The sequence below is a fragment of the Rhineura floridana genome, chromosome 4 (assembly GCF_030035675.1).
Source record: "Rhineura floridana isolate rRhiFlo1 chromosome 4, rRhiFlo1.hap2, whole genome shotgun sequence".
NCBI lineage: Eukaryota > Metazoa > Chordata > Lepidosauria > Squamata > Rhineuridae > Rhineura > Rhineura floridana.
This window is the reverse complement of record NC_084483.1, coordinates 9,921,882-10,210,239: the sequence shown is the minus strand read 5'-3', so window position 1 is coordinate 10,210,239 and position 288,358 is coordinate 9,921,882. Positions and strand designations below refer to the sequence as shown.

General features: G+C 41.6%; 5 protein-coding genes, 1 long non-coding RNA gene and 1 pseudogene across 34 annotated transcripts; 3 read left to right on the top strand and 4 right to left on the bottom strand.

The window, feature by feature from the left end:
* Positions 1-12,565: 12,565 nt before the first annotated feature.
* Positions 12,566-12,679, bottom strand: LOC133384686 (5S ribosomal RNA; annotated as a pseudogene).
* Positions 12,680-26,491: 13,812 nt separating this feature from the next.
* Positions 26,492-31,867, bottom strand: LOC133382872 (uncharacterized). 2 transcript variants are annotated; one of them, XR_009762106.1, is made up of 3 exons: positions 31,688-31,867; positions 30,926-31,132; positions 26,492-30,165 (listed from the first exon to the last, which is right to left on the bottom strand). It is a non-coding gene; the product is annotated as an uncharacterized LOC133382872 (long non-coding RNA). The 2 variants fall into 2 exon arrangements; XR_009762107.1 differs by lacking the exon at positions 31,688-31,867 and adding an exon at positions 31,311-31,520.
* CTNNA1 (catenin alpha 1) lies at positions 31,803-127,680 on the top strand. Of its 3 annotated transcripts, none has more exons than XM_061622460.1 (19): positions 31,803-31,905; positions 32,051-32,204; positions 47,514-47,620; positions 52,827-53,022; positions 54,057-54,223; positions 54,733-54,852; positions 55,743-56,009; positions 60,101-60,304; positions 81,232-81,312; positions 82,095-82,247; positions 86,023-86,115; positions 86,807-86,963; positions 97,553-97,753; positions 100,473-100,624; positions 110,213-110,323; positions 112,383-112,564; positions 115,403-115,508; positions 121,475-121,609; positions 126,319-127,680. In XM_061622460.1, the coding sequence occupies exons 3-19, from the start codon at positions 47,516-47,518 to the stop codon at positions 126,604-126,606; spliced, it is 2,718 nt and encodes a 905-aa protein (XP_061478444.1). In that variant the 5' UTR covers positions 31,803-31,905; positions 32,051-32,204; positions 47,514-47,515; the 3' UTR covers positions 126,607-127,680. The 3 variants fall into 3 exon arrangements, with proteins under 3 accessions (XP_061478444.1, XP_061478446.1, XP_061478445.1); XM_061622462.1 differs by having other exon boundaries at positions 31,863-31,881; XM_061622461.1 differs by lacking the exon at positions 31,803-31,905 and having other exon boundaries at positions 31,945-32,204.
* LRRTM2 (leucine rich repeat transmembrane neuronal 2) lies at positions 74,353-76,208 on the bottom strand. Its single transcript, XM_061626162.1, has 2 exons — positions 76,179-76,208; positions 74,353-75,471 (listed from the first exon to the last, which is right to left on the bottom strand). Exons 1-2 carry the CDS (start codon positions 76,206-76,208, stop codon positions 74,353-74,355), a joined length of 1,149 nt encoding a protein of 382 aa, XP_061482146.1.
* A 34,187-nt stretch (positions 127,681-161,867) lies between the features above and the next one.
* SIL1 (SIL1 nucleotide exchange factor) lies at positions 161,868-231,540 on the bottom strand. Of its 18 annotated transcripts, none has more exons than XM_061622439.1 (11): positions 231,257-231,540; positions 223,135-223,303; positions 221,604-221,714; positions 221,186-221,324; positions 215,373-215,502; positions 204,077-204,185; positions 199,772-199,963; positions 197,082-197,203; positions 176,739-176,835; positions 171,571-171,735; positions 161,868-162,298 (listed from the first exon to the last, which is right to left on the bottom strand). In XM_061622439.1, the coding sequence occupies exons 1-11, from the start codon at positions 231,523-231,525 to the stop codon at positions 161,948-161,950; spliced, it is 1,854 nt and encodes a 617-aa protein (XP_061478423.1). In that variant the 5' UTR covers positions 231,526-231,540; the 3' UTR covers positions 161,868-161,947. The 18 variants fall into 18 exon arrangements, with proteins under 18 accessions (XP_061478423.1, XP_061478439.1, XP_061478431.1 ...); XM_061622455.1 differs by having other exon boundaries at positions 223,257-223,303; positions 231,257-231,286; XM_061622447.1 differs by lacking the exon at positions 231,257-231,540 and adding an exon at positions 231,102-231,218 and having other exon boundaries at positions 223,257-223,303.
* On the top strand, positions 231,366-269,182 carry MATR3 (matrin 3). 6 transcript variants are annotated; one of them, XM_061622433.1, is made up of 17 exons: positions 231,366-231,577; positions 231,977-232,122; positions 240,112-240,211; positions 243,398-244,452; positions 250,229-250,290; positions 252,016-252,057; positions 259,569-259,669; positions 260,518-260,570; positions 261,209-261,334; positions 261,893-262,018; positions 262,153-262,323; positions 262,904-263,035; positions 263,772-263,815; positions 263,900-264,266; positions 266,518-266,884; positions 267,625-267,746; positions 268,172-269,182. In XM_061622433.1, the coding sequence occupies exons 4-17, from the start codon at positions 243,559-243,561 to the stop codon at positions 268,220-268,222; spliced, it is 2,658 nt and encodes an 885-aa protein (XP_061478417.1). In that variant the 5' UTR covers positions 231,366-231,577; positions 231,977-232,122; positions 240,112-240,211; positions 243,398-243,558; the 3' UTR covers positions 268,223-269,182. The 6 variants fall into 6 exon arrangements, with proteins under 6 accessions (XP_061478417.1, XP_061478421.1, XP_061478420.1 ...); XM_061622435.1 differs by lacking the exon at positions 231,366-231,577 and adding an exon at positions 231,825-231,843; XM_061622437.1 differs by lacking the exon at positions 231,977-232,122.
* A 5,309-nt stretch (positions 269,183-274,491) lies between these two features.
* On the top strand, positions 274,492-286,875 carry PAIP2 (poly(A) binding protein interacting protein 2). 4 transcript variants are annotated; one of them, XM_061622430.1, is made up of 4 exons: positions 274,492-274,668; positions 281,531-281,690; positions 282,708-282,887; positions 285,800-286,875. In XM_061622430.1, the coding sequence occupies exons 2-4, from the start codon at positions 281,553-281,555 to the stop codon at positions 285,854-285,856; spliced, it is 375 nt and encodes a 124-aa protein (XP_061478414.1). In that variant the 5' UTR covers positions 274,492-274,668; positions 281,531-281,552; the 3' UTR covers positions 285,857-286,875. The 4 variants fall into 4 exon arrangements, with proteins under 4 accessions (XP_061478414.1, XP_061478415.1, XP_061478412.1 ...); XM_061622431.1 differs by lacking the exon at positions 274,492-274,668 and adding an exon at positions 274,993-275,072; XM_061622428.1 differs by lacking the exon at positions 274,492-274,668 and adding an exon at positions 275,156-275,381.
* Positions 286,876-288,358: the final 1,483 nt, after the last annotated feature.

Sequence of the window (288,358 nt, the reverse complement as noted above, 5' to 3'; positions counted from 1 at the left end):
AAGAATTTGAGGAGCACATTGCTAAGAACATAAAAACCAACAACAAAAAATTCTATAAATACATTCAGAGCAGGAGACCATCTAGGGAGACAATTGGACCCTTGGATGATAAGGGAGTCAAAGGTGTACTAAAGAACGATAAGGAGATTGCAGAGAATCTAAATGAATTCTTTGCATCTGTCTTCACAGTGGAAGATATAGGGCAGATCCCTGAACCTGAACTAACATTTGCAGGAAGGGATTCTGAGGAACTGAGACAAATAGTGGTAACGAGAGAGGAAGTTCTAAGCTTAATGGACAATATAAAAACTGACAAATCACCGGGCCCGGATGGCATCCACCCGAGAGTTCTCAAAGAACTCAAACGTGAAATTGCTGATCTGCTAACTAAAATATGTAACTTGTCCCTTGGGTCCTCCTCCGTGTCTGAGGACTGGAAAGTGGCAAATGTAACGCCAATCTTCAAAAAGGGATCCAGAGGGGATCCCGGAAATTACAGGCCAGTTAGCTTAACTTCTGTCCCTGGAAAACTGGTAGAAAGTATGATTAAAGCTAGATTAACTAAGCACATAGAAGAACAAGCCTTGCTGAAGCAGAGCCAGCATGGCTTCTGCAAGGGAAAGTCCTGTCTCAGTAACCTCTTAGAATTCTTTGAGAGTGTCAACAAGCATATAGATAGAGGTGATCCAGTGGACATAGTGTACTTAGACTTTCAAAAAGCGTTTGACAAGGTACCTCACCAAAGGCTTCTGAGGAAGCTTAGCAGTCATGGAATAAGAGGAGAGGTCCTCTTGTGGATAAGAAATTGGTTAAGAAGCAGAAAGCAGAGAGTAGGAATAAACGGACAGTTCTCCCAATGGAGGGCTGTAGAAAGTGGAGTCCCTCAAGGATCGGTATTGGGACCTGTACTTTTCAACTTGTTCATTAATGACCTAGAATTAGGAGTGAGCAGTCAAGTGGCCAAGTTTGCTGACGACACTAAATTGTTCAGGGTTGTTAAAACAAAAAGGGATTGCGAAGAGCTCCAAAAAGACCTCTCCAAACTGAGTGAATGGGCAGAAAAATGGCAAATGCAATTCAATATAAACAAGTGTAAAATTATGCATATTGGAGCAAAAAATCTTAATTTCACATAAACGCTCATGGGGTCTGAACTGGCGGTGACCGACCAGGAGAGAGACCTCGGGGTTGTAGTGAACAGCACGATGAAAATGTCGACCCAGTGTGCGGCAGCTGTGAAAAAGGCAAATTCCATGCTAGCGATAATTAGGAAAGGTATTGAAAATAAAACAGCCGATATCATAATGCCATTGTATAAATCTATGGTGCGGCCGCATTTGGAATACTGTGTCCAGTTCTGGTCGCCTCATCTCAAAAAGGATATTATCGAGTTGGAAAAGGTTCAGAAGAGGGCAACCAGAATGATCAAGGGGATGGAGCGACTCCCTTACGAGGAAAGGTTGTAGCATTTGGGGCTTTTTAGTTTAGAGAAAAGGCGGGTCAGAGGAGACATGATAGAAGTGTATAAAATTATGCATGGCATTGAGAAAGTGGATAGAGAAAAGTTCTTCTCCCTCTCTCATAATACTAGAACTTGTGGACATTCAAAGAAGCTGAATGTTGGAAGATTCAGGACAGACAAAAGGAAGTACTTCTTTACTCAGCGCATAGTTAAACTATGGAATTTGCTCCCACAAGATGCAGTAATGGCCACCAGCTTGGACGGCTTTAAAAGAAGATTAGACAAATTCATGGAGGACAGGGCTATCAATGGCTACTAGCCATGATGGCTGTGCTGTGCCACCCTAGTCAGAGGCAGCATGCTTCTGAAAAACAGTTGCCGGAAGCCTCAGGAGGGGAGAGTGTTCTTGCACTCGGGTCCTGCTTGCGGGCTTCCCCCAGGCACCTGGTTGGCCACTGTGAGAACAGGATGCTGGACTAGATGGGCCACTGGCCTGATCCAGCAGGCTCTTTTTATGTTCTTATGTTCTTATGAGTGGGGATTTGAACTCTAGTCTTCCAAAAATTGTTCATTTCACTTTAACAAAGCAACAACTATTGTCTTCCTCCAGCCTCGGTCTCAAAAGAAACCGAGAAGCACTTTACCATCATGTTTGGCACTTTCCCAGGCACCTACTTGTAACCAGACACTGTTTAATGTAGAAGCGTCAGTGTCAGCTCCACATTTTGGAGGGCCATTGGGCAACACACCCTCCACAGGCCCCCTCTCTCAGTGATTCTATCTCCTCATGGCAATGAGGCCCCTGCCAGAGTGTGGACCCTTAGCAGATGCCCGACCATGCCAACCCTCAGCACTGGCACTGGCATCAAACATCAGGTTTTCAGATTTTATCATGCTCTTCAGGACTCCCCTATGTGATCCACAACTCCCTTACAACACTCCTGAAACATCTGCCATCTTTAGAACCCAGAGCTTGGAAAAGTTACTTTTTTGAACTACAATTCCCATCAGCCCAATCCAGTGGCCATGCTGGCTGGGGCTGATGGGAGTTGTAGTTTAAAAAAGTAACTTTTCCAAACTCTGTTTAAGGACCAGGAAGCTAGAATTGCCAAGCGGGCATGTTTACTCACAGGTTGAACCACTGTTGAAATCACTGGGTGATGTCAGCTGGTGGGAAGGGTTAAATCCTGCTGGGTGCTTCTTCACCAGTGCATTACCCACAGGGAATGTGCTGGCAAAGCAGAGCCCTGCAGAGAGCAGGATTGAACCCTCCGCTCATCAGCTGGTGAGCAGAGCATTCAATCCTGCTGGGTGCTGCTTTGCCATCCTGTTTCCTGCAGGGAACATGCTGGTGAAGCAGACTCCGCTCCCATCCTCACAAGTCAACTTTGACAGGAGAATGGGACCATCCACCTATCAGTCCCCTGATGTCATCATGACATCAGATTGACAGGTGGGCAGCCCCGCCCACATGTCAAAGTTAGTGTGCAACATGGCTGGAGATAAAGATCTGGCCCACTGGGCCAATAAGGTTTCCCACCCCCAATTTAGGTCATTGATATTTATATGAAGTGCTGCTTGATATGGTCTTAAGCTCTGCTTTATAATTGTTTAACGCTTTTATGTTTGCCATTGGGTTTTGGGTTTTGCATTTTGTGTGCATGCGTTTTCTTTGTATAATGCCCAGAAAGCAATCACTATTGGGCAACTTAGTGAGGCTACAATCTAACCTTACTTACCTGGGAGTAAGCCCCACTGCATTCAAGGGCTTACTTCTGAGTAGACATTGTTAAGATTGTACAGTGAAATTGGAGTAAGTAAATAAAATTTCATTGAAGCAGAATTGACTCTTTGTGGTGAGAAAACATGGATGAAGCTTCTAGGGATCTGTTGGGAGAGGAGGATTTGGCCCTCCAACTCATTTCTTAGCACTGCAGTCCTACACATGCCTATTCAGAATTTAGCCCCTTGAGTTCAATGTGGCTTATCATCATCATCAGAATGTACTGTACATCCCACTCTTCTTCCTTGAGGAGCCAAGGGTGGCAAACATAAATGAAATAATTTAACAAGAAAACGAAAAATACTAAAAACATTCCAAAACACAATTAAAAATATTCTAAAACACATCTTATAAACATTATTTCATCTTCAGGTGATCTTCCGGTTGCCAGGAACAGTCCCCTTCTGTCATCAAATGCCTGGGTAAACAGGAATGTTTTCAAATTCCTCCTGATAGTTAATAGTGATGGAGACAGCACACCTTACTGGGGAGGGCATTCCACAAACAAGGAGCCACTACTGAAAAGGCCGTCACGGGTCAGCGCCAATTCGGCAACACTCAGTGGCAGCACCACCAACAAGGCCTCGCCTGCAGATCATAGGTCAGATACTGGGGAAGGTGCTCTTTCAGATACTTAGGAGAAGATATTTTAGGGAGATGCTTACTCCCCCCAGGTAAGTGGGTATAGGATTGCAGCCTAAGCAATTGGGACCTACAAGTACAGTTACAATCTTTAAAAGATCCTGCTAACAGTGGCCTGGCAGTGTTTGTGTCAGCTTGAAAGAAAGTACAGGTCTGCTTCATATCAGATTCCTTTGACTGTATATAGATCTGCCCTTATTTAACACTTGCTTTCAGCTGTGTACGGCTAGGCTCATTAGTACTCCCTAAAGGACATTCTATTACATGGTGACATTTCAGAACAACTCCTTTATTTTGTGTTTGTTCGTGCTCCTCCCCTCGCCTCTTTGAATAAATCATCAAAAATCAGTTCCTTTATATACAACACAAGCAAATGCTGCATCTAGATACATCAAAACAGATAGGAAGGCTCCAAGCCAGAAAGCAGTCTTAAGAACAGCAATCTCAGGATCAACAAATAAGACTGTGGTTGCCAAGTGTACAAGTATATAATCTTGCTTCCCTTTAGCCAAACTCCCAAGTCTGGCAAGGGGGAGCTCTTGTATGTAATCTCCTTTCTGTTTCCTATATTCACCAACAGCATGATAGCAATCCGTTTGTGCAGTCTTGGCTCCTGCCAGTATCAAGGGCTTAGAGGTGGGGCAGGTTTTCTTTTTAAAGCAGGATTTTCCAATGCTCTTCAAGGATCCTTCCCATCTCTATGTATCTCTTCCAGCCCCATCCCTTCCCTCTTTTAGATACATAGCACTTCCATACTGAGGACACCCTAGGGGGGAGAGGGGAAGTGCAAAGTGCTTCAGAACCTCGGACAGCTTCTTGGACATTTGGCCTGGAGCAGATTCTACTGCCCCATCGATATAGAGCCACTAGGTACCGGGTGGTAGTCTTGATCTAGGACTTTCATTAGTCAAGCTCTGGTACCTGACCTCCAATGCTACCATTGCACTGGGTTCTCGGCAAACCCAACAAATTAAACTCTGGGTTCAGCTTGCCATCTAGGCTGCAGTACCAGCCAACTTAAATATTGTCAGCTGATCCCACAGGCCAGTTCAGATCCATCCGGCCCCATACAGCCCTGCCACAAACCTATCTTGGACCATGGTGTTCAGCGTATCCTGAAATTTTGGATCAGTTCGTCTGTATCACAGGTCATCTGAACAGAAAGCAGATCTTTAATTAAAGATTTGTCTAGCACAGGGATGGGAAACCTGTGTTGTCAAACAATACCAGGGAGAGTTACAGATTCTCTAGCATGCTATGGTACATTTACTGTTGTGTTGTTATTTTAATCAGCTAATGTATGCAATTTTGGTTTGGGCACCTTGCTCACAAAAGACTCAGCCAATTGTTTTTATATGGACCTCAGGCAAGAGCCTCTTTCTCTGCCATCCTAAATGTGTCTGCCTATGGGATTTGTATAACAACATACTGCAATATTGCTAAGACATTGTTCATGAAACATTATGCTAGCAGAGCTTTTGGTGCACACCTACTGGGGAAGCTAGAGATGATGTTTTTGCCAGAAGCAACCATTTGTTTGGTGGGTGGTGTTTATCAGAGCAATACACACACACACCAGTATATGAAAAAGCATTGCTTAAAGCATCTCTGGCTGTGGAATACAAGAGTTATACATGGTGACTGAAATGGAAGCGCAGAATCAGTGTTTTAATGTTAACTCCCAACATACCCACAGTCATTCTTAGAAGACAGTGTGACTGGGCCAGGCCCTCTCAAGCTTCTCCTAAGCTTCTTCCCTGAATGTTCAGTTCTCATTTCTTTTATCTTTTAAAAAAGGAGTTTTTAGCACTTTCACTTACAGAGCTATAAGAAAACTTGTGCAGACACTAAACAGTATTATTAGATTAATAACTTTTTTTAAAAAAAAACACCTTTGTTTACAAGGCAGCTGGGCATACTACAAAAGGTAGTGTCAGGGAGACTCAAGCCACCCACCAGCTTAATTTGCAAAAAGTCTTGTTGGCACCCACTAACACAGAGTAAGCCCTGCCAGCAAGAGCCAGAGTTTGCTTTCTCCCTTTGAAATTCAGCCTAAATTTGCATATATACCCATAAAATTAGCATATGTTGATTCTATGTAAATTCATGCTGTAGGTTTGTGCCCCCAAACTTTTAAATATGTAGCAATGTCCCTGTCAAAAGTACAAATTTTACAGCCCAATCTTAGGCATGTCTACTCAAAAGCAAGACCTATTAAAGCCTTAAAAACCCAGCCAGATCCCGGTACTGGAGCCAAGGAAGCTTTGTGTACTTATCTACAAATAAGATTAACTACAGTAAACAATGTGCTCCCTTAATGGATTTATGAACCAACAAACATGCATGCATGGCCTATTGATTTCCCACCCCAAGACTGAAGCTGAACAAAATAACACTGATTCCTAACAGAACCAATAGACTAGCATGTGTGAACAGTGGGGACATTCTCTTCTGTGGGTGTGTGGCCCACCAGCACATATTACCTTTTATTATTAACTACATTTATATCCTGCCTTTCCTCCAAGTAGCTCAAAGCAGGATGCATGGTTTCTTCTCTCTCCATTTTGTCCTCAGAACAACCCTGTAAGATAGGCTAGCAGAGAGCCTAATCTACGTCACTGGCCCAAGGTTACCCAGGGAGCTTCACTGCCAAGTGGCCATTTGAACCCCAGTCTCCTCAACCTTAGTCCAACACTCTAACCATTACACCCTATCATATCAAACAGCAAATTATACAGAGTAAATATCTAATGATGATGGTGATGTTAAATCAACGGTGGGTAGGAGATCACAGTGTCACATGATGGCACTACATGTACTACATGTGCGTATCCCTGCCATGAGCCAAGATGGCGGCAGAGGCTTCAGCCCCTTAGGGAAACCTCGGCCGCCATCTTGGTAAGGGCAGTGCTCCGCGTGCAACCACAGAACAGCTGAGAAGGGTAGGTTAAGCAAGGGAATAGGGGGGCTCCGAAGCTCTCGCCATGCTATCCACGGCAGCAATCCTGCCGCGAATTGTGGAAAGGGAGCACCGGGGCCTGGAGCAGGCTTATGCCCAAGGGCCCCAGCATGTCTGGGGCCGGCCCTGGCTGTGGGCCTGAAGGTTACATCCTGCCTGAAGGCTGGCCATTCCCTACCCCGGTGCTACTTTTTAACTGGAGATGCTGGGGTGTACACACCATACATTTAAAGAACATTTCCCCCCCCCCCAAGAATCCTGGGAACTGTATTTTGTTAAGGGTGCTGGAATTGAAGCTCTGTGAGGGGTAAACTACAGCTCCCTGGATTTGGGAAGGGGGTGCTTTTAATGTGTGTAAACACACACCGACGGAGCAGGTACTCTCTCACTGAGCTATAATCCTTCCCCCCCCCCAACATCATTTTCAAAAGGAAATGGTTTTCCAAGAGAAACAAATCTTCCATCCCATACTATTTTTTCCTCCATAGGAGGGGGGGAAAAGAGAAAACTTTGTGGGGTCAATTTGTAGCAGACAAAAAAATAGAGCAGGAGAGGGAAAGATATAGCAGCCCCCATCTCTCTTCTGCTCTCTGCTGCAACATTCCAAGGATGCTTTTCAATAATAAAAAAGCACAACTTCATGTTACGTCCAGTTTGGCCAGTGAGGATGGGCAAGTTGTGTCATCCTCATTATCAGAAAAAAATGGAAGCAGCCCAGGAGCTTGCTGAATGGTCGAACCTGCAGCAAAAGAGGTGCTTGCCTGCCTTCCTCAAAAGCACAAGTGGGCAACCTGTGGTCTGGGGATGATTATTCAGCCCCCAATGCTTCCTGAAGCAACCCTATTCTTCCATCCCATCAGACTTACTTTCTTCCTGTCCATTTCCTTCTCATTTTTTCCTAATTTTTAAAGGGTTTTCCCCTTTTCTGTGTAGTTTCAGAATAATGGGAAGGAGCAGTATTTAATTTGATAGGAATAAGTTGGTGTTTTAAAAACTCCCCCCCCCCAGTTGTTTGGCTAGGGAAGAGGTCCCCCCCACTGCCCCAGCTGTCTGAGAACAATTTTAGTAGGCTTCTGCCACGTTTGTGTGTGTGTGCAGGGATGGAGAGTAGCACACACACGTTAGTAAGGAATTACTTTCACTTGCTTTCCAGAACAGCAGCTGTATTGCAAGGGTGTCTGACCTGTGGCCCTCTAGGTCAGCCTTTCCCAACCAGTGTGCCTCCAGATGTTGTTGGACCACAACTCCCATCAGCCTCAGCCAGCATTGCCAATGGTCAGGAAAGATGGGAGTTGCGGTCCAACAACATCTGGAGGCACATTGGTTGGGAAAGGCTGCTCTAGATCAGAGCTTGGAAAAGTTGCTTTTTTGAACTACAGCTCCCGTCAGCCTAATCCAGTGGCCATGTTGCCTAGGGCTGATGGGAGTTGTAGTTCAAAAAAGTAACTTTTCCAAGCTCTGCTCTAGATGTTATTGGACTTCAACTCCCATCAGCCCCAGCTAGCAAGGCCAATAGTCGTGGGTGATGGGGGTCATCGTCCAGCAACTATCGAAGGCCACAGGTTAATCACCCCTCCTCTATTGGTCTGTAGAAAAATACTCAGCAAGAGTAACTCAGTCAAACTCAGAGCAGGTTCCTTATGGGTAGGCTTGTGTAAGGCTGAGAATTCTAATTGGAGTAGCTATGGCCAAAATTGAATAATTAATCCAGAACACTTTTGCCTCTGGCTCCAGCCACCACCAGAATTCAGCCCCCAAAAGATTACCTGCAAGGAAATGCAGCCCTTGCCAGAAAACAAGTTGCTCATTCCTTCCCTAAAGACTAGCAAGATAATGAAGGAGTGCAGTATGGAGTGTGCTGGGTACAGGGTTTGAATTTCAGGTGGAGCCCATCAAGGATGTCATGCCTGCCCTTATTTCTGAAACACTTAGCACAAATGAGTATCTGTTCTATTCCTAGGCCATACAAACAGCCTTTCCCAACCTGGTACCTTTCAGATGGTTTTGGACTACAACTCCTATCAGCCCCAGCCAGCAGAGGCATGCCAGGTAGGGCTGATGGGAGTTGTAGTCCAAAACATCTGGAGAGCATGTACCAGATTGGGGAATGCTGCCATACAAGATAAAATTAGGGTAGCATCGTATTAGTACGATGCCACTTCAGACTTTGGGAGGAAGATTCCATTTTTTAATGTCCCCCATATGTAAAAAAAACCCTGCCTCTCTGCCAGTTGAAAACTAGAACAAGGAGGAAGATTATAATCCAGGCCTTTCCTTGAGCTAGTTTTCTTCTTGCAAAGAAAGTAGCCCACCCCAATCTGCTGCATGTTGTAGTTCCCACCTAATTCTGTTGGCTTCAACACACCACCCACCTTCTCTTTAACAGAACGAGAAGAGCATGGGGGATGCAGCAAGAACCTTCATTTTTTTTTTCCATTTGAAACTTGCAAAAAAAAAACCTATATGGGAGTATAGTTGCAGGATAACTAGCCTTTTAAAACTCTTAAATTGAGAATCATTCTATGCTGACCTTATTTCAGTATAAGCAGATACAAAGTAGGTATGTTGAACGTACAGACCTTGCAGGACAGAGGGATTCCAAAACAAATCCAAAATGGCACTGATCAGAAGAAAGAAACTCCTTATTCAGAGGCTGCCCGACCCACTTTCTGGCATATAAGATCAGATACAGATACAAGTTCCAAGTGCTAATTATACAGCCACAAGAGTGGCTGTATACTATAGTCAGCATGGATTTTTTGCATTCCTCAATGTTAAATCGAAAATACTCCCATGCCATTCTGATGCTTCCCATAAGCTCATTTCAAAACAAAACCTTACAAAACTTATAGTCCTGAACTCAGAAACACTTGCTTAACAACCCTCTATATTTTCATGGTGATACACAAAACAGTTAGAGAGAATCGAGAGTTCAAAGTGTAAAAAGACAGAGAAAAGACCAGACCCCTTTTGGACTTTTTTCTGTCAGAGTTCTCATAATCTGTTGAGATTCATTCAAAATCAGCCATGTTCACAGAGTACCTGTAATCCTATTACTGACCTTACCCCATACTCTGACCTTCATCTTCTGCAAAAAGTTAAAAAAATGTGTGGCTGATTTTTAATTAATTTAATAAATTTAGCATTGAACTCAGTGATAATGTCGGGCATGCTCAGTAAGAACCAACTGTCAGTGTTCTAAAAGCCAAACTCACAGCTGCTGGGCTTGGCTAATCAAGGGGCTGCACCCACACCAGACTTTTATTTCACATGAGACAGTCATGGCTTTCTCCAAAGAATCCTGGGAAGTGTAGTTTGTGAAGGGCGCTGAGAGGAAGCTCCTATTCCCCCGACAGAGCTCCAATGGCCAGAGTGGTTTAACAGTCAGCCACTCTGATTGAAGGTCTGTGAGGGGAACAGGGCTTCTCCTAGCAACTCTCAGTACACTTCCCAGGATTCTTTGAGAGAAGCCATGACTATCTAAAGGGAAATAAAGGTCTGGTGTGGATGTGGCCAAGGAAAGCTTTGGTTTAAATTTGGGTGGGAGGCTACATGCGCCTCTTATAGAATAAAAAGGTGGGAGAAACCCTTCAAAAGAATGATACTATTCACAATGTTTTCCTTTTGGAAAGGAAAGGAGCTTCCCCTCTGCCCAGTGTCCACCCACCCAATCCTCTCCCCTCCCCCTTCCTCTCTCCCTCTTACCCCCTCCCTCCCCTAGGTCAGTTTCACCTACCCTAAGCATGATTGCTCAGAAGTAAATCCCACTGAACTCAAAAAGCATGCAAATTATCAAACCTGCCCTCCCCTCCCCTCCCCTCCTCCTCCTCCTCCTCCCTCCTATCCCCTTCCCCTTCCCGCCCTCCTCCTGCCCCTCCCCCAGGTCAGTTTCACCTATCCTAAGCATCATTGTACAGGAGTGAATCCCACTGAATTCAAAAAGCATTCAAATGATCAAGCCTGCCCTCCCCTCCTCCTCACTTCTATCCCCTCCCTCTTGCCCCTTCCCTCCCCCTTCCTTCACCTCTCCCTCCCCCTCCCCTCCCCTCCCCTCCTTCCCCCTCCCCCACGATCAGTTTTACCTATCCTAGGACTGCAGCCTGGGAGACCAGGATTCAAATCTCCACACAGCCATTTATTTATTTCTTTGTTACATTTATATACAGCCCCACAGCCAAAGCTCTCTGGGCAGTTTACAGAAATTAAAAACATTGAACATTAAAAACAAATATACAATTTTAAAAACCATACAAAGTTTAAATGAAGCTCACTGGGTGACCTTGGGCCAGTCACTGCCTCTCAGCCTCAGAGGAAGGCAATGGTATTCCACCTCTGAATACCGCTTACCATGAAAACCCTAGTCATAGGGTTGCCATAAGTCACAATCGACTTGAAGGCAGTCAATTTCATTTTCAAGCATGATTGCACAGGAGTACATCCCATTGAACTCAATAAGCATGCAAATGATCAAACCTACCCTACCCTCCTCCCTCCTATCACCTCCCATTTACCTCTTCCCTCCCCCTTTCTTCATCCCTCCCCTTCCAATCCCTTCCTTCCCCTCCCCCTCCTTCTGCTCCCCTCTCCCCCCTTCCTCTTTCCCTCTATTCTCCCCTCCCCTCCTGCTCCCCCATGGACTTCTGCTGGGAGGAGGGCGGGATGTAAATCAAATAATAATAATAATAATAATAATAATAATAATAATAATAATAATAATAATAATAATAATAATAATCAGTTTTACCTATCCTAGCCATGATTGCATGGGAGTAAATCCCACTGAACTCAATAAGCATGCAAATGATCAATCCATTCTCAGCAAATTTGCACACGATCCCATTTCTTACCTCCCGGATTAAAAAGCAGAGAAATTCACTAATAGGCAAAAGACCCTGAGGTTTAAGAATGTACCTATAGCCAACAGATATTTCAGAGGCATATGTCACAAAATTCTTCCAAGATACACAGGAAGTGGATTGGACTGTGAAAGACCAACCCAAATTGTGTTTACATTTTTATAAATGTGTAGGGCAGTCCAATATCTCAGAGAGGAGATCAGGTCTCCTGCTCCCCTGGTACATTCACTATAGCTGCCCAATTTCCCTGCTTTTTAAAGTCTGATAGAAATATCTGTTGGCTATAGGTACATTCTTAAACCACAAGGGTTTTTTCCTATTAGTGAATATACCTTTAATCATGCTGCTGCCCAACAGAAAATGGTTTCTCTCTCTCACCCACCCCAACCCCCCACCTCATCTTCTCTTTCCCTCAGAAACCGGGGGTGTTCTTTGTAACAATAATAGGTGGAGCATTTGTAAAAATATATTAGGGTTGTGTGGTGGGTTTTTTTTTTAAGTTTCATGTTCTCCTTTAAAATGGTTTCAATACAGAAAAGTATCACTCACAAATAATACAGCAGGGGGGTGACAAGAAAGAAAATTTCTGATGCTAAGATTGAATAGACCTCCCACTATATTCCAGCAGTTTAGACTGTAAAGGAAAAAGAGGTCTGAAGCAAATTGCCAGCAAGCAATCTGAACTGGACAGGGCCAGGCCAAGCCAATTTGTTGCCTGAAGCAGAGCAACAAATGGTAGACCTTACACACACACACCCAAATTACAGTTTGTTGTTATATGCCTTCAAGTCAGTTTTTTGATATATTCATAGGGTTTTCATGGTAAGAGGTATTCAGAGGTGGTTTACCGTTGCCTTCCTCTAAGTCTACGGCACCCGGTATTCCCAGGCCGTCTCCCATCCAAGTACTAACCAGGCCTGACCCTGCTTCTGAGATTAGACAAGATCAGGTGCGTTCAGGATAGTATGGCCGTAGGCCCAAATTAAGGTAAGTAGGACTTAAGGCCAGTCATGCTCTCCATTACCTGAGATTGAGAATCCCACAACCATCTCTCCCCTCTCCCTGGCAGAAAAATACAATAACAGATTAAACAGCGAACAATATGCCACCTCTTTGTGACATCCAAAATCTGTTGCCTCCTCTGCCTGATAATAGAGCCGGCCCTGGCTCTGAGACTTTCACCAACAGTAGTACTTGAGAAGAAAACCTCTTCATCATGCTCCTACCTTTGATTAGTAGAACACAGACCCATCTCAAAGGTGGGGAAGAAGGAGAGCTAGTAGCAGGAGCCTTCAGGGGCTGCCTGCTTCACCCTCACACCAATACTACTGCATCCTGGAGACAGTAGTGAGGTAAATTTATCATAATCACATTAGCAGCTACAGCAGGAGTGGGAAGCCTGTGGTCCTCCAGATGATGCTGAACTACAACTCCCATAATCCCTGGCCATTGGCCATGCTTGCTAATATTGGTGGGAACTGTAGTTCAGTAACACCTGGTGGACCAAAGTTTTGCAACTCCTGAGCTACAGAATGCACTCAGTAACAATCTCTAAACTCCCTGGAAGTGGTGGTATAACTAAGAGGGAGGTGATGAGTGTTGGATTCTGCCTGATTATCCCAATGACTTAAAGTAGGGATGGGGAACATATGGCCCTCCAGATACCATTGGATTTCAACTTCCATCATCCCAAGCCAGCATGGTCATTAGCCAATGTTCAGGAATGATGGGAGTTGTAGTCCAACAACATCTGGAGAGTCCCAGGTTGCCCCGTCCCTGTAATATTGAAAATCTACCTTGCAGGAGTTTTGCAAACACCGCTTTTTAAAAATCAAAAAGCTAGTACTGCTACTACTACTTTATGTGTGAATGCTAAACAGGACAAGAACGTGGGGTGCTGTGGGTGAAAACTTTTGCAGAGCACTTGACTCGCAAAGAAAAATCCTTTCCCACAATTACGGCTGTGTATCTTCACCCCATGATTCTGTACTCAGAGGCACTGAATATGGACTCATAGATCCCTTCTCATAGAGTATACTCTTGAAATGCAAATCTGTATTAATTAATAAAAGCTGAAGTTGTTTCAGTGCTTGGGGACAGTGACTCACAGAAATAAAGGCTTCTGTTTCTGCTGTATATTTGCTGAGGGGCAATTGGTTCTTCCCTAAGGCTATGGTGATTTATTATATAAGAACCATGTGTGAACCAGAGGTGAAAGCTAACTGCTTCCTTGTTGGTAGAGGGTCACTATGACTCTCTCCTGGGCCTTTTTAGGATGGCTTAAAAGTTTCCCCTCAGTTCTGTTTGTTATACTGTTTATTTCAGGAGGAATGTATCAAACTAATGGAGACAGCCCATTTGCTAGATTCCTGCATATTTGGCTTAAGCTTGCTCTTCTCCTGAAGACCAGAACACTGAATTTAATTGAAGATATGCTTGGAGCAGCATGTAATAGTGTGTAAGAATAAGTATTCATGTTATATGACAGCCAGTGTTGTACAGTGGTTAGAGGGCCAAACTAGGACCAGGAAGACCTGGGTTCAAATCCCCACCATGCCATGACAATCACTGGGTGACCTTGCCCCAGTCATTGGCTCTCATTCTGCTCTACCTCACAAAGTTTATATGAGGATAAAATGAGGGCAGGGGAGGACTCATACACAGTCCTGAGCCCCTTGGAGGAAAAGCATAAAATTATTACATACAAATGTAATAAAATAAATGATATGAGCATTTCTATTTGTGATTGTGCTTGAGCTCTTATGAAATAATAAATCTGTTCCACTATTTTGTGTTCTGGCATTATAAAATAGTTAGTTTGGGTTTTAGAGGCTCTTTACACAAGATGAGCAAGGAAAGGGTACAATTTAACTAGTGGAAGATTTGCACAGGAGGATCAAAAGCTTGTAACGGGGTTCAGAATGTTTTGCACAGAAGGATCAAAGGTTCATTCGAGGAACTTGACAATTAAGGAGAAACAGAAACGAAACAGGAGTGTACTGTCCTTTCAATTGACTAAAGGTTTGAGAGGGGGAGAGAAAATATTTATTGTATATCAGCTGCGTTGGAAGACAGGGCAGGGAGTTTAAGATAAGAAGACTTATGGCGATAGAAGATGAAAAGAAAACAGTTATGGAATCAGAAACTTGAGGAAACTTGAAACATTTTAAGAGATCTGAAACACTGGAAAGTACTAGAGAGAACGTTTGGACACCTGTAGCAGAAAGAAGCAAGAAGAAGGCTGCAAAGAAATTCAGAAGCGGAATGGAGGGATACAAATTAGTAAGTTTTGGCTTAGTGGTGTGGTGTAGTGGTTGGACTGGGTTCTGGAAGCCTGGGGTTCAAATCCCCACTTAGCCATGAAGCTCACAGGATGATCTTGGGCCAGTCACTGTCTCATCTACCTCACAGGATTGTTGTGAGGAGAAAATGGTGAGGGGAGAACTTGCATGCTACTTTGAACTCCTTGGAGGAAAGGTGGGATACAGAGGCAGTACTACTACTACTAACCGTATTGCATAACCGGAGCCAGCAGCAGCCAAAAAGAAGTAACACTCCTAAGCCCTTTCCATCTGTCCTACCCCAAAGCCCCTCCCATTTGCCTTGCCACAGCGTTCACCCACCTTTTTCTTTGCATGTTTTGCAAATAACAGTATAGAATTGTTTTTCTAACTGTACATTTCTGCAACTTTCGACAAAAATGTCCACACACACTGGAGTGAATCCAGAAAGAAGGAAACAGACCAGTATCCAGGCTGTAAGCATAGCTTCAAGCAGAGAGTTAAAAACAAAATACGAATGGTTTGTAATCTTGAATTTGCAATAAAAAGCCCAGAATTTGACAGAAACTTCGCAAACAGTCCAAAGACTGGCCCTTGTGCACATTACCGACATCAGTAGCTTATAGCAGGGGTGGTGGGGAGCCTTTTGCAGTGGTGGATGGTGCCCATTGGGACTGGTTGAGTGGGAGGCAGGGAGGTCAAGGTCAAGGGCAGGTGGAGCCAAAGCCAATGCCAGGCACAGCCAACTAATTCTAATTTTGTCTCCATCCATCCTCATCCCTGCTGAGTTCTACACGAAGCAATCTGGAGGTTGAGGAGGAGGATGGTTACAGACAGTGCCACTCCCCAGACTGGTTGTACGTAAGAGGGAGAGGGCATGGCCAGTGGCTGGCAGAGGAGCAGGGCTTGTGGAGGAAGGGGCAGGTCTGCAAGCTAGGCAGAGGTTGCTGTCCACAAACCAACCAGAAGTTGGACCAAGGTGTGGTGACTGCTGGGCTGGGTCGCAGGCACTCCCTGCCCTGAAGGAGGCTGGAAAACATGTTTGCAGGAGCTGCCTAAGGGCAGTGGAGGGGGACCCACTAGGGAACAGGACTCCAAGAACTTCTAGGGGCCAGACCCCAAACGCTAAAGCACAGCCAATAAAAGAGCAATTACAGAAAGTAAACAGGGTTTGACTTTTTTTTTTTTTTTTTTGGTGGGAGACAGAATGGACCCTAGGTGCTTGAGTGTGCCCCTCCCCCCCAGAACCCACCACAAATGGTCATCTTTTATTTTTCTTTTTTTTTTAGAAAAAAATGCTTTTCACTCGCATTGAACTCCATGGAAGGAGGAATTCCCTATGCCAGCTTGGAGGAAAGTATAAGGGTATACCATTGACAGAGACGTGCTTGCAGTAAATATAGGATATGGCATAAGTGTGCTTGGTACCCCTCAGCCACCCCTTGTCTGCCCACAACTCTGCCCCATTTTAGCCATTCCACTAATGTGCCTACAGTCCCCAGGATTATTTGGGGGCAGCTATGACTGTTAAAAGTGGTATACTGGTGCTTTAAATGTATGGTGCAGATGTAGCCTAAAAGTGTTTAATGGATGATGGAAAGCCATATCATTGGTCCTTGTCTAATTTCTATGGAGAGTGTGTTCCACAGTGCAGGTGCTGCTGCAATAAATCCCCTAGTTTGTCCAGTTATGGAACAAACCTCTGGTGCATGCATACCCAAGCTACAAGGAAAAGCTTTTTGAAAGCAAGACCTCTTCTTCCCTCAGGGCAAGATGCTTCTGGAGTAGCTCTGTGGTGGCAATGGTCACCTGCAAGCAGGTGGGCAAGGTGCGGAGGCCACCTCAGCAGAATCTCTGGCAGCTAGATGATGGGCTGCTCTCTAGGCCATTTTATCTTTTCTTTCTCCTCTCCCCCAAAGGGCAAGATGGCCTTCAGGTAGCCCCACAAGGAAGGGAATAGCCACCTCAGCTGGACTTTAGATGGTGGGAAAGCTATCCCAGATTTGCTCCTGACTATGACAGCACTGTGGCTGACAAAGCAAACAATGAGATGATTCACAAAGCTATAGAATAGAAAAAGAGTAAGATTCGGAGCTTTGTGACAACAGATGATACGCCAAACAATTTAACACGCCAGGCAACACAGATCCCTATATTTATAGATTACTGACACATGCTTCAGCTTCTAGAATCATAGAGCTGGAGGAGGCCTTGATGCAGGAAATCCAGAACTAGAACACCCTCAAGAGATGGCTATCCAGCCTCTGCTTGAAGACCTGCAGTAAGGAAGACCCCACCATCCTCCTAAGTTAATTGATTTCATTGTCAGACCACGCTTACCATCAAGACATTTCTCCCAATGCTCAATTAAAATATCCCTGCCAGTAACATAAGCTCCTTAGCCCTGTCCTCTGGGGCATCAGAGGACAAGTCTTTGCCCTCTTCTATTTTCAGATAAGTGAGAAGTGCCGTCACTTACCTTCAGTGACCAAAGAGTAGTCCAAGGAGATCTTCTAGGGCAGAGATAGGCAGCCTGTGGTGAGAGGTCTGCTTTGGGCCCTCTGCCTAATTTCATTTGGGTGGCAACACAGGAAGGGGAATGGGGAGCAAGGTGGCAGAAGAGAGAGAGAGAAAAGGGGTTGGCATACCGAAGAATTAGCAAAAGGGAGTGTTCCACCCAGTTTTGGCTCTGGCCCTCTCCATATTTCACTCCATCCCTGCCCACCACAAGCTTTGACTGCCACCTGCCACTGGCTCTTCTCACCAACAACTCTGACTCTGCCCAACACTAGCATGTGGCCTCTGACGTATTACCCTCAAAGTCATGTGGTGCTTGACAGAGAAAAGGTTACACACCCTTATTCTAGGAATACAGTGAGGCAGAATTCAGACAGGTTTTGCTTGAAGCCCAATGCCTTCAACCCAGGCATCAGCATCCAACACTCTTGGGCAGCTGCTGGATTCCCACTGCCCCAACCGAGCCCACTGACACTAATGCCTGCCGGGAGCCCTGGTTATGAGCTTATCTGGCCAGCAAGGGTGAGCAGACATTTTAATTTCCAACAATGCCCTGGAGTGCCCAACACAGCATCTCTCTGGGGCATTTTGGAAAATTAAAATGGCTGCCCACCACTGCCAGCTATGTCTGTAGCCAGAACTCCACCGATATAGGAGGGCCCCCACCAAATGACACACTGCCAAGGGCCACCTCAAACGTGGAACCAACTCTACTTCCAGAGAGAGAGAACAAATGCAAAGGGGAAATGAAACTGTTCAACTTCCATCTCACACATTTCCTCCAATACTAACTAAATGTCTGCCTGCACAATTAGAGCATCTGTGAAATGGCAGACAGCCTGCATAAATCAGGAATTAGGAAGCTATGCTTCCAGGATAGAGGGTATGGGTTCTTTCCAGGCTGCTTACTTCAACCCAAACACTACCACCATCAACCCAGCCATATAGTACCCCCACAGATTGGGGTGTTGGAGCAACATCCATCACCCCACACAATAATAAAGGCTGGGCCATGCCTTGGATTCACAAGGGCACATTAAGTTTGCAAAGTACATGTGCCGCTTAAATGCCACTCTGTGCACCTGCAAACCTTTCCAGAGGGAAGAGGGTACCAGTAAGGTTTGCACACGTGCAGATCTATTATTTCTTGTAAACTGACTCCTGGTATTGACTAGGGAGCTTGGCAAAAATGGCTGAGGGCAGTACAAACTGCTTTCATAAACACAGGCATGTATGTACCATTCTTTCTTTTCTGGAAGTGCTACAATAATTCTATACTCTTTTCTTAATACATATTTATGAATCAATAAGACAGTAAGGTACAGGATTGAAATATGAAATAAAATAGCAGTAGATAAAATCATTATGTAAAAAGAGCACACAGCAGGAATCCCAAGAAGGCATCAGTTCTAAGGTGGCATCAAGGCTGTAATTGGAGACTATCCTTCAAAACTGTGGCAGTAAAAAAAAGAAAGGCGGGCACACTGTAATTCCACATTACCATGGGGGCAGCTCTACACAGTATTCTTACTGAATGTTCAACAAGGATTATCAAGGAGAACCTCTTTGACGCTGCCAGTGGGACTTGCATCCTCACCTCTTTGCTGGAGTGCTCCTGTTAGTAGCAGTTTCTGCTAACTAGCTAACAGTGCCCCCCACCAGGATACTATATAACAGAGGTGGGGAACCTCCAGCCCCTTGTGGCCCTCCAGGCCTATCTGGCCTTCACTGTTGCCTAGGATGGAGAGATGAGTGTGTGAGCATGGAAACCTCTTGATTTTTGTGTGGCTGAAATGTACCCTGCTGTGCAATCACACACATTGCTCCATCCACTTTTGCCTCTGGCATGTGGCCCCCACAAGGTCCTTCATAAGGCAATGTGGCCCTCAGGCTGAAAAAGGTTCCCCACATCTGTGTCATTGGCCCCATGGAGGACTCTTGGCAGAGTTATCAGGTGGAGGAAGATGATTCTGGGGAGTGGCCAAGGGAACTGCAGAGGGAGAGGGCTGAAACAGAAGCCTTAAATCAGTTTAAACAGTGACAGCTCCCCCCACCCTTAAGAAGTGCTGCCTGACAATGAGCTGGCCCTTGTTTCTGCTCTCAGCCCACCTTGTTACCAAAGCCGCCACTCGCACCTCCTCCCAAGGAGGAGGAATTGGAAGCTCAACCAGAGTCAGTGTCAGAGGAGGATCTGGATGAAGTACTGCCACCGCCAAGGACACGTCAGCAGATGTGCAGGTGCTCACAGATAGAACCAGCTTTTCAACCTGTTCATAGGAGTGCTTGCTTGCTCACACAATCCCATTCAGAGAAACCTTCCCCACACAAACAGAAAGCCTGCCCCAAGCCTAATTAAAGAGTCTTAAGGGGAATGTCTAATTGCTGCAACAATGTCTTAACTTGAGTAGTCATGCTTAATAAATCTTGTGTAGAGATGCAGAGTGCTGTATAATCTGTAAACTGATCTATGAAATGCTCTAAGCTGAGATTCCACATTAAACATGACAGAGAAAAACACATCAGTGAGTATGAATCCAGGACACCATTATATAAACTGTAAGGAAAAAAGATCAAGCAGGGTATTCCATCCACACCAGGCTTCTGCTTTTCTTTTTCATGCGATAGTCAACATACTGTGTCTGCTGATCACACTCAGTCTTCATTTTATTTATTTTATTATTTATTTAAAGTATTTATTTCTTGCCCGTCTACCCTACAATAGGGCACTCAGGGCAGTTCACATACACAATAAAATTACAAAAACATTAAAACTGTTAAAAATGCATAAGCTACAGTTAAGAAATATAAGGGAGTGATAGTAAAAGGGACTATAAAGAGGTAGAAACTAAAAAGGGAGGGAAATAAAATCAATTACCAGGCTCTACCTTCAGTCCCTCCCAAAGGCTCTCCAGAACAAGGTTTTCAGAAGTCTCCAAAAAACCATCAGGGAGGGAGCAGGGTGGGCTTCTTGGGGCAGGGTATTCCAGAGCTTGGGGGGTCATGGCTGAAAAGGCTGCATACATGCCAGTTGGACATTTTTCATTCCAGGCATGCAGAGGAGACCAGAGTCAGGTGATCTTAAATCATAGGCAGGTACATATGGGCGTAAGCAGTCCCTCGGGTACATTGGTCCAAGGCCGTTGAGGGCTTTAAAAGTCAGAACAGCACTTTGAATTGGGCCCAGAAATAAACTGGAAGCCAGTGGAGTCAATAAAGCGCAGGGGTGATGTGCTCCCTTTGCCACGATCCAGTTAACATTCTGGCTGCCGCATTTTGAATCAACTGCAATTTCTGAACTGTTTTCAAAGGCAGCCCCACCTAGAGTGCGTTACAGTAATCAAGTCTCGATGTCACCATTCATGGAGCTATTGGGAGGGTGTTTGTGTTCCTAGGTGTTTTTTAGTATGTTTGCAAACTTCAGGGTTCTTCCAAATAAGGATGGGGAAGAAATGTGATTCAGTTTGAATTTAAAGATGAACCTACCTAATTTGCACTTTCCAGCACAAACTGAAACACTGGCATCCTTCAAAATTTGCAATTCTCCATATTTTGCAGTGCAAGTAATGTATACAAAAATGCATATACTAAAGTGTGCATAAAAATCCACATATTGGTGAAGCAAAATAGAAACAATGTCTTATATTTGGGGAAAATGCTCCAAGTGAGGAGTCATGAGCGCAGCAGATGAGGAAAGAACTGAGACCTGGAGACTAGGCAGAGGGATAGGACTGCTGGAACAGCAGAATACTGAGGGCATGAGGCTGCAATCCTAACCCCAGTGATCTGGGAGTAAGCTCCACTGAATTCTATAAGGCTTACTTCTATATAGATATGGTTAGGATTGTACTGAGACTTGGGGAAGGGAGGCACAAGAACAGCCTGCACCCACTCTCCTCTCCATACTTGTGCTAAAGTAAGGGTAACATTGTTCAGCTACTGTTCTTAACCCCTCTGTGCAGACTACAGCGCAACCTGCACCACTAAGACTGATATATGGTCCTTGAGAGAGGGGGCAGTTTGTAGCCTTACTCCCACTCCCTGTCCTCCCCAAGTACAAGGGTCTTCATTTCCTGCTCCCTTTTGTCTTGTTCCTAGATGCTTCCAGACTGTCACTGTTTTGGGGCAGGATTCAATCATATACTGGCAAATTCAGGTTGCAGTTATAGCTGATTCGGAGGTCTTGCACAACAAACCCACTGCCCCCCACATCAGACTTTTTGCAATAAGAGCAGTGAAAAGTGTGGTATAACACGGTTTGATGCAATGCTATCTAGCCTCCCTGCAAACAAATTAGAATGAACACACTCAACAAACAGGTCATCTGGAAGTGCCTCCTGTCTTGTGTTGTCGTACTAGATGACCTATGACCTCTTCCCAGTTGTGGGCCCACAAAAAGCAACACTGAAGACATTAAAAGAAAGGGTTGCTGAAAAGTCGCACGTTCACTATAAACATATGAAGAAGCCGAGAGTTGCATCTGATTTGTATTTTCATTCATTGCAGATTGCAGAAGCATCGTGGGGGGTGCTGCATTTGCAGGATTATGCAATTCCTGGTGTGAAACTAAAAAGAGAAGCTCTTGGGATATTTCTAAAACACTCATCAGTTATGACAGCTTAGGGTAAGTTCCTACTGATGACATATTTTACTGACTAAGATGCAGCCTCTCTCCCAGTCAATTGTGTGAGGTCCTCTTATGCCGCTCCTCAGTGGAAGAGAAAGTGAATGCACTAATGTTCTCCATGCAGAATCTCTGAGCTGAAAGAAGGCACAGAGAGTTGAAAGTTGTGTGTTTCTACATGGGCTGATCACCCCAAGTAATATAAAGCACACCTGAGGAGGGGATCGAAGCAGGGCTGCCGGCAGTCTCAGGCTGAGGCAGGGAAGATGTGGTAGAAACAGAAGTATGACTTGCCTTTACATTTTCTTCCCTTTGTCCCCTGTTCCTTCAAAGGTCCTCGCAACCATGGTTACTACAGCAGTTTCTAACACTGTTATTCTGCAAGTAAGTCATAATGACTGGGACAGGCTTAGCCACTTAGTCGCAGGAGGCTTGGGATACCTGAACCTCTGTGAACCTGCCCCTTTCATTCAGTCTTTGTCCATGTCTTCTTTGCTTTACATAAGGACAAACTATGACAAATTCAAGCAATGAAGCCTCAGTGAGTTTAGATTTGAGTATTGCAGGGGGAGGCTGTGAGTGGATCAAAGAGGGAGTTGTCATACATAAAAGTGCCTCTTATCCCAGATTTACAACCACCTGGAACTTGAGGACTCACCAAGCATCCACATTTGATTGATAATTCTTTCCGACTGCAGGGATCCTTGAGTAACACTGCTTATCCTGACAAATTGTTTTTAGAAACCTGAGTTCATAACACATTCTTATAGGCTCTTTTCTGCAAACCTGTTTAATATCAACAAGATATTTATGTAATGAATAGCATTAAAGGCTGAGATACAGTGAAAGATCGTTTACACAAAGATTGTTTCTTTTTATCTGTTCTTTCCCCTTCCATTATTGAAAATTCGCAAAACTGTATCAAAAAGCACATGTTCCTCATATTAAATCAAACAGGCCTCAAATCATATTTCTGTCTCCTGTTCTTGCAAGCCAGAACAGTCTAGACTATCTACTCTCTGCTTTGTTTCTCTCTGCCTCCACTCTTATAGTATGCAAAATAGAACTATAGTTCAGAAGCGGGAAACCTGTGGCCCTCCAGCTATTGTTGGACAACAAGTCCCATCATCACCAACTACTGGCCATGTTGACTGGGGCTGATGATGGTTGGAGTCTGACAATATTTAGAGAGCCACTCAGGGTTTCTCAGTGAAAGGTTGGATATTTCTGCTATCATCAGGGCATCTTGGACTACTTATGTGCCAAACTCAATCTTGTTAGGGATTTTGGAAATACATGAACCATTTGATACCCCAACTCCAATTTGTCCAGAAAAACTGGTTTTCATTTTGTCTCTAGTAACTCTGTCGCACAAGTCATTGGATGTATCCTTGATAACCTCATGACTGAGTGAGCCAGTGAGACCAAGCATCATAGATTTATACACAAGCATGCACACATGCACATAAACACACAATCATTATGAAATTACAGGTATGTTCACATGCAAATATATAAATATTTACCACCACCTAACACATAATCTATCACCTAGCATGTGGCAGTATATTTCTGTGTAAATATGTGAAAATAAAGCTTTCAGGAAATTGAAAGGATTCCATTCAGGTGGAAATATTTGTGGAAGTTTCCAAGAACCTTAAACCAGGTGTGGGGAACCTGTGAGCTTCCAAATGTTGCTTGACTCCAAATCCCATCACCCCAGCCAGCATGCATAATAGTCTGGGATGATGGCAATTGTAGTCCAACATCAGAGGGCCTACTTGGCAATCTTACCAACAGCACGTATGAGAGATCTATGCCTATGATGTTTCTTACTCTTCTGATATATAGATACATACATACACTACTGTAAACCTCTCATAATGGATAATACATTAGCAGGAAAACGTTACCTGGGAGAAAAAAGTTAAACCTAGAAAGAATTGGACATTCCACTGTGAACTTAAATGCAGGAATTTGACATCAGTCCCCAAATTTAAGACTGTGGAGCCCATACCAGGTCATTTTAAAAAAATGAAAATAGATTGAGGGGTTACTTTTCTAATCAAGACATGGAGTCAATGGACTTCTTTATTTTCACCATCTCTCCGCCTCATTAAGACTGATTGTGCCCTTGAGAGCTATTTTCAAGATTTAATCTCCACTCTGTAAGGCTTGTTTTTTTTGGGGGGGGTTGCTTTGAAATTCCAATTTATGTCCCTTCAATCTCTTAAGGGGCAATACCAGATGATTCCAACAAAACAATGTTTATGTGTTTGTCAAGCATGGGAAATAAAGAATATTTGTCGTTAGACACTCCACTGTGCAATATTAATAAAACCTTAGAGAGAGATTCATTGAGAAAGTGTTAACAGGGCCCAGACAATTCAGATGATTTAGCCAACATCATTTTTATCTTCTGTCTAATCAAGACAAATGTGTCAACCACTGTACAGAGTTGCAAAATTCACTATGGTTGCACTGAAACGGCACACAAAATTTGTTGAAATAAATGTAAATGACTGTGAAAATGTGTATAAGAATTAATATTTTGCTTTCTTGTTTATTTGGAGGAAGCTTTTGATATTAGGGATCTTATTTCGGTTGTTGTAACTGCTCAAGTTTTATAATTGACTGGATTTGTTAAAAATGAACAGCAATTATTATGATGCTGTTTCCAGCCTGCAACAATAGCAATGAGGGGTTTTATTAATACATAGATCGGGATTATGGACATTTTTTGGTTGTCATTCATTAGATCTTTTGTGCACTTCTCATAACTCTTCTTTGTCTCAGGGTCTGACGCCATTCCCTACTTTTATACCTTGAAACAGAATATAATACTTTGAACATCAACTGTTTAGCACACTACTGGACAGCTGATGAAACACAGTAGAGGACCAAGTAGGTAGAAGGTCTGGTGAGAATGCCTTGCTTTCATCTTCCTGAGGGCAAACCCACAAGTTACTGGAAACATACAGTGCTTCCAACACAAACAGCAACCCACTGTCAACCCCCCTCTCCTCTCCCTGCAATACTGAGGCACACACAAGCATGCCCTGAGATAAGTAACTTTTGCTGGTCCTGTCATACATAATTGGCTTCTGGTGGTGGAGACAGGCACACTTTGATAGTATCCCAATGCAGGCAAAGGTACCCAACTCAAGTAACCAAGGTTTACAGGGGAGAAGAGGAAGAACTCAGCACAGGATTGCTGCATGGATTGCAGCAGTTCTATGTCAAGTGAGCATAACGTGGTGTTCCAACCAAACTCTTTCTCACATCAGCCATGACTGGCATGAAGAAAAATCCATTTTAGGATAATGAAATATTGTGAATCTGGGAACAAGGAACTCACCAGAAACATGTCTAGTTATGAAGTTTATCACATATGCATACATATCCACACAGTGTATCCTGTGATCAGGATACAATTTCTTTGTTCAAAATTTCTTTCTCAAAAATTACAGTGGGCTCCATGGAGTTTGTTTTCATATTTTAAAAAAAAATTATAAAGGTTGGCACTTCATGTATTGATACAGTCAAATACAAATAATACAGCATTAATAATTCCTACAAACCAAATGTGAGCGGTAGGATTTTCCAGTTTTTTTACAATTCTGGCTCCATAGAGTTTGTTAATCACACAGAATAGCAATAATCAGCAAAGGGTGTGACTACTTTCCTCCCTAAAAGCTTAAATTAATTGATTCTTGATGCCAAAGAGACTATTTTTACATGTTCCTGGAATGACCTGGTTGCCACTGCCTTCATAGTTGCTTACATGTCCCTGTAGGATCGTTATGAACTTTCACAACTGCAGTTTCACTGAACAGCATGCTTATATAATGAGTAAGTGATGCCCCCACCTTGGCAGATGAGTCACGTACATTTTATGTAAAGATGATGTAAAGCAAAAATCCTATGGAGAGAAGCCTTTTTTTAAAAAATGTGCCCATGACTGATATGTGTATGTGTACACTTAACTGAAATTAATGCTGGAGGAAGCTGTTGGAGAGTGTAGTGGAAGCCTGAGCCCTGCCAACTGAAGACAGCATGTAGTATTCTCTGCTCTATATTTATAGGTTTTCGGAATCAAGCCCTTGTGGACCCAAGGACAGTATCTACTGGAGGCTGGTTTAAGACAAGGAAGTAACATTCCTTCCCATGTTTTAGATCAGTCTACTGGTGATCCTTTGGCCAATTTCCAGTCGAATCCCTAATGCTTGTTGCTTGCTGGGATTCTCTTTAAGAATGCTGGATTAGATGGATCTTGGCACTTAGGTTTTTAAGCAGGAGTGTATAGTCAAATTATCTTAACAGTTAAGGCATAACTAATCTGAGTTGACTGTTCAAAAGATCCCCAGTAAAATAAGTAAATCACTCAAGGCTAAAGGTAGCCTACCCTGCCTCTATAGACCACATATGGAAGAGGTTACCCAAGGATAGAGCCAGTTGGTTAAGTTGGATTGATGATGGTATGAAATGTATATACAGTTTCACAGCATCATGAAACTTACCGTGTCTCATCAAATGCAGTCTTGAACTTCTGCAGTCTGGAATGACAGTTTATGATACTGCCTGCCTCTTCTACTTGAGGGCCAGAGGGTGAACGTCAATGGAAGCTTGCTTTCTTTGAATTTTCTGGTTATGCTACCCAGGATGTCCCGGTAATCTACATTCTAGGTTTCCCCAATGGTCCAGTCTTTACAGACATCAGACAGTCCATAAAGGATTGGACAGCAGAATGAAGTGACAGCAAACATTTCAGAGTTATAAAACAAATTTACAAAATCAGGTCACAAATGCAATGATTTTTTCCTCTTCTGCAATGAATTTATAGGATTTTTTTTCCCTATAGAAACTTTTATTCCAAATGTCATCCTTAAAGTATTACCGGCACACATGCCAGAAATCTGTGTCTATAGAATAAGAGAAAGTCAAGTTTCCTACACAGTGACAGTATTTTTTCATGAAAAACTTTTTAGGGACATTTGGTATTCAAAGATTTCTAAACTCAAGCCTGCTTCAACTGCCTTAACTAGACATCCTTTTTTAAAAAAATAAGAGCATTTCCTTTCTGACTAAGGTTCTCCTGCTGTGTTAGTCAATGAGACATTTCAAATAGCATGCATCATTTTCTGAAGTCTCCCTCATTCGCATTCCCACAGGGTGACAGACATTTTATATTTTAGGTGATTTCCCCCCCTCCCCCCTCAGTATTGTCATCTCCTGCAATTTTATAAAGAAAATCTCTTTGAAGTCAAGACTCTTTCCTCATCTTTAAAAAAAAACTGTCAAAAATGTTAAGGTACAAAACTTACATTCCAAAATGAGAATCAGAACAAGTGTTTTTATGGCACCTCTTTTAAAATAAAATCTTTGACAAATAAAATACAGAAAATAAAAATCTTTGACATGTCTCAAAAACAGCTCCACATACATACCGGTATGCACACATAACTCTCCTTTCCTCTTTCCTTCGCTTCCCTCCTCAGCATCACCAAACAGCTCCTCCAGGGCTGACTTGAGGTGGGGGGGAGCTGGGGGGGAAAATCACACTGTGGGGGGGCACCCCACTGCCTTCCTCTGCCCCCTGCCTCTGTTCCCCTCCTCTCCTTCACTGTAATGGTGGTGGTCTTTCCTCCTGCCTTAATTTTTGTTGTGGTCACGGTGAGGGTTTTTTTGCTATCACCTTGGTGTTGGCACCTTCTTCCCTCACCCCACCTTTTTTCCTTTGTCACTGCTTTAGTGATAGCAGTGCCTCGACCACCAGAGGATCTGCCTTAGCGGGTAAGAGGTTTGAAATCTCATCAAGCAGTGAGTTGTTGGGTGTGACCATCACTGCTAGGCATGAGGCCTCACAAAGTGCAGAGACGGCCTGGAGCACTTGTTTCATGCTACACCGATCGCTGCTGTAAAAATAAAAATAAAACTGCTATGTGGTTTGCAAGCTGGGGAAGAGCTATGCATACTAACCACACTTTTATTTTGGTTTCTTATCTCCATGCCCCTCAGTGGCTATATTCTGGAGAGGGTAGGTACTGCCATAGGTTGGTGGGAGTGGGGATGTTGCCTTGCTATGACACCATCATTACCCAATTTGATACGATGCCGTGATCAGAAGCACTATGGTTGCCATCCCCTGGGTTATGCCATATTATCAGGGATGTTGTCAAGGGTGTGTGTGCTCTGCAGAAGGAGCTGTTAGGACTGTTGACTAGCATATTGTTGAAATTGAGTTTCAGGTATGCTGGAAGTTGTTCAGCTTTGGCTCTGGTTCAGGTAATGGAGATTTGGAGACCAGTTCAGCACACCTGAACTATTTCAGGAACAATTCATGGGGTGGGGGCAGTACCTAATTTCAATGGCTATTTACCTATATAAAGCAGTGAATTGACAATGCAATTCTCTATATGTTTTTACTCAAGCAAGTCCCACTATACACAATGGAACTTACTCCCAGTTAAGTGTGCACCTTGCATCCCATCTATAACACAGTAGGTGATGCTCAAATAAAATGGATTGGATCCAGACTTAGTCAAGCTTAGAGTAGACCCGTTGTAGACCAAGGATGAAACACAAGCCCCACTTACCTGTGAGTAAGCCCTGTTGATTTCAATAGGACTTATGTCTGAGTAGACTTGGTTAAGATGGCAGCTCAGCTTCGGTGCTATATTTAATTCTTAAGCGCCTAAAGAAACTCGGAACTGTTTTAGTTAAGATTTTAACATTCAGGTAACATGCAGGAGAGAGTAAAGCTGAAATTATGCTATTTAGCATGTTTTAGCTTGGCATTTAGGACCAAGTGGAAGCCCCATTATCTAGCTAGTTATGTTGATAGCCCAGCTAGCTGTTTTGCTTCGCCCTTTTGTATTGCCAGCTTCATCAACTACATACTTCTTAATTTATCTCATAATTATATTACTTTTCATCTCTCTGCTACTAATGCAACAATATATTCTTCCAAATTATGCTCATACAAACACCCAATGCAAAGCTTTAACAAAGCATATTAGTTACAGAACGGTACATTTTTTGTAGAAATTATAGGCTCATGTAGCCATCATGCAGACCATTATGTTTTTAATTTTTCTGAAGTGTTTAACACATTCCAGTTATGTTCTAAATCTGTGGTTAAGTTTGTGTCCCTATTTGGGATGGCTGGGTTATGAGGTGTTTCAGACCCAGACAAATCCAGATTCTGTAATTGATCAATTTTAGCCTACCGCCAGGATAATTCCATTCTCATCATCAATTTATAAATTATCACTGATGAACTAGTCAGAACCACATTTCTGTGGATATATAGAGATGCACACATATGCACACAAGTAAATTAAGTTTGTATTTGGCAGGCATAGATTGTTTTCTTGGCTGCCTTTCTTCCAGATTTCAAGCCTGCGATTCAGTGGTGTTGAAAAGGCAATATAACTCTCACAACCCAACTTTCTGTTCCATATATAGTTTGGATTGCTCTGTATAATGCTAGTCTCCATTACAAGGTATTTATGTATTTATTTAGAATAGGTACCTCTCAATTACAGCCCTGAGAACATCAAACAATAAAATCTCAAAACAAATTCACCCACAAATCAGAGGAACAGAAATTACATGATGCCCATATGAAGTCAGGACTGTTCAGGCAGCATTTCCTGCCCTCCTCCTTGTTCTGACATGGCGTCATACCCAGGCAGCAGCCACCAAGATCCTCAAAGATGAAAGGATGGGGCTGAGCAGCTGGATCTCACTCTGCCCATGGCAGTTGCCAGGCTACAGGTCCTCAAAGGCAAGGGAGTGGGGCTGAATAGCTGGAACTGGTAAACTTAATGCCTCACGTTTTGATAGCCAAGTGTTTAAAATACCCACTTCTTAGACTTCTCTAGTAGTTAGTATATCATGGACTTTGCATGTGCCAAATTTCATATCTGAAGACAGTCTGGAAGTCCCCTAGCTCTTCGGGGTTAGACATTGTCCCTCCATTGCTGAGGAGAGGTTTACCAATATCTTCCTGTTAAGACACCCTGTGCACACATTCCTCTATCTGTAGTGAAGGACAAAACAGGCATTTGTGTTCAATGTGCACAAAGGTGGGGGCATCACAATAACAGCACAGGAACAGAAAGCACAGCCCTACTCCATCCTCCACACTTCAGACCTAGACATTGACGAACACATGAATGGGGCTGTTATAGTATCTTGTTCCCACTTTGTTTCAGAGTTGGTGTAGCGCTGCTGACAGGATACTCTGTATTATTTTGTTATTTAGAAGATTCATAAACAGCTCAGTGGTGGCTGGTGCCCATTGGGACTGGTGAGGTGGCAAGCAGGGAGGCTGACAACAGGTGGTGGAGCCACAGTCAATGATAAGCAGAGCCAGAGCCAACTAATTCTAGTTTTGTCCTCTTCTGCCTCCCTGCTGAATTCTATAAGAACAACGCTGAGGTAAAGGAGAAGGAAGCCCACAGGCAGTGCCACCCACTGGCCTGGTTGTAAGTAAAAAGGAAGGCAGGTGGGGGTTGGCTGAGGGCATCCTAATGTCGGTGGCGCAGTGTCCCTTTTGCCCTAATGGACCAGTCCCCAATGAAGCCACTTAAAATAAATTTCTAAGCAGAGTAAAAATAAAATTGTAGCTATTAACCTTCTCTGGTCCAAGCTGGGCCCAGCTGGCACTTACATTACTAGGACCAGAGGACAGGGCTAACCCACTTTGGGTTAATTAATTAACCCATTAATTTTTTAATAAAGTTAGGAAGAAATCAAAAGAATAGATTCTTGCCTATAGTCCACCCACATATACCTACCTGAACATTTTAAAGGAACATTGGCACTTCTCTCTCTGTCTGTGCCTGAGCCATGTTGTTGTCATCATTGTAGCACCACAGTTACAGAATCTTCTCCCATATGAGACCAACCTGACCCCATCGTTGCTGACATTACAAAAACACGGCTCTTCCATAGGGCAACTGTAAGTCATTTTGGAATCAGTGGAAGGGTAAGCTTTCATATGCCTAAATTAAAAAAAAAGTTTATCTGATAATAACTGAGGTACAGTTTTTAATTTTGCTGATCTGGCAAAGACGTTATGCCTAGCCCATGGGCAGTAGTATTTCGCTGATAGGTTTTACCCTAAAGATTGTGTTGAGGTCTTTCTTCAAAAAAGTGACGAGGTAACGAAAGTTTACTCACCACCAAACCCTTTACTCATGTTAGCCTTACAAGGGAAGGCTGTTCTGACTCTCGTGTTGTCCCTCAGCACCCAACGAAAACCATGTCATCTCCCGAAAATGGAGGAATATCTGATCCAGCCTTTCCCAACCAGTGTGCCTCCAGATGTTGTTGGACCAAAACTCCCATCTTCCTGACCATTGGCAATGCTGGCTGAGGCTAATGGGAGTTGTGGTCCAACAACATCTGGAGGCACACTGGTTGGGAAAGGCTGGTCTAATCTTATATAGAGAGATACGGACAACAAACACATCCCCGGCCACGAAAACCAAACGTGGCAAAAGAAACTTAAAGCAGGTTTCCCTTTGGCCGCGTGTCCGCAATCTCAGTAAACTCACCTGAAACTTTCTCCCGGAATCACTCCTTCCACCGCCACACACCCTGTGGCTGCCACAGCTCCTGCTGCTCCTCCCCATTCCCAACAACCCCACCCCCGCAGCTAGAAATGAAGGTCGGGTTCATCAGGAAGGGGAGGCGGTGTCTGAGATCACGTACCTGCCCTCTTTTTCTTCGCTGTTACTGCTGTTGAGAGGTAGTGCTGTAGTGGGAAGAGCCGGTAAGCGGGCAGAGGGTGGTGCCCGGAAGAGCCGGCAGCGGCCTTGGGAGAGCCGGCAAGTGGGCAGAGGGCGGTGCTGGGAAGAGCCAGGAAGGGCTGCAGGGGGAGGTGCCCGGAAGAGACCGCTTCCTCGTCTCCTTCGCAGGCAGACTTTGTGGCTCGGCTCGGGACAGGGCGCGGCGGCGAGAGGCGAAAAGGAAAGACCGGCCACCGGGAGACAAAGCGGCGGGTGCAGCAGCAGCAGCAGCAACAACAGCGGGGCTGGGAATTCTGTGAGAGCAAAGGAGGAGCCGCCGCAGGTAACTTTTCACTCACTTACCCGCTTTGGCCTCCTGCGGCCGACTTAGAAACTTTTAAAGTGCTCGGCCGGGCAAAGGGAGCGCCGTCTATTTTCCCCTCATACAAACAAACACGCTCTCCTTTCCTCCCACTTAAGTGGGACCCGGATCCGCCGTGGGAGGAAAGGGGGGAGAAAAGAGATAATTCCTTCTTTCCCCCCCTCCCCTTCGCCACCAGCGCTTCGAGGCCTTCCTCGCCTCCCTTCTTCTCCTCCCCGGGCGGTGCCTTCATTCCAGGGATTTGTACGCTCCTATCTGTTGCAGGGAGGGAGGAGTCGAGAATCTGCTTTTCTTTTTCTCCCCAGGAGTTGTTGGGGCTGCTGTTATTATAAGAGCTTTTCTCCTTTACTTCGTCTTTCTTGATTTTCTCACTTTCTTTTGGCCCTTTTCCTCTGTTGTTGTGTTGTTGTTTTTAAGAAGGGTGTTGTTTCTAGCTCCTAGCGCTGTTTTAGGGGTGTGTGTTCAATGGCAAAATGTGTAAATGCATTGCTGTGTCCCTCGTCTTCTCCTAACAGTTACAGTAAACGGACTTTAAGGCAGCGGCTAAACTGTGTGTGCTGGCCCACAAAGTTAGTGTGAAAGTTACATAGAGTAAGTCTCCAAGGAGACTTTCTGACTGGGCAAAAATGTTAAAGATGTCAACAGAAAGAGCAAATACCAATGGGCCCCTTTTGTATCTTCGCTATATATCTTTCTGGGTAAATCTAATTATAAACCTAGACTGATCTATGAGGTGGTTCATAGTAAAATATTAATAATTGCAAATCTTGTGGTGATACGTGGATAAATAGTACTGTTTGGATCATTCTTCAAATATTATGGCCATCTGCCATAAATTTACTTTTTACAATCTTGGTTTAGTTCATGTTTGTTGCATTAATTTACCCCTTATCAAAACATCCCATAATTTTATAAATCCAATCTGTTTCCTTTTAATGGCCAGGATGATTTCCATTGTTTGGCTACAAGCATCTGTGCTGCATGTAGCATATGTTGCATTATTTTTCTGTAGGAGGGAGCAAGTGGCATATTAACTCAAGTATGCAAAAAGTATTTAAAAATTAATCCTATGCAAGCTGTCTTGGAGTTCACTGCCCTTGTCCTGAGGGCTTAAGATGGGTTCCCTGTATATGAGGTAGGTTAGATACCAAGCCAGCCATTCAGTTTTGTGTCCAAGAGGCGACTTGAATCATTCAAAATTTGGGTAGAAGCCAAACTGGCAAGCTGTGCGCACACACACCCCATATCACACTTTCCTCTTACAGGGTAGAAAAGAGATGTTTTGGAGGAGTTTGGCCGTTGCTTGCCCGAGGTGCTCAGAGCACCTTAGCTGAGCAATGGGCCTCCTCCAACTCTGTCTCTTGCCTGGGAAAAGAAGACATGGGTTACTTGAAGGCACCTAATCCAGGAAACTGCAAGAGTAGGCAACCAACACCAGCTAGAAATTGTGGGCTTGCGTGTGGAAGCTAAAGACCTGATTGGGTGTATGTGCAAGGATATGCTGGAGTCCCAGCTGTTATTTGATATGATATGTACTGCCTTCAAGTCGATTCTGACGCATGGCGACCCTATGAATAGGGTTTTCATGAGGCTGAGAGGCAGTGACTGGCCCAAGGTCACCCAGTGAGCTTCCTGGCTATGTGGGGATTCGAACCCTGGTCTCCCAGGTCATAGTCCAACACCTTAACCACTACATCACACCGATGCACCTGTTATTTACACACATCTAATATTGTATTCTTCAGAACTCTGTCATATAACCATTGTGGTGACATAGGAGTATCATTTCATATTATTGCTTGAGGCAAGGAATTCGCAGTTGAGCTCCAAGGCTGCTTTTTAGGTGAAATCAAATTTAAAAATTACGGTTAAAAGCATATTTTAAGAGCCTTTTTGATTGTGCTTTATTGTGTGGTACATTTTCCTTGTGAAACAATGTTTATTTCAATACAGTGTTTTGTAAAAAATTTGGTATAATCTTAGAGAACAATACAATTCTGGAGTAGCACATTAAGCAATAAGTTTTAATTCTGCTTGCCATAGGACAGGGTTTTTTAAAATTAAAACAGTATATCTCTAGAGAAGAGAGTAGCACAAAATGGGTGCTCCTAAACTATGGTTAAGTAAAATATGAACAAGCCTCTTGGGCTTGTATGCTCCCTCCCTCCTTCTGCCCAGCTGAAAGGAGGAATTCAAAAGTTTCCACTTCCTCTTTCGTTTACTCTTGGTCTTTGTTTAACCAGGAGCCCTGAGCTCCTGGGAGGAAAGGTGGGATATAAATTTAATAACAAATAAGCAAATAAATAAAAAGTTGTCAGATCTGGAACTGTGGTTAGCAAGCTAGTGGTTGGTTTCAAACCAGTCAAACCATGGTATATAGGAAGTGGCTTATTTGAAACTATGGTTAATGTTAACCACAGTTCCAGGTCTGAACGATATGACAAAAAGCAGAAGTGAAAGATTCCCAACTCCTGTGGTGGAGGGAGCAGAAATACAGAAGCTCAGAGGAGCCTCATTCACATATTGCTAACCTGTTGTTTAGTGTGATGTTGGAATGCAGCAAGTGTGCTTTAATATTTTGTTCCCTGACTCCATGGATTGTGTGGGTTCCTCCTGTAATTCCCCCCTTGGAGGCACCATCTCATTTTTTTAAACTATAGAATCACCAAGTTGGCTAAAGAATAGGTGTTCTATACTATACTTAATTATCTGGTCTAAAACAGCGGGCAGAGGCTCACTCCAGGGTAATGGCTAACTTCAGCTGCCCAGATTCTGCCCTGGCTTACATAGCAGGAACAGTAGATGAAATCCTAGATAGTTGGTATCATTCAAATCCAATTACGTTTTATCTCTTCCAGTAGTGAAGAGTATTTTTTGTGCATGGTTAGTTTCAAAGAAGCCACTTTCAGAAACCACTGTATGAAGTTGACTACTTTTAACCCACCAACTAGTTTGTTAACCACAGTTCTACATATAACAATGCGATGACCATTGTTAAACAAAAACGGGCAGGTACAGGTCCTTATCTAGGGGGACTTACAATTTATTATGAACGTGGAAGGGGGAAGGAAGTAGAGGAAGAAAGAACATCCAGTTTGAGAATGTTCGTACAGTACTTGAAGATACTTGGGTACTTTGCAGGAGCCATATGAAAATCTGATAAGAGTCATATGCTACTGAAGCTGTTTGGGGACATCTCTCATTGCTAGCTTTCATTGCCTGTGGGGGGACATCTCTAGTTTCTAGGGTTTCTAAAGAAACAACTTCGTGGTTTGCCCAAATTATTTGACTAATTTCCATGGTATTATCAGCACCCTAGGAAATGCTGGTATGGGGAGGAGTTGTCTCAACCATGTACACTTCCTATAGGCATGATCAGGGTGTCATGGGATTGAGGCACATGGAAACAGCTCCACGCTGCTTCTGTTACACATTGTTCATCACTTTGTTATAATTTGGCCCCTGTTTTTGGAGTAATCAATTTATCCTTTGCACCCACATGCCCCCCACAACGTATCTTTGAAAATGGTAAGAAGAATGTGGGTAGGTTCTGAATGAAGTTCTGGGAAGCAAGAAACAGGATTAGTTCAAGCATCCTTTATTGACAGGACTTTGTTTTGTTTTTGCATAATTCGTTTATATGTTACGCCGCCATTAACTTTGCAAATTATATATATTGTATATAAATGCATCAAAATTCTCACATTTGCTATCTCTCAGTGAATGTTACACTGGGTGTGGGGGAAGAGATGGTGGGGAGGACCATACGTAATAGGTGGGTGAGTTTTTATTATTAAAACATAATGCCAAATGCATTCTATCCCAGATTTCTAATGTGGGGGATAAGAACTATGCAGTGTAAACTTATGGAAATGTTCTGAGCTGTGGTTGAGAGTGACAGATTGGGGCAGGGGAAGATTTTTTCTTTTTCTTCCAACCTGGTGTATTTTGTAATTCACTTTATACATATCCCTTCTGTTGGGCATTTAGACTGAAAATCTATTTCAAATTCCTGTGTATCAATTTCTTATACCTTGGTGTGTTTATTAAAAGTTAAGCCTGATATACTGTCAAAATTTCTAGAGGCATGTGATTTTTCCAGTCCTGGTTCATACTGAGCCATCTGGAATATGATCTCCATTCTTCATAATAGATTCTATGTAAAGTTTGGTATATTTTCAAATCTCTTAAGCTCACACTCATGTGCCAATAACTTCCAGAGAGTTACCTTGGCTGATAATAGCAGCCTCATTTTCTCTTTTAATCCACCCCCTTCTTGAACCCTAGTCTTGAAGCAGGAGTAATTTCCTAAGCCTTATGAATTGTCTGTAGGACTGAGGTCTTTGGACTGTGAGTTGGGTCTGTGTAGGAAAGCTCAGATATGCAGTGAATCACCTTTCTCTTACTTTAAATTTCTTGGCTTGTGGGCAGCCAGGTGCTCAGGAATTTTTCTACCCTACTTCTCTCCATTTTGTCATGCTTTCTTGTGGCTAATAATATACATCTTTCTGTCACTCTTTATTGATCTTCCAAAGAGTATTTTTCTTGTAGTTATATGCATTTTGTATCATGAATTGTACATGGAATATGAAGGTGATCACTGCATTTGCAAGTATTGATTCTTTAAAATGCTGCTTCTCCTGTCTTGTACTTGAGGGAAGGAACCAATCCTAATAAGGGGGAAATGAGCCACTGCAGTTTCTAATGAATTCTTGGGTGAGGACTCTCTAATCATACTCCATTTAAGTACTATAAAAAAAATAGTATGCATCAAGCCATGATGCAGTGTAGCTCTCACCCTGATCTTAAACACATTAACTTTTAAATAAATTCCATTGAATTAACTTGAACTTTGTTTTAGTATGCATGCTTAGGATTGCATCCTTAAATGTGGTATACTAATATTGGTGTGCTATGCCTACTTGGAACTGAGTTCCTCCAACCTCCTTTCTCCCCACCCCTATTACAAATGCGGTCCTATGCTTCCACACTTTCTGTTAGGGCAAACAGGAGGGATTGGTAATGTTAAAAGTGCTGTCATGGGTGGATAAAATCGCTAGACAATGTATTTTTAGCGTGTACTTGCATATGCACTTACTTGCAGGAATAACTGGTCTCTCTTGTCCCCCTACAACTGCTTCACTGTAGAATCATTTAGCATTTATTCCATCATTTGCCCTTGGCTTAATGTGCAATACTCAAGATAAGCAATGTTAAAGAGAATGTGTTGCTGTGTTTTTTTCACTATTTGTTTAGGGTGCTGCCTGGTATATATGTGTGATGTGTAGTCAAAGTTCTCTGGATAGGATGATTAATGTCTGGTATGTAGTCTGCCAGACAAGTACAGTACTTCCATTAATGCAGTCATTTAATTGTCATCTAGGCCTCCTGCCAAAACTGATACATTGCTCTGTTCAGTATCCGACTTTGTTTTTCTGTACTCTGTCAGACTGGAATGGAACTAGCATAGGAGAACAGCAGAAGTTTGAGGCTCTTGAATGGAATGATGACATCACTGCACAGTTATTCCTGTTTAACGATCATTGCCTTTCTCTTCAGCCTGATGTCATAGGCTGATTTCATGATGAAATCTTTGGAGCAAATTCTGGCTCCCTTATGGAAGCCAGGGTGGTGTAGTGGTTAGAGTGTTGAACTAGGAACTGAAAGATTAGGGTTCAAATCCATACTCAGCCGTGAAGTTCACTGTGTGAGCTTGGCTCAATCGCTGTCTCTTAGGTTAATTTGCATCAGGGCAAATCAGTTTGCACTGGAACATTTTCTGATACCCTGGTAAGTGGCGGTAACGCAGCTGAAGCTCTGCTCACGGCCGGAGTTCAATTCCAACGAAAGGAAGAAGTTGAATCTCCGGTAAAAGGGGTCAAGGTCCACTCAGCCTTCCATCCATCCGTGGTTGGTAAAATGAGTACCCGGCATACGCTGGGGGGTAAAGAGAGGCCGGGGAAGGAACTGGCAATCCCACCCCATATATACGGTCTGCCTAGTAAACATCACAAGACGTCACCCTAAGAGTCGGAAACAACTCGCACTACAAGTGCGGGGACACCTTTACCTTTTTTTAGAGCAGCCTTTCCCAAACTTTGGGCCTCAGATGTTGCTAGACTACAAATCCCATCATTCCTGACCATTGGCTATGCTGGCTGGATCTGATGGGAATTGTAGTCCAATAACTTCTAGGGACCCAAAGATTTGGAAAGGCTGCCCTGGAGCTTTTGTTTTACTTATATTTAGCAAACAAATCTAAAAACTTTAAAACTGCCAAGCTTGCCTAATATTTTATTTATTTGCATTTGGCATCCATTCATTGTTACTAATTAACTTATGAAACAAAACATTTTGTGTGGAAAAACTTTTCACCCAATATCACTGTCTAGAACCAAACCTTCACCTCTCCTCATACTATCATTCACTCAGTGAATTCTTTGATTTTACCTGCTGTTTGCTGAAATGATTTATATGTAAAGTAGGGGCATAACTCTAAACATGTGTTCATTTGCTCATTGGATGGACAACAAAGAGGTTGTGGTTGTGAAATGTAGTGCTACTCCTCACAAAAATTTCAGCTCACAACTGCAGTAGTGGCAAGGAGAGAGTGAAATAAAGCCACTAGACCACTGTTCTTCAGCCTTGGTTCCCCAGATGTTATTGGACTACAACTCCCATCATTCTTGGCCAAGATGGCTGGGGTTGATGGGAATTGTAGTCCGACAACATCTGGGGATTGAAGAACAGTGCACTAGACCACTGCAGCTGTGCATATGGAAAGAGGTTGGTGGGTTATAGGTTGTGGTGCCATTCCTCACATTAATTACAGCAACCAAGTGCGGGGACAGTACTGTTAAGGGGTGAGTGACAAGCACGGATGTGAAGTCGGAGTCGGAAGCAATTTTGGGTGGAGTCGGCGTCTGAGTCGGTAGAAATGTACTGACTCCAACTTCAAAATAAAAGTAATATTTTAATATTAATATTAATTTATTAATATTAATACATTAATATACATTTGCCATTTATGAAGGAGTTGGAGTCGGACAGTAGAAAAATGGAGGAGTCTGAATCGAAGGTTTGACATACCGACTCCACAGCCCTGGTGACAAGTTGTGGAATAAACCAGATAAAGACTGCAGTAACTGAGTGGATAGGGAAAGATTGCAGGAGAGGTTTAGGAGCTAGTGAAATGTGGTGCTGTTCCTTTCATTAATTACAGCTTGCACATTAAGGGTGATTGGTGGGTGGTGAAATAAACCCAGAAAAGCTAGCAGCAGAGCAGAGTGGTACAAGTAAAGGGTTAAGAATCATTGCACTACAAACAACTTTGGGTGTTAACTTTTGGTGATACTTTGATGGGAGAAGAGGAGGTAATCAGTCGAGCAGAAAGTAGGCAGAAAACTCAATCCTGTCTTTCTCATGAGAAAGGCTCATGTCCTGTCTTGTCTAATGAGAAGGAGCATGATGATGCACTGAGACAATGCCAGTAGTAAGGCTCTGTAAGGGTTTTTTAAATGTTGGTCAAGGAGTCCTAAATAGACAAAAGGAGTACAAGCCAACTATTTATTCAGTAAGTCAAGATTTGTTTGTCTGTGGGGTGTCTTGTGGTTTAAGCATAGTTTAACTCTTGCTGTGCATTGTGGGTCACTCTGGAGCTGTTCTTTTGTAAGCACTTGTTGGGGTGCCCCTGCTTTCTCTGTGATACGGCATGGTCCTGGTTTTTCATTGGTTGATTTGCAAAAGGTCAGTGGATGGACGATCCTGCCTTTATAGCTGGAGATGGAGTCTGGAAGCTGTACTAGGGTTTTTTGTGTTTAAAAACTGGTTTGACAATATCAGTTTGAGGTTCAAAATTTACAAGTAACTTTGAAATACATTTACATAAAACTACAGTATGGTGTGGTTTGTAGCAAATTACTGATTTTTAGCAATTTCTGAATATGTAGAAGTAAAAATACACTTCTTGTTACTGAGATTGAATTATCTCCATTTTGCATTCACTTGAGCAGATTCTTGTTGGATTTTAAAGCTTATATTTGTAACCATGATAGCTAGAAACATCTTTAATGCATGAATGTCATTCTAGATTTTAATCCATAGTAGGGCATTGCCTTTATTAATAAGAATCACACAATTCTATATTGAAACTTGCCTGACATAAGGCCATCGCAGTAGCTACAGCTTAAGGTGTCGTTCAAAAAATAGTTCCTCTCCTCACCCCCTGGCTGTGCAAGAGCTTTGTAAAAAGTTGTTGGATCTCTATACTGATCAGAGTGAAGAGAGAGAGTGCTCCCAGCTTCTGCATATCACAACTGTGTAGCTATGGTCAGCGACAAACCATGAGGTTGGGGGGGTTGTACGGGAGCAAAGTAGACAAGCTCCAATAGCTATGGGATGATAAAGGCATTAAAAGACAGCAAGATCAAGCGATTGAACATTTAAAAGTAAGCAACTTACAGAGAGTGTTACAGAGCATGCTTTGGCAGCATTCAGAGATTCCAAAGCTGAGCATGAGTGCTTTTTTGCCTTCCTCGCCAGACGAGCATGAGAACAACGTGGCAAAAGGCAGTGCTTTAGCACAGAAAAACGCAAAACTAACAAGCCTGTTGACAGACAGTAACGATGCTGACGAGTAAATCAGCAAACTTTAATGAATGGCGAATTGGGGGGTAGCCTTGCAACCGTTAGCCTAAAGTAGAAGCTGTGTCAGCTCAGATCACAGACATCGCTAAAATGGCAAGTGAGGCAATGCAAATGGGCCTTGACAACCACACTAAGCTTCAGCTTGTCAAAACGGTGACGGCCGACGTTGAGCTCTGCCAGGAAGAACAGGAAAATAGGGAGCATAGAAAGAATTTTTGGGTACATAGGACCCCGAAAAAGAAGCAGCAGATATGCCTAAATTTCTTAGTAAAATGGTTTAATTCAATTGACTAGGAATTACTATATCTGTAGAAGATATTGAACAGGCTTAACCGTGTGACTGGGCAAAGATCAAGGTCTGATGACTTTCCTAAGGACATCATAATGTGGCTTGAGAGATTAAAGAAGCAGTATTTAAGGCCTTATAGAATCTGAAGGAAGTTAAATACAGAGAAGCTTCCATAGAAGTATTTCAGGACATTTGCTCAGAAACCCTAAAAAAGTGCCGTGCTCTCTGCCCCTACATAGCAGCTCTGAGAGAGGCAGGAATCCCCTACAGATGGGGGTTCCTCTTTAAATTGATCATTCAGCATAAAAGCAAGTTCTTGATTGCTTCAGATGACACTGAAGCCGAGCCCCTGCTCACGGAGGTTAAAGTAGCTGTACCTGAAATGGCTAATCTAAGGATGGGAAGCAAAGACAATTGATAATGGGCTTTCATGGCAGGTTCAAAGGAAACAAGGGGGAAAAGAAAGAACTAATGGAAATGGACTGCCTTCAAGTAGATTCCAACTTATGGGGACCCTATGAATAGGGTTTTCATGGTAAGCGGTATTCAGAGGGGGTTTACCATTGCCTTCCTCTTGAGGCTGAGAGGCAGTGACTGGCCCAAGGTGTGTGGGGATTCAAACCTTGGTCTCCCAGGTTGTAGTCCAACACCTTAACCACTATACCACACTGGCTCTCAAGAACTAATAATCCCATCTATTTAAAGTGGCCGTTACTGATTAATTCTATTTCCCACATAGGTGAGAAAGCTTATTGAATCTACATCATAAAGCCGCCTTCATGCAACAATTTATAAATGCTGACACCAACTGTCCCATAGTCGGGAGGGATTTACTGGGTTTTTCTTCTTTAAAAAATAAGAATAAAAAAGTAAACATGCCACCCCCTTCATTTTGGGAGAAGCCGAGAGATGCAGGTTGAGCCCCCAACCAGACCCGCGATATCTGCTCAGAAGGCAAGTATCATCTTGCTAGGCATAGTAAGTTTAGTTTGGAACTGAGTTCAATGGTTCTTCAGTTCACTGTTGCTTTGATGCAGTGTGCAGACTTGCGACATTCCTTGTTATGTTAAATACAGGCATTCATCAGATGCAGGAATCATGATTGCTTGGCAAGAATCTTTGGACGTGTGAGTACTGTTGTTTAATGTCAATCGCCTTGGCAGTGTTGTGAAACAGGCTGGAATATAAGCACTGTTTAAATGAAAATGACCAAACGTACTGTTATTGCAAGCAACTCATCAAGATCGCAAGCCTGAAGTTAAATTGCTAAAGAGCTCTTGGATAGGCAACCAGTATTACACTCCAGGTACTTCCAAGGCATGGGGTGTAGCTATACTGTTGGTCAAAATGTGCCCTCTTTTGGTATCGGACACTTTGGCAGATTGGTGCTGCATATTCGTCAGAGGCTCACTTGGTCTGCTTCAGCGAATGTGAGGCTCAATTTATGGCCCTAACACAGAGCAAGAACGATTTATAAAAGGATAAAATCATCCTAGGAGGTGATTTGAATGCATGCCTTGATGAAACCGTTGATAGGAGCACCCCTATAGCGAATCCCACAAAACAAGGATCAAGACTAAAAAAAACTCTTCAGCAATTATGGCCTGATAGATACATGGAGGGGGAAACACCTTACCACACATGACTACACATTTTCTCTTCCAGGTATCAGTCTTTTTCATGCACTGATTACCTATTTGTGTCAACAGACTTATACCCTATGATCTCACAGTCGGCCATTGATACCATCACAGGGTCTGATCATGCTCCAGTTTTACTAGACTTTTGCTTGGCAGATTGTCCCAAGAGATCTTGAAGATGGTACTTCCCGACAGAGATACTTGCTGATGCGGTATCTTGAGCCAACATCAAACAGCTTGTACAGCATTACTTTCAGGAGAATGACACACCACGCATGGAAACACATGTACTATGGGATGCAGTGAAGTCAGTGGCATGTGGCCATTGTATTAATGAGAGGGTTAGACTGAGAAAAATATGAGAAAACGAAAGGGAGGTCTTAATAAAAGATATAGGTATTCTTGATGACACTTTTAAAACAACATTGTCTAAGAAGGTCTATAGTCAATTAGTAGCGAAACGCTCTGAATTACAGCATCTGGAAACAGGAAAAATTTACCCTCGAATGGCTCATACCAGAAGTAAGGACTACGAGTTTGGGGATAGGTCCTCTAAACTGTTGGTTCATGCACTCTCAAGGAAGCACTTGTATAATATCATGTGTAGTATATACAGTAAAGGGGGGGGCTACTCTCAAACCCTAGAGACATTATGTAGGAGTTCATGAACTTTTCTACCTCCCTGTACTCCTCAGATAGACTTGATGTCATTGCTATAGAAAAATATCTAAATGCTACTAAGATAAGCCGGCTATCAGAGGAGCACAGGGAGTTCTTGAAAGGTTCAGTGTCTGAAGAAGTGAGAGGCATTATAAAAAAAACTCAAGACTGGGAAGTCTTTGGGGCCCAATGGCTTTTCGTGAGAATTTTACAAAGCCTTCAGTAATGCGTGAATACCTTGGCTCATTAAACTGTTCAATGACATATTATCTGGGGGAAGGATACTGGAAACATGGCAGCACTCCAGGCTTGCGATGGTATTGAAACCTGGCAAAGATCCCACTATAGTAGCCTCATATAGACCGATACCCCTAATCAACATAGACACAAAATTATTGTATGCAGTTATGGTAGCCCATTTAAATGTGTTCATGGGGGAATGTATCTCCCCAGACCAGACAGGTTTCATTCCACAATGTAACATAGCGGACCTCATTCAAAAGGTGTTCAATACAGTCCATGAGACCACCAATAAAAAAATGAAGGCAGCCCTTATATTGCTAGATGCTTTTAAGGCCTTTGATTGGATAGAATGGAGCTTCCTAAAATGTTTATTTGTTAAAATGAATTTTGGGGAGAACTTTTTACATCTCATCCACCAGTGTTATTCGGAGTCAAAACCGATAATAGGCATCAATGGGCTAGACTCCTCAAGTATTAAGCTTTGTAGAGGCACAAAGCAGGGTTGCCCATTGTTATCGAAGTACTGGCAAATAATAATAGATCCCATCCAGAAATAAATGGAGTAAGCATTAGGGGAGTAGAACACAGAATTAATTTATTCACCAATGACATGCTCTTAATGGTGAGGGACTCGTTGAAGGCTCTATCACCCTTATATTTATTTATTACATTTATATACCGCCCCATAGCCGAAGCTGTCTGGGTGGTTTACAGCAGACAGTCCTAGAAGATTTCTATAAGTGGCAGGCCTGGAAATTAATTATTCTAAGTCGCTAGTCCTCTCTCTAAATGTGCCTAAATGGGAAAGAGATTAATTTTTTTTAATCATCTATTGGGTTCCATGCTATGGAGGTTTTCGTTATCTTGGAGTAATTATTCCAAAAGACCTCAACCAATTGCAAATTGCATGAAAGAAATTTTGGTAATATTCGCAATTTAGTATTAAATGAGTTATATGCTTGGAAACACCGTAGTCTCTCTTGATTAGGAAGGATAGCAACAGTCAAGATGTCTATTCTTCCAAAAAAATTATTTTTGTTGCAAACCCTGCCTATCCACATAAAAGCCAAAAATATATACACCAGGCAAAAGTTACTAATGATTTTGTCCATCGTGGAAAGCTACTGGGCTTTTTAAGTCTCCATTATATAGACAGAAACATAAAAGTGGTTTGCTATGCCTAATCTAAAACACTACTACGATGCATTTCAATTAAAGCAGATGGTACATATAATTAATGGAAATATAAATATCCCGTGGGTTCAAATCAAATTAATTCCAAGGCAGCCCTCTCTCCGTACATCTGTTGTGGGCAGCCATTCATAAAATAGTAAATCCCTTTACTGATGCCACAATGGAGGTCTGGAATGGAGGTGGGGAATACTAGCCCCAAGGGACTCCCCTCAATCCCTTTCCTCAACCATCCAGAATTCTCTTCTCCTGAAAAATATCAACAGCTTTGACACTGGAAAGAGAGAGGATTGTTCAGGATCAGGGACCTAGTGGAAAGGGCTCACCCAATAACGGAAGCTTTTTTGAGAGATAAAGTGCGTGGTCTCCACATCAATTGGTTTAGTATTCTACAGGTTATGACTTTCATTAAAAGGCTATTAAGGGGTGGGGCTTATCCTTGCTCCCTCACTTCATTCGAGCATCACTGTACTTTTAACATTGTGTCGAAAGGCTCAGCCTCTTTCATATGTAAGATACTTGATGGTGATAAAATGGGAAACACTTTCGTTGGGCTTAGGAAGATGACTTAAACATTCAAATAGAAGAAGCTAAATGGAATAATCTATAGTCATTTCCCTAAAAACTACATCTGCCTGGATACAAGAAGCAACAATCAAGATGGCACTGGACCCCCATTAGACTCTCTCACACCTTTATATTGGAGGGGATGCAGTGAATGAGGAACATTAATGGATCTATGGTGGCATTGCGAGGTGGTGTCTGAATTTTGGATGCATATCTTCACTGAAGTATCCCAAGTGATGCTTCAGAATGTAGTTAAGGACCCGTTGTTGGCGCTGATATCTTTAGAAAGTGATTTGAATTCTCAGGTAAAACATAGGGAGATGATTGCTTTATTGTTTACTGCAGTCCATATGGAAATAGTGAAGCACTGGAGGAATCCTATAGGGTCCTCACACTTGGGCTGGTTAGAAAGAGTGTGGGAGATTGCACTGTTGGAACACTTGACTCAGTATAGAAGGGTGGTCTGTGGTTTAAAATGACAAGTTTGAGAAAATGTGGTCTCCATTCATCAACTTTATTAGCAAAAAAGAAGGGACCATTTGTCCTCCATGTACGCATGGGACTATGTGGAGAGGTTATGTACATACATTATAATGAAAACGTTGGTGTTAGTAAGAAGCTTCCAATCTGAGTACTATTCTCCAATGAATTTATTTGATAACTTTACCTCTTTAAAGAACGACACTGCATACATTTGTACTTTATGTTTGGTTGCTTATTCGAGAAAAGCATGTACAAGATAAAATTATTTGCTGCATGTTGTTCATCCTGAAAATTAATAAAAATATTTTTGGGGGAAATCATGAGGTTAGGAATCTTTTTGGCCCCACAGGCCAGATCCTTATCAGGATTGGCTACGGCGGCCGAATTTGACAGGTGGGCAGGGCCATCCACAGGAGGGGAGAGTACAGTGGTATTCAGGTCCTGCTTGTGTGCTTCCTACAGGCATCTCTGGTTGGCCAATGTGAGAACAGGATGCTGGACTAGATGGGCTGTTGGTCTGATCCAGAAGGCTCCTCTTATTATTGCATAATGTCTGTGGATGCAGGTTTGGTTGTAAAATTGGCTGTGTCTATTCTGAACAGGATATATCCAAATTTGTTTATTACTGTGCCATATGATATGGAAGCAGATAGGAGGCAAAGAAGAAGGGTTGGGAACTCTGGTAGCCTTCTGAAAAGCATTAGAAGTACCTTGGAATTTCCAGACTTTGGGAAAATAAAGGGAGGAAATTCTTGTTTTCTTGCTGCTACCGATGAAAGCTACAGCGCTTGCCAGGCATTGACCTTGTAGTTTTTGCCAAAGCACCACCCACATTAATGGTGGATGTAGCTATTGTGTAAAGTAGATAGGGCTGTGCATATTGTAGCTTGACATTATTGTGTTGTGCCAGCTGTGGGTGGAGCTAGAGGTAAGACGCTGCTGCTGCTGCTGCTGCTTTTATTACAGCACTTAAGAATCATAGTAGGAAAGACTAAGAGTCTGTCCCATTGTTCAGTTAAGACCATCAACACATTAATTCCTCATAGGTCATCTTCTGCAATCCACATGAGAGAAGAATCTATTCTTTCTTTCTTACCTCTCCCAACTGTCATGTAGCTCATTGGTCTTTGACTGGTGGGTTGCACCAATGACATTTATTATTTTTAGTTGTCTTGTTTTTCAGGGGTGGCTGTAAAAAGAGAAACTGAGAAAAACAGTAGGTGAAAGAGGGAGATAAAGAAAAATGCCAGGAGGGAAACCAAAAGTGGGTCTTATTTTGCAGGGTGCTGAATCTGAAAAAAAAAATTAAGCTACTGATCTAACTCTTCCTTTGATGAATGGGGCAAGAGTGAATTTTCTTTACTTTTGTAGAAGAGCTCTAGTAGTAGAAGTGATTGGTCCTAGCCTGCAACTGAGGCATCCATTCTGTGCCCACTTAGATTAGAGTAAGCCCCATTGAATGTAGTAAGCCTGACTAAACAAGCACAAGTTTGTTCTGCAGAAAGAATTGTAACCAGCGAAATAACTCGGTACTTCTCTCTTCCTCCCCAGAAATGACTGCCATTAATGCAGGAAATGTTAACTTCAAATGGGATCCAAAAAGCCTGGAGATAAGGACACTGGCCGTTGAAAGGTTGTTGGAGCCTCTCGTTACACAGGTAATAAAAGCTATATGTGGTGGTTTTTAAAGTTTTGGCTTGACAAAATTGAGATGGGAGATTAATACTTTATTTGTACTATATTGCTAACCAGTAGGACCTGTATGGGCCTTCTCAAGGATATAATAGCTGCTATGGCAAACTTGAAATGTGTTCTGCCTACAGTTTTTTTTTGTAAGGAAACATCAAAATGGAACACAAGCAGGTTGTAACAAATGATCTTTTTTAATAACTAGTTACATAACTGGTAAGTATGATCTGATACTTTCTTTTATATTGTATTCTATGCAAAATATTTTTGAATGTTGAGTTAGGATGTGAGAAATTCAGGTTCACATCCTTGCTCATCGATGAAGTTCACTTGGTGCAGCACTGGATAAAATCGAGATTCTTTTTTTAAAAAATTGTCTATAGCCTCTGTAAAATCCATGAACCAATGTCAAAGATGTATCCTTGATTCAAAGCAAGTTAGTCCTATTAACCAATTAAGTTCTATTAGTTTAAATGGTCTTTAAAGTAATAGGACTTAATTGGTTAAGAGGTCATCATTTCAACCAGATTTAAGTGCACCTACTGGAGACTTGTCCATAATGCTTCTTGATCTCTAAACTATTTCTGAGACATCAGGAGCACACAACAGTATCAGTCACTGCCCTTGGTGCATGCACTCCTTCCCGACCCCTTTTCCTACTCAGTTTTCCTCCTCCTTGCCCTTTGTCAGCACTAATGGTTAATATTAATATCTGTGTTTAAATCAAGTGCTCATATGATTAAAAGTAGATTTCAGACACTGACCCTAGTTAGCTTTAAACCAGAGATTAAAACCTACTTCTAACTATAGCTTCTAAATCTGGTACGCATATGGCTGTGGATAGCATTCAGCTTGCCCAAATGTAATGCCAGCCGTAAGTACAGGGGAGTGAGGACAGAGAAAAGTAGTATATGAGCCGGAATTGGTGCATCTTATCTCCAACCACGATTAAGAGATTGCAAAATGTTCGACTTCCGGGAAGGGTGACTTAGCCTGTGCCTGCTTTTGAGACGGGCTCCTGCCTCAAAAGAAGCTTATTCAGATATATCAGTCAGGTTTTTTTTTTTTTGACTGATTAAACTTCTCCCGGGTAGGGAGAAACGAAGAGATTAACCTCAAAGCCTATTTTTGTTGGGACGACCAGATCTCATTAATTTATGGGACGAGGTCCAGCCGACGAAGGTGGGGCGGATTTTCAACAACAAGCTCTATCTGATAAAGCGAACGTTCATCTTATCTTCTAAGAGAGAACGCACTAACAGGCAAGCACCCTTCTTTCTATATTTTTCTTTTATTTGACTTAAATTGTTGCTGTTTAAAAGAGATTTGCCAGATTGATCGGTTTTTGACATCTCACTGGGGAGCCATAACTTCTCTCTGCTACTCACTAATTAATAGCTTATCTCTGTTTTTGTTGCAAAAAGCTGTCCTGGATTTGCATTCTAAAGATATACACAGAAGAGGGATTTCTATTCCAGATTTTTATTTTGAAGAATATTATATTGTCTGAGACTACTCTCTTTTTGGTCTATTTTATTTTGACGAATCTGTTTCCTGACGACCGCCATTAATTGTTTCGATCCTGGGAACTGCATTTTGTTTACTTAAGCATGGAGAGATAAGGCTGTCTGCTCTGTTTATACTGTGATGTCACCAAGTTTGGAGTATTAACCCAATTGTTGCTGAAATAAGAAGTGGTTTTCCTATATTTTTCTTTTAAAATGGCAATTAAGAAAGTGGCTGAGAATCTGGAAATAACTATGTTTCAGAAAATAATGGATGAGATTGAGATAACGAAACAAAACCTGCGACAGGGTTGTAAGGAGCTGAAAATTGAATTGAGTAAAATGAAGCAGGAGATTAAAGATATAGGGGTCCCTGTGAGAGAGGTGACCCTGGAAGGGGTCCCTGTGAGAGAGGAGACCCCGGAGATTGGAACAAACGTGGAACAGGAAAAAGATTTGGAGTCTATGGACTTTAGAAACAAAATCTATTGTTTGGAGACACAGGAGATTAAAGACATAGGGGTCCTTGTGAGAGAGGAGACCCTGGAGACTGGAACAGGGGTCCCTGTGAGAGAGGAGACCCTGGAGACTGGAACAGGGGTCCCTGTGAGAGAGGAGATCCCGGAGATTGGAACAAACGTGGAACAGGAACAAGATTTGGAGTCTATGGACTTTAGAAATAAAATCTATTGTTTGGAACTCAATGTTATCTCTGAAGAAATTAATGAAGATTCTAGAGATAAAGTTATCAATGGCATGGATAATCTTCTGGACTGGAATGATGTGATGGAGCCCAATATAGAGAAAATCTATGGAATTAACTGCAGCCATGTGACAATGGAAAAACTTTCAAGAGATGACCCAGTGTATTTTGAAAAAAAGAACAGAGATATGATTTTACAGCAGTATTTCAGCAACCTATTCAGAATGGATGGCAAGAAAATATTTGGGATAGAGGTAATTCCCATCAGACTCTTACTATATGACTATGGCTTTGACAGCAAGATTATTATGGAATACTGATAATGGAAGATTGGATATTGAAATTACTGGACTTAACAAGACTACTGAAGATGGAAGATGGAAAATGGAACTAATAGGGATAATAGAACAATGGCTACTGAAATTACTGAACCTAACAGATTCTGATGTGATGGATTAATTGAAATGTTTATTTTGACTATGGTTATGACAATAAGATTATCATAATTAGTAATGAGATGGATTAATCGATATGCTTATCTGGAAAAAAAAATTGATAGATATATTTCTTAAAGAATTGAAACCTCTCTTTGACTTTTTGTGGAAAGAATAAAGTAATGTTTATGAGATTTGATGATTAAGTAAGATAACTACTGGAGGAAAGTGATTTTATAATATGACTTAAGAGACAGGATTGTTATATATTATAGACTTATAACTGATTTGATCTTTGACAAATGGGAAGTCAATATTTTACTCTTTATTTTTTTTTTTTGTTTTTTTTTTCTTTTTTTTTTTTTGTTTAACTATTTTTGATTTTGTTTTTTGTCTTTGAATGTTTTATGATTTCGTCTTGTATGTTTTATGAAAATCTGAATAAAAATTATTGAAAAAAAAAAAAAAAGAGATTGCAAAATGTTATATCTGCGACTGATTCTATTCACTGACTCCACTCCAAAGAACATCAGACTGCATTTCTGTTCAAGGAGGAAAGCATGAAGGAAATCCTTCCTTCTTAAGGTCAAGCATTATAAATATGGCATAATAGGTCATGAGGTATACTACAGGCTTAATACTAGGGATCAGGGACTGGCAGGTTGTCATATGTATTGTTCGTGATCAAGCTCCAGGAGATGCCCACCTATCTCTCCAATGCATTCCATTTAGAAAGAGGACAAAGGTGTGCAATCAAGTTAGGAATGTGATTTTTCCTACAAAGCACAAGCATTTCCCATGTGGAAATACCTTCTCCTGGACCTTAACTTTCAACCCTTAGCTTCTAAAGATTCTGGGTAGATCACTTGGCTCATTGTTCTTACATATACGGTAGGGCCCCGCTCATACAGTGAGTTACGTTCCGGACCCCCGCTGTAAAGCGAAAACGGCTGTAAAGCAGATCCCATTGACTTACATTGACCAAAATGGCGCCCGGCGGCAAAAGAAGCTGTAAAAGCGGGGCCTTTCTACAATTCACAACAGCTATATTAGCGGAACGCTGTAAAGCGAAGCGCTATAAAGTGGAGCCCTACTATATGCAAACATGAAAAATAAAAATTAGTGGTTTGCCTTGAATCACCATCCTAATGCAGTTAAATTATTCTTGTATTATGTCCTTCCTGATACAGGGCCCAGGGTGGCTAACATCTAAAACACAACATTAAAAAGAATTAATAACATGGAATAAAATGCAATATAATAAAACAATCAACAGTACAACCCAGCACGCCACAAGTCATTAGCAAAGAGTAAGTAAGTTACCAAGAAATATACCGTAAAATATTTTCTAAACAGTAAAAAAAACTTTTAGGTACCGCAAAGGTTTTCTTCAGTTACAAATCAACAGATTTTACTTTAGTACATAATAATAATAATAATAATAATAAAATTTTATTTATGAGTCGCCTATCTGGCCGAATTAACGGCCACTCTAGGCGACGTACATTACACAATAAAATACAATATAAAACCACAATCAATGAGTAATCTAAAAAAACCCCTTCCAGTTAATAGCAGCATAAAAATTAATCCACTCCAGAGATCCTGTAAGCCTGCCTGAATAGCCAGGTCTTCAAGGCCCGGCAGAACCCCATCAGGGAGGGGGCATGGCGAAGGTCCAGAAAGAAGCAGTGCCATATGTATACTGGTTGATGTCAAAAATTAGGCATTCCTCCCTCCAATGATATTTACACAGAAATGCACTGACTTTCTTTTGCATTTCTGTTGAGGAAATATTTGAAATGTGAATGGAGAAACTTTAAATTGGTCCACCCTGCTGGGTGGCCTTGCCCACATAACGTTATCTCAAAATGTTAGGATAAAATGAAAGAATCTGATGAAATACCACCCTGAGCACCTTAGAAGAAGAGTGGGAATTCAAATGTAAGAGAAAAAACCCATGTAACATTAAACAGGTACTGTGTGTGTACAAACAGTAATCTGTTTCCATAATATAGGAAGTAATTCACTAATAGGCAAAAAACCTTGCGGTTTAAGAACGTACCTATAGCCCACAGATATTTCTATCAAACTTTAAAAAGCAGGGAATTTGGGCAGCTATAGTGAATGCACCAGGGGAACAGGAGACCTGACCTCCTCTCTCACAGGAAGTGGATTGGACTGTGAAAGACCAACCCGAATTGTGTTTGCATTTTGACAGATTTGTAGGGCAGTCCAGTATCTCAGAGATATTCCAGCATTCCTGGAGCAGGAAATTAAGATTTGCATGGAAGACTACATTCCTAATCTGCAGATACAATTTCAGCTACATAACTGACATAAAACTCTTTTAAATTCACTGACTCAATTTTTTTAGCTTAAAGTTTACTTAATTAAAATACAGTAGGTATTGCTTGAATTATGATGCTTGTCCTAACAGATAGTCAGGAACCATATTAGCAAGCCAGTTTTGCTATGTAAGCTTCTCATAGCTTATCAACTAAAATGTATACCATGTGATACTTCTTTCCAGGTTACAACACTGGTTAATACCAGTAACAAGGGTCCTTCTAACAAAAAAAGAGGTCGATCCAAAAAGGCACATGTTCTAGCCGCATCGGTTGAGCAGGCAACGGAGAACTTCTTGGAGAAAGGGGACAGAATTGCAAAAGAGAGCCAGTTTCTTAAAGAAGAGCTGGTGGCAGCTGTGGAAGATGTTCGCAAACAAGGTATGTAGCATTACCTTATGATTAGGGGCTGAATTGCTATGACTGTCCCAGCCCTGTGAATTGGTTCACATAAGTTATTAGTCTACCCTAAGTTAATTTGCATTTCAATATGTAAAGATATATAAAGGCACGTTTTCACTCCTTTGGTTATGAGAAAGACATTTTAAAGAAATTCTACTGATTGTGTTTACAGATATATTACATTTAAATCTCACCATTCCTTCAAGGATGTCAAAGTAGCTTGTATAGTACTCCTATCCTTGGTTTATCCCAGAGCTTGGAAAAGTTACTTTTTTTGAACTACAACTCCCATCAGCCCCAGCCAGCATAACGCTGGCTGGGGCTGATGGGAGTTGTAGTTCAAAAAAGTAACTTTTCCAAGCTCTGGTTTATCCTCACATTAGTCCTGTGATGTAGGTTAAGCTGAGATAGTGACTGATCCAAAGTCACCCAGTGAGCTTTGTAGAATGCTGTTTTGGTCTTCAGTAACTCATGCCACCAAAATACTGCTTCTAAAAGTAAAAATAATGACCCTTTGTAAAATGAGATCTCAACTATTCTATTTCCCAATGATGATTCTGACCTGTCTAGCTTCTAGAGAATAGTACCAAATTGTTTGATATGAGAAATTGTCTTTTAATTAAAAGAAATGTGTCTCTGTATCTTCTGTTCCTGGGGAAAAAATCCAAGGCATAATATTTCCCCTTTAAGAAAAGGAAAAAAAGAATGTTGGATTAATTTTAAAAGGTAGGTATGTCTCTTCTGATAACTTACAGCTATTTACTTAATTGCAATAAATGTATGTTAGGATTATTTCCATTTTGTAACATTACAATGCTATCTAGTCCAATATTGTAAAAGGGCTCTTAGTGTTCCAACAGTAAGCAGTCCTCTTGCCCTACTTCTCCAATTTCATCATTAATATTTGTGTGCTGCCACTTTGATTCATAGGAACTGTAAACTGTACTTGATGCAGTGATAACAATGGAGACTGAAGGAATGTAACCACTTTCTTGCTAACTTTGTGCACATAGGAGATTTGATGAAGAGTGCCTCTGGAGAATTCGCTGATGACCCATGTTCTTCCGTGAAGCGGGGAAACATGGTGAGAGCAGCTCGTGCCCTCCTCTCAGCAGTTACCCGGCTGCTTATTTTGGCAGACATGGCGGATGTATACAAACTGCTTGTTCAACTTAAAGTGGTATGTGGTGACTCATCTGTAACTTTCTGTCTCTAACTTGTATGTTATGAAAGGCATTCAGAATAACTATTTGATACAGTAGGGAAGTGCTTTTGCCATCACGCCCACTTCTCATGGGCTTCCTGGAGACATGTGGCTGGCCACTGTTGAAAACACAATGCTGGACTAGATAGACTAGTAGGTCTACTTTTATATTGATCCTCTGTGATATGACCCCATGGACGTCTCTTGGCTGACAAGTTTGTTGCCAGCTGAGCTGTTCTCACAGAATAATCTGATTAGTCTTTATTTTGATGTGTTAAGCCTTACATAAAGTAAGGCCACAGAAGTGTCATTAAAGCAAGATGATTACTTTGTCATCAAACTTGCATGCCTGTTTGGTTTTGGAGGGGGGACACTGCCCGAGTGCAGTGCTCTTAGAAATTACTGGTCCTGCTTCCCCGGAATCTATATTAAACTTTAAAATGGTGTGTCGTCTATATAGTATAAAATATGATTTAATCTTACAGGTAGAAGAAGGCATCCTGAAATTAAGAAATGCTGGTACTGAACAAGATTTAGGAATACAATATAAAGCTCTTAAGCCAGAAGTGGATAAGCTTAACATAATGGCAGGCAAGAGACAACAGGTATAGTAACTTTTTTGTATAGTTTCAAGTATATGGTTGCCTTATATATGCTGGTATAATCTGACAATATTTGTAAGAGAAGAATTGGTGGAAGATTGGTTGACAGCAGTGGAGTGGTGGAATTATGGGTAGAGTCGGAGTGAATGACTGGTTGAGAGTGTCTGAGAAGGATAATTACAAGACAGTTGAGGGGGGAATCTACGAGTTAGGGAATGGGATTAAGGGGAGAGAGAAGAATTAGTTAAAAAGTTGGTGGTCAAGACAACTGTTGAAGGTGGGAATCTGTGTGCTAAGTTAAGGTGTTAGAAATAATGGTTCTTCCTATCAAACTACTATTCTCATTTTTAGTTTCTAAAAATATGTTAAATGATTTTAAATCTTTGGCTAGGGGATTCTTGGAGAGTATCTTTTACTCCATGTGTTGGCTTTGTCTTACATACTCAAACGTATAAAACAAGAGTCCTACTGTTCTCTAACTCAGTAGGTGATAGCAACGTTATATTGTGGAGTAAAAGTCTGAACTTGATGGACCGGGCTGAGTGTCTCTCCTAGTGATCCCAGTGGCCAGGGGCTTTCTGAAGCTCCTGTGGAAACTTGTCAGGCTCTTGCTCATACTCCTTTTCTCTGCTGTCTAGAAGTTTACTAACCATCTGAAATTCTATTAATGAAAGCTAAACATTCAAAATTCTACAGTTGCAACATGATTGTGTCTTGGGAGCCTTGTCATTTTCTGAACTTCTTGATGAATGCTATACTATTATACGTTCTTCGTTTTTGTGTAAAGATGGCAACGTACGGTGGTCTTTTAGTTGTGGGAGAGTCTTAAGTGCTGAACTGCATCACATTTATCTCTAAGTAACACTCATTGCCACTTGAAACATTCTCTGCAGGAATTAAAAGATATCGGTCATCGTGATCAGATGGCTGCAGCCAGAGGAATTCTTCAGAAAAACATTCCTATACTTTACACTGCTTCTCAAGCATGTCTTCAGCACCCAGATGTTGCTGCTTACAAAGCCAACAGGGACTTGATCTACAAACAGTTGCAGCAGGCAGTCACAGGAATCTCTAACGCAGCACAAGCAACAGCTTCTGAAGATGCTGTTCAGCAGCAGGGTGGTGGCGGAGAATTGGCTTATGCACTTAACAACTTTGATGTAAGTACTGCATTTTGCAGGGAAGAAAGGATTTTCCTTTGTCATAATCTGTGGATAGTACATTGCCTAAAAACATTTAGATCTTCTAAGGGCTATGGGAACCATATCCTTGGTTCACACAGGGCTGTGCAGACACCTATAAATTTGCAAGTATCTTTGTGTGAATGTGGTAACAGATGTACATTTTTGTTAAACCTGAGGCCCCATGAGAACGCACAGATGATTTACATGACAGCTTAAAATACCTGGAGATGTGTAGATGGCAAGAGGGATACTCTAGAGAAGCCACGCTCCTTATTGATAATGTGTTGAAATTGTTAGTTTGCATGGAACCGTTTTGAAGTACGGGCCTGCAATAAGGCCCCTACATATAAAAAGGAGCTGAAAATAGGGAATGAACTTGCTTTGGGGGATTTGCACCATGACCTTATAGGAAAGCTGGAGTCTTCGACCTGAAGATTTGCCTGATTTAAGTGAATATGTGAAATCCAATCTATCCACTTCTTTCCAGACAGTGGCACCTCTTGATCCTTAGACAGCTTCTTTTCTCAATCTCTTGTCTTTTCAGTTCTGTTCTGCTTTCATCCAGATGTTCCATAGGCTGTTTGTTCCACTATTTTGCATTTCCACTTTTGAGATTTGTCTACTTGGATCCATTTCCTTAACCTTACCTGTGCAAGGGCCCATAAACACGGTTGCCTCTGCAAGAGTGCAGTGTCAGAATTTCCACTGCTTTTCCTGAATATAGAGGACAGCTGGGACTCCTTAATTCAGCACTGAGTCTTGGAGATACTTGGAAAGCAGTAAGGGTTATTCATTTCAGAATCACTCTTGGGCTTAGTGCAACAGGGGCAAGGCCCATCTCCCCCTTTCCCAGCTTTGAAGGGAGCAGGGAATCGCATCACCCCACAGTTTCACTGGGGCTTAACATCCCAGCCAACAGTTGCAGTGATATTATTAGTGTTAGCACTTCACCCAAAAGTCCCAGGACAGGTTACAACAGCCTTAAAATACAGTGTTGAAAATGACTAGAATCACAAAATAGGTGGGTCCTAAAAATATGTCTCAGGTGGCAAAGGCCATGGTAAAGAGGTGTGTCTTCAACATTCACTTAAAGCTGTACAGTGAGATTGCCACACGCACCTGGGTGGTGGGGGAGTTCCACAACTTAGGGGCCACCACAGAGAATGCCCGGGCTGGTATAGTACAGTGGGGAGGAGAGCCTGGCTGGGAGTCCAGAGTTCAAATCCCCGCTCGTGTCTCTTGGGTGTCGAGGGCCAGCTAAAGATCACACCCCCCCATTGAGTGGCTCAGGGGTTACGTGCCCTGCCGCCTGTGCAGCCGTGGGCAAGCTGCGTAGTCCCAAGGAGCCCAGTTGCCCCCCAGCTGGCAGTTGCGGACAAGGAAGGGGCTGGCTTGTGCAGCTGTGGCAAGCTGAGCAGGCCCTCGCCAGCTGGGGAGGACTAGCCTCAGAGGGGGGCAATGGTAAACCCCCTCTGAATACCGCTTACCATAAAATCCCTAATCATATGGTCACCATAAGTCAGGATCGACTTGAAGGCAGTCCATTTCCATACAGAGAATGCCCTCTTCCAAGCCACCACCCTCTGTGCTTCTGAGGGTGATGGAGCTACCAAAAGGCCCCCTGTGCTGATCTCAAACACCTGAGAGGGCCGGTACAGAAAAGAGGTGGTCTTTCAGATATTTGGGACCCAAGTCATTTAGAGCTAAACACTAGCATGAGCATCTTTATTTAAGCCTGGAAATGAACTGGTAACCAATGAAGCTGTTTTAAAATGGGATTTAAAGTATGATTTAAAAACAACCCCAGTCAGTAATCTAGCTGCTATGTTTTGGACCAGCTGAAGTTTCCAAGTTGTTATATTCATAGTAACTTTATACAAAATTAGGAAGCCTGAATTTTTATTTATATCCTGATCTCGCTTGTCCTAATAAATAATATATCTGTGAAAGTACTAGCCAAAGTCAAGCTTATTTCTCTATTCAGTCTGGAAGATATGTAATTTGTGATTCTAGATTTCCACTTGGAGGTTCATGCACTAGCAATATGCATGAACTGAAGTGTCTTAATTTTTATGTGTTGGTTTTTTCCACGTGTGCAAACATTCATTAGTATTTCAGAAGCTATAAGACGCTACAACAACTGAGAAGCAGGGGTGTGGGTGGGGCTCTTGTACCAAGGCGACATAGTGACAAAGCAGGAGAAATGTATTTGGCAGGCTTTCAGATCTGTATTCTTGAACTAGATACTTAAGAGTCTTTGTTACACAACTGAAAATTATTTTTCCATCTTAAAGTCCTAAGAATGTTATTTGCTTAGTTATCCACTCAAACAAAATATAAGTGTTATAATCACTGAAGTTACTTTCTTTGAACATTGGAGCTAAATGATTTGCACCAGTAATGATTGTATAATAATGTGTTAAAACATTTGTTCTTGATTCTGACAAAAAAACCCATAGGATAATTGTTCTTTCCGAAAAGAAGTGCCAGGAATTTTACCCCTTTTAGGGGGTCCTGAGTATGAATGGCATACCAGGCCCCAAAAATTCTGTTTTGGAAACTTTTTGTCCCCCTTCCTTGGCTGTTGTTTCTGGGCCCTATGTAAGCATTTTTTCCCAGCCAAGCTGACCTTCAACCCCAGAAGGTGCTCGGTTTTCTTACTGTTCTTTTAATCTGTTGTTGTTGTTGTTGTTATGTGCCTTCAAGTCGATTACGACTTATGGCGACCCTATGAAGCAGTGACCTTCAAAAGCATCTTGAACCACCCCGTTCAGATCTTGTAAGTTCAGGTCTGTGGCTTCCTTTATGGAATCAATCCATCTCTTGTTTGGCCTTCCTCTTTTTCTACTCGCTTCTGTGTTAATCTATTATTCCTTTGCAATTGACATGGCTTCAAAGGCTCTGTGACTCTACAGCAGCTTTGGTGGTTAGAAGAGGCTTGCAGTTGTCCAGAAAACTGGCTTATGTACTACTGCTGACAGCCATCACAGATTTGGAACGTGTGTTACCCTGTAGATCAGGATAGATTGTGGGTGGGCAAGTGCTAGCATCGACTTCCTATCAGTTGTGTATTCATGCAGTAGTTGCATTGTAATTTCCTTGTCTGTGCACCTACAGTCACTCCTGACCCTTGATCTCCTTGTCTGGTATACTTGGCAATCATTGTTCTGTATCCAGGGCTTCTCCAGAGTTGCTTCCTATTCTGATTCTCCATTAGTGTTTGTGGTGTTTACAAAGTTTCCCCAAATGCATCCACCATTTCCCCAAACTGGTTGGATAAGTAAGGTGTCTGCATGAAGTTCTGTCACAGAGAACTTAACCAACATATTAAAGCAACTGTTGTTTGCATTGGCTGCCTATACATTCCAGGCCCACTACAATGTGCTAGTGTTTTTTTTAGTACCCTAAACAGCCACCTTCTGGCATTCTTCCCTCCATATGAAGCTTCATTATCTGTGAAATCTCTGTTCTGGGACCATTCTTACATGGGCTGTGATCCTATACCTACTTACCTGAGAGTAAGCCTCATTGAACTTGGTGGGACTTCTTTGTAAAAGTGTATAGGATTGTGTTAGTGGTGGTCAAAGCAGGCTTTTTTTAAGCGGCTGTGCTACTATGGAACAGCATCGCTAAGAACATTAAACACTTAAAATATTGTGGAGTTGACAAACACTTTGTCTGAAGATAGTTTTTTAACATGTTAATATCACTCTATGAAAAGATTGAAGTGGAATCACCGATACAGCGTTAACTTGGCATAAACTATATAGCTGCATGCTCAGCTAAACATCTAAGCCTAAAGGAGTTGAGTTTAATGTACTACTTCGTTCTGTTTTAGTCCAAGAAAATAGGACAACTGTGTAGATTAAGACCCTATATCTATTTTAGACCTCTGCATATTGACAAGATGAAACTGCTTAATTTTGAGTAACATGCTTGATAAGTATATTCTCGTATCATGCTTGTCAAAAGTTTGAGTTAAACTTCATAACAACACTTAAGATGTATTCATCAAACTGATACAGTATGGGAACTTATTAAGAGTTCAAAAAAAATTTTTTTTCCAGAAACAAATTATTGTGGATCCTTTAAACTTCAGTGAGGAGCGTTTTAGGCCTTCCCTGGAAGAGCGCCTGGAGAGCATCATTAGTGGTGCAGCCCTAATGGCTGACTCATCCTGTACACGTGATGACCGACGGGAACGCATAGTTGCAGAGTGTAATGCAGTCCGGCAAGCCTTGCAAGATCTGCTTTCAGAATACATGGGAAATGTGAGTAACCAAATTGTGTTTTTATTTTTAAGTGAGATTTAAAGAGGAACAATGAAACTGTAAGACCTGAATTTAAATAGAATCTCTTAACAAATAAAACTGGAAGTAAAATGAGGCCTTTTGCAACTTATTCTGTCTGAGATACTCTTTTGCTGTGTTAGCATAACTATTTGCTGATGTCTAAATTACTCCATACCCCTTAAATTGAGAGGTGGATGAAATTGTAATGAGTGATTTGGGCTCCTGCAATGGAAGGATTTCTACCCCTAAATAGATATTTCATGGCCTAACATTGTGCAATTGCTGTTCTGTATGAAATGGCTCTTAAATGTGGCAAGAGTCCTGGAGTAGAATGTCATAGTATATAGAAGTAGTAGGTTTCTTGTCTATGAAAGCTCAGGCTGCAATTGTTTTAGACAACACAGCTGCTCCTCTGAAACATACACAGTGCCTACCATAGAATATTTTTTTGTACACAATGTATTTTCATCCCAACATGTAGCATTTCAGCCCCCTTTCCACATGCTACACAACTTGCATTGTGGGCAAAAATCATTGTCCCACCAGGTCTTGAGACAAGTGCATCTCTGGAGATGCTCTAAAGAATTGAGAGAAGCCTCATCTACTACTGAGCCAGGTTCCAGGGTCCTTGTATTAATTTACAAAGCCCTCCACAACTACCTTAGGGACCACCTGAACCCTTATATCCCAGCTTGATTGCCAGAACACCATTTGTCATCCCCTTAGCTGACGAGGTTGACAGCAACAAGAACTCAAGTTCTTAGTGTCATCGGGCCTAGTCTTGTGGAATACTCTGCTAATAGAGATCCAGCAGACTTTTTTAAACGCCTGCTGAAAACTTCTCTGTCACTACGCTAATGCAGGCAATTGAGACAATATCTTCTTACAATAGTTTAATTGATTTCTGATTTTAAATAATATGGTTTTGTTCTGTGTTTATATATGTTGTAAACCACTTCCGTTTTTTTTAATGAACAGTGGAATATAAACATTTTTTAAAAATAAATGTAAACCCTTTTGTGAGGTCTGCCTGAAAAGCGGTATATAACTGCCTATAATGCACAGCAGACATTAACAGATATGGGCAAATAAGTGTATGATGGGTATAAAAATGGCTGAACAAAATAATGATATTATTATTTATTATTATTATTTATTGGATTTATTGGTCGCCCATCTGGGAGGTTGTCCAGCCACTCTGCGCGACTGCAGCCAGAAATATAAATTACATTAGACAATAAACGTAAAAACATTAGAACATTAAAATCACAACCAATAGCTACAGAACCTAACCTACCTCAAAAGCCTGTTTGAACAACCAGGTCTTCAAGGCCCGGCAGAAACTCATCATAGAGGGGGCCTGGCGGAGGTCATTTGGTAGAGAATTCTATAAGGTGGGGGTTACAATTGGAAAGGCTCTCACCCTAGTCCTCACCAATCTAGCTGCTTTGACTGGTGGGATAATGAGTAGGCCTTTCGAGGCTGATCTTGTTGAGCGGCACCCATGATGCTGCTGAAGGTGTTCCTTTAAGTAAACTGGGCCGGCACCATATAGGGTCTTAAAAGTTAAAGCCAATACCTTGAATTGGGCCCGGAAAACTACCGGTAGCCTGTGCAACTCCTTTAGCACTGGAGTGATATGATCGCCGCCGCAGCTGCCTTTAATAAGGTGAGCCGCCACATTCTGTACCAGTTGCAGTTTCCAGACTGTTTTCAAGGGTAGCCCCACATAAAGCGCATTACAATAGTCTAGGCGAGAAGAGACCAGGGCATGTACCACCGGAGGGAGCAGATGGTTGGGAAGGTAGGGGCGTATCCTCCATATCAGATGGAGTTGATATAGTGCCGCCCAGCTCACAGCAGAAACCTGAGCCTCTATAGACAGCTGGGAGTCAAGAATGACCCCCAGACTGCGGATCTGGTCTTTCAGGGGCAATTGTACCCCATTGAGCATCTGGTCGGTATCCCCCAATCTTCCCTTGTCTCCCACCAACAGTACCTCAGTTTTATCAGGGTTCAGCTTTAGCTTACTCCTTCCCATCCAGTCACTCACCAACTCCAGGCACTTGGATAGGGTTTCTACAGCCAGCAGCGGTGAAGATTTAAATGAGAGAGAGATCTGCATGTCATCCGCATATTGGTGGCATTGCAGGCCGGATCTCCTGATGATATCTCCCAGCGGCTTTATATAGATGTTAAACAGCATCAGGGAGAGGATGGAACCCTGAGGCACCCCGCAAGTGAGAGGCCAAGGATCCGAAACCTTGTCCCCCAACGCCACTCTCTGGTATCTCCCAGAGAGGAAGGAGCAGAACCACTGTAATACAGTGCCTCCTATACCTAACCTCTCCAGGCGATCCAGAAGGATACCGTGCTCAACGGTGTCAAAAGCCGCTGAGAGATAAGGAGGACGAGGAGGGTGTATTCGCCTCTGTCCAACGCCCTCCTCATATCGTCCACCAGAGCAACTAAGGCTGTTTCTGTCCCATATCCAGGTCTGAAGCCTGATTGGAATGGACTATTCACACATTATTTCATAACTTAAGATGGTGTAGGTGCTGCAGATGCAGCATCAGCGAAATCTATTTGCATAAGGGAGACTTCTGCTCATTCCATTTCGTATAAAGGTAATAAATTTAAAGGTGGCAATAGAACTGAAACAATTCAATGATGACATCAGCATCTGACCTCTAACTTCAACATTTGAATTTCAAATTGAATTTTGACAGCAAAAACTTGTTTGAACTCAGTATAAGACTTTACTGCATTTCAGTGATAACTGTCAGACTTACTGCTACTACATGTCATAAGAACATAAGAAGAGCCTGCTGGATCAGGCCAGTGGCCCATCTAGTCCAGCATCCTGTTCTCACAGTGGCCAACCAGGTGCCTGGGGGAAGCCCGCAAGCAGGACCCGAGTGCAAGAACACTGTCCCCTCCTGAGGCTTCCGGCAACTGGCTTTCAGAAGCATGCTGCCTCTGACTAGGGTGGCAGAGCACAGCCATCATGGCTAGTACCCATTGATAGCCCTGTCCTCCATGAATTTGTCTAATCTTCTTCTAAAGCCATCCAAGCTGGTGGCCATTACTGCATCTTGTGGGAGCAAATTCCATAGTAACTATGCGCTGAATAAAGAAGTACTTTTGTCTGTCCAGTACTTTCGTGTTGAAAAATCTACAAGCTTCTGTCAAATACAGAAATAGCATACCAAATACTTGCATAGCCATAAAATACTTGTCAAAATTTTCAGGGGAGAATTTCCTTCGGCAAATTTAGTTTCAACTCTTAACAACAAATGAGAGGGGCAAATGTTGGTGTTGAAGATTGTCTAAGGAGAATAAAGAAGCAAAAGGCATGAAACCTCTGGGTGGTTGCAGTGTCAACTATCTGCTGCTTGGAAGAATGCATTTTGGTCTTCATGTTGCAAGATCCATTCCTTTCTGGAATTTCATGGGTTTTTCCTAGCTGTCTCTCTCGCACACAGGCACAGTGAGGAGGAGCTGTCTTGCAGTTTGAGAACAACTGGGTTAACTAGCATTTCTTGTTAGCTTCCTTAGGAGAATGGGTGTCTGAAATACTTTTTATCGCAACTTTACCATTCTTACCCTAATTGACCCAATGTGTAACTTGGTTAATGATGTGAAGACTTGGGAGGAGGGAACAGGATTTATTCCCAAAAATGATTTCAAAACAAAATAACAGGAAAACGTAAGACTGTGTACAGTATCAGATCATTACAGTTACTCTACATTGAGAACAAGCTAATCCAGAGTTGTACACTGATACTGCAATTCTCAAATACAATAGCAAGATGCGTTTTTGCCTCTAGGAGGCACTGCCATTGACACAAGAGAAAGCAGAAGGGTTCACTGCAGCCTTTGCTTGTGGGCTTCCTCATGTTGGCATAGTTGGTGAAACAGTTTCTGCCCTCTTGAACGGGCCTCAAAGGATGGGTGGGAGAAAGTACAGAGCAACTCAAAAAAGCAGAAACTGATCGCAGTAGAAAAAATGAGACTGATTAAATTCCATGTAGTATTCATGGAGTCTTAGATCTCCTGTGCCCTCTTTTTCTCAGCTCTTTCTATGGAAATGAGTGCTTAAGTGTGCTTTACGCTGTGGAGAATTGGAGGAGACATAATAATTTTCAGAATACATAATTTTCTTTGTTTTACTTTTTAAAATATATTTTTCAGTGTTTTATTGCTTGTGTATTTGCCACCTTGGGCTCCTTTGGGAGGGGCAGGATATAAATTTAATATATTAAGCAAATAAATATGTTGATGGGTTTTTATTTTTGCCTACAGTAGGGCCCCGCTTTACAGCGCTTCGCTTTACAGCGTTCCGCTAATGCAGCGGTTGTCAATTGCAGAAAGGCCCTGTTCTTACAGCGCTTGTTCCGCTGTTACGGCGTTTTTTTTGCCGGCGGGTGCCATTTTGGTCAATGTTAGTCAATGGGTTCCGCTTTACAGCGGGGGTCTGGAACGTAACCTGCTGTATGAGTGGGGCCCTACTGTACTCATAAACTGGCAAAACTTCAGCAGCTTGTAGTTCATTTTGTAACAAAAAAAGTAAATTTAATTGGTAATTGTCTGAACAAATTGTACTTTTGATGCGCCCATAAAATTATGTTTGGTATAACAAAATTGTATACATAATTCATTTTACTTTCCTAAAATAACAGAGTGGCTTTTTATCTGTAAATGGTGCTTTAATATAAGTACTGCATATTTTTCCATTTTCCATAAAACTTCATCTTTTTCCTGGAGAAAAAAACTAGGGAGCAAATGTTTCAAAATTTCCAGAAATTTTACATATCTAAACTTGATACAGAAAGCACGTGGGAAGAACATTTTTGAAATAATTTTGAGAACTGTTGCCTCACTGCCAACAAACTAAATAATTGTGGGGTAGGGCAGGGGGAAGAGTTGTCAAATGTCTACTAGACTGGACAATAACGTTGATGCAGCTCTGTGTGTGTGTGAAACTGGCCCAAATTAATTTGTTTGCAAAGCAGGGAGGAGTGACTTTGTAAACTGCTGTTCAAATTGTGTCGCAATCCATGAGTATGTCAGAAGTTTGCAAAATTTATATTGCTTCAGCAGTTAGTAATCTGTGATTGCTGATTTTAGTATTTATTTCTTAAGTAAAGCATTGACAGGGAATTCCAGTAGATAATTGGCTCAGGTAGGTTTTGTTGGTGGGTTCTTGTTGGGTCCATATCAGGTGTTTAGGAGGAGTCTTAGTAAGGAGGAATATGGGTAATGCCACCCCAGTTTCAGTGATCATGGGCAGAGGGAGATACGGCCATGGGGAGGTGGTGAATTACCATAGAAGACAAGGGCAAGGCTATCTGCGCCTTGTTCCTTCCTCCCACTCCTCTCACTGATGGGTTATCCCAGTCTGCGTCTATGTTGGAATTGCTTTTTTAAATGTTTTTAAACCTTTCCTTTTTTAAAAGATGTTTTTAAAGCTTTTTTTAAATAAGTGTTTAAATGTGTTTTATTTTAATGTATTTTAAAGTCTGTTTTTACATGGTGTTTTAAAGTGTTTTAGTGCTTTTGTTTGCTGCCCTGGGATCCTACTGGGAGGAAGGGCGGGATAGAAATCAAATAATAAATAAAACAAATAATAAAATTAAATAAATTAAAAACAAAGTAGAGAGCAGGAATAAATTGCAATGGTGGGAAAACCTCTTCGTGTTTCCCCTTCTGGATGCCTTTAGCCGCTCCTGAAAAATCCCCCTGAAATTGGAGTGACTTCAGCCAGCATTCCAGGAAGTGTCACCACTTTAACAACCCCCCACCTGATCCCAGCCAATATAATTATATTGGTCTCATTTAATGGGAAAATAGCTTGATTTGTCATAACATGCATTATTATCCCCAAAAATGAGCAAAGCTTTCACATTATTAGCACTGTAGCAACAGGTAATATCCATAAAGCATCACCTAAGTATAAGTTCAAGAAAGTAGTGTAAATGGAACTTAATGTAGTTAAGTAAAATGATTTGGATTCATGAGATATCTGGAGATGAAATGTCAATCAAAACCCCCCAGCTAAAAGTAATCTGAGATGTCATGCAGATTGCATATTGGACAGCTGCTAGTTAAAGGCATTTGTGTTGAGGCAATTCATTTTCTTTTCTTAGAAAGTAGAAACTAAAGTGGTTTTACATAAAACCCAATTAGGCATCTATATCAACACAGCTTGAACAGAATTGCGGTCAGGATCTAAAGAGCTACATTTAAGTGTACCCAAGGCTTTGGTCTCGTCTAGTGGAATTTGGCTTATTTTCCTTTGAAGTGCAGTCCCAAATACCATATAAAAACTATTTTAGAAACTCTCGTTTTACATAAGGCTTACAATATAACATGGAAGGAGAGTGTTTGAGAACCACAAATCCAAACCTTCCTTGCATGCAAAAGACTACCTGCAGTTGTTTAGATCTTGGACAGTGTGTCTGCTTTACTTTATGAAGCCGTTTATGCCATTCTTTTATATGGTGAGGAAAGATAAATTGCTGAAGAGCTAACATTAAGTAATGCTTCATTTTATATTACAGTGCTTCCATTTCTTAACGTTTGAATAGTAATTTTGAAATCAAGATAGAATTGTATTAAGGAAAAACCCCTCTCGATTTCAGCATCTTAAATAGTAGCACACTGACTTAACTGAAGTGCTGTCTTGCATGTGAAGGTGAATTTACCAACATTTATGCACTAAATCAGCATTGTGTTTGCAGGTGAGACATAGGTACTGAACTAGGCTGATAGGATTCTATGGTTTTATGTGCTGTTAGAAGAACAGTCATCTTTGCAACTATTTTTCTCTGCCCATACTCCCATCTACAGTCTCACAAATCCCCTTAGTACCTTGCCCGTGGCAAGTGCCCCCTTGCATAATTTCAAGGAAGGCATGGGGGCAGGTGTCTGTGATCATTTTGCACGAGATATATCCACCACTTTTGCAAAAGCTCCATGCAAAATGAAACAAGACCCAGACCTCTGTCTCACACGAGACTGGGAAGGAAGGGACTGATGGTGATCACAAATAATGACTAGCTGGTAAGCCAGGTCACAGTTTTGGACCTGTAAACCTTTCAGGCATTCTGAACTTTTCTAGCTGAACCCCAACACTTCCACAAGTAGCACAGAAAATACAAGAGGCAGAATTTAGTATTGACTATTACAATGAATAGATAGCATTGTCAGATTGTCAACCTGGAGGGACTTTTCTAAATCTGGTGGATAACCTAGGAACATAACAAAATACAGACTATAATCACGACCCAGTGTGTGTAGACATGTAATACACTTCTAATGTGGACGACATCATTACTCCATTATTATTATTGTTATTGTTATTACCACCACTACCTGACTTTCACCAATAGGTCCCAGGGCAGGTTACAACATCTAAAATACAATATCAAAAAGAATTAAAGCACATTTCAATCATAAGAATAGGATAGGTTCTGAAAACACACATCTCAGGAGCCAAAAGCCAGGAAAAGCCAGCATTCACCGAAAACTGTACAGCCAGGTACACCTCTGTAGGGAAGGAATCCCACAATTTAGGGGCTGCTGCAGAGGATGCCCCCTCCCAGGCCACCACCACCTGAACTTCTGAGGGTGGTGGACCTACAGTGAAGGTTCCCTCTGCTGATCTTAACACCCAGGAGGGTCTGTAAGGAAGGAGATGGGGTCTCAGATATTTGGGGCCTGAGTTGTTTTAGAACAGGGATTATGTTCTAAAAGCACCCCTAGCCAATAATTTGACCACTGCATTTTGGACCAGATGAAAGTTCCAAGTTGTCTTCAAGGGCAGCCCCACGTAGAGCATGTTGCAATAATCCCATCTGGAAATTACCAGAGCATAGAGTATTTTGATCAAGTTGTCTCTGTCCAACCAGAGCTGGATCAGCCGGAGCTGGAAATAGCTACCTGGCTCTCCAGTGACAATGCTGGATCCAGGAGTGCCCCCAAGTGCAATCCCATCCAGAACAGGCGGTCTTCCTATCTCCTAGACTCAAGAACAGGAAACACCTCTGTCTTTTCAGGATTTAGTTTCAATTTATTGGCCCACAACCAGTCCATCACTGCCTCCAAACACCTGTCTAGCACCTAAACTGCCTCTCCCGATTCAGAAGGGGCAAAAAGATAAGAGCTGGGTATCATCCACATATTGATGGCACTTCACTCCCAAACTCCTGATGACAGCTCCCAGAGGCTTCATATAGATGTTAAAGAGCATGCAGGATAGAATGGATCCTTACGGAGCACCACAAGAAAGTTTCCATGGTGTTGAATAGTAGTCTCCCATAACTACTTTCTGGAAACATCCCTGGAGGTAAGAACAGAACCACTAAGCACAGTGCTCCAAACCCCTACGTCCCCAAGCTGCTCCAGAAAGATAACATGGTCAAGGGTATCAAAACTTGCCAAGAGATCTAGAAGAATGAGCAGGATTGCACTCCCCCATCTCTCTCCCGACAAATGTCATCAACCAGGTCAACTAAGGCAGTTTCAGATGTTGTTGGACTACAGCTCCAATCATCCCTGATCCTATCATTGGTTATGCTGGCTGGGGCTGATGGGAAGTGAGAGTCTAATAGCAGCTGGAGGGCCGTCCCTGTCCTATTAAATGGCTTAGGTATTGCATATGTGGCATGTTGTTACTACCCAAAACCACTGTAGTAAGAATTTCACTTAATGCATAAATTTGTTCTTGGGAGATGAAATTTTGGGACTTTACCTGCTCAGTAAAATCTCATCACTCAATAAAATCTCATCTCTTAATAAAATTAACTGTGAATTTTCATGACTTTTTTCTTAGGTGCTTCCTAGGAATACAACTAGAATTCACAGAATTATCACTTTTACCTCCTTTAGTAGAGTATTTTTAATTCTGGAGGCAAAATAGCCTGGCTTTTCTTCTTCATCAACTTAGCCTGCTACTGCAGGCAACCTGCTCAACAGCAATAATCAAGCATAAGAGTTCTGATTTTGTATTCAAATTAACCATGTGGACTAGAAATCTGCTTGATTTAAATGAAATATGGTTTTCTTTACACTTTTACAGCAGTTGATGTGTAGAAACTGGGAGGGAAGGATGGCTTGTGGCCTCAAGTGACCCAATTCTGTTGCTTCCTAGACTCCTTTGGAGAATGTGGTCATTGGTATTGGGTACTTCTGTTCTGAAGCATCACTTCCCAATATAAATACAGGCTGTCATTAGTGTGTTATTTTTAACAAACGCTTTGATAACGGAAATCATACTAAATAATAGGTGGCACTGATTTAATAGAACTATGCAAACTAAAGCCTTTGTTTCCTCGTGCCTACTGTCATAGGACAGAACAATGGTCTTTTGGCAGAATCCACCCATTAAAATGGTTTGATTTGGTGGAATATGTGCTCTGCATCATGGACCAGGCTGGAGAATACAGTATTCTTTGTAGCTAGAAATGGCAAATTGCTTTGATCTTAATTCCTCATACTGGCACTTACATACATACATACATAACCTTACACTAAAAGAGCACGTGAAAAACAGTACATTGTGGAAATTGTTCATAAATATTCTAGGCTCAAATTTTAAATTAGTATTTATATGCTTAGAATTCCATATTTGAGAGTCTGTCACAGTTATTTCAGCTCGTAGAAACACTTGTGGGTTTTTCACTTACCTAATGTGTTCTAAGTAGATAAATTGCACTGTAACAAACTGTTACTTAACATTAAGAACATGCCAACAGTAGCATTTCGCTGAAATGTAATGTTAGCCTTTTTAGACAGCCTGTATTTCAGGAGCAGATATAATAGCTGGTCCTGAAGACTGCTGTTTTGGACGATCTTGTCACCAAATAGGTTGCATTACCAGTATTTCTCTTCTAAAAATGGTATCAATAAAGAGACAACTATTTTTACAGTATACACAATTTTTAATATTTTTGTACACTGCACTTAACTGCATTATCCATCTTTCTCCTCCACCAGAAAACGTATCTTGGAACATTACTAACACAAGTCACCTGAAATGTATGTTAATATTTGTTTTCCGCATACGTTGAAACGTTCAAGGAAGAAAAGTAGCAAGAGAAATATTGAACTTCTGAATTTTACATCATGGGTGTAGCTACCATCTTGTTCTCACATGTGGCATGACTTGCATTTATGTTGAATAATGAAGTGTCATACAAACTTTTATACTCTTCCCTTATTATCCCCCACCTCAACAAGTAGCTATTTCAGTATCAAGAGTATGATTCCAAAGTATTAAACATTGCTGGCAGCTAGATAAGATGATGATTGTGAAGCAAACTCCATATATTGCGTCTTGGAGTGCAAAAGTTTGTGACACTGAACATGATTTAACCTTGCCATGCAACAACAAATTCTAATTCTGAAACTTGCTTGCAAGGACCTTAGCTTTCTGAAGTCATGGCAATAATTCATTTACTGAGGGTTTTGTTGAGCAATTCCATGAATAAAATGTGACTGTACTTGATTTCCCCTCTTCTCCCCACTCCCCCCAGTAGGGCTGTGTAAGCGAAGCCTTCAATATCAGCTGTAAGAAGGCATTAAAGATGGCATTCTGCTGTTAGGAAATAAGTAAAAATACAAGGGCCTTATTTAGCATAGGTAGGAACCGTCAGCTGGGGAAAACACGTAGTGTTTGAGGGTTGCGGGAGGCTTACAACTGCCTTGACACAGTGAACGATGCTGGTCTGGAGTTTGGTTCACACATGCATATACGCATGCATGGATGTAACTATCTCCCATCACTTAATTATTCAATGTATCTTGATCAAATTGTAGAATCTGTTTGTTTTGAAATTGCTGTCAGCTGATGGACAAAATGCTGCATGATGGCTTTTCACACATGGGCATCTTAGTTGACACTATGGTCAATGTGATTGTACATGTATGAACTGATCCTCATATTGTTCCTTCAGTTGGTTAAAATACTACTTTTGGTAATTTTGCTAATACTGGATTGAATGTGACAGTAGCAGCAGTCAGCCACTCAAGAAAATATCCTCTTTCCTAGAGAGACAAAGGAAAATACAGTTTAGGAATATAGCAAACATAACTAGTGGGTGGGCTTGCCATGTGCAGATCACTGTTTGAAAGACTGATCTGTTTTGGTGGATGCCAGTGAATTATCATGCAGGCGATATGATTCCTCTTATTGGATTTAATACTGGCCTGTGCTTTGAGTAATTAAGTAGCCTACACAGCTTTTTGTTAAAGCAACCAAATGTTATAAAGACAAGCTTACATTGTGGTAGTGTAGGTATCCGTGTAACAAACTTAATGTCTATGTAACCTAAACCTACTTGACAAGTTATGAAAATAACATTGGACTGTCCTTGCCTAGATGTTTCCAGGTATCTGCTCAAAGGGAAAGGAAAATGGGTTGACATGGAAAGGAGTAGGTGATATGTCCACACTGAGAGTTCCCTTGAAGGGAAAGATAAATGCATGTCAGCCTATATCCAGAGTTCCACAAACTCACTTGGCTGTTTACCAGTAATGAGCATCCTGTTCCACATCTCAGACACAAAGATCCATTTTCTGTTGAAGGTGGAAAAGGTGATGGAGGTGGCATCAGTAGTATACTGGCATTTCTTGCAAAAGCCCAGCATGAGGGGAAGAGTTTGTTGGCAACCAGAAATTTTGGCTGACTAACAAGTCCAGCTAGTTGTTACAGCTCCCATGTAGTATTTAGATAATTAACTGGGATAATGTTGGGCTATTTTCAGTTAGGAATATCCTGTAGGATGCAAATAGGATTTGTAGAGCTCATGATTGTATATGTGTAAATGGTTCTGAGGAAAAACTATACTGGCATTAGTATGTTACATTTCAAACTAAATTCTACAGAATTTATACATTGGTATCAGCATGGTAGGGACCTTCTTGGTGGCAAAGCCTGCTTGCTACCTGTTAAGGGAGGGAAAGGCTTCAGCATTTAAGCATTTTATCTTGCACTTTAGTTCTTTGCTGGGTATACACCTTTGTCCACCTTCAAACACACTTGTGCAGTTATGCACAACTGTTTCTTGGCAAGATATGAAATCTGTTTGCATATGGCGGAGGGGAGAGGCTGACAATGCACAAGAGTTTGATATATACAACATTAATCTCAATGAAACTGAATAGATTGTTGGTGGCTGCAGTGTTTAAATGCAGAGAGAATTTCCGTTTACCCAGATGCATAGAATACACTGTATATGGCTAAAATAATGGCTTACTACATGAGAGATTTGCAGATATCCATCCATTTTCACTCTAGTAGTAAACTGTCAGTGGCTTAATAGAACTAGAAAAATAATCATAGGAACCCTCCATTTAAGTTAAAATAGAGTCCAGTATGAAAAGCTGAAGCTTACGGTTAGTGGGCTGCGACTCATTGTCTTTAAAGTCTCACATCTCCAAACTACTCACTTTTATGTTAAAGCACTGAAACATATTTATCCAAGTACTTCACTAAGAGATACTGCGCATATAAAAATGGATTTTTGAGCCAATGGATAAGTTGAAAACTTCGCAGCATAGTACAACGCATAATACTATATACTGATTAAAGGAATCCAAGCACCAATGTTTCTTTTCCCTCTGTATGTACTTGTAAATATTGTTGCAGCTGAACTTGGCACGATATGTTAGATCTACATATGTACATTTTCTTTCTAATTTCATAGCTTTGGTTATGTCTTCATAAGTTTTTGAACAGTTGCAATAAACACTCCTCCTTCTGTTTACACTCCTCCTTCTGTTTAAACTACATAGATGTACAGTAATATTTAATTCTATAATCCAGTCTGGAAACTGTATCATTATTCAGAAATAGCTTGGTTATTTTTAATGTAGCTTTACTACCATAAATATTTCTAAACATTCTCTGTCAAGTAAAACAGTGTTCCAAAGATAGGTTTTTATTAAACCTCCTTTAATATCCTACTCTAAAATGTTCTTACTCTTCCCATGGTACAATCCCTAACATTTAATCGGAAGTAAATCTCTCTTCTGAATAAACCAGATTAGGATTTGCATATTAATCTTCTTGGATTGGGATTTTACAATGGCAGATGACAACTGTACTGTAAGGGCTAATTTGGCCTCCAGGGAAACCAGTAGTTAGAGCATAAAATAGTTTTCTGGTCTAGATGAACAGTTGGGGATGAAAGGCAGAATTTTATGTGCTTGGTGGTTGTTGTTTTTTAAAAAAAACCTCAATTTTAATTTAAAGTATATACTGGTTCTTAGTCTGAAATGTGTCCCATTAAAGGTCAAGACAGATTTAATAAAAGTTGAAGCGTATCTATCTAATACCTTGAAGATCAGATACTCAGTAGCGTGCAGTCTGTAGAAGGTTGATATTTCAAAGCAATGAGTGTAATCCTGGTTTATTCAGAAATGTCAACAGCTATATACTGAATCTGAATCACATTTAGATAAGCTGAACTCTCAATATGGAGTAAAGAAAATAATCCTTTTCCATGCTTCGCTACACTGAAAAATCTCTTGTCTGCACCTTTCCACTGTAGATCACAAGTCCGAGAATTGGTTTATTTTTAAAAAATGAAGAAAAATTCCATTAAATCTCTACTTCAAAGAAAACTGAGCCAGCTGAAATGTTGGGGATCATAGCTACAATGCTTCAATTGATAAAATGTTTTCATCCAGACTATTCTTCTAAATCAAATCTGGAGGCTTGAGAGTAAAAATGTTACACATATAATTACATAACATGAAGCAGTTTACATATTTTGGATTGAGCATATTTAGACTTCCAAACATTAGGAGTGCAAATTTAATGCAAACATTGCTGCTTTAACACGGAAAATATTACGGGTTTGTTTTTTAAAAAAGCCACCCTTAAATACTGCATCACTTATAACAAGTAACCTAGAACAATCTAAGCTTTCTCAACGTTTGTAAAAAATCAAAAATATGTGTAGGATCCCTGCAATTTAAAATAAGTTCATCTGATTTTGTTTGTTGATTACCTGTGTATATTATACTTCACATTCTTTATAGGGTAGTTGTTGACACTTGCATTGTCCATAACCATTAATGATGATGAAAGGTCCTTCATGAGTGGGTTCATATTCATTATAGGGTCCTTGGTCTGACATGTCTGACAAATGTAGCCGTGTTTGAGATCGTAGTTGCCTGTGGCTTTGAATCATTGAGCACTGCCTAATTTTTCTTAATGTGGGAGGGCAGCACTTCCTGGAGATGAACAATACAAAAATGAGAAAAAAGAAAGAAAATAATAAAGCCATTGTTCCTGTAATTACCTGCTGGGTGAAGATGGCATTGTTTGGCTCAGGCAACTGCTCTTCTGTAGTAATGGGTATGCTTGTAGTAGTTAAAACTTCTTTGTCTCCCACATGGAAATTTGAGGAACTGATTCTTTTTGTATATTCAGTTGTTGGAGCTCTGTAACTTGTAGCAATAGATGTAACAACAGTTGATAAATTCCAGCAAAGCTGAAAACCATAAACTGCATCTAGAATATCCTCTCCCTGGGTGTGGTTTGGGCTATGACAAAGTATGGAGTGCTCCCACCGACCTTGGAAGCCACTCAGCCATGTGGCTAATGCACATATTTTGGGGCTGCATTCCCAGGGATTGCTGGAGAGGCCCACTGTAGTAAGGGTTGTAAGTGAATATAAAACCTTGGACTCCAGAGTGGTTAGCTTGTTGTTATCCATTAGGAGTACTTTAAGATTAGACATTATTTCAAAAACTGTCATATCAATGGCTTTGATCTCATTTCCAGACAAATCTAGCTTCTCTAAAGTGCCCCAGGTCCATTCCATCCCGCATGTCAAGTTGCTAATTTTATTCCCCTGCAAGAAGAGCATGTGCAGATTGCTTAACCGTAGGAAATGAGCAAAGTTAATCTTTGTCAGCTGGTTGTGCTCTAGGTGAAGTTCCCTCAGTCTGATTAATCCTGCAAATCCATTGCGTGCCAAACTTCGCAAACGATTTGTGCTCAAATCCAAAAAATCCAAACTACGGCAGTCTGAAAATAGACGGACTGGGATAGTCCTCAGGGAATTGGAACGTAAACTCAAGGTTTGCAGTTTGCGAAGGCCATAGAACAACTCAGGATGCAAAGCAGACAATTGATTGAAAGAGAGGTCCAAATGTTGCAGGTTAAGTAGTTGGCTAAAAGTTGTGTTTGGTAAATAAGAGATTTTATTTGAACTTAAAATTAATTCCTTGAGTTTATACAGTCCTTGAAAACCATCTTCTCTTACTGTATCAATTTGATTATGGTCTAAATGAAGCCATGTAAGTTGACTGAAGCTTGCAAACTGATCCCCTTCAAGTTCCATAATAAAATTGTGCCTCAATGACAAACCTAGACAGCCCTTGTCAGTGGTGTTTGGCACTGAGTGAAACCCCTGAGAGTCACAGTAAAAGAGCAGCTTCTCGCAACGGCATTTTGGCGGACAAGCCATGCCCAAGGCAGGCAGCATTTTAAAAACAATACTCATTGCATATACTGCTGCCAGCATAGGAGCCCCTAATGGCCACTTGAAATGTGAGCCTGCAGAATATAATTCAGGGAAACAACAAAATAGGATATTTTTATCAGATGTATGGTTCCAACAAAAAAAAGAGAAAGCATGCTGCAGATAATTACATGCATTAAAATGCTTCAGGTCTTAGCATATAAAACAAATCCTTAGTATAAGCATCTGTTTAAATTATTGATATTACTGATAAGGCAACTGGAAAGTGCCTTTTAAAATCTTTTGTTACCTAAATGTGCATTTCTAAAGTAAGGTGACTACACATACTGCAACAAACAAATACATAAACTTACCCATTCTTTTGAGTACGTCGGAGGTTGCATTCAGTCGCAGTTTGAGACTCAACACAGTGAGTCCATGAAAAGCTCTAACATTGACAGCCTTTGAATAATTTACTTTCTTCTACTATCCTCATCAGAGTTCTTAAAAATGACTTGATATTTCCTTTTCTCATATTCCTTTTGAATTAATTTCCTTGATTTCCAATGGCAGGTCTGTTAATCCCTGAATCAGTGCAGAATTGTTTCTCCCTTTTTATACTGATGTTTAACTGAAAATGCTTTCCACAGCTATGGCTTTTTTGTCTTAACTTGTTGATGGCAGAAGGGTGGCTTATTGCTGAGAGAAGCTTCTGTAGTCGCTTGAATGCATTTGCTGAAAAGCTTTCCGGGATACGGTACAGGAATGCATTTGCTTAAGCGCTGCAACGACACAACTGTATATAGGCTGACGTCATCCTGTGACGTTCCTTTTTGTTTGGGTTTTCCAGAAGCTTTGCACTGTGGTGTATAACTGCAAATTGTGAGATTAGACTACCACTAAGAGGAAAAACTAATTGTAGGCATTCTTTATCTGGTATCCACGGGATAGGAATGACTTTACATGAGTCTCTATTGCATATTACATGTTTATTACTATAGCCTTGAGCTATATAACTGAATCTGTGAAGTATAGCTACAGCTCCTGTTTTTGCGGCATGGTGGTCCTGCTGACATTCTTCTGCCTAAAAGGTGTAGGGCGAGCGGGAGTAGGGAGCTCATTAACAAAAAGTTGCATAGGATTTGCTCATCCAGAGTTGTCTATCTTGCCATATAATGAGATCTAGTTTAAAAGGAAGAAAATATTGTTAGCGCTGGGAAGACAGTGTTTTAGTAATCACAAGAAAGTCACTCAAATGCAATATATTTAAATTATTTTCTACTTCAAAACTTTTTAACATGTCACTTGACACTCCAGTGGTTCTACTCCTGAGTAGTTCAAATATTTGAGAATAAGCAAACTGAGGTTCTATTCCAATAGAACAAACTGTGGGTGTGATAATGAGAACTAGAAGAAGCAAGACTGGATGAAAAATAGTTCACAAGAAATCTTGAAATAGATGGTGTGGATATTTACAGGCTTTCTCTTCTTGATCAATTTTAAGCCTTCTCTATAGAAAAATAAACATTACTTTTCCCCCTACTTAGCCAAGGCAAATGTTAATTGCGTTAATTGAAGCAAGAAGCTTCTGGCTTTTATTTTTATTTTCTTAAATTGGTCTGAAGAGTTAGTTGGAGAAATTCTTATTTAAGCTGTATAACGAATTATATCAGCTGTTGGGGAGAAGGGTTCAGTTCAAGTACTGGAGTAATCTAGTTTTAAAAAGTTAAATCCTGTTCAGTCATTAGGAAGTTGTGGGACTCTCCCTCCCTGTGCTTGCCCTATGTGTTTGGCCTGTACCGAAGTCCTAATTTCAAATCCAATTATTTAATGTGTCTCAAACAGAAATAGGCTATGGCAACAAGGATAAATACTGGCTTGATATAACCTAGTGCTATCTTGGGTATTTTGAGGCTTGTGCTATCGTTAAATGATATAATCTGCAACTTTAACCTATAACAGTTGCTAAGTGAAAATTGGTCAGTCGTTGTGCTCACCAGAGGGCAGCACTACATTCACTGTGTTAAGAATAATTTCAAAGCCTGCTTAAAATACCAGCCATGCCCTGTCACAGTTATTTCCCCTTTTATATGCCTGTGACAGATCTGTAACCCCACCCTGCAAAGGATTCAGATAGATTGCCACCTCTTGCTGAGGTGAGCATTCCAGACTGGCAGTCTGCTTGGGAAATTTCTAAGTCCTGATGCCAAGGACCCCTCTCTTCAGTCCAACTATAGAAATATTAAGTGGTAAGGCAGTTTGGTCTTTATTCTCCCAAAGCCCAGGGGACACAGAACTTCACAAACATTGTGAAGTTTCCCGAGAATGCAGCGAGTAGCTTGACCACAATGCATGTGGGGAGGGAAATAGTGAGAAACTCCAGAGCATTCCCTTCTAAAACTAATGAAGCCAAATGTCAAAATATAAAGAATTTTGTTTGGGGAAGAAGGGGGCAAATGGAAGGCAACAATTGCGCTCAGACCTCTGGGTTAAATATTAAAGTTCTGTAGCTTAGCTAGTTGCATGTTACTTGCCAGAGCAGAGGCTTGCGTTTTAGAACCTGTACAGAGTTTCTTTGAGGTTCTGAGAGAGAGTATTTTTGGTCACCACTGACTAGATGGTTTCAAGAGCCAAAATACTGAAGTGATGCTTCATCTGTTGATGAGAACTTGAGACCATTTAAACCTGGTCTCGTAAGAGACTGGCAGTTTTCCAATGGTGAGAGCAGCTACATTTCTTTAGGTGGATCAGGCAGCAAATTAGACATTTATTTAGAGGCAGCTTCCACCTCTGTAACAATCTGGAGTTAACCTTTATAAAAGAGCTAGCCTGTTCCAAATAGTTTGCCATTGTGAAAAAGGAATTAACATGAGGATATGTGTTAAGAGACAAAACTCAGGATATATTCAGTGTTTACATTCAAGCTGGGACTTTTGGGTGACACCAGAATAAAGGGATTAATCACAACCCCCAATACTCCCATCTCAGAGGCGCACATCCAGTAAATTCCAAATAACAGGACAAGAAAGTGCATGAAGACCTTCCACTTCAAGTCTGGCTACCTTTTGATTATTTTTGATGAGGCTAAATTGAAGGGGAAATTAATAAATAAAAAATTAATGGCTTCTCTCCCCCAACCCTTGTCAGAATACAGTTATGTTGTAATGCACAGGGAATTTGGCAATGGTACTGAATTCTCCCTACTGGTTTATAGTAGGGAAATGCTACTTTATAGTAGTAGATCAGGCAGAAAGATGGCTGCCTTTGGTTAAGCTGCTTAGAACCCCAAAGAACTTGTGGAAGATAAGTAGAAATAACAGGTGCAGCAGCCTGAGAAAGCATCATGTCAAGGGGAGCCCAAGAGGAAAGCTGGAAGAGGAAATAGTCTAGAGCAGCCTTTCCCAACCAGTGTGCCTCCAGATGTTGTTGGACCACAACTCCCATCTTTCGTGACCATTGGCAATGCTGGCTGAGGCTGATGGGAGTTGTGGTCCAACAACATCTGGAGGCACACTGGTTGAAAAAGTCTGGTCTAGAGAATAAGAAGGAAAGGGATGAGAGAGGAAAAGAAAGCTGGAGGAGAGAATACTGAGTGAGTGTTGCATACGATTGGGGCCTGCAGGGGAGGAGGTTTTAAATCATCACTGGTGTCAGATGAACATTAAAAACTACCACCAAAGATTAAAAACGATTAAAAATACAATAAAAACAAAGGTCAACTGTTGGAAAAGCATCTTAATTACCTGCATAAGAACATTTTTCAGTAGGTGCTGAAAAGTTAAAACAGAAGGCACCTGCTGAATCTCTGTTGGCAGAGCATTCCAGAGAACTGGGCTGATGACACGGAAGGCTCGATTTTGTGTCAATGTTAAATGAGCCTCGACAACTCGGGAGACAATCAAAGCCGCTCTTGCACATGATCCCAGTGATTGACCTGAGATATAAATGTTCTGGCGACCTCTAAGGTACCCTGGGCCTAAGTCGTTCAGGCTTTGTAAATTAATACAAGGACCTTGAACCTGGCTCAATAGCAGATAGGCAATCGGTGCAGATGTGTTAAAAGTGGTGTCACATTTGTCGGCCATGTGCTCCCATCAGCAATCTCGCTGTTGCATTTTGCACCAGCTGGAGCTTCCAAACCAGGGCCAAGGGCAGTGCCACATAGAGCACATTGCAGCAATCCAGCCTCAGGGTTAGCAAGACGTGGACTACACAGGTCAGGCTATCGCTGTCCAGGAACAGCTGTAGCTGACAAACCAGACAAAGCTAGTAGAAGGCTTTCCTAACCACAGAGAATACTTGGACCTCTGGTGACAAAGATGAATCCAGAAGTACCCCTAGGCATCAGAGGGAACCTGACCCCATCCAGAACTATCCCCCAGTCATGGGAACCACCTACCCAAAGAGCCTCCGTCTTCCCAGGATTCGAGCACAGTTGATTGGCCCTCATCCAGTCCGCTACAGCATTCAGACGCCGATCCAGAGCGTTCACAGCCTCTGATTCAGATATTAGGGAGAAATAGAGCTGAGTGTCATCAGCATACCTCTGACACCTTGCTCCAAAACGCCTAATGACCAGTCCCCATTGCTTCATATAGATGTTGAATAGCAATGGGGAGAGACTAGTACCCTGTGGAACCCCCTATCACAAATGCCAGGGGGATGAGGAACACTCACCCAGTGTTACTCTCTGAATGAGACCCTGAAGGTATGAGCGGGACCACTGTAACACAGTACCTCCAGGACCCATCCCACTCAGTAAATCCAGGAGGATGCCATTGTTAATGGTATCAACTGCCACTGAGAGATTGAGCAGAAGTGACAGGTTTGTACTCCCCCATCTCTTGCGTGATAAAGGTAATCTATCAGGGCGACCAAGGCTGATTCTGTTCCAAAACCAGGTTTGAATCCAGATTGTGATGGATCTAGATAATCAGTCTTATCCAGGAATACCTGCAATTGCTGTATAACCATCTTCTCCATCACCTTTGCCAAGAAAGGGGTGTTGGTGACCGATCTATAGTTGTTATGTTCCATTGGGTCCAGTGTAGGCTTTTTAAGAAGTGGATGGACCACCGCCTCTTTAAGGGCAGTGGGGATCACACCATCATGCAAAGATATATTTAGTACATCTGTGACCCATTCAGTCACCCCAGCTAGCTTTAATCAGCCAGGATGGACAAAGATCTAATGAGCAGGTGGTTGGGCGCATCACTGCAAGCATCTTGTCCACATCATCAGCCTGCATAAACTGGAATTGATCCCACAGCATTGGGCTCAGCGTTGGACGCCTCAGCTGGCACGGCCGCAATGGTAGTGTCTAAATCACTGTAGACCCGAGCAACTTTGTCCTTGAAGTGTTTAGTTACAGCTGGATACCGTGTGTTCCAGAGTTAATAAAATGTTTTTGTTTATCTAATTTTCTAGGCTGGACGCAGAGAAAGAAGTGATGCTCTAAACTCTGCAATAGACAAAATGACAAAGAAGACAAGGGATTTGCGTAGACAGGTATAGTATTAAATATGTATAAAATGCTCACGCGAACTGTTGCACTACATAACATTCCATTAATCGTGTTAACCTGATTCTTAGTCTTCACCGTTCTGTTCATTGCAAAAGAAAACTAAAAAAATTAATTCAATTTGAACTTGAGTGAGCTGACTTTGGCAGTAGGGAGTAGCAGTGTCTTCATAGCAGCCTCTTAGGTGCAGTTGTGTTTAAGCTTTGCTGGAAGCAAGGCATGAGGAACTCTTCCTCCTCCTCTTCTCCCCAGCAGAAGGCGGCAAACTGAACCAAGCCCCACTGCCTACAAGGATGGCCTTCATGGAATGAACTCTCCTCTCATTATGAACAGAGAGTATTAAAGTGAGCTTGTTAGTAATGCCCATTTTTGCATCTCTGTTCGTTGGCCATGAGAGCCCATGTGGTGTAGTGGTTAAGGTGTTGGACTAGGACCTAGGAAACCAGGGCTCAAATCCCCACACAGCCATGAAGCTGACTGGGTGACCTTGGGCCAGTCACTGCCTCTCAGCCTCAGAGGAAGGCAATGGTAAACCACCTCTGAAAACTGCTTACCATGAAAACCCTATTTGTAGGGTTGCCATAAGTTGGGATTGACTTGAAGGCAGTCCAACAGGTCCTTGGCCACATGGAAAGTTGAAACTGCTTTTGTACTGATCTAACGTGTGTTTAGTAGAAGGATCATAGGCAAAGTGAACTATGCATTAATGCAGAGTTAGAAAAGGACAGTTTACATTTAAGGCCAACAATGTTTTGATCTCTATTCTCAGCTCCGCAAAGCAGTAATGGACCATGTTTCAGATTCCTTTCTGGAAACAAACGTGCCACTTCTAGTTTTGATTGAAGCTGCCAAGAACGGAAATGAGAAAGAAGTTAAGGAATATGCACAGGTTTTCCGTGAACATGCCAACAAGCTGATTGAGGTAGTGTGAAAATTTTAAATTTAAATTGATGCTTTAATTATGCACTATATGAAGTATTTATCCTCAGCCTCCTGCCAGCCAGTTTCATTGAGTGACCTCAAGTTCTGGTATGCTGACAGGGGAATCTCTATCCTTGCTTGACTTTTGGAAGAAAAAAAACCAAATCAGGAATGTAAAATTACATTGTATGTGTCTGGGAACTTACTTGGTTAGCCTTATAATACTCGATTTCTGAAAATCTGGGTTTACTTACAGTTGAGTTTTTGGAAACATGTTAAATAGACAGTTTTTCCTGGTTCATAGTACTACGTGTATTAAAAGATTTTGATGTTTTTATTAACAAAGTTGTGGAGAGAAGTTTGGAAAAATGACAGCATAAGTGCTGTCAGTTGGCTAGTGCCAGTTCATACAAGATTCCAAGCTTTGGTAGATTTGGACAAAAACAATTATATTAAAAATATTTGTTCTGTTTCATAACTATTGGTTTCATAACTAAGGAAAAAAGTATTTTTATTATTGAAGAATGGGACATAAAAGCCAGAATTTCACAGATCTCATTTCTGCATTTTGTTAACAGTAAAGCAAGATTTCAGGTAGCATGCCACATGCTGCTATTAACAGAAATGTAAAGCGACTCTATACTAATATGAAATTCAGTGTTATACAGAGAAGCTATGATTTTAAAGATAAACATTTGTCACACTCGAGAAGGTTAACACATGCATATTTATCATTCATTGTAGTATTAAGTGATGGTTTGTGCTTGTAAATGAACTGATCACCATAGACAAAGACACCAACATCAGTTTTCACAATGCTTTTAGGTGGAGATGGTTAACACATGGTTGGGATGTGAAGTGTAACTGAACAACAAGCACTAAACAAGTCCATCATAGAAGAATAGCAACAGATCAGCACACAACTTCCTGTAAATGCTGAATAGTATTTCTGAGGAGTTACGAAGTAAAAATATCTGTAGAAATAATTGTTGGTAAACATCAAATTATTGCAAAATCTGTTCAACACTACTTATGATTCTCAGTTAATTAAAAATAATATATCACCCATGCGAGCATACATCTCTATGTTATCTATTTACCTTGCTTATCTACCTTGGCTTGGCTGCCAAGGTAGGACTTTTTAAAAAGAAAACAAGAGGCCCAAGCCTTGAAAAACAATGTGTAATTAATCTAAAACTCTTTTTAAAAATCACTTTTTTCTTCTGCAAATACAAAAGAGGAAGGCCGTAAGAACAGCAGTCAAGAACAACATATTTCCAGCAATTCCTACATAGCAATTCACATCCAAGATAGTTACACATCCTTAGTGACTCACTATTTTAAAACATAGATTTCCAGAATTGCACTCATGAAGCAGGTGAGCCATATGTATTAGTATGCCTCGATGATATACTATGAATGTGTACCAGATTTCTACAAATACTACTTTAATTAAACCTTTTTGCAGCCTAGTTTGATTTGTTAATTTTTCAGCTAGGGCTACCCTTCACACCCAATTGAATCATCTAACAAGAGACGAACTTGAGGCAAGCTTCCAATTTTTTGCAATATCCTGCCTAGTAGCTGTCAGTAAGAATTCTATTAACTCCTTTTGTGCTAATTTCCTCTGGGTGCCTCAAAGACAGTCAAAAGTCCCAAAACCAGACATAATAGCACAAATAGCTTGGAATGACAACAAACAAAAATGAGATGCTAAACCACTACATATGAAGAAGGGCCCTTTTTTATTTACATCCCCTCCAGCATAAGGTTTTCGTGGTTGTATTAATATGACAGAATTGTTGTGTGCTATCTAAATATAACTTTGAGTAGTCTTTCTCTAATTAGGGCTGAGAGAGACTTCATTGATTTCCTCCCTCACAGGGCATTCTGTTGCCCTTCATTGATTTGTTATGCCTATGTCAGTTTCCCAGACACCTTTCAGGCTCATGGTAGAGGAGAAATTCAGTTCAGAACAATTACAATACATATTATAGAGAGGGGCACCTTTAATTCAATAGCTGATGCTTTACATAGTCTTGAAATTAACAACATAGACTGGTCATCTATCAGCTACTATGTGGTTTAATTTTTTACATAACACTAAGTCTTGCAAGCATCAGCATGATGGCTTGGGGGCAACAGTGAGCGCATAAATAATACTTCACAGTTCACTTTTATAATTGATTGGGAGAAACATGGCTTAAACAGTACTCAAAGTACTGAAGGCTGAAACTTCAATCCAAAAGAGTGTTGATTAGAGGTAGCCAAGATGTTGCCTTCCAGATGCTTTGGGCTACAATCGCTGGTTGGAGCTAACAGCAGTTGTAGTCCAACAATATCTGGGGGGCCCATGTTGCCTGTTGTGATATAGACCCATAAAAATATAAAAACAGCCTGCTGGATCAGGCCAGTGGCCCATCTAGTCCACAGTGGCCAACCAGTTGCCTGTGGTAAACGAAGTGCAAAGAGCACTCTCCCCTCCTGCGGTTTCCAGCAACTGGTATTTGGAAGCATACTGCCTCTGCCTATGGAGGCCAAGCATACTTAAGTATGGAAATATGGTGAAAGATGCCTGAAAGTAGCAAGAAGTCTTTATGAAAGCATAGATAAAGGTACATATATGTATGGGAGCATGGTGAAAGATGCCTGAAAGTAGTGAGAAGCCTTTATACTTGTGGTTCTGGCTCTGCCTGGCTTCAAGTCTTGGCAGCAAAAACATTGAACAAAAAAGCAGAGCCCTTCCTGACTTTACTTCCATGATAGTAAAGAGTGTCTGCTTCCTGGAGAAAATACATTAAAATGCTTTTAATTGCTTCTCTCCTTATTGATGCAGAATGTTTACAGGCACAATAAATCTTTAAGAGAAATCACCTGGTTTACTGACCAGAGCTGAGACTTCCTTTGGCTAGCTGCTGCTTAAAGGAGGCAAAATTTGGCTGCTCTTAGTGGGGTGGAACACATTGTTCTTGTCTCTTTGTACTAATTTTTACATACTTCTGTGTACAAATATAGGCTTTTAATAACCAGCTGTCATTCACCTGTTAGCTAACAACTACAAACCATTTTAGAGTCCCTCCTCTGAGAACAAGTTCCAAAATACAGAACATTTTCACTGAAAAATAACATAGGTGTGTGTGTCCTTCTATTACCCTCCCAGAAAGCAAGTGAAAGGACTTCTCTCTAGAGAGCAGTGCAAGGGTCCAAGCGAATCTCTAGAAACAGGCAGTTGTCTTTTCTGCACCAATTGGCAGCAATGTATTCTGTTCTATATGAATCTTTGATGCACATAAACTACTTGCACATGAATGGAGGATGTTCCCACACCAGACTACGCTTTTTGAGAGGCCAAATGGTTAAGTGAAACTAGGCAAGGCTTCTCAGTGCACCTATGTTCTATTTAGAATAGCCAAATGGTTTATTCATGGAGCTAAAGCTATGACAATGCCAAATAAAGAAAGATTAATGATGCTGTTATCAAAAGTGATCAATTTCATTAAATGTCTTTTCCTCGTGTATATGAAAGAGAATAATAAAACCATTAGACCATACATTTAGAGGCTACCACTGCTTGTAATAAATGTCAATATTAAGCATTAATGCTCCTAACTCAAAAATATTTATCTTTAAAACTCAGAATGGTTATTGCCAGTTGTAAAAGGCATGTGAACTGCAACAGTTGTGAAGAACAACTGGACACAACTGACCTACAAGGTTGCTTTTGATTGCAGAAGCAAAGATTTACAAACTAAAATACCTTTCTCTTCTGTGCATAGGTTGCTAACTTGGCCTGTTCTATCTCAAATAATGAAGAAGGTGTGAAATTAGTTCACATGTCGGCAAGCCAGCTTGAAGCCCTCTGTCCTCAGGTAAATTATGAGCTGATCCATAAATTCTGTGTTCCAGGTCTCTATATGAAATGTGGGGAACATAAATATCTTTTTAGTCTATGTGATATTTTACCAGCTAAGATCAACGCTGTAGGATAGGTGGTTTGTCAGATAAGAATATAAAAGTTGTTGTAGTCTTAATATAAAACATAAGGCTGAGGTCACTTAAAGCTATCAGTATAGCTATTCAAGATGGGTTGTTGTATCAGTAGTAAATAATATATTTCCTCAGTCATCTGTTTCCTCTATTGAGAACAAGGGGCAATGTAACTTTGCCTGACACTATTCTGCTGTTTAGACATTGGAAGGCCAACTAATTCAGGTTGTTCTTGTTAAAGGCAGATGAATATGCAGAGTATGTACCAATTCCAAACATATATTTAGATTAAAAATGGAAGGAAAAAATCAGGCTAGCTTGCTTTTATTCTCTCCATACTGGGAGCTGTTGTAGCTGAGCTACAAATCAGGAAGTCCTCAGTTTGAATCTTGCCATGAATTATAACTCTCTAGGAAGCCTTAAACAAAGCATTCCTAGATTCAGCTCTCACTCCGCAAATCGCATTAGTGACTTGTCAGTTTCACTGTATGTCCTTCATTTTTGTACATGAAAATCTGAAAATTGGTAAATACAGTTAGGGTGTGTAAAACAAGTTTTCCCCTTGTGTTACAGGTAATAAATGCAGCATTGGCATTGGCTGCCAAGCCACAAAGCAAACTAGCTCAAGAAAACATGGAGCTGTTTAAAGAACAGTGGGAAAAGCAAGTCCGTGTGCTTACAGATGCTGTGGATGACATCACTTCAATTGATGACTTCCTGGCAGTGTCAGGTAACCAGCTACAGTTTGCTAAGATTTCCTTTATATTTAGCTTTAAAGTTTATCCTACTACAGTGGCACTGAAATATCTTTTGGAATTCTGCGAATAGTCTGCTGCAGCAGAAGAAGGTAGTATAGGCATAGCCTGCTTAACGCTGCCTCGCTATAATGTACATGCTCCATACGTCCCCCATACTACCCCTCTTGACGTTCGCTCGCTTCACAATAACATATACTTTATTGGCATGACGCTGCTGCCATCTAGTGGTGATTGAGTGCACTACAATTGAAGACAATTGCTTCACTTAACGTTTATTTTAGCTGTAAGTATACTCTCTGGTCCCATTGTGAACGTTAAAGCGGGGTATGTCTGTATTGCAGCAACTGCCATAGATAAATGTTACTGTGAACTTGTGTAAGCAAGAGACTATTAGTTGCATGAAGTAAATAAAAGTGAAGATATCAATATAAATATAGAAGAGGTCTAGATACACTCTCATCAGTCCAGTTGGGGGATCTCTTCTTACAAGATGAGATTAAAAAATGAAGGAATGCTTTCCAGTAAGATGATCCAGTCAACTGAAGTCAATGAACCTACTGATAGAAATTCTATAGAAATAGAAACCTATAGAAATTTGCAGGGCAACCATGGCTGTAAAAGGCTTTAGCTCAGAACCGATTTAGTCACACAACCATCATACTTTTTTGGTTCCCAACGTTGAAATGTAGGGACAACCTATTTTGTAACGCCAGCAGAGCACTACTATGATCATATACATTTTTCCATTTCATGTTGTACCTGGAACAGTACTCCCTTAACTGTTCTCCTGTCAATATTTGCAACTGTTGTAGGAATTGCTCTTTGCATTATGCATCCACAGTACAATAAGGTGACAGTCATTATGGTTCATTGCTATTGAATAATAAACATTTTGTACAAAACAAATTGTAAATTCTTGTAGATTGCTAGGAAACGAAGTCTACTATTTGGCTTACCTGCTAACATAAATGCTTGGATAAATAGAAGATACAGCTTGTGCCAAACTTGAATTTGCATGTTATTTCCTTTCAGGCAGCATTTTGAATACTTTATTACAGAGCTTGCAGCTAGGGTTTTTAAAATCTTTTTATAAAATGTCTGGCTACTTCAGGCATTTCAAAAATAAGAAACACCAGTCAATGACTGTTAGTGTTCCGAAATGTTCCGTAGTGTGCAGAATCCTAAGCCTTTCCTGTGGATCCAACAGACTTTGGTTGGGTCACCATAGACTCTGGGCCTGTCACTTTGTCCACTTCTGTGGAGTCTATAGTGGTTTGTCTAGCCCTACCAGTCGTCCTGCAATGGCCCAAAAATGGTGCTTCACGAAGATTTTAATGCTGTTAAAGACTGTTCTTTGCTGAGAATATTTTGAACAGCATTCTCTTCCGTTTATTCCCAGTTAATGATAGATGACAGTATATGGGAAGCCTTATGTATTACTGTGCGTGCCCTGAGTTTAGGAAAGTGCCACCGTTTTCTAGGGATGGCCAAGGAGCTCTGAGCTAATTACACCCACCCTTTAATTACAACGTAGAACGGATTAAGAGTGACAGCTTTTTACGGCTGCTTTGTGCTAGTTTTTCTCTGTAGGAATTTGTCTGCTAGGGACAACCATGTGTGTTCTCACCGTGATAAGCAATATGAAAGTTCTGGCACTCTAATCCTTGTATGCACAGCAACAAATATACCATCCTTCAAATTATGGCATACTGGTTTTTTGTAGCAAAGAAAAGTTTGGTGGCTGGTAGCTAGAGAGAGTCTCTCCCGAGGTGGCTCCTTCCCATTAAAATGCCCTACCCAAGAAGGCCCACCTAGGGTTCTTATTGCTAACATTTAGGTACCAAGCAAAAATGTTTCTGTTTTCTCAGGCTTGTAAGAACTAATGTAAGCATTCTGTAACTTAATTGCTGCATTAATTTATGTGCTTTATTAGTAGTAGTATTTTAATTTTTTTTTGTTTCTTACTACTCTTAGCAGCCCTGGGAAAATAATTTGTATCCTACACCTACAACATAGATTTATGTCAATAAACAAAGAGGTATTCAAGGTTCCTAGAACAGCTCTTGCCTTCATCTGTGGGTTATGGTAGGGCTCTGCAACGTCAGGTTTGCACTGAAGCTGATGTCTGACACTAGTGACAGGCTAGGGAGTTCTTATTAACGGGTAGATTTTTTTTCTTCTGCAAACCTCCATGAGGGGAAACTTATTAAAAGTCCTGAACTTCCTCAGTCTAAATATTAGGAAATACTCAGCATATGCAGAAGCAAACGCAGAAGCCCTTATCGCTGCTGCTACTTTGGATCTCAGGCTGTTGGTGGAAGTACAAACTACAGTGCCTCGATCCTTCCATATATGGACACAGGAGCTGCTGTAGCCACTGAGGGGAGGGGTAGACAGTGACATGGTTAAAATGTATCCTCTGTGTGTTTGGAGCTATCTCCCCGGGGGGGGGCCAAGAAAAACATTGTAGGATGGGGTTTCTGGGCCACAGCTCAAAGACATAGACTGAAGCTGGAGGTGCTAGATTTCACATTGATTAGAATTTACCATCACGATATTTTTCCTCCAGGTCTCTACTAGCATAGAGGTTTTCCACAGGTAGCCTGCCATCAGATTGGAACATGACATCTAGCGTCCAAAGGCAAGAATGCACTAGAGTTAAAACCTGGGGCTCGAGCCCCTCCCACTCCAGTCTTCATTCTTGCCTCCGTCCGAGGCAGATCTGAATTTAGACAGAGCGTAGCTAAGTCTTATTTCCATTCTGTTACTCTTCTTATCTTTTTACCTCTTGATTTCTTCGGGGTTCTTCCCTGAGGCTTCACCAGCAGCGGCTGCTGCTTTTACATTTAGCAGGGACTCCGCGGCTGCGATCCTCCCCCCCCTTTTTTTTCTTTGCCGTTTGTTACTCAGCTTTCAGAACTTCCTCCAGCAGCGGCTGCTGCTCTTTCCCATTTAGCGGGGGCTCCGCGGCTGCGGTCCCCCCTCCCCCTTTTTGCCGTTTATTACTCAGCCTTCTCAGCCTCCTCCAGCAGCGGCTGCTGCTCTCTCGTGTTTGCGGGGGCTCCGCGGCTGTTAGGCTCCAACAGCAGCGGTTGCTGTTTTTTCGTTTGGGGGGGGTCCGCGGCTGCGGTCTCCCCCCTCCTTATTTCAGTCTATATTTTAGCCTCTACATAGGGAAGCTTGCGGCTGCGGCTCCATCGTAGACACCCCGCCCGTTCTGAAGCCTCTTGTAGCGCTCCCGTTTTTCCCGCCAACCCCGATATCGCGGCCGCCATTGTTATTTATTTCTGTCCTTAGGGAAGCTTGCGGCTTCGGCTCCCTCGGCGGCCGCCATTGCAATTTCTTCTATTTTTTTTACAGAAGCCCCTCAGCCCTGCTGTTCATTCAACCTGGCTTGGGCTCAATTACGCTTACTGATATCGCCCCTCTCGCCTGTTTTTTAGCACCCTCCGGTGGCATATCCTCCCAGCTGACTCCCGGCCGTTTTCAAACCCTGCTAGAGTCTTAGTGAGAGGCTCCATTATCGCGGCCGCCATTTTGTTCGTTTTTTGCCGCCTTTTTTCTTTTCTAATCACTTGGGACTTGTGTGCTCTCCTGTTAACAAACATATACTCACCTATTCAGTATTCCCCTCAGACACAGCAAGTAGCCCTGTTGTGGGACTTGTGTAGTCTCCGGTTATCAAATTTATATTCACTTAATCAGTATTCCCTTCAGATACATCAGGTAGCCCTGTTATACCACACCTTCCTCTTCGTGTGTGTGTATATTTGTAGGTGCACCTCCAGTAGCCCTGTTATACCACACTTGCCCCATTGTGTGTGCGTATATTCGTAGGTACACCTCCAGTAGCCCTGTTATACCACACCTTCCCCAGTGTGTGTGTGTATATTTGTAGGTGCACATCCAGTAGCCCTGTTATACCACACCTTCCCCATTGTGTGTGTGTATATTTGTAGGTGCACATCCAGTAGCCCTGTTATACCACACCTTCCCCATTGTGTGTGTGTATATTTGTAGGTGCACATCCAATTGACTAGTCTGTGCACCTTGGTGGTACCGCACCTTCCCCATTGAGTGCGTGTATCTAACCTTGGCCACACTGCGATTTTTTAAATAAAGCTTACCTCTCTGGCAGTGTCACTAGCGGTCTCGCACCTTCCCCATTGTGTGCGTGTACTTAGCTTGGCGCCAACCTTACCCGAGTTGTTACCTTTCTCGTACTGGGTGTACTCACTCCTGTCATACTGTTTCTAGTCTGTCCTATACTATTTCTACCTTGGCTCTGTTACCGCTCCTTCCCCATTGTGGGCGTCATTCAGAGATTGTCATGGCGGATTTGAACCCTGAGGTGACAATATCCCCTGAAGCAGGCCGTCCATCCCCACGCCAGCCAGCTAAACATAAACACGCCAAGGCAAAAGCAAAGACTAAACACCTGTCTGGTCACGGAGCGCCCAAGAGAGCACGCTACGTATCATCACTCCCAGAGAAACCTCGCCATGCAGCCGTTCCTGCACTTTTCCAGTCTCCTCCTGAGTCTTCAGAGGAAGAGTTTGAAGGATTCCCCTGTCAAGCTCCTCAAACTCCGCATGGGCAGCCTCAAATTCCTCTTCAGGAACAGGCACTACCTTCTTCCACTCCCAGTTGACCCCTGACTTCCTGCAACAACTACGAGAGCTGCTGGGGTGCCTATCCCATCCCCAGCCTACTCTACATTTGTCTTCTCAGCCCGGAACCTCACGACAGCCCAGCTCTGCGAGACAACCCGGTGACAATACTGATGCTCCACTACCCTCTCCTAACCCATATGAGGTGGTCAGGGGTAGATTGGACATAGAACAATCTCAGTCTGATGACTACATGAACGTTTTTCAGACTGACCTGGATGAATGGAGTGGGGAATCTGACCAGGAGGAAGAGATCTCCTATCGCCTGTTTGACCCGGCGGATTTCTCTCGTCTGTCACGTAGAGTCTTGGACACTCTTGGCATTCAACCAGAACTTATTCAACCGGTTGTTCCTCCTGTCAAGGGTGCCAGAGTTCTCAAGTCCCCCAGATCAGTGCAGCACTTCATTCCCGTGCCAGACCCCATTAAAAAACTGACCAGAGAAGAATGGGCCCGTCCCCTTCGTCCATGTCGTTCCTCCTCCTTAGCCAACAAGCTCTATACCCTGGACCCGGAATCCATGAACGTCCCGGGGGTGGACCAACCTATTTCCAATCTTGTATCCCGTTCTCTCCTTCCAAAGGAAGGCGAATCACTGTTCAAGGACCCCTATGAGAGGAGGCTTGACTTTGTCTTCCGTAAGATCCATGAGGCCTCCGCTCATTCCATCCGGACCTCTTCTACTGCCTCTATCTTCTCACGGGCTTCCATGATGTGGTTAGAGGATATCCTTGACGAACCCAACCCGGATCCTGCCAAACTAAGGAAAGGTATCCTCAAGATACACAAGGCTGCTGCCTTTGTGGCCGACGCCACATTAGACGCTTCCCATCACGGTGCACGCGCCCTTGCAGCCGAAATTGTAGCTCGTCGTACTCTATGGCTCCAACATTGGGACGCCGACTTGACTGCCAGAACCAACTTATCCTTAGCTCCATACTCAGGAAATATGCTCTTCGGCGAGGACGCTCTCAAAGCAGTCCTTGTCGACCCCAAGGACAATCGTAAACCTGCACTAGCTACGGCCAAAAGAGACGACCGCAGACCTGGACGACGGTTTACCCCTTACCGTTCCTTCCAACCCTTTCGGAGAGGACGACCCGGTGGACGAGGACGGGACACGAGGCCTACAAATTTCCGTTCCTTCAAGGCACCCTGGTCCAGACAACGATCACAATACAGGGGCCAATACCAGAGCAGGCAGGCATATGGCAGAGGAAAACGTCAACACAGGCAGTTCTGACTCCATCCCCATTGGAGGCAGACTCTCCTTCTTCTCCAGCATCTGGCTAAACTTGACAAACATCTCCTGGGTCAGACTTCTCTTCACCCAGGGCTACAATATAGAATTTTGGCGGACACCACCGGACAAATTTTGCATCTCCTCCGTCTCCAGGGCACGCAAAAAGATCATGCAGGACGCACTACGACATCTACTAGAGATAGCCGCTATAGAGCCTGTTCCCCCATCCGAACGGCTACAAGGCATGTACTCCGTCCTCTTTACGGTTCCCAAGCGAGACTCCTCATGGAGGGCATCTTAGACCTCAAGGGCCTCAACCGCTTCGTCAAATACCGCCACTTCAAGATGGAATCTCTGGCGTCTATTGTAGAGGCTCTACAACAAGGGGACTTTATCGCATCCATCGACCTGAAGGACGCTTACTTACACATCCCAATTTGCCCGGGTCACAGACGGTTCCTGAGATTTGCACTAGGCCACCTCCATTTTCAATACCGGGCCCTTCCATTCGGCCTCTCCTCGGCCCCCCGAGTCTTCACCAAAGTGATGGCCACCATGGTGGCGTATCTCCGCCTCCAGGGGGTCCATATTTATGCTTATCTCGACGACCTCCTCCTCCGAGCAGGCTCCCGGGACTTGGCCAACAGGCAGATCCAGTTCACCCTAGAGGCACTACACTCTCACGGCTGGCTGATCAATGCCAAAAAGAGTCATCTACAACCAACTCAGCGCCTCCAGCACTTAGGGGCAATACTGGACACATCCCTAGCCATGTCCTTTCTGTCCCCAGACCGTATTGCTTCCATCACAGCCATGGCAAACTTACTTCTACATCGCCCCACAGCAGATGTCATGTTTCTGGCCCAGTTTCTCGGGGCAATGATCTCCACCATCCACATCGTTTCGTGGGCCCGACATCATTCCAGACCTTTACAATGGGCTCTCCTACCCTTTCAAGCGGACATCTCCAAGTCCAACCATCGCGTAATTCCTCTGGGCCAATCTCTGACGCAATCATTCCGCTGGTGGGTATCCACAACTTCCCTTACCAAGGGGACACCGTTCCGGGACCCAACCAGGGTCCTAATCACCACGGATGCCAGTCTCTCCGGCTGGGGAGCCCATTGCAACTCCACCTTTGTCCAAGGCGTGTGGTCAACCCAGGAACTAAGTTACAACATCAACTGGCTGGAGCTCAGGGCTGCTCATCTCGCTCTAAGACACTTCCAGCCACTTTTCGCTCTACAACACATCCTAATTCGCACGGACAATGTTTGCGTGAAATCTCACATCAACAGACAAGGAGGCACAAGGTCCAGGGCTCTACAGGAGGAAGCAACACGACTCTTCGACTGGGCCGAGTCCCACCTCCTGTCATTACGAGCAGAACACCTCAGCGGCACGCTAAACGTTACGGCCGACTGGCTCAGCAGGCAAACGATCCATCCGGGAGAATGGAAACTTCATCCAGCTGTGTTCACCCTCCTTCAGCGGCGGTTCGGCCCCCTCTCACTGGATCTCTTCGCCTCCAGCCAAAACTGCCAACTGCCTCGTTACTTCTCAAGGTACCTAGAGACAACGGCGGAAGCAGTGGATGCGCTGACGACACCATGGCCACACGGGCTCCTGTATGCCTTCCCGCCTATATCACTCCTAGGCAGGACATTGACAAAACTCCGACTGGAACGGACACGGATTTTACTCATAGCACCCTACTGGCCTCGCAGACCCTGGTTTTCGGACCTCCTCTCGATGTCAATGGCGGCTCCCTGGACTCTTCCAATCAGGCCGGATCTTCTCTCCCAAGGACCAGTTTGGCATCCGGACCCGAACTGGCTGAGACTGACAGCCTGGCTTTTGAGCGGACACAGTTGATCTCTGCTGGTCTGTCTCAAGGGGTCATAAACACTATTTTAGCATCTCGGCGTCCGTCAACTACTCGAATCTATCAGAGTACTTGGCGTACTTTTTCCAGCTGGTGCACTTCTAAAGGTTTTTCAGCACCCCAAGCCACTGTACAGCACGTTCTACAGTTCCTATACAGAGGCATGACATTGGGACTCAGACCGAACACCCTGCGTAGACAGGCCTCCACCATCTCCTCAATTCTGTCTGTTTCTTCATCGGCAGCACCCCTAGGCACTCACCCGCTCATCAAACGCTTCTTAAGAGGAGCTCCCCACCTCTCTCCAGCGGTACGTCACCACTTTCCATCCTGGAACCTCTCCAAAGTTTTGCAGGCCTTACAGCGACCTCCACTTGAGCCTCTTGCCTCGGTGCCTCTAAGACTGTTGTCTTTTAAAGTCCTTTTCCTCGTGGCTATCACTTCAGCGAGGCGGATTTCGGAGTTACAGGCCTTGTCATCGGCCCGTCATCTCTGCGTATTCCATAAGGACTCTGTAGTCCTGAGGCTGGATCCATCGTTCTGTCCTAAGCTCAACTCAGTCTTCCACAGTAGCCAGGACATTGTACTTCCATCCTTTTGTCCAAAGCCGGTCCATCCCCTCGAAAAGGCCTGGCATTCGCTGGATGTTAGGAGAGCGCTCAAAGTTTACCTCTCTCGCGCCCAGGATATTAGACAGACAGACGCATTATTTGTATCCTTTCATCCGAGATCTTTGGGAAAAAAGGTGTCCAAATCCACTTTGTCCTGTTGGCTTCGAGCCTGTATTTCTATTGCATATCAGTCACTTAATTTGCCAGTGCTGTCTAACATCACGGCCCATTCGACCAGGTCTGCCGCCACTACGGCGGCTTTCCTAACTAATGCTCCTCTTATAGACATATGCAGAGCGGCGGTATGGGCTACCCCTAACTCCTTTGTGAAGCATTATAAGATTGATCGCTATGCTTCAGCTGACGCCTCTTTCGGGAGACGTGTCCTGCAACACGTTATTTCTGATTTGTAACTTCCTAGGAATCCCTCCCTATTAGGGGGCTACGTTGGTACATCCCAATCTGATGGCAGGCTACCTGTGGAAAATGGTCCCTTGGACCCACCTGAAGGGTGATTTTCACAGGTACGCCTGCCATCACGTCCCTCCCTTGTGGGGGATTTCTGGGGAAATTCGTTCAGTATTTCGTATATAGTTCAATCTATGTGCTTCGTGCTCTGTCTGATTTTCTTTAGTTAAAACCTGTTCTTATGTTGCAAGTTCTATGATATTTGTTATGTATATTTTCTTTGCTGCTGGGGCTTTTGCCCTTTGGTTACTTTCAGATTACCACTTCGGACTCGTCATCATGAAGACTGGAGTGGGAGGGGCTCGAGCCCCAGGTTTTAACTCTAGTGCATTCTTGCCTTCGGACGCTAGATGGCAGTACTACCCAATCTGATGGCAGGCGTACCTGTGAAAATCACCCTTCAGGTGGGTCCAAGGGACCATTCTACAAACTTAGCCTGGCAGTGTAATGCTCACAGACTACACCCAGCCCACCATCAGGCCAGTAGGCTGGAGCCTGGTACTGCACGTGGCCAGAGCCTTGACTAGATTCAGGCTGTGGATTTTATACTGTGCTGAGAACCCGTGTTAACTGTTTTGCATCCTCAACTTCTTGTTTTTACTTCCTATGTTTTACTCATTTGCTCTTTGCTCCGTAACCTTTGTTACATAGCTAATAGCTACATAAAGTTGCTCTCCAAAAACACCGTTTGGAAGGCAGTGATAATCTCAAACAAGTGGTTTGCAAAGGCTATTGTGATGTTCTGGCTGCTACTTTGTACATTTCTGATTTTCATTAGACTATTTCAAAATGACTTCATATCAAGAATAGGGACATGTGTGGGAATTTGGCATAAGGGGTGAATGTCAGAATGAAGGAGAAAATATTTCTTGTGATACAGGCCTCATTTTCCCATAAAGCAGCATAACACTTCAGTGCTAATACTTAATACTTTCGATGCCAGATAGAAATATCTGGAAAATTGAGGACCGTGAAGTGTGAAATTGTCAGAGCTGCCTGAGGAACATGGACAGTTTTTTGCCAATAAGAGTTTGAGCATCGTCACCTTTTTTGGACTTTAAAAAGATCTTCTGGTTCCTGAACAAGTAAATGCAGCAAGATGACAAGCATCCTTTTCCGATCATATTTTTGTTAAGGATGTTCTTCAGTATTTGATTTTGTCTGAAATATTGTGATTTTTGCTGCCTGGTTTGATATATAAAACCTTTTAGAAAAGGGGTGGTTAAACCTATGGCCCTTTATCCAGTTTCATGCAGGTGTGGGGTCCCTCTAAAAGCAGGATAGGGAGCAAGAGCAGAATAAGCTAAGGAAGAAGGCAGGGAAGCCCTCTGCAACTATTACGCAGTCCAAACAACCACCAAGGGAATGAGATTCTCTCAATGGGGGGCAGGAATAGTTTTCCACCCCTGTTTTAGTATGCTGATTGGGACATGTCTTATTTCATTCTCAAACTGCCAATAAAATAGCCTTTGAACTGGTGAATGATTTTTTTCCTTCTGTCAAAAACCGGAGGTAAAGGGGATTCCTTATTAATGGAAACGCTTAGCTGCTGCGTTCTGTGCTCATTGTGTGACAGTGAGAGATTTTTGACGGCCTTAACCAATTTTCCCCCCAGTACTAATTCTAATGTATACCACAATAGGGCAAAATATTTCTTGCTAATCTTGTTTTATTTTACCACCAGAAAATCATATTCTGGAAGATGTAAACAAATGTGTCATTGCTCTCCAAGAAAAAGACGTTGATGGCTTAGACCGTACTGCTGGTGCGATTCGTGGTCGTGCAGCTAGAGTAATCCATGTTGTCACTTCTGAAATGGATAATTATGAACCTGGAGTGTATACAGAAAAGGTTCTGGAGGCAACAAAGCTGCTGTCAAACACAGGTAAGATAAACTCTTTCATCAGACTTTAAATTTCAAATACTTAACATGTTCAGTGCTTTCTGCATAGGACTTGACGTTGTTAGGTACCGTAAAAATAGAAGTTGTGCATTTCTTTTGGAGTTTATTAATTGGTTAAACCTCGATGCTTGATCTAGTGTTTTGCTGGAATATTTGCTTGAGATGTAGATCTGTTTTATCCATAAAATAATTCTGTGAGCTCAGTACCGAGTACATAGCTGGAGTGGGGATCTATTGGATGACAAGTACCATCAGGCCAAACCAGTATGGGGATGATTTATTATTTATTTATTTATTTGATTGATTTCTTAGTCGCTCATCTGGCTGGCTACCCAGCCACTCTGAGCGACGTACAAAGCAAAAAACATATAAAACATCAAAAACACCAAACACTAAGCAAGAAAGCTAAACAATAACATAAAAACTAATTCAGTTACAATAAGGCTTCTCATCTGTATAGTCCAAAATGTGCGCCTTCAGATGGAAACTCGTGATGTGAGTCTTCCCACCCTTGCACAAAGACCGGTGTGGGTGATAGTCCATATGCAATGATGGGAGTTGTAGTCCAACAACTTGTGTAGAACCAAACTTCCCGTCCCTGGGATATAATCACTAGGAAGTTACTGGCTTGCTGTGCAAAATACATGTCCTAATTGAACAGTTTTCTCCATTGAAATAGAGAAATGTAAAGTCATAGATAAGACCTAAGTAGGAGTCTAGTTGGTGAATTTAAAAGGTATGAATTTTAATGCACCCCAATATAACTGTGGCCTTGAAGCAAGGCTGACACTTTGTTTGAACTATAAAATGCCAACCAGGAGCAATTGTCTTCCAGCATAATGTAAAGGGGTGTTTCACACCTCTGTCTATGCAGAAAGCCACAGCAGACAGAAGTCTGACCTTGAATTAAAGTGAATTAATTATAAAATCAGTATCTTAATTCAGAATAATTTGTTAGTGCCATAGTACTACTATATTCAGTCCTAGAGCACTAGGAACTAGTTATGAGCTTGAACTTTGAATAATTTTCCAACACATCTATAATAATAATAATAATAATAAATTTTATTTTTCAGCCGCCTATCTGTCCGGGTTAGGGACACTCTAGGCGACGAACAACAAGAATAAAAACAATCCATATACATCAAGATAATCAAATTTTAAGCTAAAGAAACCATCCGTTAATTCAGTTATAACATAAAATTAATCTGTCCCAATCTTGTAGGCCTGCCTGAACAGCCAGGTCTTCAAGGCTCGGCGATAGCTGGACAGGGAGGGAGCATGTCTGAGATCAAAAGGGAGGGAGTTCCAGAGAGTGGGGGCCACAACAGAGAATGCCCTCTCTCTGGTCCGTACCAGCCTAGCTGTTCTCACCGGTGGGACCGAGAGAAGGTACAGGGTACAGGGTCCCAGTATACCGCATGGGATGTCATAGAATTTAACTTCATTTTTTCTTTTTTTATGCAGGCTAAATGTGTTGGCTGTCAAGTGCTCTAAAGGTTTTCTTAAAAGCTATCAATGCAGCTTTCCTTCTAGCATATGTAATGAGAATTTAAATCAAATTATCTACAAATGGAACCTACCAGCATTCATTTGCACAGGTTAATTGTTTGTCAGTCCTAAAAACTGATACCGTATTCAATCTGGGTGCTAGTACTGGAGCCGCAGCTGTCTCTGATATGCTTGCGTTTGCCTTGCAAAGGCACATAAACAGACCCGTTGTTTGAATGGAATGCCGTTCCTTTCCACCTGGTGCAACTCAGGGAGGGGTGAAGGGCTCTTAGGAAAATCCTGGAGTCTCTGCCCCATTTGCTGAACTGGATTGACCTTGCCACTGAACTGAATGCAGCACTGATTGCACCATCAAATGTCTCTGGTGGTACTGATGTCAGATGCAGTAGACGCCTTCTGATAGACTGATTAGTACCATTTTGCCCCAGTACAATGTTCCTGTTAACACTCTTCCCTGGAATCCTCTCCTGCCTAGATGATCTTAGTAACGCGCAGCACATTTGGAATCAACGTTATTAATGCTTCATTGCAAATCACTGTGCTTACCAACATTTAAAACTGCCTTAATTATAAAATTGAATATACATGATTTTAAAGGATCTTTAACTGTCAATTTGACCTCTTATTTAGGAAAGCACTGATCCTAGTGTGTCCTTCCCTCCTCTGTGTAAAAGGTGTTAGGCTCCCCGCTGAGGCCATATGTCAAAACATGAAATCTAATACTGCATTTGTTGCTTTGGCAGACTTTCTGTTTTCTTGCTCATGTTTTTGTTTCTAACAGATTTCTAATCTTCGGGGCTCTTCGTAGATCCTAACAAAAAAACGTTTGTGTTGTATCACTCCAGGTTTAGACTATAATATAATTATTAGCAGTAATGTCTCCTTGCAAACTTTTTTCACCTGTACACTTTTTCACAGGTATAGTCTAATCAATGATGTACAAAACTAGCATGAACACAGTTGCACTTCCAACCTTTATAGGTGTCATTCCTATGTGTCTTGTTAACCATTTGTGGGGATGAGGTTAGGAAATGTAAATGAATGAGTTTAATCATTCACATTGTAATGAGAAAACACTGTACCAATAATGCTTATGAATGAAAATCTGCTTTTCAGTATAGTGTCACTGTGGAATCTGTGCGCTGAGAGCCACAAATTATATTGGTCTTTTTCTCCCTGGATTCTTTAGTTATGCCACGTTTTACTGAACAAGTAGAAGCTGCTGTTGAAGCACTGAGTTCTGATCCTGCTCAACCAATGGATGAAAATGAATTTATTGATGCTTCACGATTGGTATATGATGGAATTCGTGACATCAGAAAAGCAGTACTGATGATCAGAGTGAGTGAGCCTGTATTTCCTTGGAGTAGCATTTTCTGGTTCTAAAACACATTTTTAATGAACTGCTGTACAATAACACAAAATGTGTGTATATAAAACATACACGTACATGCATGCCAAATTTTATACATTTATAACATAACCTTTCTTGGCAGCTCTCAAAACATACATAAAAATTAAAATACAAACAGTAAAAGCTATTAAACCAGAAACACATAACACAGATTTAATCTTAAATACAGCTTAGACTGTTTATTTCACCCATTACCTGTGGGTTGATACGGAATCCTTACTATATACGTAACATTTTTTATCATTTCCGAAACATTTTTGGATATTAAATGGTTTCAGAAGCCATTATCATGTTACAGTTAAAAGGCAAAGTTAAAGCATGTCATTTGTTCGCTGAAGTGTTTTTAGTTCATTCTTGCTTTCATAACTGACTACTATAGTGTGCTTTATGTGGGGCTGTCATTGACATTATTCAGAAGCTACAGCTGATACTGAATGTGGTGACCTATTTATCTGTTATAATTTATATTCTGCTTTTTAAGAATTGAAAGATAGTACTGACCATTGTTGCCCATGCTCTGGAAACCTCCCGGCTGAATTACTGTAATGCTATGTGGGGCTGCCCTTGAGGTTGGTCCAGAAGCTGCAGCTGGTGCAAAATGCACCAGCGAGACTGCTCACTGGGGTTGGGTATTGCCAGCATATCACCCTGCTGCTGAAAGAATTGCACTGGCTGCCCGTTAGCTACTGGGCTAAGTTCAAGGTGCTAGTTTTGGTGTATAATGTCCTATACAGCTTGGAACCAGGATACCTGAAAGATCATCTTACCCCTTATATACCCAGTCATTCACTGTGCTCTGCAGGTGAGGGCCTTAGTGATGTGGCACCTACCCTGTGGAATTCCCTCCCCTTAAATATTAGACAGGCACCATCTCTGTCTTTTCAGCACCTGTTGAAGACCTACTGATTTCTTTATAGAACAAGGCCTCTATGGTGTCATCTTTGTGCTAGGAAGATCTCTTTAAGAAAGGAATAATGTGACTTTTTCTTTTTTAGAAAAGTAACGGCTCTTTTCCAAAAGATTTTTAATTACTTAACAGAATTATAGTATAGGATAATACAGGTTTTCATCTAGTTCCCAATTCGTTTCCTCGAATTCTGTGCATGTGTTAACCATCTTAATTTACAAAAACTGCTTTGATACTTTTCAGTATCAAAGCTTTCGGATTGACAAAACAGAATAAAGCTGTCAAGGATGAGATGATAAAGCAGTTTTTAATAGGCTATTGTTTTTTTGGGGGGGGGGGAAACAAATCTAAGAAAAACCTGTACAGTTGAGATTATATCTATTGCTCCAGGAAGCAGATTCAAAAGACAACCTGTTTGCTGCTTTAGTTTTTCCAAATGCAAAACCTCAACCTTTAATGAATGAGTAGACTATTAAATTCAAGTGCCTCATTTTCTTGATCCTATGTTGAAAGGCTCTACTTATTGAAAGCTTCACATTTCAATCTAAAATGCAAACTAGAGGTAGAAAGCTTTCAAAGCAAGTACAAGAACAATGAATCACAAATCAGAAGTTTTAACTAATACCTTATGCTGATTAGACATTTAAATGTAAGCATGGTGCATTTGATTATGCACTTTGAATTGAGCTAATACATATTAAGAATGTAAAAGCTAGACTGAGAAACTTTTTCTATCTAACAGGGCTAAAAAAAAAAGGTGTCCCTGCACTTGTAGTGCGAGTCGTTTCTGACTCTTAGGGTGAGGTCTTGCGACGTTTACTAGGCAGACCATATATATTGGGTGGGATTGCCAGTTCTGTCAACATTAATAACAAAGAAAATTATTTATGTCTCTGCTAGTCCTCCACAGTGTCAACCAGACATAAAGCATCCATTCCCATGAAAAGAACTAAGAAAAAGGGGAGGACCAAGATTCAATGAAACATTTTATTCATCATGCTAAAATAAAACATTCCATAATCCATATTTTCTTCATTTTCTTCAATTTTTCCAATTTTGGGGGAGGGGGGAAACAAAAAAGGCTTCAGGAAAAAAAGGGGGGGAAATGTTTTTTCTGAATATTTCCGGTTTTTTCCTGAGCCTTCACATCTCTAAACAAAATTACAGGACAGCCCATGATAAACCTTTCATTTCTTCATGTATTGAACATTGAACTATGGATCTGGATGATGAACTGGACTACAAAATTACTGTGACCTGCTGTGACATTGCCACATCAACATAATTTACTTTCTAGAGCAGAAATTGTCATGTATTCTCACCTGAGATTGAGGATTGATTCACATAACTTTTTCCAACATGTTTTTTCAGATAGAAGCCTCCCATTCAATGCGCCTGTAATTCAGATAGAAATTATACTTTTTCCAAGAGTCGTGTCTGTAGTAGGGAGAGAAAAGTAACATGAGGCAAACCTGAAAATTAAAATATTGCACCATGTCTCAGCAGTAGTAGATTGTTCTATCAAAGCTTGCTTCATACCCATCCGCTCCTCTACTGCAAGTGTTCTGATTTCTAGACACACACATGAAAGCAGTTATACAGGCAAGCCAAGACAGAGAAAATAGATCTGTCTTCCTTTCTCACCTTCATCCTAATACAGGGGTAGCCAATATTTCCCTCCATATGTTTCTGGACTACAACTCCCATCAGCCATTGGTAATGCTGGATGGGGGTGATGGGAGTTGTAGTCCAACAGATTCTGGAGGATATGATGTTGGCTGCTCCTGCCCTAAACCCATCAAGGTTATGCAAAGAATTGCACTGGCTTCCCATTTGCTACCCGGCCAAGTTCAAGGTTCTAGTTTTGGTGTACAAAGCCCTATACAGCTTGGGACCAGGATATCTGAAAGACTGTCTTACTCCTTATATACCCAGTTGATCACTGCGCTCTGCAGGTGAGGGCCTCCTGCAGATACCATCTTATCAGGAGGTTCGTTCTGCACAATATAGGAAACGGACCTTTAGTGTGGCAGCATAAGAACATAAGAACATAAGAAGAGCCTGCTGGATCAGGCCAGTGGCCCATCTAGTCCAGCATCCTGTTCTCACAGTGGCCAACCAGGTGCCCGGGGGAAGCCCGCAAGCAGGACCCGAGTGCAAGAACACTCTCCCCTCCTGAGGCTTCCGGCAACTGGTTTTCAGAAGCATGCTGCCTCTGACTAGGGTGGCAGAGCACAGGCATCATGGCTAGTAGCCATTGATAGCCCTGTCCTCCATGAATTTGTCTAATCTTCTTTTAAAGCCATCCAAGCTGGTGGCCATTACTGCATCTTGTGGGAGCAAATTCCATAGTTTAACTATGCGCTGAGTAAAGAAGTACTTCCTTTTGTCTGTCCTGAATCTTCCAACATTCAGCTTCTTTGAATGTCCACGAGTTCTAGTATTATGAGAGAGGGAGAAGAACTTTTCTCTATCCACTTTCTCAATGCCATGCATAATTTTATACACTTCTATCATGTCTCCTCTGACCCGCCTTTTCTCTAAACTAAAAAGCCCCAAATGCTGCAACCTTTCCTCGTAAGGGAGTCGCTCCATCCCCTTGATCATTCTGGTTGCCCTCTTCTGAACCTTTTCCAACTCTATCATATCCTTTTTGAGATGAGGCGACCAGAACTGTACACAGTATTCCAAATGCGGCCGCACCATAGATTTATACAATGGCATTATGATATCGGCTGTTTTATTTTCAATACCTTTCCTAATTATCGCTAGCATGGAATTTGCCTTTTTCACAGCTGCCGCACACTGGGTTGACATTTTCATCGTGCTGTCCACTACAACCCCGAGGTCTCTCTCCTGGTCGGTCACCGCCAGTTCAGACCCCATGAGCGTATATGTGAAATTAAGATTTTTTTGCTCCAATATGCATAATTTTACACTTGTTTATATTGAATTGCATTTGCCATTTTTCTGCCCATTCACTCAGTTTGGAGAGGTCTTTTTGGAGCTCTTCGCAATCCCTTTTTGTTTTAACAACCCTGAACAATTTAGTGTCATCAGCAAACTTGGCCACTTGACTGCTCACTCCTAATTCTAGGTCATTAATGAACAAATTGAAAAGTACAGGTCCCAATACCGATCCTTGAGGGACTCCACTTTCTACAGCCCTCCATTGGGAGAACTGTCCATTTATTCCTACTCTCTGCTTTCTGCTTCTTAACCAATTTCTTATCCACAAGAGCTATCTTTTCGGCGCCTTTTGAAGACTTCTCTTTCAACAAGCCTTTTAGGTTGAGACCTATCCCAGTCTGCGTCTGTGTTTTTTAATAATGTTTTAGCCCTTTTTTAAGGTGTTTTTTAAAAAAATGTTTTTAACACTGTTTTCTTTCAGTGTATTTTAAGATCTGTTTTTAAGATGTTTTAAAGTGTTTTTAGCACTCTGTTTGCTGCCCTGGGCTCCTGCTGGGAGGAAGGGCGGGATACAAATTAAATAATAAATAAATAAAATAAGTGTGTATGTTCCTATTGCTGTTCCAGAGAAGCAAAATAACATGGTCTGGTGATTCATGGATCTTATCTATAGCAGCATCTTGGATCTCTGGTCAGATCACAGCAATAACGATCATTAATCCACATGGATAAATTCACACACAATTTCCTATACAGGAATTATTTCTGTATAGGACAGCAACTTGTATATGATGAGTGCATGTCTGCTTACTATTACACTTACAACCATTGGCAAGCTATAGCGAATTGCCACTTGAGATAGCATAGCTTGTAGATGCAGCAACTCATAATACTTTTTCTGTGTAGGGAAGCTATATACTTGCATAGAGCATTATAACATGTAAAGAAGTTTGCTGGGTTTTTCATGGGGTTGTTGCATGTGTGTGTTATGTGCCTTCAAGTTGATTATGACTTACGGTGACCCTATGAATCGGTGATCTCCAAGAGCATCTGTCATGAACCACCCTGTTCAGATCTTGTAAGTTCAGGTCTGTGGCTTCCTTCATGGAACAATCCATCTCTTGTTTGGCCTTCCTCTTTTTCTACTCCGTTATGTTTTCCCCAGCATTATTGTCTTTTCTAGTGAATCATGTCTTCTCATTATGTGTCCAAAATATGATAACCTCAGTTTCATCACTGTAGCTTCTAGTAATAGTTCTGGTTTAGTTTGTTCTAACACCCAATTATTTGTCTTTTTACGGACCATGGTATCTGCAAAGCTCTCCTCCAACACCACGTTTCAAACGAGATTATTTTCCTCTTACCCACTTTTTTCACTGTCCAACTTTCACATCTGTACATAGAGATTGGGAATACCATGGTCTGAATGATCCTGACTTTGGTGTTCAGCAATACATCTTTGCATTTGAGGACCTTTTCTAGTTCTCTCATAGCTGCCCTCCCCAGTCCTAGCCACCTTTGACAAGTTCAATGTCCTGATTGTCAACTTTAAAGTTGCATAAATCTTCCGATGTCACTACTTTAGTCTTCTTGATGTTCAGCTCTAGTCCTGCTTTTGTGCTTTCCTCTTTAACTTTCAACAGCATCCATTTCAAACCATTACTGGTTTCTGCTAGTAGTATGGTATTTTCTGCATAAATTAAATTATTAATATATCTCCCACCAGTTTTCACATCTCCTTCATCGTGGTCCAATTCCACTTTCTGTATGATACGTTCTGGATATAGATTAAACATATAGGGTGATAAAATACACCCCTGTCTCACACCCTTTCCAATTGGGAACCAGTCAGTTTCTCCATATTATATCCTTACAGCAGTCTCTTGTCCAGAGTATAGGTTGCACATCAGAACAATCAGATGCTGTGGCACCCCCATTTCTTTTAAAGTATTCCATATTTTTTATGATCTACACAGTCAAAGGCTTTGCTGTAATCTATAAAGCACAGGATGATTTTCTTCTGCAATTTCTTGGTCTGTTCTATTATTCAACATATGTTTGCATTATGATCTCTGGTACGTCTTCTATTTCTAAATCCATCTTGGACGTCTGGCATTTCTCACTCCATATATGGTAAGAGCCTTTGTTGTAGAATCTTGAGCATTACTTTACTTGCATAGGATATTAAGGCAATCGTTCGATAATTACTGAATTCCCTGGGATCCCCTTTCTTTGGAATTGTAATGTATATTGAACGCTTCTCGTCTGTGGGCCATTGGTTTCTTTTCCATATTTGTTGACAAATTTTTGGACAGATTCAGTCTCAGTAGCTTGTAGCAACTCTATTGGTATGCCATCTATTCCTGATGATTTGTTTCTTCCAATATTTTAAGTGCAGCTTTCACCTCGCATTCTAAAATTTCTAGTTCTTCATCATACGGTTCCTCCATGAATGAATCTGTCATCCTGTCATCTCTTTTATAGAGTTCTTCAGTGTATTGCTTCCATCTTCCTTTTATTTCATCTCGGTCAGTCAGTGTGTTCCCCTGTGGATAATTCAACATCCCTACTCTTGGTTTAAATTTCCCTTTCATTTCTCTAATCTTTTGGAATAGGGCTCTTGTTCTTCCCTTTTCGTTATCCTCTTCTATTTCTATGCAATAACTATTGTAATAGTTCTCTTTGTCCCTACGTACTAGTCGCTGTATAGTTGCATTTAGGGTTCTAACCATGTTTCTCTCTCCTTTTGCTTTTGCTTTCCTTGTCTCTTGAACCATTTGAAGAGTTTCTTCAGTCATCCATTGAGGTCTTTCTCTCTTTTTAACAAGAGGTATTGTCTTTTTGCATTCTTCCCTGCTGATATCTTTGACTTCACTCCATAGTTCTTCTGGTTCTCTGTCAATTAAGTTTAAAGCCTCAAATCTGTTCCTTATTTGATCTTTATATTCTTCTGGGATGTTATTTAAATTTTATTTTGCTATTATGATTGCTTTGTTCTTCTTCTTTAGCTTTACTCTGATTTTCGATATGACCAGTTCATGATCTGTACTGCAGTCGGCTCCCGGTCTTGTTTTCACAGAAAATTTTTTCCATCTTCTGCTACCAATTATATAATCAATTTTATTTCTATGTTGACTGTTTGATGTCCATGTGTAGAGTCGTCTTTTTGGTTCCTCAAAAAATATGTTTGCAAGAAACAAATAATTGATTCAAAGAATTCAATAAATCTTTCTCCTGCTTCATTTCTGTCTCCTAAGCCCCATTTCCCCACAATTCCTAGTTCTTCTCTGTTCCCTGCTTTTGCATGCCAGTCCCCCATGATTATCAACACATCTTGTTTTGGTGTGTGATCAATTTCTTCCTGTACTTCTGCATACAATCTCTCCAATTCCTCTTCTTCTGCACTTGCCTTTGGAGCATAGACATGGATGATGGTTATGTTAATAGATTTTCTGTTAAATCTCATTGATATCACTTGCTCAGACCTTGCATTATAGTTCCTAAATGCTCTTGCTACATCACTTCTCACTATTAAAGCAACCCTTTCTTTTAATTTCTCATTTCCTGCATAAAATATTTTGTAGTTGCCTGACTGAAAATGTCCCATTCCCGTCCATTTTAATTCACTCACGCCAAGTATTGTAATGTTGATAAGTTCCATTTCTTGATTGACAATTTCTAACTTTCCCTGGTTCATGCTTCTCACATTCCATGTTCCTGTTGTGTGCATCGTACAACTCAACTCTGGACTCTCCTTTCGCATCTGTGCGCATCAGCCTCTGGGCTTCCTTTCGGCTTTGACCCAGCTGCATCATTAGTCACAGCGCTACTCATAATTGTCCATTATTTATTTTATTTTTATTTATTTATTTGTTTCATTTATAAACCGCCCATAGCGAATGGCTCTCTGGGCGGTGTACAAAAGGTTAAAATACAAAATCACAATAAAATCAGCCTACAAACAATGAACACAAGCAGGAACAAAAGAAAAGGGAAATTTTTTTTTAAAATTATAACATAAACGCTTAAAATGCCTGGGAGCATAGCCAGGTCTTAACCTGGCGCCGGAAATCCCTAGTAGCTCGCTGAGTGCCTTCTGACCTGTGGGTCTCATCTTCCAGCACTATCTCGTGTTGCATTTTGGATAGTCTTATTTATAGGGTTTTCGTGGTTATTCCATAGGTAGAGGAAAACTCTGTACATGCAGAAGTTTACTACAACACATCTTGTATACCAGGTGTTAGCTTACTACAATAACAATGCAAAACCAAGCAAGGGATTCATTCTCTCTTTGAGTAATAAAAAAGCCTTGACTTCCCTCATTTGTCAGGGAGATTATATTTAGGCTGAGATGAAGCTAGTGTAACTTGTTGACAAAGCCATTAATACATTTAGGCTGCAATCCAATACACACTTACCTAGGAGTAAGTCCCATTGGACCAAAAGAGCTTACTTCTGAGTAGGCATGTATTGGATTGCAGCCTAAACACTTTCCTACTGCTAGCACTCTGATGGTAATTGGAAGAAAGGAACTAGTATGAATGAAATGTTTCATTTCATTTCATTTCATTTATTTCATTTTTAAACCGCCCATAGCGAATAGCTCTCTGGGCGGTGAACAAAACAAGATTAAAATACAATATTACAATAAAATTACAATAAAATCAGCAACAAGTTAAACGGAAAAAAAAATTAAATGAAACACATTGAACATTAAAATGCCTGGGAGTATAGCCAGGTCTTAACCTGGCGCCTAAAAGAAAGTACCGAAGGCGCCAGGCGTATCTCCACGGGTAGGCTGTTCCACAGTTCGGGGGCCACCACAGAAAAGGCCCTAGATCTAATAACAATCCTCCGGGCATCCTGATGAGTTGGTACCCAGAGGAGGGCCTTGGATATTGAACGAAGTGAACGGGTAGGTTCATAGCGGGAGAGGCGTTCCACAAGGTATTGTGGTCCCACACCGTGTAAGGCTTTATAGGTCAAAACCAGCACCAATGTTAGCTGCATTTTTCTGAACTTATGAAAAATAATATATTGGATTGATTTGTAACCTGTACTAGTAACACATTGAACTCTCTCTTCAAAATTATGATAAAGTGAATATGCTACAGACACAGCTATAATACCAAAGATCATTGAATTCACTGTAGTTGAATGTCTGCTGGCTCCATCCTTAAGACTCAGGTCAGATGATAACACAGCAAAGACAGATATGCTGTACCCAGAATAAATATCAAACTACCTAAACTTATGAGCCTGTTCTCTAAAGGTTTACATTATTCTGAATGGGAGATTTCTCATAGGTATTGTGAATCCTTTTCTAGTTGTCCTCAGCAAAAGATCTAGTAACTTGAGAGAGGCTTGCTCCTTCCACTTGGTATCTCTTAATGAAACAGATGGGCATAATGCTGTGCAGTTTAATATTGTGTATCCCAGATCAGTTGTCCACATGTTGTATCTATCTAAAATGTTTATGTTCAGTCTTTCCATCAAACTAGGATACCTTAAATGTTGTCATAAGAAGTAATTTTAGACACATGGTGGTGCCATTTCTAAATGCTTATCTGTAAGCTATGAAATATCATTCATGTTTAGTTTGAAAGCTTTTAAATTGCATTCCAAAATGAATCGCTCTAGAAAAGTTCATCCATTGAATTGCTCTTGAGTTTTTGTGCATTTTAATTTGTTTTCATAGACTCCTGAAGAATTGGATGATTCAGACTTCGAGACAGAAGATTTTGATGTCAGAAGCAGGACAAGTGTTCAGACCGAAGATGATCAACTTATTGCAGGCCAGAGTGCAAGAGTAAGAAAAACTATTTCAAATCTCACTGAAGATATCCAAAACCTTAGATTATACTTAAATCAAGAGATTAGCATTCCCTTTTTAATAAAATATTTTGTTTTAAGGACTAGAAGTATTTAGGTTTTTATTGTCTTACCCCTAGAACATTGTTTTCTGTCCATCTTCCTCCAACCATCTCCTTATTCCTTCTGTGTTACTTTGGGGAAGGAAAGAGAATTAAAATTTGAAATAAAATGTTGCCAGTGGAGCAGCATGTCTCAGTTGAGAGGATCCAAGTGTCCTATGTCAGTTCAGCTGCCCAGTTCCACCCCCTCATATGCATGTCTGTGTCCATCCTCACACACTCTGCTAGTGCCCTTTGCTATTTCTCCTCCGTGGTGTGTATCCTTTCCTCCTGCCATACCAGTTATTTCAAGCCTTAGGGTAATTTGGCCCAAAGATCATGGATGTCTGGCCCCCATCCTTTCAGCTATTCCAGTGAGTTCATAAACCTAACTTGAAACCCAGGAGTCTTGGGTATTTGCATAATGATTGCAGATCTGATAAATAATATTTATTATCTTACATTGATTATTTCTCACTCTTCTTCCCCCCCACCCTGACATTGTGTATTAGCATCACAGACCTAATACATAAAATAATCTAATCTGCATTATAAATCCCTTGATAGTCAGAGAAAGGAGAAGTTTGTTTTATATTCCACCTTTCCTCCAAGGAAGCGTACATGGCTCTTCCCACACCTTTTATCCTTTCAGTAACCCTGTAAGTTAGCCAAGGCTAAGATTTGGTGACTTGCACAGGGTCACCTGGTGAGATACTTGGCTAAGTGGGGATTTGAACCAGGGTCTCAGCACTCTGCTGTACCACACTGACTCTCCACTTATCAGAATATATCATGTATCAGAGTATTTTGTTTTGTTGCCTACCTGTTCTTCATTAGGAAGCATTTTAATAAAAATCTAGCCAAAACATGAATTGCTTCCTCTTGAGACCATTATATTTTGCTCCCTTTATTTCTTCTGAACTCTTTCCAGTTTTTCTTTGGCTTTCTTTTAAATGATGGGTACAAAAGCTAAACATGATGCTTCAATACCACAATTAACTGCTTGTCTTTAGCAGCCAAATAGCACTTCATATGTATGTATTATGATATCACACTTGGCAGATACTGTTTTGCTCATAAAGTTGTAGCAGACCAGAGGTAAATCTCGAGGTAAACCAAGCGCTGTTGATGATTTCTCATTTTTCTGTGTGTGAAAACTGCAAGAATAATTAAAGGACAAAATTTATAACAAAACAACAGATACTTAACTTTAAGTAGCTCTGCTCCTTGGAAGGCCTGCCAACACACCACTGGAAACTGCAGGTAGGCCATTTGCTTGCAAACAGGCTTGTGAAGAACCACAGCTTTTCAAGAAAGCACCTTAGATTGCCCTGTTACCATTTCCTAAAGCTGTGCAGTAGTTTGGCCTGCTGTAATTTGCTTTCACTTGGTGAAATAGTCCTTTAATTTTGTTGTAGACAGCGTGTGTTTAAATTTCCAAAATTCAACCTCAGATGAATCTGATAATTACATAAGGTGTAAGTCTTGCCTCAGAGCTTTGCTTCTGATTCTCTACACACCTTTGATTGATATTCAAGAGGTTGCTTTCAGCAATAAACATATGTTTAATGTCCAGCTGTCTACCTGAAAGTATATGAACTCTATACCAATGGTTCTATAGTAGTTTGAACTACCCGTTCATTGTTTGCTGTGAAGGCTATTGTACTCTACAAGAGAAAAAGAAAGTAAACTTCCTAAGGATGCTAGCAATTTTCTCCCAGCAGTGTTTCAGCCTTTTACCAACGGGCTTTCTTTCCACATAGTCTTTACTTCTACTGTTAGTAGATAATTCATATAATTGCAAGATTTGGATCAAGATGGAAAGAAATGTTCCTCTCATCCTTTCAATATAATTTAATCCTGCCCCATGAATTAGTTTGACTAGTGAAAATAACCTGGAAAGTAGGTGTGCCACTGAATGAAAATAATTACGTGTGAAACAATTCTTCTTTCCAGGCTATCATGGCTCAACTCCCTCAAGAGCAAAAAGCAAAAATTGCTGAACAAGTTGCCAGCTTCCAGGAAGAAAAGAGTAAATTAGATGCTGAGGTGTCCAAATGGGATGATAGTGGTAATGATATTATTGTTCTGGCAAAACAAATGTGCATGATTATGATGGAAATGACAGACTTTACCAGGTAAGGATTCTTCATGGGCATATCATCTAAATAAGCATTTTAGGGGCAATTTTGTTTCATATTCCTTGTTCTGTTAAATTATATTAGTTCCTAACTGCTATTTATATATTATGCTACTCTGACTGGTATTGTTTTTAATCTCTCCTCCAGTCCGTCTTGTCAGTAACTGTCCATTTTCATTTTCAACATGGCTTTGGCACTGACACCGCCTTGGTCAGATTGTGGGGTAGTGATTACTAGAAGAGGGGTAGGAGGAATGCAGCTGATTCTCCTGGATCTCTCAGCAGCTTTTGATGACATCAGCCATGGAATGTTCTAGAGAGCCTGTCCTGGTTGAGTGTGGATAACATTTCACTTTGGTGCTTCCACTCATACCTGGACACCCACTTCCAGAAGGTGGTGCTGGGGATGTCTCTGCTCAACTCTGTGTTAAACATCAGCGTAAAACCACTAAATGAAACCACTGAGGAGGTTGGAGTGTGCCGTGTCATCAATACGCAGACGACACCCAGTTCTACTTCTTGTTCATGTAACTTGGATGATGGAGGTGCTATATGAATGCCTGGCCATACTAACGGAATGCATGGAAGCCCAAAAGCTGAATCTGAATTCAGATAAGGTGGAGGTTCTGCTAGTGGGTAGTTTGTCTGCCCAGGTCAGTGGTGGTCAACCTGCTGGGGGAGATTGCACCCCCCCCCCAAAAAAAAGGACCAGTTTCGTCATGTGAGGCTGCTCATTGATCTCACTTTGTCTCTGGAGATGCAAGTGTCCTGTGGCATGGAATACTTTTTACCAAGTAAGACTCATCAGGGCAGAGAGCCTTACTTCAGTTATCCGTGCCTTGTTCATCTGCCATTTGGATTACTTGTTGTATCCAGTCAGTCAGTCAATCACTTTATTGCTTGGCCATAGGCCATTGCATAACAAACATCCACAAAGATTAAACAAATAAATTTAAAACAGTAAGGCGTTAAAATTGCAATACACGCATATTCAGTGAACAACAATAAAATCTAGCAACTGGTAGAGCTGTTCCTTTATATTCGCGGTAACTTACATGGCTGAGATTCCCTATAAGTAAGTTACCAAAGGTTGTCTCCTCGATAATACTTGTTTTATCCAATAAAGTCATCCTGTTAGTGCAGGGACTTTTGCCTGCACAACAGAACTCCCTCTCCCCGCATGCCCCCATCTGTTGTTGGGATTCACCCTACACTCTGGAGTAAATGGGGGGCACAAGGAGAGGAAGTCTCATTAAGCAGGTGGAAATCCTTGCGCTAATGGGGCAAATTTCTTGGATATCGCCCAGTGTGAGGTACATGGGGCTGCTTTTGAAAACAGTGAGAAACTTCAGTTGGTACAGAATATAGCTGGAAGAATACGAACTGGGACGGGGTATTATGAACATATTAAGCCAGTACCTTGTAATCTCCACTGACTCAGTTATGTTTCCAGGCCCAATCCAAGAACTTGTTTTGACCTTTAAAATCCTTCATGGCTTGATACCTCAGTATATGAAAGATTACCTCTTCCCGCATATATCTACCTAACCTTGAAATCATTGTCTTGCGGCCCTTCTCTGAGTGTCCACTCCGTGAAGAATGGTGGCTGGCTACGAGAGAGGGCCTTTTCAGTAGTGATCCTTTTAGTACCAGCCAAAGACCTTTCTATTGTCCCAGGTCTCTAAAACTACAAAGACGTTTCATACTGCCTTAGCTCTGTCAATTTTTATTTCTCTGACGTTTTCAACGTTTCTTCTTCTCTGTTCTTTGTTTAAAGTGGTCTTTTTTATTTTGTAATTGTGTTCTACTGGCTGTATTTTATTATATTTTTGTTTTTATTATCTTCTTGAAACTTTGTTTTTTAACTTCCTTTGATTCTGGTAAACTATCCAGATAACTTCCATACTAGGGCACTACATAAACTGTATGTATAAATAATAAGTGACTGTATAAACAAACGGTCTTCCCAGGACATACCTTACTGAACATAATTATAAATTTACAATGATTTAGAAATCCCACTTTTTCTGAAGATTAAATGTAGCTGCCTAAATTGATTCTATATGACGTATACATGCAGCTTCCAGGAAACTGCTTAGAAATTGTGCAGAAGCTTGAAACAAGTTTAGTCTGTATTCTGAAGCTCTAGGCCAAATGTGATTTGTTTTAGTATTGATTGCAAACGGTATGGCTTGAAATTTAAATATTAAGTAGAGGATTGATTTTTGCATTCTGCAGTAATTTAATCAGTCCTATCAAAACATAATTATCTGGCCATTGAAATTATCCAACTTTTGGTTTATTTTTATTACAAGTTATATGGTTCCAAAGAGCTACTATAGGAGTGCACAAGGGCTTGGGCATGCCCAATTTCTTTTTTACTCTGAACATCAGAGGTACAGATGTGTATGTAGACACATACATAGGCAAGCCACCACCACCAAACTGTAAAAGCCTCTCCTGTTCTGACAATGGGTTTCTTTGTGGTGATAAGGGGGTGCAAACCCAAAACCTTATTAGATATGCAAAACTGGTTGCACAGTTCTTTGTTTCCAGACTTTATGTAGAATTATACATAAGTATATGGCGAACCCTGTACATAGGTTTTATCCTTTTATATCTGAAATATACATTACATTGCAGGGAAATTGTTTTAAGACCATTGTTATATATTTTTTCAGTTTCATGAAGCTGTCTTCTTACAGGGTGTTTGAATCCACATTAGTGCAACCTAGTTAGAGTGACTCCTGTACAGCCGGAAAGGATTGATGCACGAAGATGTATTTGGTTTGTGGTCTTGATTCTAGTAGACAAATGCTGTACTCTTTTTTTACAGAGGGAAAGGGCCACTGAAAAATACATCTGATGTGATTAGTGCAGCAAAGAAAATTGCAGAAGCTGGGTCAAGAATGGACAAGTTAGGACGGACAATTGCTGATCACGTAAGTTGGAACTGATTTTTCACAAGCCTTTAGTGTAAAGAAAATCTGGTTTTGCTAATGTTTGATAATAAAAAAGGTTCTATGGTGAGGAATTGTGAGGGAAACATCTTGCCTGAATTGAGGGCCCTTTAGCAGGTTGCAAGACTGTCAGTTCTCAAAGCTGAATCCAGTTAATTAAGCAGTCAGTGAGAATACCTGCTTATCAGCTTGAGACTGGTACCTCAAGGCCACAGGCCTGGGAAGGTTGGAGACATTGCACAACTGTTAGGCGCAACTGTTAGCTCTAGAAGGCTTCATCATCAGAAAGCCCTCTGATTGGCTGATTAATTACTGGTTGTTGCTGGGCTTTTTCTCATAAAAGTGTTGGGATTTTGGCCTATTGCTCACATTTTTGGCTTGATGCAAACGCTCAAGGTTCAGTGCTTGATGCCATTACCTGATGTTGGGGTTCCATCTTCCTTTTTTTTTTTTTTACAATAATTTTTATTCAAATTTTCATAAAACATAGAAAACAAAATCATAAAACATTCAAAGACAAAAAACAAAACAAAACAAAAATGATTAAACAAAAAAAAATAAAATGTTGACTTCCCATTTGTCACATATCAAATCAGTTATAGGTCTACAATATATAACAATCCTGTCTCTTAAATCATATTATAAAATCACTTTCCTCCAGTAGTTATCTTAATTAATCATCAAATCTCATAAACATTACTTTATTCTTTCCACAAAAAGTCAGAGAGGTTTCAATTCTTTAAGAAATATATCTATCAATTTTTCTCCAAATAAACATGTCAATTAATCCATCTCGTTAATAATTATAATAATCTTATTGTCATAATCATAGTCCAAATAAACATTTCGATTAATCCATCTCATCAGAATCTGTTAGGTCCAATAATTTCAATAGCCATTATTCCATTATCCCTATTAGTTCCATCTTCCATCTTCAATAGTCCTGTTAGGTCCAGTAATTTCAGTGTCCAATCTTCCATTATCAGTATTCCATAATAATCTTGCTGTTGTAGCCATAGTCATATAATAAGAGTCTGATGGGAATTTCCTCTATCCCAAATATTTTCTTGCCATCCATTCTGAATAAGTTGCTGAAACATTGTTGTAAATTCATATCTGTGTTCTTCTTTTTTAGAAAATGGACTGGCTCATCTCTTAAGAGTTTTTCCATTGTCACATGACTGCAGTTAATTCCATAGATTTTCTCTATATCAAGCTCCATCACATCATTCCAGTCCAGAAGATTATCCAAGCCATTGATAACTTTATCTCTAATATCTTCATTAATTTCTTCAGAGATAACGTTAAATTCCAAACAGTAGATTTTATTTCTAAAATCCATGAACTCCAGATCTTTTTCCAATTCCACATTTGTTCCAATCTCCAGGGCTTGTATCTTCCCTTTATTTTTTCTTTTCTCATCTCTGATCTCATTCTCCTCTCTCACAGGGTCCCCTATTTCTTTAAACTCCTGCGTCATTTTGCTCAGTTCAATTTTCAGCTCCTTACTACCCTGTCGCAGGGTTTGTTTCGTTATCTCAATCTCATCCATTATTTTCTGAAACATAATTACTTCCAGATTCTCAGCCACTTTCTTGATTGCCATTTTTAAAACCACGAAAACAAAGCAAAACAAAAATAAAGAAGAACCACTTCTTATTTCAGCAACAATTGGGTTAATATTCCAGGCTTGATGACATCACAGTACAAACAGAGCAACCTGCCTTATCTCTCTATGTTCAAGAATGCAAAATAAATTTAGTTCCCAGCATCAAAACAGTTAGTGGCGTCGTGAAGAAGCAGATTCGTCAAAATAAAATAGACCAAAAAGAGAATAGTCCCAGACAATATAATATTCCTCGGAATAGAAATCAGGAATAGAAATCCCTCTTCTGTTTATTATCTTTAGAATGCACTTCCAGGACAGCTTTTTGCGACAGAAACAGAGATAAGCTGTTAATTTCGTGAATAACAGAGAAGAGCTATATCTCACCCAGAAGTTGTCCAAAGCCGATCAATCTGACAAATCTCCTTTTGCTGCAACAATTTAAACCAAGTAAAAAAAATAATAGAAAGAAGGGTGCTTGCCTGTTAGTCCGTTCTCTCTTTAAAGAAAAGATAAACGTATCGCTTAAGCAGATAGAGCTTGTTAGGAAGTCCGTCCGGCATTGTTGGCTGGACCTTATCTCATAAATTAATGAAATCCAGTCCTCCCAACAAAAACAGGCTTTGAGGTTGATCTCTACGTTTCTCCCTGCCCGGGAGAAATTTCATCAGTCAAAAAAAAAAATGTTCTGACTGATTTATATCTGAATAAGCTTCTTTTGAGGCGGGAGCCCGTCCCAAAAGCAGGCACAAGCGAAGTCACCCTTCCCGGAAGTCGGTTCCATCTTCCTAATGCTATTCAGGCCATACATCTCTGGGGGAGATGTGGAATCATGAAGTTACTTTGCCTGTCTTCCTATAATTTGTGAGTAGACATGTTTGTTTTTCGTCCTGTAATTGAACTCTGTATTTTTCCTAACCTTCTGGGTATTTGGTTTAAGGAATTACTTTGTTGCTATATATTTGCACTTACAATTTTTTAAATAGATTACCTCTTATTTACCAGTGTGGGAGCATTGCAGGGGGATTTTGGCTTTGAATCCAGCACCGTGGCCATTTAGCCATAAGCTATCGTATAATTGGTATTTTTGCTTTAGGATCCAAGACAAGGAGTGTAGTTTCGCTCTTGTCCTTTGGAATCCTTGGCAGTTCTGCTTCCTGGCACTTCGGATTTTCCCTTGGTCCAGAGTGAGTGGCCAGGTTATGGGGTGGTAGCAGTGTACCTACCTTGCAGGGTTGGCATTTGGCTTGACTCAGTCCTGGAGGTGGGGGCACAGTCGTGCCCGGTCAAGATCAATTGCCCTGGAGTTTTATTTACTTATTTATTATTTAAAATATTTCTATCCCGCCCTTCTACCCTGTAATAGGGCACTCAAGGCGGCTTACAAAAAGAAAATCAAACACGTCCCTAATAAAATTGTAAACAATAAAATCACAAAAACAGTAAAATACATAAAATACAATTAAAATTAATTATACATAGCAGTTCTTTAAATTTCGCTCAAATTTAAAGTTGGGTTTTAGGTTCACAAATGCAAGAATCTTGGAACTGGCAGCTTGTTTTATGATGCCTTCTGACTAAAACTCTTGATTCCTTGTTCTCTTCCACTTTAGCTTTTTATTTGTATCCAGATAATCGAGTTTGTCCTTATTTTTTGTGAAGCTTGGTATTCAAAAATTGCCAAAAAAGTTTTGGAAAGGACTTTTTCATTATATTTTCCCAGCATTAGTAAATTCAGGTTATGTTATAATCTTTCAACTTTTATTGCTGAATAATTACACTCTGAACACTTGCTTTGTACCTTCACTTGTACAATTTCACATGTGAGAGAAACATTCATTGTGAAGTTCTGCAAATTGCTCTGGCTTGGCACAGCCTGACCTCATGGAAGATGAGGAGCCTGAAGGGAAACAGTCACAGAGCACTTAACCATATGTGCTTCTGACATGCAGTGGAATTACTGACAGTGCCCCTGTCTTATTCCCCACCAGCAGGATGTCAACATTTTGGATCTTGTAACTATCTCAGTTGTAAAACTGAAAGAAATGTAGCTTTTTCTGTTTGCGGTCATAAAGCACTTTCTCACCATGTATTTGAATTTTCACAGATTTTAAGAACTTAATTCATTCAGTACTCCATCCCGTTGTTACTTTAATTCATTCTGCCTTTTTTATCCAGTTCATAGTGTGCATATTTTGGTTTACTCAAAAGTGAGGACTTGCATACTTTGTAGCCAGATTATTTGAAGCAGAAAAATCCACCCTTTTGTGCAACAAGCACAAATTTAAGCATATTAATGCCATGCAGGTGTAAGTTCAAGTGTTGCCATTATATATTGAAAGGCTGGAATGCAGTGAATAGCTCACACAGAGTAGGCCTCTCAGTGAACAATTGTTCATAGTATTTACTTGTGCAAACGGTAAGTGAATAAAATACAGGATAATACCTAAACATTTCATCTCTGTCATTCCCTTCCAATTTTACATTCTGCAGTGAAGAGAGCTTTAATGTAGCTTGACTAATTATTTGAAATTAAAAGCAAAACGCCTTTTCCCTGTTAATTATCTCCATATCTGGTGGCAATGGGTGATACTTATGCCATGTGGAAAGAATTTTCTTTCATGTTTAATAAGCTGGTATGGTGCTTGGAATGCTGGGCTGGGACTAAGAAGACTTGAGATTCAGGACCCTGCTTAGCCATGAAGCTCACTATATGATTTTGGACCAGCCTTAAATATTCTTCACAGATTTGTTGTGAGGATAATATGGGGGGGACTGTGCATACTGTCACCTTTTTTGGAGGAAAGGTAGGATACAATTTTAAAAGAGACATCAATCAGCACATGGTATAATGTCCATATACCAATACTATTTATGGGTAAATCGGTGTATATATGATAGGAATTTTGCCAAACCTTTTATGAGGCAATGGGCTAGTTGGGGTATCATAATAAACCATGGTTTATTGTGTTAGGGATGAGCCAATTTACATGCTCTTCTCCCTTGGCACAACCGTGAGGAAATGGGAAGCTTTTGCTTGGGTCTGACTGATTGCCACTTATTTTGTCTGAACCAGACAGAGTGGTCAATCTTAACTATGGCTTGTTTGAAACAAGCCATCTTCATAATCCACTTGCTCTGCACTGAAGATCATTCATGAGCAGTTCTCCCCGCTTCTCTAAGAATTCAGCCGAATCACAGACAATTTGATGGAACCTGGGCTCCTGCTTATGAGGAAGGGCAGGATATAAATCAAATAATAAATAAATAATGGAAGCAGGGTGAGCTTTGCTAGTAGTAGAAGTATAGGCCTGGTCTACACTTTACTGTTCTATACTTACGCCACTTCCATGCCATAGTCATCTATAGAGCCCCCATATGTACAACCAACAAGTCTACTCCTGTCTATACATTTAGGAGACCCAATTGGTAAGCAACAGTAGTTGCTCCACATAAAGAAGGCAAATGTGTGAACTGCCCTTATTCCACACACTTAATATTTATCTACGTTGGCCTAATCTGGATTTGTTGCAACCATTTTTCCCTCTTGCATAAGTATGTCCCTTTCTCAAGGAGCAAGAAAGTATCTACCTGTTGGGTGGATAGTATTTCTCCCCACTTCGTTACTTATCTGGTTTGTCAGTGCTGCCTAAGCAAGATTTAATGTTTGAGGTACTCTTTCTACTCTCTGGAACACTTCTGTCTCTAGTTAGCCTTTCTTAAATGTTTGACGTTTCTTTTGAGCACACCAAGATGAGTAACTTTATTACCAGAAGATGATATCCAACTAAATTATACTCTGAAATTAACTGAACTTTCAAAGGTTAGGTCCATTTATTTCAGTGGATTTACTCTTGAGTTACTTGGATGTTATCAAGAAACCCTTTTTCATTTCTTTTTTATGGAAATGAACTTCCATTTATAAATAACTTCCTTTCTCTAGGACATCTGACACCAAAAAAACATACTTTAATGGTAGACTTTCTTCATAATGGGTTGGCCCAAATATTCATGGATTCATGTTGCATGTTTATACAAATATAACTGATTGGGCACATTCATGTCCTTGGGACTGCAAGTGTTGCCTAAGCCCATCTCATGCAAACATGTGCATGGTATCTCAGCGACTAATCAGAAAACATGTTTGAGTGTCTTGGAACCTTCCTCCCCCCCCCCAATTTTCAAATTCCCTCATGATCTCTACTCTGAAAGTCTCTTCAACTCCGACTTCACTCCCTGCCCTGCTTAAATCTTAGTTGCATAACTAAACTGTTTAAAGTAGCCTGTTTGTTCACTGTGGTCTGGAACACAATTGATATGTGATTTTTATTTCTGTCCTCAGTGCCCGGATTCTGCTTGCAAACAGGACCTGTTAGCGTATCTGCAACGCATTGCTTTATACTGCCACCAGCTAAACATCTGCAGCAAAGTGAAGGCAGAAGTTCAAAACCTTGGAGGAGAACTCGTCGTGTCTGGGGTGTGTACATTTCTGAACTCTTCTGCTTGGTTTCCTTCTACATCGACACAAACATCATTTTTGTTAAAAATTTATAGGATTCTAAATAAATTTTGTACATCTTCATTTTGTTTCTGAAGTCTGAATGTATAATTCTCACACTCTTTCATTTATTTTTGTTTGCTCCCCCTGGAATTACCTAAGCAGTGCTAGCACTCCCTCTCACTTTCTTTCACAGGAAAGAGAAAGAAACCTGTGCTTTTAACCCTTTAGTCCTTATCCTTGGCTGAAATACACACCAAGTGCGTGCACATTAACATCATTGTCATCCCTTGTTACCGTCCCCCTTTTTCACCACCATTTTCAAAATGTAGGCTGTCAGCTCATCCAAGCAGTAGGAACAGTCTTCTTGCCCCCTCCCCCCAGGGTTACATTGCCCTGTAAAACATGTTACACATTGATGGTGCTATATAAATAACATTCCCGGAGTTTGTATGCACTTTTGCTATATGTGGATACATACTGTATATTCCGGCAGATAAGACGACTGGGCGTATAAGACGACCCCCAACTTTTCCAGTTAAAATACAGAGTTTGGGATATACTCGCCGTATAAGACTACCCCTGCTTATGACATGCAACACATTTGGAATCAAAGAGCTCCTCCCCCAGCTCAAAGGGCTGGAGTTCCAAACAGGCTTAAGACCCAGCATTTCTCCCTTTTAGGAATTAAATCCTCCACAGGCAGCGAGCCTTTTACTCCGCGCCCAGTTTGGCTTGGCCAGCAGCCTGGACAGCAGACCCTCTGCCCCCATTTTCTAGAGCAGTGACAGCAACCCCTCCTCACTCCGCCTTTCGTCCTTCAGCCCTGCACTGTCTGCGGAGCACTCCATGGAGATCCCTGCCTTAGTCCTTCCCCAGGCCACTGCCCCCTCCCCTCATGTTCTTGCCTTTGCCTGGACTCACTCGCCGCTCCTCCCCTCAGCCTGCTTCCCATCCCATAGCTCCGCAGGCACTTACATAGAGGGAGTTGACGCTGGAGCCGTAGAAGTGCAGCGGAGTGCTGAGCTCCAAAGGCGGGGAATTCGCATCATCCCCAGGCTCCAGCTCCGCGTCGCCTCGCTCCAAGCCGAAGGGGAAAGGGAGCCCCCCATGAGGGAAGCAACGGCGGGGATGCGGCTGCGGCCGTTTTTGAGCTCCCCCCACCATATGCGGCGACCGCAGAATCTCCAGTCCGGCTCGGAAGTTTCAGCACCCGCCCTATAAAAAGACACCCGGCGTATAAGACGACCCCCGACTTTTGAGAAGATTTTCCTGGGTTAAAAAGTCGTCTTATACACTGGAATATACGGTATTTTTGTGCACTGTAGTATTTTCCACTTCCTGCTCTCCTCTACAAACTGTGAACAGTTTTGTTGCAGTTTGAAAGTTTTCATTGGGTTTGTCTGTGCACATACACTGAAATAGGAACACCCAAATGTAAGCCTGCATGTGCTCTCCTACAGCAATGCGATTCACCTGCCCCAGCACTAAGCTAACATCTTTGAGGGTTTACACTTTAAGGAGTAAGCTTTTCCAGCACAAATATGTCCCACTGAAACAATGCTCCCCCAAAATAGCCCACCTTCAGTTTCTCTTCTCCCCTGCCCCCCTCCCCATCATCAAAAGGTTTGTTCTTACCTTCACAACAGTGACCTAATTTGCCACAGCAGTTGCCTTACCATGAAGTGATAGTTTGTGATGTATAAATAAAACCTTTTTTGGAATTTGGGAAATAAAAAGTAAGTTAAAATAAGCAAAAGGAGTCAGAAATTCCATGTAATTTGCTTACGCAGTTCTTGATTAGAAAGCATTTTGTTAAATGCAGAGAATACAGGAATGGTTTTGCTCCTCTGATGTGTAGAATCTGATTAGAAAAGGATCCAGATTCTCTTTGCAAACAACTAATCTGTATGTGATGCTGTAGAAAGGAAAGAGCAGTCTTGATCTGTTAATTCTCAGGTCTTTTCAGGTCATTAAGAGCCCTAAATCAATTAAAGGGCTCTCAAAATGTGATAAGCAATTAATCCTTTTTCAGCTCCCCTCTCACTGAACCTTGTTTTAAATTCAGATTCCGAATGTTCTTTCAAACATTCTGAACAGACTAGTAATCTCTGCCAACATACCTGAAAACCAGATTTCTTTTGGGGATTTATGTGTCCTTTTTGACAGTGTAGTAATGTGATCCTGCACAGATGCTGATGTGATACATGTCAGTGCTGGCAAATAGAGAACAGTATTTCACTATGGTAAATGCAAGTGCTGCATAGTGGTTACATCAGTTATGGACACAGATTTATTTGACACAATACAAAACTGTTAGAAAACGTACAGTGCTTAAGATTCTTTATTTTATTTGTTCATTTAAACATGATGACTTATTAGACATCACAAACCAAGTTGAGGCATGCAAGAGCTGTATTGTTATCCTTGGTGTGTTCTTGTATTCCAAAAATGTTCTGCAGGTTTAATTTGCTTATTGCCCATCCCATTTTTCATGATCCTCATTTATAGAAATGGACCAGGGAACCCTCATATGATTCCCTGACTGGAAAATACAGGGTTAGCTGCTGTCAGCAACTGAATAACTTTATAGTCTAGGTCAGCCTTTCCCAACCAGTGTGCCTCCAGATGTTGTTGGACCACAACTCCCATCAGCCTCAGCCAGCATTGCCAATGGTCAGGAAAGGTGGGAATTGTGGTCCAACAACATCTGGAGGCACACTGGTTGGGAAAGGCTGCTCTAGACCATGTACTATAAGCAGAGAAAGAAGAGACCCTGGGGAACAATAGCTGCAGATTCACTCTTATGTCAACAAATCAATTTCCAGGGAGGTGGACTGAAAAGAGGTCTCGTCCTCCTCTGTTCCTACTAAGTTACTGGATTTATGCTCAGAGCAGGTAGCAATTGCCACATCAGACAAGCTTTAAGATGACTTGGAAACTCGAGAGAATGAAAACACTTAGAAGTATACCATGTATAGAAAATAAAAGCGTCCAACTTTTCCTTATGCTGCCACCGCACCCTGCCAGCTTCTACATAACCCATAACACACAGCATCTCTGATGCCTGGATTGCTTGATTACCATCCTGCTCATGTTTCCAAGTTCTAAATGTTCTGCCGGTGCTCTTCTTCCACAGCCTCCATTAGTGTGTCCTAGAAAACTCTTCTAGTCCACAACAGTTTGTCATAATAAATCTGTTAGCCTTTTGAAGTGCCATAAGACTTTGTTTTTGCTGCAATAGACTGACACTACTGTCCCTTTGGAAATTCTTCCTTAACTACTTTTCCACTTAGTATTGGCTAAACCTAAGAGCTTTCAAGTATGGGCTCTTTTAACTACATTTTCTTCTATCACCATTGGAACATTAAGTATTTCTGCCCAGTATTGCTGGTAAGAGAATTTCTCCAGGTTTTAAAGTGAGCCCATGAAGGCCCACTGGGCAGTCCAAGATGATATCTGCAGTGCTAGGGCTTGTACGAGTGTTAATATATTTTTTAAAGCATATGTGCATTCGTTTCTGTTCCTTTGTTTACCTCCTTATGGAAACACAAGGTAGTCACCCAGTAAGCAAGAATTGGTTAAGCATATTCAGGCAATAGCCAAAATAGGGAAGTTTATTCAACATAGTTTGAAGCCTTTAAAAAGTATTGCTTTAAGTCATCCCATTTTAAGAGCAATGAGGGCAAGCTTTAATCTTTGAAGGCTTGCTTCTGTTTTGAAAGATATGAGAATCTGTATTTAATGATTGCGGATCCAGCTGCTGGATGACTCGAGAATCTTGAATGGCTGCATGCAGTGGTTGAGTTCCACACATTCAGGGGCTCTGGACCAATGCTAGATAACAAACCCTTTTAGAAAGTAAGGGGATATTCAGAAGTAGTTTAACTTGACACAGGATTCATATTTGATGCTTTGCCTTTGAAAAAAAACACCCCAAGCTCTTGTCTGCAAATCTGCGTCTGTGTTGGAATTGCTTTTTAATATGTTTTTAAACCTTTTTTAAAAAAACAATGTTTTTTAACCTTTTCTTAAGATGTCTTCAAAGCTTTTTTTAAAAATGTTTTTAAAGATGTTTTGTTTTAATGTATTCCAAAGTCTGCTTTTATGTTTTAAACTGTTTTTAGTGCTTTTGTTTGCTGCCCTGGGCTCCTGCTGGGAGGAAGGGTAGGATATAAATCAAATAATAAATAAATAAAATAAATAAGCTCTTGAGTGCACCTGAAGAAGCTGTTTGAATCCTGGCCAGTGCTTTTCTTCTTTCTCTTCTTTTCTCCAGTAGTTCTACAGTAAGTATCTAGGCTTCTATTCCATTACCTTCCTGGTTTGTATTCCAGGATTATCTATCTAATAGATCTGATCTATTGCTAAAAATCTGTTTCAGAATAGCCTTGCAGAGTATATCTTCCCTCCTCCCACTCCCAGCCTAGAATCCCTAAGGTACACTCCATTTCAGCAGGAAGCCTCTATGCTAAAGGAGTCTGATGTGCATCTTGAAATTTTGTTGTTGTTGTTGTTTGATTTATATCCCACCCTTCGTCCCAGCAGGCCCAGGGCGTATGTAAATATGTTAAGAGTCACGATAAATGATTACTCAAAACCTCTTCCATTTTCCCGTACTTGCCTAACATGCTGTATAACAGGCACTGTCTGAATCTAACGAGACTTTCTTGCTGACCTGGTTTTAGGTGGATAGTGCTATGTCACTGATTCAAGCTGCAAAGAACCTGATGAATGCTGTGGTACAAACGGTGAAGGCTTCCTATGTGGCATCCACAAAGTACCAGAAGTCTCAAGGGATGGCTTCTTTGAACCTGCCAGCAGTGTCCTGGAAAATGAAGGCTCCAGAGAAGAAACCACTCGTCAAGCGAGAGAAACAAGATGAAACGCAGACCAAAATCAAGCGAGCCTCCCAGAAAAAGCATGTTAACCCAGTGCAAGCACTCAGTGAATTCAAAGCAATGGAGAGCATTTAGACAAAGGGTTTATTCTCAATTTCATTGCTACAATCAGATTTTTTCCAATATTCTATGGATTATGTTAAAAATCATTTACTTAATTTTTGATAAAGTTAGAGTAAAAGGAGGTAAACAGATATATGAAGCATGTTAATACATCTTTAAATCTGCGAACATGTTAATTTTAGTTAGAAAGTGCTGTTTAGAATTCTCTGGCATTTCTCTAACTGACTTTTTAAATAATAGATCCTGCTTTAAATACATTCTATAACCAAAGATGAATTTACAGTACCATTAATCCTTCACATAGATGGATCGTGTCATTCTCTTGGAAGAAAGGTGAGCTTTCTCAACTTGGAAGTAGAACGGAACGTGTACTTTTATTAGAGTACATAATGCTTTGGGTGGATAGAGTAAGCTTGGTAAGTTGAAATAATCAGTAAAGTGGAGAATGCTAGTTGCTGCTTAGAACACTAAGACAACTGTAGAAAATGATTTTTAAAAAGTAATATGCAGTAGCATTCTTTTCTAATTTAAGCAGGTTTTGGCTCCTTATTTTAAACTGAACACATTGGTAGATTTGTTCTGAATTTGCTGAGTTCCAGGTTACTTTTAACGGTGTGCATGTTAGGGGTATGTAGCAGGGAGAAATGAGTTAAGGCCACCCCGGCATTTCCAGAGTACTTCCCAGTACTCTTGTGAGAGCTTCTGTGGGAGCTTGTAGAAGGCGACACAAAAAAAACTTGGGGTGTAATGGAAAGTGCATCACAAAGAACACTTAATACTACTTCTTGAGACAGTAAGAATGTTTGATTACAGATAACTGATGTACTTTGCTGCAGGACTCTTGTGCAAGCCGGTGCTGTAAATGTTGCATGTTTCCCTCAGCATTCAAATGCAAATCTATCGTTGAGTTCTTCTAATAATTATTGTGCATCCTGCCCCAGGCTCTTTCTGCAAAGAGTGTGCATTCAGCCCGCAGTTCAGGCATTATTTGTCATAGTGGGAGCTTTGTGGTATAATTGTGCTTTTTAAATTTTTTATGGACTTCTGTTTTTATACCTTTTCCAATAAAGTTCAGTATAAAAAACAGTTGTACAGGTCAGAGCTTTCTTTGTAGTTCATAGAACACTCCTAATTCCATTATGAAGTGGCTATGTGACTAATTAGTGGTAAATTAAAGGACCAGTCATTGGTGACTAACATATGAATTACTTGTTCATTTTAGTTAAAATGTACATAATGGAAGGTCCGCTATAGTTTCACTGCACCATAGGCAAAATTACTCTGTCCTTATGGTCAGTCATGCTGTGTGCCGGGGGGGAAAGGCATTCAAGAGTTAATCAGCTGGATTCTTGGCACGTTACTGAATTATCTGCTTGGGCTTTTACTTGTCCCTCCATAACAGCTCAGTTTGCACATCCCAGTCAACCATAGTTAAGGATTTATGAATGCCTTAGATGCCTCCCACTTTGCTCCTCCCTGAGCGGGAGCTTAGCATTATGTCTGTTTGGGAGCAGTTTGCACATTCACAGTAAACCTTTAACTATTGTTTACTGTGACAAGCAAATACCACAAATAAGTCCTTAAACCAAGCATATACACCTGAGATACATTGTAGATTAGAGGAATAGCCTTAATACTGAATTTATCACAGTAGCTGTTTTGCCAGTATGGGTAGGTCAGAAGACATTTAGAGGCACAATAAATTGCAAGAGTCACAATGTTAAATTGAAGATTCTGTTGCAAAACTAATGAAGCGAGATACATTAGCTGCTATCCAGAAATGTATCACAATAGAAACAATGTAAATTACCAACAATATTGTAACAAAGTATAGACATTGTGTGCTATAAAACAGAGGAAACAACTTGGGTAAACTCTAGCGCAGTGGTTCCCAACCTTTATGAGCACGGGACCCCCTTTATAAGCTGGAAAAAAATTGTGACCCCCCCTCCCCCCAGGTAGGCAGGCTGGCAGCCAGGAAGGAAGGGGGAAAGCAGCCTTTCTTTGCAGACTTGCTTCTTTTTGCTTCACAAGAAGCCCTCTCCTCTCATTCTAAGCAAGGGCGTTGCCAGTAGCGGCAGTGCAAGGAGACGGGGATCAGTGATAGTAATCCCCTCTTCTTCCTGGTAGCTCCACCCTCAGCCCACGTGTTTTATAGGCAGATGCCTGCCCTTAGTGCGCCTGAAAGATGCTCTGGAGCTTCAGAAAAGGCCTCCCCTCTCGTTTGGAGCAAGGGGGAGGTGTCATCTGCAGCGCAGTGGAAAACAGACAGTGTCGAGGGAGTGCAGACTTTTAAAAAATTAATAAATTATTCATTTCTTTACTGTTCACGGCCCCCTCTGGATTACTTTGCGCCCCCCCTGGGGGTCCCGGCCCCCAGATTGGGAACCACTGCTCTAGTAGATTAATCTTTTTTATGGGAGTTCTCACTTAAAAATCACACAGCTTTTTGATACTGTAGTCTCCTGGAGGTGTTTTGCCTGGCTTTATTTGTGGGCACCTTTTCGTAGAGGTGATCTTTTGAATTTCTCTGATACCGCTCTCCTAGAAGTGTTGCCTTTTTGACCCTCCTAGAGGTGACTTTCCTAAACTTCATGACCTCTTGGAGGTGCAGCCTTCATATGAATTTCTTTAATCTTCAATTATCACAACTACTACATGAACATAAAGCAGCTTTTGCATTCACGACCAACAAACAAGGGATGTCATTGAGTTACCTGATTTGAGATACAAATCTGTCTTGCTCCTAATGCTTTAATGTACTTTAAACCTGAGTGCCACTCTTCTCTGGTTGAAATATCAAGTTGCATTCTGTGCATGAGCAATCAGTGGGTTTTCAGCTGACCTTCATAATTTATTTTTCTAGACACGAACTACAGCTAAGCTGTGCTGCTCAAAAGCTCCCCACAGGCTGACTTTAAGGTTCCAGGAAATGTGCTGTTCTTAAGCCTCAACACATTCAGGTCAGAGTTTCCCAAGACTTGGACAGGCAAGTTCTGGTATAGCACAGCTTCCTTTCTCTCAAGGCTTTGAGCAGTGTCTGTGGCAATAACTTGGACTGCAGTGGACAAAATAGGTGGATTTGGAAAAATCTTTATTGAACTAAAACAGTTATTAGCAAAGGTGCCGAAAGTCTTGTGGCACTTACAAAAGGTTGAAAGGACTTGCTATGACTGAGAGTAACACCGTAAGTTGAAGGGGGGGGGAAGATGCTGAAGAAACCTGGATATAGCTTCTCCAGGGAGGACATTGCTCATCTCCAACTTTTTCTCTTCTAGGAAGTAGGTTCCTCTGCAACTTCAGACACTTTAGATTTTCTGTCATCTCTCAGCCTGGACATGATACTGCTTATGACATTCACCAACAGCATCTTCCCCTAGAAATCTATATAGAAAATATTTATAGAAAATCTTTGCAGCCTTGAATGCCATTGGAAATCTGATGGATGTTCATGAAGACTAGTCAAGAATGATTTGTGCTTAGCAGGCAGTTTCCAGGTCCCTCCCCCACCCAAAAAAGAGGAGTCTGGGATTTGGCAAGTATTCACTTGCCCTTCTTCCTGTTCAATGCATATATGAAGATATGAGACAAACCGTGTGGTGGTAAGAATCAAATATAAGATACTAGGGCAAGTGACTTGATCTGGCCACAGTGTACTACTTTATCAAGCATGTATACCTAACACTGCAACTTTGTCTTCAACTGATTTAAAATTCACGTATGCCAAACCAAGATTTGGGTCTGAAATGAACTACTTGGCCATATTTCAAATATTGCCAAAATTCATGCTTTAAGGGCTGATTTAACACATTCCTCTGTTATTTTCTGCTAAGCCAGTTTAGCCTTCCTCTTAAACCGCATGTCTAAAGCACAGTATTCTTCAAGCCAACTGGAGAGTATGAGTTAGCTATGGATGATGTGCCTTAGGGGGCTTCGAAGTCAATGAAGTAGTAATTGGGAGGTAGCAAGAGGGAGGAAAGCACAGCTGCAGTTGTGTAAAGGCTTGCATTATGGCTAAAATTACCCAGGCTTGCAAGGGAAGAGGGAGCAGGACAAAGAGCAGAAAGCATTTTATAGTCAGGACTCTGAATGAAATGCAGTTACATAGCTGCAAAAATGGCCATGCAATTCCCCTCTTGGCAATACATCAGTGCTCAAAATGTACTTTTTATGTCTAAGTGTTCCATGTGAAGAAAAGTGATTGCTAGAAAAAGAACATGGGAAGTCATTCTGCTTGCCCAGGATGTTGGCATTTAACTGGTAGCCCATAGCCAACAAGGGTTGGGAATCCTGAAATCAAGACAGGTGGTTGGGTTCTTGGTATCTCTTACCAACCACCCAGTTCAGAATCATTTTTTTCCTGATTTGATCAGTGGATTGTTGTCGTCCAATGAGTGATGCAGGAAGCGCTGTCACTCCCTTATTGATCCTGCGGGCAATGTGGAGTGTCAAGAATGCTCAACATTCACACTGGGGAGTCAACTCCCAAACCCAGGGCATTTGATTCTGGCCAGGCACAACCCATGCCTCCCTTACCAGGGATGAGCCAAACTAACACCAACCCTGCAAGGTAGGTAGACTATCACCATCCCTTACACCTGGTCACCCACTCTGGGCCAAGGGGACACCCAAAGTGCCAGAAATAGACCTGCTAAGGATTACAAAAGCCAAGGATGCACTCCTTGTCTTGGAGCCTTAAGGCAAAATACCCAACTATACGGTAGTCTGTGGCTAATTGGCCAAGGTGCTGGATTCAGAGCCGAATTCCCCCTGAAATGAACACACACTGGTAAATAAGAGGTAGCTTTAGTAAAATAAAATATGAGTGCAGAAAATGTAGCAGCAAAATAATTCCTTAAACCAAACACCCCAAGGGTTAGGTAAAATACAAAATGCGGAAAGTTCAAGTCACGGACAAAAATAATAAATCTGTCTAACCTATTCTATACTCGCACAATATATAATAATATTGTCACATAGAGGAGGACCGGGATCTCTTCTCGGTCATCCCAGAGTGCAGGACACGGAATAATGGCTTCAAGTGGTAGGAAGCCAGATTTAGACTGGACATCAGGAAAAACTTCCTAACTGTTAGAGCCATACGGCAATGGAATCAATTACCTAGAGACGTAGTGGGCTCTCCCACACTGGAGACATTCAAGAGGCAGCTGGACAGCCATCTGTCGGGAATGCTTTGATTTGGATTTCTGCATTGCGCAGGGGGTTGAACTTGATGGCCTTATAGACCCCTTCCAACTCTACTATTCTATGATTCTATGAGGACAAGCAGAGTAACTTCATGGTTCCACATGTCCCCAGAGATGTATAGCAGATGGGACCCCAACATCAGATAGCACCAAGGAACACTGGGGAACAAAAACCCAGAATCTTAGTTCTACTTTTATGGGTGAAAGCCCAGCAACAGCCAGGAATTAATTAGCCAGTCAGGGCTTTCTGATGATGAAATCTTCTAGAGCTTTTGTGCCTCATGATCATGCTCTTCTCCACCTTCCCAGGCCTGTGGCCTTGAGGTACCAGTCTTGGGCTGATAAGCAGGTGTTCTTGCTCACTGCTTAATTGAGTTCAGCAGTGAGAACTGAGAGGCCTTAATTCCCAGAGGCCCTAATTCAGGCAAGATGTTCCCCCCACAGTTCCTTGCCACAGAACCATTTTAGTTAATAGCCTTACAAACCAAACATTTTTTTAAAAGAATACTAAATTCTTTTTCTAGGAGACTGCCACAGGTAGCCATTATTCATGTAGTCATTCACATACGTATTTTTGATGGTGATTGTGATTGTATGTAAATTTTGTTAAATAAAATGTGTGGATTAAAATATTCCTTGCTATGTGTACTGTTTGGAATGGCTCTAGCTCAGCCCTTGCTCTGCATGCAGAAGGTTCTAGGTTTTGTTCCTTGTCTGAAACCCTCGAGAGCCACCACTGCTTTTCAGAGAATACTAAATCAGATGGACCAATGGTCTGATTTGGTATGAGACAGCTTTTTATGTTCTCTACACTGGAGGCTCTTGGTAGAATCTGTATAATTATGTTCTAAAGTAGTATCATCTGTATGTGTGTCTGTTGTCTCGTACTGATATCCCATCCTTCCAATGGTATCCCAGAGTGGCTTACAAAACAATATCACATCTAAAGCCATACACAACGATAACATATTGTTAAAAAGATCGCATCCAAGCCAGATGCTAAAACAAAATAAAATCAGTAGTAATCGGAGACAGCCCCCCCCCCAAAGTACAGCCATCAAAAGAAGTCAGGTTTTGACAGCGACTATGCTCTGTTTTGGGTACATTAGCAGTTCTTAAATTCCTGGGCTCTGACATGACTGGCTACATTTCCCTTTCTTTGAATGAATTTAGGAACTCGGGGTTATTGTACAGAGGCTAGAAAAAATAAAAGAACTATGAAACAATAGGCCAGCCTGGGCCTGAGTTCTGGAAGTGAAGTGTCCTATTTATTGGTCTTGGCATGGTCTTTAGTCTCTTCGGAGTGCCTTCTAGTTCAGAGGCAAAGCCAAGTCTGCCCATACTAAAAGGAAAAAAAACCCTACCCTCTTGCCAGTTTCCCCGTGAACTGTCAGCTAGCTAGAATTGATACATTTTTAGGAAGAAAACACATCTCTCAGCATAATGTAAAGTTCCTGTCAAGACTCCCATCTGTTCTTGTCAGTGATCCCCAGATGTATTAAGGATGCCTTCCTCTCAGCTCATCTGTTGCCTATTCCCTTCTAACTTTGGTTTATGCATCCCCCTGCGTTCCCGTAACCCTTTGCCTCATCATGCACCCCTAGCAGCTGCTAAATGGATTTCACATAATGAACTCTGTTGCATTGTCCTTTTGTCCTAGAACGGCTTGTCAGTGAGATGATTTACTTACTCTTACTTGGAATACGAATTTTTATGATCCCACAAAGGATCATATTTTATGCATGGTATTTCAGCATTCCAGTAAAATACTAATACGTATGAAATTAGTGTGGCATAACCTGTTGGCTGCTTGCTTACGCTCTGGATGCAGCATTCCAAGCATAAATGTCAGAGTAAGTCTCGTGTTTGTCAGCATGATGTATTTCCAGGTAAACACCATGATCAAATGGCAGGTGGGCAACCCGTGAGCCACACGTGGCCCTTGGCCTCTCTCCATGCAGCCTGCAAAACCCTGCGTAACCCCACCTAGCCTCCTTCATTGCCCAGCTGATCAGTCATCAGCTGACCAGCAAGACAATTTAACTGTTCCTGTGGTATTAAGCAATGGGGAGTGGGAACAATCTTAGTTGCCTGGGGTTGACAGTGGAGAGGATGTCAAAGCCTCCACTCCCCAGCGATCCTGGTGTACAAAAGATTGCTGTCCCCATGATGCTTTTATCTTCGCTTCATTGGGATCACTGGAGAGTGTAGAGGCTGCTATGTGAGAGTGGGGTTTGTATGAGAGAATGTGAGTGACTGAAATCCCAAGTTAGTAGATCTCAGTGAGCAGGATTTTCCTCTTGTTACTACCCTATTCCCTCACTATTTACAACTGCCACCAGCTGAAACCTTATACTGTACTGCTGTTTGTTTAGCTTCCCCCTTGTGAGGCTACGGAGTCCCCAGTGTCTCTGCATTTCTCTCCAAGGATTCCCTTCTCAATCTACTTTTGGGCCAAAGATCCAGCTTCTGGGAGGCCCTCTTAACACAGAACAAAGGATTTTTTGTCTCCTCAGTCCATTACAGTAATGTAGCACACAGATTGCATTTTTTTTAAAGGATTGAGTACCTGGTCTCATAAAAAAATGTATTGAATGTATTGCTATGTTTTGTAAACTGACTTCCCTACCTCAAGTGCTTTTATTTTGCTTGTCTGTTGCAAGCCACTTTGAGCACAGGGCACTGTGGAAAGGTGGCATATAAATAAACCCAATCAATCAATCCAAAAATGAATAAGTAAGTGGGGGAAAGGCCTGAAAGGAAGAAATTTATTTCATTTGTTAGTTGCCTAATACCAAATGGTCTCTAGGTGACTTGGAACAGATTTAAAACATACACAAGAATCATACGTGAAAACACACACAATTAATCAAACTCATCAATACATTAAAAGCCATACATAATAATCAATAAAAACTTAAAACCCATCAAAGTGAAGAGGAAGGTCTTTGCTTGGTGCCTAACGATGGATAAAGGCACCAGGCATCCTTCTCTGGGGAGAGCATTTTACAGCCAGGGTGGGGGTGGGGGGCTAACACTGAAAAGGCTTGTTTTCATGCTGCCACCCTCAAAGTCTCCTGTGGAAGGGGCACACGAAGAAGGGCCTCTGATGCCAAACGCAAGGTCCTGGTCAGTTCATATGGGGAAAGGCAGTCTTTGAGGTACTGAACTCCTGAGGTATATAAGGCTTTATAGGTCAAACCCATCACTTTGAATTGAACTCGGAAATCAATGGGTAGCCAGTGCCAGCGTGCCACAATTGGTGTTATATGTGTGGACCGAATTAGCAGAGAAGAACTAGCAGGTATGGGAAAGCTTGCCCCTCTCACCTGCTGACTGTCCCCTGCCACTGTCCCCATCTCTGTATTTGCCTTATGAAAAAATCATGGCATTGTTTCAGCGAGAAGGCTTTGCTTATCTTAGGTTACAGATGATTCTTCTCCTTGCTGCAAAGCCTTTGTTTGAGGTTTGGGATGCCTAGCCAACTGCTAACACCCCTGCTGTGTCTGTGTCACCTGTCTCCCCCTCCCTTGAGGTTCCTTCAACAAAGGATCTTTCCCTACGCTATGAACTTCACCCATTTTCTTCTAGATATTTTCTAGCGGATTCTCTTCCCAGATCAGTTTGGACTGAATTCAGCCATAGCTAATGTCGGAATTTCTCTACTGAGATGCGTAGCAGAGTTGTGTAGTGCTGCAGAACGGAGAGTACTGAGTGAGCTCTGTGTGTGTGTGTGTGTGAATCTGCTAAGATTCTACCTTCCCTGCAAATTAGACAGATAGGGACTTTAAGCTTTAAAATAAGAAACAACTATTTTATTCTGGAAGTACATGCATGATAGGAAAGAGTTCTATATCTAGCTAACTGGCTATGCTGGAGCAACGAGCACTGGTCCCAGTACTCACCCTCATCCTGGTTGAGAGGAGAGACAAAGAGAAGATGTCTGCTCCCCTCTCGAGAGAAAGAGAACACAGAGAGGCGGGAAGGAACTGGGATCAAACATCCCGTTGCTTATCAGTCTAGCAGGAAGGGAAGAGACGGCAGGATCAAAGGGATAGGTATAGCCTCAACCAGCAAGAGGTCTAGCTACCCTTATTAAACCCATGCAGCCTCAACCCACCAAGTTGGAGTTGAACCTCATACATTCCAACAGCTAATGTCCTGAGTCAGGTATTCACTTGGAATTTATAAAAGCCGAGACATTCATACATGAAACGTCTTCCTGGATTTGTTTCTGGATGTCACCTAACTCTAAATCTGCTGTTGTATGTGTATTGCCTCCAGATTCTAAACAGAAAAGTGAAGTTAGTCATTTGTGTATATTTTTTTAATGAATGGGACAAATATGAATAAATATATACTGCTGTCCTGTCAAGTCCAGTTTGGTCCCAAGAATCTTCTCATCTTTCCTCTGTTCAGTTGTCATCCCAATAATCTCTTTCCTACATTTTAATTGTTTCTTTTTGATAATCCACAACCTAAACGTCATCTTGATGCTAAGATTGCTTGTCTTTGAGTGCCTCCGTCCCAAAACATAAACATCAGAACCTTGGTTTTGAGTGTTAGTTTGATAGAATATCCTGATTGGCTCCTCAAAATAATTTCTCAGCCAGATAAGCCATGACAGCTACACCTACTTCCCATCTTCTGCTCCAAGGCCTTCAGGAAAGGACAGCATAAGCCAGGAGCAGCAGTCTTGCTTGACTGATGCAACTTCTCAGGGGGTCCATCATCTTGGCTTGAGGAATGTGCCCTCCTGCCAGTACCGAACCGTTTAGCAAAGAGGTAGAAGCTCACTCCATAGAGCCAAATGAGCCCCTGGAACTGGGATTCCATCTTCTATGGCTTCTCCGTTGATAGGAGAGACAGGCAAAGGGCATCCCTTGCCCGTAAAAAAAGGATGGGATTATGATGTCCTTTGTTTGCTGCCCTTCTTGAGCCTCAGAAAGAGCAGGCATGGCAATCTCTCTGTTTAGCAAATCTAGAGTATGCAAAGAACTCAGATCTCCTGATCAGAATTAATACTGGAGAATAGGACAATGTCAAAACGACCATTAAAAAATATGCTGAATGTAAGAAACCCTCAGAATAGTTGAACAAAATAATGCTGTGGGAGCACTTCCTTCCTAGGAAGTTAGAGAATACTGTATGGGCAAACAAGCCCATTTCTTGGAATGCGAATTGTGGTAATTTCCTAGAAAGTGAAGATATGAAGTGCAAGTTGGGGCAGGGTGGGGAGGGGGTACTGAATCCCTCCCTTGCCCATGCTTCTCTCTGCCCCCACAAACTATTGGAAATTTACTCCCATTGGGGAAAGTTATGCGGTAAATCTCAATGGGAATCTACTTCCACTTGTAGAATCCTATGGCTGAAGAGAAGCAATTGGGGGGGGGCAGAACTCCACCCCTGCCCATCCCCTTCCTGCTTTACAGAGAATTGGCATCTGGCAATCCAATTTTGCTGTGCAGGTTTCCTACTGCCACATCTGATTTGCCCCTTTCTCGTGCTTAAACAAAGTTGGGATCAGGCCCCAGGCTTTGGAGAGCATGTTGTTGGTGGAGACCCCTTGGAAAGCCTTAAAACTACATTACAGCATTTAATGAATGCAGACAGCATGCGCAGCGACCTAGAAATATATGTTTGTTTTAAATGGGGGAGAGTTGAGAACAGGGAAATTCCCAGCACTGACAAAGAGTGGCTGATCTACAGACCATTATCCCCAAAGTCTGCCCTGGGGACCGCAAGTGCAGGTTACAGGGTTACTGGAGTAAAGAGAAGATAGCGCCAGCTCTGTTGTTACGGCCTCATAGCTAGTGCTGGAAAGAGCAGAAGTCTCAGTGGAAGCAGTGTCTGTATACAGGAGCCCAGGGCCAACAGGCATTCCTCTTGCAGTAATGCACACACTAAACAGACTTGTGTGTGCCGCCATCCTATTGGAGAGACCCCCCCCATGTAGGGCACTGCTCATGACTTCATGCACCCACTAGCAACTTCTTCGGGAGTGGGAAAGTGGCAAGGGTGGGGGCTGCTTAATTAACCCTTTCCCCCTTTTGTTGTTGTTATATGCCTTCAAGTCGACTACGACTTACGGCGACCCTATGAATCAGTGACCTCCAAGAGCATCTGTCGTGAACCACCCTGCTCAGATCTTGTAAGTTCAGGTCTGTGGCTTCCTTTATGGAATCAATCCATCTCTTGTTTGGCCTTCCTCTTTTTCTACTCCCTTCTGTTTTTCCCAGCATTATTGTCTTTTCTAGTGAATCATGTCTTTTTGGTTTGTTATTTTCATACCACCGTTCACCAAAGCACCAAAATAAAATACAAGAAACCATAATATAGTACAATCAATCAGACTAAACATAAAATACCTACATAAGTAATATAGCAGTGGCATTCTACTTAAAACGGACTGCCCATCATCACAACTCTCCTCTGTTAAAAGCCTGGTGCAAGAGGTGTGTCTTTACCTGTCGCTAGAACAAATACACTGTAGTTTATATTGTGTGCATTTAGCTTCTATGTATTCTACTGGATTTGATGATACAATCTTTTTTTTCTTCTTTTTATCAGGATGAAGACATTAAAGAATCATTCCCACACACACACCCCAATTCCTTGTCCATAGCTTATCATAAATGTAATGTTAGTGTGCCATTAGTGTATTGGGGTGGTGTTCCAGGCATAAGGCAAAAACAAAGAAGAGTCATTCAAGAGAGCAGGAGATCTTCAGCTGGCTGGCAATGGAGGAGCTGGATGGGTTCTTATCAGGTGGTTATCAGAGTTTATTACATTTTTACCCTACTTTTCCTCAAAGGAGGTCAAGATGCCAAAGATGACTCTCTGAACTCATCCGAAGTTTAATCCTCCCAATGGCCATGTGAGTAAGGTAGGTCAGCTAAGAGATAGTGACTGGCCAGGTTACCCAGTAAGCTTCATGGCTGAGTGGAGACTTGGAAAGGTCCCTGGGTCCTAATCCAACACTATAACTACTCTACCTCATTGACTCTCTGAGAGCAGGAAGACTTGTTTTGAAGTAGTTTAAAAACAAAAAGACCTTAAGCTGGGAATATGTTGATTTATAAAAATCATTATCAATGGGGAAATTGTCATTAGAGAAATTGTCATCCTTTCATAACTGAATTTAGGATTACCTAATGCAAGGGTGGAGAAACCTTTTTTCCAGCCCGAGAGCCACATTCCCTTCCCAATAACCTCCTGGGGGCTGCATGTCAGTGCTGGGAGGGACCAGAGGCAAATAGTGAGTGAAGCAATGAATATGATTCTTACATTTGTATAGTAGGCTACATTCCAGCCATGTTAAAAAAAAAAATCAGGTTTCTACACACACACATACACCCCTCCATCCAGGCAAGCAAGAGCCATTGTCACAGTTTGAGAATGCATTCCAGCCAGACAAAACCACTCGAAGATGTGGAGCAGGACCATTGATGGGTGGAGCAATACATTTCACCTTTGTACAGTAGGCTAGTTACACACATCAGTCGCTGCTCTCCATCCAGGCAGGCAAGAGGCATATTTACAGTTTGAGAATACGTTCCATCAAGGCAAGACGACTTGAATGAGTGGTGCAGGACCATTGACAGGTGTGTCCTGGAAAGACAGGTAGAGTCCCAAGGGCAGAGAGAGCTGAAGCTGGCCCCCAAGCCTGAGGTTCCCCAACACTGACCTAATGGCCTCATGGCCATTCAGTCCATGAAAGATGAAACTCACTCAAATTATTACATTCACTGTCACGCAAAAGGCTTGGACACATTTGTGAATGGTAGTTCTGTCAACAGCTGTTACTCATCGTAATTACATAGAATTTCTATGTGCAGATGAAACATACTCCTGAGCACCCAATTTGGGCTCAGTCGTATCTTACTTGTGAACTTCCAAAGTAGCATGGTTAGATACTGTTTGGAAGCAGACTACTGGAGGACCCTGACAGTGTTTTTACATTCTAAGTGTCCTGAACAGTGTAGCAGCTCTCGTCTCTTAGAGCAAACTGTTGGATTGGATTGGATTGGATTGGATGTCCCTTACATAACATGAATGTGAGCCTCTGTGCAGCCTAAACTGTACTGGAGAGAAATGAAAATCCCAATTCCTAGAAGAGAAGATGGATTTTTAGCTTTATCATAAACAGGGAAGCTTTTTGGCCTGGTCAAGGCCTGAAGAACCAGCTGACAATTTGCTGCTGGCATGGTTGGCTTGTTACTGAACTCAAATATAGCAATTTCCTTGGTGAGGCCAGGTAAATAGGCCAGGAGTCTGCACCTGGGTCGACATAGGCATGCTAGGGCCCACCACTGAATCAGAAGAAATATAGGAATACTTTATTTTTTTTTAAAAAAAAAATTCTATTCTGGGAGCAGCCAGACAGGCAAGTAAATGATTCCAGATATCATTTTATTATTTTTCTTTAAAATATATATTACACTTTTCTCCAACAAAGCGCTGCTTATTCCCACATTAAATGAGTTTAGCACCAGGGCACCAGAAGCAAACACCATCTTCTTCCTGAAGTCATGATGGAGTAATGATGCAAGTTTAATAATGTGAAACTGCAAATGCTCAGACTCTTCCCCCCGCCCCCAACCAGGGTTGGCAAACTTTTCATTTGGTTTTTTGCTGGAACATGACAGGAAGTGGTTGTAAATCATGCGATGGCAGTGTGAAGGTATGGGTGGAGAGAAACATTAATTGTGTGCTTCACAAATTAAGTCATACACATGGCCATCTAAAGGTGAGCCCCCATAAGTGCATTAAATCCAGGATCTAAATTTACCAAGCTAAGCCACTGCAAGGCCTGTTTGAATAACAATGAGTTCACACAGATACAGGTTTGAAGCATGCCTCTAAAATGGATGTGTGTGTACTATATATATTTTTATGAAATAATCTATTTTGTTGGACACAATTTATGAAACATGTACCTATTTTGCCTTTACACATGTAAACAAAAGAGTAGATTAAGGTAGATTGTTAACTGGAGTTGATTCATACTGATTAATTGCAAACACTGTAATTAAATTTAACAACGGAACCACCACTAGGGTTGCCAGGTTCATGGCCTGAGACTGATCCTGTATCTTTAGGAGAAGAAAAAGTCAGCCAAGTGCAAGTGCTCTTGCAACACTGTAATGGGAAAAACCACAAGGTGGAATTCTCCCTTCCCCCTGCCCACCTTTTAAAGATACAGAAGACCTCTTGGTTGCCAGGTCCGTCTTCCAAGACAGGACTGCAACTTCACTCACCGAATCCAAAATTCAGAATCATGCCACTTTAAGCTGTTATGCAACTGTTTTACACTTGTGTTTATGGTTATTGAATTTTACATGGATTTATTTCTTGGTTTCCAGTCTGCAAGCCTACCTCACAGGGGTGTTGGAAAGACTCCATAAACACACACACCAGATATGTAAAAATGCATACACCCCATATACTAGTTTATAGTCAAACCCAGCTGGTCATTGCAGAACTTTTTTTAAAAAATCAGTATTAGCTTCCTATCAAATAAAAGCAGTGACACTGAAGTAAGCCCTGCCTAATTGCTTTAAAAAATAGGATTGGAGGGGGAGAGAAAGTCCTTTGCTATGTTCACTCAAAAGTCCCACTGATTTACAGCACAATCCTAATCATGTCTACTCAAAAGTAAGTCCTATTGAATTCAGTGTGGTTTACTCCCAAATATGTGGGATTAGCATGCAGCTTTACTCCCAGAAAAGTGAGTATAGGATTAAAGCTTCATATTGGAAAGGTTTTCAAAACAGGCTATGAATTAGAGAAATAAACTGCCCTGTTCAACAGCGCATGAAAATTTAAACTTGTTTGATTCCTTACAATTAGAAAAGTATAACACATTGTAAAGTCATCATAAACTGCATGTACAGTTTTTTAAAAATTCTGTTCAAAAATTATTTGAAATATAAAATGTATAATATGCTATCTTTGCAAGCAATTTCAAAAAACCTGCATGTACACTTCTATTATAATCATAACTGAAATTGTTTACTGCACATACCTACCAAGATCCTGCTGTGATCTTCAGTTCTAGATCTCCTGCTTGATTATTGTGCAGTAAATGCACACAAAGGCACTCTTACTGCTGCTGCAAGCTATAAACTTATTCAACTTGTGGTGTGCAGATAAGCAGGAAAATGAAGCTATTTTCAGGACTTGCAATAGGTTCTAGTTATTGCCTGGAGGTCAACAAATCCCTTGTCAATCACAACCCTGACTTCACTTAATGGCTAAAAATCTGAAAGGGCAGAGATTCGAGCACCCAGCTGTTAGCTCATTTAACAGAAGTTGCATGTGGGGTGGCTGACTTTTTGGTGTATATCTCTTGAACCAGACCATCTTGGAACCTTTTTTTTTAAGTGAAAACTGTCCAAAGATTAGGGTGACCCACCTGGAGACCCAGAAAGTATCCCAAAACTGGAATCTCCAGATGAAAACTGGAGATTTGGCAACCCTACTCATATATGACATCAGGCCAGGGAAAGGTGGGAATGGTTTGGCCAAATTATGCCCACAGATCAGAGGTTCCCTACCACTGTGTTAAAGGCATAGCTGCAGGAATCAAATGAAAAGCTGACAAGATCTATTCTCTCCCAACATTATGAGTGATATTACTTGATCTTTGCATGTAGTATGAAGCTGCAGCTTCTCCAATGTTGACATCTAGCTGGAGTCAAGTTGTAACTTTAAACTTAAAAAAGCTTTTTAATTGCAGCTATAGATGAGTTAATGGTGCTTTGTTCCATTAGTTCAGGGCTATTGGGAGGCTAATTGTTTCCCCCTCTATCCTATAAGTTTTACTGTCACCACATGTTACTTTGATGGTCATCTTACAAATTGTAGAACTCATTCCCTTTTTCATAAACAAGAATTTTCAACCAGATGTTCAGATTGTGTTTCCTGGGGCTTGCCTTCAGATCAAGAGATTTGTTTACAAAATGGGCTGACTGCAATATTTAAAATCAGTCCCAGTTACTTGAAGTTTGCTGCTGAATTTCTTCTCAATGAACAGGCATTACATCATTTGAATGGAAACTGTGCAAAGAACGTCCTGTTGTTGTCCTTAGCAAGCTGAAATGAATGATATAGGGGCTTTAAAATGCCAAAACTAAAGATAATGTAAGGTATAGCTTAGGTAAAATCATTGATATAAGGTTTATATAGGTATACATTATAGGTAATCATAACAAGAGAATAGATATGGCATCAGATAAAGAAGGTCACCTTGAGGTAGCAATGATTGACAGTGTGGTCAGAAAAAGCCTTCTCCCCTGAAAAGAAGTGAGAGAAGATAAAAACCACAGGATTCACCACAAAAAGGGGAACATTGGTGCAGTTTAGGATAAACTACAGGGGCAGATCCTTCTCAGAAGAGGAGTAGGTTCTAAGGGGAGTTAGACCCAATCAACATAGAAAGATTAGCATGAAATTAATAGTTAGTGGGGCAGGGGTTTACTGGTAATGGGGGGAGAGTATTTAAGTGGGAACCAAGGGACAGCTTGGGGCCATTAGCCTACTCTGAAACCCAGAGACATGTGTTACCTGGTCGGGGACAGGAGAGAGGGCCCTTGTTGTCTTTCAGTGTTTGTGAGTATTAAGTTTACTTTGCTTGATGGTGTGGAGAGTGTATTTGCTTCTATTTCCTGTTATCAATAAAATTCTTCTTTTGAACAATCGGCCTTGCTCTAGATTCCTTGTTTTGCGGAGGGAGGATATTTGTGCATGGAGTGGATGCAGGAGTGGTAGCAGGACTGTAAGGAGACGCTCGGTATTACAATCCATATAGTCACCACTACTGGAACCAAATGCATAAGTACTGGGACTGGGCTTGTAGGCATAAGAACCAACAGACTAGTTTCTGTTGGTATCCTTATGCTTGGAAGATCCTCCCCCCCCGCAGGATATTGCAACACTCTGCACTCTTGAGTATGCTTTTTAAGGGAAGGAGTTAAAGGTGATGTTGGCAGAGCCACTTTCTTCATCCTTTCCATGTCCCCAATGTGACGTTCACAAACAGGTTGCCCATCCGATCTGGTGATGCTCCAGAGAACAAAAGAGAGAAATAGATGAATGAAGCAAAAATAGTTATTAAAAAAAAATTCAGTGTCATGGAGAATCATTAACTAAAAGACAGCAGGGCACCCATAATCCCAGGTGAATACCCTTTTTAATGCCTCCTGACCTTTGTTTTGTCTGCGTTAGTATGATCTTTCAGAAATGGCAGGAATGAAAGAAGAATCTGTATATGCATAGGAACCCTATGTATGTCCATGCTTAAGGGTGCCTATTCTACCTAAAAGAGAATATCCAATGAGTAAACCCTAGCCCTTGCAGATCTGATGCACATCATTTTGAAAGTAAGAAGCTGCCGTTGCCAAGAAGAAAAGGAATCTGAAATATTTAAACTTATAGGCACTGGGCAACAGAGAGAGCTGCAGCTGTACTTGGTGATCCTCATAAATGACTGTAGTGACCCAGTTTTAGACAGAACATCTCCCCAGTGAGCTCCTAAGGACTGTAAGCCAGGGAACATTAGCAAAAGAGATGATGTTGCAAACGTAACCTTTTCAACTTGGATACTGCTTACATGATCAATAATCTCCAGCTTTCCCAATACACATCCGTCTAGCTCACAACTCTATCACTGTGATTTTAAAATGAGCTTTCAGTGGGCTGTAAATATCAATCTTTGAAAAAATATCACGAGCTCTATATTTGACAAAGCTGTGTAAATGTGGAGTGGGAAGGAAAGAGCTGACTTTTTAGCTCTTTTACGAGAACTTTATTTTTGGTGTTTCATGAGGGAGGAAAAAACCCTAAAATTAGATAGAGTGGAGGAACTGTACTACTAGGAGGAGAAAAGAGCTGGCTGTTGCCCCACAGGAAATGTACAAATTATCTCCTATTACCAGTACAAGGCTAATATAGTCATTGGTCCGGACTGCTTGTGCTGCTCTCTATTATTGGACCGGAGTAAGGAAAGCAAATGAACAAAAGCCCCTTTCACTGTTTGCCTTGCTGAGCAGCTATGAGCACCTGCTTGACACCTCTGCAGGAGAAGTCAGGAACATTTAGGCAGATTCAGGGACATCTGAAAATTAAGGACTTTTCGAGAATAACAGAAAATGAAGGAATGGCAGTAAAGGCCATCTTCTACCACATGAGCCTGCCCTGACTCTGCAGTCATCTTCAGAGTCTCTCTCCCGTCTGCCCCTGTGTGCTGAAGCTAAGCGGGTGGTGTTGAAAGGTGAGAAAGCTTTCCTGGTTGTTGACAGCGATTGCTATCTCCTGCAAGGCTTGCCTGCTGCCAATCTTGATCTTGCAGCAACAAAGGTCTTTTTATTTGCCTGTTGGCTTGTCACCATCTCTTAGTATAAGCTAGTTAAAGTATCCGTTTTTATCCATTTTGTAATGACACATTTTTGCAGTCTCCAGTGAGGTATCTAGCACAACCTCGTGGGATCAGTTGCCGTTGATGTGGCCTGATGAGGTGGACAAGGTACTTGTGATGCACCCAACCACGTGCTTTCTTACCCCTCTTGGCTTATTAAAACATGCCAAGAAGGTATGGCTGGTTGGATCCAGGGTGTGGTAAACACAGCCTTGTCGGTTGGGAGGAATGCTCCTGGCCATCTTGAATGAGGTGGTGATTCAGACACTCCTGAAAGAGCTTACCTGGACCCATTGGTTGTGACAACTGCTGCCTGGTTGAGAGCCAGTGTGGTGTAGTGGTTAAGGTGTTGGACTATGACCTGGGAGACCAAAGTTCGAATCCCCACACAGCCATGAAGCTCACTGGATGATCTTGGCCAATCACTGCCTCTCAGCCTCAGAGGGAGGCAATGGTAAACCCCCTCTGAATACCGCTTACCATGAAAACCTTATTCATAGGGTTGCCATAAGTCAGAACTGACTTGAAGGCAGTCCATTTCCATTTCACTGCCTGGTTGCAAATGTCCCCTTTCGGGGAACATAACCAAAAGAACAGCAGCTAGACAGTTGCAAGCCTTCTTGGATAAAACTAATTATCTTGACCCATTTCAATCTTGGTTCAGGGCTATTTATGGGACTGAACTGGCCCTGGCTGCTCTTTATTGGAGAAGGATATGGGGAGTGAAACTATGTTGTTCTTACTTTATCTCCTAGTGGCTTTTGATATCATTGACCATGGTGTCTTCCTGATCCAACTTGGTGAGATGAGCAATGAGGTGGGAGAGGTACCATTTTATAGTGGTTCCAATCTCCGGAGCCAATTTTGGAGAAAAGCATTGAGTAATTATCTCTTGGCCTCCTGATAGCTGTGCTCTGAGGTGCTGCAGGGTATCATTCTGTCCCCAATCCTATTTAATGAAGCCATTGAGTGCAGTCAATAGAAGATTTGGGGTGCACTATCATCAGTATGCTGATAATACCCAGGTCTATTTCTCAGTAACATCATATAATGGCTTAAAATATGCATATAATGTGCTGAAATCATTTACATACGCTTAGATTTGCTTAGAAGATGCTTAAGATTTATTGAAATAGTTTATAAAGTCTGCTTTATGCATACGAGCCAAATAGTAAAACAGCAGTAGTGTGAAACTGCCCCCCCTTTCCCCCTCTATCTCCTGATTAAAGCTGTAATTTGCCCGAGAAACCACCGGAACAGACATAAAGATAACAGGTCTGGGCAGACAGCCAATGTGTCATGTAAATTGTCAGTATGAAGTAAGAGGAAATCCTTACATGGTGAGGTTAAGCTGACTAGTTGAGAAAGACTTACCAGGAGCATCTGGTAAAAGCCTGATGAGAAGTAGCCAAAAGCAGATAAGACCATGGGAAGATGCCTTTGCTTTGAAAAGAAAGTGAATAAAAGGCCAGGTTTCATAGCACTCAGGGTCCCTCAGCTTTGCTAGAGTGGGGGGGGCTGTCAAAGAAAGCAGGAGAACCATCCATCTATTCCAGCCTTTCCCAACCAGTGTGCCTCCAGATGTTGTTGGACCACAATTCCCATCTTTCCTGACCATTGGCAATGCTGGCTGAGGCTGATTGGAGTTGTGGTCCAACAACATCTGGAGGCACACTGGTTGGGAAAGGCTGCTCTAGAGGGAGTCAGAGAAAAGCTCAGTAGCTACAATTCTCAGAGTGGCTGAACAACCCATCCCTTTTCCCAGGGAACACTGGGAATTATAGCTCTGTGAGGGTAATAGGAGTCTCCTAACAACTCTCAGCACCCTTAACCAACTACAGTTGCCAGGATTCTTTGGAGGAAGCCATAATTGTTTAAAGAGATGAGACATTGCTTTCAATGTATAATGCAAATGGGGTGGCCAATTAGCTACCAGGTTAAGTTGCTGGCATAGAGCTTGAGACCAGGATACCTAAAAGATCATCGCACCTCTTATATGTCCAACCAATCATTGCACTCTGCAGGACAGGGCTTCCTTCACACCCCATCCCATCCGGAGGTCTGCTCGGTATGATGAAGGAAGCAGCCTTTAGTGTAGCAGCACCTATCCTTTGGAATTCCTGCCTGTTACATATCGGACAGGCATCGTCTCTGTTGCCTTTTCTGCCTGTTGAAGGCCTTCCTTTTTCAACAAATCTTTTAAATGGAGATTTTTATCTCAGTCTGTATCTGTGTTTGGACATGACAATTGTTTCAATTGTTTTTATATATGAAATTATTTTATATATTTTTAATTGTTCTGTCATTTTGAGATGTTTCATAGAAGGTTACTAGCACATGGACAACAGTGGTCAGACTATCCCCAGTCCAGAAACAGCCATATGTGTTCTTTATATTTATTATTATAGCATATTGTTTTATACCATTCTGAGCGTTGTTACTGAAAGACAGTAAAGAAATATGTGCGGGTCTGGGAAATCCTAGATGTACCTGTAAAAGGAATATTGAAGACTGGTGAGTTAAAGATTCATTCTACTTCCCCCCCCCCGAATGTTGGAGCATTAGTTCATTCATCTGAGCTTCCTGAGAGAAGGACTACATCAGAGGAAAGGTTGCAGCATTTGGGGCTTTTTAGTTTAGAGAAAAGGCGGGTCAGAGGAGACATGATAGAAGTGTATAAAATTATGCATGACATTGAGAAAGTGGATAGAGAAAAGTTTTTCTCCCTCTCTCATAATACTAGAACTCGTGGACATTCAAAGAAGCTGAATGTTGGAAGATTCAGGACAGACAAAAGGAAGTACTTCTTTACTCAGTGCATAGTTAAACTATGGAATTTGCTCCCACAAGATGCGGTAATGGCCACCAGCTTGGATGGCTTTAAAAGAAGATTAGACAAATTCATGGAGGACAGGGCTATCAATGGCTACTAGCCATGATGGCTGTGCTCTGCCACCCTAGTCAGAGGCAGCATGCTTCTGAAAACCAGTTGCCGGAAGCCTCAGGAGGGGAGAGTGTTCTTGCACTCGGGTCCTGCTTGCGGGCTTCCCCCAGGCACCTGGTTGGCCACTGTGAGAACAGGATGCTGGACTAGATGGGCCACTGGCCTGATCCAGCAGGCTCTTCTTATGTTCTTATGTTCTTAGAGATGGGGAACCTGTGGCCTTCCAAATGTTGCTCCCACCATCCCTAGCCATTGACCATGCTGTCTAGGGTTGATGGAAGTTGGAGACCAACACCATTTGGAATGCCACAGGTTCCTCATTCCTAGGCGAGAGATATCATGGAGAAAATCCTTATCCTGAACATAGGAAACATAGAAAGCTGCCTTATACAGTAGGTCCCCGCTTACTGGCGTTTCGCTTACCGGCGTTCCGCTAATGCGGCGGCTTTCATTCCCAGTTTTAAAGCCGCTTTTGCCGCTTTTGTAGCATTTTGCGGCATATTCGTGTGACGCGCCCCATTATACTCAATGGGGTTCCGCTTTATGGCAATTTCTGCTTTACAGCGGGGGTCTGGAATGGAACCTGCCATATAAGCGGGGCCCGCCTGTACCGAGTCAGACCATTGGCCCAGCTAGCGTTCCAGACACTTCCAATGCACCTCTCCACTGTTGACCATTTTGCACTCTAATTGTGCACTTCTAATGTTCAGGTCTTGGAGTGCCCTGCCTGAAACATGTGAGCCCAGATGCCATCATACCACTGGAACTCCTGGCACTGTATTTGTACCAGATCTGTGCCCAAACTCCCAGCAGCAACAGCAGCCTCCACAAGTACAGCGCCATTCATAGCTGCCTGGACCAGATAAAGATTAGTATAGCCTTGAATGTAGAAATACCTTCTGAGAGGTTTTGAGGAATGGCAACACACACTTTGCATTACAAGCAATCTTAATCCCAAAGACTGTGAATGGAACAGTGCACAGTGATGGAGCCTCTAGTACTGGTTGGGTGTTTACTAATGTATTTATTACCTACCCTTCATCAGCAGGTCCCAGGGTGGGTTACAACCATTTAAAATTCAATATTAAAAACAGTTATATAATAATAATAATAAATTTTATTTGTTGTCGCCTATCTGTCCGAATTAACGGACACTCTAGGCGACTTACAGCAACCAGAATAAAATACAATATACAACCAAAAAAGGCACAAAGGTAATCTAAACATCAATTAATACATTAAAAAACTCATCCACTCCAAGGATTCTGTAGGCCTGCCTGAATAGCCAGGTCTTTAAGGCTCAGCGAAAACCCATCAGGGAGGAGGCATGTCGGAGATCGAAAGGAAGGGAATTCCAGAGAGTGGGGGCCACAACTGAGAATGCCCTCTCTCTGGTCCGCACCAGCCTAGCTGTTCTGACTGGTGGGACCGAGAGAAGGTCCTGTGTGGCTGATCTTGTCAGGTGGCATAATTGGTGATGCTGGAGGCGTTCCTTCAGATAAACTGGGCCGAAACCGTATAGGGTTTTAAAGGTCAAGACCAACACCTTGAATTGGGCCCGGTAAACAACTGGTAACCAGTGCAGATCTCTTAACACCGGGGTAATATGATTCCAGTGGCGACAATGTGTGATCAAACGTGCCGCCGCATTCTGTACCAGCTGCAATTTCTGGACCATTTTCAAGGGTAACCCCACATACAGCGCATTACAGTAGTCTAAGCGAGAGAAGACCAGGGCATGTATCACTCGTGGGAGCTGATGTACAGGAAGGTAGAGTCGCAGCCTCCGTATCAGATGCAACTGATACCAAGCTGCCCAGCTCACTGCCGAAACCTGAGCCTCCATGGACAGCTGGGAGTCAAGAATGACCCCTAGGCTGCGGACCTGGTCCTTCAGGGGTAATCTCACCCCATTGAGCACCAAGTCGATATCTGCCAACCTTCTTTTGTCACCCACGAGCAACACCTCGGTCTTGTCAGGGTTCAGCTTCAGTCTGTTCTTGTTTTAATCAGTTAAAACAAATTACAGTCACAGGAGTAGGGTGGGTCCTGAAAACACATACATCAGATGTCAAAGGCCAGGGTAAAGGAGTGTGTCTTCAGATCCAGTGGAAACTATATAATGAAAGTGTCAGATGCACTTCTGTGGGAAGGGAATTCCACAACCTAGAAAGCCTCACAGAGAATGCCCATTCCCAGGCCACCACCTCTCAAATGAACTATATGCTTCCCTGTAACAAAAGTTCTCTGAGAGGCAGAAGACATAAAAATAATCATGCTACAATGGACATAATAAAAGCGACAAATAAAAAGGGCAATAAAAATGAAAAGAGTCGATTCAAAACAGACAGCAAAGAAGTAAAGCCTTAGACCTGGATAAAAATCCACAGGGCTAAGCTCTTGTTAAAACCACATTTTCAATGATCTAGGGAAATTTTTAAAAGGCATTTGGCACTGAAAAGATAATAGAGTAGGTGCCAGGAAGGTCCCTTTTGGGTCAGGACATTTCAGAAATGGATGCCCACTATTGAAAACTGAGGGACCCTTTCCAACCTCAATATGTTTTTTGTTTTAGTACGTTCCAAAAAGCACTGGAAACACTTGGCCTGGCTGAGGAGGTAAACTTGTGTCCCAGTGATCCTTGGTCTCTCTTTTTCTCTCTTTGTGTGTGTAATTTATTTAGCATGCAGTTTAAAATATCACAGCCTAAAATAGCAGAGCAAACATGGCCAACGGCCATGAATTATGAGAGTTGTAGTTCAGCAACAACTGGAGGGTCAAAAGTTCTCCACACCTGGCCAAGACAGAGGCTTAGCACCGAGCTAAGCTTGTGTCAGTTCTTCTTTTGCTGTTGCATGCTTGATACATGGAGATAATTTGTGGACTTGCTATGCCACAGACCAACAAATGGTTCACCAGATTTCATACTCACCCACCCCTTCTTGAGGCAGCAGGTCTGGGTTTTGGAGTCAACAGGGCATTCATTTTTCTAGCCTAGACTCTGATAGGCCTCTGCATGTTTTCTCACAAAAGGGAAAATTGTACCAGACGTGGTGTTTCCCATCCTCCATAGCACTATGGAAAACCACAGCTGGTGCAATTCTCTCTTCTGAGGAACTATGATGTTCATCTGGACTTAAAACCTGAAAAACCTAGGAGGTGGGTGTGGGGCAGAAAGCTCTGAGAGGTTGTGGGGGAAATTGAATGTTGCACATGGATTTTAACAAACTGAACTGAAAGCTACTGAGCTTTGCTCTCTGACTCCCTCCCACATAGCAATAGCAGCTTTGCCTTTAGAGAGGCAAAGGTGACAGGGTGAGGCGAAAAGCAACCTCGCCTCAGGCCTGCTGTCTATTAGAGCTATAGTCCACAAACCAGGCACAATGGTAGCCTTAGGTTTCTATGGGTTGTATCCAGCTTAGTTCATAGTAGACCCACAGTAACTCGGAGCAGGGCTTTCAATGTGGCTGCCCCTGTTCTGCAGAATGGCATTCCTGTCAAGATGTGGCAGGTGGATGCTATTTACACTTTCTGGGAACAACTGAAGAGATTTCTGTTGTGCCAAGCTTTCCCAGCTAGATGAAGAGGTCTCTGCCACAGGTGTCTACTTGGTATTGTTTTTAAACTGATTTTCTGCTGATTTGGTTGTATTTTGTACATCTCCTTGAGACAAGTGTGTGGAAGGCAATTAAATAATAAAATCATCATCAACGGTCATAACTAACTAAAGTCCATTGATTTCGTTGGGTCTCCTCCAACTATAACTTGGTCAGATACAACCTTATCGTCAAGGGTGGCGAACCTTTGGCCCTCCAGATGTTACTGAACAATAACTCCCACCAGCCCCAGCAAGCATGGCCAACAGACAGAGGTTATGGGAGTTTTTAGCAACATCGCAAGGGCCAAAGATTCCCCATACCTAACTCATAGGTGTACATCAGGTGACAAAATACACACACAGGGATAACAACATCGGAAAAGTGGCCATTCAGTAACGGTGCTTAGATTTGGGAAAGCCTTCCTTCATTTTTGTAAGCATTTTTTTCCTGCCGGAAGATTTCAGCCCTGAGCTGGTTCTGGCTTCCTTGAAATAACACCCTGTTTGTTCTGTACAATGCTTCTCCATTGGTAGTCTCAAAAGGAAATGCCCGTGGTTATATAATTACTCATAAAAGCATTTTGTCTTTGGTTTCCTGCTGCTTTTCTAAATCATTCCCCCTCCCTCTCACTCCATTTACAGTGCAAAAGCCCTATTTGTGTTGGTGCAGTAGACACAACTGCATTTCTACGGATTGTCATGACTGCCAGTCATGACAACCAGGTTAGGAGATGCATAGAATGAAAAGCTATGGCTGCTTGGAGACCCAGCCAGACCTCTTTCTTGTTTTCTCAAACCTTAAGAGTCACTGTCGGCCCTCATGTTGTCTATGCGTACGTGAGGGAGAGTAAACGGTTGCTTAATTTTTTTCATCTCAAACAGATATGAGCACTGTCGTAAGGAGCACAGCTCAGCTGCTGCCCTAAAGCCCAATCCCATGCATCTTTATTCAGAAATAAGTCCCACTGTCTCCCAATGCAGTTAGTTGTCCAAAGCTTAATTGTGCTGGGCTTATTATGTCAATTCATTCACCACTTTTTACAAGCAAAATAAGTCTCACAGCAACTTACAATTAAGCGAATACGAAGAGATCATAAAATAGACAAACGCAATAAAACCATATATAATAAATACTGCAAGTGTGCATCCACCAGCGGTCGGTAACAAGGAATAAATATTCTTCCTCCCCTTACTAAATGATGAACGTGATGAGCAGGCCATGACTTAAACCACACCAAGATTCAGTTGCCTGGGAGGTCAAGAATGTCTTCGCTTGGTGTCTAAAAGCTTCTGGGAGGAAGAGTGGGATATACATTTAATAAACAAATAAAAACTGACAAAGTTGATGTGCCACCTTGTGAGAAGCGTTCACAACCAGGGGAGGGGAGCACCGCTGATGAGGCCTGGTCTCTTGCTGCCAACCTCCCTCAGATGAGGCATTTACAGAAAGGCCTCTGAGGGCTATCAGATAACCCTGGTGAATCAGAACCAGAGTTTTATAGCTATAGGACACAAAAACCTGTCAGCAGCAACTAGCTTTGCCTCAGAGGACTACACTTATGTAGTAGGTGCTGGACTCCTCCAGCTGACAGATCTGTAGCCATCACATTCTCCCTACCCTCCCTTTACCTCTTGAGTGTGCAAACAGGGGACCGGCTGTCCCTCTTTGGAGAAAGTGGATTTGGTCCAGGGCTGCTAGTCATAGACCCTATAGTACTTCCTATTTATGTTTTTTTTTTTTTTTTAATGGCTAATGGGGAAGGGTTGGAGGTAGCTCAGTGGTAGAACATCTGCTTTGCCTGCAGAAAGTCCAGGTTCAATCCGTGGCATCTCCAGGTAGGGAGACACCCTGCCTAAATCCCAGAGAGCTGCTGTCAGTCAGTGCAGACAATACTGAGTTAGATGGACCAATGACTCAGTATAAGGCAGCTTCCTGCATTGCTATTTTCCACCGGTACAGTACTTTTGTTTTGCTTGCTCTCTCTGCTGGTTACATTCTATAATCTGGAAGAGGCTACTATATTTAGCAATAATGCCCCTGCAAACCATTGCAAGGCAAGCCAGTAGGTAAAGCAACCCTAGTACTTGCACAAAACAGGATGACACTGTGTGTGAGATTCAGGACAGAACATGAGTTGGTTCTGAATCTTCAGTCATATGATGGTGCTGCTGCAGCTAGTACAAAGCCCACTGTACTTAGGCGTATAATCATCTGTGATGAGTAATGTCTCTTGCATGATACACAGCTGAAGCATCACCAGCTACATATAAAACAATGTCTGTTTATAGTCCCCTTGCAGATCCCACTGTAGTAAAAAAAAAAAAAAAGACACACATTATTCATTTAGGCGAGCAGACTGTATGTTTGCAGCCTGTCATCAGATTCCACCCCCATCCCATCATAACTCAGTTAACAGAGGTCCGGAGCCTGTGTGTGCGCGCTCATTGGGAACATTGGTAGCAGGCAGCCAAGGGGCAAAGGGTGCCTCAGTTCACTCCTGCTTAATCAAGCTGCGTTTTTCCTAAAGCTGCACTGCCAAGACATATCCCAGGAATGGCTCTGCAGAGGGGCTCTGCAACTAAACTTCCCAGCATTGGGCTTGACCATTCTTTATACATTGTATCTCTTCAATCACAGATATGTGCGCGGACAGAAGAAGAAAGGTCCCTGCAGGCGTTTCCCTTCTGCTTTACCCAATTCCATGACACAGAACAGTGGTTCTCAAACGGTGCGCCATGGCACACTGGTGCGCCGCAAGAGGTGACTAGGTGTGCCGCAAATATTATGAAAGTATATTTTAAAAATGAGAAGAAACCCATTTGTATAGTTATTTTTATTCATAGTTTAAAATATATTAATATATTTTTAATTTTGTACACAAAGTGCACCAGAAAATTTTTATATCTTTTCCAGTGCGCCACGAACCAAAAAAGTTTGAGAACCACTGACATAGAATAATGTCCCAGTCCCTTCTTCCTCACCTTTTATAAGATGAAAAGATCTGAATGGGCAACACCGTTGTATTGCCACGGTCTTCTCTGAAGCCTCCAGCCCTTGTTCATGAGGATACACTTCGCATGCTTCCAGCAGAGAAAGAGAGTTAAGCTGGCTCTTAGCCCACTTTTATTTCCTGTAATATTTTACTCTAAGTCCTCCTGGGTCCAGCATTTTCTTAACAAGGAACAAACGATTACATGAAACCAGAGCACCCTGTTGTGCTTTTGCAGTTGAACCCTTTCCCTTGAACAGCAGCAGCATATAAATATCCTTCTCAAAGAGACAGTGAAACCTACTAAGTCAGGTTTATGATCCCTTGCTGTTATTCTTTGTTACATGTGTTAGTCACTTTATACCAAAAAGGAATGGCTCTAAGAGACATAACAAAATAAAATACAAGCGGCTAAAAATTACATTCAAAGCTTAATCATGACACTTCTGGTTTAGGTAACTCATTCAAAAGAGTCCAACCGAAGCTTGTTATTTTCCTTTAAAAAATTGGTCATACATGATCTGAGCAGAAATGTGTTTTCCACCACGTACACAGGCAGTGAGAAGTTTGTATTCCTATCACATTAAATATGTATTTATTTTACATGCATACCATGTACATATAAAGAATAACGTGTGCACTATATTTACCTCTTATTGTGATATTACCGGTATAACAAAATTGTTATTGCACAAACAGTTCTAATTATGTCTTGTTATTCCTTATCTCTTACAGCTTTTCTATGAGTGATTTGCTATTGTAAAGACACCTCCTGTCATCATGGTACACCTGTCATGTCTGTGCTCTACTTTGGGGTAGCTACAGCAGTGGATAACATAAATCCAGCCTCTGCCCGTGAAAGCTGAAGATGGTCAGGTCCCTCTCCGCTTTTTCTTGAGCTGCTTTGCTTACACATGTTCATAGAGCTAATGTCTTCATTCATCTCAGTCTCCCAAAGCTGTTCTCTGAGGGTAGGGTTGCCATCTTCTAAACTACCCATGGAGCCTTTTGCCCTGGGGTGGGGTGGAAGGAGAAGACCCTCACCTTCTTTAGAAGGCCAATCCTCTTCAAGTCCAAGGATGAAGTCTAGCAGCATCAGACACAATGCCTCAGTAGACGCCTTCTAAATACTATATGTTATCCAAAATTCACACAATTTAGGCACAGTTGTACTCATTATTATAAATTTCAGTAGTTAATTTCATTCTGCAGAATCCTCTTTTTTCTTTTTTTTGCCCCAGTGTTCAGCCTTTAGATATATAGTGCAAATCTGGCACAACCCATAGAGATTCTGGCTTCTGTGTGCTTGACAATAATGTAAAACATGTGACAGGCTCTAAATCTGTGATCTGTGCTAGAAAAACACATTAGGGAATATCCCTCTTCCCTACGTCACCTAGAGTGGCCGTTAATTCGGCCAGATAGGCGACTAACAAATAAAATTTTATTATTATTATTATAGCATAGTCCCACTTCCTTAATTTTTCACAAGCATCACTATTTAACTGTCAGACATAGAAACTGTCATCACACAGCTTTTTAACAGCATATACGTTGAACTGCGAGGAAAAGATGCAAATGGAAGCTGAAACAGAAGAGCTGCAGTCTCTGTCCCTTCTGCTACCACCACAGCGATTGTCAGGAGGACATGGCTCCGTAAATATTGGGAGCATATATGGCTTCAATAAAATGGCTCCTGCTTTGTAGCTGCATATTTACGAGTAGTGTAGAGAACTGACCACAACCTTGAGCCGTACCAACAGTAGTGATACTCTTCAACTAATGGCAGAGAATGCTGGATTATCTATTAAGCATGTAGGCAACTATGTAACAGGGTCACTCACACCCCATAACATCACAAGCCCATGCTCTTCTAGACCAGTGCAAAACAGGGATTCAAACAATATTTTTAAACCTAGAAGTTCTAAGTGGCCAGTTATGTGAATTGTTTCCCAACATCCAAGCATAACACTGCAATTGTCGCCATCTTTAGCTCTTTAAATGTTCCTCATCTTTCAAACCCAGTTGCAGTCAGAACTTCCCCAATTTAACTAATGCTGCAATATGCTGGCACTTTGTTTTAAACAGCCAGACAAGTCAATCAGAAGAGTACAATACATAAGGAGGCGAGCTCCTTCCCTCATCTTGCTCTGGAAGAGGAAGCTTTGCTGACGGGATCAGGAATCTGTGCCTGTACTCCCATCATCACTGTTTGCCATGCTGGCTGGGTCTGATGGGAGTTGAAGTCCAACAACATCTGGAGGACCACAGGTTCTCCACACGCTCCAGTAGGCAGAAACTGTTTAAAACAACTGAGTGCCGTTTTTTCTTTTAAGTGCCACCCTGTGTGTTCTGCCAAAACTCTGACATATTCTGAAGCTGTAGTGTTTTACTGCTTCTAATAATCACATGCTGTTCTCTAGGGAATGGTTCCTGTAAAATCCCTTCACCCCCTCCCCCCCAGTAAAGATAAACAACCAAAATGCCACCACAAAGAAAATCAATGTGTATAATTACTTCTGCTACTTAATAGCAAGAACCAAATCTGTAGAATCTGCAAAAAGTAACAAATATTTCCAAGGCTAGAAAGGAAGGGCTATTAGCTATTAGCCTTAAAATAACCCAATCGATAAAAAGCCAAGTGCTATCCATTCACTTTTAGAAAGAGGCTGTCTATTTCACCTCCAATGAGCATAAATTTATTTTGGTACTGGCAGTCTGGACTTTGACTTGGCTGCCCTCATTACCAGCCTAGCATAAGCCATACAACCTTTTCAAGACCGAATGCTACGTTTGCAATCCTGTGCGTGCTTACCACGTTCAAGCAATGGAAGCATGCATTGGATTGCAGGCTAAAAAAAATTCTTATTTCCCCCAGTGCATGAAGCAGTCCTGAGAGCCAATGCATGTGCCACTTGAAATGTACAGCTTGCAGAAATTTAAGATAACTGTGTTTCTCAATCCCCCTCAATGCGATGTTTAAAGTGAGACTCATGGATCTCACCTTCCAGAGAACTACAGTATGTACTCCAAAAGGTCACCTAGAGCTCACCACCACTGCACTGTTTAAGCAAAAGTGCACAAACAATCCTTATTTTACGGTATGGTTTGTGCTGACTTCCTAATTAGTCAAAGAGGGGCATCAACAGTGGACTTTAAAATGCAGTAAATCAAGACAGTTTTCTCGTGATACCTCCTCTGCCACTGGTCCTGGTATTATGGCTGAGTTGTTAACTTACTTCCAGAATGAGTACTTTTACAAATGCTGATGGGTACTTCAATCCATAGCCCAGTTAAATCAGAGATGCTTGGATTTTAGATGCATTTGTTCATATAAAGATACTAAGACTGATATCAATGCCCTGTGGGGCTGTCTGTGATGCCAGCAATACTATCTTGTTCTATGGTGCATTGGCATGGAAGATAAGGCTGTCTGGTTAATCCTATGAATGGGTTTTATTCTAAACTGTTTTCATTTCCCTGTTCTTCTAAGAACCTGCATATATGGTCTCCCGCTCACATTTTATCCTCACAACAACCATATAGGTTTGGCTTCATGTCAAGTGGTGATTCGAACTCGGGTTTCCCCAGGCTTTGACATATTAACCACTATAGTGACTGTGTCAAGCTAGCAAACTAGCTAAAGGCCTGTCAGATTTTGATGGTAGGACACAGAGAGGTATTCTAGCTCATTACACATCTAACATGCCAGCAAGCTAGATCTCTATTAACAGCTGATATGCCCACTGTTGCCAAGGAATAATAAATATACTGGCCACAACGTTCCCCATGGCTCGTCTACCAGTGGCTATAATTGGTATGGCAGCTATTGAGAGAACCGGTGTAACAACTCACCACCACCTATGTCAGTGTTGAGCAAGTTCCACAAAGTAATCAATGGCCAAAGGTAATTCTTGAGCCACATCTACATATCTAAAGCACACCCTGGGGTGGGGGAATCATACCCAGAGAAGTGGCAGAGCATCCGGAATTCAATATGGCAGAACAAGGATGGGGAAACCATTGCCTTTCCAGATATTGTTGGGCAACAACTCCTATCAGCCCTAACTATTCGATAAAAAAACTAGTTAGGAGCCTACTGGGCCAACAAAGGACTGACATTGCCCACGTGGATAAGCAAGTCAGGTCATGGGAGCAAACAGGGCAAGAGGCTGACAACACAATTACACTGGGTATCTAGTGGGCATGTGACCAGCCACATTCATGATGGACAGCTCTGTTGCACTGAACTTGGTTGAAATAGGCACCCCTGAACAACACATTGTTCCAGATGTAGCCCTTCTAGTGCAAAGTCCCTTTTGTGGCTGTAGTGTTGGGAGGCCACAGCTAAGGTGGTGCAATTCCATTCGCAAGGGGTTCATTACAAAGAAACCATTGCACACTGAGGGATAGAGATTAAAGAAGGCCCACAAGCTAGCAATGATGTGCTACAATCACCATTGTAGAAGGCTACATGGGTTGGAGGATATCCTGTACATGGGTGCTATGGAAAAACAGTGGGTGAGAGGAACAACAGTGGATCTAACAGTGGCCAGCCCATGCCACTGGCCCATGCCGCTGGCCCATGCTGGTGCCAGGTGGTGCGAAAGGAAACCAATTCATTGTGCAGCAGTTTTTAACACACGCACTGACAAGCCTATTGTGCTCATGCTCAACTATATGCATTGCCCTCTCTCAGCAAGTGGTGAACCCCACTCTCAATGCATGGACTGATCCTGTGGCCAACTTTCATGTCCTCCCTTTGTTTGAAAGGTTTGTGAATTTTTCCTGCCTGTGTAAAAAGAGACAACACCTTTTTAAAGGAATAAAATTTGGCACAGTACACAGTCAAAGTTAGATGCTGATGCCAATGATTTCAATCGAAGAAAGCAAATACACATTCCAAAATGTGCTTGACTTTGCCGCCCTAGGATGTACCCACAGCCAAACTTTCTCCCCCTTCATTGTTGTTACTTTTATAATGTAAAAAATCAGATTAGGAACATTAATTTATTCTTAAATTAGAATTAAGAGCAATTACTTCAGAATCCCCCCCCCATTTTTTATGTAGCTCTAAAGTCTACCCCACATCCTGAATGTAATGGGAGGAAAGAAATGTCATTTTTTATTTTTGTGTAGGTTTTCCAAAGCAAGAAGGATGAGAAAATATCCCCAGACACCTGCTATCATTCAACTTTCATGGTGGAGAATCCCCACTTCTCCCCAAAATGATATCCTGTGGTCTATGTTGTCTTCTCTTTCTCCTGTATTCTTTGGAGCAAATATCTGACTACAAATAGGACAGCAGAGGACAGTCAGTCTCTGTAATAGTAATTGCTCATGCTAAGAGGGAATGAACACAGAGGGCAAATTTCCTTGAAACAATCAATATCTATTCAAAGCAGCAATCAAGAACAGCAGACACCTCAGATGTCAGTGGTAGGGAATAGGGAAGCTAGGGAGGGAGGAAAGGCAATGAAGACAGATTAGAGGTGTTCAGTGGTGTCGTGGCAAATTCAGAAGTGCACAGTCCATTCATGGTAATCCCACCATGCCCTGGATTCAGTCTCTTCTGCAATTACAGAATTATAGAATAAAGCTACTGTGTACACTGACTCTCCCCCCTGCACCACCATTTAATCTCTCTCTGTCTGGGGGCTATACGTTGCCAGAAATGTTTTGATTTCAAGGATTCTGAAACAGTCAAGAATGGGATTAGGATTTGGGAGACCAAGGTACTTTGCCATGAAGCTCACTTCTCACTTACCCAGGAGCCAATCAGCAGGAAAGGGGAGGCGTGTGTTAGCTACTGAAAAGAGTCTTCTCAGTGACTGACTTGCCTCCTTTCACACTGATTGGCTCCAATCAGCACAAAATGACAAGGAAGCATGTTGTTAGTCAAGTGAGAGCACTGTTCTCTGTGGGTAACACGCTCCCCTTTCAGGGTGGTTGGCTCGTACATAGGGACTCTGCTGGGACCCTGCTCCCCAAAAAGTAAGGGGTCTATGATCCCCCCCCAGATGACTATGCTCTGGAGGTGTGAGTTGGGCTTAGAAGAATATGGAAAACAAGAATATGGAAAACGAGAGGATTCCATGCTCCAGCTTTGCTTCCCTTGCTTCCAACAGTCTGAGAAAGAGGGAAGGGCTAAGAACAGAGAGGGTGGAGGGACCAATGATGCTCACCCACTGGCTTTCATTCTGTATCAACTTCCCTGATGAAGAATCACTCGGGGGGGTTGCTATTCAGCATGCCCCTCACATGTCAGAGCATTAATGCCTGAAGATGGCTTATGTTGCAGAGGATTCTGTGGAATGTTTGGGCAAGTTTACCCAATTCATGCAGTGCTCTGGACAGGCCTCCCCACTGGCCCTTATGAACTGAGAGAACATCTTAGAAGTCATGCAACTCTCTCCTGCAGCTGCACATTGCAGGGAAAGTTCAGTAATGGATGAGGTATCTTTGACAGCAGGTCATCTGCTGTTATTGATCTTTTCACTGGAGAAACCCTTGATGAATGTCTAGGGAACTATATGGTTTCCACAAAACAGTTTCAAACATGGTTTCAGCTAGATGCCTATTTCTGATGCAGCATCGTTCTGTACAAGGTCAAAAGTAGTCAGTAGGACTGACCAAAAAGAATTTTTACAATGCAGCTACTATGTAGAAAATAAGATTGAAACAGTTGCAAAAATACAGTATTTTTTACTTGAGATACATTTTGAGTAAAATTCTTTTTCATGGGAAATTGCCATTCCAAATAAGCAAGACTGCTGGATATACTCACCCTCTATCAATACTAGCAACCAAAAACTATTTCTACCAACATGACTAAGACAAGCTAGTAGACTTGCTCAAGCCCACTACATACTGCCTGAATTTTTCTGAAGCGACAATTTCCCTTTTAAGAGTTTTTTTTTAACTGAGTGGGGAATAAGAGATGCTATCTTTTCCCTGACAACTATCGCGGGGACATCTAAATCCTCCTGTAGCAGAGGCACTTATTAGTTCCAGAAATAAAACATACCATGAATTGCAAATATGATGGCAGTCTTCACTGTGTAGTGAGCAGCATATGGTGCTTACTTACCACCTAAGGGACTGCAGAAAGCCAAAATGTTTGTTCAATGGTTTTATTCTGCATAACTCTTTCCAAATTTACCAGTGAATTTTTACAGCTCATCAAGGCTATAGTATTCATTTCAGCTGCTGGGCAAGGCTATTAATAGAGCCAAGGAGTTCCTTAAAATAGCCATCTTCTTCCCCCTCCTTTTGTTCTTCTGCCGCCAGCTCTTCGTATTCTTGGCGAAGTAGGCCCACTGTATGGTTGAGGCTGTGATCTTCTTTGTAGCTATCCCTGCAGGAATCTAGTAGCACGTGCATAGTCTTTAGAACTTTTTCCCTGGTGTCATGCTCCGGCATCTTCAGGAGGTTAGAAATGATCATGCACCAGCCCTGTTCCACAACGGCTGGGACCAAGTTCACTTGGCTATACTGCTGAGCTCTCTCACGGATTTGATTATCATCAGGCGAGTCCTTGAGCAACAGCTGCAATAAAAGAGCTTTAAACTATTATTTGTACTCATATTTTTATTTGTTTATATTCACTGACAGCATTTGTATGTTGCCCACTGAGAAAATGCAGGTGTTTAGCTATACTGACATCCATTTGGATTAGCACTCCCGGTTTTCACTGACTGTGTATAAGGGGTGGGGCACCTTTTCTGACCCGAGGGCCAGATCTTCATCTCCCCAATCCCTGACAGCCACCCACCTGTCAATCTCCTGGTGTCGTGGTGACGTCTGGTGATACTTCCCTTTGAAACCGACTTTCAGGATTTCAAAGCAAACCTGAAGGCGCACTTTGATCTGCCTGATATGGGAGTGTGCCTTCAAATGTCCCCCACCCCCCACTCATGGAGAAGAGCAGAGGGGATTGAAGGCATGCTCCAATCAGCCCATCAGCTGAAGGGCAGATGGGAGTGTGCCTTCCAACACACACACACACATCAGACCTCTGCAGTCTGAAGGGTGGAGGGGATTGCTCAATGTTAGGTAAAGCATAATTTATCAAGCACTGATTTCTTGTGACACGAATGGTGGACCTGCCACTCATTTTCCTATCCCAGCCTAAAAGAAGCCTTATTTGTAATTAACATCTTGCCTTGAATGGAAATTTCCCAGCCAAATGAATTGGCAGTGGCAATCTTCATGCAGACAGCTTTGAGAAGGGGAAGGCTTCAGCAATTCCACTGAAAAATCAAGGAAGACTTGTGTGGCATTCCTGCAGCAGCCTTGGCTTTTCTTATGAGAGTGCCCCATACAGCACAGAGCTGTGCATATCCAGAGAAATTACTTAAGCAAAGGGATTTCCTGAATTGAGCAGTGCTCAGTGAGAGAGAGTGGTGTGTGTCTATATATGTTGAATAATTTTCTAAGGCTGTAGTTTGCAGGGCCATCTGCTGACAGAAAACAAAATGTATCCTGCTGTCATCTGACACCATTGCTTTATCTCCTATTGTCAGTGGAAAATACTGGGATTATTTGCCCTCTTCTTTCTTGAGGCCTGCTCAAAGATCTGAAAAACTGCCCACAAATGAGACAATTGAATTTTGTTTGTTTTGGAATCACCAGCATAACGTAACTTTGGAAACAGACTAGGCACCTGTTTTTAATGGTCTCCTTTGGGTTGACTGGGAAGTAATCAGATCATGGAAGACGAAACAAAAATAAAGAGCTCTGGAGAAGTTGAAAGCTTGCATGCTATTTTGTGAGATATTGGCTGGCCTGATAAAAGGTACTGCCCCAATGTGGATTGTGGAATGAATCAGAAATGGTACTTCTATAAAGGAGAGAACACATGGGACCCATCTGGGGCTGGTTGGGGGGGGAGAGGGAGAGGTGTGTCAGAGCTATGAAAGGGAAAAAAGATGCTAAACCCGATTTGCAACTATTTCAGTATTAAGTACATTAAAGGTTAATGCAAGACAACAGCCAAAAGCCCCCTCCAGACAGTTAATGACAGACACCATATAGTAATAGCTTCTGAAGTCTACTCGTGTTATCATATAATCTCTATGAAATACATACAAATGAGGCACCTCCCACAGGAAGAGTAAAAGAAATGTATTCAGATAGGTGCTTCACTGGTCTAATTTCCCCAAAGATCTCGAAAACTAAGTATTTAAAAGAAAGGTAAACATTTTAACTCCAAAACACAGAGTAGAGCAATACCTTTGTTAGAACCAACCAAAATGTCATGAAATAGTGACAAAATTTCCTATTATCCAGAGCCCTTCATCAGGAAAGGTATTACACAAAGCAGGAGGGAGGGTTTGGTGGAAAAATTAAAAGTGAATTAAGTACAAAAATTAAGCTGGACATTGTAGTCATAAGGTCAGCTTTTAGACTCCACTCCAAGGGGAGACTGTAGACTGAATAAAGTTTCTGCTAGGTGTTACAGGTGTAAGATTACACACTGAGGGGTCTTGAACAAAGCATGAATAGCTGTTCCCCATTAACAAAAGAGGCTAGCTTTGACCCAGATCTCTCCCATGCCAAGCATTTTAGTTGCTGCATAAAGGCATCTGGAGCCAATATGCAACATGGGAAGAAAGCAAGGTAAAGTTTCTCAAGCCAAACAGATTTCCATAGCAAGCTGAAAGGGAAGAGAATTTCCTGTTCAAAGTAGATTTTTCCCCCTTTGTCATTTATGCTTCAAATGTACACTCATTAAAGTTAATAGCCACACCTATAGTGCAAACCTATGTATTTCTACTCATAAATCCCACTGTAATGGCAGGGGGCTGTATTGTAGTGCTGTCATTGCCCATTGTTAAAAACAAAAACAAGTCTCATGCATGAGTGAGGCACAGAGTAGATGCATCCAACTGTCTTGCCATAGTTCCCGATCAAGCTGCTTTTGCAAGTTTTCATAGTGCTTCAAGCTGTTCTCTGGAAAAGCCAAAACAGACCTCCCAAAAGTGTGACCCACATTATTGCAATAGACATATGTGCATTTTGGCATGACCAATGGTGTGCCTGTTGGCGGCTGCTCAAGTACCTCATTCCAACTCCCAGTGCCCAGAACACACTTGGGCCTTTTAAAAAAACATGGAGGTATGGAAGCCTATCCCCACGCCCTTGAAAAAAAAAGAAAAGCAAAAAGAACAAGTTTCTCTAAGGATTGAAATCATCTAGACCAGAAGGTATAATCCAGTCAGATCTGTTTCATCATTCTATTGCTTCCATGAGGTTTGCGGAAGAGGCAGCGGTTAGGTGTCAGGAAACGGAAGGAAACAGACTTTTCCTCCACAGGGATCTCCTCACAACCATTACACTGTATAATTATCATGCTCCCCCTGCTAGATCAAGGTTACCACAGAAATCGCTCTTCTTGTTCCACAGAAATACTCATGAGGACACAGCCAAGAACATGAGCTCCATCAGCAAAACTCCCACATGGGCACTGCAAGCCAGCCATCTGGCTCTGCTTGTGAAGCAAAAGGTTGCTTACAGCGCATGGTTGCCAGATACAGAACTTAAGGGGGGGGGGAGAGAGCGAGCGAGCTGCATGTATTTATTTATTTAAAAATTCCCTTGCTTTAGTTGGCAGCCTCCTGCGTTAATTGCTATATATGTGCTTCATTAATTAGATCTTAATCACAAGAATCTCCTTACTATTATATAATCATTAAGGAAGATTGCTCTTCTCAACCCATAGAAACAAAGTTAAAGCAGCCAAATTATAGTGGAATGCACACTGGGAACATACCGTGCTCTCCCCCCCTCCCCAAACCTGGGCTACATTTAATGGAGTTGTTTAACTGTAACTTATTCTCTGAGAATAACCCATCTACCGTTGTCCTTTGTGGCCTTGTTTGGCGAGTGGGAAAACAGTGTAGTAGATAATGGACTAACTCAGTGCATAGCCCAACGGACAAGCAGAAGAAGACGGCATTCTGCCAGAGCCAGATGACAAGAGACTCAAGGTGTGGCAAAGGTACACTCGGATGCTCTGCAAAACTTGCCAACTCTGCCCTGATATATCACGAGTCCTATTCACAGAAAAGCACAGCGAAACTGTGAAACAAGCCAATGGCTTTTCCAGATGTAGGCCACAGCCAGGCTCACCTGTAAGGAGTTGACATGGGCAGACCCCGCTGTACCTGATCCTCCTGCTTTCATCTCCTTCCATTAAATGAAACAGTTACATGACACTTTGAACAGATGGTTGTCAACCATGCACTAAGTCGGGGGGGATCCTGTTGTCCTCCAGATGGTCTTAAACTACATTTCCTATCATCCCTGACCATTGGCCAGGCTGGCTGAGGCTGATGGGAGTTGGAGTCTGACAACATTTGGACAGCCGCAAGTTCCCAATCCATGCACTAAAAAAAAAGGCCTATATATGAAAACATCACACTACTGAGTTTAAAAAGTAAAGTATTCAATAAAAATAACAACTCATTCAGGGGATGGCCTCTAATGTGTAACTTGCTACAGTACAGCATGCCAAATGCAGCCATTCATGACACTTGTAAAGTTTTCCCTCTTAAGAAAATCTGGGTAAAAAATGAGTTATCTATACAGAGCAAGGTAACTTGACACTGACACTGTTTTAAGTTTTTTATCTTTTATTTTTATCTTTGAAGTTCTTTTATTCTCACCTTCTAATATGTGCATGCATAATGGATTTTATGTATTTTAATAGTATTTTATGCATTTTAATTTACCGCAATGTTTTGTGTTTTTATTGTGTATTTTATTATATATGCGTGCGATTTTATTGTAGCTGCCCTGAGTGCCCTGTTGTAGGGTAGAAGGGCAGGATAGAAATATTTTAAATAAATAAATAAATAAACAAACAGTCTTTTCCAGAGGGAAGACAGAGGCTTGAGCAAGCAACACTGATCTAAATGGTGCAGAGTGGCTAAGATACCGAGCTACAACTCTGAAAGTTCCCAGCTTAAGTTTTGCCTTTGTCAGGAATTAACTAGGTGGCAAGCCACCTTCTCTCAACCTCAGTCCCCACTGACAATATGGAGCTAATGATCCTGGCCTGCCATACAGGGCTGTTGTGAGGAATGTTATGTGAATCACTTTGAATACTTTAAATTGGGGATGGAAAAACTCCAACCCACAAATTTTCCCCAAATCATGCCCACCTGCCTCAACCCTGAAGTTATATGTGATGCCAGGTGTGAGGCAGGTAAAGGCATGCTACCATCACCTTGAAGTCCCTTTGCAAATGGTCTGTATTTACCAAAACCTCTTGGAAACAGACTTCAAAGGCAAACTCCTTTCAAGTTGTGACTCAAAATCATAATGATGGCAAGTAATTGGCTGGTGGGTAGCCCCAAGTTGTCCTGGGGGGGGGAGAAGGAAGGACCCAGCCCACTGGTCAGATCCAGTTCCCTACCCCTGCTCTAAATCATTTCCTCTAGTACCAAACTGAAATGTTGAGTACTGACACAAATGCAGCCAAAATTGGGCCAATGAAAAATAAGAGGGACATATTCAGAATGCTAAAGGGAAGCCCAAGGGTTGCAGAAGTACACATCTTTTAAAAAATAAAATAAAAATGACCTAAGTGGGCAATCCCCCCAAAAAACAGCCTGATGAGGACCGAGTATGCTCAGTAGCCATGTCAGCTGGAAAAGAAAACCAGAAAACCCTTCTTGGAGGGAGTAGCTATCTACAGCCCTGAGCCACTCTCCTGCAAAGTGGGACGATACATCCAACATTCTGCTGCAGACCCTTTTGTCACTATACAAACGTGAAGTACTATGTAAACATGCAGAGTAACAACTCTGTGGCTAACCCTCGAGTTCCACGATCCATTGTGTCCTGTATGTGGTACTTAATGGCCTGGGCCACAGTAGTGGAAAGTGCCCTGCCTCTTAACCTTTGTGGGTTCTTTTCCTCTCTGCTACCTTGCCTTTGCCAGGTTTAGGTGCACTGATCATGCCAATGTAGAGGATGGGCAGGGGTGGAAACATAACCTTCAGGAGTAGGCGCTATACAAACTGCCGATGATTTGTGCTGGATAACCACAGCACATATAACCCAGAAGAAGGCAACAGTAAACCACCTCTGAATACCTCTTACCACGATAACCCTATGAACAGAGTATCCAAAGTGCAACACGAGATAGTGCTGGAAGATGAGACCCCCAGGTCAGAAGGCACTCAGTAAGCTACCGGGGAAGAACAAAGGACAAGTACGAGTAGCACTGTGACTAATGATGCAGCTGGGTCAAAGCCGAAAGGAAGCCCAGAGGCTGATGCGCACAGATGCGAAAGGAGAGTCCGGAGTTGTACGACGCACACAATAGGAACATGGAATGTGAGAAGCATGAACCAGGGAAAGTTAGAAATTGTCAAGCAAGAAATGGAACGTATCAACATTACAACGCTTGGCGTGAGTGAATTACAATGGACGGGAATGGGACACTTTCAATCAGGCAACTACAAAATATTTTATGCAGGAAATGAGAAATTAAGAAGAAATTGGGTTGCTTTAATAGAAGTGATGTAGCAAAAGAAATTAGGAGCTACAATGCAAGGTCTGAGCGAGTGATAGCAATGAGATTTAATGGAAAACCTATCAACATAACTATCATCCAAGTCTACGCTCCAACATCAAACGCAGAAGAAGAAGAGGAATTGGAGAGATTTTATGCAGAAGTACAGGAGGAAATTGATCACACACCAAAACAAGATATGATGATAACCATGGGGGACTGGAATGCAAAAGTAGGGAACAGAGAAGAACTAGGAATTGTGGAAAAATGGGGCTTAGGAGATATAAATGAAGCAGGAGACTTATCGAATTCTGTGAAGCCAGTAATTTGTTCCTAGCAAACACATTTTTTGAGCAACCAAAGATGACTGTGCACGTGGACATTACCAAATGGTCAATATAGGAATCAAATGGATTCTATAATTGGTAGCAGAAAATGGAGAAGTTCCATACTTGCTGCGAAAACAAGACGAGGAGCAGACTGTGGTACAGATCATGAACTGGTCATATCGAAAATCAGAGTAAACCTAAAGAAGAACAAAGCAATCATAATGCCAAAATACAATTTAAATAACATCCCAGAAGAATATAAAGATCAAATAAGGAACAGATTTGAGGTTTTAAACTTAGTTGACAGAGAACCAGAACTATGGACTGAAGTCAGAGACATTATCAGGGAAGAATGCAAAAAGACAATACCTCTAGTTAAAAAAAGAGAAAGACCTCAATGGATGACTGAAGAAACTCTTCAAATGGTTAAAGAGAGAAGGAAAGCAAAAGCAAAAGGAGATAGAAACAAGGTTAAAACCCTAAATGCAACAATACAGTGACTAGTACGTAGGGACACAGAGAACTATTACAATAGTTACTGTATAGAAATAGAAGAGGACAACAAAAAGGGTAGAACAAGAGCCCTATTCCAAAAGATTAGAGAAATGAAAGGGAAATTTAAACCAAGGGTAGGAATGTTGAATAATCAATAGGGGAACACACTGACTGACCGAGTTGAAATAAAAGGAAGATGGAAGCAATACACTGAAGAACTCTATAAAAGAGATGTCAGGATGACAGATTCATTCATGGAGGAACCATATGTTGAAGAACCAGAAATTCTAGAATGTGAGGTGAAAGCTGCTCTTAAAATACTTGGAAGAAACAAATCACCAGGAACAGATGGCATACCAACAGAGTTGCTACAAGCTACTGACACTGAATCTGTCCAAAGTTTGCCAAAATTTGTCAACAAATATAGAAAAGAAAACAATGGCCCACAGACTGGAAACGTTCAATATACATCCCAATTCCAAAGAAAGGGATCCCAGGGAATGCAGTAATTATCAAACCATTGCCTTAATATCCTATGCAAGTAAACTAATGCTCAAGATTCTACAACAAAGGCTCTTACCATATATAGAGCGAGAAATGCCAGATGTCCAAGCTGGATTTAGAAAGGGAAGAGGCACCAGAGATCATATCGCAAACATACACTGGATAATAGAAAGGACCAAGGAATTTCAGAAGGAAATCACCCTGTGCTTTATAGATTACAGCAAAGCCTTTGATTGTGTAGATCATGAAAAACTATGGAATGCTTTAAAAGAATTGGGGGTGCCACAGTATCTGATTGTCCTGATGCGCAACCTATACTCTGCACAAGAGGCTACTGTACGGACAGAATATGGAGAAACCGATTAGTTCCCAATCAGAAAGGGTGTGAGACAGGGGTGTATTTTATCACCCTACTTGTTTAATTTATACGCAGAACATATCATACGGAAAGCAGGATTGGACCAAGATTAAGGAGGTGTGAAAATATCAAGAAATATCAATAATTTAAGATATGCAGATGATACGATACTCTTAGCAGAAACTAGTAATGATTTGAAATGAATCATGTTGAAAGTTAAAGAGGACAACACAAAAGCAGGATTACAGCGGAACATCAAGACGACTAAAGTAATGACAACAGAAGATTTATGTAACTTTAAAGTTGACAATGAGGACATTGAACTTGTCAAGGATTATCAATACCTTGGCAGGATCATTAACCAAAATGGAGACAATAGTCAAGAAATCAGAAGAAGGCTAGGACTGGGGAGGGCAGCTATGAGAGAACTAGAAAAGGTCCTCAAATGCAAAGATGTATCACTGAACACTAAAGTCAGGATCATTCAGACCATGGTATTCCCAATCTCTATGTATGGATGTGAAAGTTGGACAGCAAAAAAAGTGGATACAAGAAAAATCATTTGAAATGTGGTGCTGGAGGAGAGCTTTGCGCATACCATGGACTGTGGTAAAGACAAATAATTGCGTGTTAGAACAAATTAAACCAGAACTATCACTAGAAGCTAAAATGATGAATCTGAGGTTATCATACTTTGGACAAATAATAAGACATGATTCACTAGAAAAGACAATAATGCTGAGAAAAACAGAAGGGAGTAGAAAAAGAGGAAGACCAAACAAGAGATGGATTGATTCCAGAAAGGCAGCCAGAGACCTGAACTTACAAGATCTGAAGAAGGTAGTTCACGACAGATGCTATTGGATGTCGATGATTCATAGGGTCGCCATAAGTCATAATCAACTTGAAGGCACATAACAACCACCACTACAGCACCATTCCACTTCACCTGCCTGAAACTGGCAAAGCCACACTGGGTGGGAGAGAAGGTGGGTGATGGTGTCCTATCACCTAATGCTCCCAAACAGATGGGTGGCTAGTCTTGCTCTCATGCCTATGGTTGTAGAGAGCTGGGTCAGGATAGCTACCTTGAGCGCCCCTTAGATACTTACACTTGTACAAACTGTCTAATATCGATGTGCACTGCTTTGCTTTCTGATTTATCCAGATGAAATCAACTTTTGAAAATGACTAATGTGTGTCATGATGGATTACAACAAAAAGGCAACCCTTTTAGCACTCAAAAGGTGGGATCCAAACAATTTAATAAACAGATAAATGAGATCACATTAGTTGAAAGGGCTCCATAAGTTCTTCACCTTTGACTTTGGCATGCGTGCTTCTCATGAGCTTTTCCAGAAATTAGAATGGTGTGATCACTGTACTACTAGCAGGCTGTCCTTGGAAATATGTCACACTTCTTAGGCTCCATCATTCCATTTCCCCTGCCCTGTCCCATTAATGATAAGAATACAGTTCTCTCTTCCCCACTGTCACCCCCAAGAGCCTCCCACTAAAAGGAGAGTTTGGATGAATTTCTTACTCCAGTGACATCTGACCCGTTTCCATGCCCTCAGGCTAATCTGTGCAGCATAACAGCCCCACTTACCTTTTCAACTACTAAGTCATAGAGAAGCGTCACAGTGCGGATGTGTAATGTCTCCATTCCTTTCTCTGTAAAAAGATTCCTAAGTACTTGAAGGCCTCCAAGTTTGAGGAACTGCTGCTGGGCATAGGGAAAGTGTCGCAGCATTGACGACAAAGCAAAGAGGGCCTGGAAGCAAACATACACAAACACCATTTTGACTTTATGATCTTCTCGGTCCATCAGTGCCTTGCTGCATAACTTCTCTGGCCCACGCTGCGATACTGAACCTGCATCTAATAAGGCTTTTTGTCTAAATTTTCACCAGGGTTTTATTCTGAGGGATTCCCAGAGTCAGAGTCTAAAGGATGCAATGCCTGCTACAGTTTAGTCTTCCCTTCTGAGCCAGGGGCTTCTTGTCGCACAGCACACAAAAGCTGAAGCATGAATCCCAAGCAAGAAAATAAAAATCCTGTCTCATAATGGAGGTTTCTAATTTCTAAATATACTATTCTGGGGGGATTGAGGGGTGGGGCTTTGCACTTTATGTGGCAGCTGAATTTCCAGCACACAGTGTGTCTGTGTAGCTTAACTTTAACCAACCTGAGGTCCTCCAAATGTTTTTGACTACAAGTCCCATCAGCCCCAGCCTGCCCTGTGCTAAGAGGGGAGGAACGCTGCATTTCAAAAGATTTGGCAGAATTTTATCGAACCCGATGGAGACCGAGTAGGTGGTGGATTTTCGTTCCTTACACTGTCCCTTCTGCATCACCAACACTATGTTTTCTTTCTCCCTCTCATGAAAAAACACACTTTCAAAAGACAAATAATAAAAAATTAAAAAGCTGTTGCCCTCCATTTTTTCTGAAGTTTCATAGGAAGAGGGGGAAAAAAAACACAATTAAAGGCCAGCAGAAAAGGAGGAAGGGTCTCTAAGAGGATGGAAGAACAGGGTCCCTTTAGGAGGTGCTGTGGGCTGCATAACATGAGGCTGTGGGGGCACACATGCTGCCTCAGACAGAGAACTTTCCCCCGTGTTTTAATTAGCAACCAATTAGCTATGTGCCTTAGGAGGGATGGGAGCTGTTGGCCGGTGCCGATTCAAACGTTTTCCATCAACCCAACAGGCCGGTGTCAAATTTGTTCTTTGTCCTCTAGCTGTTGCTTTTACTGATCTGTTTCTTTTCCTTCACAAAAAATATTGATATTAATATCAATATTTTGTGCAGAAATATGTATAAATGAAATCTATCAATATTTTGAAAAGAAATATGTATAAATGAAATATTTATAAAATTATCATTGTTAATATAAATATTTTAGAGGCAGATTTAAAAAAAAAACATTTTCAAAAATAGTCACGGAAAATTGCTGCATAGAAATCTGATCTGCAGTGGTAGAGTATACTGGAAAATTTGGTACCAAATACAAATGTGGCAGAATTCCAGCACATTCCTACTTAGGAGAGATCCTGCAAGACCCTCTGGACAAAATTTTACTAAGACACAATGTCAGGGTGATGTTTTTGATGGAAATCACATACTGCGGAACTGCTTCGCCTCTTCTGTTACTATCATAAAAGATGGCGATGGAGCCCACTGACTGGGGTTCCAGAAAACCAGAATTACTGGGTTATCCCCAGCAATGAAGGTGTGGCATCTTTCCTGTGCTCTTTTGAGGCAGAAATCATTTGAGAGCATTTTCCCCCTCAAGTTCAGTTTGTTTCTCTATTACTTTCTCTCCACAATTTAGTTCATGCTTCCATTTCTTCTTTCTCTAGACTACGGCAAAGCCCTGCTGTGATGTTTCAACTCCCATTGCATCGCAAATGGATGGAAAATAAATCTCAACCATGTTCTCGCTACACCAGAATTTTGATGGGTATAAGCATTGCTCTTCTTGTCAAATGCGAAGTACATTCCAGCTACTGCTGATCCAACCTTCCTTTTATTCAAAGAAGGGCTAGAAAGGAATATTACAGGGGAGGATTCAGATCTGCCTAGATAGTTGCTGACCTAAACTGCTTCCTGACAAAAAGAGCATCTCATCCTAGGCTAGACACTGACTAGTACTCCCTTTTCTTTTATGCTATTTGGTTTTGCTTGAGAACAGATACTTCAGTGAAGACCCACAAATTTTGCCCCAACTAGGTATCTTGCAACGTCCTCCTTCCCAGACATGTCTTGTCCACTTTTGCTGATTTTACTGATGATCTTTCCCCCTTTACAACTTTAAAAGCTGTTTCTGCACAAAATCACACATCAACCATCCTTTCCTCATTTCTTCAGCCATTATACATGTGCACACATGTATTGGGGGGGGGGGGAGGCACAGCCACAGATGAACTTCTTGCCTATACCAAGTGCTGTTCTAAGCATCAGCACAGAAATACCCCACATGAGCTGTTTTACTAGTTTTACTCACTGCAGGGTGAGGACACATGAAGGAGCTTAACACAAGGATAAGTTATAGCCTTGACCAGAAGCCCTTGGGGTTCATGCCTCCTCAGATCACCATAAGGATCAGAGTCGATCCTTTACAATAGCCTGTCTTCAAGGGAAGCTTGCTGCAAAGTGGGTGGGCAGAATGTTAGCTACTGCTTATTAATGAACCATTCTATATAGTTGCTTTAGGAGACTATAGAGCAAGTACTTGCCGCTTGGTAAACTAGCCAGCAGTAAGCATGCGGTGAATATGCCCAAAGCAATTTGCATAAGAAGCCAGCTAGGGCCATTCATGGAAGTGCAGTTAAAAAAAAAAAAGAGGTCCAGATACATCCATCCGCCGTGGACACTACTAAGCAATTAAGGCAGAGATGAACATTCTATATATATGGAGAATGGAAATGGACTGCGTTCAAGTCAATCCCGACTTATGACTACACTATGAATAGGGTTTTCATGTTAAGCGGTGTTCAGAGGGGGTTTACCATTGCCTCCCTCTGCAGCTAGTCCTCCCTAGCTGGCTAGGGCCTGCTCAGCTTGCCACAGCTGCACAAGCCAGCCCCTTCCTTGTCCGCAACTGCCAGCTGGGGGGCAACTGGGCTCCTTGGGTCTATGCAGCTTGCCCACGGCTACACAGGTAGCAGGGCATGTAACCCCTGAGCCACTCACTGAGGGGGTGATCTTTAGCTGGTCTTTTACACCCAGGAGACATGAGTGGGGATTTGAACTCACAGACTCTGGACTCCCAGCCAGGCTCTCCTCCCCACTGTGTTATATATATATAGTATATATAATATATATTTGCTGGATTGAAGAAAGCAAGTTCTTCAGTCTGCCACCCCTTCCTCTAGGACACAGCCAGAACACTTTGTAAGATTAACAATATACTCTGTGTAGCTTTCAGGAACTTGCCGTAAATATTTTCTGCAAGTGCAGCTTTATGTAAGGGTTTGCATCTAGTAAGGGATTCTCCCTCAGGAAGCATTTTACTGTTACATGAACATATCAATCAGTCTCTTGTTCCTTTTTCTGTTTCATTCACATCCAGATAAACTTGGGGGTTTAAATACAGCTAAAAGCCGGAAGCCTCAGGAGGGGAGAGTGTTCTTGCACTCGGGTCCTGCTTGCGGGCTTTCCCCAGGCACCTGGTTGGCCACTGTGAGAACAGGATGCTGGACTAGATGGGCCACTGGCCTGATCCAGCAGGCTCTTCTTATGTTCTTATATTCCAAGGCACCCTTCTAAAATTTGTTGACACCACAGCCCTGATTACACTAATGCCCAATGCACCGTGAATGAATAAAAGGAGCTACTGATTTACTTTGCCCTTGCAAAAGGATCACTGAATTAAATACTGAGGCTTGGGGGTTTATGGGAACACATCTGAGGCCAGCAACAACTGTAATTCTGCTTGAGAAGATAAGGGTAACTGGATCTCACGCCTGAGGGAGTAAATTGATCACCGAAGAGGCGATGAAAAACCATCAGTTCTGAACATTTAGCTGGGGGGAATTATCAGGCTTTGCCCCTCATGAAAACGTCAGATATTGGTCACTGCTGGAGGCAGATTACTGAACTGCATGAAGCAATTGCCGCATTCCCTGAATGTCTACTTCTGTGTTTATTAGTCTCAGATATCCAGGTCTGTCAGTGGGATAAGTTAGTTTCCTTCTTGACATACAGAGCGATCTGCCATGCAGCCCTCTAGAAGAGACAATGCCAGGCCAGCTCCATTTCCCTTCTAAAAGGCCCCAGCGTTATGATGCCATCACAAGATGATTTTTATAAGACTATTGGCAACCAATCTATACAGTCGCTGCTTAAAATTTTATTCAAGAAGCACTAGACCCATCCATCCTCGATCACTACTTCTACATCACATGTGTAGCAGCCCTAGGTCCAAGTGCATTTTTCTCCATGTGGGATCTGAAAAAGTGCTTATCGTGCCTCAGTAAAACGAATCCAGTCAGTTACAAACTAAGGATACAGCCACACTGACTGTTCTGCTGGTTCTCCACCTCCCTCTTCTGAAAACGGAGGCACATGATGATAGTCAAACCCCACCCCTTTTATAGTAAAACCTGGTGGGAGTAGCTCAAGTGCATTTTTTTTTTTAAAAAATCAGCTTCAAAGAGATTTCACAACTAATCGGCAGATCAACCCATTCCTCCTCCAGGTGTGGCCAATGGAAACTCTTTGCTGTAGGCAACTAGTGTGCTCACAGCTTAAGGCACGTAACAGAGCTTCAATGAAGTCTTTTAAGATAAAATAACATTAGCTTTGGGAGAGAAAGATTTAGAATGGAGAAATAGTGGATGGGGGCATACTCAGATTCCACAAAAACCCAACATTACTTCTCTCCCCCACCCTTTGTCCTTTATCTACTACAGTCTGGGAACCACCAGAATAGACAGCAATGCTTTTCTATATGGTGTAATACTATACCTGTACAAAAGCACTTCAAATAGCCAGCCCTGACACATTAAATAGATTATCCACTATGGAAATGACTAGAAATGGATACTGCAGGAGAAGACTGCAACCTAAGGAGGTAAACTTAGCTGTCTGCTGAAGGGATGCAACCATTCTTAATTTCAGGGGTGACTTGTGATCTGTGTGCAGAGCTATAAACATGAACTAGCCTTAAGTCTACATACGCTTACAGAGTTCTATAAGCCTTCTAGTACAAAATACAATTACACGTGCTGTTCCTGAAAGATAGTCAAATGCACATTGCTGCCCCCTTACCTTTTTCTTCACAGCTAGAGACTGATCTGTAGCCAGGATAACCAGCAGTTTTTGTAAAGCACCCCCCTCAATTGCGGCAATTTGTACTTTGGGGTTGCTAGGGAGAGAAATAAACTCATTAGACTCAAAGATACTTCAGAGTCCTTTCAATTATGCTGCAATCTGGCTTCTAAAAGAGACAACTGCAGGGCAAGTTATTTAAACAATATAGTGCAAGGTTTTAAATGGACTTGAATCCCCTGAGAACCATTCAATAGCATCCACATTCATTTTGCCTTGAAAGTTGCCACCTGCCGGTGAGATCTGAAATTGTAAGCTCTAGTTCATATCTTATGAGCATATATGTGTGCACGAGGGTTGCCAGGTCCATGGCCTGAGACTGATCCTGTATCTTTAGGAGAAGAGAAAGTCAGCCGAGTGCAGGTGTTCTTGCTACACTGTAAGGAGAAAAACCACAAGGTGGAATTCTCCCTTCCCCCTGCACAACTTTTAAAGATCCAGAAGACCTCTTGGAGGCCGGGCAGAAATAAACAGGAGCCCTTACATGAAAAGAATGATGGTACTTAACGACTATTGCACACTCACTGTATTAGGAAGGGAATCATCTTGCCTTGACAGGATTTCAGCTGCGGATTTGTTCACCTTAACATTACAGTGCAAGATGTTCTGCTTTTTCCTCTTGGTCAGAATGGCTAAAGACCAAAAAGCGCTTCTGGGTCACACCTCTGTAGTCATGGGGGAGGATGTGTTAAATTTTTTAGGAAGGCACCACTGAAGAAAGAAGAGAACGACTCTGAGGCTTCCTCCCCTTTGGTCCTCCTTTTCTTAAAATCTAAACTAGCCATTTGCACACACACACACCAAACTGGGGCATCAAGACTTTGCGAGGCTATTTCAAAATACAAAATAAGAGACAATACTCCCTATCACAGCTTCTCTTATGGCCTTAGTGCTGCAAGTCAGTGTGGATAATACTGAGCTAGACTGGCTAACAGTCTGATTCAGTATAAGGTATCTTCCTATGTTCCTAAAATATACCCAGGAGAATAATAGAGATGGGGGGGGCAGGAGCAGGGGATGGGGGAGTAAGAATGGATGCAAACGTAAACAGGGAAGACTATGTGATTGAAATTACACATACTTTGGGCTAGTTACAGCAGGGTACTGGTTGTTCCAAAGCCATCCTGGAAAAGGTTAGTTTTGAGAAAGAACTCTATGTGGGGATTCAAGGAAGGTTGTTACACTAACAACAACCACAACCACAACCACAACCAAAAAAGCAATGGGGAAAGGTGAATGATTTAGGCAGCAGAGTACTGGATGGACTTGAGTGGATCAAGGTGAGTCAACAGAAGACCTGCAGTAAGGATGAGAAATGGCCAGAGCATGGACCAGCGGACATTAAGGGAAGGCTATATTTTTGTAACATTGCAACAGAGAAGCGGTATGATCCAACAGACTACACATAGGAGATGAAAGAAGAGGACAGGGTAAGAATCAAGGTTTTATTCCTGATAAACAGGGTTGATTGGTGACGTTGTCAAAGGATAATGATAGCAACCATGGAAAGAGAGTTTCTCTTCCTTTCGAGAAGTGTTTCTTGAAGATTTTGTGTAAATTTCTAGTGCCAGAAAAGAGAAGGAATTCGTTTAACAAGTATGCAACTTTGGACTTGCAGTGAGGTATAATGGACATTCCCAGTTGTTGTCCTTCTCCACCAAAGCCTTACAATTTGACATGTGAAAAAATGAAAGCAGGAAGAAAACAAGCCTTTTAATGTCAGGGAATCGGGATTCAACCAGTGCTGGATGAGGTCGCACTCCCCCTGAAGCCTCAGGTTTGCAGTTTAGGTGTACTACTGGACTCAGCTTTGAATTTGGAGGCCCAGATTACTGCTGTGTCCAGGAGAAAATTTGCCCAATTAAAACTAGTGCACCAGCTGCGCCCGTTCCTGGACCTGCCTGATCTGACTAGGGTGATGCATGCCTTGGTTACATCCCGCTTAGACTACTGTAATGCGCTCTACGTGGGGCTGCCTTTGAAGACTGTTCGGAAACTTAAATTGGTACAAAGAGCTGCAGCCAGAGTGCTAACCGGGGCTGGTTACAGGGACCATACAACTCCCCTGTTACAACAGCTCCACTTGCAGCCAATTTGTTTCCGGTCACAATTCAAAGTGCTGGTTTTGATATACAAAGCCCTATACGGCTCAGGTCCAGGCTATTTGGCAGATCGTATCTCCCTACATGAATCTGCCTGGGATTTGAGATCTTCAGGTGAGGCCCTTCTTGTGCTCCCCACACCTTCGCACGGGGACACGAGATAGGGCCTTTTCGGTGGCCGCCCCTAGGCTATGGAACTCCCTTCCGAGTGAGGTGCGATTAGCTCCCTCCTTGCCGTCTTTCTGGTGACAAGTAAAGACTGTTTTATTTCAACGGGCATTTGGGATAGAGAATGGCCAGGATTAAGTGTCATAGGATGGATGACTACATTATGATCTTATTATTTTAAATTATCTGCTGTTCTTAAACGTACGTTTTATAGTTTTTAATTTTTCTCATAGTTTAATTCTATTTTTAATTGTATACATTTCTATGTTTTAATGGTGTGTTATCTTTTAGCTGTAAACTGCTCTGAGTCCTATTGGAAAAAGGGCAGGGAAGAAATAAAGTTCATTATTATTATTATAATGTAGCTAGTAGTGCCAACTACCACACAAGCTTAATATTGCAATGCAATAAACATTTCAGGACTGTAAGCGACAGATGGATGTCGAAAAAACTACTGTATAATCTGGAATGCAATAGGAAATAAAATGTGACTAACATAACTTGAATCAACAGAAATGAGATGTAGGACATAAGGGAAACATGAGGAATTTTGGCTGTACCTCTTACGTATCACAGTGATTTATTCATAAGACACTTTTCCTTCACTACAGGTACTGTTTTAGCAAGGAAATACCTCCCGGTGCTCTCCCCCCTCGAGTTTCATCTGTACAGATTGATGGAATAATCTGCTCCCAGTATGTCGTATCTGTTACTTAATTTTTTTTAAATTCAAGCTCATTTTCCACCTCTCCTTGGCTCTTCTGTTTCTATTTACTTTATGATTTATTTTAACACTTATTATCCAGAACCGCATAATCTTATTCTAGGATCAGTCTTTCAGCTCAAAGAGAATAGATGTTTCCTCCACAAAAGCCAAGGCATAACAATTCAGATGCAGTTTCCCTTGAGGATTAAAAAAATGGGCCAAATCCTCTTTAGCTCAGCTAACACTAGATTTCACCTTTCTTCCATAGAACTAATGCAATGCACTTAGGGTTCCCAGGGAGTCTTCCATCCAGGCACTGACCAGACTCAGACCTTAGCTTCTTCAAAGCTGCAGCATCATGAACCCTCAGACCAAATAAAACTATCCATGTCTGAAGATCCAGGACTCAGACAAAACAGTGGCTGTGTTTTAAATGCAAAATTCTATCCATATGTGAATTGGATCAAATTATCGACAATGGGTGATATCCAATGTTAGTCATACTCAGAGGAGACCCATTGAAATAAATGGACTTAAGTTACATGTCCATTGGATTTCAATGTGTCTACTCCGAGTATGACAAGCATTGGCTATCACCCCATGTTCTGCATTAATTTGACCACTGGCAGTTGCAAATAGACATCATACAAGCACCTTTTTCTTCCTTTCCCTGATCACAATGCTCTTATAAGAAGTCCATGACAAGATAACACCAGCTGCTCTGCTGGCTGAACGTCAAGATGGGAACACTGGTAGCCATTTTAAACAAAAATAGCACCTTTCAGTAGGCATGTTCCCATGTGCCACACAGCAGGGGACTGACGTTTTAATCCCACCAACCATGGTAGTCCTGACCTGGACCATAATGTGTTTTTACTGCAAAGAAAAAATACTTACCCTGTGATCTCACAGTTGCTCCATGTAGCAGGATTTGGCCAACAGATACTGCCATTTACCTGTCAATCTAAGTGGTTTAGGACAGATGAAGGTGCACAATTTGCTTCTCTCCCTAACTATAAAATGGCAACTCTCCCTATAACTACTTGTCAAAGATATTGTACAGATTATTTTTTGTCTATAAAGTACGTGAGCCATTAAAAAGTCACTCTAGTCCAGGGATATTGAGGGAGATTCTTCACATGAACACACAAAACCTGTGCCAGCTCCATTGTGCAGCATTCTTGCAGCACCAATCCTGCAACTATTATTTCAAATAATGTTTTGTATTGTCTTTTAACATATTATCATGCTAGTATTTAACAGATGGAGGTGGGAGGGTTGAAAGATTACCATTGCTAGTAATAGGTAGTTTGTTACTGTTTGCCTTTTCTCTTCTGAACTGATTGAAAAGAGGGGAAATGTGCAAGTTGCAAATATTTGTTTAAAATGATTAAAAACAAAACACCCAAACATTCCTGGATGACTTTTTTCCCGAGAGTTGTGTGTCAGGAGAACGCACAGCACCAAAGCAAGCAAGCTAATACAAACAGGCCCTCCCTCCTCCATGCATAAATACTCTCACTGGGAAGGGGCAGCATTTCTTCAGTCACCAATAGTGTCACAGGAAATATCCAATCAGTGCCTGTGACTCACACACAAATGCCTTTCCATATGGCACCCATAAAAGCAACAGAGGTACTGTTACAGATATAAACTGTGGGAAGCTTAGTAGCAGCATAGGACGGTCATGTAAAATATTTGCATTCTTTTAAAAAGGACCAATATCAATCCGGATAAAGCACTCCGCTGAGACATCTTCTGCGCTGTTAGTGTTCAGGGGTATAGCAAACAGATATTGTTAGGTCCCCCTCCCACACAGCTTGGAACACAGTACAGATACAAAGGGGAGGAAGGAATAACGCATCACACAACCTCAGCTCCCATTAGTCTCAGTCAACATGGCCAGTGGTCAGGGATGGTGGGAAACATAGAAACATGCCTTATACCAAGTTAGACCATTGGTCCATTGGCAGTAGCTCTCCAGAGTTTCAGACTGGAGACATTCCCAGCCCTACCTGGAGATGCCAGAGATTGAACTTGGGACCTTCTGCTGCCTGCAGAAACAGATACTTTACCGTTAGTCCAACATCATTTGGAGAGCCACAGGTTTCCCATCTCTGCTCCACTGTATATGACAAAACTGGGCACATGCACAGAATACTGCAAATGATACCTCCTTCCTATGCCAAATCCAGTCCACCAGTGTATATCAATTGACCCACCACATCTTCTTGGATCAGAGGAATTTTCTCCCCTTTAAGCCCCATTGTCTGAGTCACTAGCATCAGTCCTGAACGGTGACTGCTTTTATTTCATTTCATTTTCATTTCATTTGTATTTATTTCAGTCATAGACTGCTTTTATGTACCCCCTCCCACACTGCAGCAAACCCACCACCATAACTCATATCAGCAAGCGACTAGTGCATGCAGTCTACTTTGCCATTCATCGCTGGTCTCCAGCCACATTTCAACATGCATTTGAGTGATTATCTCTTTCTCAGAACTCTCCAGCCTTCAGATATCCTCTGCACTTATTTCCACCCAAAGACTAACAGGAGTTTTACAAACGTGCTTTACAAATGAAATGCTGCTGACATTTTTCAGTTTCTGAATCATTTTATGAATGGGAGAATAATGACTTCATTTGATCAAATGTGTGTGTCTGTTTTTTTCAAGTATTGTGGAATACAGCTGGGTGGCCAGCTGAGCTCAGCGGGGATTCGCTCCCCGCCACAGCCTCTAGCAAGGTGTAATGCAACTTGTTTGTAAAGTAGTTCCTTTTGTTCTCGCAAAGCCTGACTCTCTTCTGTTGTGAAGGCCCACCCTCAGCAACCGTTGCCATGGTTTTTACACTTCAGTGAATCTATGAAAGGGAGGTTGCGAATGCAGCAGCTGTTATTTATGTGGCGGCAATGATGAATAATGGTCAAGGAAACCAGCAGTTCCCACTCTTTTTTTGTTTGATCCTATCGCCTCCTGATCTGTGTCAGATTAAAGAGCATTATGGAAAGTTTGGAAACATGCTTAGAGGAGTAAAAGGGAAGAGAAGCATTTGCCTAAAGTGAACATTTATTAGAAGAAATCCTTTATAGGAAAAGCAACTTTTCAGACAATCAGTCACCGAAGGTCTTACCAGGTCATAGCACTAAGCTGACTAAACCGGGTATAGTCAGTAGCTTTATATGACTTCTGCGTGACAACCTCCATTCCCTACCCCCACCCCCCAAAACTACACTGCTGAGAAAAAAGCCAGGCCTAAGAAGAGACCCACTGAACCATGACCATTCCAGAGGAATTCTCTTGGCCAGTCCCTACCAGAATGCTGTATCCCCATTGGTAGCCTGATCTGGTTCTCTTAAGGGCATAGCTGCTAGCGACAGGGGAAGCAAACAATATCGATATTTGCTACTCCAACAAAAGAGTTCCAAAACCCATTTCACAGAAGGCAAAGCGGCAAGACTTGAAGACAAGTGACTTGCTCAAAAAACTGACTACAGGCTGCAATCCTGTGCATACTTACATCAGCGTAAGTCCCAATGAACTCAGTAGACCTACATAGGATTGCTGTGCATATCGCATTAATAATTCTCTCAGGTGGCAAATGATGGCAATTCAACTTTAGTTGTATAGAAGAGGGCAGTTCAAGAGAGGGATGACAAACTACACCTTCCACAAGTTCCCTCTTTCATATAGCTATTAAAAGTTGCAGGAACCACCTATTTATTTATTTATTTATTTAATTTATATACCGCCCTAAGCCAAAAAGGCTCTCTGGGCGGTGTACATAGAGGATAAACAAGAAAATATATGAATAGAACAAATATAAGAAAATCAAAAAGCAAAACAAACAAAGAACAAAAACCAAACAACATCAGAATATACCAGTAATGAAATACTGTTTTAAAATACACTATAAAACAATTTTTTAAAAAAATAGAATATTTAAAAAAAATTTAAATGCCTGGGAGTATAAAAAGGTTTTCACCTGGCGCCGAAAAGATAGCAGCGTCGGCGCCAGGCGTACCTCATCGGGGAGACTATTCCACAATTCGGGGGCCACCACCGAAAAGGCCCTGGATCTAGTCACCGCCCTCCGAGCTTCTCGATGTGATGGCACTCGGAGGAGGGCCTTAGATGTCGAGCGCAGTGTACAGGTAGTTTCATATTGGGAGAGGCGTTCCACCAGGTATTGCGGTCCCATGCCGTGTAGGGCTTTATAGGTCAAAACCAGCACTTTGAATTTAGCCCGGAAACAAATAGGAAGCCAGTGCAGATGGGCCAGAACAGGTGTTATATGAGCGGACCGTCTGGTCCGCGTCAATAGTCTGGCCGCTGCATTCTGGACTAACTGTAGTTTCCGAACTATCTTCAAGGGCAGCCCAACGTAGAGCGCATTGCAGTAGTCCAACCTAGAAGTTACCAGAGCGTGAACAACTGAGGCGAGGTCATCACTGTCCAGATAGGGACGTAGCTGGGCTACCAATCGAAGATGGTAGAAAGCGTTCCGTGCCACCGAGGCCACCTGGGCCTCGAGAGACAAGGAAGGCTCGAAAAGAACTCCCAAGCTACGAACCTGTTCCTTCAAGGGGAGTGTAACCCCATCAAGAACAGGATGAACATCCTCCATCTGGGCAGTGAAGGCACTCACCAGCAGCGTCTCGGCCTTGTCTGGATTGAGCTTCAGTTTATTAGCCCCCATCCAGTCCATTATCGCGGTCAGGCAACGGTTTAGTACGTTAACAGCCTCACCTGAAGAGGATGAAAAGGAGAAATAGAGCTGCGTGTCATCAGCATACTGATGACAACGCACCCCAAAACTCCTGATGACCGCACCCAGCGGCTGCATGTAGATGTTGAAAAGCATGGGGGACAGTACCGATCCCTGCGGGACTCCACAACGGAGAGTCCAGGGTGTCGAGCAGTGTTCCCCAAGCACCACCTTCTGGTGACGACCCATCAAGTAGGAGCGGAGCCACTGCCAAGCAGTACCCCCGACTCCCAACTCCGTGAGTCTCCCCAGAAGGATACCATGGTCGATGGTATCAAAAGCAGCTGAGAGATCAAGGAGAATCAACAGAGTCACACTCCCCCTGTCCCTCTCCCGACAGAGGTCATCATACAGGGCAACCAAGGCTGTTTCGGTGCCAAAACCGGGCCTAAAACCGGATTGAAATGGATCAAGATAATCAGTGTCATCCAAGAGCCCCTGGAGCTGGCCAGCAACCACCCGTTCCAGGACCTTGCCCAGGAACGGAACATTCGCCACAGGTCTATAGTTGTTCAGGTTATCTGGGTTCAAGGAGGGTTTCTTCAGGAGTGGTCTCACCACCGCCTCTTTTAGGCAGTCAGGGACCACTCCCTCTCTTAAAGAGGGATTTATTACCTCCTTGGCCCAGTCGGCGGTTCCGGACCTGCTAGCTTTCACCAGCCAAGAGGGGCAAGGATCCAGAACAGACGTGGTCGCCCGCACCAGTCCAAGGATCTTGTCAACATCCTCGAGCTGCACCGACTGGAACTCATCCAATAAATGGGGACAAGACCGTGCTCTGGATGCTTCATTAGGACCAACTGCTATAATATTGGAGTCTAAGTCCCGACGAATGCAAGCGATCTTATCTTGAAAATGCCTGGCAAATTCATCACAGCGGGCTACAGATGAATCTATAATGTCCCGAGGGCCAGAATGTAAAAGACTTAATAATATCAGCAAAATATCTCTTTTTTGCTACCCTCACCGCTACTATATACTGTTTTGAACAGGCACTTACCAAGGCATAATTACATTCATCGGGAGTCCGCCTCCATCTGCACTCAAGCCTTCTCCGCTCTTGCTTCATTGCTCTCAGCTCCAAGGTATACCATGGAGCTGTATGAGCTCTGCAAGGGAGAGGGCGCATGGGAGTGATCATGTCAACCGCCCGGGTCATTTCCATATTCCACAAATCAACCAAGGCTTCAACAGGAGCGCCAGTCTTCTCAGTCGGAAACCCCCCCAGAGCCCTTTGGAAACCCTCAGGATCCATTAGTCTCTGGGGGCGGACCATTTTAACAGGTCCCCCGCCCTTGCGGAGGGAAAGGGTCGCTGTGAGCCTAAACCTCAGCAAGCGGTGATCTGTCCATGACAATGGTATAGATGATAAGTCCCCAACCTCCAGATCATCATCTCCATGTCCAGTGGTGAAGATCAAATCAAGGGTATGTCCCGACACATGTGTCGGGCCAGTAACAAATTGAGGCAGCCCCATGGTCGTCATGGAAACCATGAAGTCCTGAGCCGCCCCAGATAAAGCAGTCTCGGCATGGATGTTGAAGTCCCCCAGTACCAATAGTCTAGGGGACCGCAACAGTACCTCCGAGACTACCTCTGTCAGCTCAGTTAGGGAATTTGTTGAGCAGCAAGGCGGGCGGTACACCAACAAAATTCCCAGTCTGTCTCTCTGGCCCAACAAAAGGTGGAGACATTCCAAGCCAGTTGTCACTTGGACAGGGTGCTTGGTGAGTGAGCAAGAACTCCTATAGACCACAGCAACCCCGCCTCCCCGACCTTCGGTTCTACCACAATGCTGAACCATATACCCAGGTGGGCAAATCTCGGAAAGAGCAACTCCTCCCTGGTCACCCACCCACGTCTCAGTTATACAGGCCAGGTCAGCAGCTTCTTCCACAATCAAATCGTGAACAAGAGAGATCTTATGACATACCGACCTGGCATTTAATAACAGCATGTGGAGATCCGAAGGCTGACTGACAAAACAACCAGCAGTCCTGGGGATGTGAGGAGAACCGGAACAAGTCACAGGCACTATTTGTCTGGGACAAGTTCCCCTTACCTGGCACGTTCTCCTCACAACACCATACCTCCCATTACCCGTCACTACGCTAATTGGGCCCCCCGAAAGTCTCCCTGAACGATGTATAATACTCTCCCCCAGGCACATATTAAATAACTAAAACTCACAAATACACACACACTGGGTAACATTCACACCAGACAATACGTATTAACACAATACACGCAAAAATTCATACATACACACACACACACATCATTAACTCAGGCAATAAAATTCACACTATACAGCCAATCAATTAATTACATAACGGCAAAACAACAAAACTACCCTGTTTTGCATCTGACGATCCTCCCCTCTCCCTCCCTCTCCCCCCCCCCCACACAACCAGCCTTCATCTGTCCCTCCCACCTTCCTAAGGCCAAGATCTCATATTTAGAAATAAGCCCCACTGAACTCAAGGAGACTTACATCTGACTGGATATACACAGAAAACTGCTCTGCGATGTTCTTTTTTTTTTTTTTTTTTTTTTTTCAATAATTTTTATTCAGATTTTCATAAAACATACAAGACGAAATCATAAAACATTCAAAGACAAAAAACAAAATAAAAAATAGTTAAACAAAAAGAAAAAAAGAAAAAAAAAAAAACAAAAATAAAAAATAAAGAGTAAAATATTGACTTCCCATTTGTCAAAGATCAAATCAGTTATAAGTCTATAATATATAACAATCCTGTCTCTTAAGTCATATTATAAAATCACTTTCCTCCAGTAGTTATCTTACTTAATCATCAAATCTCATAAACATTACTTTATTCTTTCCACAAAAAGTCAAAGAGAGGTTTCAATTCTTTAAGAAATATATCTATCAATTTTTTTTTCCAGATAAGCATATCGATTAATCCATCTCATTACTAATTATGATAATCTTATTGTCATAACCATGGTCAAAATAAACATTTCAATTAATCCATCACATCAGAATCTGTTAGGTTCAATAATTTCAGTAGCCATTGTTCTATTATCTCTATTAGTTCCATTTTCCATCTTCCATCTTCAGTAGTCTTGTTAAGTCCAGTAATTTCAATATCCAATCTTCCATTATCAGTATTCCATAATAATCTTGCTGTCAAAGCCATAGTCATATAGTAAGAGTCTGATGGGGATTACCTCTATCCCAAATATTTTCTTGCCATCCATTCTGAATAGGTTGCTGAAATACTGCTGTAAAATCATATCTCTGTTCTTTTTTTCAAAATACACTGGGTCATCTCTTAAAAGTTTTTCCATTGTCACATGGCTGCAGATAATTCCATAGATTTTCTCTATATTGGGCTCCATCACATCATTCCAGTCCAGAAGATTATCCATGCCATTGATAACTTTATCTCTAGAATCTTCATTCATTTCTTCAGAGATAACATTGAGTTCCAAACAATAGATTTTATTTCTAAAGTCCATAGACTCCAAATCTTGTTCCTGTTCCACGTTGGTTCCAATCTCCGGGATCTCCTCTCTCACAGGGACCCCTATTCCAGTCTCCAGGGTCGCCTCTCTCACAGGGACCCCTGTTCCAATCTCCGGGGTCTCCTCTCTCACAGGGACCCCTTCCAGGGTCACCTCTCTCACAGGGACCCTTATATCTTTAATCTCCTGCTTCATTTTACTCAATTCAATTTTCATTATCTCAATCTCATCCATTATTTTCTGAAACATAGTTATTTCCAGATTTTCAGCCACTTTCTTAATTGCCATTTTAAAAGAAAAATATAGGAAAACCACTTCTTATTTCAGCAACAATTGGGTTAATACTCCAAACTTGATGACATCACAGTATAAACAGAGCAGACAGCCTTATCTCTCCAATAGTTAAGTAAACAAAATGCAGTTCCCAGGATCGAAACAATTAATGGCAATCGTCAAGAAACAGATTCGTCAAAATAAAATAGACCAAAAAGAGAGTAGTCTCAAAACAGTATAATATTTTTCAAAATAAAAATCTGGAATAGAAATCCCTCTTCTGTGTATATCTTTAGAATGCAAATCCAGGACAGCTTTTTGCAACAAAAACAGAGATAAGCTATTAATTAGTGCGTAGCAGAGAGAAGTTACGGCTCCCCAGTGAGATGTCAAAAACCGATCAATCTGGCAAATCTCTTTTAAACAGCAACAATTTAAGTCAAGTAAAAGAAAAATATAGAAAGAAGGGTGCTTGCCTGTTAGTGCGTTCTCTCTTAGAAGATAAGGTGAACGTTCGCTTTTCCAGATAGAGCTTGCTGTTAAAAATCCGTCCCACCTTCGTCGGCTGGACCTCGTCCCATAAATTAATGAGATCTGGTCGTCCCAACAAAAATAGGCTTTGAGGTTAATCTCTTCGTTTCTCCCTACCCGGGAGAAGTTTAATCAGTCAAAAAAAAAAGAAAAAACTGACTGATATATCTGAATAAGCTTCTTTTGAGGCAGGAGCCCGTCTCAAAAGCAGGCACAGGCTAAGTCACCCTTCCCGGAAGTCCAAAAACTGCTCTGCGATGTTCTGTGAAAATTAGGCATCCTTAAGTCCAAGCTAAATCAATGAAAGTAAGCCTGTAATCGTACACACACCTGAAAGTGTCCCACTGAACACAGAAAGACTTCTGAAGTGCATAAACATACATAGGATTTTGCAGCATATTGCCAGGTCTCATTGATTTCAGTATAATTTAAGCACCCCTAACTTCAATGGATTGCACTCGGTGATAACACTGTATGAAATTCAAACTTGGGAGATAACTCCCTGTTGAGACAGCAACCTGCTCAAAGATGAAAGACCAATCTTCTCTCCAAAGATAAAGGTCCTTCTTTTGCTGCAAAGTAAATGTTTATGAATACAGCTCAAGCTCCCAGAATGAACGGGCACACACAAAAGCTACTTCCTTTGAAATCCAACAGCTTCTCTTCATGCCCACAAATTCCATCAAGAGACAGTGTGCACAGACTCGTCAACAGAAAACATTCAGCAAAAAAATGATTGTTAATAGTAACACTTAACCATGCATTCTTCCTCTTAAAACACACACAGAACTAAAGCCAGCCTTTCCATAATGATGAGCATCTCTCTGTCCTCCTTTTGGGGTGGGAAGGCAGGATTAGAACCATGCTTTCCTTCTCACCACACCTTCCCCCCCTTTTTAAAGCTTGTTGGGGAAATTTGAGCCCTGAACAGGAGTCTCTTCTAACACTTGTATAAACCATTTGTAAAACAAAAAAACCTGTGTGTTGAGGGGAGGTATTGTAACGGAAGCACTGACACCATCTTCACTACAGTGTTTTAAACAGCTGTGCTTTAATATCCACTAAGCAGAAAGAAAAACAAGATGGCTGACCAGTAGTTTACACCAAGACAACTAACTGCAGACCTATATCTGCAAAGCAATCTCTTGCTCTCTTTGCTTTAACAGTAAACACAACTAGCCACGTTCTTAAGTTCCTTTTGCAAATACAAACAAGTTCCTTAAAATTCTATTTTGTTCGTTATACACACATTCACTCAAGTAATCAGCAACATATCATCAAGACTGCTAGCCTTGTTCTGGCCTCACGGAGAGGAAGGAAGCCAGTTAGGATGTACTATGCAGAGCGAAACAGCAAGCAACAGGACTGGCTCAGGGCATCCTTTGCAAACACCCTGCTAACAAACAGCTGTGTCTCAGTTGGCTCAGGTAAACAATCCATTCACAGCAAAACTGAGCAAAATTAGAGCACTCCTCTCCTCTGCCCTGCCTGAAGCGTTGACTATACACAGGGGAAACACTTGTTTGTTTCCTGGAGCCTGAAACAGAAGACTAGAAGAAGACAAGAGAGTGATCTCAGATGTGTGCTCAGCAGTCAGGAGGAGAGAGAAGCAGGTTAGACGAGCTTCAGCAAGTGCAAGTAACTTCTACCCTGAACATAGCTTTGGGGTTCTAGGGCAATGTTCTTCAAGCTTGGGTCCCCAGATGTTGCTGTACTACAACTCTCATCATCCCAGCCAGCTTAACCAATGGCCAGGGATGATGGGAGCTGTAGTCTGGGAGCAGGGCCTTTTCGGTGGCTGCCCCTAGGCTCTGGAACTCCCTCCCTAGGGAGACAAGAATGGCCTCCTCTGTGCAGTCCTTCCGCCGACAGCTAAAGACTTTTTTCTTCCAGCAGGCCTTTGGAACTGAAGGTTTTAAGGGTAGTGACTGAAGAGGATGCTGTATGTTATTGTTTTACTTGTATGCTCCTAAACTGGGTTGCAGTATTTTAAGTGTATATCTAATTGGTTTTAACATCTTAATAGTTTAATCCTGTTTTAATGCTGATTTTATATGTTTATATGTTTTATATAGGTTCTTAATGATATGTACTTATTTTTATCTGGAAGCCGCCTTGAGTTCCAGTTTGGTAAAAGGGTGGGGTATAAATAATGATAACGATAATGATGATGATAATGATAATAATAGTCCAACAGCATCTGGGGGCCCAAGCGTGAAGAACACCCATCTAGGGGAGAGACCTGGCTCTGGTTTCTGCCTATTAAATCCAGCAACGTGGATCCCTCCTTCCTTCCTCTCAAAAGCAGGTAGACATCACATGTAGGCAGGGATAAGGAAGGACAGCAATGAATATTCCCATGATGTCGCACACAAATTAGTATCTCTGCATGCTTGCTTGAAAGCCTGTGCATGAATTTGTCTAATCTTCTTTTAAAGCCGTCCAAGCTGGTGGCCATTACTGCATCTTGTGGGAGCAAATTCCATAGTTTAACTATGCGCTGAGTAAAGAAGTACTTCCTTTTGTCTGTCCTGAATCTTCCAACATTCAGCTTCTTTGAATGTCCACGAGTTCTAGTATTATGAGAGAGGGAGAAGAACTTTTCTCTATCCACTTTCTCAATGCCATGCATAATTTTATACACTTCTATCATGTCTCCTCTGACACGCCTTTTCTCTAAACTAAAAAGCCCCAAATGCTGCAACCTTTCCTCGTAAGGGAGTCGCTCCATCCCCTTGATCATTCTGGTTGCCCTCTTCTGAACCTTTTCCAACTCTATAATATCCTTTTTGAGATGAGGCGACCAGAACTGTACACAGTATTCCAAATGCGGCCGCACCATAGATTTATACAATGGCATTATATCGGCTGTTTTATTTTCAATACCTTTCCTAATTATCGCTAGCATGGAATTTGCCTTTTTCACAGCTGCCGCACACTGGGTCGACATTTTCATCGTGCTGTCCACTACAACCCCGAGGTCTCTCTCCTGGTCGGTCACCGCCAGTTCAGACCCCATGAGCGTATATGTGAAATTAAGATTTTTTGCTCCAATATGCATAATTTTACACTTGTTTATATTGAATTGCATTTGCCATTTTTCCGCCCATTCACTCAGTTTGGAGAGATCTTTTTGGAGCTCTTCGCAATCCCTTTTTGTTTTAACAACCCTGAACAATTTAGTGTCATCAGCAAACTTGGCCACTTCACTGCTCACTCCTAATTCTAGGTCATTAATGAACAAGTTGAAAAGTACAGGTCCCAATACCGATCCTTAAGGGACTCCACTTTCTACAGCCCTCCATTGGGAGAACTGTCCGTTGATTCCTACTCTCTGCTTTCTGCTTCTTAACCAATTTCTTATCCACAAGAGGACCTCTCCTCTTATTCCATGACTGCTAAGCTTCCTCAGAAGCCTTTGGTGAGGTACCTTGTCAAACGCTTTTTGAAAGTCTAAGTACAGTATGTCCACTGGATCACCTCTATCTATATGCTTGTTGACACTCTCAAAGAATTCTAATAGGTTACTGAGACAGGACTTTCCCTTGCAGAAGCCATGCTGGCTCTGCTTCAGCAAGGCTTGTTCTTCTATGTGCTTAGTTAATCTAGCTTTAATAATACTTTCTACCAGTTTTCCAGGGACAGAAGTTAAGCTAACTGGCCTGTAATTTCCGGGATCCCCTTTGGATCCCTTTTTGAAGATTGGCATTACATTTGCCACTTTCCAGTCCTCAGACACGGAGGAGGACCCAAGGGACAAGTTACATATTTTAGTTAGCAGATCAGCAATTTCACATTTGAGTTCTTTGAGAACTCTCGGGTGGATGCCATCCGGGCCCGGTGATTTGTCAGTTTTTATATTGTCCATTAAGCTTAGAACTTCCTCTCTCGTTACCACTATTTGTCTCAGTTCCTCAGAATCCCTTCCTGCAAATGTTAGTTCAGGTTCAGGGATCTGCCCTATATCTTCCACTGTGAAGACAGATGCAAAGAATTCATTTAGCTTCTCTGCAATCTCCTTATCGTTCTTTAGTACACCTTTGACTCCCTTATCATCCAAGGGTCCAATTGTCTCCCTAGATGGTCTCCTGCTTTGAATGTATTTATAGAATTTTTTGTTGTTGGTTTTTATGTTCTTAGCAATGTGCTCCTCAAATTCTTTTTTAGCATCCCTTATTGTCTTCTTGCATTTCTTTTGCCAGAGTTTGTGTTCTTTTTTATTTTCTTCATTCGGGCAAGACTTCCATTTTTTGAAGGAAGACTTTTTGCCTCTAAGAGCTTCCTTGACTTTGCTCGTTAACCATGCTGGCATCTTCTTGGCCCTGGCGGTACCTTTTCTGATCTGCGCTATGCACTCCAGTTGAGCTTCTAATATAGTGTTTTTAAACAACTTCCAAGCATTTTCGAGTGATGTGACCCTCTGGACTTTGTTTTTCAGCTTTCTTTTTACCAATCCCCTCATTTTTGTGAAGTTTCCTCTTTTGAAGTCAAATGTGACCGTGTTGGATTTTCTTGGCAATTGGCCAGTTACATGTATGTTTAATTTAATAGCACTGTGGTCACTGCTCCCAATCGGTTCAACAACACTTACATCTCGCACCAGGTCCCGGTCCCCACTGAGGATTAAGTCCAGGGTTGCCGTCCCTCTGGTCGGTTCCATGACCAACTGGTCTAGGGAATAGTCATTTAGAATATCTAGAAACTTTGCTTCTTTGTCATGACTGGAACACATATGCAGCCAGTCTATGTCCGGGTAGTTGAAGTCACCCATTACTACCACATTTCCTAGTTTGGATGCTTCATCAATTTCATCTCTCATCTCAAGGTCTCCCTGAGCATTTTGATCAGGGGGACGATAGATCGTTCCCAGTATTAAGTCCCTCCTGGGGCATGGTATCACCACCCACAACGATTCTGTGGAGGAGTCTGCCTCTTTTGGGGTTTCGAGCTTGCTGGATTTAATGCCTTCTTTCACGTATAGAGCGACTCCGCCACCAATACGTCCTTCCCTGTCCTTCCGATATAGTTTATATCCAGGGATAACCGTATCCCACTGGTTATTTTTATCCATGGGTATATCTGAACAAGCCAGGATCAGAAGTAATGCTTTGATCTTGGCCGAGCTCCTCTTTCCCTATTATAAATCTTATGTCGAATTTGAGGTAAACGTGGGCACAACTATGACCACAAAAGCCTTCATTGTGCCCACGGGCAAGGTCACTAGATGATTTCACTTTAAAATGAAAGAGAGTCTGTAGTTCTCCTAGAAAGAAAGTTATGAAGCAAAATTGTAGGTACCTTTCTAAACTATTTCTGTGAAACGAACCAGCCTGGCTGGCTCCTGCCTGGCAGTGGTTTCAGCCAATGAGCGAAGACAAGAGCTGTAATTGATGTGAGATGTTTGGACAACAGACAGCAGGAATCCCTGGAATCCCAAAGAGCTTCTGTTTTCCCTTTCCCTTTCGTGTACTTTTCCTGCTTCTGTCTCATTTTCTGGTAGTCCTTGGAATCTCCATAGTATGCCCATTCTTTTTCCCCTAGCAACCAGGTTGCATCTTTCCTATAGTGGGTTTTCTGAAATCAGGTATTCCCTAGATGTTATTTTCTGCAAATAGCAGTGCACAAGTAGTGGGGGTGGATGTTAAAGCATCTCTTGCCCAAATGGCCAATGCAAAATGTGAAAACTTTGCAAAGAGGCTTAAGCATGTCTCCTGCTGTGCAAGAACTGATGTCCAAGGACTCATGAAGAATTCACTGTATCGTTAACACAGTACAATCGTATACATGACTACTTCACAAGTAAGTCTCTTTGCGCTTAAAGGAGCTTACTCCCAGCTAAGTGGGTACAAGATAGCAGCCTATGCTTTGGTTTAGGATTGGCATTGGGGAAAACAGGGTTCTTGTGTTTTACCTCCACAATCAGGACCAGCAGAACATAACAGACTTCCCAAGGTAAACATGAGGTTGTAGGGTGAGGAGGAGGAGAAGAGAAGCAGCAATGACTGTACTCTCTCTAATTTTGCATTATGCCATGCTTCCCACGCCAGGCATGTTGTGTTATGGGAAGTCCCCATGGCACCCATTTTGTGATTGGTGCCCTCAGCACTCAGAAAATTTGAAATATGCCCACTGATCCAAAAAGGCTGGCAACTGACCACCTTGTATATATACCTGATGAAGTGGAATGTAGCCCATGAAAGATTAAGCCATAATACGTTTGTTACATTGTTAAGGTGCCTCAAAACACTGCCATTTTTGCTGCAAGAGACTAAAACAGCTACCCTTCTAAAACGTCTGACAAAAATAAGTACCTGTAAAAAGGCTAAATGCATTAGACGCTGTATGAATAACTGAAGAAAGCTAGTACACTTTAAGGGTGAATAAAAATTCTCACTCCCACATACATGTCATGTTCATGATCTTTTATTTTCCTGTAAATTCATGGTAGAGCCAGGAAGATAAAGGAAACAACTCCTCATCATATATCACTAATAAAAAGGGTCCGTTCCAAGCAGGGATTCGGACTATGGCTGCGTTCAGACAGCAGTTTATTCCCTTTCCTGATGTTTCCTTACCTGATAATTTCCGCACTTTATTTGATCTTTCATATGACGTAAAAGCCACTTCTGGAAATGTAGCAGAATATGGCAGAAGTTTAGCACTCATTTCCGTGTTAATTGCTTCCAGAAAAATCCATTAACCCAGAAAATTGTGGGAGTAAAGTCACAAAATTTTGGGCAGTCTACCGGCATACAGTTCTTTCCTATCGTTTCTGGGGGAATCGTGGGGGGACAGAAGAGTCCATGTGCAGAAAGGGTGGGGGAGCAGCAACATGCCCAATTACGTTTGTTGTTGCGTCACACCATGCCCTATGGTGTGAATGAAATTTAGCGTGGCATGGCAGTATATCAGTCAAAACGCCACAGTTTCAACAGGTACCGCAGTCTGAAAGGAATGTTAGAAATTGGGACAGAAGTGCTACCATCATAATCAGCAAACAAATGCAATAAACCTCATGTGTGAATGCGGCCTGTGAGAATGTTAGAGTCCATGGAGTTTAAATTGTGGATATAATTCCCATGGCGTAAATAGTTCAGGTTGCCCCTGGCAACCAATGAGATAATGCTCTACCAACCAGACACAACACAATCCAGTTAGGGACAGGGCAGAGCCCAGTGGCAGAGCATGTGTGTTGCATGCAGAGGGTCCCGAGTTCAATATCTCAGGTAGCAGGGCTGGGAAATACCTTTTTGGCCTGAGGCCTTAGAAAGGCACTGCCAACCAGAGAACACACAATACTGGGCTAGATGGGCCAATGAAAGCAGATTCACAGGTTCATAAGCAAATTTCCTTTCAAGGCAGTCACACTGGAAGAGCCACATTTACAAGGACGGAGCAAGACTGGGATGGGTTTCAAGCATAGCCACATATTTTCTTTGCCCTTCCATCATTGTCACTTCTGCTGCCTATCTTTCAGCTGATCACTCTAGGAGAGCCTATTCACCATCAACATGCTGCATTTTAGAAAGCAAAGCCATTTCCACCAATTAATGGTATTAGTGGACATGCTCCACTATCCACGTCATGCCACAATATGTAACAAAGTCATATGGCACTTTAAAATCTTAATGAGCATGAGATACCCTAAAGCTGAAGTTCAAATCAGTGGTTCAACACTTTGCTTTGAGAAGGATAAACCTGAAAGGTGCCTGTATGACATGCAGCAGAGCTTGGTCCTCTTTGGAAATTTTATCCCAGCAATGCATCTTTCTCCTGTGCATCTTATACATTGTCATTCAGAGCTTTGTTTCTGACGGGCCTTGAATTCTTTCAGCAAGGCATATTTAAAAACTCAGTCATCATCCAATTATCTTAGTGTCTACTCCAGGCCTTGTTTCTTTGTTGTATAAATCAGTGCCCTGAAAATCTCTACCTGAACATTTGGACAGGGCTCAGTTCTTCCTACTACCGTCACATTGCAGAAACTGTACCGCTGATTTGGCAGTTCTGAGGAATAGACGTAGCCTTGTGCAGTTGCCTAGTAACCACAGGACATCTTTAATCACTTCTGAAATTACCAGTTTTGACATCAGGAGCATCAAGCAGTTGACCCTACGGCACTCTGAATGAATCTGTGCCCACGCTGTCTAATCAGGTAGAGTAATACTACGCATTTCTTATGGATAATCTTTCCTTTTTTGCCAAATTCACACACACAGACACCCATATACAGATACTCACCTAGACAGTGCAGCTCCCAGTACAAAGGATGCATATTCTTTCATCAATGGCTCAGTGCTGTTTAACCCATTAATCAAAAGTTGTAGACCACCAATGGAAAGCAAATCTTTTGCATTGTCCACCTATAAAAGATTTTGTCCACATTTATATAAAGATTTGTGAGTACACATGTAAAAATGGGTGTTCATTTTTCTCTTCAGAATATAAACACAAAACAAAAAAGCAGGTAAATCAAGATCAAAACATGTGCCGCCCACTTAAAAAGATTAGCGCTAACAGGCTTTAAAAGAAAAACAAAAATCTCTTGCCTCAAATCATATAATGCTTCCTTACTATAGGAACATCACATTTCACTTCTAAATAAACAATATCCACCTACTATGGTGGGTGGGATCCAGAGTGTCCGTTTGCATAAAAACTTCTGTTCACTGAAAGGACTGAGATCCAGCACTACCTCCCACTGGAGAAAGGGTGGGAGGTAATTTTTGCCAATTCCCCCTGCAGAGCCCCATTCTTCTAGAGGGTTTCCCAACCCTCTAGACTAGAGGAAGCCGTGGGGGAAGCAAGAATCAGCGAAAAATCACCTGCACTCCACCCTTCCTCCAGCAGAAGCTTCTGTGCACAGAGTTCCACTCACGAACTCTGGATCCAATCCTGTGGATACAATCCAATACCAAAAGAATAAATGAAAATCAAAACAATGCAATTAGCTATTAAAAGCTTCCCCAGACAATGCTCTTACTGGAAGGAACAACAGTATCAAACAAAAATAAAAATATTCTTTCTTTAGTAGACCATTACTGGGAACATGGGGAGTTACATATTGTACATATACAATGTTTTAAATTTCCATTTAACTGGCAGGGTTAAAGAGTTAGAAATACTTGGGGACTAACAATAAGCATTTCCATTACTGCCTAGAAACCCATCAACTAGAACAAACGAGGTGGGAAGAGAATTGGGCGATTGATCATAAAGTGACTGAGCCAACAATGTGATGTGTTAACAAAGGATGTGCATTTTAGCTTTGACAAATTAGGGGAGGCCTGTCTAAAAAGAACAGTGAGGTAACAGTGCTGGCTCTTCAAAGGAGAGGTCATAAATAAAATACTGTGTCAAAATTGCATCACACATGTTTAAGAAGGGTGTATTCCAGCTATAACAGGTACAAAGGAATAGAATTAAAACGATAACAGGAATGGAGAATTGATCATGAGCAGACAACTTAGCATAGAAAGGAAAGGATGAGGGAAGATATTGTATGCTAGCAGTCTACAAAACCTATTAGAGGAAAGAATACAAAATGGAAAGTTAAGCTCGATTGGTTAGATATGATCTAGGGTACAAGAATCAACACCTACAAACCACTTAAAACCTAGTTTGGAAATCAGAAGGGTTTTTAATTAAGGATGTGTAGAGCCCTCCAGAGACATTTTGCTAGCCTTATCAAAAAACATTTTGGCTTTCCTTCAAATTCCCCAGATATTTTGCCTAAGGAAGAACTTTGAAAATACACTTTGCAATTTGCTTTAAGGGAAATTCCCGTGGCAACAGAAGTATTTACTCCCACATATTTACTTGGAATTAAGGCCCACTGATTTTAATGCAATTTACTTTTGACTAAGTATGCGTCAGAGTGCAGCTGTAAATGAATACAGTTGTGGAACAGTTTCCTTTTGTGCAAAGAACCCACCATTAATTTAGAAAAAGCTAAGTGTCAAAGTTCAAAACAACTTAAAAGCCATTATCATGCAACCCGAAAGCTTCTCCTCCAATCACAGATGAAGATGAGCCAAGGTTAGTCAGTGACAATGCCAGCTCATTCTAAGGAGTCATTTATTTCCCCATGACTTTGTGTGTCCCCAGGCATGAACCCTGGCATTTAAAACAAAGTATTATTATTATTGTTATTATTATTATATCCCACCCTTTCTCCCAAAGAGAGCCCAGGGTGGCAAAGAGTAACAAAGCACTAAAAACATCTTAAAAACATCTTTTAAACAATTCCAGTACAGATGTAGACTGGGATAAGGTATCTACTTAAAAGGTTTGTCAAAAGTGGAAGGTCTTCAGAAGGCCCTGAAAAGACGGTACCTGTCTAATATTTAAGGAGAGGGAATTCCACAGGGTAGGTGCCGCCACACTAAAGGTCCGTCTCCTATGTAGTGCAGAACGGACTTCCTGATGAGATGGTATCTGCAGGAAGCCCTCACCTGCAGAGCGCAATGATCGACTGGGTGTATAAGGGGTAAGGCAGTCTTTCAGGTATCCTGATCCCAAGCTATATAGGGCTTTATACTCCAAAACCAGCACCCTGAACTTAGCCCAGGAGGTAAATTACAGCACTGAAACCTAGCAAGTCCAAACACAAATTAAAGACCCTTGTTGGGCTCAAGGAAGACTTTGCAAATTTGTTACAATCTTTAGGATACTTATTGTCTGTATGTCTGGAAACATCTAAAAATGGTAACTTCCAAATGTTTATAATCCACTTGTGCAATTTCACACATGATGTTTTCCCCCACCCATCCACTTGCAATTGTGTTAATCTGTGTAGGAAAAATGGCATGTGTGAAGAACTTGAGTGCCACAATTTCATCATATTTGGTACTAAAAGAAGTCTATCTTTATGATTCCATGTCCCCAAAATATTGCACAACAGCTGCTTATGTTTTTAAAAATCTTATTACCTGATGAACGTAGTATTCAAGATCGTAAAGTGCTGTTATTTTCTCCTCCAGCGTTGAAGCAGAACTGTTGAATTTGTTGATTAATTTAAACATAATTTCAAAGTCTGTTTCCAGCTGCAGATTGAGCTCTCTGAACTCTTCCTTAAGTTTTTCAATGGGACGGAACCTTCGTCTGACATCTTCCTGATGAGCCTTACAAACAAGGGGGAAAACATACCAAAACAGCACACATGAGAGAGAAACATTGCAGAAATTGATTATTTTGTTTCCTCAAAACCTGCCAAAGGAAATGGTGTGTTTAGGTACATACGAGCAACCTCTGTAAATGCAACGAAATACAAACAGTTGTGTATAATTTTGTGTATACTAATTATGCAGCTAGATATCAAAAGGGACAAACCAGATGCAACATGGAAGATACGTAATTGGATCTTCTGTTTTCTTTAAACTTAAAAGAATTGTGGGGAGACAAATTGTATTGGAGCAGTGTTTAACTCTTCTGCTGTTTCCCATCACTCTCCCCCCAAACTGGGATTAGCCCCACTGGACACTCAGGTTTAGGGGAGGGAAAGGATTAAAGCACCCTCTCCCAAGCACTTGGGCCATTATTCTATTTGGATCTGCCCTGCCCACATTGCTGAATTTAAGAAAAACAATGAGGGGATAATCTGATAAGGGATTTCATATACCAGGCCTCTTGAAGTCCTAAGAATCAGTTCACACGTTATATCCCCATCTCTTGATTGTGCATTTAACATCTCACTTGACCAGAACAATACAGGAGGAAGTTTACGCAACAGCACAATTCAACTTCAGTAATTAGGTATTTCAAGCTTCAGAACACACCCTGCTCACAAAAGCTGAGCTGTATTGTCCCATCTGCCACGCTGCTTGTATATGAGTAGACCAATAAAATATTTAACAGCACCTGCAAAAGGTGATATTGAACATATAAATTAGTCTTAGGACAGGATCCTCAAGAGAGAGGAAATTACTTTCCTAAACTCAAAGTCAAGCAGCTGCCAGAAATGTGATTACAAACACCAAGCAACACTCCTCATTATTTACTAATTATGTTTTCTTAAGATTCTAGCTGTGGTTCTTAAAAGATAATTAAAAATGCTTAATAGATAAGGTTGCCTAACAGTCATTAAAAATGGAAATTAGGAGATTTTTTCTTCTTTCTCAGATAGCTCCTGGAACTCAAATCTGACAAGATGCCTTTCCCTAAAAGCTAGCCGGGACTTCTTCAAAAATTTCACACACAACAGCTAGAGACAATGGCTAGACACATTTTAATTAGCCATTCCCAGCATCAGCATCAACATCTTTAACTCCCAATGTTCCTAGCATCATAATCCTTAACCCTAACCACTCAGTAAATAATTGAGCTCTATATTAAAGAGCAGCTGGGCCAGGATGAAGGCATTGCATTACAAACAACTTCTGAAGTTCTGCAAAGATTCTAAAGCCTCTTCCTAAACAAAGTTTCTAGAGCCCCACTGTAAGAGTACAAGCCCTTCCAGGAGCCAGCAGCTCTCAAGATCACATTCAGGCCTCAAAGCATTGAAAAATTATAATGATTTCCTAAAAAAAAGACTCTTAATTGGCAATTATGGATCCCTTTGCCCATGCCTTCTAGTAAGGGAACTGAAGATTAGCCACCATCCCTTAGGCCAGGGGTTGGCAACTGTCCATCCTGACCATTGGTCATGATGGCTGGGGCAGATGGAGTCCCAACAACATCTGGAGAGTCACAAGTTAGCTGCTTCTGCCCTAGATTGTTAGCAATCCCACCAGTCTACAAAGTCTAATAGGCTGGACTAGAGATAGCTTATCAAAATTATGAAAAAACAGCACCTTTTGGTACATGAACATGGGGTTGTCCTATCGCTTAGGAGTGATGTAAAGGCAAATCATGGGCAATTATAAAAACATTGGGATATTTCACAAACAAAATGTCACCATTGTCTCTTCTGCGAATATTCATTTTGTTGCCTTGAGTAGTAGGCCAGTTCTTGCTTACAGACAACCCCTCAGTCTAAAACACCTACTTCCCAGCTAAAATAGGCTACAAAACAGAGACTAAAATATAGGGACTAGACCCTGCAACAAATCCACATGCCCTCATGTCTACTCTGACAACACCAATATAGGATCCAACACCAACAGTTCGTTCACTTGCTCACCTTCCAATCTGATACACGCTATTACCTGCCGACACCGCACTTCTACATTCTACCTAGAACAGGTCAGTCTCTGTACCAAACAGACATAAATCTGATACCAGAGAGAGCAATATTTAAAAACCAGTCAGAGAATATCTCAGTCTCCCAGGACCCTTCATTACTGACCTTCAAGTAGCCATCCTTGAACAAATTAACTTACCACAGTTTGTAAATGCATACCATTGCCCTCTGACCTCATTGTTTCTACTTTTCTTTCTTTTTATTTATTTTCTTTATTAGATTTATATCCTGCCCTTCCTTCCAATAGGCGCCCAGGGCAGTGTCTGTGTGGGTATTTTACACACACACACACACACCCCCACACCCCCCCCCACACCCCACCCCACCCACACCCCCACCCCCACCCACACACCCACCCACACACCCACACCTGCCAATTTAAGGTAACATTTCATGCATTTGAAGAAGTAGATTCTAGTTCATAGAGCCATAGCAAATGTATCAATCTTTATAGAGTCACAAGACTCTTTGTTGTTTTTGCTGCGACAACACCACAGTTATCCCCCTGGAAATCACCACCGCCCAAGGTGGCAGCAAGATGCTAATTTTTAGGGCTGTTACCAGATTAAAGACATTGTAGCTGATTAGTTGGATTTTTTTTATTAGTTATAAACTAACTCTCCTTGGCTTGACTTGAAATTGGGCTTGCCAAAATGAGCTCGTTTCCAAAAGATTTGGAAAACAGTTCTTTATTTCTGAGGCCAGTTCTGAATTTACAAACTCTGTCGTACTCCTAATTACATCACTGGATATGCAACAGGGCTTCAACATCTCCCCTCTTTAACCCCGCCACAATTGTCCCACCCTGCCACAATTGTCCCTCCCCCCCCCAAAAAAAACCCTGACCCCTAAATCTGCTGTGGTGCTGGAGCAGCAAGATCTCTCAGGAGGTCTCTGGTGCCAGGTTAGGATGACTCATACTATGCTTTCCTTAATAAGCTTTGACTTAAGACTTTAATGTAAGAACAGCACTGCTGGATCAGATCAAAGGCCCATGCAGTGAAGCAATCTGTTCTTACAGTGGCCAACCAGATGCTTCTGGGAAGTCCGCAAGCCAGACATGAATGCAACAACCCTCTTCCAAATTGTGATCCTAGCAACTGGTATTCAGAGGTATACTGTCTCCAACGGGCCACTGACATTGACAGGCTTATCCTCCATGAATTTGTCTAATCCCCTTTGAAAGCCATCCAAGTAGGTGGCCATCACTACAACTTGAGAGAGCAGATTCCATAGTTTTTGTGAACTCTGTTCCAGGTGAAGAAGTACTTCCTTTTGTCTATACTGCGTCTTTCAGCGTTCAGCTTCACTAGACAACCTTGGGTTCTACTATTAGGAGAGAGCCTTACTTCTCTGCTAACATCTCAGCACTGATATTTCTTGGGTCTGTAAGCGACAAGTGATGAGCTAGGAGAATGGTTTTCTGAAGGCCAGAAACTGCTCTTGTGCAAACCTTCCAAGCTAGAGAGTTTTCAACACCAGCAGAGATCCAACCCCAACCCCACCTTGGCAAGGGCAGAAAGCACTTCTGCATGCAGAGAGTAGAAGGGGCAGCATTTCCTTCTTGCAACCAGACTTGTTCATTCAAGCTAGAGGGCTGTTTCCCTCCCCACCCACTCTGCCCCTGGAAAAAAGAAAGAAACAGCAGTAAAATGAAAGCAGAAATGTACAGGAATCTCCCAAACAAATGGGGTTGTATCCAACGAAGTCCTACTCAGAGTAGACCCACTGAAATTAAAGAACCTAGACAAAGCATGTGTGTTAACATCAATGGGTCTACTCTGAATAAGACTAGCACTGAATACCACCCATGGATTCTGTGTTGGAAGCTTGTATTTCCCATTTCCTGCCAGACAGCACATTCTTAACAAATCTCATATGAAATTTCAACTGGAAGCTCAATATTCCCAGCAGATATTCAGACTGAATTTTCATTGCAGCTCTGTTCTTAGTTCACATTTGCATCAGTTTCAGTGCACATTTTCCTCATCTGTTCCCCCCAGCTGACCTACAGACATAACTGCTATGTTTTCAGTAGCATTCTCACAGATACTACCTTGTGAGCCAGTACATCATCCTCCATCATGGTTTTCTTCATTTTAGCCAAAGCCTTTTTGAGTTCTTGCGTTGTAAATGAACTCGGGTCAATATCTACGTGGCCCAGCCTTGCAGAAAAAAGAAACACGTACATCATACAGATGAACAATTGATCCACAATGGGAAAAAAATGTACAAGACACATTTGGTAGGCAGCAGACATCCTGGCTCTATTTACTTTATTTAGCACAAGACATATGGCCAATATTTAATCCTATGTTCATAATACAGGTATTTTTAAAATCAAGATAACTATTTAGAGTCATCAAAGTTGGGATACGACAATCTAACTACAGAAAATGATAACATACTAAAACATGTCTAACTGTATCTCCCTAAAGCTCTAATCTGGGCAGGTATGCTACCTTCCCAGGGCAAAAAACAGATGTTCACAGTCAATGTCATGGAAGTTTTAAATATTAAACTCTGACAAAAGCATGCTCATATTGAAATGTAACACAGATAAACACATGTGGGGACAAAATAAACTGAAGAGAAGCCTCTAAGCTGAATCTTCGAGTGCATGCTTTGCATGTATAAGGAAGCAAAACTGATCATCCACATCCCCAATTAAAGGTGGCAGACTTTCCAGTCTAGCTTAAATAGTAAGTTGCTATTTTGTGAATCTCATTCCAATGCACCAACTCTTCAAAGAGAAAAGCCTCTTCTGAAACACACCCACACGTAGAGGTGTTGGACGAGAGTAAAAAGAACCCCTTCTAACAGCAATCCCAGGTGGCTGAGTACCTATCAGTTTGGACGCAAGAGGGGCCCACCCCAGAAATAAGGTATGGATTCTACATACTTGAGTGGGGTGCCCTAGGAACACAGAAGTAGATAACTGTGTAAATTAAATGCAAATGACTTTTTTTTAAAAAAATCAACCCAAAGCTGCCCTATAGAAACCTGTGAACTTAGTTGATGGCAGCTGAACCTACAGACAGAAGTGGGGTGGGGGAGAAACCTGTGTCAAGCAGACCAGGTGAAACTACCAGCCAAGTCTATAGTTCCCTTCATAAGTTACCCATGTGAAGAGGGTTCCAGAAGTACAAGGGGTATCGGAGCGAGGCTGCTATCTCCACCCCCAACACTGTGCTGCTCCCAAGCCTTGCCCCCGTGTCTAAGCACACATTGAACATTGCTGTACGAATAGGTGATCTGGAACTCTTACTGTACATAATTTTGAACCACAGATGTAGCCTTCCTTGCTCAGACATTCACACTCAATACATGGATGTGACAGTAATGGTGGGGCCAGCAGTTTGCTATCAATCACTTCCTGCGAGTTTAACTAGGAAGGGATGCAGTTCAGGGGCAGACACGCTGCTCTGCATGCAGGAGGTGTCAGGTTCAGTCCCCAGCAACCCCAGGTAAGTCTGGGAAAGCCTAAAGAGCTGCTGTACCAAGGATGATTGATACTGTCAAAATATACACACATGCGCCGATATATCACTTTTACTTGTTAATTTCAGAATTGTAAAGGCAATGCCTCTTGAGAAACAGTTTCTCTCAACTGGTACCAAGAACAGCATTTCCCCCGGCACATCCCCAGACAAGACACGTTAATCCAGAAGTCATATGCAAAAATTCTCAATATATCCAAAAATAAAAAAGTCATCTTCTAAATCAAAGCGAGGGTGAGGGGATGCTGTTTGTCATCCCAGATTATCACAAGCAAAACTAAATCCCCTCATGGTTATTACATGACTAAGACAACACAAGACCACCACCATCTGGCTTGTTTGTTACAGCAATAAGCCTAAACTCGTCCATAATATGTATCCCTTTGTCAGAAGTGGAGATACTTATCGGGAGGTGGGGAGGGAGGGTGATCACTTCAAATAGCGTGCTCTTCTGACAGTCAACCGTTTCTACTGAAGCTTAGAAAAAAACTTTAAAAGTGCAAGTTTTCAACTGTTTCAGAAGAAAGGGCTGAACATTGGTAAACTACTAATTCTAAATTCAGATTTCCCCTGCAGTTCTTGAAATCTATTTCTTCAGCCAATGGCTTTATATATTTGACAAGGATGTTTCCTGGATGCTCATCAGTCCCAAGGTAATGATAAGCCTGAATACAGCCTCAGCCTCCGCTTATTCCACTGTCCGTTCAACCATACTAGCAACCCAATGTAACAAAGGACAGGCGTTCTCAACAACTTGTAGCAAACTCTGTGTTACTAAATTGTTTTCCCAGATTATTTTCCAATGCCTTTCATTGTACAGTCTCTTAATGGATTATTCTAAATTCCTGATCTATGGGTTTGGCTCACAAACAGATTATTTGACTTCCCACAATTCAAAACTTTATTTTATATAGCATCTGCTCCTGCTTAACTTTTCCCTCCAACTTTCGTGGTATTGCTGACAGAAGGGTATCAGTTAATGGACTGGAGTTTTCGGTGGTTCCCCCTCCCCCTGAAAGCACTCCACTCCCACCAAAGGCTGCTTCCAAGGGCTGGGGGATGCTCCACAGCAGATTGGAGGACAGGAAGAAGTGCCAGTAATTTGCCCCCTCATTCCACTAAGAAATGCCTTCGGAGGAACAATGCCACTCCTGATCTTCTGCTTTTACAATCAATCTGATGTTTAATATTGTACACTAAATGTTTTATAAATCCCATAAAGCAAAATGGTGACATAGTGCACATGCTATCAAGATTATCTTGATTTTTTTCCCAACCTGCATAATGCTCACTTCAATTTAATTTTAGAAGTACCAAATTTGGTATAAATATCAGCTCCATTAAGTTAAACTAAGATTAAACTGCAACACTTATGTCTGCACGTTACAATAAACTCATCAATATAAATCACTGGAGCATTGATCATATACCTAGTTATTCATATCCTCTAGGCAAAACATACTTATTAAGCTCACAAAGAAAATAAGATTTCCTCAATAAAGCAACTGCATCAGGACAATACTGGGCAGACAGATTAGTACCACAAACTTCTTAAATACCAATAATAAAGATTCTCAGATTGCTAATTCTAATAGGCCCAATTTATAATAATTACTAACATACTCCACTGGCTCTGCTTCACCTGCCTTGGGCCCTCCCTCAGGTGTCACTGAGCAGCAGCCACTCTGATGCCAAGCTTGCTTTTCTCCTCCTTTCTCCTCAACCTTTTCCTATTTGTGTAATATCTTTTAAACAGTAAGCCTGATTATTGGGGCCACCTTTTATTTTTGTTGATCCGCAAGCTGATCTGGCAGACATTTCAGCTGAAAAGCGGGCAAAAATGCTTTATTTATTTATTTATTGCACTTGTATACTGCCCCATAGCCGAAGCTCTCTGGGCGGTTTACAGCAATCAAAAACATTAAAACAAATATACAATTTAAAACACATATTTTAAAAACAATTTAAAACACAATTTTAAAATTTAAAACAACATAAAAACAATTTAAAACACTTGCTAAAATGCCTGGGAGAAGAGGAAAGTCTTGACCTGGCGCCGAAAAGATAACAGTGTTGGCGCCAGGCGCACCTCGTCAAAAAAATCATTCCATAATTTGGGGGCCACCACCGAGAAGGCCCTCTCCCTTGTTGCCACCCTCCAAGCTTCCCTTGGAGTAGGCACCCGAAGGAGGGCCTTAGATCTTGAACATAGTGTACGGGTGGGTTCGTATCGGGAGAGGTGTTCCATCAGGTATTGTGGTCGTCACAAACAAATATGCAACTACTTATACTGATTCCCATCTGCCAATGGTCTCCCAGGGCTTACCAGTCTGATTCAATGGGCCTTATCCCTTTAACTACACTCCATTAGCAAGCATCCAGAGCCTGCTGCAAACCTCTGGCTGCAGAAGACATTCTTGGAGTTGCAACTAGACTACAGGAGTTAGCAAATCCAGGGAGGATGCTCAAAAAAACCCTTCCAGTTCACTCTCACACCCACTCTCTCCTAACCAGCAGGTATTTGAAGACTCCTTTTTGTTTTGCAAAGCGAGAAGCAGCAACAATTGAAACAAGGAATGGTGGTGAAGCAAAGACAGGGTGAGCCACAGTGTGGACTACAAGAAGCAAAGAAAGAAGGAGCAGTGGCAGAAGCAGATGAAATACACACACACACACACACATTTCACTGGCTGTTTACTAGTGTTATTGAACTTGTAGTAATGTTCAGTGGATTTAAAATGTCCAAATTAGACATCTCAATAATCATAAAGTTCGCAAAATTTAGAGCAGGAGTGGGGAGCCTGCATCCCTCCAAATGCTGTCGGACTCGCAACTCCCATCAGCCCCAGCCAGCCTAGCCAACAGCAGCGGATGGTGTGGCGGGGCGGAGGTGCTTACCCAACCTCCCAGTGGGTGCGTTGCTGCTGCACACAGGGAGATAGCAGGAGAGGTGGTGGGGAGGGCGGCAGGATGCAAACACAGCAGCAGCCCAGCCAACCTCGCTGCTGCCTCGCCCATCGCAGGAAGCAGCACCAACTCACCAGCCAGGAAGTGAGGTACGTGCCTCCACCCCACCCCCTGCTCCTGATGGCCAATGGTCAGGGATGATTATGGGAATTGAGAATCTAGGAAGCCCTGGAGGGCCACAGGTCCCCCAGCCCTGTTTTAGAGCGCGTTGGACAAGAGAAATCAATCAACTCACAAACTTTCTGGAAACAACAGTGGTGCCTATTTTGGTGTATCATGTATCCCCTGGTTAGAACAAATGTTACCACATTCTCTTAAAAAATTAAAATAATGATATGTAAACTTCTAGTATATTGGAAAAAATAAGGCCTCAGGGTAATTTCTAATATACTTTACAGTCGGAGCTTGGAAAAGTTACTTTTTTGAACTACGACTCCCATCAGCCCAATCCAGTGGCCATGCTGACTGGGGCTGCTGGGAATTGTAGTTCAAAAAAGTAACTTTTCCAAGCTCTGTTTACAGTTAAATCTGGCTCTGCTTCTTCCAAGACACATTGTAATACATGACTGAAAAAGAACAGTCACACTCATACCAACACTTTCACGGTACAGCAAAGACCAGCACCAGCAGCTGCAACACCTAGGAGGCTGGAGAAGAAGAGTTTTAACGCTCCCCCAATTTTTCTCCTGTGCTGCTGCCAATGCCTTTTTGAACCCCAGGGAGCCAGTTGTGAATCATCTATTAACAGGTTTACAATAGGCCTTCCAAGAAAATTCTGCACAAAGTGGATTACAAAATCCACATAAAAAATACAACCAATCAAATATAATTTTAAACGATTTAAAATACCTGCTCTATTAACATTACAAAGAGCCAGCACAAAGCAACAGATAACCCAGCAAATACCTTGATATTCAAAATCAGTCCTTTACACTATTACCGCAGCTCGGTTTCCAACAGCCAATATATGTTATCTAGCCCACCCCCTCAAAACTTTAGGTTAAAAAAAGGGGAGGCAGCAGCTTAGAGTGCTGCAAGACGGCACTAGGATTGAGGGCTGGGTTGGCTATTTATTTTTCCTGCTCATTTTGATCTTGCATTTGTACTCAATACACAGAAAGCATTTAAGTACAGGACGGGCTGTTCTATATATGAAGTGTGATTGTCATGCTATTCTACTCTGAATTTATCTTATTGTAGTATTGAGTGTGTTATTTGAGTTAATGTGATGCAAAAATGGTTTTTTCATATTTTTGTTATATGTCTTCAAGTCGACTATGACTGATGGCGACCCTATGAGTTGATGTAAAAATTGGTTTTTAATTTGGAATACTGTATTTCAGCCTTGTTAGTGACTCCCCCCCAATGTCACCAGCCTGCAAAAAAATCACCTGCTTTTTATTCCTAAAAGGAGGCCCCCACCGACCCATTGTTTATGAGTAAAAAGCAGACCAACAGAACATGTTTGCAGGCTAAACTAGAAATGCAGTGGATTGGCGAAGAAGGTGAGGAGCACTGCCTGTCTTTTCCGACAATCCACCTGATTTCTATACTGGACCCACAGAAAGGAGCATTGCCCCTTGTGCGCCAGCATAGAAGAGTGGAAGGCTGGGGGTGGAGTCACAGATCGCTCCATTGCTACACAGCCAGTCACCTGCATTTCCACTTCTATTCCTATGCAGCCCAGGACGGAAGTTGAGCAGGATGACAAAGATGGGACAGAGCACCAGACCAAAGTTTGGGGGGGAGGAGACACTAAAAAAGGGGGCAGAAAAAATGCTGTAACAAATTTAATTATTTATTTTTTTAAAAGTGGCTTAGAAAAAAATAGGGGGACAGGACCCCCCCAGCTCCCCCAGCTACATGTCTGCAGAGCGCCCTTACCCTCCATTATCAGCCCACTACATTTCTGTGCTGGCCATGGAAGAATAGGCTTCTGTTCCTCCTTTGCCAGCACAGAAGCCAAGCAAGCTGATGAAGATGAGACTAGTCACTCTGTCCCTCCTTCAAAACACACACTCACCTGGAGAGAATTCCATACACTTTGCCTGCATGGAACTCCTGGTAAACAATGGCAACCAAATGAGTAGTTAAATACAAAACTGCCATATTTTAACATCTGTTTGATGTCTGTTGTAAGGCTTTGGGCACAGTCCCCTGCGGAAAAGGGAAATATACTGATCTAAAACCCTTGTTCAAGATTTAAGCTACTGGTCCTCAAATTAGTCTTCTTCTGTTGCAGCTAGGCATGGGGTTCACTGCCTAGTTCCAATCCGCTTGAATTCGAAGAGTCTGGCTTTCATTGCCAATCTGCCATTTTTTGTTCCTTTGCTTTCGCAGTTGCCGATTCGCTGATTTTTTTAAAGCAAAAAAGAGTAATGTTTAACAAAAATGGTTATGAAAATGCTTATGCTATTACCCCTTTTTCTATTTACATATCAATTAGGCAGATAATTGCCTAACATTGGAGGGAGGTTAATGGATGTAAATGGCAATCATTATCACCTAGACAGCAGTTAAGAATGCACCAGCTTTGAGGAAAGCCAATTACGAAGACAATCACATAAAATTTGGAGTGGATTTTTTTTAAAAACAATGACAGATGCAACCCATTGCAAGAAATCAATGCCAGTCCGAAAAGACAGCAGATTATCGGATTATGTTGAAATCTGGTACTAAATCCAATTTAGCGGATATTCTCCCCCATCCCTAGTTGCAGCCATATTTGAGAATTCCACTTTTGAAGTGGCATAAAGCTAGATAGTAGCACACCATGAAAGGAAGTACACAGTTCTCTCCCAATAGATGAAAAATTCCATTTATGCTTGGGGAAGTAAAGGAGCTAGGCTTTTTCTCCCCTCCCCCTGACATATGAAAGGTAGAACTTGATTGATTGTACTTATATACTGCCCCATAGCTGAAGCTCTCTGGGCGGTTTACAGAAACTAAAAACATTAAAACAAATATACAAATTTAAAAACACATATTTTAAAAACAATTTAATACACAATTTAAAATTTTTAAACAATTTAAAACACATGCTAAAATGCTAAAAATGCCTGGGAGAAGAGGAAAGTCTTGACCTGGCACTGAAAAGATAAGTGTTGGCACCAGAAGCACCTCATCAGGGAGATCATTCCATAATTTGGGGGCCACCGAGAAGGCCCTCTCCTTTGTTGCCATTCTCCGAGCTTCCCTCGGAGTAGGCACCTGGAGGTGCCTTTGATCTTGAACGTGGTGTACGGGTGGGTTCGTATCGGGAGAGGCGTTCCATCAAATATTGTGGTCCCAAGCTGTGCAAGGCTTTATAGGTCAAAACCAGCTATAAACTATAAACATACATACATATATCTTTATTATTTGCAGTCATGGACCAGCATACAAGTACAAGTATTTAAATGCAGAAAAACAGAAGAATTGCATATAAACAAGTTTAATTATATAACGTACATAAACAAACTTAAGAAAATAAAATCTGGTATACAGTAGGGCTCTGCTTTTCAGCGGCCCACTTTTCAGTGTTCCGCTAATACGGCGGCTTTCAATTAGAGTAAGGCCCCACTCATACGGCTCTTGTTCCGCTTTTACAGCGTTTTTTGGGAGTCAGGCGCCATTTTATTGACGGAGTTCTGCTTTTCAGTGGGTTTCGCTTTTAGGCAGGGGTCTGGAATGTAACCCGCCGTATGAGTGGGGCCCTGCTGTACTAAAGTTAAGATGCATTAACCATCTGTTTCCTTATGCTAAAGCACAAGCTTTTGCCACTTTAAAAGTTATTCCATTTCTCAAATCTGAGAGAAGGAAGGAGGTACCAAATGTGTCCGATCTACCTAGCAAGTTTTTTAGAACTGGAGCAATATAAAAGGAACAAATGTCCTTATAATATGAACAGCATAACAGGACAGGGGTGATTGATTCAACCTTGCCCGATTGGCATGGGCAGATGCATTGGGAATAAGGAATGTGCAAATATCTCCCCTGCAACAAGGCTGAAGGTAAAGAGTTGAAACGAGCCAGTGAAAAGGCTCTATGATACTTAGGGATCTCCAGAGCATAAATATAGGCTTCAGGGGCAAGATTCTTATTGTAATTCACCGGAGCAAGTAACGTTAGGCCAGAGTTCTGTCTTCTTGTAAGGCAACATCCCTAATCCGGTTCTTAATCATTTAGTTGGTATTTATAGGTCCCAGCTGAACCAGAGCTGAGGGAGAAAACCCATAAAGATGTAATTTTTCCTCAACCATGCTTGCCCAGCCAGAGGTCAAGTTGTCTTGTCTGTTAAGATCAGAGGGGCAAATCCTTGAGGTCTGAAATTTAGCTTGAGCCAGAAGCTTAATGCATTTAGCCATGCTCATGCTTCAAGAGAAACCAACCCAGATTCCAATCCAAGTAGGGCATTGGGAATGCCACGTGGGGCACCAAAAATGGATCGCAGAAACTTGGACTGTATTGCCTCCAGGGAGCGAAAATCTTTATAAATGCATATCTGAGAACCATAGACTATTTGGGCCAACACTTTGCCCTGGAAAACTGATGACAGAGGAATATGGGAATCCCCTTTTGAAAAGAAAAATCTAAGAACAGCAGATAGTTCTTTGGGTATTCTCAGAAAGATGTGCAATTTGGGCTCTCCACAGGTCAGTTGTTTGAAAAACTATGTCCAAGTATTTATATACCTTGACCTGTTCAATATTGTGCCCATTGACCCATTGAACTGTGTTTAGTATATCTTTTGGAAAAGACCAAGCTTTTGGTCTTTTGGTAGTTTATTGTAAGCTCCTCCTATGTACAGTATGCCGTAAAGGTGCAAAGAGCTCTCCCGAGTCCTACTTCTGAGTTAGATAATATAACAGTGTAATCTGCACACAATAAGGCAGGAATGGATCAATTTGCTAATTTGGGTGGATGAAAGTCTGGATTTGTTAAAGATGGGACTAGTGAGTTGGTATAAAAATTAAATAACGGGGAGGCAGAATACAGCCTGTCTCACTCCTCTGTTTAGTGGGACCAAGGGGGACAGATCACCCTGCAGGTTGCACCTTACTCTAAGAGAACTATTTTCATGCATGTTGTGGATTAATATTAATAGTCTATGGTCAAGAGAGGAGGCCTCCAGTTTTGCTCACAGCCTGTTCCGGCGGATACTATCAAGTGCAGATTTAAAATCGACAAAAGCTGAAAAAAGAGCTCCATTGGGCCTACAGCTATATTTCCTAATCAGATGATGTAAGATCAGACATTGATCGGTGGTGGAGCGGCCGGACCTAAAGCTAAACATATATGTTTGCCTGATCAAGCCAGTTCCAAAGTTTCCACAACAGATGCCTGGCATTGAGCTTGCTTACTGTACTAAGCAGCCTAACTGGGCAGTAATTGGAGGGGTCATCCTTTTGACCCTTTTTATATATTGGTATGATAATGGCCAGACCCCAGTCTGTCAGTATTTGAGCTGACTGATCTATAAATGTAAAAAGTGAGGCCAGGATGGGGGCCCACCAGTCTATATTGTTTTTCATTAGCTCAGATGTAATACCTTCAATCCCAGGAGCTTTCCCAGGTTTGAGTAGAGCAACTATTTTTTTTATTTCTGATATCAAGACTGGCGGCTATGAAGGAGTGTCTGCCAAATTAATAATTGAGGTTACTGCAGAGTCTAGCCCTGCAGAGTAGAGTGCACTAAAATGGATTTCCCATGTCTTGGCAGACACTAAACAAGGCATCCTAGGAGGTTCTAATTAAAGCCCACTCCCTACAATATGCCAAAAGAGAAAGGAATCATCGCTTCTAGCTGCCTGGAACAACTGTGTCCAGACTTTGCTTAATGCCTCCCTCTCTTTCTTTTTGATTAGCTCCTTGTACCCTTTTTTTTTTTTTAAAGGGGTAATGCTGGGGGTATTGAGGTAGCTTTACTTAATCTGTAGTGTTGATAATGAGCTGACACACACACTGCGTCAAACCAGGGCTTCGAATTGTGTTTTACAAAGTGGAAACTAATAGGACCAGAGTTGTTTGTTAGAACCTGTTGCAGCTCAAGGTATAAACATGCAAAATGAAAACCTAGGCTATGAGAAGTACCACCTGTGGCAGAGTTGGGCAACCTTTGTTCAGTCAAGGACCCCATCCCCTCAAGTGTAATCTGTAAGGGGCTGTATGCCCCATAGGCAGTAGGCAAGTCAAGAGCTGGCAATGGGTGGAGCCAGAGACAAATACGTTCCTCATTAACTAATCTGGAACAAAGACTGCCCTACTTCAATTTTCACCACAGCTACCTCAGATTAGAATTCCCAATCCTTGCAGGTCAAATTAGAAGTAAACCCCACTGGGTTTAAAAGAAAAATACCGTACTGGAAAACTTAAAGAAATAAATCTCTGTATATTTGTTTATCAGCACAACAGACCAACACAGCTACTGTTCTGGAAAGCAAGTAAAAGTAATTCCTTTCTGACTTTAGTGTCTCACACACACAGCAGAAACCTACCAATTTAGTCTCAAAGAGCTGGGGGAAAAACGTATTTCCCCTAAAATATACAACCACCTATAAGGGTTTTTTTAAAAAAGTTAATTTTGATCTAATAAAATACTGCTCTTTCTAGATGTTCTGAAATGACATAGAAAGAGGATAGCCATACTTTTAAAAGCCAAGAAAAATAAAAAGGAAGAAGAAACTCTTATGGTATGCTAGAATGGGACAATTTTATGATGCATCAGAGGAACCACATAAAAAGAGGCTGGGGCCTGCAAGAGACCCCTGAGTCACAAGATGCCCACCTGGCTCTATGGGAAGTCCAACTGTCCAATGTCTCCCCTCAAAGAATGACAATGGAAACAACCAGAAGTTCATCTGCTTTCCATTTAGAAAAAAAGTATAGTATATAAAGCTGCCATACCTTTTACTTTTTTGAGGATCTTTCATGTCACTTTTCTTATCATCATCATCATCATCATCAGGAAGCTTGGCTAATTTTTCTCCTGTCTGAAGATTTAATTGTATATGCAGGCCAGTAGGAACAGCTTGACCTGCAAATGATAGTAAGAAACTTTAGGACACGTTTATTCTTCTCAGTGTTCCATTTAAAGGCCAACATTTCATATTAAAGCTATACTACACGAAGTAGCCAATTAGAGACTATAAAACATGACTGAAGCCCTTTCATTTAACCAAAGTCAGTCAAACACAGGGTCACCCAGAGCCTAGTCTTGTGCAGGAACTTTTCTGAAAAGATTATGAGTATTCACTAATAGGCAAAAAACCCTGTGGTTTAAGAATGTACGTATAGCCCACAGATAGTTCTGTCAAACTTTTAAAAGCAGGGAAAGTGGGCAGCTATAGTGAATGCACCAGGGGAGCAGGAGACCTGACCTCCTCTCTGAGATATAGGACTGCCCTACAAATTTGTAAAAATGCAAACACCATTTGGGTTGGTCTTTCACAGTCCAATCCACTTCCTGTGTAGCTTGAAAGAACTTGGTAACATGTGCTTCTGAGCATAAGGTCAGTGGCGGCAACTGGGATTGGAAGGAGATGGGTGAGGGAAGGGGAAAGGAAGGGGCAAGAGGGAGGGGGGCAGGTTTGATCATTTGCATGCTTTGAGTTAAGTGGGATTTACTCCTATACAATGATGCTTAGGATGGGTGAAACTGCCTGGGGGAGGGGCAGGGAGGGTAGCAGGAGGGGCAGGGAGAGGAGATTGGATGGGTGGGCACTGGGCAGTGGGGAATCCCTTTCCTAAAGGAAAATATTGTGAACAGTATCATTCTTTTTCAGGGTTTCCCCCACCTTTTTATTCTACAGCAGGCACATGTAGCCTCCCACCCAAATTTAAACCAAAGCTGTCCCTGGCTAAATCCACACCAGACCTTTATTTCACTTTGGACAGTCATGGCTTCTCCCAAAGAATCCTGGGAAGTGTAATCAGTGAAGGGTGTTTAGAGTTGCAAGGAGATCCCCTGTTCCCCTCACAGACCTTCAATCAGAGTGGCTGACTGTTAAACCACTCTGGCCACTGGAGCTCTGTCAGCAGAATAAGAGTCTCCTCTTAGCACCCTTCACAAACTACACTTCCCAGGATTCTCTGGAGGAAGCCATGACTGTCTCAAGTGAAATAAAGGTCTGGTGTGGGTGTGGCCCTCTGACTAGCCAAGCCCAGCAGCTGTGAGTCTGGCTGTTAGAACACTGACAATTGGTTCTTACTGAGCATGCCCAACATTATCATTGAGTTCAATGCTAAATTTCTTAAATTAATTAAAAATCAGCCAGGCATTTTTTTTAACTTTTAAACTGCGGAAGATGAAGGTCAGAGTATGGGGCAAGGTCAGTAATAGGATTACAGGTACTTTGTGAACATGGCTGATTTTTAATGAATTTCAACAGATTATGAGAACTCTGACAGAAGAAAATCCAAAAAGGGTCTGGTTTATTTCTCTCTCTTTTTACAGTTTGAACTCTCGATTCTCTCAGACTGTTTTGTGAATCACCATGAAAATTTAGACGGTTGTTAAGCAATCGTTTCTGAGTTCAGGACTATAAGTTTTGTAAGGTTTTGTTTTGAAATGAGCTTATGGGAAGCATCAGAGTGGCATGGGGGTATTTTTGATTTAACGTTGCAGAATGCAAAAATCCATGCTGACTGTAGTATACAGCCACTCTTGTGGCTGTATAATAAAGTGTTTCAAATTATTGATATGATATACGCCACCTTATTCACTTATTCCTATTGAATAGATTACCATTATTCCGCTTTCATAAATGAGGGAATTAAGCACCAAGTTGAACATAATATATTAAACAGGGCGTAGTCATCCAGGGTCTCAGGGGTGTCTTAGACCCTTTACTTTTTTGGAAGCAGGGTCCCAGCAGGGTCCCTGTGTCTCCAGCATCCTGTGAGCCAATCAGCAAGGAAGGGGAGTGTCTTAGCCCGAGAAGAATCTTCGAACATGCTTCCTTGACCTTTTCTGCTGATTGAAGCCAGAGTAGAGTCAGAGTGAAAAGAGGTGAGTCAGCCACTGAGAAGAGTCTTCTCAGTAGTTAACACTCTCCCCTTTCATGCTTACTAGCTCCTAGGGATGTCTATTGTGGAAGAAGACATTGACAAGGATCTCATTCTCAGCCCCACAACATGACTATGACTAACATAAAGGGACCCTGCACTTCTGAATTTTCCACTATGCTACTGATATTAAATCAAACACAGAGATTTCACCTGTAATCAGATCAAAGTATTCAAAAGAATCCTTGCAGCACATAGCTACAACGATGGGTGAGCTCAATGTGCTACTGCTTCATTTCACAGCCAACTATGGCTATGGGTAGTTGAGTGTTATCAGCTTGGAAGCAAAACAAGACAAACCAAAAATAAGGTAACAGTTTTTACATACTCAAAGGACTCCCTAGATATGCAAAAGTTTGAAAATTAGGAAAAAACACAATTGTTACCCCCCCACACACACAAAAATATTCCAACTAATACTAGAATCACTACTCCACAGTGAAGCACAGGATGTAGAGATGTCAGTATTTTTTATGGAATGCAATTATCTGTATTTTCCTTTTAAAAAAAACACTAATGATTAGATAAGAGGTCTGAAAGATCTTAATGAAAAGACTTAGATTAAAAAACCTGAGCCCTTGGGATAAGGTGGGAAAATAAACACACACACACATATATATACACACACACACACACCTTCCTATATGATAAAAAGGTAAGCCATCATGCAGCTTGACACTGGGGATGGAGTGTGGGGGCAAAGATGGCTGACAGGGCAGGCTATGTAAAGGTGGCAGCAGCCTCAGCGGTTAGTGCGAGGCTGAGGCGGCAGCAACCTTGGTGTGTTGACGGGAGGCCAGGGTGGTGGCACAAGGCTTGGCGGGAGGTTGGCAGGAGGCCGGCGGCAGTGGTGCAGCAACAGCTAAAGCAAGTGGCTTGGCTTCTGTTTAAGAGTGTGGGCGCCAGGGTGGTGATGGGTGTGTGCAACGGCAGCACCACAACAGTTGAGGCAAGCGGGCTGAGGTGCAGAGAGTGGGTGCTTGGGGGGGAGGTAGTAGTAGTGACGAGGGTGGTGATGGCAGTTTGTGAGTGCCCCTGCGTACGTGTGACACAGAGTCCCTGTATGTGTGCTTGGGAGCGCCTGGGGGGTGTTTAAGGTGCCTGGTGTGTGTGTGTGTTTAGAGGTGCCTGAGCTATGTACACAAGAAAGAGAGCATCCCTGTGTCTGCACACGTGCGTGTCGGGGGGGCCTGGTGTGTGTATGGTTGGGGGTGGGGGTTGGCAAGCAAAGCAGGTGTGTGTGTGTGTGTATGTATACACACACATACACATATATTTATTTATTGTTTTATTTATTAATTTATTAGTCGCCCATCTGGCTGGCTGTCCCGCCACTCTGGGCGACGTACAAAATAAAAACATACAAATAAATTAAAACATTAAAAAATCTCAACAACAATAATAAAACCGAACCCACCCCAAAAGCCTTTATTTAATAAATAAAAATATATAAAAACTTGAGACCAGACCTGAAAAGATTTGTTTAGGTAGAGTTACACAGATACAAAAAACAAGTGAAATTACATGTCCTCCTATGGTACACTAATTTATGTTGATCATCATAATTAGTGCACTGATTTTACCTTGCTTAGTTGAAAACCTTTGTAACACCCCCCCCAATTTCAAATGGCAGGATTTTTGAGATAATGATTAATTATTATACAAGCAGCAAGGTAAAATTAATCTATATATGCAGGACCACAATATTAAGACCCTATCACAAAAAAAGAACTACACAAACATTTTTGGAGGTCTGTCTTCATGTCCCATTCTAAATGCTGTTGAAAGACTGCCACAGTACCATTATAACGGGTTACACTGATTGAAATCTTTGGAGCCAACAATCTTTTCTTTTGGTGATTGATCATGATTACGGCATATATCAGAAAAGGGCAATGAAAATGGACTGTATGGTGCTTGAACTGTTTTCTCAGTCACTTGTTTAATCAGCCAGTTGAGGGCAGACTGCACTTGAACATTGTATTTTGTCTGAAGTTTATCTTTTGTAAATGATGTTGTCATGATCATAGTATAAAATCTTGTATTTACTTATTGCTTACCAGTGTATTTCCAAGTCTCCCTACATGTGTCTTTCTCAAAGATGTAAACAGACAGAAAACCATGCAGTAAATGAAAATATACAAATGAAAGCTAGAACTGTTATCTGATTAAATTAAATTGATTCAGTTTAAATAAACGTGCACATTACTAAAACCTCAGTTTAGGTGACTTTTTGAGATCTTGATGGAAGTGTTAGACAATTTTTTTTAAAATAGCCACCATTCTTTGGAAAGACCATTCTTAATATTTTACTTTTCACTCTCCATTAGGTCAACAGACTACTGATATCAGAACCAAATAATCTCAAAAAAACAAAATAAGCGAATCCTTAACTCATTGTCTTGCCTATTAAAGTTTGCCTGCATTTATGAAAATTGCCCTCTTCAGTTGATTATTCTGCCAATTAAAGCTTGCAACCTTAACTAAATCATAATTACTTTAATGTAGACCATAATTATTTTAATAATAAAGATGTAAGCAAAAACTGTATGAGTCACCGTTGAATTTGTCAATACACCCAAGGCAGTGTTCAAACTTTTACCCCAGGCATTCCTCCCTTTTGGTTCTGTTTGATTTTCTATACATAAAACAAAGAGAAATGACAATCTCACCATTTTCAATGGCCTATCTAAAATTTAAACCAGCAGCACTAAAGAGCAGCTTTAAACATTTTATCCAAGTAGAAAACAGGGAGATTGTCAAGCCTATTTTTAGTTACCTCTTTTTCAACACGGAACAGAACTGTATCCTGTGATTTCATATGGGGTTCTGTAGAAAGAGGGGACTGCTACATCCAATTTTATTGCTTAGGTAAATAGCCCTAGCCAGGTCTGTTAAGTATCTGCTTTGTTATGTAAGCTTGGGCCAAAGGGTTGCTGTTCAAACTAATTAACTGGGAGACCCTTCTGGGAGCCGAGGTGAAGGGCGCTCTCTCTCTCTCTCTCCTCTCTCTCTCTCCTCTCTCTCTGTGTGTGTGTGTGTGTGTGTGTGTGAGAGAGAGAGAGAGAGAGAGAGAGAGCAGCAGTCTTAGGGCTGGAGACACGGATTGCCTGATTTGCTCTCTGTGCAGAATCCAAAGCTACAGCTTTGATGACCTCCCTAGAAATCTAATGGGAAAGGATCTGTTGGAGTGTTAATGCTGTGAGCCTTCCATCTTATGCTCAGTTTGAATATATCTGTAAACATACCTTATTTCACAGAAACTGGCATCAGTCTCCACAGACCTTTATTCCAAGGAAGCCAAATCCAAGATATGTGCTGAGACCCTCAAAACCTCTTGCCACTCAGGGACAGGGGTATAGGTAATAATACATTTGTTAGCAGTACCCTTTTAGACATTCACTAAATTATTTCATATTTATTTTAGCCATTTACTTCTATGACTTGGATATACGTAGGTAATTTCTTTGCAATTGTGCTGTTAACTTTTGAAAAACAGCTTTCTCTATGAATAAGAATCATCCAAAAAGGCTATTAAGACAGGCCTCCTGTCAGAATTGGGATTAAACTGAAAATTGTTGGCATTTCAGTTAGTTTGTAGTAGACTACAGCCTCTTTCTGTTTCTGCGCAGCTTCTCTTGAGTTTAAATTACCTGGCCGGACTGTTTGCCACTGATGTGTTGGATAAAATACTTCCAAGTCTTCAGAATCAAAACCCTCCTCCACCAACTCTTCACTGTTCTGCTTCTGCTCCTTTAAATCACTCTCTTCTTTTTTTGTCAGAGCAAACTCCTTTGAAAGTAAGACACATTGTTTTACAACAGTAAAAAAAATCCACACATTACCAACTTTTAAACTAATTTGAAGGCCTTTTAAGTACTCACTGAAATAGGTGACTTAAATAATTGTATTAAAAAACCTAGAATTTCCCAATATGTTAAAGAAATGGGGAGGGGGGAGAGAGATTAAACTTCAGAAAAAAACTAAACCCATCTTGCCAACACCAAAAAAATTCTGATGTTTGAGCTTTCCTTACAGTGCCTTCTCCAATATTCAATTAAGAATACTCACTGCAACTCTGTCATTTAAGCATGAAGAGAAACTGGTTGCAAAAAGCAGCAAGACCACCAAACTGAGCTTAGCCACAATGGACCGAACATAGATGCTGTGAGACATTGCAACCTGAAATAAAGTAGTTGAGTTATGAAGATTCCTCACCATTTCATAATGTCAACAGCACTTTCACAGCAGCACTGGGCAATTTCACAAGCTAGTAATACTCCATCGAATGCAAAAATGCCACTGAACAGTAAATACACCCCTCCCAAGTTTACACCCTAAGGCTCTATTCTCAACGGCATTTATACATAATTAAATCTAATGGAAATTAAGTTACAAATGTGCACTTAGGGTAACCAAATCCAGTCAACAGTAAAACCACCATGGATTTTATGGGCCCTAGATTGCACCTTCAGGCTAATTTTATACCACCAGTGTATAAAATGATTTAGTATATACTATAGGTTTACACTGTATAATATGTATGACACAATCTATGTCAACTCAATGAGTGGCTTAAGGCATTTTGGGTTTTTTCTTGTATTCCTGGACAGATGCATTAATATACAGCTGTGTGAATTTAAGTTTTCTTTTCTTGAATGTGTTTCCTCTCTGGATGATAAAACACAGATGGGCTCCCCACCCACACATTGACTTTGTCTGATGGTATAATCATTGTGCTCTATTGCTAGCTGCTGTTTAGTACTCTATGATTTCAGCATACATGGAGACAGCAGGACAGCAACTACAAATTACAGTCCACTGCAATTATTTCAATTATTAACAGTGGTGAATAATAGTTCTGTGGGACCAGATGACATACGCAAGCAATACACAAGAGAGATAATGTGGTGAAGTGGTTAGACTAGGTTCTGGGAGGCCAGGGTTCCAATCCCCTCTCAGCCGTGAAGCTCACTGGGTGACCTTAGTCACTGCCTCTCACATCACAGGATTGTTGTGAGGATAAAATGGAGAGGAGAAGAACCAAGTATGCCACCGTGACCATCTTGGAGATATAAATGCCATAAATAAATAATAAATAAATGGTGGTGAAACCAAAACAGGTCAACCGGCATTTTTTTAAAAAACTGCGTTGAAATATGGTAGGGGACATTTTCTAGCATGATTTCAACATTTTTGTAAATCTTAACAGCCAAGTTTCAGATATCCCTTTAGCTTCATTCTCACACATTCTTCTTTCAGAGGATTTCACGTGGAATTCTAGCATGACCCCTTAAATTCTCCATATCTGACCACACTTGAAATTCATGGAGTGGCTAATTTAACACCCACTCTTCATCTGTGTACAGAATGTTGGCCCACTCCTGTGGTATCTGGCCTGGCACAGTATGAGACATCAGGCACATCTCTTTCATACCTGTAGTTCCCTGTAAAACTAGAGTAACGACCTACCTCTTTGGACTGTAGAACTGTAGAAAGGGCAAACACAATAAAGATCGCAAAACATATTTCAAATTAGAAATAATTGACTAGTCACATACCAATCAACTTCCAGTATCCCCAATAAAATTAAAGTGCTTGCCACTGCCTTTCCCCCCTCTTCTTTTGATTTTGCTGTTTCCTTTCTCTTCTTTCCTCTTCTCCCTTCCTCCTCTGTTCTTCTTGCTTGTCTTTCTTTCCCGCAAATGTATCCTTTCTCCTTACCGTACTTCTTTCTCTTGTGGCTCCTTCCCACGCAACTATACATACATCTGTGAAAATGAAAATGGAAGCAGCAGCCTCAATGATCTCCTTCTTGGGGGGGGGAGAAGGGGCTGACTTTCCTAGACCGGGGTCTCTGCCATGCCACTTGCAAAGGCTCTCAGTGGTGCCCCCAGCAGGTAGTGCAGAACCTGAGCTTTCATTTTTAAAAAAGTAAGTCTCTAGCCCTCCTAGAAAGAGAGTTATGGAGCAAACTGTGCAGGTACCCTTCTAAGCAATTTATGTGAAATGAGCCAGCCTGGCTGCTCCTGCCTATCAATGTCATTAGCCAATAAGTAAAGTCGGAGCTGAGTGTTATTTGGACACCAGGCAAACGGAACCCCCCTGAAGCTGCTGTTTTGCCCTCCCTTTCAGTGCACTTTTCCTGTTCTTTTTTCCTAGTTCTTGGAATCTCCATAGTTTGCCTTTCCATTTCCCCTAGCAACCAGGATGCAGCTTTCCTATGCTGGGTTCACCTGAGATCAGGTAGTGCCTAGAAATTATTTTCTGCAAACACTACTACACAATAAGTATGGGTGGACATGGCCACTTTGCACAGAATATTGGGTCTCAATGTGGTCCCTGCAAAGAAGGGATGGGCATCTTGCAATCCTCCAGTTGTTGTTAGACTACAACTCCCACCATCTCTAACCATTGACCAGATGCTGGCAGGGGCTGATGGGAGCTGGGTTCCAACAACATCAGAAGGGCCACAAGTTCCCCTCCACCGGATTAAAAATGTTGCCTGCTTTAAAGCTTTTCTTTGTCTCCTGAGAAGCAAATCATCAAGAAGTTGTGTCCTATATCATACTCTGCAAGAGACCCTTCTCTCCAGCATGGATATTTCTATAGCCAAACTCAGAGATCTTATACCTGGAATTATAAGTACTGGAAGCTACTAGCACCTGCAAGTCCAGAATCTGTGTGACCTGCTTTTGCCTGGTAGGAACGTTTGAGGACTAAGGGAAGGCTTATAATAACAAGGCTCTCCCAGTGCTTCCTGCATGTGCCATCAAAGCCAGAAGCTGTCAGAGATATTAGTAGCAGCCCAATGAGAATGCCAGACTTGTGGAGGACTTCACACCTGGCTGCATTGGCAGCCATTTCCAGGCCAGGAGTTTCAGCCAGGATAGTGGCAGTTGGAACATGTGAAGACTTCAGGGAGATGGTGAGACTTGCATTCACCTTCCCCCTAGTAACTTATTTATTTATTCCATTTTAGTAAGTTGCATCAAGAACTTTGGTTTGCAAGCATGGTTTAAATGCTGCAAATAATTACATAATACATACATCCCTTCTCTGGGAATATGCACAGGGATTCCTCACCACAGAGGCACTATGAAAAGATTTCACTATGGTTAATAAAATGTTTGAAAGTCACCCTTTCAGGAGAAACAGAAAACTTGTCATTCCACACTCATCATTGATACACTAGCTTAAATTACTACTACAAAAAAAATGAAACAGACTAAATATAGCAGTACCTACAAGATGTCTGTACCCCCTTCTACTGAAGTGGAGAACTGTAATTTCAACACTTTTGCCTAAATTAAACCTGAAGCCCTCATCTAATCTTGATGTACGATATATTCAATTTTTTGTTTACTGTGGCTATGTGCAGACTGCAGCCTAAAACAATATAAATGGTAAAATGTAACATTTCAAACATAGATTTTTTAAATTTAACAAAACAATTAGCCTTTCAAATGATCCCTGAAATGCACAAAAAAATCTCAAATTAAATTTGACTTCACTGTGTCCTCCTGAATCAATGCTGCTGTTAATGTTTTAAAAGAAATTAGTTTCTAAATGTTTCCAAAGCTTCTGGAAAGAGTCTCAGCTTTGAACTACCTCCAAGACCCACTGCATCCTACCCAAAAAGGGCTCCGGGAGAAAAATCAGTCCTAAAATACATACAGACATCATAACACTTCTGGGAATATTAAGGAGCTTACTAACAACTGAGGAAGAAATATAAAGGGCTATAAACAAAGGAATGAAAACCAACAGGATGGAAGAAACACACTGGAAGGAATATTAGCCAAATGATTTTTAAGTTAAGTACAAACACAATAGGGAAAATAGGGGGCATAATAGCAACAGGCTGGCGTGATGCTGTTATTGCTGCATCATAAGCATATCCTGCTCAAAGCGCACTGAATGTTTTGCCTACACAAATACTCTCCATGTTACATATTCAGAACTACATCAAAAGACACCTCAGCTGTTCGTATTAGCGTCATGGCTGGGTTCATCCCAAGCTGCAAAAGTAAATGTAGGAAGACACAGGCCGTATGGTAGATGCCCACACTGCAGCTCTTTCCCACACCAAATCTTTGTCCCTTCCAAATCTGGAGGCAACAGGGACACAGGAAGGAGACCCAGCTGGGATCTTTCCTACATGGCCTGAGGTCTCTGATGTTACCTGCATGATACGGAGAAAGACTTCCTTGCAACAGCCCCAACACAATAAAGGGGCCTTCTGCTTGAATCACTCCACCCCATCAAGATGATCTGAACTTCTGGTGGTGGTGAGAGGGAAGGGGGGGATCTGCATGGGGAACTTTTTTCAGGCCTCATTCCTTTCTGGACAACCTTCAGAGGTCCACATGTCAGTGGTGGGTGGGGCTACAGGCAAAAGTGGGTGGAGCAACAAAGGTAAGCTTTGCTTTTGTATAGGAGGCTATAGACACACACATAGTACTCTGCTTTCATCCAGACACTCAAGAGGCATTACCAGAATTCAAGGACACATTCTAGCCATCAAATCCTCACTCAACCACGAAGCCGTAATGTTGGGCCAGTCTGACTTACCTCACAGGGTTGTTATGAAGATAAAATGGGCAGGGGAAAACTATAAGCTACCATGAGTTCCTTGAGGAAAGGGAAAACTATTTATTTTAAAGGTCATGTCATCACTACACACACACACACAAATAATGGGGTTGTACTTAACACATGTTATTCAGCTGTAAGCTGCTCTCTAAGCTTTTCTGACTAAAGAGTATAAATACTTTGAATGGATGGATGGATAGATGGATAAACACACAAACAAAAACACCAGACTGGTTGAAGGGTATCCTCTTTGTTCACATAACATTTCTATGCCTTCAAAAACTACCTGGCCGTTGTTTGACCAGTCAAATGACCAACCAGTCAGTGTCACAGACCTGCCCCAATCGTATAGAAAATAAACACCGGTTGGGCTTGGTGTTTTGTTTTTTTAAAAAGGGCAAACAGATCAAGGGAGCAAAACCCTTCCCTACCACCACTTGCCTCTTTACAGCTTTTCTTCTCAGAGGAGCTCCCAAACCCAAAGTGAGCTTGGCTGGGATAGAAGCACTTGGGAAGAAAGGATGTGCAGAGGCAAGTGGCAGGGATGCTTTTACACTCCTCAGCCGTACAACCCATTTGCTGTTAACAATCGGGTCCTCACGTTTGCATTTTATACTTAGTCTAACTAAGGTGGTCAACTTGTGCGAGCTGTGACCCCTTGCTTAGCAGGCAAGGGGCTTACATAACTGAATTCTTCCCAATTACATATAAGTCGCAGAACTAGCTGTCAGGAGAAGGGTCCTAGCCTCCCCTCTCCTTCCCTTCGCGAGATGCTGGTGTTCTAGATCGAGGCAGGTGGCTGCAGCACGTTTCTGAGCATACTTGTTGTTCTTAAAAGGTACCTGCATAACTGAAGTGCCCTTATGCTGCGCCTACCTAGTTCCACAGCACACTGCGATCCCTTACCTGCAGCCTGAAGTGGTACAGCCCAGGAATAAGTTGAGCCCTGAGCGAGCACTTGACCTACTCAGGACTAGAGTGTTAGCCTCCACGTCTAAGGTGAAAAGGGAGGCAAAGCACGATAGGAGATGGGACAGGCTGCAACGAACAGGAGCCCGGCAGGTTAAGGGGGGGGAGAGGGAGCAGGCGGCAGAGTTCCGAGAGAAAACACTTCCCAACACCCTCCTCCTCCCTCCATACAAGCCTTCCCGTAAAAGGTAAAGATATCCCTGCACTTGTAGTGCGAGTCATTTCCGACTCTTAGGGTGACATTTTGCAACGTTTACTAGGCAGACCGTATATATGGGGTGGTCTTGCCAGTTCTTTCCCCGGCCTTTCTTTACCCCCCCAGCGTATGCCGGGTACTCATTTTACCGACCACGGATGGATGGAAGGCTAAGTGGACCTCGACCTTCCCATAGGGAGATGCAATCAACCAGGCGCGCACCTCACCAATCAGGAACGGCCGCGTCACCAACATTCACCGCATCCGTCCTTCCTACAGCGAGGGAGACTAGCTCCGCCCACTGAGTAGTAGCCGCGCCCTCAAGTGGCTGTCTTGATGGGTGGGCCAGGCATAGAGAAACGGCAGTATGAGAGAGTAATGCATCTAATTGCCTGGAGAAGTAACACAACTTCCTGGTTCCCAATCATTTGCTCCCTTTCCCCACTTCTCCCGGATCGGAAGCGAGAGCTGCCCATAAGAACAACAATGGAGAGGTCGAGGGGTTTAAGTCAGGGGTGACTGTAAGGGTAATGCCCAGTAATATGTACTCTTCCCTACCCAATCACCCATTGTGGCTGCCAGTAAGCCCACAGAGCCCTCCAACTGAGTAGGGACCAGTTCAGCGCACTCTGTCCAGGAGCCCTCCAAACCTTGGAAGTAAATCCCTTTAGATTTAATGGGTGTTGCTTAAGACGGAAACCTTATTGCTCAACCCTCCTATGCATACTTGGTCCAACTGGCCACCCTATATCACTTTTTGCATGTTCACACACTTAACTACAATGTTCTGCCAGTAAGGGGTAAGATATCGCTAATAAACTGTGTCTGTCCTGTTGTGTGTTGAAAACTAAAATGTCAACAACAAAAACGCCATGCAACTTAATGTAGTCTCGTTATATGTTCAGTGGGACTTTGCATTTTGAGGATTACATTCCATCCAGTCACAGCTAATTAAACAATTTGGCTTCAATTGTAGTGGTTAAGGTGTTGGACTACGACCTGGGAGACCAGGGTTCGAATCCCCACACAGCCATGAAGCTCACTGGGTGACCTTGGGCCAGTCACTGCCTCTCAGCCTCATGAAAACCCTATTCATAGGGTCACCATAAGTCGAAATCGACTTGAAGGCAGTACATTTACATTTTTACACCACCCAAAAGCAATGTCCAGCTTTGCAAATATAAATCGAGTGGCCTCTCTGCCTAAACAAAAACCAGGCTTTCTCTTAAGGCATGAGGCTGATCTGATTAACAGCTGGGCTTTATGTTTTCAAATATGGAAATCAGTCATTCCTTCTTTATTCCAGAATACTAAATGTAACCCAATGCCTGCAGCATCTAGCGGACTAATAATCAGTCTGGAATCTCCATCTTGAAAATGAGTCTAAATGCAGATCGTGTGGCTACAATATCCAACCTCATTTTTGTATCTTTTCGTCCTTCCCCTCCCAAACTCGCCGCACTCTTTTAGTGTGTCTGCAATATGTAGCGGGATGAAGAGTTCCAGAAGAGCTCTGGAAAACCCAAAAGTGTGCTATTTTGTGACACTTTGGTTGGTCTCAATAAAGGTATTGTCCAACTGTGTTTATTACCAGAGAGTGTCTTTCCAATACATTTCCCAAATTATCAAGAGGATGTCTTTTAGCCCAAGCCTATGTATAATTAGGATTGTCGTGTTCTGTGCAGCATTTATTGATTGTATTAAATTTGTATCCCACCCTTCCTCCCAGAAGGAGCCCAGGGTGGCAAACAAAAACACAAAAAGGGCTTTAAAAATTGAAATGGACTGCCTTCAAGTCGATCCCGACTTATGGTGACCCTATGAATAGGGTTTTCATTATGAGGGGGTTTACCACTGCCTCCCTCCGAGGCTGAGAGGCAGTGACTGGCCCAAGGTCACCCAGTGAGCTTCATGGCTGTGTGGGGATTGTAAGTTGTAGTCCTGCACCTTAACCACTACACCACACTGGCTCTCTTAAAACATCTTAAAAACAAGACATCTTTAAAAACAAATTTAAAAAAACTTTTAAAACTTTTTAAAAAGCAATTCCAGCACAGACACAGACTCGGACAAATATTCCCAGGACTGCAGCCTTAAACAGGACTGTAAGCATATTTACCTGAAAATAAACCCCATTATTTATTTATTTATATTTATTTATTATTTGATTTAAACCCCGCCCTTCCTCCCAGCAGGAGCCCAGGGTGGCAAACAAAAGCACTAAAAACACTTTAAAACATCATAAAAACAGACCTTAAAATACATTAAAACAAAACAACTTTAAAAACATTTTTAAAAGCTTTAAAAACATATTTTAAAAAAGGGTTAAAAACATATTGTTAAAAAAAGTTTTTTAAAAAAATATTAAAAAGCCATTCCAACACATATGCAGGCTGGGATAGGTCTCAACTGAAAAGGCTTGTTGGAAGAGGAAAGTCTTGAAAAGGTGCTGAAAAGATAATAAGAGATGGCGTCTGCCTAATATTTAAGGGGAGGGAATTCCACAGGTTAGGTGCCGCCACACTAAAGGTCCGTTTCCTATATTGTGCAGAACGGACCTCCGGATAACATGGTATCTGCAGGAGGCCCTCACCTGCAGAGCGCAGTGATCAACTGGGTATATAAGGAGTAAGACAGTCTTTCAGATATCCTGGTCCCAAGCTGTATAGGGTTTTGTACACCAAAACTAGAACCTTGAACTTGGCCTAGTAGCAAATGGGAAGCCAGTGCAATTCCTTCAGCAGCAGGGTGACATGTTGGTGATACCCTGCCCAGTGAGCAGTCTCGCTGCTGCATTTTGTACCAGCTGCAACATCCGGACCAACTTCAAGGGCAGCCCCACACAGAGCACATTACAGTAATCCAGCCTAGAGGTTACCAGTGCGTGGACAACAGTGATCAGGTTATCCCGGTCCAGAAACGGCCACTGCTGTCTCACCAGCCAAAGCTGGTAAAAGGCACTCCTGTCTCCATTAAAAGACAATAATGCTGGGAAAAACAGAAAATGGAAATGGACTGCCTTCAAGTTGATCCCAACTTATGGCTACCCTATGAATAGGATTTTCATGGTGAGTGGTATTTAGAGGGGATTTACCATTGTCTTCCTCTGAGGCTGAGAGGCAGTGACTGGCCCAAAGTCACCCAGGGAGCTTCATGACTGTGTGGGAATTCCAACCCTGGTCTCCCAGGTCCTAGTCCAGCACCTTAACCACCACACCACACTGGCTCTCTTAAAAACATCTTAAAAGCAAGATATCTTTAAAAACGTATTAAAACAAAACATCTTAAAAACATAGTTAAAAAAACTTTTAAAACTTCTTAAAAAGCAAATCCAACACAGACTGGGACAAATATTCCCAGGACTGCAGTCTTAAACAGGACTCTAATCATATTTACCTGAAAATAAACTCTATTAAAAGACAATAATGCTGGGAAAAACAGAAGGGAGTAGAAAAAGAGGAAAACCAAACAAGAGATCGATTGATTCTATAAAGAAAGCCACACATCTGAACTCACAAGATCTGGAGAGGGTGGTTTATAACAGATGCTATTAGAGGTCGCTGATTCATAGGGTCGCCATAAGTCATAATCGACTTGAAGGCACATAACAATAAAGGTCAACAGCAGTTCTACCTGAGTAAACATGGTCAGAGTTACAACGTTGGTAGGCTAATCCTATACATGCCTACTCAGAAGTAAGTTGCACCCAGTTCAGGTAATATTTAGGATTACTGCTTAAAGTGGTGGTACGTTTTGACACAATGTCTTTCGAACCCGATCAAGAACACGCAGCTGGAGGAAAATCCTACCATGAAAGGGAATGTGCCATGGAACTTGAACCCCGGATTTTCCCATATAAAACTGCTAGGGCTGCATTCCAATACGCAGTAAGTCTCATTGAACCGAATGGACCTTACTTCTAAGTAGACATGTATAGGATTGCAGCCTTAAATATAAAACACACCTGCCGAACACGTGATTGGATCCCGGAAGTCTTGTTACATCACGATAATGGAAACGAGATTGTGAGAAAAGAAAACGTTTAGCTTCTCGCGATAGGGATGGTAGGCGGGGCGGCGCGAGGAGTGTGGTTTCGCGAGCGAGGCGCATGCGCAAAACAGTGGCTAGCCGCTGACCCGACGGCGCATGCGCTAGGTGGATTAGCGGTCTAATACAAGCGTTGTGGGGGCGAGATTTACGCAGCTTCGTTTTGGGGGGCTCCTTTCTTCCCATTACGTTCGTAGCGATGGCAACAAATAAGTAAAAGACTCAATTTCTTTCTGAGGTAGGAGTGGCGTAACAGAATTGCGTATTTCTGTCGGGCCGCGAAAGCTTCGTTTTTTACGCCGCTCGACCTAGACCGTTGGAAACCCGAGTGGTGAAGGGGGGAGGGGCGAAATGACCGCGTTATACTGGAGCCTGAGACGACTTTTTGCGCGGGTGGGGGTGGGGTGGGTAGGGAAGGGAGGCCGTAGTACCGGAGCTTGAGGAGTGGTCGTGCGCATGCGCGGGCGGGAAAGGCACCATGGCGCCAGAGCACGGGAAGACGTGGTACGCATGCGCGGGTCTTCGAAGAACGGCCGCCTTTGCTGTCGGTTTCCGCTTTTTTTTTTTTGATACCTTTTTGTTCCCTTCACGTAGTTCGTTTGTATGTAAGCAGTTTTTGTATATCTTCCTAATCTAGGTAATCCACCTTTGTTCGTAAAAATTCTTCAGCTTGCACTGTTAATTGCTTCTGTAGAGGGGAGTACTGATTAAAGAGAAAGGCAAGTGTTCTTTTGCCGGATCCTCGTACCAGCGCCATTCAAACAGGCCCGTATATAATTTGAAGTAAGTTCCACTTACTCTCAGTTATTAGCACTAGAGGCATATTTGAATAAGTGTGGGTCCTTATTTATTTATAAACATATTTGTATATTGCTATTTCACTTCAAAAAACGACCAAGCAGTTTACAACAAATGCGAATTGCTTCTCATGAAGCATCTCAAAATGATTACAATACAAACACATAAAACCTTTTCATATATTAACAGTTAAAACAATTTCATATATTAAAACAACTAAAAACAGGCATATTAAAACAATTACATATATTATGGGAAATAATTTCAAATCCAGTAGAGATACTGACTGTGACCCACTAAGCAAAATACATCCAGTAAGCCATGATTAGCAACCTACCAGGAGATTGCAGAAGTGTCTTTGCATAGTACGTCTAATAATCTGTGATCTTTTCAAGCACAGGAATAAACATAGGAAGCTGCCTCATACTGAGACAGAATATTGGCCCATCTAGTTCCATATTATCTACACTGACTGGCAGCAGCTGTTCGGGGGTTTCAGACAAGGAGTCTCTTCCAGCTGTGCCTGGAATTGCCAGATACTCTACCACTCAGCTATGGCCCTTCTCCAAGTAAACTAACTGCACAAAGGAACCTTAACTTTACTGAATCACTGTTCTGAAATGGCATAGCATACAATTTACAACAGATCCTGTAAATTCATGAACTTATAATTGAGATGGATAACTAACCTGTGGCTTGAACTGCTAAAGGCTGTGGGTATGAAACTTTAAGATTGAATGCTGCTGTACCCCAGTCCCTAATTTTGTAAGATTGTACATAGCTTGTTTCCTAAGCTAGAACCTTTTTCCTGGTCATCCAAGTTTCTTCCTGTGCCCAGAAAAACTATATATCTAGCATGAAGGAGCCCAGGCTCTTAAGTGGATCAGCTCAGATACACATTAACCATCTCATTAAGAATTAAACCTAGGTCAGTTGTGTTTGCAGTCCTACTACATTTTTTAAAAAACCTTAAATGGTATAGATTAATGGTATACTGAAGCTTGTGTACTCAGTGTACCATGACAAATCTTAAAAATAAGATAGCCATTCCCACTTGCAAATTATTATGCTGTGCTCAGAATATTCATGAAAAACATGCTTCTGTAAAGCTACTTTGCTATCTTGAGCCAATAGCTTACTGTCCCAGCAATCTGTAGCATAACTTTTGGCTGCAACCAGTGATGTGGGGGGTTTTGGAAATTTTTCTCCTGCTGTTACTTGATAGGAAATTGACTTACATTTAGTCAATTAAAATGTGTTAATCTTGTTAATTTTACATGCTGCATCGGTATGTGAAAGTGTTTTTTTGAATAGCAAAAGTACTTGATTTGAAAGATTTGATAAGGGAAAGTTCTTCAATTAAGTATGATTTAAATGTTCAAACATTCAACGCTTTACTTTTGGAATTAATGTTTATTATTGGGGGACTCGTCCATCTAAATAAAAATGTAATTGTTATGCTGCAGTTTGCAGTGCCGCAGACAGGTGGCGCTGGAAATCATAGCATGAACACTTCTGCCCCCACCTGCATGCCACTTGCACTGCCTGCCTTGGCAAGGTGGCAGCAACACGTTGGCCGGGGAGAGGCAGGAAGCTGCCAGTGCCTTGCACAGTAGTATTTATCCAGAGGAGCCAGTGGCATGGGGAGGCAGCAGCCGCTTGGGCAGGAGGCTAGTCTGCAGCCTAGCTGTGCTGCATGGTGGTACTGTTTGTCTGGGGGGGTGGCAGCAGAAGAACAGGTGAGGCAAGCAGGTTGGTAAGGGGAATGGGGGTCCCTGAGGGGCAAGGGTTGGTAAGGGGAATGGGGGTCCCTGAGGGGCAAGGGTTAGTGAGGGGAATGGGGGTGCCTGTGTGTTGGTGGGGGAATTAGGGGTGGGAGTTGGCAAGCTGAGTAAGCAGGGGGTGGAGGTTGATGAGCAGAACGAGCAGGGAGACAGAGCCCCTCCAGTAAGTATATTAAAGTGTAACAATCCCAATAACGTAGATTTGTCTTAAATTCATAATTTAAGAAAATTACAACAGTGAAAATTGCTATCATATTTTAGCAGGCTTCAAGAATTGTGCGTATAAATATATGTGCTTCCTAAAGAAAGTTACCTGAGGAAAATTAATTACATGTTTGATTTTAGATTTGACTGGTATTGTTTCCATTCCAGTAGCCATATTTAATTTCTGGAGCGCATGCTAATTATGTTAATTTTTATGAAAAAAATCTGAAAATGAAATTTTTTACCTTAGTGGTTGCAATGATGAATTGGTTAAAATATTAATCAGCGGAAAAAAAGTGCTCGTGGTTGAATTGGAAAACAGTAACAACTTTTTGTAGAAGTGTTTCTAAAAACTGCCCATAAAGATTATCCTTGCCACCTGTATTCTCCATTTGCTCATGCAAGAAGAATGCCTCTTCTAGATTGATATCTGTGAAGATGTATATGTATCATCTAAAAATTAAATTGTTTCAAACTTTGGAAATGTTTTTACCCTTATACAAATTTAATTTAATAGATTAATCTATTAGATTTTGTAAGATGAGTCAGCTTGTAGACCTACTTTAAATGTGATAACATGTTGGAATGGAGAGAAAGATTAAATGCAGGGCAGCTATCATCTATTCTATGCCACCTTGCCTTCCACCCTAGTAATAATTCAATTCCTGTTTACCCATGGAGTAAATTCCATTGAATGTAAAAAGCTTGCTTCTGAATAAATATGCTTTGGGTTGTGGTGTGTGTTTTAAATATATGTTCACTGTTTACAACGCACTTTGTTCATGGATTCATTTCCATCTGAATTTTACTTGTGTATAGTTTGAGACAAAATGTAATATCTCTGAAAACTCTATTCAAGCAATTCATTTAGCTTAAAATTGGTATGCTACCATGTTTGCCCCTGATGTGTCCGAGTTTATCATCTACCATATTCTGTGCAAGAGAAATAAGAAATGTCCAGAAGCCACATAATTACATATACATTCTAAAATGATTTGCAGTTTTTAAAGGTACTTTGTTTTTCTAATCTGTTGCTTTTTCCAGTGTTTTGGAACATCTTGTTACTGCATACGTCAAGTTAGCTTTGACTGGTAGGTGACAGAGAGGAGGCTGCACTTGAAAATGCCTCAGAAACTTCAACTGGTCCAAAATGCAGCAGCCAGATTACAGGATGAGGTTCCATTTAGAATTTACATGACCACTGTTTTAAAACAGCTGCATCGGCTGATGGTTTGTTTTCGGGCCCAATTCAAGGTGCACACATTTGAGTGTAAAGCCCGAAACTACTTAGGCCCTAAATATCTGAAAGACTGCCTCCTTCCCTACAGACCCTGTCAGGTGTCAGTCTTGACAGAGGGAGCCTTCTTGGTAGTTTCATCATCCTCAGAAGTCAGGAGGGTGGGGCCTTCAGGAGAGGGCGTTCTCTGTGGCAGCCTCAAAGCTGTGGAATTCCCTCCCTGTGAAGGTGTCTGCACCTTTACTATGTAGTTTTTGTTGTGTGTTAAGGAGACATCTGTACTCTGGTTTTTGACATTTGATACATATATATATATATATGTTTATTTTAGGACCCACCCTGTTCTTTTGATTTTTAAACACTGTTTTAATATTGTACTTTTATAGTGTTGTAACCTGGCCTGGGGCATCCTGGTGTAGGGCGGGTAAGAAATCTAAATAATAATGAAAGGGATATATTGCCTGTCCTACTGCAGTTCATCAAATGGCACTCAAGTAAACCAGTAGATGCTATTCTGTCATAGTTGGGTGAAATGAGACACCAGTGCTCCTCCAGAATGCTACTTGAATCCTTCAAGCGGGGCGCTTCTTCACCTCTAGTAAATTTATTAAAGGGGAGGAATGGTAGTGCAGTATTTAAATCTGAAGGGAGCTTGAGACTGAGAGGCAAACCCAAAAATAGTGCCAGTTGAAGTTCAAAAGTGCCCATTATTTATTTATTTAAACTGTACTTTCATAGGAAATATAAAAAGGTGGTGTACAACATAAAACACAATACTATAATATCAGTAATAATGTTTTCACACTACCATCTTCAAGAGTAGTAATTATTTTCATATTCCAGCAAAGCATTCTCTGAATTCTTACTCTGAAATATTTCAAAATATTGCCAAAATAGCATTTTTCCAATTCAGTAATATCTATTTGGCACCAGTTTGAGTTGTGTCTTGCAGGTGTGTGGAGGCTTTCTGCCACTTCTGGTGTTTGCTTTCTTGGGCAGATACCTTGTTGCCATATCGTTGGAGCAGTATGCTTGACAGGTTCTCAGATGGCATTCCTTCAGAATCCCACAGATGTTGTTCTTTTGTTATGAAAAATTTGGAGGTATTTTTTCTAACAAAGCTGAGCCTTCTCCAGAATTTCCAATGTTGCCTTAGTTTTTGTGGAGAGTGGCTATTCTTTTTGATTTTTTTCAGATTATCATCCTTCCGCATTTCTGTTTATGGTATGGTGTTGGTTTTCAAGGATGCTGGGTTTAGGGGATCATCTGGTTATTCGTATTTCAGACATATGAATAAACCAAACTGCATATTAGGAATTGGGTCGAAGAAGAGGAAGGATCAGGACCCTCTGTGGGTTGAGCAAGGGGGTTTCTTGCACTGGCTTGGAAACAGGCAGTCTGACTGATGGGGGAGGAGTTTGAGAACACACCATTGTCATGATTGGATCATTTTCTTAGGAAAGCCTACATCTCTTTACTTTGTTCTTCTCAGGAGTTAGCATTACTTTTCTTATGGAGCCATCTGAATATCAGAATTCTTGAAGATACACAGAATGCTGCTGTGTATCCTCAACCTGTTCTAGCTCTGTTTCTACCATCACTCACCATCTTAGTTTTCTCTTAAAGGGACTGAGATATCTGAAGAAAAAATGTCTTACGGATGTGGCTGCCTACATTTAGAAACTGCAGATATAATTTAATAGCAAATAGAATCCCTTGCTTTCCAGTCCTGCAGGATTCTTGGCAAATATATACATAAACTTAATTTAGAAATGGGCACACATTAGTTTATACTATAACTTTATATGTCTACACACCACGTTACTGTGGTTAAAATCATTTTAAATTGTAACTATTTTGGGCTGTACCTAGGATTCCAACTTAAAAAGAACTATTCCATTATAATAGGCTGGGATTCAAGTTTTTATAATTAACTAATGGTTTTTAGCACACTCCTTTGTTTCGCTTCTATTACATTGATGCTTTAGACATTTAACCACAATTGACTAGTTCATTATGGAATTTGCTCCTGCAGGAAGTGCACTTGGCTCCCTCAACTGTTTTTGAATGGATGCTAAATACCTAGGTATTTACATCCACTTTTAACTGATTAAGATAAGTATGGGCTTTTAAGCATAATATAATTGCTGTTATTTTAATTTATGTGTGTATGTATGTGTATTATTATTATACTGTTGTCTTTTAGTTTGAATAGTTTTTGTTGTGCAATTTGTGCAAATTATTTTAATTTGATGTGAACAACCTTTGAGAGGGCTGTTTAGCCCTAAGATAAATACTATTTGGCTAGTCAGTTGACCAGTCAAATAGACAAACTACCCCATAGAAAAGCAGGGTGTCGCATGAATAGAGCTATGTGAAGTGTTAAGTGGTGAACGTATAGTAAAAGGATCTGGTTTATTTGCATTATCTTCACGATACTACTTTAAGGCCCTAACCGGGGTCCTGCATATCACCCCACCCATGCAGTGGTGGGCCTTTAAAAGGTTACAGCAGCACTGTGAAGTGAACCCACAGGAGGACCTGTCCTGCTACTGTAATAGCTAAAGACCTCTGTGACTTTAAAAAGAATGCACTATGGGATAGTGCCCATGGAGCGAACAGGCATCCAGTGCATGAAAATGAAAGTGAAGCTGACTTTAAAGAAATAGTTTTACAAGTTTGAATATCATTGACTACTATTTTTTATTTCACTTTTTCTAATTGCAGTTTATTTGCTTAGGTAAGGAAGCTAATTGTTTATACAGCACCGAAAGTGTACATGGTTTTATAAAGAAAGAGAAGTCCCTTTTCCAAAGGGAACTTGCACTGTCTCCTTTCTTTTGTATTCTCCTTGCTAATTTTAGGTTAAATCAACAGATGAATACAAGTAAATGCAGTTTCCTCTGCTAAAGCTCAGTTGCAATTTGAGGATAATTAAGAGGTTAAGACAAAGGCCTTGCGCAAAAGATGGGCTGGGAGGTGAAGCAAAGAGTTGAATGTTTTTAACTATGTTTAACTTCCAGATACCCTCAAGAGACAATTTGCAAGTGGTTATAGTTTAAAAAAAAAGCTGTAACTTTTAGTGTTTTCATGTGAAATCAGGATTTCCTTTTTTCCAGAGACAACTATATCGCACAGACAAATATATCAGTTGGTTAAATTAACACCACATGTGTATTAACAGAACACTTTAATTCCCTCTATAAGTAATGGGCAAAGTTCAAAACAAGCTCCTGTGGTAGACAAGATTTGATAAAACTATATAATTTTGTAGTGGTTTAGTTGGGCTGTATTCTGAAGAGTATTTTCTGCATAAGACATAAAATGGTGCCATGTAGAATATATGTGGTTTGTTCCTCTGATATTCCATTGAGATGTCAGTATTTTCATAACTGAAAGCTCCCATATTCTTCTGTATATCATGCTCCTATTGTGGCCTAAGTTGTCCCTTTCTCCTTTTCAGCCTGCTCTATTTTAGCAGCTAATAGCAATGGGAGATATGATGCATCTCCTTCAGGTTCTTGAAACTATCTAGTAATGTTATTCCAGGATCCATTGTTAGTTGATGGCTAGAAGCATATTTTATATTCTTATATATATATATCTAGAGATCTTTCAAATGGAGGGACAGGGCCACCACACATATATCCTGTTTCTTTGCATCCCTTCCAACATCTGCTAGAGGTGTTCTAAAATATCTTCTTCTGAGCTGTACACGGCATGAGGTTCATGACACTTGTCTTAATGTTAACAAGAGTACCTACGTACTGCCACTTAACTACTTTCATTCAGCTTGAAGAGAATTTGGCCTCCCATTTGTTTTTCCATTTCTCTGCCTGAATTAACTTCCCAGCATGCTCTGAGCCTTGTTGAGTCACCACAATTCTAATTACTTATTTTCGTCCACAGACTCTCTATTAAAATGTGCATCTCTTGTAATAAAAAAAAAATTCTAGTTCAATATGCTAGTTTGCCCTGTATTACTTTACCAAGAGTGGCTCAATTCAAATTAATAGTCTATTCAAACACTGTTGCCTCAAGATTTGTCTTCATACGAGATGGTGAAACCGCATTGTAGATTTTGAATGAGATTCTAAACTTGAAAAGGTGGGAAACAATCACATGGTAATATAAGCTTAGCAGCACCTTTTTCATAGGAACATAAGAAGAGCCTTGTTAGATCAGACTAAGGCCTCTCTAGACCACCATTTTGTTCTTGCAGTGACTAACCAGATGCTTATGAGAAGCCCATAACTAGGACATGAGCACAATAGCTCTCCCTTGTGATCTTCCGCAACTGATATTTCAATACATTATTGCCTCTGATACTGGAGGAAGTACATAAGCCAACACGACTAGTAGCTGTTGAAAGCTGAATCATGGCCTTCCTCTATTTTCAGGACACTAGATCAAATACCAATGAGAGTGCTAAAGATATCTTCCTAATTTCTTTCTAGTTCATATTTCTTACTCATTAGTGTTTTTCAAATACAATTAGGCTGCGATCCTAACTCTTCTTACCTGAGAGTAAGCCTCACTGAATTCAGTAGAACTTACTTAAGAGGAGTCATGGGTAAGATTGCACTGTCAGTTGAACAACAGAGAAGTAATATTAGCCCTACCTATGTGGGGTGTTTTTGCTATTGTCCCTTTTCCCCCTTCCCCAACTCAATTTCTGTCAATGCACTACCTCTTTTTAGCGTTCTGTTTTTAAGGCTTGTTTCTCTCGTATCTTCTTTTTCTTTGTAGGTTTACATCGCTTTCATAATAAGCCTGGGCAGTTGCTGCTTGTGTGGAAACCAGGCTATGCAGTGAAACCATCTGCTGTCCAAACCAACTCTGTCAGGAGGTACTCTTCAGATGCTCCTGGGTCTGATAATGTCCAAAGCATTCAACAGCTGACTAAAATCAGAGGTGTAGAATTCTGCTTTTTGTAAGGAAATATAACCAGCCTTACAAATAGGTCTGCCCATGTATTATGTGGATTTAAAAATACTTTTCAAAATCTTCATAATGTTCTTATTTTAGGCCCTTTCTGGGATTGCAAGTAAAAATCAAAGAAAAATACATGTATGGCATTTTTTCTACTTGAAATTTCAGAGGTAGGCATGCACACTTCATAAAGAGGAACACATAAGAAAGCCAGCCTGCTGGAACACATGGAAGAGTGCTGATTGGCTCACATTTACCTGTTTTATAGTAAGAAGCTGTGTATACTTTGAAGCTAAAGGTTGACATCCCTGCCTTCCCCACCACATAAGAACATAGGAAGCTGCCTTCTTCTGAGTCAGACCATTAGTCCATCTAGCTCAGTATTGTGCACACTGACTGACAGTGGCTCTCCAAGGTTTCAGGCTGAAAGTCACCTAGCCGTATCTGGAGATGCCAGGGATGGAACCTGGGACATTCTGCATGCAAAGCAGGTGTTCTAACCATTGAGCTGTGGCCCTTCTCCAATCATCATCAGTGTTTAATTTGAAGCAGTGCTTAACTTGTGTTCCCTCCTTTGACTAAGACCCAGAACATGTAAACTTGAATATAAGGCTTCTATTGCTACTATCCCTTTCCCCCCAAACTGGGGCCTGTTTATATTTTATTAAACAGAGCCATTGGCAGTAGAGCTTTGCAGGTGTACTGCACCCTCTAGGGCTTAATGCGAGTCAAGCTTTGATTTGCTTTGTCCCAGCACCTGTTTCCAATTCAAGACTCTGCCTAAAGAACTGTTGCCGTAACAAGGCACCTGAGCATCTTCAAAGTCTTTCCTCGTCACTGTATAACCATAACCAACGCAGGCACATCTACAGAGAGAAAATAATCTGGATTTACAGAAATCGCAATTCAGTCCCCTTTTCTTGACTCCACCCAATTTAAGTACAAACAGCTCCATGTTTTAAATTAATAGTTATTTACTAACCTTTGCTGATGACAAAGTGTCAGAGCAAGCAGGAATCTGAGAAGTTAAGTAGGTCATGAGCTGTTAAATTACAAATGTGCCAATGGACCTCTGCTGTTGCAGATAACTGAGCTGGACAGATAAGCAGTTGCTTTGCTTCTGCTGGAAAGGTGCTGGCTAAATAATTAACACATGCACTGAAAGCTGACTGGGCTCTGTACTGATCTTTATAATTTGTCATCTGCCATGATTGGCACCTGTTAGTCTGGAAGTGATTTACTTGTCCTAGGCAACTGATTATTTGCAAACCTGAAAACAACTTTGTCTTGTTATCAACAAAAGTTCTTGTTCAAAGCTGTGTGCAGAGGTATTGCTGAGCATGTAATTGCCAACATTGTATTCTAACAAGTCTGTATTTTGTTTAGAAATTCTCTTATGTTCAGCCAATGCCATGGATGGTATGTGTTTCACTTGGCATTTGCTCTCTGTCTCTTCTCTTTCTGATGACATCTGCTCTGCATTTGCAGTATGTGGACGATCCCTCTAGTTCTACACTTGCATCAATGCCTTTCAGTTGTTCCCCACCCCCATAATATTTAATTTAATAAAATGTAACTGGGTGTTAAAATGAAACTTGCCTTTATAATAGTGACGGAACTGGCAAGTGGTTAATCAGTTAATAAGCCATTTACAGCAACAGTGTCTGAGAGCTACATATTAAAATTTCCCCTGTGCTATCTCTTTGTAAATGATAAAAGTGTGCATATGATACAGGTTTTCAGGCAATATAAATATCATCTATATGGTTTAGCATCTTATCACTGTGGAAATTAATCAGGTCTTTGGTAAAACATTTTCAATTACCAATGAAACATAGTAGGTAATCCTGAATGTACATTTCATGTGCCTGCAGTTTTTGTCCTCTTTTCCTGCTAATTGGAGAACTGGCCATGGAATATATTACATCCGAATGATATAGTAGTCTGCCATTGCTTCTGTCCCTTCCCTAGTCTATTCCTCTATAGGTGGAATACTGGGTACTACAAGGTTGCAGTAAGTGGGATTTTCAGAAGTGCCTGAGTAAATTAAGGCCTTAATTTTCTATGCAAGTTTACAAAACTTTCATTCGTGGGTACTTTTAGGAAAATCTCATAAGCTCTTCTTTTTTTGTGAGATCACTTTATAGAAGTGAGTGGGGTTCTTAATGTTTCTGTTGACATAAGAAGGCCTGGACAAGCATTATAAGACTAAATGGCTTGTTAAAATAATAGTCATGTCATGGGAATCTTACAACCACCTGTTGCTGCAACTTACTGTCACATCTCATCTGAAAGATAAACAGCATATGTCTTTGAACAACTACCTTGATTGGAATAGTGCCATAGAATTTCTCTTGTTTAAACAAAACTCTGGTTTCCCAGTTCAAGTATTGAGGTCTGGTCTTGGTTGGCTTGAGATCTTAGTGTAGACTAATGTGCCATGTTCATGGGGTAGTGTTAAAATATGAGGATACAGTTCATATGTGGTGCTAACAACATATAAACGTTTACATGAATGAGAGGTCTTGTGTGCTTCTGCCAGACTTTAAATCTGTTTTTCTTCACAAATCTTACGTCACTAATTCAGGTCTACTGAATGTAAATTATTTGGTCTCACTTAGTTACTCTTTCATTAGACACTTGTCTAGCTATCAGCTGCTCTTAAGTTCCTACTATCATTTCCTCTAGTGGTATAGGGTTAATTTCCAGCAAATGTGAGTTACATTTCTTGATTCCATGACTGGTGTATTGTGGACTTTTTTCCCTGGAATCTAGAGCAGTAATATAAGAAGTATGCACCCTGCTATTAAATGTGAGGGCTTGAAAGTAGATAATTCTATACATCCAGTACTTGGACACCATTTATCATCAACACAAAAGTGCACGTTTATTGGCAACAATTGGTGCTTATCTGGGGGGAAAGCTAGATATTCACCTGAGGGTTATGTATAATAGGATTCTGGGTTGCATCTTCAGTCTGTTGAAGTTACATAGTAAAAGCCATGTAAGATCTTAAATTGTTTTTAGATCAACATGATGCATACATTTTTAAACTGCATCTGCATAAAGGGATTTATGACTAAAACTGCTTGTTTTTCTACAGACTTGTCTGGTGTTCTCAGCTTGAAGAAGATCTACGGTCATTATTGATCCCTTTTCTTGGCGTTACCTTTTTGAAGTGAAGTTTACCTAGCTTTCTAGTGTGAGCTTTCTTTTCAGACATCTCTAACGTTTGATCCATAATAGCCAAGCTATAGTTCAGCAATGTCCAAGTCGTTTCACCAGTCATCTCTAAATAGGGATTCCCAAGGTCATGGACGTGACCTATCTGCAGGAATAGGCCTTCTTGCTGCTGCTACCCAGTCTTTAAATGTGCCAGCATCTCTTGGAAGGATGAACCAGGGTACTGCACGCCTTGCTAGCTTAATGAATTTTGGAATGAGTTCTTCATTGAATCAACAAGGATCTCATAGTGCACTGTCTTCTGCTAGTGCATCTTCTCATGCCTTACAGTCTATATTTAACATTGGAAGTAGAGGCCCACTCTCTCTGTCTTCTCAGCACCGTGGAGATGCAGAGCAGGCCACTAATATTCTGGCCAGCTTTGGTCTGTCTGCTAGAGACTTAGATGAACTGAGTCGTTATCCTGAGGACAAGATCACTCCTGAAAACTTGCCTCAAATACTTCTGCAACTTAAAAGGAGGAGATCTGAAGAAGGCCCTTCACTGAGTTATGGTAGAGATGGCAGATCAGCTGCACGAGAGCCAGCATACAGAGTTCCTAGGGATGATTGGGAAGAGAAAAGGCATTTTAGAAGAGATAGCTTTGACGATCGTGGTTCTAGTCTCAACCGAGTGGTTGACTATGATCATGGAAGTCGTTCTCAAGAATCTGTTTATGACAGAATGGATTATGAAGATGACAGATTAAGAGATGGAGAAAGGTATAGGGATGACTCTTACTATGGCGAAACTTCGCATAAGTATCGTAAATTTGACAGTGAGTATGAGAGAATGGGTCGTGGCCCTGAGAGATCTCTCTTTGAGAAAAAGAGGGGTGCTCCTCCAGATAGCAATATTGAAGACTTCCATGGACTTTTACCGAAGGGTTATCCCCATCTGTGCTCTATCTGTGATTTGCCTGTTCATTCTAATAAGGTGAGTTAAGCATCAGATGCTTATTTTCTTTACTTTATAGTCCCTGTTGCTTGTTTCTTTGCTTCAGTTTCTATGTTCTGATTACACAAAGGAGTTGAAGCCACTTGGTTTATTTTCAGGTCGTCATTAGCAAACACATGAAACTAGGGCTTTGAGTTAATATTTGTTTCCCTCATATGGCTTAACTCCAGGTCAGTTACCATCTAATCTATTTTATATTTTGCATCTGCATAGTTTCTTAACTCAGTGTGGTGCAGAGATTTTTCATTTTGTTTTGCAGTCATTCAGGAGGCTAGATTCAGCATTTCTTCCCATCTGTCTTGATTGCTGATTGATTTGTAGTTAAGATATGTCCTTGCACAACTCTGCTTTTTTTCCTCTTGTCCATGGCCAGCAAGAAAGTTTAATGTAGAATGGTGGGATACATTTACAAGATTGTAGTTCAAATTTTTAAATGAGTTCATTCTTTTTAAAATTCACTTTAAAACTGTTTTCATACTGTGACTGAAACTTCTCATTTTTTTCCTCCCCTTTCACAACCTTCTTAAACGCTTCAGACTCACTTTTTATTATTACATGTTGCATCTATCCCTTTTTAGAATCTCAGGAACATCAGCCTGCTAATGTGCAATATCATGCTCTTGTTGGCATTCTCTACTTATAAGATTAGCTCCTTATTAAAATTTTGATCAAACTTCACTCTTCGTAATTAGGTTCTTGGACAAAATCGTAAGTGTCCTAGTGTGGCTTTATTCAGTTTTTCTGTTTTTATAAACCAGTCATCTATTAGTTTTGTCGGTTGGATACTGAAACTGACTATTGGTGTCACTGTCATTACTTTTTTTAAAACCATGTTGCAAAAAGAAATCCAGGTAAGAATGCACATTGTGTTCTTAAAATGGTTTCATTGGGTTGTCACTAACACTTTCCTCACAGTAGCTAGGCATCTATGCCATTTACTCTCAGAAAATGCCTTTGTGAAACAAACTTGATTTAACATTAGTGAAAAAATGAAATGCTGTATTTGCTCATCTTATTTTCTGTTTGTCTACATCTGAAAATACTTACATTTTTTTCTTATCAACCATATCTAATTTGAAATCTTTAGGGGTTACACTGCGGTGAAACTCAAATCCACAAGAGTTTAAAAGGTGGCATTACTTTAAATGCTAGAAATAGAAAATATATTATGGCAACTTGGTAATGTTCACTTGTGCACTAAAATCTTGTCCTATTGTTCTGGACAAAGCTTTTATCCTCAAAACATCTGTCTCTCTTTAGTATATTGAAATGCTCATCACAGAGTAGTCTCATCACAGCGTATATTCAATTTCACGTTACATATTTTCAACTTTATGTGTAGAATTCAGCTAAATATTTATTGTTTAAAGCTGTTAAAGCTTAAGAGCACTGATTAAAACAACAGAAATCTTCATGGGAAAGGGTTGATATAAGTTACAAAGAGAAAAAAGTCAATATGCGATAAGATTTGCTCTCAACTGAAGAAAATTTATGGTATAAATTCTGTATCTAATTGAAAGAAAAATGCATATTAAAAATGCCTCTGAATTGTTAGAATCAGGGCTGTGGAGTCGGAGTTGTGGAGGCAGAGTCGGAAGCAATTTTGGGTGGAGTCGGTAGAAATGTTCCGACTCCAGCTTCAAAATACATTTTGATTGACAAATTTTTAAAAATATAAATTCAAAATGTCAAAGAAGCTTCCCATGAAGTCAGCTGTAGTTGAGCATTTCACCATAACTCAATATGGAAAACATTTTCTGTGTCAGTGTATGACCCAGGACCCAGATGAAGACAAATGCTGTGATGCCAAGATCAACGCATATTGAGGCAGCGATAAAAATGCTCCTATGAGAGCTTCCAATTTAAAAAGACAGCCTTTTCCAGGGCTGTGGAGTTAGAAGCAATTTTGGTCGGAGTTGGAGTCGGACAGTAGAAAAATAGAGGAGTCAGAGTCGAAGGTTTGGCGTACCAACTCCACAGCCCTGGTTAGAATTAAGAACTACGATGCCAGTTTCATCATTCAATTGAAACAGTTCTGAGAAGGCAGAAAGAGACACATTTTTAAAGGGGAAAACTTTAAATACGTAGTTTTCTTTTTTGGAAGTTTTAAAGTGAACTTTCTAAATGAAAGCACTTAGACTATTAACACCTCAAACTATGGGGGATAGGTTTTTTAAGTACCATATTTGTTGTCTAACAAAAATGCTGAAAATACAACAAATTCTGTTGAACTGATCTAGCCAAACATACATAGCCAAGCTTCTAGGTATGCCTGTCTTAGGGCCAAATTAGATGACAGTTGGGTGGAGGAGGGATTAATTATCCCCCACTAGGCACTGTTTTCTTACCCTGGTAGTCAGTTTTCATCAGGAAGGAGATGAGTCCTCCCCTTCCCCATTACCATGGTCACAATTATGTAAGTGCACACAGGCACACGCCCCTTTATGTCTGCTATTGTGTTTTGGTTTTTTAAAGAGTGGGACATCCAGTCATGGATCTATTGGATGATACCTAATGTTAGTTATACTCAAAGTAGATTCAATGAAATTGTTGGACTTCACCAGTCTACTGCTGAGTATGACTTACATAGATGTTACCCATCATATCTAATTGCTCCTTTTATCAGACAGCTTCATTTTTACACTTGTTTTGAATGGAAGAAACGTCTTGTTCTAATTTCAGATATGTTCATGTGTCTCTCACAAGTGTTCTATACATTAGCTACATATGCCTAATGTACCTGTTCAAGTGTTTCAGGCTTGGAACATCTAGTTTGGAGCCTCTAAATCCTATATAGTGCAGTGGTGAAACATTTTATTTAAAGAAAACTTTAGTAAGCAAGATTTGTGAATCTAGAATGAATAAGGTTTGCTGCTCCTCAGTAGTTTGGTGTGTCTGGAAGAAATGTGTAGCTAAACAGAAATACTGTGTAGAGTAGGAGTCGCCAACCTGTCACCCATAGGTGTTATGGTGCCCGTGAAGGCCTTCAGTGGCACCCCCAACAGGTAGCCCAGAATCTGAGTTTTTTTTAAGGGAAGTCTCTAGGCCTCCTAGAAAGAAATTTATGGAGCAAAATGTGCAAGTACCCTTCTTAGCCATTTATGTGAAATGAGCCAACCTGACAGCTCCTGCCTGTCAGTGTTTTTAGCCCATGTGTGAAGTCAGAGCTGTGAGGCAGTAGGAATCTCTGGGATTCTAAAGAGCTTTCCCCCTCCCTTTTAAGGCCCTTTTTTCCCACCACCAGAATGTATCTTTCCTGTGATGAGTTTGCCTGTGATCAGGTAGTCACTAGAAGTTGTTTTCGTGGGTGAATGTTAAAGAACCACCCTCCTTCCAGAAGGCAAATGTGAAAACTTAGACCAGAATTAAGAAGTCACTGTATAGTTAACTTGCAGTACAGTGGTATACATGTCATCTCAGAATGAAGTCTATGTGTTTAATGAAGCTTACTTCCAGGTAAGTGGGTACAGGATGGCAGCCTAACTTTGGTTTAGGGTTGACATTCAGGAAAAACAGAGTTCTTGTGCCTTTATGGCAGCTGTATGCCAGGCAGAAATTCAGCAGCTCAGGCCTTTTCTAGTATGGCAATACAATTACAGGAAAATCTTCACCAGGACTACTCTCTCATTTTGTGTGATACCACACCCCCATGGCAGCTATTTTGTGACTGGTGCCCCCAGCGCTGTCTGAAAAATTGAAATGTGCCCTCTGATCCAAAAAGGTTGGCGACCCCTGGTGTAGAGTAAGGGGTTATTTAAATTAAAGCACAACAATTTAATGGGCTATCTCAAATAGGACTACTAATGCATTAGTGACATAGCTGTAACTGTTGGTTTTTTGAAAAAATGCTTTCCCTTTTCTTCCCTTTTCACATCACAGCTAGTGTAATCTGTAGGGAGTCAAACAGGAGTGCTGTATCTAGATGGGGAAAGAACCAGGAAACCTGTCTTCTTCGGACCCTTTGCTTAGCAATCATAAAACACAAATGTCTAATGTTATCTCAAACGCTGACATTGGTACAGATGGGAGGAACATCCTGTTTTGCATGGAAACTTATTATAAGTTCAGTCCATTCACCTTAAATTGTGTGTGACTGGAAAATGTAGTAGGCCTTCTGTGCTTTTAAACTTACTTTAAATGCCTTATGGCTGCAAAATAACTTGAATGTGATAAACTGTTTTCATGAATCTGTATCACGAAAATTGTTGTTTTTCATGAATCTGTAATTGATTTTAAATGGCCTTAAAACAAGGCTGCCTGTATCTTGTGGAGGCTTTTAAATGTGTTACATCTCACTTTTCAAATTATTGTGTCTCAAATATTGTCTACTCTCTTTCCAGTCTGTCTGTGTAACCATAAGGGATAGCAATTTGCATTAAAATAAAAGGAGTTCTTCAGCTTCTCAGGATGCTGAATTATGCACTAATTACCAAATTACTGTCCTTGCCAGAAATACCAATAGGCCTATCTAAAAAGACAACAGTGGGAGTTACTAACAGGTTTCTTCCACTTACTGTGGGAAGTCATGAGGACATTGGTAAAACTAGCTATAGTTAATTCTGCAAAGGAATGATAGAGCAGCAGCTAAGCATGCTTTTAATTTTTATTTTATTTTATGCTTCATGCTGTTATTGGCCCCTGGAGCTAGCACAGATGTAACACAGCTTATCCCTTAACTATCGATAAAGATTGGGGAGGGGGTGCCGTATCTCATGCTCCTGTTCTCCACTCGCCTTACCTATGGCTAACTATTATTATCTTTAATATAAAGCAGGGGTTAAAAGGTAGTTTAGAAACTGGTTAGTGTTAAGCATGGTTGGTGGCTAATGCAAGTATAACTTTTAACTATGGTTAAGCCCAGCAGGAAAAGTTTGGACACGGAAGCGTTTTGTGGTCCCTTATATACTGGCCTGTGCTAACTAGAAGCAGAAGTGGCTTTATCAAGTTTTCATAATTTTTTTCAAAGTTTGTCTTCAAGTACATAGCATCTATATTAAAGATGACCAGAATGTGTTTTGGGTTCTTCGAATCATCCCATTTAGATTTTGATAGCTTCTGTTCTAACTTTCTTTAACCCTTACAAAACTCATATGAACAATAGGTTGTATCCAGTGGTGGCTTTGTGTTAGTGGAGAATACTTCTGTTTCCACAAGGTGAACTGCACTTGGTTTTTCCTATTCCCCACTTTCCACTACAGTTGTCCTTGCCCCCTGAAAAGGTGCTCTTTGAGAGAGGGGGGACCCTCTGGAACAATATGGGATACTGCACAGAGGGTTACAGCAGGGAAAGGGATCAATGAAAGTTTGCTTCCTAACTTGCATGTGTGGAAATACTTTGTGCTAGCACAGAACTACAATTAGATACAAATTAATTTGATATTTGAATGTTATGGGGGGCATAAAAAGGAAACTTAGGCTGCTATCCTGTCTTCATTCAACAGAGGATAAAGCACTTCTGAACACAGTGGGACTTATTTCTGAATAGACATGTATAGGATTGCACTGTTAAATTAGTGATTTAACACTCAGGTTTACACTTTTTCCAGGATAAACAACTGCACACTGGAGTTTTTATCAAGTCATTGTTTGGATGACACTTTCTGTACCCTTTTGATCATGGTAACAAGTCTTTAAAGGCATTCATTTACTTACACTTTTACACTTGAGAGTTCGGTTGACTCGCAAATTATTCTATAGGTGTTTGAAGTATGTTTTTAACTTTGTTGATAATTTTGGCTTTGTACTTTTGCTGCAGGAGTGGAACCAACATATCAATGGAGCAACACACAGTCGACGTTGTCAACTTCTCCTGGAAATGTATGGTTCTGAATAATCTTAAATGTTTCTTTTGTAATTGCAATATATCTTTTCAGGAAACACAACTTTCAGTTTACAAAGTTTGAAAATAATTAGCTTACTCAAACTGTTCCAGCAAGGAACAAGAATAGGTTATATCTTCAAGCTGACACTTGGTATACTATTTTGAAGGCAAATCAGATTGGTTTGAAGCATGCTTTGAAACCATTTACCTGTTTACAGGAGACTATACTGACATCTGTGGCAAAGCAATGCAATATTTGTACATAATAATCCCAATCATAACTTCTGACTCACCTCAATATAACCCAACTGTATTTGAGGGTGGGGTCTATATTAACATGCCAAATATATCCATTAATTTCTAAAATTTATATCCTATATATAAGACGACTGATAAAGTAAGGCTTGCGGTTCGTTATGGATTCAGTCTTGCTGAAGCTTTTAACCAAATGCTTCTTCAAAGCTAAGGTGATTTTAAATAAATATTAGCAAGTCACTGTGTTGCTACTTAGAGGAATTTAAAACTTCTTTATGTAGTTAGGAATTATGTTGATCTTGAGGGGTCTTTATCAGACAAACATTTTATGGATGATATCCAACTATGGCAGCTCATTTGCGCAATGGACTTCCACTCACACAAATAAGACTTCCCATTCCTTGCTTCCTTCCTGCAGCCTCCTATGTGCCCCCAAAATCTGCTCTGGAGGGTTGAGGGGACTGCAGGAGGGAGGAGAAGGGGAAGTTCTGTTCCGTCCGCTGGCGTGGCATTGGATCTCACCTACTATCTTTTTTAACAACCTTTCTTTAAAGCCTTCTGTGTTAGTGGCTGTATCCCACAGCAATTAATTTTACAAATTAATGGTAAGAAAAACATCTCTTTATGTGAAACCTGCTGCAAAACAACTGTAATTGCATGACCCAGAGTTCTTGTATCTTGAGTATGTGGGAATAATTCCTCTCCCCACACTCACCTCATAATAATTCCTACTATAAATCTCCCTCATTGATATTTTCCAGACTAAAAGTAAATCTGAGGATTCTATTATACAATCTCTGGGTACATTGAGATGTGGCATTGACATAGTAAAACAATTCAGTTTAAAATGGCATACAGTATTCAAAATAGCATACATTATTGCAATTTCCACAGAACTCACCCCCAGGTAAGTATGCCATGGATTCTGGAACCAAAAAACAGATTGTATTGTTCATCTTGTTTGACATTAACTGATATGTTTCAAGGGCACGGTACTTTCAGATAATTTCAATATTTCAGATACATTTTAATGATGCCTCTCCAGTAAGAGGCTCTTTGATCCATCACAGACTTCTATGAGGTGACTTGCACAAATTCCTCCTTTCACTGGTAGTCCCTACACTATCTCCAAAGGATCCTCCAGCCCTGTGGAGCAAATTTGAGGACGCTAAAGGAATCACTGAAAACTTTCTCTCCCCTCCACCCGTTTCTGCTCATGAAAGAACTTTTCATCAGCCAAGGGACATGAGTGGATACATCCAAATTAAGATTAATAATGTTGAGGTGCTAGTAGTCTTTTCCTTGTGAAGTTTCATTCTGTAATTGCAGTAATCAATGTAATATTTCTGCCTTTTTATGTATTCAGGATTTTGGTGCTAAGGTGGAAAATATAACTGCCTAGTATCTCTCTAGCCACAACATTTGAGTCGCAAAGAATGATCTTACTGACTTTTTTTCCTTTAAAGATATCCTGAATGGAACCCTGATAGTGATTCTGCACATGGAATGTAAGTAAAAATTAACAAGTAGAAGGAAACAAGTTGGTAGCATGTGAGGAATCAAGGGGGGTGATTTTCCAGTTGCATCTCCCAGTAGCATGAGACTGCTTTGCTTTGGAGCTAGATGAGTTGCTTCCTACTACACTTCTGAGGTTCAGAGGTAGGCAGGCCTATAGCCAGCCCAACAGTTTGGTAGGGGGCAAAAAAGTAGGGGTTCTGTAATAAATGTGTTCCTGCTGGAAGGGCGGGATATAAATCAAATAATAAAATCATTTTTTTAAAAAACAGAGGGGAGAAAAAAAATTTGGGGGGGCTGGAGGACCCTAGCCCCTCACCCGCAAGTACAAGTCTGGGCCTAGGTGAGCAGAAAGCCATCTACTTAGCCTTGAACCTGAGCAGTACAGTGGGGAGTATATTTGCATTGCCCTCCTCACGGTGATAATGGGCACATTTGGAGAGGAGGGGACATGGGTCAGAATGTATGCCCTGTAGTATGCATCTTTGGACTTTAATTTCACTCATTCCAATAAACTTTTAAGGATTTGGTTGATCTAGTCATTCAACAACTTTAAAGAGCTGTTGGAAGGGTGACAAATTAGGATCAGGCAAATGCTTCTCTGTTCCTAATTAACTCTTCACTTCACCAAAGGACTCTTAGCTTCAGTGCAGACAGAGCACTTAACAGACGTTTTGGTTTCCCAGAGTAGCAGTACAGGATGCATGTATCTTCCCCTCCCTATCTGGATACTGTACAGTTAGATCACGCCAATTCACTTTCTCTCCCCCCATTTTTCTCCCCCCCCCCAACTGATAGCCTCAGCATTTCATGCCTCCTGAAGGAAAATGCGTGTGCTTAGTACTCGAGCTCTTTTTATGTTTACAGAGTAATATTCTGAAGAGGTGAAGAAGGCATCCATTAGTTATGGGTTAGCTCCTCCTACCACGCAGGGAACATGGCCAACCTTTGTGATCTAGCCTATGTTAGTTGACTCTATTCCCAGCTCACTGCTTGACTTGGCCCAGGACAGACATCTGCATCATCTGTCCGATTCTCTGTAAATACTACAAATCCTACATTCTGTATTACCTGCTGCTGATTCTTTATTTCCTTCTTTCCTTCATATGTTTATCTTCTCTTGCCTATAGAAAGTTTTTAAAAACTGGGTTCTCCTGCTTACTACTTTCTTTTTTCCTCATGGTTCCCTCCAGCAAGGCAAACAGATTCAGCGTATTAGAATTCCAAGACCAACAAAACTATCCAAGTTGCCTGCTCAGTCTTCAGAGTTGCTGGCTGCTAGTGTCATGGAGCCTCTTTACTGCAAGCCTCCACCATTCCATCATTCATTTCCTGCTTGAACAATTCATCTCTTCGCCATTGATTACAGGGCCCATTAATGTTGGCACCTCCCGCCTTAGCAATCTGCTGAGCAACATAACAGTAGTCAGAGGGTTCCTTCATATGGACAGCTGCATTTTTGAAGCACTCCACCACAAGTGCCTTCAGACCCACACAGAGGAATACTCACCTCACTTCTCAGGTGAAATTGGGTCTGATCTTGAGGGAGAGGAAGCTTCTGGCATTATATTAGTGCTGGTGTCCTTGCACTGGGGGCCACTTCAGGACGGGGGATGCCTAGTCTTGTCTTTACAAGAGTCACACCACCACAGGGAGCCCCACCAGTCAAGCAAGCCTTCTTTCAGCTCTGCATTCCAATTGCAGCTCACTGGTCCTCCAACCCTTTGTTCTTTTTAGAAGGACAATTTGTCTAAAGCATCAAACAGGAAGCAATTTCTGTGCTTTCCTCTATCACCAACAGCCCATCAAGGGAAAGCAGCTCTAAAATACGAAGAATTGCCTCAGTATCTGAGACCTCTCCTCCCCACTTCTAGGGAACAATGCTCTGTAAATAAGTCCAGCCAGCAAAGTGGTCTCTCCTCACAGATGTTCTCGCAATGCTTTTTAATCACAACTGTTGACTGTTGGTGCGCAGCCTTCTCTGTTTGTGTGCCATCAATAAGTTTTCTCCTGGTATCCTGGATAAGGAAGAATAGTGATCAGAGGAAACTACAGCAGAGGAAACTCCAACCACTAGGCTCTTTTACAATGAATATTTTCTTCCTTTGTTAATGAGAGATTACTCTCAGCTTGCCTCTAGAGAGGCATCAGTTTTTCCTCAGTCTACCTGCTTCCAGGGTGGTACTTTTCCTTCCCACCCCTACTTTTTTTCCCCAGAGATGGTCAAAGTCAAGTGGGCTTAGCCCATTACAAAGTTAAAAAAAGGCAAAACTGGCCCACAGACATTACACCCTTCCTTCTCATCCTGTGTAAGAGTTAAAAGTACTGGTTGTGGATGCTGCTGGGGCTACCCTCCTGTAAGTTGCATCCTGCAGGACCTCTCCAAAAAGAAGTCAGGAGGAGCACTTTAAAAATCCCATAAGACTTTGGTCCTGGTCCTTGGGGTCTCTTCTACCGTGTCTGTTTTTGCCAGCGTGCTTCTGCTATGGCTCAAGGAGTTGATGCAGGACAAGACTTAAATGATAGAAAAACTTCCATTTACTCCCCTCGAGACACCAACACTGGGTTATTTCTAGACACAGGATCTAGGCACATTTTCCTCTCCCAGGGCAGATGTTTCAACCTACTCTCAGGCCTCATGCTCTGGTGACCAAAAGAAAAGCCTGATGTGTCTCGCTTTCTCCTTGGCACTCATAGTATCATCCTGGGGATCCTTCTTCAGTCATCAGTGTAGTGCCACATTGGCTAAGGAAAGCATAGTGTTCTGAAATTCCCCAAATAGTACAGGCAGGCCCATGATTCCTGCCTAGATTCCATCTGGCCTCTGAACAACAGGTTCTCTAGCTATCTTATCATAGTAAGCTTGTGAGCAGTATTCTGGCTTCCTGAAGACCATCTACACTGAGATCTGTGAAACAATACAGAAGGCCTTCACTAGATGGTACAGATGCAAATCTATAGACAACAGCTGTTATTTCTGTGATTTCTACAAGCAGGATTAGATTTAGAAGTGAAACTTTGCACCTTCCATCAACGGATCTCAACCTTAGCTGCCATCTTATCCACAGAGAGGCAAAAGAAAATTTATAAGCAAGCATCCCCACCTCCACTGCTTTCCTTGAAGGGTACCCACACTGGACCCTCCTGTGTCCATATATTCCACTCTTGGAACCTCCACTATGTTCGGAGCTCTCAACACCACCCCATTTGAGCTCACCAGGAAGATACTGCTTAAGCTGCTATCTCTCAAAGGTTGCCTGCCTCGTGGCCATCACCTCATTACATAGGGTGTCTGAACTTGGGGGCCCTGCCAGGAAGAAAACTCCTTTTGCATTATCTCTAAGAATAGTCATTCTCCAGACATCTAGCACAACCATGGCTTAAAGCCTGCATTCACATGGCATGTGAATGCCAACACCTTCCAAAACCTCAACACATTATGGCATATTCCGTGAGGACAGCAGCCACATGAAACCCTCTCTCCGCTTTTACAGTATGCTACAGGTTTAAAAATAAAGTATTGCCTGAGGTATCCTTATAACATGTGTTTCCTCCCTCACAAATCTAAGCACTGGCAGTAATAATACCCATCTAGAGTCAGATTAGCCAGGATACATCCCATCAATAACGGATGCTTCCATCACCCTAAACAGAGAAAGGGAACATTGGATGCTTATTTGTGAATGTCCTTTTCTGCCTTGGGGTGAATAATACATCTGTGCCGCATCCTACTCTGCCAGTGATGCCCATCTCAGTTCTACACTGTCCAATTGCACTTATCTTTCCAGGTGTTTCAGCTTGTGCTAGGACTCCTTGGAGGTGGGACCAGGGGCCTGGCTTTGTTCTGGATTTGCCAGAAAGTCTGTAGGCAGTATCCAGTGTTCCGTTAGGACAAGGATTTCTGTTCATGCACTGAAATTTCTCCTCCTTCTCTTCTTCCCCTGTGCCCACCCTAGATCTGCTGCAGAGGGTTGGGGGGAAACCCAACAGAGAGTTAATGGGAGCATGGAGGGAGGAGAGGGAAGGGAAATTCTGTTGTGCAACCAGAAGTCCTTATGCTAATGGAACTACTTCATTGCATTCCACCCTGTACTCTACAACTCTTCTTCAGTTGTTCCGGTCTCTTTTTTGGCCACCAGATGAAACTGGGGGTGGAGTCGTTTAACGGGATAGACCACAAAATATTGGTCACATGTTCCCTGCCTTAGGTAGAATAAGTTAACCCTTCAGTAATGGATGCCAAATTAACCCCAAACCAGAAAGGACATTCATGGTAAAGTACCAAACATTCCTTTTTCTGCATCCAGAGGATTTTCCCAAGTACCTTGTCCGTGGATGGCTCCGTTTCATTGCCCAGTTGAAAGACAGTGAATAACCTTTTAGAATTCAGAAGAATAAATACTGTGAAGTACTAATTGCGCTGCTTCCTTTTAACCTGCTACAATCATTGATAAACTACAAATTTACTTGAGATCTGTGTGGGCCCTGAGAATCCCACTTGACAGGTATTACTCACTATTATCTGCACAGATGCAAAAGGAGAGTCTGGAGTTGTACAACACACACAATAGGAACATGGGATGTGAGAAGCATGAACCAGGGAAAGTTAGAAATAGCAAGAAATGGAACGTATCAACATTACAATACTTGGAGTGAGTGAATTAAAATGGATGAGAATGGGACGTTTCCAATCAGGCACTACAAAATATTTTATGCAGGAAATGAGAAATTAAGAAGAAACAGGGTTGCTTTAATAGTGAGAAATTATATAGCAAAAGCAATTAGGAGCTATAAGGCAAGGACTGAGCGACTGATATCAATGAGATTAAATGGGGAACTTTCTATGCTCCAATGGCAAACGCAGAAGAAGAGGAATTGGAGAGATTTTACACAAAAGTACAGGAAAAAATTGATCACACACCAAAACAAGATGTGCTGATAACCATGGGGGACTGGAATGCAAAAGTAGGGAACAGAGAAGAACTAGGAATTGTGGGGAAATGGGGCTTAAGAGAAAGAAATGAAGCAGGAGAAAGACTTACTGGATTCTGTGAAGCCAGTACTCTGTTTCTTGCATACACATTTTTGAGCAACCGAAAAGACTGTACACATGGACATTAAATAAATAAATAAATAAATAAAATTACCAAATGGTCAATATAGGAATCAAATTGATTATATAATTTGTAGCAGAAGATGGAGAAGTCCCATACTTTCTGCGAAAAAAAGACCAGGAGCAGACTGCAGTACAGATCATGAACTGGTAATATCGAAAATCACAGTAAAGCTAAAGAAGAAGAACACAGCAATCATAATGCCAAAATACAATAACATCCCAGAAGAATATAAAGATCAAATTAGGAACAGATTTGAGGCTTTAAACTTAGTTGACAGAGAACCAGAAGAACTATGGAGTGAAGTCGGAGACATTATGAGGCAAGAATGCAAAAAGACAATACCTCTAGTTAAAAAAAGAAAGACCTCAATGGATGACTGAAGAAACTTTTAAAATGGTTAAAGACAGAAGAAAAGCAAAAGGAGATAGAAACGCAGCGAGAACCCTAAATGCAACAATACAGCAACTAGGGACAAACTATTACAATAGTTATTGTATAGAAATGGAAGACAACCAAAAGGGTAGAACAAGAGCCCTATTCCAAAAGATTAGAGAAATGAAAGGGAAATTTAAACCACGACTAAGGATGTTGAATAATCAACAGGGGAACACACTGACTTGACAGAGATGAAATAAAAGGAAGATGGAAGCAATACACTGAAAAACGCTATAAAAGAGATGCAAGGATGAAAGGTTCATTCATGGAGTAACCGTATTATGAAGAACCAGAAATTTTAGAATGTGAGGTGAAAGCTGTTCTTAAAATACTTGGAAGAAACAAATCACCTGGAACAGATGGCATACCAATAGAATTGCTACAAGCTACTGAGACTGAACCTGTCCAAATTTCGACAAAAATTTGTTAAGAAATATGGAAAACTAAACAGTGGCGTACAGACTGGAAGCGTTCAATATACATCCCAATTCCAAAGAAAGGCAATCCCAGGGAATGCAGTAATTATCAAACGATTGCCTTAATATCCCATGCAAGTAAAGTAATGCTCAAGATTCTACAACAAAGGCTCTTACCATACATGGAGCGAGAAATGCCAGACGTCCAAGCTGGATTTAGAAAGGGAAGAGGCACCAGAGATCATATTGCAAACATACGTTGGATAATAGAAAGGACCAAGGAATTTCAGAAGGAAATCACCCTGTGCTTTATAGATTACAGCAAAGCCTTTGATTGTTTAGATCATGAAAAACTATGGAATGCTTTAAAAGAAATGGGGGTGCCACAGCATCTGATTGTCCTGATGCACAACCTATACTCTGGACAAGAGGCTACTGTAAGGACAGAATATGGAGAAATCAATGGTTCCCCATCGGAAAGGGTGTGAGAGAGGGGTGTATTTTTTCACTCTATTTGTTTAATGTATATGTAGAATATATATTATGGAAAGCAGGATTAATAAAGAAGGTGTGAACATTGGAGGGAGAAATATCAATTTAAGATATGCAGACAATACCATACTCTTAGCAGAAACCAGTAATGATTTGAAACGAATGCTGATGAAAAAGAGGAAAGCACAAAAGCAGGACTACAGCTGAAGATCAAGAAGAATAAAGTAATGACATCAGACGATTTATGTAACTTTCAAGGTGACGAGGACATTGAACTTGTCAAGGATTATCAATACCTCCGCACAGTCCTTAACCAAACTGGAGACAATAGTCAAGAAATCAGAAGAAGGCTAGGACTGGGGAGGGCAGCTATGAGAGAACTAGAAAAGGTCCTCAAATGCAAAGATGTATCACTGAGCACTAAAGTCAAGATCATTCAGACCATGGTATTCCCTATCTCTATGTATGGATGTGAAAGTTGGACAGTGAAAAAAGTGGATAAGAGAAAAATCAACTCCTTTGAAATGTGGTGCTGGAGGAGAGCTTTGCACATACCATGGTCCATGAAAAAGACAAATAATTGGGTGTTAAAACAAATTAAGCCAGAACTATCACTACAATGATGAAACTGAGGTTATCATACTTTGGACACATAATGAGAAGACATGATTCTCTAGAAAAGAATAATGCTGGGGAAAACAGAAGGGAGTAGAAGAAGAGGAAGGCCAAACAAGAGATGGATTGATTCCATAAAGGAAGCCACAGACCTGAACTTAAAAGATCTGAACAAGGTGGTTTATAACAGATGCTCTTGGAGGTTGCTGATTCATAGGGTCGCCATAAGTCGTAGTCGACTTGAAGGCACATAACGACAACAATCTGCACATGAAAGTGAACTGTGATGTGGTGGGACTCCTGTTCACTTTCTCTTGTTTTTTAGTCTGACATCTTACCATTTGTATGAAAAACTTGACTGGAGGTTGTGTAAATAATTATGTTTTATTCAAAGGTTAATGTGGCTTCATTTTTGTGTGTTTCCTCTAGGGGTGACCCATTTATGTTGCAGTCTACAAATCCTGCCCCAGGAATTCTGGGGCCACCACCACCTCCATTTCATCTGGGAGGGCCACCAATTGGATCAAGAGGTAATACGATGAAATGCATCTTGAAGTAGATTCTTGAACTTGTCGTTTTGTGCTGTAGTAGGCTTTGCTGGTCCGTAGCAAATTATGTTATGTAAACTTCTTAAGATCTGGGAGACAGAAAATGGGAATCTCAAGAAATGCATAGAAGTACTGAATATTTTTTCTTTAAAAAATGATTCATTTATAGCTGGTAGGGTGTGATTTAATGGCTTGAACTTCTTTGATGTATTGAATTTTTTTAAGTAGTTTGAACAAAACCATTCTCCCTTCTGGGCTACCACACACAAGTGCTGAATCATGAGCTTTGGCACTTGCTGGTTTCATTCAGGGATGATAAATGAAACGCTGATCCTTTCGAAAGCGTGCACGGAGCCAAAATGTAAGGATTTGTTACCTCATAAGGCTCAAAACAAGAAAATGTTTTACAGTAATGAGCTGACTTTCCTGCTACATTAAACCATAGTTTAACATAAACCTTTGTTAAATGGGCACAAGCACTTTGCCTTCCCCCCCCCAAATCCTGACTGAAGTCTGGGTTCACATGTCACAACAAGCCAAACTAGCTTGTTTCAGGTTTGTTACATCCTCCTCCTCCCCACCCCATCTCACCTGTACATACCCCATCCCTGTTTTAAACTGGTTTAAAGTTGAATCCAGACTGGGTCATATTTATTATTACTTTAAAATCCTGTTCCTAGTACCTATGCACTACTCAGAATCACAATGCATATGAAATAGTTCAATCTTGTGATATGTCACAATGCCAACCATCTTGTGAGTTATATTTGTTGTTTATTCTCCCACTCTACCCCCAACCCTTTTCTCTCTCCTGATGTATTTATATTAAGGGGCTGGAAATGGAAGTATGCAAGGACCAAGACACATGCAGAAGGGCAGAGTGGTTAGTATTGAAATAGGAACTGCTATATAAAGGCACAAATGTTTGCACAGAGTCTTTGGTTGTTTTGGGATAGTAAGTACTCTTAGCAAGGGCTTAGGTGGTCATTCTGTGCCCAGGCTATATGACATTGAGCTGCAGGTGGAATGTTCTGTTGATGGTTCTTCCACTAAAAAAAACACAACTCAAGTAAGAAAACTAGCAGGGGGAGGAGGAAAGTATGGAAGAGCATTCCATCAGGCAAGCCTCCTATTCACCTGCAGCCTGATGGGATGCAGCCCAAACAGCTGAGAGCATGACCGAAGGTACCCACATTTGGGGCCATACTGGATATTCAAGATGTCCTCAGTTGTCTATTCAAGGCATCCATGCCAACATTTTTATAGGTAAGGTAAAAATCTGCAAGCTTTCTTAGACTATATTTGCTTCCAAGCTAATTAGGTTTCCCACCTAATTTTTCACACTATTCAAATTAATCCAAGATGAAAGATGTTTGTATTTTTTTTTAATGTTTGCATTGACCTGCTCATCACACAATTTGGCTATAATATCATGTACCAAAATTGGGGGGGGGGAGGTATGTTAGCATTCACTTTGCTTAACATCTTAATTTACTGTACACTACTGCCTGCCATTAACAGGAAACAAGCAGAGTGGTGCACATCATGGACTTTCAGAGAGGGAAAAACTTGAGATATCAACTGCTGCAACTTGTTGAACCATTTGGAATAATAACAAATCACCTGATCTTGAACAAAATTAATGAAGTAAGTATTAAATGAATTAGAAGAGTGTTACAGTATGACATTACTTGAAAAAGAATATTACTTCAGAGTTTGATTTGCTACACATTGACAAGCAGTTTCTTGAACTGTTTGTAAATTACAGTGCCTTTGTGAGAGAACAGAATTTTAGCCAGGAGGGGGCAGTGCATGGCCCAAAGTTTTTCAAGTACAACTTTCAACATCAAATCGCCTATTTCTGGTTAAAGATCTTTACACTTTGAAAATGTAAAATCTGATGTTTCAAACCTTTATTTAGTTTAAGTGTTTATATCCCATTTTTCATCCAGAAAGGCTCCCAGAGTGAGTTGCCAAAAAAACCCCTGTAATATTAAATGGATGCTGTTTGGATTTGCAACACTAACTCTGCTTTTGATATATACTAAATACTATAGAAAACTTTGCATATATTGCTGATTGATGCTCACTTGACAACTTAAAGGCCACTCTCCTTTCGTATTTCATTGTTGCTCTTTTTTCATTTTTAGACATAGTTCCTCTTCCAGAGGGACTACAAAAGTTATTTATCTTATACAATTTCAGGCATTTATTGAAATGGCTATCACTGAAGATGCACAAGCCGCAGTAGAGTATTATTCAACAGCCCCAGCCTTAGTGTTTGGTAAACCTGTGAGAGTCCACTTATCACAGAAATATAAAAGAATAAAGGTAAAATCTTGCATTTAATCTTGCATTTCTGCATGTTAATTTACAACCTTCATTCTGTGCTCTAGTTTCTGACATTAAACTAAGATTTACTGTTCAGTACAATGGATTAATAAAATGTTCTCTAACCTTTTTAGAAACCAGAAGCGAAGCCTGACCAAAAATTTGAGCCTCCGAAACAAGAACTTGGTCGTGTGATCCATCTCAGTAATCTGCCGCATTCAGGATATTCTGACAGTGCTGTCCTTAAATTAGCTGAGCCATATGGAAAAATAAAGAATTACATTCTGATGAGAATGAAGAGTCAGGTAACTCGTAGGATGCCTGCATAACTAGAAACCTGCCATTTTGTAATTGACTAAAACATTGTTTAGTAAACATTGTTAAGCATTGTGGTAAGGAAACAAATAGGTGCTTGTATATAATGCTCAAACTATAAAGCTTGAACATCTCTTTCACAGGGAGATGGGTGTGTGCTCTCCACATCTAAGTGTGTATCTTACTGCAGAAGATGTTTCATGGGAATGTCCTGTAACTGTGTGTATAGAGGAGGAGGAGGGAAGGAGCCACAGGTGTGAGGGAAGATGGGGCCAGCACCTGTCTACTGAGTCCTCTTTATGACACCATTTTGGTACATGACACCATTTTGGTGCATGACATCACCATTTTGTGAATCTGGCTAGTTATATTGGGTGATAGAATAGAAAGCATTTAGGCATCCATTTTACAGAGTTTGGAGCAAGAAACAAAACTACCTTGTCAACGTCATCCTTACAGAAATTCTGTGGCATTGTTTAGGTGAAATTGTCATGATTTATTTAGGTTTACCATAGTATGAGAATCATATTAAAATACTGCAAAAAGAAATATCTTTAAACTCTTCCATAGGCTTTCATAGAAATGGAGACTAGAGAAGATGCTGAAGCAATGATGGAGCACTGTACCAACAAAGCTCTTTGGTTCCAGGGGAGATGTGTGAAAGTAGATTTGTCTGAAAAATACAAGAAATTAGTACTAAGGGTAAGTACCTTGTTTTGGAGGAAGTTTTCATTCTAACTTGAGTATTAGTTCAGTAAGTAATATGAACTATTCAACGTATGTGATTGTTTCCTTAATAATGTGTGTAATGGCCTCTGATTAGTGTTGCTATCACTTGCCTTGTGTGGAGAAATGGGCATGGTCTTGCAGTGTCTGAGTTTTAGAAGCACAGCATGAGAAAGGCAATCACATGGTCCCCCTCACCCTCCAACCTTTGGAAGGAGGCTGTCACTGGACTGGATAGTGGTGCTCACTGTGGTGAGCAAATATGCCAGACTCCTGACAAGATTGCTGAAGAATCAGATCAGAGTTACACTTGGAATTTTTAAAAAGCTGTTTCACATGAATTTCACTGTTGTACTGAACATTTTTGGTGACAGTGGTTACACGGGTTTTCACAATTTCTGCTCATATATAAAGCTATCATTTTTCCTATTGCTGTAGTTTATAGACAGGGAAGTCCACATGTCTATCTGGCACCCACATTGTCATTGCTTCTGATTAATAGGAATAGGGAGAAGCCCCATCCTGAATACTGTGGTACAAATAAGAAAACACCTGAAGTCTTGCTGCAGTTTGCTAACTGTTCCTACTTCAGCTGTTCATTTGTATGCCTTGAAGATTGGAAGCATTTTCACTTTAATAGTTATGCACTCTCCTAATACAGAAATCCACTAGAACCTTGTACAACTTAATAAAAAGTATTATTATTTTTCAGATTCCCAACAAAGGAGTTGATTTGTCGAAGAAAGATAAACCAAGGTAATAATCTTTCAGGTAACTTTGATTAAAATAAAAATACAAAATGAAGCGGGTAAGCAACATTTCCCTCCTCTCCTTCTATAGAAAGAGAGGTCTTTCTCCAGATAGCAAAGACTCTGGAAGTGAGAAAAAATGTAAGACTGACGATAATGAAAAAATGGAAAGCAACAGTACTGAAGATAAAGAAGAAAAGAGAGATGAGGCAGACACAAAAGACAGTGATCAGGCAGACCATGATGAACCAAATATAATCCTTGAATCCGAAGATGAACTTTTAGTGGATGAGGAGGAAGCAGCAGCGTTACTAGAGAGTGGCAGCTCCGCAGCAGATGATACTGACGTAGCTAACTTGGGTGATGTGGCTACTGAAGAAAAGGAGGCCATTGGTGATGACACTACTGCAAAACCTGAAGGGAATGCTGCAACTACATCAGCAAAAAAACTCAAAAAGGTAAAGAGAAAACAGGGTTGCTGGAAAGGATTTTATGTTTTGCTACAAAAGTTAACTTGCATCTGTTTTGTACTTCCTGTCAAGAAAGTGTACAGTATTTTTATCAGGGTTTCAGAAAGGAAGGTTCTTGGATAGTTCACATGCATACTCTCCATAGCTTTTTGCAGTAGTGTGGATGGCTGTAGTCTGCAGCAATATCCTAACCCATATAGTGCCTTTCTCATTTTTATTACTAGATTTATATGACCACCCATATAGGGTATTCTGCTGAATTATTGGGGGAGAGCTAAAAGCTGCATTAGTATTCTCTCTAGCATAGTCCTGCTGATGTTACTTCAGGAGGTAGAAGAAAATTGTTGGGGATAAGCCGCTTCAGAGGAAGGGTGTGCCTACTATAAGAAGATTCTTGCCAAAGTATGTTGCTTGCATTGCCATTCACACAGCCACACCAGATGAGTCAAATACTTTAGTACTTTTAGACCATGTACAAGTCCCTTGTTTGCTTCATCCCTGCCTATGAAAAAAGATGATAGTGATAGACTGCAGATCTGGATGGGACTTAGATGAATGTATTCACCCTGTAACTATTGCAAAAGCTATTGTGCAAGTCACAAGTTAGGAGGTGGGCAATCCTATTTTAGGGATCCAGGAAGATAGCTCCTGCACCAGTACAAGTAAATAAGCAACTAGTATTCATTCAGCAGCAATTTAGCGATGTTGTAGGAAATATAAATGTAGTAAATATATACAGACAACTGCAACTCCCGCATAGTAACTGTGTAGTTAATTTCTATGTTGTTCTTTAACCAAGCCCAGGAAGCATTGTACAGCAAAGTCACGCAACTTCAGGACTTGAGTAATTCCTTCCTCTTCTCCCTGCCCCCAAAAATGGCCTGGATTGCTAGTACACCAAACAGTAATTCTGCTCTTCATTCGGAGGTACCTTGGGGACAAGTGCCATATGTCAAACTAGGAGACAAAACTTTTGAGCACTCTCCAGGCAAGTGATCAGGCTGGCAAAGTAGGGATAAACCACTCTGCTTCACCTGCCCAGTAGCCAGTTCGATTGTCAAGGTAGAGTGCTTCATCCCTGCTTTGCCAACTTGATCAGGTTCTTTGCAGGCACTGCCCAAGCTATAGGCCCAGAGGCCGTCTATGCTAATGAAGATGATGCACAAAACCGGAGTTAGTTTGCTTCCCTGTGCCATAGTGCACCTGTTACTGGTTTTAAAATGACCCCCTTTTTCCTTTTCTGCTGCTTGGCAGGGAGTGGGTGAACAAGAGCAGATTGACTAGGGCAGCAGGGGAGGAAGAAATGGGGGGGGCAGAGTGCCACAAGCCTTTTTTTTACTCATTAGAGAGACACCTATTATGACTAAAAGTAGGCAGGGAAATACTTTACAGCTTATTCACTTCTGGGGACTTAGTAACAAGGCTGGGTCGAATAATTGTCAAATATTGTCAGATGAATTGACAAAGGCCCAAGTTATATATCTATAAAAGAACCAGTTAGATAGCTATTACATATTTTAACAAAACAGTGTTGCACAAATATAAATGTATTAAATTATGTAGAAGAGGTGACAATAATTCTTTTTGGCACTTATTTGGAACTCTACAGGTAATCCCTGTAGGGGTTGGTTGGCTGGGTTTTTTTTAAATTGGGTTAGAGCAGAAGATGCCTGCTCCTAAAATAAGGGGAAGGGTGCATGCTTATACCCACACTCCTGCTGAACTGGAAACACTCTTTCCTCCTTTTGCTATTGGATGACACATGGGATGAATTAAAAGGATAAACTGCTATCCACACACAGGCATTCTTGAGTTCTTCACGGAATATTTTGCTGTGGTCAAATCTTGCCCTGCCAATCTGAGCAGTTGGCACTCATCCCAGTCCTATTTCATGGTATTGTCATTTGGGATGGAGAAAAGGCAGCAGGAAAAATTTGCCTAGCCAGCAGAATGGCAAAAGCCATAACCTCAGGTGTTAGAGTATAGGTTTTTACATACAAAGGTGCAGCTATGATGTGCCTCTAGTTGCAGATAAGGTAAAATGAGAAGCAGGTGAGGGGATGAACTTCAGATATCTTTAGCCATTCCAGTATCAGTACCCCCTTCCTCTATTGTACTGTCATCACCATAATGAGATACCCTACTGATGGATATAGGGAAGGGAGGACATCTGGCTATTAGGGCATGCCTAGGTATTCTGGCCATATCTATAATAAACGAGAATGAACTGTCTCAACAGCGGCATGTAGTTGGATTTCCAAGGAGCATGGAAGGCTTTGTCACTCTAGATGAAGTTGGTGATGAAGAAGATTTAGATCACCAGAAACAACGCAAATCTGGCATTTTTAAACCTGCTGTAAAAACGGAGGAGAACGCAGCAGAAGGTGCAAAAACAGAGGAAGAACAGCAGGAAAACGAGGCACTGGAAAATGGTGCTAAAAATGAGAATTTGAAGTCAGAACTATCTGAAGTGACTGACAGCACAGCGTCACAGGAAGGAGAGAAAAAAGAAAACATGGATGTGCAAGAAAGTACGGCTGTCCGTGAGAAAAAGACCACTCTAGATGAATATAGAATTGGGCCATATCAGCCAAGTGTTCCTGTTGGTAAGAATACTTTCTCCTCTAATGTAATATGCATTCTATATAAACGACAAGAAAAAGTGGTTCCTTCATTAGCTTAGAATCTTTGCCAGCCAGTTCTTGCTTGATCAAAATCTTATGGACACAAATGAATACATGATGGAAGTTTGAGTCTTCAAATGTGTGAAATCGCTAGGTAGAACGCCATACCTGTGCACATCATGCTAAGCCATAGTTCAGCATGATGAAAATTAACCATAGCCTTGGGGCTTGCATGCATCCTTCTTCCTTCTACCACACAGTTTGGAGGTGTTCAGAATGTTTACTTTTGCGTATTTTTTGACTGAAAAATGTTGGTTAACCTTTACTATGGTCTGTTCTGTTTTTTGTTTCATAGCATAGTTAATGTTAACCAGAGTTGTCAGTTCAAACAAACAGCAACCTGTGGTTAAGCAGAAGCAAAAATGTCCAAACTGTCCTCCTGGATGTGTGGGAGGGGAAGGAGGGAGTGTGCCATGAGACTGTGGCTCATTCATGCTCCCATTTATGTCACACTAAACAATGTTTTTGTGATGTGTGAACAGCCGTTCTGTTTAAGAACATTTTTAAGGCAAGGATGTGTGTGTAGCCAATACAATGCTACTGATTTCAATCAAAACCCTCTACTCTTAACTTATTCAGTGTGTAGGGAGTTTAGGGACTCTGTTGCTGGTATTTCTGATATTCTAGATCAGATTTGCAATCCTGTGTTTGTCTCTATCTAGGTGTGAACTATGTGGTGCCCAGAACTGGGTTTTACTGCAAATTGTGTTGCTTGTTCTACACCAATGAAGATGCTGCCAAAAAGGTCCACTGCAGCAGCCTTGCTCATTATCAAAAGTTGAAGGTAAGGCAGAATTTCTCAAGGCATCTTTATATGTCTTGGGCAGTTATTGGAAAAAGAAGCTTGAAAGGTTTTTATTACATTAAGCCTCTGTTTTTAAAAAGTGGCAAATTTAATCTCACTTCATTGTATCCCACCTAGTCAGATGAGTCTGAATCAGAATTTTTCTCACTATTCATGCATACAGTAGTCATATACAATCCAGCCCAAATGTGGAACCTTGAAGTTCCATTGTAATCAAAGTCCTAAGGCTGAATTATGCCCAATATAATTTACACATCAGCCTTGGCACTCTTATTTATCATGAGGTATGTCAAGCTTAATTTTGCTAACTCTATGGAATGCTGCTAACAATCCCATCCCAACAAAATCCAAGTTTGGATGACAACATATACGACTTACATTTAATCCTCCCTTGTTTGTTACAGAAACACATGGAGAAAATGGGTGAAGACCAGAAACAGAAGAAAGAGGCTTAAATGCAAAAAAAGAGGCTTGAGAATTTAAGGAAAAATTTGTTTTATTTTTAACGTTAATCTCAATACAGTAAAATTGGGGGAATGCTATACTACATAGATTTTAGTGGAATAAAATAGAAGTATAATTCTGTTAGTGTGTTTAATGTTATGGCAAAATCTGCATTGTCAAAACAATCTTTGTTTTTTAAAAATGGGAATGACAACACAGAGTTTTCTGTGTAGATTGATGCTTGAAGCTACAAAGGAAATGTTAACAGCATTTGGAAGACCAGAGAGGATTTCATCGGCATTGATCTTTTCAGGCTTCAAGAACATCTTTTTAAATGTTGGTTCAGTTCAATATAAGCATACTACTTTTTCCTCTGGAACATTCCAGTCTATTTCCAGCTGACTTTCATGATTTCATTTCACTTTTGAGAATCTTTATTAGGATATTTGTGGCTTTTTAAAAAATAAAAGTTGAAACACTTTCTTTTAGTCTCAGTGTGTTAGGTAGAGAATAGAAAAACTGATAGTCAGCTTTTAAGAAACACTGTTTCCTTCTACTTGCGCAGAAAGAAAATTCTTATTCTTATTCAGTATTATTATTCTTGCTTGTGACTTTAGTTTAGTACTTTTCATACATCTCCAGTATAAGCAAAAGCAGCATTTGAACCATAATTGTAAATAGTTGACCTTTTTTATGTTTGTATTTCGATTCTGATCCTAGACCAGTTATTAAGGTGTCACTGAAATCAGTGGGACTTGCTTCAGAGTAACATGTTTAGAAATGGAGCATACATCTTCACATTTGGTTTCATGCTAGGACTGTGCTCTTGATGTACCTTCATGTGGCTGATGTGATTGGGAGCTTGTGTGTATAATCTGTTTTCATGTAGTTAATGGTTTTAACAGCTTACATATATGTGGATTCAGGTTAATATAGTGTCAAACCAATAAACCAAATCAGCCATGAGTAAACATAGCCTTTTGTTGTGTGTGTATGACTTAGTATATATTAGCTACCTTATATACAACCGGATCATTGACTACACTCAGTGGCATTGTTTATAAACCCACCTTTCTGGCTAAAGGTCATTCCCAACCTGCTACAATGACACCCATTAAAAGTGCTGATTGTAAGCCTCACAACGTGACTTCCACCTCCATGAAGTTGCCATAATTTATAGCACAGGTTAATTGTCTGAATAGTATGTACTATAGTAGGTCATAACTGTACTTAGGCCAGAATTCAAATATCCCACTGCACATTCCAAAAGAGCTTGTATGCGTGCAAAAGGCAAGTGCTAATCCCCCCCCCCCCGCATTTCTTCACTCTCCATCAAATGTTAGTATAGAGAATTGTTCTACGTTCAGGAGCGTGTGCGTTTTGGGAGCAGTGTTGAAAAGCCCTGTTTGAAGAGCTAATCTTGGAATGCTCTCTCTGCAGTATAAAGATATGGTGTTGGCATCCACTTTGAATCTTTGTGCTAGTGTAATCAGTTGAACTTCTGTCTAGGTTCAGCTTTGGAACTAGTACATTAAACTATTATCCACAAGCACAGTAAACTCCAGTATTTGTCAGTAAAATTGTTCATAGCTGTAGTAATTGAAACAATCCAAGACTGTGGTTCCCAAACCTTTTTTTCCCATGGGCCACCTGAAAATTGCTGAGGGTCTTGGCAGACCACTTAATGATTTTTCTGCCCATTATAGCATTGTAATGTGCCATACTAGATGCTGTATGATTTTTCGTTGTACTTTCATTGCTGCTTTTATTGCTTGTACAATGTGTAAAAGAATTTCACCAGGGGATCAACTCCCAAGCCTAGGGCAATTGATCCCGGCCAGGCACAACCCGTGTCTCCCTTACCACGGCTGAGTTAAACCAACACCAATCCTGCAAGGTAGGTAGACTGCCAACACCCCTTAAACCTGGCCACCCACTCTGGGCCAAGGGGAAACTCAAAGTGCCAGAAATAGACCTGCCAATGATACACTCCTTTTCTTGGAGCCTTAAGGCAAAATACCCAACTATAGGGTAGTCTCTGGGAATTGCCCAAGGTGCTGGATTCAGAGCTAAATTCCCCCTGAAATGAACACACACTGGTAAATAAGAGGTAGCTTTATTAGAATAAAATATAAGTGCAAAAATACAGCAACAAAATAATTCCTTAAACCAAACACCCCAAGGGTTAGGTAAAATACAAAATGCAGACAGTTCATAAGCAAAAATAACATCTGTCTAGCCTATTCTATACTCACACGTTATAGGAAGACAAGCAGAGCATGGTTCCACATCTTCCCAGAGTTGTATAGCCTAGATGGAATCCCAACATCAGGTAGCACCAAGGAACGCTGGGGAACAAAACCTTAGAATCTTAGTTCTCCTTTTATGGGGGAAAGCCCAGCAACAGCCAGGAATTAAGTAACCAGTGGGGGCTTTCTGATGATGAAATCTTCCAGAGCTTTTGCGCTCAACAGAAGAAACCAGGCATTCTTGGCACAATGTAATTGTACTACAATTTGAATTCTATCAAATGTAAATTGTAATACATTAATATACAAGAAACTAAAATACAATTAAAATCAATAATAAAATAAATGTACTGCCTTCAAGTAGATTCCTGCTTATGGCGACCCTATGAATAGGTTTTTCATGAGGCTGAGAGACAGTGACTGGCCCAAGGTCACCCAGTGAGCTTCATGGCTATGTGGAGATTTGAACCTTGGTCTCCCAGGTCATAGTCCAACACCTTAACCACTACACCACACTGGCTCTCCATTAAAATCAACATGAATATGTAAAATTGTATTATATCCCTTCCTCCCAGAAGGAGCCCTGGGCAGCAATCGATGTGCCATCTCCCATCTTCAACAGACACACTGCAGATCACCTGAATGAAGCTTGCTGACCACCGGTGGTCCGCAGATCACTGTTTAGGAACCCCTGATCTAAACAGTTATTTGTTTGTATGGAATGGAGAGGTCCCCCTGCAAGACTAATGTTGAAACAAGAAGTTTTCCACAGCATTCTTTGTAACTTGTAGTGTCTCACGTAAACGTGACATGTATGGGTATCTGCATAATGAATATCGCCAGTAGTTAACTTCATATACAAAATTAATTTCTAAGGGTAGGGCCATTCTTTGCATTATTTTAAGAGGGAAAGTGAGGGAGCATTATGAAAACTAGATGTAATTTTTTCTCTAACATACCTATATATACAAAGGTGTAATCCATGCTGTCAGCATGAGGGGGGGCGCAGCGGCAAAGATTGCTGAGTGAGCCAGTGAGGTACGCAGCCCACCAGCAACAGCTCAGATGCTGGGCAGAAGGTTTGGCAACCTGGGGGGGGGGGAGCTTCGGTGACAGTAGGTGGGGTTAGCAAGCAAAGCAAGCAGGGGCAGAGCCCCTAGTATTTATGTAATTATAGAACTTCAACTTAGATTAGTCTTATTTAGCCATAGCTAAAGGTAGGGCAGGATGGAGACAGACCAATGAAAGCAGCAGACAGAGCTGTGGAGGCTTGGGTGAGGGATGAAGAAAGCTTATGGCCTGGAAAAGATTTGAGAAGTAGAGGCCAAAGGAAACTGTAGCAGTAAGTGGTTAATAGGAGATAGCAAGGGGAAGAGGGCCAAAGGAGGGAAAACCAGGCAATCTAACATGAGGATCTATGGAAAATGTGGGCCAGCAACAGCTGGGGGGTTAGGATTAGTACTGGCCTGCCTGCTCGGACACAGTCCATCTTTGTGGTATAGTTCCTTTCATATGTTCTCCAATTTGTTGGGTGTCTCTCAATTACAAACTGGGCTGGCACCATGTGAATAGGCTGTACCCAAGTTAGACGCAAAATGACTGGGGACTAGAGGGGTGAGAGGAGGAGCCTGAGAGAGGACTGAAAAAGGGGAAGTTATGGAAGTTAAATTTTAGAATGTGAGGTGAAAGCTGCTCTTAAAATTCTTGGAAGAAACAAATCACCAGGAATAAACGGCATACCAATAGAATTGCTACAAGCTACTGAGACTGAATCTGTCCAAAGTTTGACAAGAATTTGTCAAGAAATATGGAAAACTAAATGGCCCACAGACTGGAAGCATTCAATATATATCCCACTTCCAAAGAAAGGGGATCCCAGAGAATGCAGTAATTACCGAACTATTGCCTTAATATCCCATGCAAGTAAAGTAATGCTCAAGATTCTGCAACAAAGGCTCTTACCATACATGGAGCGAGAAATGCCAGACGTCCAAGCTGGATTTAGAAAGGGAAGAGGCACCAGAGATCATATTGCAAACATACGTTGGATAATGGAACAGAGCAAGGAATTTCAGAAGAAAATCACCCTGTGCTTTATAGACTACAGCGAAGCCTTTGACTGTGTAGATCATGAAAAACTATGGAATGCTTTAAAAGGAATGGGGGTGCCACAGCATCTGATTGTCCTGATGCGCAACCTATACTCTGGACAAGAGACTACTGTAAGGACAGAATATGGAGAAACCGATTGGTTCCCCATAGGAAAGGGTGTGAGACGGGTGTATTTTATCACCCTATTTGTTTAATCTGTACGCAGAACATATACGGAAAGCGGGATTGGACCAAGATGAAGGAGGTGTGAAAATTGGAGGGAGAAACATCAATAATTTAAGATATGCAGACGATACCATACTCTTAGCAGAAACCAGTAATGATTTGAAACGAATGCTGATGAAAGTTAAAGAGGAAAGCACAAAAGCAGGACTACAGCTGAACGTCAAGAAGACTAAAATAATGGCAACAGAAGATTTATGTAACTTTACAGTTGACAATGAGGACATTGAACTTGTCAAGGATTATCAATACCTCGGCACAGTCATTAACCCAAAGGGAGACAATAGTCAAGAAATCAGAAGAAGGCTAGGACTGGGTAGGGCAGCTGTGAGAGAACTAGAAAAGATCCTCAAATGCAAAGATGTATCACTGAACACCAAAGTAAGGAGCATTCAGACCATGGTATTCCCGATCTCTATGTATAGATGTGAAAGTTGGACAGTGAAAAAGGCAGATAAGAGAAAAATCAACTCATTTGAAATGTGGTGCTGGACAATAATGCTGGGAAAAACAGAAGGGAGTAGAAAAAGAGGAAGGCCAAACAAGAGATGGATTGATTCCATCAAGGAAGCCACAGACCTGAACTTACAAGATCTGAGCAGGGGGGTTCATGACAGATGCTCTTGGAGGTCGCCATAAGTCGTAATCGACTTGAAGGCACATAACAACAAACAACAACATGGAAGTTAAACATCCTGTTGTACCGTATAAGCTTTCATGGACTAAAGCCCACCTTCAGAAGCACAGTAGCCAAATTATAGTTGGCAGGTACATAAAGGAGAAAAGCAGGGTTACTTTATTTATAAACCACACTTTCATAAAAATACAAGGCAGAGTACACAATACAACATTACAGGAATAACATCAATAAATACTCATCAGTATATACTGTTTTTGCTGCAACTAAACCAACACAGTCACCCCCTTGGAAAACGGTTCAGGATGCATCATAACTTACTATTTTTGAATTAGGGGAGGGCGGTATACAGTGGGACAATAACCTCATGAACTGTCCGTAGCATTTCTATGCAAAGCTCAGATGTATACAGCGAATGCCATGTCAATTGCCAACAGTAGTAATTGGGAAACACAATCTTCTGTACTATCCTTTAACGGCAGACTACACCTCAGACTAGCAGATTTACTGTGGAATGTATTAAGTGCATTCCGTTGGCTCCACAAAACACGTTAATATTTAAGGTGCTGCAGAACTCGTTTTTGTAGAGGGAGAGAAATACCTAGGGCATATTAAGTTCTAAATGTATAAAATCAAAGCTCCCGATGTTTCTTCAGCAAATTGTTGTTGTTTTATGGTTTTGTTTTTATAGTATTATATATTTGTCTTTGATTAAATATTGCTGTAAGTCTCTTGGAGATCTTCGGCTATCAAGCGACTAATAAATCTAATAACTAATAAGTAATTTTACACTAGGCTCTCCCTTTCTAGATTTTCTTTTCCTTCTATATATATTTCTTTTTACTTATATTTTTCTTTTTTGGAAGAATGGCGACCGTACAGGTAGAAAAAGATTCAGTCTCACTACAATAACCTGAACTTCCGGTATTCCATAGACAGCTGCCCTTAGCTTTGATTCTTTAATGGCTGTCACTCTACTCTTATTTCCTCTATGCACTCCGCGTATTAGAGCGGAAACCCGGTTCAATTATTGACCGGAAGTGCAAGTAACGAACGGCGTAGAGACCATAGAGGCACGCAAAAACACGAGGGCGACGGAAGTGACCTCATATCCGGCCTGGGGTGCTTGTTGTGTTTCCAAAGGAAGGGGGTGGCAAAGGAGAAGCAAGGAAGCGGAATAAAGAAGAGTAAGAAGTGACGGCCAGGAGCCTCTGCGTTTGTCCCGCTTCTGCACGAGGTGCGCCCCAATGGAAAGAAGCGTAGTAGGGAGAGGGGCCGGGCGGAGTACTCTGAGGCGACAACATCTACTTCTATCTCCTTTTCCTTCCCCCACCCCCATGAGGGCTGGTTGCAGGGAAACGATGAGTCGCTGTGAGGTGACCTAATGGCGTCGTCTTCTGTTGGGGCTCGAGCTGCCGCCTGTCTCATGGTGGGGTTTTTTCTTCTTGTCGTTCTTCATCCGGGTACCCAGAGAAGTGTACCTGTCGACTAGGGGCGTGGTGCATGATGGGACAGGGCCGCTTCTTTTCACATCTGCTCTGCTTCAAAGTTCTTCCCTGCGTGCTTGCCATCCGCCCTCTCCTTTCATCTCTCACTGGGGGCGGAGCCTCCGCACGCTTTTGGTGGGAACAAAGAGGCTAGGTGGGTGGAGCTTGGCATGGGCGCTTGGCTGGGCGGGGCTTAAGGCTAGGGGGGGGAAGTCTTTCTCTCCCCCTCTCCCGGAGCCTCTTGTCAGGCCCAGACCTGCTGTGCCTCAGAGGGACTGGGAGGGCGTTGCTGCTTTTCCGTGTGTCTTGGCCGTGCTTGACTAAGGAGTGGTAGAGCCCCCTTCCTGGTGGGGCTGAAGCGCTTGGGTGTCTTGTGTTTTTTTCCCCCCTCTGGGGAAAGCAAAACAAGATGACTACCTCTGGTGATTGGAAACATGGTAGAGGACTATAGAACTATTGCTTGGTATGTGGAGAGATATCCTAATGCTAGGACTTGGGCTCACCTACTGAAATCGATGTAGCAATAGAGAGATGGAAGTATGACTTCGTACAGTACACTGTTAACTTTTCGTTAAGGGTGTATGAATTAAGGGCATATGAAACAGCCGCCATGCTGCAGGTAAGCAGGCTAGGGTCTGGATGGGAGACTGCATGTGAACCCTTTGAGTTCCATGACGGAAGGAAGATTGGATATAAATGTACTAAACAGATAAAGATGGCATTTGATGCTGCAAGGTGTGGTGAGAATCACAGGTGTAGCCGGATTTATATATATTTAATAAACTTGCATCCTGCCTTTCCTCCAAGGAGCTCAAGGTGGTATATATGGTTCTCCTGCCTGTTTTATTCTCAGCAACCCTGTGAAGTAGGAAACGCTGAGATGTGATGACTGGCCAAATGTCACCCAGTGAACTTACATGACCAAGTGGGGTTTTGAACTTGCGTCTCCCCATTCCTAGTCAGAACTAAACTATGCCTATTCTCTATGAATTTGGCCATGGTAGCTACAAGGAGCCTCCACATGCAGAGGCAGTGTACCTTTGCATACTGGTTGCTTGGGGACAATCAGTAGAGCAAAGGATGCTATTCTGATGCCTTTCTTGGTGGGGTTCTTGGAAGTGTCTCGCTGGCCATTGTTCCTCTGCAACATGTTCTCATTGAATTGTAGCATCAGATAGTGTAGTAAGATGGTGTAGGATTTTCTGGCCCCTGAAGACTTTAAAGTCAAATCTTGCTACAATAAGCTTCGTATTTTTGAATACCAGTTTGAGGCTTTGCCTATTTTTTGTTTTGTCTTTCTGGTGCTGCCTTTCTGCCACTGTTGGAAACAGTATGAACTTACCCTGGGTATGAGAAAGTGGGGTTGGGGGGTTGAGGAGAGCACCAAGGTGGTTATTAAAATGTGTTGCAGTTCTTTTTTCTTTACCACTTTAAGCTCTTAAATTAGGAAAGAATAAGTGAAATGTAACTGGGTATATGTAAGCATCATTAACAGAATAGTAACAGATTTGAATAACCACTAAGTGCAGCCAGTAACCATAGTCCAGCACTAGTTGCAGGCAGTGAGGTAGGCCATAGTTAATAGTTCCAGGTAGGGATGCATATCAGGATATGATTCTGTATTGGCTGGATTCAGACAAGTGGCTGCTTGTAAGATTTGTCAGACAAGATCTGTCTTATATGGGATAGATACCACACTGCATCATCAGCTGAGGAACTCTTGCACAACTGCCATGGAACCTCAGTGCATTGTGGAGAATTCTGGGGCATGAACTTGGGAACTCATTCAATGCATACAGGCCCACACATTGCACTATTTACACAGTCTCGTGCCCTATGTTAAGTAAGGATGCTGTTGTATGCCCCATGCAGCATTGCTTTGTATACTGCTGGTAAATGGTAGACTAGCTTGCCAGTGAAACTTGTTGACAGTTACAAAATGAGAAATCTCTTGACAAGTTTCTGAGGAGTCTCAGAGCTCCTCGGAACATGGTTTGCAAACCAATTATCTAGGATGTCCAGGTGCAACGAAAGCAGGCTTCTGTATAAGGAAGAGAGACATTGGATAAATATAGTTTTGTATGGGCAGGTGTGAGGAAAACTGCACCTACTGAAAGTTGCATTATCTTCAAATTAAAAGAAGGCATTTGATGCAGTTCCTCTACCGAAGCCAAGTAGATCTGGTCATCAGCAGTGCTGGAGGGCCATATGTAAGCTGTTCTGAGCACTTCAGGGGAAAAGCTGGATCTAGACGCTCCATATCTTACCCACAAATCAAATTATATGCCATTGGATTCGGTGCATAATATCACAGAGTAGATGGAGAACCTGTTCTTTTAGAGCTAAGTTATACAAGTATTTGGTATTTGCCCACATTTTACATCATCTCTCACAGGTGAGGTTTGTGACATCACAATCTCATTTGACATCAGGATCCTGTGAATTACTGTATAGCAGGATCTAGTAGGAAGAGACATAGAGCTGCCAGAGGGAAGTCTGTACTTAAACACAGCTCCCTTTGAATGTTGCAAATGGAGAGAGGAACATGATGAAATTTCTAAGGTGACTTGCAGTCTAGTTTCCCAAGCTAAAACATAGAAATGGTGTGCCTTTTAAAATCAAAGTGGACAGAATATTTTTTTTGTTTGAGTATAGTGATTAGAGATGTTTTGATCAGAGCCTGGAATATCTTGCACAATATATTTTTAAAAAAACTTTTAAAATGATTTGACACTGTACTTACAGTAAAGGTGAATTTTAAATTGCAAACTACATAATTATGACAGTTTTGCTGCTCATAAGCTGTCTCTGAAATGTGTTGTCAGCTGTGAAAAAAGCCATCGAATACAGTGAGGTTTTATTATGATGTACAGTCAAAACAATAAATACATAACTAAATATTGCAGAGATAATGCTGAATCCTGACCTTGATTTTCAAAAGAAAATCTTTAATAGATATTTCCAACGGTGCTGAAACTTAAGTAACATTGGCTGGGATCCAGACTTTGCTCCTCTAGCAGGAGCATCCCCTGTACAGAGTTCTGCTCAGAAGACACTCCTCTGAAAATCCACTTGGATGTTTGGGAAACTCTGGAAGGGGGGGTTGCAGATGAGGGGGAATCAGCCAACAATGCCTCTTTCCCTTTTCCACTAGTGGGATCCCTCCTCTGCATCAAAAGCCTTCATGGAAAGGAAGAGCCTTTCCATTGTCAGATGGCTAAATTTGGATCTAACCCATTAGCTGTTAAATTGGGGGTGCGGAAACTGAAGCCCTCAAGATACTGTTGGACTCCCTATCTTAAAGACTGGCTCATTTTTAAATGCAAGAAACATCCCTTCAGCAAATGGGTTTGCCCTACAGGGTTGTTACGAAAATACATGGGTGTCTCCAATAAAAACTTAAGTAGTTTTCTGTATTCTCTGTGTTTTGAGTTGTGATTGAAAAATATTTTAGTTTCTTCCAGTGTGTTTAGGCTCAAAATGAAAAAAGAAAAGATATAGGAATCAAAATTCTCTCATTCCTGCGACAATCCCTTAAAGCCAGCCTAAACAGGAAAGTTTTGTGGTACTTTTAGAAGGTATCGGGCTGTGGAATTTGATAGACTGCTAGGGTGAAAGACATTCAGCAACTATAGGGTAACCACACTGAATACATCTCTGCCTGCCTTATTAATCAATCTTCTTACATAATGGCCCAGTCAAGAAGGCATTCTTTGATGTTAAACCTGATGGAACAAATGACCAGGGAGGAACGAAGTGGCCATGATCTCCTCTCTGGGAGTCTGCACATTCGCACTAAGCTATGATTTGGCTTGGCATGACATGCAGACCAAGCCATTGACAGTAAAACTGAAGATTTCTCAACTGTAAAAGTAGACTAGTGGACAACAGTGGCATATCATACACCCAGGTCTTTAGATGTGCTAAAATTAGTATGCTAAAAATGTTTAGTGCCTTAAGGGGATGTATACTACTGAGTTTTCATGTATTAAAATATTTGCAGTATTTCCAATTATTATTTTAGTAATGCTTTAAATTTGAGAGAATGCAACATTTAAACCAATTTAACCTTTTTCATAATTGTGTATTTCACTTCTTTTGACTATTGGCTTGAGTGTTGTGCTGCAAGTAGCACTAACATGGCATACACTTTTAGTTTTGCTTATTAAATATAAGTCAAACATGTTAAATAATATCCCATTCAACCTCAAACATCAGAAAAATTCAGATTCAAAAATTTCCAGCAGCCCACATCATTGAATGCAACTCTCTTAAGAAACCAGCTCCAGGCAAGAGGCCGGTCACCATGTTTTGCACCAAATGAAGCTTCTAGATGTAGTTATTAAGGGAAGTCTCACGTAGAGCTGTTTTGCCTCAAGGTTGCAAACACATGTGAATGAAGACTGCCAGGTCCTCAACAAATGGAAAGGGTTTCATCCATCTTGAAAGATGCATTGGATTACCATTTTGATCTGGATCTAGCACTCCAAAATGAAACATCTGAGACTGGGGAGGCCAAACACCACCTATTAAGGTTGTCTGCCTCCTCCCCACTTTCCATATCCCAGTCAGAAAATCTGCCAGGCATTATTGCCTTGGTCCTATAGTTCAATGTCAATTTAGCTTCCCAGCATCCAAAAAGATTTTCAGTGTCATCAGAAAGCTGATGGGACCTAGTTCAAACAAATTAAATATTGTTTATTGGTCACACACAGACAGAGGAGGGGATGGAGATTACCAGGACCTCATGATCCACAGTACTGAATTAAATAATGTGTAGTTAACCTTTGTTGATCTTGAAGTAACAACTGACCAGAGCTTCAAATTGCATTCAACTTTGTGTCATGACACAAATTAATAATGTCCTAAAATAGATAATAGCATGGTGTGCCTGATGCTGGAGGACAGCTGCTAAATTCATAATATTCCCCAGAATTGGAAGGTTGAAAACGGGTTGGTATGTGGCTAGGAAGTCTGCATCCAGAATAGACTTTTTCATATGGACTGAACTGCAAGCTTAGGGTGTCCAGCCATCTGTGAAGGAGATATTAACCCTGGCCAACAGAGGCCTTCACTTCTTCCAACTGACTTTCAGCAGCTATGGTGAGCATGGGTCCTCCTTCCGAGTGTTCACTTAAATATTTGAAATGCCAACCCCTATACTTTTAGTAATTCAGGCTGAAACAGTAGTTATTGTCTTAGTTATCATAAAAGAAAGTTGTTCTAATCCAGTGGTGGGGAGCCCTCCAGATTGATTATATTGGACTCCCAAATCCCATCAGCTTTAGCTAGCATTGCCAATGGTCAGTGATGATGGGGTTGTTCAGAAACATCTGGTGGGCTGCAGGTTCCTCATCCTTGTTTTAATCTCATATGTGTCAACATAGTCTTCCTAGAAAACATAGTACTGTTTATGCATAGAATATTTTAACAATGAAACAAGTCAGTGTCTTCTTACATATCGTCTAACTTAGACCATAAATAAATGCATGATTTTTCTTACTGTAAAATACATGGTATTTTTATCTTGTGGGTTTCCACTTTAAAAAGCCACTGAGAGAATGTGCAAACTAAATAGTTTGCTGTGCTTGTGCAGTTATTTAGTAGAATACTGCCGAATATTCCTGCATAGCTCCAGTTGAGCCCAGCGCTGGACTACATGAGAGTCCAATACCCTGTTGGTATAGGTAATTGGAATCTACTGGATGGGAGGTTGGCTGACGAGCTACCCTATGTTAAAGCTTCTTTAAGGGAAATCTTGTTTTCATTGCATAGTTATCAGTGGCCATGTTCACACATCATAGTGAGCTAGCAGGGATTGTGGTGTTTTTTAGTGAAAGAAATCATGATCCTTGGTTCAAAGGTAATGCTAAACCAGCAATCATGGTTTGTTCCCTCCGTGTGGTAGCAGAGAAGAGCAGAACAGCCCTAATAGGTGCATTCATGATAAACCGTTAACTATGGTTTACTGTGATGTGTGAACTGGGCCGGTGTCTTGGGAACAAGAAGAGAGACCACCCAGAGGGTGTGTGAGAGTTGCAGTGTGGAGGACCCATTTGAACTTCTACACTGAGTGGCTAAAAAGTAAGGGAACTTAGTAGGGTGGGGTAGAGCTGATGCTGGCATTAGCAAAGGGATTGGCACAGTTCACTTTCCTGGCAAGTCTGCCTGCAAGTATGTAAAGGAGTTGTTCTCCTATAGCAGGCTAACAGTTTTTGCTTGCCAAATTCCTGTGTAGGGTCTCCTCCTTCAGACTTGCCTGTACTTACTGGAACCAGGCCTCTGCTTGAGGGAAATGTAGAAACAAGTCCTAAATGCAGTGCGCCTTTTCCAGCATTGCCGGAAATGGATAATTAGGAGTTCTTGTAGTCATGTCTCTTTTCTTTTCCCCCCAGTCCCCACAAGAATCTCTCATTGCTATTGAACCTAGGAACTATATAGAAATATCATTTACAAAGTGATACATAATGAGGACACAAGTGAATTTAAAGCTGCAGTCCTAAACATGCATACGCGAGAAGGAAGTTTCAGGGAAATCCAGCAGGGGCTTCCAAGTAAATATGATTATAGATTTGGTTGAAAGTTGTTAAGTCTGTTTTTTTTTCCTTTCAGGCTTAAGCTCAAAGGCACAACCATGAAAGACCCGAGTCGCAGGAGTACTAGTCCAAGCATTATCAATGAAGATGTGATCATGAATGGTCACTCTCATGAAGATGATAATCCATTTGCTGAGTACATGTGGATGGAAAACGAAGAAGAGTTCAACAGGCAGGTGAGTTAGCAGATAATATGGTCCCCTCCATATCTGTGAGGAATTATTTTTTGTGTGTGTATTGTATTTTATTGGAAATATTAAATGGAATCTTGCCTGTTTTCTGTTGACACAGCCTTCACGTAGGGTTGTTGTTCCCTAAGCAAGTCTCTCATATGCCTGTATTCTCTTGCAGTAATGTCCTTGCAGTTAGACACAGCTTGCTTGGTGCTCTGGTTGTTGTAACGCTTCTGCCTGCTTGAATTGGATACTTAAATACAATTCAGAGCGGAACGCTGTACACAAGTTAGCCTAGCCTTCTCAGGTTGAAGAATTTCCTGTGGTGTGTAATTTTTAGCTTGCTTAGCAACTTATAGCCCTCTTTTAATATTGTAGTGCTGATGATATTATCCTTATTAAGTGGACTTTAAGGGGTGGGTTCATTGTCACCTCTTCTCACCAGGGTATTGCCTCATGGAAGGGCTGTCTTATCCCAGGAATAACTTTCCCAGCGTAAGGAGCTTTCCCAGAATTGATTGTGTTGGTACCCTGGTGAGAATGTCCTGCACATGCTTCAGTGTTACTCTTTGCAGTATTACAAGAACTAGAAGTATAGTGAAAAGCCAATTTCAAACAAAGTCTGAAAGCCTCTCAGACCCTTTTTCTCCTAGCCTTTCTTCAGTTGCATGTTATTTCTTATAGACTTTAATTCTCTTAGTTAGCCTGCACCATCTTACATAGGATATGTTGCAAGTTCATGTGGAATGGAAGCCAAGGGAAATAAACTACTGGGCAACTAATTAGTGAAAAATCATTACACAAACTTGCAAAATTAAGGTTACTTATTGGAAGGGGTTTGTTCTGACCCCCTTTCTAGAACCAGCTGGATTGCCAAAAATATATTTTCTAAGGTGAAAATACTGTGAAGTAGGTGGTCAAGCGCTACTGTAATATTATCTGTGCCTGATCTCTGTGAAGAACCGTTATGATTGGTGGTTGTAGTAGTGACAAAGCTTCTCTTCCATGTTCTAAATACAGATTGAAGAGGAGTTGTGGGAAGAAGAATTTATAGAACGTTGCTTCCAAGAAATGCTGGAAGAGGAAGAAGAACATGAGTGGTTTATTCCAGCCAGAGATCTCCCGCAAACAATGGATCAAATTCAGGACCAGTTCAATGATCTTGTTATCAGTGACAGTTCGTCACTGGAAGATCTGGTGGTAAGTCTTTGGTTTTAAAAGTTGATCTTACTTAAACCAAAAGGTGGAGAGGAAAGCATTTGTAAGTGCTAAGAGTTTAGGAGAAATAAGCCAGAGCTGGGTGGTTAAGAAAGGAACTGTGTGCTTGAAGACTTCTGGGGCTGCTCTCATTTTGACCTTTGTAGTCTATGGTGGTGTTATTTGCAGGTCTTGCAGCTGAAGCTGAAGTCTTACTACGACTGTCCATATGATCAAATCTGGTGTCACCACACAAGTCATAATACCATGTTTCCAAAATGCCTGATACTTTAGGCATGCTTTCTGAATTTAAAAAGTAAATATTTTTGGGATATAAGAGTGAAGTGTGCCTCCGATCTTAATTAATAATAGAATAAAAGTATAGAACTAGTCAGTGCATAAATATGAGAATAATATAAAATATTTCCCTTTTCCTGCATTTTCCAAGGCTGCTCTAAAACACTTTGAACAGAGATAATGACTGGCTAAAATAGATAAATTTGTTGAATATTGGAATGGATCCAGACTAAGTTAGTTGAATTTTGGCCGCATTAATGTTTATGGGACCCCAATTCAAATACAAGTGCACTCCTAAACATACCTACTCAGAAGTCAGCCCCATTGAATTCAATGGGGCTTACTCCCAGGTAAGTGGGTTTAGTACATAACGCTTTGGATCAGAACTAACTTGCGTTTCACATCCATACATTTCTCCAATTAAAAAAAATCTGATTGTATGAGTTGAGGTTGATCAGTTAAATCTACATAAAATTGCTAATGAATAAAGCAGTATTTCTGAAGAAGAAAAAATTAGGAAATGCATGCAGTTATTGCAGTGGGTGCCATTTTTCTGTAAGCGCTTTTTAAAAAAATCTTCCTAATAAAACAGCACCTTTTTGATCAATCCAGCTGATTGAAATCCCAAACCAGGGGTAACTAATGTGGTGTCCTCTAGATGTTGTTGGACTCCCATCAGCCCCAGCCAGCATGACCAGTTATTGGAGATGATAGTCCACCATCTGGAGGGCACTGTGTCCTAAATACATATGGTTAGTAGGAATTTGATTCCATTGAATTCGGTGGGGCTTGCCTCTGAGTAATGATGCCTAGGACTGCAGTGTAAATGTTTTGGCACTAATTAAAAGCGTATGGGTGGTATCCAGTGCTAGTCATACTCTGAGTAGATACATTGATCTGAGTGAATGGTAATTATGTTTAGCTATAATTGCAGCCTGTTAACATGCCCTAAGTTGCTATGCACTTCACTGAAATCTTTCTACATTTTTTAATTCTTGTAATGCTGGGCTTCGTACACATAGACTTTGCGGTCACCATTTATTTTTGAAGCTTCTACTGATGCTTTAAACTTTCCTCCTTGTATGCACGTGACCACAATGCTTGCACTCTGAAATTAATCTGCTCATAGAGGAGGCCACCTGCAGTCTTTGCATGAATTGCTGCCCTAGGTATGCTTTTCTACCAATCAGCCTCATCTGAGGGGCAGGAAGTTTTGTTGTCTCCATCAAGTGTGTTTGAATGTTCCAGCTGCTCTTGACACAGATGCACAGATGAACTACCTGTCCTCCTAGGTGGTTCATTGTTTGGAGGGATGCCACAGTCTCCCAGGATTCTGTACTTAATATAGCACACTTACGGTTCTCTCGTTTACGCTAGTGAGCTGGCACACAATTTGGGGACTTCCTGTCTTAATACATACTCGATACACAAATATTGTCCAAAATAATTATTTTTGGAAGGACTACCTTGCAGAAATGTATGGATTTTTTTTTCATTAATAGGAATTGCATGCTAAGTGCAGTGACAAAACGATGTCATAGTGAAGCTTTACAATAATGATCAAGAATGTAGTATTCAGGAGTTCTGGAGTGTTAAGTTAAAATCAGTATCACTTAAAAGCAACAACTATTTAAATTGCCACATTAATGCTTTTACTATTGCTGGTTAAGGATTCACTGTCAAGTTTAGAACTGGGAACAGTGGTTACGACATCTGCGCTACTCCATATTAATCAACACTGTTCCATATTAATTACGTGAGCCTGTGCAAGTTAGGCTTTTCCGCTCCTGTTGTGGCAGGACTGGATCGTAGGCATGGCTTTTTGATGGAAGCTTAAGAATGGGATTTCCTAAATACTCTTCCAGGTGACATATGTTCTTAATACACCTCTATTAAAGTGAGGAATAAGCATCTAAGAGTCCTCCAAGCCCTGTATTCAAAAGCCAGAAAATGGTGTCCTTGTAAAATACCTTGCATAGTGGGATTACACTATGGTTTTTACACATTTTTCTTCAGCTTAAACATTTGTTGTTTGTGTCAGGAACTCTTGCTCAGCAGTAGAGCCCATGCACTGCATGCAAAATGACCCAGTTCAGTTTTTGCTAAAAGGATGAGTATCAGGGTGGCAAAGACTTCGGGTGGTATTCAGTTGTCCCATCAGCACAAGGATTTCTGCTTGCGCAACAGGACTTTCCCCCATCTCCTTTCCCCGTGCCCTCCCCAAATCTGCTCCAGAAGTTTGGGGGAACCCCTAGAACAGTTTTTTGGGGGGGCGAGAGAGGAGGAAAGTCCCATTGCACAAGCAGAAATCCTTGTGTTGACAGGACATTTACTTAGCTCTACATTGGATATAACCCTTTGCCTGACATTGTGTGGAGTCCCTCTGGTAGTCAGAACAGATAGCATTGGGTTGTAAGTACACATAGTCGTACCTGGTATAAGGCAGCGGCCTTTGTTTCTATAAGACAATCTTGTTTTATAGAATAGTCCTCTGACTACAGCTTGCTGCTTTGCTGGCATTTTTGGCTGTAAAGAACTCTCATTCAACCTTGTGCACGTTTGTAACAGGCATATTTTTCTCGATCAACTCAGTCTATAATATCTTTTTCCCCCTCCAGGTCAAGAGTAATCTGAATCCAAATGCAAAGGAGTTTGTTCCTGGGGTGAAGTACTAAATATATGAGTAGACTGGGCCCTCTTTTGGTGGATGTAGCACAATTTCCACACTGTGAAGCCAGTATTAGAAGATTTAATTGTTAAAACGCTCTCTCTTCTTGTCACTGTGTTACACTTACGCATTGCCAAAGTTTTGTTAGTCTTGCATGCTTAATAAAAGTGCTGAGACTGTTATTAAGTCAACTGCTGTCAGAGGTTAATGAAATGGAAAAAAAACTATTGGACCCAGGCTTTTTGTGAAGGAGACAGTGAGGCAGGAAGCACCAGTCAAGTTGAGAAAAGTACCAAGTTTCTGAGAAATTCTTGCAATTCTATTTTTAGAAGGATTCATGACAAAGAGTGGTCTGTTTTAACTAAAACATAAGAATTGGTGTTGTTACACACCTGATAATGCCTTAACGTAGAAATAAAAGCAAGGTTTATCTGATTATGCAGATTAGCTGAATTTCAGTACTGCTACTAACTCTTCCCATTATGAAGCAAAACTTTATTTCACACTCTTCTTTTAGAGAAAAGTGTGAATAATGTATTATACCTGAACTGCTTTTACAGACCTGTACAAAGTCCTTTGGCTACAGATCTGGTAGAGGAAAAAAAATGACTGGCAGATGAGATTGTATTTACAGCCAAGTTATCATGTTGGAATGTTTGTCCCACTTCTGAATTTATATTTATAGTGATGTGAGGTTATGCATCACAATTTCTTCCAGGAGTCCAGAAACATGGCACTGCCTATATAAAATTTTACAACCTTAAAGAGTTGGGTTTACCTGTAAAACTTTACCTTTAGTGATTTGAGTGGTGCTTTTCCCTTGCTTTGTTTAATCATCACTACATAGTAGTCTACAGCACAACCTTTTTTTTAATACAACTAGAACAGTTTTGGCTTCTTAAACTTCATGTTTGGGTAGCTTAAGCTGCCATACGTGTTCAGTGTGAATAGTGTTTAAGTTGAAAATATTGTAAAAAATTATATTTTTTCAAAAATATTTAAAAAAATAAATAATAGTAGAAATGACTTTTGGTTTCTTGAGTGTTCATCTTATTCAGAACTTGTGCATGGCTTTGAGGGGAGAGAGGGCAATGGACTTGACATAAGAAAAGGATGTAATGAGTGCTGTTGTAAATTGAAGCAAACTGGAGGAGAAGTGGGCTTGAGTTAATGTTGCCTCCTTTTAAGCATAATCCTTGTGGGTCGTTTCTTTAAATGCCAACAACTTGAAGCCAGTTTATGTAAAATTGGCTTTCTTTCCTTCTTAGTTAGTGATAGTCACTGTAGTCTCGCACCTAGTTACTGCACATGAAAACTATTCAAGTAATTGGCACGTGCTCACATGAGTAGATGTGGGGTAACAGGAATTTTTACTGTAAAGGATAAATTGCACTGGATGCTACTTAAGTCCTGTGTTACAGTTACAGAGCAATCATAACCCATGCCGGGGAATGAGGTAGAACAGTGAATTGATAGCTGCATCCTAGGTCCTGCAGCTTGGGATGCAGGCTTGGTGAGGAGCAGGGTTTTATAATTTTCTGCAGCAGCAGACTGACATAGCTGAGGGCCCTTGGAGGATCTGCAGGGCTTTGGATCCAGCAGATCCAAATATGCCAGCACCAAGCCCCAAAACATCTGTTTCAAGGTATTCTGCAAGCTACAACCAGCTGGAGAAACATAAGTGATAGTTTCCTGCCCAGCTGGGCACAGCAGGAGCTTCCTCACCAGCAGAGATGCCAACCCCCCACTGGCGGAAGCCAGCAGAGCCCAGCAGACAGCCACCTCCACCATATCCCAACTCCCTCCAGCAGCACAGATTAGGGGGTTAGGATTACTCTGTTTAGTACACATTTGGATGGGGCATAGAATCATAGAGTTGGAAGGGGCCTTGTAGGCCATCGAGTCCAACCCCCTGCTCACAGCAGGAAATCCACAGCTAGAGCATCTTCCGCAGATAGCTGTCCAGCCTCTGCTTGAAGACATCCAGCAAAGGGGATCCCACCACCTCCCTAGGCAGTCAGTTCCATTGCCGAACTGCCCTTACTGTCAAGAAGTTCCTTCTAATGTCCAATCTGAATCTACGCTCCTGCAACTTAAAACCATTAGACCTAGTCCTACCCTCTGGGGCAGCAGAGAACAAATCTGTACCCTCCTCTATGTGACAGCCCTTCAGGTACTTAAAGAGTGCAATCATGTCACCCCTCAGCCTTCTCTTCACCAGACTGAACATGCCAAGTTCCTTCAACCTTTCCTCATAAGACTTGTTCTCCATACCAGCTATCATCCTCGTTGCCCTCTTCTGAACCCGCTCTAACTTGTCTATATCTTTCTTAAAATGAAGCACCCAGAACTGAACGCAGTATTCCAGATGAGGCCTGACTAATGCAGAATATAGTGGGACTATTACTTCCCTCGACCTGGAAACTATAGCTCTGTTTATGCAGCCCAAAACTGCGTTGGCCTTTTTTGCCGCAGCATCACACTGCTGGGTCATGTTCAACTTGCGATC

What these genes read in the sequence shown, in the direction of transcription:
- PAIP2 (XM_061622428.1), top strand. Translation starts at nt 275,353, where the DNA reads ATGGTAGAGGACTATAGAACTATTGCTTG. An exon ending in GACTATAGAACTATTGCTTG is followed by an intron (nt 275,382 to 281,530) that starts GTATGTGGAGAG and finishes TTTTCCTTTCAG; the next exon opens with GCTTAAGCTCAAAGGCACAA. An exon ending in CGTCACTGGAAGATCTGGTG is followed by an intron (nt 282,888 to 285,799) that starts GTAAGTCTTTGG and finishes TTCCCCCTCCAG; the next exon opens with GTCAAGAGTAATCTGAATCC.
- CTNNA1 (XM_061622460.1), top strand. Translation starts at nt 47,516, where the DNA reads ATGACTGCCATTAATGCAGGAAATGTTAACTTCAAATGGGATCCAAAA. An exon ending in GGAAGATGTTCGCAAACAAG is followed by an intron (nt 53,023 to 54,056) that starts GTATGTAGCATT and finishes TTGTGCACATAG; the next exon opens with GAGATTTGATGAAGAGTGCC. An exon ending in ATGCACTTAACAACTTTGAT is followed by an intron (nt 56,010 to 60,100) that starts GTAAGTACTGCA and finishes TTTTTTTTCCAG; the next exon opens with AAACAAATTATTGTGGATCC.
- LRRTM2 (XM_061626162.1), bottom strand. Translation starts at nt 76,208, where the DNA reads ATGCAACCTCCGACGTACTCAAAAGAATGG. An exon ending in CGACGTACTCAAAAGAATGG is followed by an intron (nt 75,472 to 76,178) that starts GTAAGTTTATGT and finishes TCTTTCAATCAA; the next exon opens with TTGTCTGCTTTGCATCCTGA.
- SIL1 (XM_061622439.1), bottom strand. Translation starts at nt 231,525, where the DNA reads ATGGGAAGAAAGGAGCCCCCCAAAACGAAGCTGCGTAAATCTCGCCCC. An exon ending in AAGAGGGGGGAAAGGCAGTG is followed by an intron (nt 221,715 to 223,134) that starts GCAAGCACTTTA and finishes ACTTTATTTCAG; the next exon opens with GTTGCAATGTCTCACAGCAT. An exon ending in CTGGGAGCTGCACTGTCTAG is followed by an intron (nt 176,836 to 197,081) that starts GTGAGTATCTGT and finishes TTCTCTCCCTAG; the next exon opens with CAACCCCAAAGTACAAATTG.
- MATR3 (XM_061622438.1), top strand. Translation starts at nt 243,559, where the DNA reads ATGTCCAAGTCGTTTCACCAGTCATCTCTAAATAGGGATTCCCAAGGT. An exon ending in TCTTGAACAAAATTAATGAA is followed by an intron (nt 261,335 to 261,892) that starts GTAAGTATTAAA and finishes ATACAATTTCAG; the next exon opens with GCATTTATTGAAATGGCTAT. An exon ending in TGATGAGAATGAAGAGTCAG is followed by an intron (nt 262,324 to 262,903) that starts GTAACTCGTAGG and finishes ACTCTTCCATAG; the next exon opens with GCTTTCATAGAAATGGAGAC.